This window comes from Oncorhynchus masou, chromosome 19, assembly GCF_036934945.1.
Source record: "Oncorhynchus masou masou isolate Uvic2021 chromosome 19, UVic_Omas_1.1, whole genome shotgun sequence".
In the NCBI taxonomy this organism is placed as follows: domain Eukaryota; kingdom Metazoa; phylum Chordata; class Actinopteri; order Salmoniformes; family Salmonidae; genus Oncorhynchus; species Oncorhynchus masou.
Genome location: NC_088230.1, coordinates 11,880,264 through 12,165,263, shown reverse-complemented (window position 1 = coordinate 12,165,263; position 285,000 = coordinate 11,880,264). Strand labels below are relative to the sequence as shown.

Below are 285,000 nucleotides of genomic sequence, written 5' to 3'. Positions count from 1 at the left end.
TTCATTCTGTTCCAACCCTTACTATGGGACTGTCCTCCCCAATTAAGAAAGTGTGTGGAAGTGTCATAGAGAGAAAGAGAGACAGAGAAAGAGAGAGAGAGAGAGAGAGAAAGAGAGTCAGAGAAAGAGAGAGTGAGAGAAAGAGAGAGTGAGAGAAAGAGAAAGAGAGTCAGACAGTGAGACAGAGAGAGAGAAAGAAATAGAAGCATATGGAGAAATAGAAAGCTCCTACAGATGCCAGGTTAGATTGACAGGTCTCCATGGTGATGCTATTGAGAGTGACACGTTGGTGGCGTTACAGGCGTAACATACTGTATGGGCTTTGATACTAATATCAGTCTTTTTAGTGGCAGGTTGATGATATTTGCATTTAGATTGAAATGACTGGGGGCCAGCCAGAAGGGCCACATAGAAAGCCAGGGAGGCAGAGGGGAGCTGGGGGATGGGATGTTGGGATATTCCCTCTTGCCATCTCCACCTCTCCCCATCCACCTCCACCCCCAAAAAGACAGATCTAGTCCAAATCTTCTATTTTCAACATCAACACAACTCTGCATGGAGGCCTCTCCAGATACATATAGAAGATGTAGAGCTGATATCACTATGTCTTATACTTGATAAACTGAGAATTATGTATTGTAGAATATAGATTTCTATGTGAATAAACTGATTAAAACCCCCTTCTTCCCCCCACTACAGAAGGTTAAAGTGGTACACTTTTATTTAATCATTATTTTTTACCAGGTTGTCCCTTTCAAGTGAAAAAAATATATTATATATCCATTTTTGTTGGTTGGACCAGGTCTCTCTTGAAAAAATAGATGTGTTTTCAATGAGACTAACCTGAATAAATGAAGGTTGAATAAAAAATAATGAACAGGGAGGCAAATGTAACCAGAAACCCAATGTCTGCACCACTAAAAGCAGTAAAAATAAATGGAGGACCAAGGACCGGGAGAGGTGGAGATTGAAGGATGCACAATTTGTGTCTTAATTACATTAGAACGACCCGTTGCAGTTTCCTAAACGGTTTAATAAGCGAGCGGCAGGCTGCATGCGAGAGAGCACGTTAACGCTGTCCTCATGTTGAACTATGAGCTGGTTTAGCAGAAGGAAGAACAAGTTCTGACTCCAACCCCTCACGCAACATGATGGCCCTATTGTTCAATTAAATATCACCATTTTGTACAAATTTGACATCAGAAGTATCTGTGAAATTGATTATTTGTCCAATTGGCCCGAGACATGGGGTTGATGGGTAATGTGGACCTGTACAGTAGGGGCTGTAAAATTGTTTGTCACCATAGAGATAGAATGACGTCTCATCTTTGTATCTGTGCCATTATGGCATATGCCACCACATAGCCTAAATTGCCCTCTCTATCTCCATCTAAAAGTAGTAAATGTTCTACTTTTGTGTCAGAAAGAAGTGTCAAGCTAATATTGGCCAGTCCTGAAAAAACTCTTGTGTGGCATTCATTTATTGTGGCCACTAGATGGCGGTGATATAGTGTAAAGCCATTTACAAACTGTAGCACCACTTTGAAGAAGACACTACTCTGATCATTGGCTGATTGCTCCTAATTTACAGGAAGCCCCACCCAGTAGTATAAAATGGTGGAACCCGTCACCGGCAAAATCCATCCTAAAATGGGTTACATCCAAGTTGAATCCTCTATCTATCTCTATGTTTGACACACCTTTCTATTCTGGCGTTTCACTGGTCGACAGTCGCATGTGCACTGGTAAGTCTAGGAGCGCTCAGGTGTAGTTTCAACTATACAAATGAAACTCGTCAGGCTACATGATGTCGTCATAGCTGGATTACTAAAACCATTAACCTGTTACACTGAGTGTACAAAAAAATGAGCAACTGCCTAATATTGAGTTGCAACCCCTTTTGCCCTCATAACGTCCTTAATCCGCTTGGGCATGAACTAGAAGGTGTAGAAAGTGTTCCACAGGAATGTTGGCCCGGGTTGACTCCGAAGCTTCCCAGTTGACTGGATGTCCTTATCAAGTGACATCAACGAGGGATCATAGCTATCACCTGGATTCCCCTGGTCAGTGTATGTCATGGAAAGAGCAGGTGCTCCTAATGTTTTGTACACTCAGTGTACATGAATGTTACTGAAATGTTACAGGACATTAGTAATAATAATAATAAAATGACAATTGATATAAAAGCTGGGCCTATGTTACAGACAAGCCTAGTGTGCAATAGTTTGTTAAACGTGAGTCCATGTTCCTTCTTACTTAATTTTGGATCAGTTTTGTCATATCAGTTTATCATCATCATCAGACAGTGATTCCTAGTGTCACGACAAACATCACAGCACTAGACTACAGGCTAGGTAGGTGGTTTTGAGGAGGCGAAGAGCGCCACCCTGTGTTAACAGCGCATGCTAGCAGGACAGGCCAAATAAGTGTGTTCTCTATATCTAATTTGCGCAGCACGAACAAGAGGTGTGACAAACAAATAGTTCAATTAAAACCATTTCTATCTCATTGGTAAACCAGCATGAAATCTGCAACTAAACTCAAACATGGGTTCAACTACTCTTTGAAATCATTCTGCGTGTGAGTTTTTGCTTGAGTCTGCCTGGAGTGGCAGATCGAAAGGGTTTGCACTTTTGGGACCATTCCATTCGCTCCATTGTTTCAGGCAAGCTCAATCAAACGCATGCTAAACACATTCATCATCGTTCAAATACTATTTGAACCCAGGTCGGCTAACATTCTATCCGATTCCCTTCAACAGTATATTCTCCTGCCTGTTGACATAATAGTGTAAATGGGTTCTGGCCGTCTCTTAGTCCCGGTCATTACAATAACAGATTGTACTCTAAAGAGGCATTGATAATAACAGCAGCTGGATAGGACGGGGGGGGGGCTGTTAACATATGTGTTGTTTATCTTATGTTGAATGTCATATTTCTCTGGAGGATCTATCTTCCTATGGGCAATTTATAGTTGCATACGTAAAGAGAGAGAGATGGAGGGCAAATATATTCTGAACCGACACATTTAGTCATGTGATGTAAAGAGGGGGGAGGGGGAGGGAGAGAGAGATAGGGGGGGGTGGAGAACACACGCTCGCACACACATGCACACACAGGGGGGTTGATCGTGACGGTGGGGCCGCATTGAAAGCCTCTCAGATGATTAGGGCCCAGGGGAGAGATGCCTCAGTGGTGGCTGTGCAGATACATGACATGGAGGAATTAGAAAAGAAGACCCGTAGCGTGATGATATCCAAGAGACTCTCTCCAATGACCTTCCAGCATAACATCAGCCTCCGGGATGCATATGGAGATCTGTAGACAGAGGCAGAGACCAAGACAAAGACAGAAACAGAGACAGACTGAGGCAGAGACAGGCAGACAGAGACAGGCAGAGGCAGAGAGAGAGACAGGCAGAGGCAGAGAGAGAGACAGGCAGAGGCAGAGAGAGAGACAGACAGAGGCAGAGAGAGAGACAGACAGAGGCAGAGACAGAGACAGGCAGAGACAGAGACAGGCAGAGACAGAGACAGGCAGAGACAGACTGAGGCAGAGACAGACAGAGACAGAGACAGGCAGAGGCAGATACAGGCAGAAGAAGAGGCAGAGGCAGACAGAGGCAGACAGAGAAAGAGACAGAAACAGGGGCAGAGAGGCAGCTGGAGAAGACTGATGATGGCACACTTCCACGTTGTTTCCGTGCAGCTGTTGCTACTTGGCTACCTGCCAAACGTTTTTTTTAAAAACTTTTAATAACAGTTTAATCAAAACTCTGAGTTTAACACATTTGCCAACGTCTTAGTTTTTTTCCTCGCCTGACTTATTTCGTTCAACTTTTTCACCCCGGATCTGGACATGGTTTGTCAGGACCTCCACCAGCCGAAAATGCCAAGTAGTAACATTAACACGATTCCGTCAAATTGCAGTCGCTGTACTCATAACATACAGGAGAACGAAAGCCTTATGGTGAGGATAGGCTGTCGTGCTTCAGATGCAATCGTTTGGCAAGGGCAATTTAAGTGAAGGAAAGGATGAAACAGTGTCTGCGCCACCAGTGAGTACAGATAGTGGTATAAATACCCCCGTGTGGTCCCCTCAGCCGGAACGGTTTCTCAAGGTTTCTGGAATGAAATGCTGTCGGTCGGCTCAACCGGTGTTGCTCATTCAGCCGACAGAAATATTCAACCGGTTCTCCCCAATAAGCGACGAGTCGGGGTCAGAGGCCGAGCCTTCTCCGTTCTTTTCTCCACCCGTTACGGGGTCTGAGCCGCCGAAGCCTCCCACCATTAGCTCTGACAAATCCAAAACCCTAGTCATTGGTGACTCCATTACAATATTAGACTTAAAAAGAATAATCCGGCAATCATACACTGTTTACAAGGGGGCAGGGCTACCTGTATAAAGGCTAATCTGAAGTGTGCTGTCTAAGGCTAAAACTGGTGAGTGTAGAGAGGATAGGGATATTGTTATCCATGTTGGCACCAACGATGTGAGGATGAAACAGTCGAGAGGTCACCAAGTGCAACATAGCTTTAGCTTGTAAATTAGCTAGAAAGATGTGTCGGTATCGAGTAATTGTCTCTGGCCCCCTCCCAGTTAGGGGGAGTGATGAGCTCTTACAGCAGGGTCTCACAACTCAATCGCTGGTTGAAAACTGTTTTCTACCCCTCCCAAAATATAGAATTTGTAGATAATTGGCCCTCTTTATGGGACTCACCCACAAACAGGACCAAGCCTGGGCTAGCTGGAGGGGTGCTCTCATCTTATCGATCAACATAGACAGAGCTCTAACTTCTCTAGCTCCACAATGAAATAGGGTGCAGGCCAGGCAGCAGGCTGTTAGCCAGCCTGCCAGTTTAGTGGAGTCTGCCACTAGCACTGTTTGTGCCTCGATCTAGGTTGGGCAAAACTAAACATGGAATATAGACCTCTGGAATACATATACTGGAATATAGACCTCCTCCATTCCTTTCATCATTGAAAGAGATTGTGATATTTCACATCTCAAAATAGGGCTACTTAATGTTAGATCCCTCACTTCCATGGCAGTTATAGTCAATGAGCTAATCACTGATCATAACTTTGATGTGATTGGCCTAACGGAAACATGGCTCAAGCCTGAATAATTTACTGTGTTAAATGAGGCCTCTCCTCCTGGTTACCTAGTGAACATATCCCTGGCGCATCCCACAAAGGCAGAGGTGTTGCTCACACTTATGACAGCAAAGTTAAATTTATCCCCCAAAAAAGGGCTGCATTTTCGTCTGTAGAGCTTCTAGTCATGAAATCTATGCAGCCTACTCAATCACTTTTAATAGCTACTGTTTGCAGGCCTCCTAGGCCGTATACATTGCTCCTCACTGAGTTCCCTGAATTCCTATTGGACCTTGTAGTCATGGCAAATAATATTCACATTTTTGGTGACTTTAATATTCACATGGAGAAGTCCACAGACCCCCTCCAAAAGGATTTTGGAGCCACATCAACTCAGTGGGCTTTGTCTAACATGTCTCTGGACCTACGCATTGCCACAGTCACACCCTGGATCTAGTTTTGTCCCGTAGAATAAATATTCTGGATCTAAATGCTTTTCCTCATAATCCTGGACTATCGGACCACCATCTTATTATGTTTGCAATCGCAACAAATAATTTGCTCAGACCCAAATCAAGGATCAGCAAAAGCTGTGCTATAAATTCTCTGACAACCCAAGGATTCCTTGATGCCCTTTCAGACTCCCTCCACCTACCCAAGGCCGTCAGAGTACAACAATCGGTTAACCACATATCTGAGGATCTAAATTTTACCTTGTGTAATACCCTAGATTTATTCACATCCCTAAAAACAAAAAAATATCTGTCACAAGAAATTATCTCCCTGTTATACAGAAAATACCCAAGCCCTGAAGCAAGTTTCCAGAAAATTGAAATGGAGATGGCGTTCCACCAAACTGGAAGTCTTCCGACTAGCTTGGAAAGACAGTACCGTGCAATATTGAAGAGCCCTCACTGCTGCTCGATCATCCTATTATTCAAAACTAATTGAGGAGAATAAGAACAATTCAAAATGTATGTTTGATACTGTTTAAAAAGCAACATTCCTCCATGAGAGAATGGCTTTCACTTCAGCAGTGATGAATTCATGAACTTCTACAACGAAAAGATCACTAGAAAGCAAATTACGGACCCATCTTTGAATATTAATATATTTTCAAAGCTCAGTTTTCCTGAGTGTGCACAGTATTACCAGGCCCTAAGATCAATGAAGACACTCAAGTTTTTTAATCCTGTATCTATTGACACAATTACAAAATTGGTCATAGCCTCTAAACCTTCCAGCTGTCTACTGGACCCTATTCCAACTAAACTGCTGAAAGAGCTACTTCCTGTGCTTGGCCCTCCTATTTTGAACATAATAAACCTTATGCTATGGATGTGTACCAAACTCACTAAAAGTGTCAGTAATAAAGCCTCACTTGAAAAAGCCACATTTTGACCAGGTAAATCTAAATAACTATCGGCCTATCAAATCTCTCATTCCTATCAAACATTTTAGAAAAGCTGTTGCACAAAAACTCACTGCCTCACTGCCTGATGAAAAATAATGTTTACGAAATACTTCAGTCTGATTTTATAACCTATCATTGTACTGAAACTGCACTCGCGAAAACAGCATTAGTGCTGCTTTTGACACCATCGATGACCACATTCTTTTGGAGACATTGGAAACCCTAATTGGTCGACACAGACAAGTTCTGGCCTGGTTTAGATCTTATCTGTCGGAAAGATATCAGTTCGTCTCTGTGGATGGTTCATTCATTCATGACAAATCAATTGTAAGTTTCAGTGTTCCCCAAGGTTCTATTTTAGAACCACTATTGTTTTCACTATATATATATATATATATATATAAAAAGCCCCAAAATGACCTACACTGGAAGCCTGTGTTTCAGACATAAAGAAGTGGATGGCGGCACATTTTTTTAAACTTTTCAACTCAAACAAAACAGAAATATTAGCTCTAGGTCCCAAGAAATAACATTATTTGCTGTTGGATCTGAAAATGTATCTTGATGATTGTACAGTCATCTCCAAAAAAATACTGTGAAGGACGGCAGAGTTATTCTGGACCCTCCCTGTTCTCTCTTTTGAACAACACATCAATAATATTTTAAGGACAGCTTTTTTTCCATCTTCGTAACATTGCAAACATCTGAAACTTTCTGTCCAAAAATTATGCAGAAAAGCTCATCCATGCTTTTGTCACTTCTAGATTAGACTACTGAGATACTCTACTCTCCGGCTACCCAGATAAAGCTAAATAAACCAGATAAAGCACTTGACTTGACTATGCTGGGCATCCAGTAAAGGCTAGGGCTGATTCAGTTGACCACCACTTCTACCAATTTAGTACAAACTCGGGAGTCCATCCATATACAGCCCTGAGACACGATGTAACCAAGGAAGGAGATCTGAGGAACGTGAAACTCACTTTTTGGCCTTCACTAACAAGTGGTGAGAGAGGAGTCTTTGAAGAACCTGGCAAACATTTTGGATGTGTTCAACCATGGACCTGGAGAAGATGAGGATGTCATCCAGGTACACAACACAAACTGGTGAAGGAAGTCACGCAGCACATCATTAACCTGGGCCTGGAAAATGGCTGGAGCATTTTTAAGTTCAAACGGCATGACACGGTACTCATGTCAATTTGGGGTGTTGAACGCTGTCTTCCACTCATATCCTGGTCTGATCCGCACCAAATTGTACACGTTCCGTAAATCCAATTTTGAGAAAACCATAGCTCCCTGGAGTCTCTCAAAGGCTGACGACATAAGAGGGTAGCGGCTCTTGATGGTAATGTGATTTAAACCCAGGTAATCGATACAGGGACGTAATCCACCATCCCTCTTTCCAACAAAGAAAACCCCCCACTCCTGCAGGTGAAGTGGACATAATATAACTGTTCATGGCTGCAGTCTCTGTACCTGAGAGATAATAGAGCCCTCCACTCTGAGGAGTGGTGCCGGGCAGGAGGTCCATGGCACAATCACAAGACCTGTGAGGAGGCAGTTTGCTGGCCATTCCTTTGCTGAAGACCTGACTCAGATCCCAGTAATCCCGAGGTATGCAGGAAAGATCAGGCTTGTCATCCCCAGTCGGGGGAACCGGAGAATCGGAAACCTCCAGACGATCAGGGCCGGAAAGATGTGGTGAGAGTTTCTGGCAGGTGTACTGGCATGAAGGATTCCATCCCAGAACTCTTCACGAGGGCCAGTCAATTTGTGGATTATGGATAGAAAGCCACGGATGTCCAAGAGCCAGGGGAAGCTCAGGAGAGTCCACCAAATGTAACTGGATAAACTCCACATGATAATCCAGAACTCGTAGCTGAATAGGCATGATGAGTTGCTTCACCCTCCCAGTCCTTAGGGGTTGACCATCCAGCACAGTGACCGACAACAGAATGTCCAGCTTAGTGTGCTATCCAGAAAACAACCAGTAGCTCTAGTCTAAAGCAGGAAGGTCCAACTGCCCATTGGCCCACCACATTTTCTCCAGAAGAAAGATGCATACCGGGTCGGCAACTGGAGACTGTATCTAACTCGCCAGTATTCTCCCACCTACTGATGAGTCATCCCGTTTCCCGTCAGCTTGGGACAGGAGGCATGGAAATGTCCAGACTGTCCACAGTAAAGACAATCTTACTTGTTAATCCTGTGCCTTCTCTCCAGTGCGGAAAGTCCAATCGCATCGGCTCCTCTGAAGGATATGAAGGAGAAACAGATCCAAATTGAGAACTCTGACGGGGTACAGGACAAGCAGATGCAGCATAAGGCAGTGGAACAAACAAAGAATCGACTCCCTCAGTGGAACCCAAAACACTGGAAACAACTCGGAACCCGTCTGTCCTCTCACTACATCTGGATGGTCAGAACGACAAGCCTGTCAGGGTTGTCCTGGAAAGTCAGTTCATCCTTGAGAACCTTGCTGACTCTATTCAGAAAGGCTGAGTGAAGTGGGCAATGAGTCTTTAAGCAGCGTTCCTGCCACTGATGGGGTGATCAAAAACCCTCTTCATCTCCTGGGTGAAGCTTTCCCAGTGAAAACAAATGTCTGATTGCTGCTCCCATATCGCCGTGGCCCAGGCCAGAGCCAGTCCTGAGAACAAGGAGATGACGTATGCTCGGTGGGAAACAATGTCTGCAACTCGAATGCCAGCGAGCATTGGAGCAGGAACCCACGACACCTCCCAGGATGCCCCTCATAGCGCTCCGGTGCCGGGAGATGAGGCTCCCGAAGGGAGGAAGACGCTGAGCTGGTGGAGAGTGGAGGATTAGGAACCGCCACAGGTGCAGCAGTCGTTGCTCCCGCCTGTCCTGTCTGCATAGCAAACCCAGGCGCAGAGAAACATAGCAAGCAGAGGTAAGGGTAAATCCAGAACTTTTACTGAGAGATTAGACAGAAACAAGACAACCGCACAAGAGCACACTAAGAAAACATGAGACCTAAGCAAAGATACAGGCCAACTGAGGAACCTCAATAACAAGGCAACCAGGAGAACAGAGAAGGTACTTAAATACAGGGGAATCTAATAAGTAATAATCAAGGTACCCTGGAAATTAGAAAACAGGGTAAGGGTGCCCTCCAGCAGTAATCCTAAGGAAACAACAATCAAATAACACAGAAACTGTGACAGTTCCTACCTATCTCTCTGATTTGGTCCTTCTGTACATACCTACAAGTACGCTACGGTCACAAGACTCAGGCCTGCTTATTTTTCCTAGAATTTCTAAGCAAACAGCTGGAGGTAGGGATTTCTCCTATAGAGGTACATTTTTATGGAATGGTCTGCTTATCCATGTGAGAGACGCAGACTCAATCTGGACCTTTAAGTCTTCACTGAAGACTCATCTCTTCAGTAGGTTCTATGATTGAGGGTAGTTTGGCCCAGGGTTGCAAAGGGGAACGTACTTGCTGTCTCTGCCTGGCCGGCTCCCCTCTCTCCACTGGGATTATTTGCCTCTGAGCCTATTACAGGTGCTGATTCACTGGCTTACTAGTGATCTTCCATGCCATCCCTAGGAGCAGTGCATCACTTGAGTGAGTTGAGGGGTATCGTCGGAATGGGCCACAGTGCCCCCCCCCCGGTCACAGCCTCCAATATCTATGCTGCAATATTCTATGTGCCGGGGGGCTAGGGTCAGTCTATTATATCTGGTGAAATTCTCCTGTCTTATTTGGTGTCCTGTGTGAATTTAAGTATGCACCCTCTAAATAACTCTCTCTCCCTCCCCTTCCGGAGGACCTGAACCCTAGGACCATTCCTCGGGACAACCTGGCCTGATGGCTCCTGGCTGTCCCCAGTCCACCTGGTCCTTCTGCTGCTCCTGATTAAACTGTTCTGCCTGCAGCTATGGAACCCTGACCTGGCCACCGGACGTGTTACCTTGTCCTGGACCTGCTGTTTTCGACTCTCTTTCTCTCTCTCTCTCCCTCATTCTCTCTACCGCACCTGCTGTCTCGACCTCTATTAATGCTCGGCTATGACAAGCCAACTGACATTGACTCCTGAGGTACTGACCTATTGCATCCTCTACAATCACTGTGATTATTATTTGACCCTACTTGTCAACTATGAATGTTTGAACACCCCTCAGAGCCTGGTTCCTCTCTAGATATCTTCCTAGGTTCCTGCCTTTCTAGGGAGTATTTCCTAGCCACCACGCTTCTACATCTACACCTGCTTTGCTTACTGTTTGGGGCTTTAGGCTTTTGATTTAGAATTTTTGAGTTTTGATTTAGAAAAGACAGAGACAAGAGGCAGAGCCACAGACACAAAGGGACACACAAAAGATTTACTTCATCCCTCAGTAAATGTGAGAGAATAACACTGAACAGAAAAATTCATCCCAATTTTCAAATGTATTCTTTCAAAAGAAAAGAAAGTAGTGGCAAAGTAGAGAAAAAGTGGGACATGGGCCAGTGCCTAGGAGTTTTAAACCACTGAAAGACTTACAGCCCTGCTATACTCCAGGCATTCAGCATTGCCTTCAGCCATCGAGGGAATGCTTCCTTTGAAATCAATGAAGCTGGTATACTACCAGCTTTGAGTCATGTCCAATGGCAGCATTCAAGCTCAAGAGGTTCTATTCTCGCTGGCTGACGGGCCATCTTGTGAATTTAAATAATGAGCAACTGACATGATGCTGATAGCGACGCAATGCGACGTGTGTAGTGTAGCTGAAGTGTTAGCCCACAAAGACCTCCTAGCAGTCATTTGTTCAGTCATTACAATGTCCAAATCACCACTGATGTAAACATGACTGTTGACTTTGGCTATGTGTGTTAAATGAACATAGCAAAGCAATGATTATTGATGATCATGAAAAGCAGCTACGATTGTAAACACAACTCTTTTATTCCACAGTGTGTGACTCAGTCCATCTTGTTGCAATAATATATAAATCACACACCCATCTAACCTGCAATACCACATTTCCCCACTAGATGTCAGCTCTTGCTTCGTCCTGAGTCCCCGTCTCAGCTGACTTGAACCTTGACTACAGTATAAAGTACAGAGGACGCGGACCCAGACTGCAGCCTGGAGCCGCACTGCATCAAACACGTGGCTGTTATAAATACTAATAATAAGCAAGAGAGTGCTCCTCTGCCTTTATGAGGTGGCCCAGGCCAGTAGAGAGGATTTATGTTGCTTTGGCCCTGAGGGCAGCTCTGCATCGTATAACTCATTGTCCTGTTAAGCATCAGTCAGCGTAACATTCTCACAACATGAATTCACCCCCTGCCCCCGAGACAAGTGTATCTTAGAAAGAGGGGGGAGAGAGAGAGAATAGAGAGTGTGTAAGTGTGCGTAAGAGAGAGCATATGAAAGGGTCTCTCTCTCTCTCTCTCTCAGATTTAGGTCTGTGCAGATCGACTGTACACATAGGGACAAAGTGGGGGAATAATCACTACTGGCTGACTAACCACATTGCAGTGGGAAGCAATAGCAGTGTGTGGGGAAGCCAAGCCATCCTTTGTCCTGATCTTGTCCACATTCCAATTGTTCCTACATTTTTAGAAAGGTGTCTGTGTGCCATTCATTGTATTAAAAACAATTTTTTAATTCAATGAATGACACACATAGACAACACAAGTTTAAAACACATGCAAGACATACATAATAATGTACAAATATGACATGTAAACATCGATAAAACAGAAATAATAAAGTAAGTAACAATGAAAACAATGTAATAGATAAATAAGAACCATGACAGCCTGATTAAAATATAAATTAAGAATGATTCTATTTGGTCTCCTGAGTGGTGCAGTGGTCTAAGGCACTGCATCACAGTGCTAGCTGTGCCAGTAGACATTCTGGCTTCGAGTCCAGGCTCTGTCGCAGCCAGCCGAGACTGGGAGACCCACGGGGTGGCGCACAATTGGCCAAGCATCATCCCGGGTTAGGGGAGAGTTTGGTTGGCCGGCAGGCATGTCCTTATCCCAACGTGCACTAGCGACTCCTGTGGCGGGCCAGGCGCAGTGCACGCTGACACGGTCGCCAGGTGTACAGTGTTTCCTCCGACACATTGGTGCGGCTGGCTTCCGGATTAAGTGGGCATTGTGTCAAGAAGCAGTGCGGCTAGGTTGTGTTTCGGAGGACGGTTGGCTCTCATCCTCCGCCTCTCTCAAGTCTGCATGGGAGTTGCAGCAATGAGACAAGACTGGGGTAAAAAAAAGGGGTAAAATAATGATTCCATTTATAATGGCATGTGCTACCCAAATCTGCCTCAAGATGCACACAGAGTGAGCACGGTACCAGCCCGCTATCGCCACACAATTGAGCCCGAAGAGGAGGCACCCGAAGCAGGAGAACTCTGGTGGAGACGCCAGCTCTTTGAAGTGGTGGAACTGGTGCAATCAGAATAGGAGAGCAGATTTTTACCAGGAAGGGCCAGGGATGTCAGCAAGACTGACACAGCAAAAGAAGCACATCTTAACTGGATGTACAGTCCCTTGACTTCCTTCACTTCCCCATTCGAGTTCTCATCTGGCCTGGAAACTCGAGCCCGATTCCGACCTAAGCCTGGTGAGCTGTGAGCATTTGGATCAGTTATAGGTCTACTGTATATAGTTTACAAGGTCAGGCAAGGCACATTAGCAGGGCAGTCATAAGCTATGGTTACACCTTCCATTAATGTGGTTGTCTTCATCCGATCAAGATGATCCTTATCTGATAGAGATTTGTTATGCATGGTAATGATATGTGTCTCTTATCTGCCCACTTCATCCATATTGTGATCAAGATTCCCTGGTCCCTCCCTGTATGCAAACTAATCCAACCTGCCCTTATGACACAATCTGTATAAATCAACACTTTTATAGTCAATAGTTTTATGCTCTCATCATTAGAGTTTACTTTTGCTATCCAACTATGCAAGACTGGGTGTAAGCCATACAGCCATACAAATAAATATTCGGAGGATCTCTCCCATGCCTAAAAATGTTACCACACAAACGAGCTGAGTATCTGGATGTGTGTACAAAATGCAATTATTGCACAGTATAAATAAAGATAACACGTAGGCCTTAATACACACAGTAAAAACAGAAATCCACCAGGCACACACTGTTTGAATCAACATTGTTTCTCATATCTGAAATAGCAATAGAAATAGACAATTCACCACCCACCCACCGTTCATTCTGGCTAGATCTAAAGGTAGGCTACAGTGTGAAAATTAAGCCTACACATTATACCTGCCGCACACTGCAATCACTTGTCATGCACTGCAATCTTCTGCTGCGACTCCCTCATAGCCTGTCCCATGCATCCCCAATTCATTTGTGCTTCATTTTAAATGCTGCTACTACAGTGCCTTCTGTAGCCTACATTGCTTTCAAAGGTTCTTTGGTTTTGCTCTGGCATTGGATGTGCGAACAGCATAACCCTTGTTCTCTCACTCGGGATGATATCTCTTCATAAATATCTTCATGCCCATTCTATATGCTCATTTTATCCAGAGATGGACACTGTTTTGGAGTGTGGCATCCGACCACAGCGCCAGTAGGCTGGTTTATAATGAAGATCATGATTTTAATTAAACTGTCCCGGAGTGATTTCTTTTGAGAGGGTGGGACAACGGTGACATTGGACAAACGTATAGGCTTTAGTTGACCGGATTGATTTACACTTGAAGGGTATCTGTTCAAGATGTGTACAAGAAGCAGGTGCAGTTGGTGAGTTTAAAAGGAATGAACATGGCGAGATACAAAACAAGAGAAGCATCTGGACAAGAAAACAGAACCAATACTGCCTGATGCGTTCGGCTACAAAGTTCTAGATAAAGGTGAACTAATCAAGGTTGTGATGAAGTCAAGGTGAATCATAAGGAATGTGCGTAATGATGCTTGCCAGCTGTGCGTAATGATGGGTTGCCAGGACTGGTGGTCAGTAAACGGGCAATGTCGAGCACCTGGGTAGGAGAGCGTGAGTAGTCTTGACAGCCACTAGTGTCAGCTGCTGTGGCTGAGAGAGTTGTAGCAGACACACACAGTTATTTTTTTCATACGACGTAACGGCAACCCCAAAGTCTGCCCGGCCAGAACCAATTCACAGAATTTCAGGGCCAGCCGGGTATAAGACTGGGATTCGGACTGAGAATTAGAACTCTAGCTCGCAATAGTCTCCCACTTTTATTTTCTATTAGGTTACAATTCTAAACTTTGTTAAAAGGTATTGGGACCAATAACAAGGATCTCTCTAGCCCTAGTCTATGGGTGAAGTGAAAGTAGGTCAGGGTTAATGTTAGGGTTATGGTTAAAACAGAACAAATACAAAATTAAAATGAGTGCCTATCACTGGGATTGAACCCGCAATCCTCTGAGCAGTAGCGCTTCTCGGCGCCATACAGTAGCTTGCAGTGTAAGCTCTTCCTCTATCCCCATCAATAACGCCCTAGCAAGTTGCGAGCCTAGTAGATGGTAATAGAAGCTTGTATTGCCAATAGTTGACGGTATTGAAATTGCATGCATGCACAAGGCATCTCCCGATGTCCTGGGGGCCTGGACAAATGTTTAACACGGCAGTGGATCTGGTGTGACCTGGCTGGTGATACACTGCAGTTCTCCCTTTAACTTGTCGCCTAGTGGTTAGTGCGTTGGGCCAGTAACCGAAAGATTCCTAGATCAAATCCCCGAGCTCACAAGGTAAAAGTCTGTTGCTCTACCCCTGAACAAGGCAGTTAATCCACTGTTCCTAGGCTGTCATTGTAAATAAGAATTTGTTCTTACCTGACTTGTCTACTTAAATAAAGGTTCAAATAAAATAAATACAATTCTTTGGATTGAGTGGCAACAAGTGCTTGAGTGTACAGCCAACTGTACAATGTGTTCCATTTGTTATTTTACTCCCTGTTGTTCTATTCTGTCCATTGTCCATTGACTGCATGCCAAATGCCACCCTATTCCCTCTATAGTGCACAAATTAGCTAGTGCATTACATTGGGAATAGGGTTTCATTTGGGAGGCTTATTGTATCCATCATAGTGGATACTGGTGGTGCAGTCATGGACTGCACAGATCGCTCTTCTCACAAAATATGTGATAATCATCAAATGAGAATTGGATGAAGTTGCATTTGAAATTACAGCGTTTTTCTTTATCATGTAGTGCAACACATAATGAAATAATAAAGAAGGAGAAAAACCGAGGAATGACTACGAGGGTGAGGGAGATGGCAGAGAGAAAGTGAGCGAGGAAGGGAGGGAAAGGGGGAGAGAGAGAGGGCTAGAGGGGGAGAGAGAAAGAGAGACAAGGGAGGAAGGGAGGGAAAGGGAGAGAGAGAGAGAGAGAAAGAGCAAGTGAGAGAGAGAAGGAAAGAGAAATGGAAATAGAAACAGCGAGGGAGGGAGGGAGCAAGCGAGTGTGCGAGCAGCAATTAGGCGGAGATAAAAGGCATGGCAGCAAGGGTGAGACACCCTCCAATTATTGCAATTAATCCAATTTACAAAAAAAGAATATAGCGCACAAGAAAAAAAGGAAACAAGCAGATCCAACAATCCATTTTCCTAACAACAAGTGTTTGGGTGTCGTGAGTGGGCAGCGGGCAGCAGCGGGTGGCAGGGGGGGTCTCAGGGGGGGTAGCATCGGGCGTGGGCCCCCTGCCAGGCAGAGCTAGAAAACAGCACGCTGGCATTTGTGCTGGCTGAGGGGAACACGCGCCCTGTCAGCAGCCACATTAACGCTAATTCAACACAACGTATTGATATTTTTTCATGGAGGTAATGATGTTAATAGCTGGGTTTTAATGCCTGTGTGTGCATGGGGAGGCACAGGGAATATTAATTGAGGCTGCCGGGTGGGGTGGCGGTTTGTGTGTGTGTGTGTGTGTGTGTGTGTGTGTGTGCGTGTGCGTGTGAGAGGGAGTGTAAGCGTGTGTCAGCACAGACTAAATTGGTCCTGAATTATTGTCTGTGTGCGTGTCGGTGTGTGTGTGTGATATTGTGCTTGTGTGCTCATATATTTCGGCATATTCAGAACATCATGTATCAACGATGGCTCGATTCAATACCATATTCCTACTAGCACTCAGAACTCCATTGTTGGATAGATAGATGCTACCTTACTAATCCCCGAGAGGAAATTAATTTGTCACGGCAGCAACCAACCATAGAGCTTACCTTCACCACATGTGCATGATCACAAAAGACAAAAGAAACATCCGTGCCTATCACAGGTTGCTGGCACCTTAATTGGAGAGGACGGGCTCGTGTTTATGACTAGAATGGGTGGTGACGGAATAGGTGGAATGGTATCAAATACATCAAACACATGGTTTCCAGGTTGCCATTCCGTTTTGCACCGTTGCAGACATTATTATGAGCCGTTCTCCCATCAGCAGCCTCCTGTGGTGCCTTTAGTCAAAAACACGAGAAGAAAACCAACAGCTAAAAAGCTAAAGGGAGAGGGGGATAGAGGGAGAGGGGGATAGAGGGAGAGAAAGAGGAAATGTAAGAATGAAGGACAAGGTCTGTGCTGTAGTTCACAGGGGATAGAGGTGATGTACTGGCCTTGAGAGGAGCTTAGAGGGCCTAGAGACAGGTGTGTGGAAAAAGAAAAGTGAGGAGAGAGAGCGAGAGAGAGATGGGGAGCGAGAGTGAGACAGAGAGAGCGAGTGCGTGAGAGAGAGAGAGCGAGGGAGAGAGAGAGAGAGAGACAGAGAGAGAGAGAGATGGGGTGCTAGAGTGAGACAGAGAGAGAGCGATGGGGAGCGAGAGAGAGAGAGAGAGAGCGAGAGAGAGAGAGAGAGAGAGAGAGAGAGGGCGAGTGCGAGAGAGAGAGAGAGAGAGCGAGGGAGAGAGAGAGAGAGAGAGAGAGAGAGAGAGATGGGGAGCTAGAGTGAGACAGAGAGAGAGAGATGGGGAGTAACAGAGAGACAGACAGAGATAGATAGAGAAATAGAAAGAGAGAGAGTGAGAGCTGCTAAGCACCTGGCTAACCACTTAATTAATACCTACCAGAAAATATACAACTTTTCTTTACCCTCACCACATCATCTTCTTACATGCTGACCAAACCGCCTCCACCCGTGCGTCTGGTGCGCAATTGTATATGTCCGGTTTGGTTAGCATGTTGTTCCAGGTGTAGCTCAATGACAGTTGCCGCTTGATGCAAACAGAACAAGTGTTTTTGCGAATTGAAGCAGCAAATCCCACGGGTGTGGTTGACGCACAATGACAAACGCCTGAACACAGTGGAAGAGATTTTGTAAAATGCTGTCACAAATAATACTAGACAGAGAGATGGGTAGGGGGAGAGAGAGAAAGAGAGAAGTGTGTGTGTGTGTGTGTGTGTGTGTGTGTGTGTGTGTGTGTGTGTGTGTGTGTGTGTGTGTGTGTGTGTGTGTGTGTGTGTGTGTGTGTGTGTGCAAATGACAGCAGAATAGGCAATGGGCTGCAAAGAGAACAGTCTTGTTGATCCCAACCCTATGAGCGTGTGTGAAAGTTGCACCCAGAAAGTGTCAATCTCCCAGCTTATTGTACACACATCAGCTACATCAGCAGCACTTGAGGAAATGGGGTGACAGTGAACATTATTACAACACCATCACATTTCATGAGCAGGATCAGAAGAGATACTACTCAGGGCCCATATTCATTCTCTACTGATCTAGGATCAGGTCCCCCGCCATCCATGTAATCTTATTAATGATGATCTGAAAGGCCGAAACTAATCAGGACTCAAACTATGAGATGCTTTACGAATACGGCCCTGATATGCAACTTGGAATTTAATTTGAGTTGATAAAATGTGTTCAGATTACTGTTAAGATTGGGAGTGATTTGAATTGATGCACGTGTTTTCAAGGTGGCTAGAGGCTGTTGTTATTAAGTATAATCATCAAGTGCTGTAGCTAACAGTAAATACCTAGCTCTATAACATTTCTCCAGCAGGGTTAAACTTGCACTGTACTCACAGTGAATAAGAAATGACATGCTTAACTTGCTTGCTGGCATTTATCACAAAGCTAATGGGCCATGTCTGAATTATAGATGAGTGTTGATCAAGAAGAAAGGGGAAAAATAGGTTACCTATGAGGCTGATTAGCACCCAGTGTGTGTGTGTGTGTGTGTGTGTGTGTGTGTGTGTGTGTGTGTGTGTGTGTGTGTGTGTGTGTGTGTGTGTGTGTGAGAGAGTGTGTGTGTGTTAGGACAGACTAAATTAGTTCTGAATTATTGTGTGTGTGTGTGTGTGTGTGTGTGTGTGTGAGAGAGAGAGAGAGAGAGAGAGAGAGAGAGAGTGTGTGTTAGTTTGTGTGTTATGACAGACTAAATTAGTTCTGAATTATTGTGTGTGTGTTTCTCAAGCGCAGTGGCATGCAGTACTATGATAATATTCCAATATTCTGGCTTTGATCTGTAATTTATACGGAATGTATGAACACTGACAATGATATTGACCTGCCTTCATCCATTTGTTCATAGGTGCATGCACAAACACAAACACCCATCACCCGGATACTAGATGGGTTGATTCAGAGTGATGTGTGTGACCTTGGCCAGATTGTTTTCTGGTTTATTTGGTTAGTTTCCAAATTCTTTGTGGGTTTGTGTGATCTGTGGGAAATATGTGTCTCTCATATGGTCATACAGTTGGCAGGAGGTTAGGAAGCGCAGTTCAGTTTCCACCTCCTTTTGTGCGCAGTGGGCACAAAGCCTGTCTTCTCTCGAGAGCCAGGTCTGTCTATGGCGGCCTTTCTCAATAGCAAGGCTATGCTCACTTAGTCTGTTCATAGTCAAGGCCTTTCTTAATTTTGTGTCAGTCACAGTGGTCAGGTATTCTGCCACTAAATCTCTGTTTAGGGCCAAATAGTATTCAAATTGTGTGTTTTTGGTTAGTATATTCCAATTGGTCATAAAATAGTATTTTTATCCTGCCATAATTGGTTGGGTCTCTCTTTTTGCCTCTCTGCCTCTTTCTCTCTCAGTGGTGCATTTCTCCTCACAAATCCTCATTAGCAAAAGGCAGCCAGCCGACCAGGGCAAAAGTGAAGTTCTAGCAGCAGTGATGCACAAGAAAGGCAATAGTGGGTCAGCAATGGCCATTAAAAGCTGTAATTTTGCATCAAAGGGGGTTCGGCCCAGCAGGTAGACAGCAGCAGGGCCAGTATCTTTAGTTAGCATCGTAGCCTATTACCATCGTAGCATATTAGCATCCACAAGACCAGCAGGTGGGCAGCTAGCAGGGTGCTAGATGTAGCTTGGCAGCATCCACAGGCCTCCCCACCGATCAGCTGCATAAACCCAGCTAGTGGGTGACACAATGATGGGTTAGAGTAGAGCGGGCCACCGCTGGTAAATGTAGAGGAAGGGAGGGATGGAGGAAGCAATGGGGGAGAGAATGAGGAGAGGAGGGTCATGAAGGATAAATAGGCAGGGGGAAAGAACGGTGGGAGAGAGAATAAGGATACATCAGGACCTAGGAGGGGGGTGATGTCTTGACCATCACACTACACCTCTGCCTGGGGTGTGAGGCTGAACGTATTAGGGCACACACACACACACACACACACACACACACACACACACACACACACACACACACACACACACACACACACACACACACACACACACACACACACACACACACACACACACACACACACACACACACCTTACCCCCCCACCCACACAGATGGGCACATGCTATGGCATTCACCTTTCCGATGTCCTTGGCACATAAGCCCCACAGATTCTCATCATCCTTATCCCCCTTCTCTGTAAATCTACTCTTACTCTCCTATATGGTTCTTTCCTTTCAATTCAATTCAATTTCAAGGTGCTTCATTGGCATGACATAACACAAGGTTTGCCTTACAGACTTGGGGGAGCGTCTGTCTCTCTTTTTCTCTATCTCTCATAAAACTATGTTTCTCTCTATTTACAGCTCTCTCTTTCTAGCTCTCACCTCTCTCTCTCTCTCTCTCTCTCTCTCTCTCTCTCGGTCTCAGTTGTTCTTTCTCCACCACTCTACCACTCTCTCCCTCTCTCCATTTTGCACTCCATACCTGCACCACCAGACACATACTGTAAGAGTAAACGACCCCTGAGTAATAATATTCTTTCGTATTGGCAGAATAATATTGATTTAGAGCTTTTCAACACTTTCTGGGCTTGTCGTAAGACTGAGCTGGAGCATGCTAAGCATGAACGATGGATAGCTCCTAAAACTATACACAGACAGTCTATGTAAGGGTCCCTGAGAAGGACTGTTGGAACTTTGAATTTATAGACTGTCTGCTCCAGTGACAATTTTTCCCTGGGCACAGTTGCTTGCACGTGTATTCATAATCATACAATCACTGTAATATGATGTATTTATTTTCCTATTCATCATCATTAATTGCAATAGACTCATTCCCTGTTTTTTATCTGCAGTGTATGAACTCAACGCTATAACAGAGAGAGAGAGATGGCCGGGCAATGGCATGATGATGAGTAATCACAATTGGATGAGCACAAATCAATTCTCTTCATTAAAATCAAACAGGAGAGAGACACTCAATTACATGATTACCACATGGAACTACAATAACAGCTAATGAGAAAAAGGAGCAAAGCAGCTGGTAGACGAGATGAGAGGTGGACACAGTTGAATTTGGAAGTTTACATACACTTAGCTTGGAGTCATTAAAACTTGTTTATCAACCACTTCACAAATGTCTTGTTAATTAACAAACTACCGTTTTGGCAAGTCGGTTAGGACATCTACTTTGTGCATGACACAAGTGATTGTTCCAACAATTGTTTACAGATTATTTCACTTTCACAATTCCAGTGGGTTTACATACACTTAGTTGACTGTGCCTTCGAAAAGCTTGGAAAATTCCAGAAAATTATGTCATGGCTTTAGAAGCTTCTGATAGGCTAATTGACATCATTTGAGTCAATTGGAGGTGTACCTGTGGATGTACTTCAAGGTCTACCTTCAAACTCAGCGCCTCTTTGCTTGACATCATGGGAAAATCAAAAGAAAAAAGCCAAGACCCGTACTCCCTTTTCACCCAGGATGCACCTGAGCTCAATTTTGAGTCTCATAGCAAAGGGTCTGAATACTTATGTAAATAAGGTATTTCTGTTTTTATAATTTTTTGAACATATTCAAAAATGTCTAAACAACTGTTTTTGCTTTGTTATTATGGGGTATTGTGTGTAGATTGATGAGAAAAATGAATAATTTCATCAATTTTAGAATGAGGCTGTAACGTAACAAAATGTGGAAAAAGTCAAGCGGTCTGAAAACTTCCCAAATGCACTATAAATGTGAGTGGCTATTTTTGTATGAAATTATTATTTTTGATACCAAAAGAAAAAGGAAAATACAAAATAAATATTTTGAAAATATGTTTAATAGATTCTGAAAGAATCTGTCCACGAACCGGTCATCTTATTCACAGTAGCATCATTTCTCCTGTCTGACAGGATACTATTATCTATTGACGTGGTCCTAAGCCGGGACCTGCTACACGTACGATTAACGATGTTAAAACTTCATCTTGAGAGGCCCTATCTGGCTAAATGGGGTGTCTGTGCAAAAGAGCTTCTGAGTAGCCATACTTACATTCTAAATAGTACGCATTTTGGTTTTGCAAAAATATAACGTTTTATAGTATGTTCAATTTCCCAAATGTTGTGTGGTTTAAATGCCAGGATATCATACTAATTTCGGCTTTCATCTAGAATTTGCTGCATACCCGCGCTGATAATTAGATAAGGAGTTGCGCTAAGAAAAAAAAACTAATGGCGGGAAACGACATTAGGTGACACATTCTCCGTACGGTTGAGCCTAGTATCTTGATATTTGTTGCGTGCTGCAATCGTTTTTTTTATAAACAGAACGTTCTAAATAGTATGTGGTACGATTAGTACACCGTATGTTGTTTTAGTAAGTTGTAGCCAAGACAGATTTCAGACTCTGCCAATCTCTGTGCTGACCTTGGGCCATCCATTCAGCAGCCCACTGTCTATAGCAGAGGTGACAGGGTCGGAGAGAAGGGGATACAGGGAGAAAGTCTACTTGGCACTGGGGTCTCACGTCTCAAACACCCACAACGTCATTGCACAAAACACTACCGTTACTGTCAAGCCGGCTACGAGTACAATTTGATACATACGTTTGATAAATCCATCACAGAACGCACTGTAATGCAGTGCTGCAAGGCAAACGCAGCGTTCCATTGGAAATGAATGAATTTCCATGTGTATCAAAACGCAATGACACCTTAGGTGTGATTGAGGCATCAGGCACTTGCTGGTGAGAATGGACTCGAGTACTGTAGGCTATCATTAAGTTATTGGTTGGTATTTGTCATTCTACTGTCAGTTCCAGGGTAATCACAGGCCACAGGGTACAGAGAGAAACGCACGAGCACATACAAACACTATATCTTATAGCAATAACTTTCCAGCAATGTCCTTGAAATTTATGGCACGCAACACCTAGTATGATATAAATCTAGCTTTGATCTAATCTTAAAGCTCAGTTCAAAGTTAACAACCTGCTATCCCCCATCAACTGCTCACCAATCAGAGCAATGGAAAGGGCTATATGAAGCTCAAACCCCCACTAGTAAACTGTTTTACTGACCAATGTAAATCAAATCAAAGTTTATTGGTCGCTTACACAGATTTGCAGGTGTTATCCAAGTACACCGAAATGCTTGTGTTTCTAGTTTCAATAACAGTGCATTAACATTTAGCTAAAGGCTTGTGTTTCTAGCTCCAACAGTGCAGTAATGCCTAGCAATTAAAACAAAAACAACAACACACACATAATCCCCCAAAATAATTACAACAAATTAAGAAATTAAGACCAAATATAAAAATACACTATATGACCAAAGGTATGTGGATGAACATCTCATTCCAAAATCATGGGCAATAATATGGAGTCGGTCCCCCCTTTCCTGCTATATCAGCCTCCACTCTTCTGAGAAGGCTTTCCAGTAGATGTTGGAACATTGCTGTGGGGACTTGCTTCCATTCAGCCACGAAAGCATTGGTGAGGTCGGGCACTGATGTTGGGCGATTAATTTGCCGTTCCAATTCATCCCAAAGGCGTTCGATGGGGTTGAGGTCAGGGCTCAATTCAGGCCGTCCAAGTTCTTCCACACAGACAAACCATTTCTGTATGGACCTTGCTTTGTGCACAGGGGAATTGTCATGCTGAAACAGGAAAGGGCCTTCCCCATACTGTTACCACAATGTTGGAAGCACAGAATTATCGAGAATTTTAAGGGTTGTTCACATACTTTTGTATATATAATGTATATACACATATAATGGTGTGTAAAGACAACATGGACAGTATATGATAGAAAAGGTGTGTAAGGCTGTAGTTGTATAGAATGAGCCATGACTAAAATACCGTATACAGTATACATATAAAGACAGTATGTAAACATTATTAAAGTGACCAGTAATCAATGACAACTGCATGTAGATAAGGCTGCAGTCTCTAAGGTGCAGGGTAGAGTATCAGGTGGTAGCCGGCTAGAAGAGTGACTAAGGTTCAGGGCAGGGTACAGTCTGATGGCCTAGAGATAGAAGCTGTTTCTCAGTCTCTCGGTCCCAGCTTTGATGCACCTGTATAGCCTTCTATATACAGTGCCTTGCGAGAGTATTCGTCCCCCTTGAACTTTGCGACCTTTTGCCACATTTCAGGCTTCAAACATAAAGATGTAAAACTGTATTTTTTTGTGAATAATCAACAACAAGTGGGACACAATCATGAAGTGGAACGACATTTATTGGATATTTCAAACTTTTTTAACAAATCAAAAACTGAAAAATTGGGCGTGCAAAATTATTCAGCCCCCTTAAGTTAATACTATGTAGCGCCACCTTTTGCTGCGATTACAGCTGTAAGTCGCTTGGGGTATGTCTCTATCAGTTTTGCACATCGAGAGACTGACATTTTTTCCCATTCCTCCTTGCAAAACAGCTCGAGCTCAGTGAGGTTGGATGGAGAGCATTTGTGAACAGCAGTTTTCAGTTCTTTTCACAGATTCTCGATTGGATTCAGGTCTGGACTTTGACTTGGCCATTCTAACACCTGGATATGTTTATTTTTTAACCATTCCATTGTAGATTTTGCTTTATGTTTTGGATCATTGTCTTGTTGGAAGACAAATCTCCGTCCCAGTCTCGGGTATTTTGCAGACTCCATCAGGGTTTCTTCCAGAATGGTCCTGTATTTGGCTCTATCCATCTTCCCATCAAGTTTAACCATCTTCCCTGTCCCTGCTGAAGAAAAGCAGGCCCAAACCATGATGCTGCCACCACCATGTTTGACAGTGGGTATGGTGTGTTCAGGGTGATGAGCTGTGTTGCTTTTACGCCAAACATAACGTTTTGCATTGTTGCCAAAAAGTTCAATTTTGGTTTCATCTGACCAGAGCACCTTCTTCCACATGTTTGGTGTGTCTCCCAGGTGGCTTGTGGCAAACTTTAAACAACACTTTTTGGATATCTTTAAGAAATGGCTTTCTTCTTGCCACTCTTCCATAAAGGCCAGATTTGTGCAATATACGACTGATTGCTTTTCTATGGACAGAGTCTCCCACCTCAGCTGTAGATCTCTGCAGTTCATCCAGAGTGATCATGGGCCTCTTGGCTGCATCTCTGATCAGTCTTCTCCTTGTATGAGCTGAAAGTTTAGAGGGATGGCCAGGTCTTGGTAGATTTGCAGTGGTCTGATACTCCTTCCATTTCAATATTATCGCTTGCACAGTGCTCCTTGGGATGTTTAAAGCTTGGGAAATCTTTTTGTATCCATATCCGGCTTTAAACTTCTTCACAACAGTATCTCGGACCTGCCTGGTGTGTTCCTTGTTCTTCATGATGCTCTCTGCGCTTTTAACGGACCTCTGAGACTATCACAGTGCAGGTGCATTTAAACGGAGACTTGATTACACACAGGTGGATTGTATTTATCATCATTAGTCATTTAGGTCAACATTGGATCATTCAGAGATCCTCACTGAACTTCTGGAGAGAGTTTGCTGCACTGAAAGTAAAGGGGCTGAATAATTTTGCACGCCCAATTTTTCAGTTTTTGATTTGTTAAAAAAGTTTGAAATATCCAATAAATGTCGTTCCACTTCATGATTGTGTCCCACTTGTTGTTGATTCTTCACAAAAAATACAGTTTTATATCTTTATGTTTGAAGCCTGAAATGTGGCAAAAGGTCGCAAAGTTCAAGGGGGCTGAATACTTTCGCAAGGCACTGTAGTAGCGGGGTGAACAGGACGTGGCCTTGATGATCTTCTTGTCCTTCCTGTGACACAGGGTGCTGTAGATGTCCTGGAGGGCAGGAAGTGTGTCACTGGTGATGCGTTGGGCTGACCGTACCACCCTCTGGAGAGCCCTGCGGTTGCGGATGGTGCAATTGCAATACCAGGCGCCAATACAGCCCAACAGGATGCGCTCAAAGGTCCATATGTTCTTGAGGGTCTTAGGGGCCGAGACACATTTCTTCAGCCTCCTAAGTGGCGCTGTTGTGCTTTCTAACCATTTCTAACCAACACCACCCATGACTAGATCATTTGACTGCAGGAAAGGCTAATATGGTCATATTAATTTGACTGGTTAATCAGAAATGGTATTCCTTCCTTCCTCTAATTCTGGGTACATTTGACTTTTCTTTAAGTAGTGTACCGGACAGAAATAAGTCAAGTGACATAGTCTACATGTCAACAGAACACATCAGTGAGTGGAATCAAGTCGTTTGTCTCTCCAGGGACTTGGATGGCTTTCAGAGACGCTGCTGCCACATCATTGGCACTTCCTACAACTTGTGCTCCTGCGCGATCACACAAGTGCTCTGCACAAATGTCTAACACGTACACAGCAACAGTATGCTCTCAGGAGTTCAAGGCAACAAGCCGCACTACCAGACACCAAAGATCATTCTTGGCAAGAGCTCTCAAACTAGGCAAATGACATTCTCCATCACCAAAGGCATTTGATAGGCTTATCTATTGATTTGTTGTGAACAACTTTTGATGATACATCCTTTGATGATATATTTAGGCAGAGTATATATTTTTTACCTGTTTTTGCATGACATCACATTTCATGTGTGTTTCTGCATATGTACCAATATCTTCAAATCAACCTAAACCTACCAAGGGCCCAACTGGACATTCAATGACAGTGTATGCACTGGCTTATAGAAGCAGCACATTGAACTTTGTTTGTAGCTAAAATGGGGATAGATGAAAATAAAAAGAAGAAGAAGAAATAGGTATGTCTATGACAACAACTAGTCCTTTTCTCTGTGTCCTTTAAGATGGGATAATTTCCATTTTCCTGAGGTTGAGCAGAGAGAGCGAGAGAAAGCGGTCATGGTCATGGGTTGTCTTTTCATTTTACCACGGCAACAGCATAATAACTATTCCATCTTTACGGTCTGCTGTAGAATAAATGGTCTGACATGTCTGATGTGTATGTTGTTGTTTGGTTCTCTGTATAGAAGAAGATGGCTCTGGTATTGAGCTTCAGGTCCTGGAGAAATTACCCCTTGTTCCTCTCTAATTTTCCTTGAGCTGGACCAAGACGTTGATTTGTCTGTAGCTTTACTGTTTGAGTAAGAGAGGATTATGAATGTTTTACAATGTTTTACAATGTTGATAATAGTGCCTAGGGCACTGGAAGATGTTTTGATTCATGAGTATTCTCATCTTTTAGCAGAATCTTCTAGCATCTTTTTAAACACCTTTTTGTTTTGTTCCTGCATGCAGTAGGGGGGCAGACATCAATTAAGCAAAATGCTGTTGAGGTGTGAATGACACTGTATGTTTTTCTTCACTGTCCATTGTGAATGAAGTCAGCATAGATCATTTTTCTGGTTTTGTTTATCATTATTTTTGGGGGTGTTTTGTTTATCATCATTTTCTTTTGGCCTAATCAGATTTTCAAATTAGCACAATGATTTTCTAAACATTTTATAGAATTTCTGAAACTGTTTTTAAACCTATTAATCCAAATATAATATGTTCGACTCATTGTCAGTCGCTGGTGTGTTTTTTCTCTCTTTTTTACTGTCAACCTACACTTCCACAATGTATGGTAAAGCCTGATCCGTATGTTATTTCTTTCAACCTAGTCAGCAGCACTTCTTAGTTTTTCCCATGCAAAGGCCTTTAGCCTACAACCGTCCTTCGTAATTACGTCACAGACTCCTACCTCTATCACCTTTACCTGCAGCTGAATATCTTGCCGGGTGCGGTGGCATGTGCCTGCAATCCAAGTCACTGGGAGGCTGAGGTTGGTGGATCAAGTGTGCTGAGGAGCTCTGGGCTGCAGCACGCTATGTGAAACGGGTGTCCACGCTAAGTTCGGTATTGATATGGTGTTCCCGGGGGAGCCCGGGACCACCAGGTTGTCTAAGGAGGGGTGAACCGGCCCAGGTCGGAAACGAAACAGGTCAAATCCCCCGTGCTGTCCGGTAGTGGGATAATACCTGTCAGTAGGTGCTGCAGTGTAGCCTTGGCAAAACATCGAGACCTAATCTTTTCAATTTTAAAAACGTACCACACGAATTGTCACTTCAAAATGTTTATCAGACCATGAAAAGTCAACACTTTTTTTGCAGCTTTCCAAAAACAATTACCGTTATACCTTCTGATAATCGAGAATTATACTGACTACTACTGATGAAATGTGTGAATACCGGTAACATAATGCAGCACGGACCGTTGAGGGAGGAGTAAGTGCGAGCGCGATGCTTAGCATGAAACTGAGGCCAGCTCTCCCATCACCATCGACAGACAGACAGTTCGGATCGGTTCATTTACCTGTGTGAAATGAGCCACAATAATGATTAGCGACATCAGTGGAATTAGCGATTCACCTCCAAATTAAAAGTCCCTCATTGAAGGTGATGCAAACGAATACAAAAAGTGCAATCATGTCATATGTTTGTACTAAATTAAGTTGTACAAGGTTGGAATGTTGTTACACAATTTAAAATACAATAATGAATACATTTGACAATAAATAGAAACAATTGAAATCCCACTGTGGATATTTTAGACTGCATAATTGCATTTGGCATACCGTACAGTCTTAACTATTTTTAATTTTACCTTTATTTAACATGTCAGGTCAGTTAGGAACAAAATCTTATTTTCAATGAAGGCTGAGGAGCAGTGGGTTAAGCTGCCTTATTCATGAGTAGAACTATTTGGTTTAATATATACTGAAGTATCAACAGTAATTGCAATTGCTAACATATACTTAAGTATCAAAAAAAGTCTAAATCATTTCAAATTCCTTATATTAAGCAAACCAGACAGCACTATTTTCATTTGTTTATTATTCACTTACAGCTAGCCAGCTGCACACTCTAACAATCAGACTTCTTCTGTTGGCACTCCAAAAGGTCCCAGCTACATCACAAATGGTCCTTTTGTTCGATAATGTCCTTCTTTATATCCATAAAAACTCTTTTTAGCTAGACGTTTGACAACATCTGGTGAAATTGCAGAGTGCGAAATTCAAAATAAATTATTAGAAATATTTCACTTTTATAAAATCACAAGTGCAATACACCAAAATAAAGCTTAACGTCTTGTTAATCCAGCCACCATGTCAGATTTCAAAAAGGCTTTACGGCGAAGCAAACCATGCGATTATCTGAGGACAGCACCCCACCATACAAACCCATGAAAATCATATTTCTACCAAGCAGGTGCGACACAAAAGTCAGAAATAAGATCTTCTTCTGTTGGCACTCCAATATGTCCCAGAAACATCACAAATGGTCCTTTTTATATCCCCAAAATGTCCATTTATTTGGCGCGTTTGATTCAGATAAACACCCGTTCCAACTTGCCCAGCATGACTACAAATGATCTAATAAGTTACCTGTAAACTCTCTCCAAACATTTCAAACAACTTTCCTAATCCATCATTAGGTATCCTAAAACGTAAATAATTGAAACAATTTAAGACAGAAAATACTGTGTTCAATAGTGAATAAAATCAACGTGGTGCGTGTCACCTGGAGTGCGCATCAAACAAAAGAGTACACATGGCTTGACACTCATTCTGAACAGCAGTACTTCTTAATTTCTCAAAGGAAAAACATCAACCAATTTCTAAAGACTGTTGACATCTAGTGGAAGCCATAGGAACTGCAACCAGGTGCCTCATAAATCTAGTTCCCCATTGAAAACAATAGAAAACACAGTGAACTCAACAAAAAAAAATGATTGGATGGTTTGTCCTCTGGGTTTCGCCTGCCAAATAAGTTCTGTTATATTCATATACATTATCTTAACAGTTTTAGAAACTGTAGAGTCCACATCTACGGATTATATAATATCCTAGGCTCCTTAGCAGGCAGTGTACTTTGGGCACGCTTTTCATCCGGACGTGAAAATACCGCGCCCTATCCCAGAAGGTTTTAACAACCTTTGCTACTACAGTGAGCTAAATCAGGGTCCTGAGCATAGTGATGAGGTTGGATCTCATGGTTTTCAAAATATGCTTTTGATGAACAGCATTCTTACATAGGTATTTCTCTTGTCCAGATGGGATAGGGCAGTGTGCAATGGCGAGCTAGCATATGGATCTGTTGGGATGATATGTGAATCGTAATGGATTATGTGAAAAATGCCAGATAACCAAAGTACATAAAATCATTTACCTTTGAAGAGCTTCATGATGTTTTCAATGATGGAGACTCCCAGCCAAGTCTATACCAAATGGCTTCTCAACAGTGTTTCCTGAAAGCCATCAGTCCTGAACAGGTAATCAAATGGCTACCTAGACTATTGCATTGTGTGCCCCCCAACCCCTCTTTTACGCTGTCTGCTCTCTGTTTGTCATATATGCATAGTCACTGATTAACTGCAGGCCCATATCCCAGCCGCGCCCTCAAGCATGCGCAAAGCTGGCTGGTGTGTTTACGGACATATTCAATCAATCCCTATACCAGTCTGCTGTTTTTCAAGAGGGCCATATCTCTTCATTGAAAGCTAAGTTAACTGAGCTAAACGACTACCGCCCCGTGCACTTTCCGTCATCATGAAGTGCTTTGAGAGACTAGTCAAGGAAAATCACTCCACAGGTGACTCCCTAGACCCACTCCAATTTGCTTACCGCAAATAGGTCCACAGACGGCAATCTCAACCACACTGCACACTGCCCTAACCCATCTGGACAAGAGGAATACCTATGTGAGAATGCTGTTCATCGATCTGCCGGCATTCAACACCATAGTACCCTCCAATGCTCAAGCAGACCCTGGGTCTCGAAACCGCCCTGTGCAACTGGGTACTGACTTCCTTCGGGCCGCTTGCGTTCACAGCCATATAAGGAGATCATGAAAGACAGAGCCTCAAAACATCCTTGTCATTTCCTGGACTCCCTGTCATCTTGGTTTTGCCTGAACTCACGTTCAAAGTTTGCACGCACACAAAGTGGTATTTGATTTCCAACAACGACGAGACGGCCTACAGGGAGGAGTGAGGGCCCTTTCGGAGTGTGGTGTCAAAAATATGCATAGTCACACTTTTTGTGACAAAATAAGGAGATGATTGTTTAAAACAGCAGAGGGAACACCCCCTTCCACATCGATGGAAGTAGTGGAGAGAGTATAAGTTTAAGTTCCTCAGCATACACATCACAGACAAACTGAATTTCCACTCACACAGACAGCATGTAAGAGTGTTTTCAACCTCAGGATCTACCGATTATATGCATATCACCAAAAGCACTACAAACTTCTACAGAGGCACAATAGAGCAACCTGGCAGGCTGTATCACCGCCTTGGGCACGCTTTCATCCGTAAGGCTCTCCAGAGGGTAGTGAGGTCTGCACAACGCATCATCCCAAAGACCTTTTCCAGGACACCTACCACCCGATGTTACAGTGAAGGCTAAATCAGGGTCCTGAGCATAGTGATGAGGTTGGAGGGCACTATGGTGTTGGAGAATGAGCTGTAGTTGATGAACAGCTTCTTACATAGGTATGTCAGACATCCAGAAGGCGAGGTAAACAGGTGCCACCACTCATTGTCCAGATGGGATAGGGCGGTGTGCACTGCACTGGCGAACTCCAGCCACTTTAATAATCTGGAATTGATGGGAAATGTTGTAAATATAACTATAATTTAAACAATGCTACCTTATATAATCTTACTTACCCACATTATTCATCTCATATGGCCTATATACTGTACTCTATTGATCGACTGATCCTTATGTAATACATGTATCACTAGCCACTTTAACTATGCCACTTTGTTTACATACTCATCTCACATGTATATACTGTACTCTCCATCTACTGTATCTTGCCTATGCTGCTCTGTACCATCACTCATTCAAATATCCTTATGTACATATTTTTATCCCCTTACACTGTGTATAAGACAGTAGATTAAATGGTTAGTTAGATTACTTGTTGCATTACTGCATTGTCCCCCTAGAAGCACAAGCATTTTACGCTGCTTAACATCTGCTAACCATGTGTATGTGACAAATACAATTTGATTTGATTTGTATATATTCATGTACATACTACCTCAATTGGCCCGACCAACCATTGCCCCCGCACATTGGCTAACCGGGCTATCTGCACCCGCCACCCACCACCCGCCATCCCCGCTTTCACGCTACTGCTACTCTCTGTTCATCGTATATGCATAGTCACTTTAACCAAATCTACATGTACATACTCAGCCTGACTAACAAGTGTCTGTATGTAGCCTCGCTACTGTTATAGCCTTGCTACTGTATATCGCCTCGCTGCTGTTATTTTTCACTGTCTTTTTACTCTTGTTTTTATTTCTTTACTTACCTATTGTTCACTTAATACCTTTTTTGCACCATTGGTTAGTAAGTAAGTAAGCATTTCACTTCAAGGTCTACACCTGTTGAATCCGGAGCACGTGACAATAAACTTTAATTTGATTTCTCACGTTGGCCACAGAGAATGAGAGCACAGCCTTGAGGCCCCGTATCAGCTACTCGATGTTGTTTTCCTCGAAGCGGCGAACAAGGTGTTTAGCTCGTCCAGGAGCGAGGCGTCGGTGTCCGTGATGTGGCTGGCTATCCCTTGATAATCCATGATTGTCTGGAGTCCCTGCCACATACGTCTCGTATCTGAGCCATTGAATTGCGACTCCACTTTGTCCCTGTACTGTCGTTTTGCCCCTTTGTTTGCCTTGCGCAGATTGTTGCTGGTCTGTTTGTAAAAGTATATGTATCACCTTGCCATGATTTAAATGTGGTGGTTTTGTGTGAATACTGCCATCTCTCTATGGTGATTGGTTTGGATAAGTTCTATTAAGACCTGTAATATTTCCAAGTCTTCGTAATCAAAACAATCTTGAAGCATAGATTCCGATTGGTTAGACCAATGTTGAACAGTCCTTACCATGGAAGCTTCCTGTTTAAGTTTCTGCCCACAGGTGGGGTGGAGCAGAATGGAAGTGTGATCTGATTTGCCGAAGGGAGGGCAGGGGAGGGCCTTTTAGCCGTCCCGGAAGGAAGAGTAGCAATGATCCAGGGTCCGTGTTGCGTGTGTAGCACAGGAGATGTGTTGATAGAATTTTAGTAGTGTTTTGTCAGATTTCCTTTATTAAAGTCCCAAGCTAAATAAATACATGTATTTTTCCCGGAGAGTTTGTTCTTCCTGTCATCACGAAGGACAGAGAACCTCACTGGCTGAATGGATGTAAACAATACATCCGGAGAGAGCCATGATTCCAGAGTATATTACAGTCCCTGGTGTCTCTCAGGAAGCAGTCACAAACCTTTATCTGGTCTCAAGGTTAGACTGATGGGCTGACAAAGGGATGTTAGTCATAACACACTGGGCAAAAAACTGGTTAAATCAACATTGTGTCCATGATATTTCAACCTCAAAAATGTATGTGATGGTGTTGAATCAATGTGGAAAACGTATTGGATTTGCAAAAAGTCATCAACATAAGAGCATTTTTTTTTTACCCAAAAGCCAATGACATGTTGAAAGGTTTTGTTGAATTCAAGTGAGTTGACTACTCAACCAAATGTAAACCAAAACTAGACATTGAACTGACATCTGTGCCCAGTCAGGAGGCTTTTATTTCTGTGTGTATGTGTATGTGTGTGTACGTGTATGTTTGTGTGTGTGTGTCTGCGTGCACGTGTCTTTCCGTGCATGTATGTGCATGAGTACGTGCACACTATAGATTTATTTTAAAAATGTACTATACAGTAGATGACTACAATTATCTTGACATTATGATTGGATGAAAGTGCTTCTGAAGATTTTCTGACCAAGACTAATTTGTTAGAAAGTGTCACCCAGATCTGCACAGATGATTCAAACTCAAAGGTAAATTGTTTTTTTCTTGTCAAATTTAATTAAGATGACAAAAGAACAAAACAAAAACCTTCACTTGGATTTGGGAAATGGTTGACTTGCGAACCCAGTCAGCTTGACAGTTGTTAAAAATACCGGACTTTTACTTCAATGTTATCTAGGCTTTCACCATTCTAGACAAACCGACCTTGGAAGCACAACACTGTACAGATACACACCATGCAATTCAGTTTGACAGTTTTGATCATTTCTGAGTTTTATTTCAACGTTACCCCTGCTTTTGCCTCAACGATTCCAGATGACCCAGCTCTCAGGTTGTCACACCCTGATCTGTTTCACCTGTCTTGTGCTTGTCTCCTATTCCTCCCCATTATCCCCTGTGTATTTATACCTGCGTTTTCTGCTTGTCTGTTGCCAGTACGTATTTTTTTTTGTCAGGTCTTAACAGCGTGTTTCCCGTTTCTTAAGTTCTTGTTTTCTAGTCTTCCCGGTTTTGAACCTTCTGCCTGCCCTGACACTGAGCCTGCCTGCCATTCCCTGCCTTGGATTACGAATGTCTGCCTGCCCTCAATCTGCCCTTTGTTCTAACCGAACCATCCGCCTCTTGTGTCTGCATCTTAGTGATATCCTGAGACAGATGCAACCGTATACACTTACACAGGGACAGACTGGGACCAGAAATCGGCCCACAAAACTCTAACACACTGGACCATTTCCCCCTCAAGGCCCCTGCACAACATGCAACCCTACAGAAAATGTTCAGCATAGTTATAACCCCACTCCCCTTCGAAGCCATTGAACCATCGCCACTCAACTGTATAGTTAGACCCCCACTGTGTTCCAACAAATTTGCAACCCACTAAACCTCTTACACTAATCAATAGGGAAAGGGATATGAACTGCATCAATCAGTCAATCAATCAATCAATCAATCAATTAAATGTATTTATTTTTAACATCAGCCGATGTCGCAAAGTGCTGTACAGAAACCCAGCCTAAAACCCCAAACAGCAATCAATGCAGATCTAGAAGCACGACTTAGCATGGGGCTAAGGGGACAGGAGAGTACGACCTGTAAGCGGGACTGAGGGGAATATTCAGTGTAATGATCCAATGTGTGTCTAATGAAGAGACCTGATGACTAAGGGGTCATGTTCCAGTTAATTCATTGGATCATTAATGAGTGTGTTTGTGTGTGTATGTGTATATGTATGTGTGAGTGTGTGTGTGTGTGTGTACGTGTGTGTACGTGTGTGTGTGTGTACATGTGTCTGTGTGTGTGTGTGGTCTGTTTTTTCCTCAGAAGAGTCCCTTCTATCACTCTTTGTTCTTTCCTCTCATTTCCCTCACTGCCCTCCCTCGTTCCCTCCATCGCCCTTACGCTCTTTCCATTCAGCCCTCCCTCGTTCCCTCCATCGCCCTTACGCTCTTTCCATTCAGCCCTCCCTCGTTCCCTCCATCGCCCTTACGCTCTTTCCATTCAGCCCTCCCTCGTTCCCTCCATCGCCCTTACGCTCTTTCCATTCAGCCCTCCCTCGTTCCCTCCATCGCTCTTACGCTCTTTCCATTCAGCCCTCCCTCGTTCCCTCCATTGCTCTTACGCTCTTTCCATTCAGCCCTCCATCGCTCTTACGCTCTTTCCATTCAGCCCTCCCTCGTTCCCTCCATCGCCCTTACGCTCTTTCCATTCAGCCCTCCCTCGTTCCCTCCATCGCCCTTACGCTCTTTCCATTCAGCCCTCCCTCGTTCCCTCCATCGCCCTTACGCTCTTTCCATTCAGCCCTCCCTCGTTCCCTCCATCGCCCTTACGCTCTTTCCATTCAGCCCTCCTCGTTCCCTCCATCGCCCTTACGCTCTTTCCATTCAGCCCTCCCTCGTTCCCTCCATCGCTCTTACGCTCTTTCCATTCAGCCCTCCCTCGTTCCTCCATCGCCCTTACGCTCTTTCCATTCAGCCCTCCCTCGTTCGCTCCATCGCCCTTACGCTCTTTCCATTCAGCCCTCCCTCGTTCCCTCCATCGCCCTTACGCTCTTTCCATTCAGCCCTCCCTCGTTCCCTCCATCGCCTTACGCTCTTTTCATTCAGCCCTCCCTCGTTCCCTCCATCGCTCTTACGCTCTTTCCATTCAGCCCTCCGTCTTGTTCTCCAGCTCCATATCTCCCTCCTTTCTCCTCTCACTCCATCTCTCCATCTCCGATACAGACACGCATTCAGAGGTAGTGTTTTTTCAATTAAAACTGTTGATCCGAACGATAATGTTACCACAAATCATAGTGTGAGCAGAATATGTTTTTCATACATTTTTCTTTAATCTAATCTTCTTTTTAAAACAGAGATTTGTTTATTATTGAGACTGGAAAATAATTTGCATATCATATACTAATATAATAATAATTTGGTGGGTGGTTATATCGGTCTTACTTCCCACATGTAGAAGATTGATTTATTATGCATTTGTGAATTGGAATTTTATGCATATCCCAACTCTCCCTGAGACATGGGGTCACGGCAAGGGTCTGCCACTCGTGGGAATTGGTCTATATGGATAGGGCTAAATTGAAATGATTCTTACAGAAGCACTATAAAATGCATTACCAGATAGCAATTAACAGGGAGAACAGTTAGGAGATTATGGGAAAATGATTAGACCAAACTTGAGGACACCTGACACAAGACTGAATCATAACATTATGATTGGCAGATATGACTTTTATGACTAAAAGAAGAGTCTTCAACTATAGGGTGGATTGTGAATCCATTTTAAATCTCATTCTGGGGCAGGGTGGGCATAATGTGAAAGCTGACTAGCTAAATTCTAAAATTAGATTTTACAGTGTGAGGATTTAACAAGGCGATACAGAGAAACTGATTTGCGATGTTGGTGCACGTAGAAAGGAGTCATGAGGAGCATTCAGGTGCGTGTTAAGCAGAACATTTTCTTCACAATAGACAAACATAGGCTCGTTCTGTTCAAGCTATGACGCCATGTCAAACATAGTGATCATAAACTTTGACATGGTATATGACATGAGTTTTATGATAAGGAAATGTGAAGTGAACGTTTGGATTCATGGTTGTTTGGCTTGATTGTATGACATCAAAGTGTTATTTATTATGATACTCAACTTTTCATCTTCTCAGTCCTCTTAATTTACAGCATTACCTTCACTCAGACAACAAAACAATGTGCGAAAGTTGCCCAATTAGCGGGAGGGAATCGGGGTAATTCCTTGTCGCGGGCTGAGTTCAAGTTCAGAACGGCTATCAGTCAAAACTTAAACACAGCTTTGTAGCGTAGACCCTGAGATCTGACATGATTTATAGTGTAGTAGTAGTAGTAGTAGTAGTAGTAGTGGTAGTAGTAGTAGTAGTAGTAGTAGTTGTCACGTTCTGACCTTATAACAAAATAACTATCTTTGTTTTAGTATGGTCAGGGCGTGAGTTGGGTGGGTAGTCTCTGTTCTTTTTTCTATGATTTGGTATTTCTATGTTTGGCCTGGTATGGTTTTCAATCAGAGGCAGCTGTCAATCGTTGTCCCTGATTGAGAACCATACTTAGGCAGCCTATTTTCACCCTTGAGTTGTGGGTGATTATTTTCTGTTCAGTGTTTTTTCCGCATCATACAGGACTGTTCGTTTGTCGTTTTATTTGTTTTATTCAGTGTTCAATTACTTTATTAAAAACACAAACACTTACCACGCTGCACATTGGTCCTCCTCTTCTTTCACCTACGACGATCGTTACAGTAGTAGTAGTAGTAGCTTTTTGCCCATCCAGTAATCTGCTGTCTGGTTGGGGGAAGCCAGTCTTCAAACTAGGTGCTCTGCAGAGATTGAGCAAATGTCAGGCAGATCCGCTCCCATCTGCTCTCCAAGGACATTATTCGGAGGGTTTCCCGGTATCTGGTGTACAACCAACCCGGAATTTATCTGAACACGCTCCAGCTGAGTGGTCAGGGTTTGAGGGAGGCCAGGGTGCCAGGCAGGGACAGTATACTCCAGAAGTTATCTTATGTAGCCAATGGATAGTACTGTAGGTCTGCTGTGGTTACCAAGAAGTGCTTAATGACCTTGAGGAGGTCATGGTGTCAACCTGGCTGTTGCAGTAAGACCCTGCACCCTGACACTGTTGATGAAGAGGGGTGGTGGAGGGGTGTAGAGAATGTGACATGCATCAGTACACATTCATTTCCATTGGTAGCATGTTACAGTACAGCCACTACATTCCAATTTAGGTGCTTATCAGTGCTCAAATCTGCCATTTTCAACCCACATACAGGTACCTTGCTCAAGGACACATTTCCCGATTTTTCACCTTGTCGGTTTTTGGATTCGAACAGGCGATCTTTCAGTTACCGGCCCAAACACTCTAATTGCTGTGCATGCTGTAGGCTAATTGCTGTGCATGCTGTAGGCTAATTGCTGTGCATGCTGTAGGCTAATTGCTGTGCATGCTGTAGGCCTATCTTTCTTAACCTACTCTTTGCTGCCTGTGTGATGTGTGCTCTGAAACGTGATGCTCACACAAGCTTTTATTTCTTTTCACAAGGTTTTCTAGCCAGCAGCATACCACCCTGAATACCACTTCTGGCTTGCTTCTGAAGCTCAGCAGGGTTGGTCCGGGTCAGTTCCTGGATGGGGGACCAGATGCTGCTGGAAGTGGTGTTGGAGGGCCAGTAGGAGGCCCTCTTTCCTCTGGTCTAAAAATTGGGGACACTGCCGTCTTTCGGATGGGATGTTATTAAACGGGTGTCCTGACTCTCTGAGGTCATTAAAAAGATCCCATGGAACTTATTGTAAGAGTTGGGGTGTTAACCCTGGTGTCCTGGCTAAATTCCCAATCTGACCCTCAAACCATCACGGTCACCTAATAATCCCCAGTTTACAATTGGCTCATTCTCTCCCCTGTATCTATTCCCCAGGTTGTTGCTGCAAATGAGAAAGTGTTCTCAGTCAATTTACCTGGTAAAACAACAGATAAAAATAAAATACAATTTATTTCTCTAAAGAAATAGACCATTTGCAAGAGGAAAGCTACACATTTTCCCGGTGTGAAAGAGTGCTAAAGTGGATTAGAAAGAGCCTCAAAGTTCACCTTTTTGTCAACCCCAGTCAAGACGCGCACACACAGACACGCACACACATGCACAAGCACACACACACACACACACATGCACAAGCACACACACACGCACACACATGCACAAGCACACACAGACACGCACACACATGCACAAGCACACACACACACACACACATGCACACGCACACACGCACACACAGGAGATTGTATTAACAGTGTGTGGGGTGGTACCCTGTGGGGAGGTCGCTCTGATAGAGGGGGTTACGTTCCTCCCTGAGGGCCGTGAGGAGCAATTCTCAGACACAGAAACAAATCACTACCCCAATACACCTGTCAGGATGTGATTAAACTCTCAGAGCCCCCCCCCCCACCTCCCCACACACACATTCCTGGAATTTGGCAGAGGGCAGGAACTGTGAGAGTGGAAGAGTCAAAGGCCCAAAGAAAGGTTATGACACAGTGTGAAGTCTACCCTAGGGTTTATTGGGCCACGGTAACATCAACCTCTGGAGAGACACGATTATCAGCATGAACAACCCCAGACTGTCCTTGTGCTATTTACTGTTGTCTCTAACCTTCTGTACCCTACAGACAATAGAATAGAAGTAGCTTACAGTACTTACAGCATTAATGTGCACCAAGGAATTATATTTCTCAGAATCAACATTGTCCATGTTATCTGTTGCCTACAGTTTTGGCAAATGTCTCCATTGTGTTGGTACATACACTGAGTTTACAAAAAATTAGGAACACCTTCCTAATATTGAGATGCACCCCCTTTTGCCTTCAGAACAGCCTCAATTCTTCGGGCATGGACTCTACAAGGTGTCAAAAGCGTTCCACAGGGATGTTGGCCCATGTTGACTCTAATGCTTGTTGGCTGGAGTCCAGTTGGCTGGATGTCCTTTGGGCGGTGGACCATTCTTGAAGCACATGGGAAAATGTTGAGCATGAAAAACCCAGGAGGGTTGACACACTCAAAATTCAAAAGGTACTCGCACATCTGAGCTATCTTTGTTGCAGGTGCACGGTGACAATTTTAATAAGATGAGAAATAATAAGAAACAAGCACACTGCTCTTGATAGTATCACTGCTCTTTAAAAAGCTTTAACGGCCTCAAGGCCACGGTCTGAGTTTTCTAAATTAGCACCCTTAGGTAGACATAGCCCCACCCACATCCATTCCATGCATCGAATGGGGTTGGAGTCAAGGGAAAACAAATAAGTTCTACTAAAATAAATACATACATATTCAAATAAAGTGTGTACATAAAACGTATTAAACACCTCTGTAAAACCACAATGAGGACATCGGCCTACCAAGGAAGTTTTCATAAATCATTGGGTACAGCGCAAGACAAATGTCAGAGTAATCTAAAATAGGGGCATAATTCATATTCTCATTTACAACATAACATACAGAGGCATTTCATCATTAAGACCTTTAGGAAATAATGTCTGGGGGATGAAAATCCATTATTTATATCACCTCCCCTGTCTGATATCTTAACTTTCTCTATGCCACAAAATCTAAAAGGTAGAAAATGTCATGTTTTAAGTCATTAAAATGTACTGCGACTGGATAATTCCTGTCCTTTCTTCCCGATTGAACTTTTATGTTGACTGATTCTCTGTTTGAGAGAATGAGAGGTTTTACCTACATAACACAGCCCACATGGACATTTAATAATGTAAATAACGTGGGTGGTGCAGCACGTAATAATGTCATTGATTTGGAACAGTTTTCCTGTATGTGGGTGGCAGAAATATTCACACTTCATCATATTGTTGAACTGTGCGCAACCTCTGCATTTATAGCTACCATTCGGAAGAGGGCGTAAAAGAGCCTGGCTGGTTTTCTTTTGTGGCTGGCAGTTGGCATGGACACATTTATGAGGTAAATTGTGACCTCTCCTATAAACAACAAGTGGTGGATTCCTAAATTGAGCTGGCAAAGCTGGGTCCAATGTACTTGACACACTCACACCGGTATGCCTGGGCCTGGCACTAACTACCATCTCCCCTTCAAAGGCACATCAATATTTTGTTTTGCTCATTCACCCTCTGAATGGCACATATACACAAACCATGTCTCAATTGTTTCAAGGTTTAAAAAAACCTTCTTTAATTGAAGTGGATTTAACAAGTGACGTCAATAATGGATCATAGCTTTCACCTGGTCAGTCTACGTCATGGAAAGAGCAGGTGTCCTTAATGTTTTGTACACTCAGTGTACACTTGTGTCACACCCTGATCTGTTTCACCTGTCTTGTGCTTGTCTCCTGTTGGGAAATAATCAGAATTAGTTGGGTAACATAGATAGGATGTTTTATTTTCACGATATGCTTATGAGTTATTTCTCATAAGAATGTATTTTGTTGTACTATAGTGGTGGCCATTGGCAGTTATCTGTTCTCTGTCAGGACTAAGTTGCTTGGGCCGCAGAGAGGGGAGAGGTCAAGGTGTCATCATGTGTAAACACATCTTTTTCTCCACTGTGTCTGTGTGCCAGTCACTCCCTACTTTTACCATCGGGGAGAGGAGGGTTGGCAGTGTCTGGAATCATTCTATGCTCCCTCTATCTTAACCTATAGCCTCACTCTCCTCTCCAAGGGCTTGTCCAGGATTGGTTGTATTTAGAATTAGTTGTATCTAAATGATAATTTGATATATATCATAGGGTGGGGGTAATGTCTTGGTACCATTTTGTACCAAGGACGAAATAAGAGCTTTGTTTAGGAGACCTGTGGTTTGTCATGTTGTCTAGGGGGGGTGGATCTTCGCTATAAAGGATCCCATTTGCCATTATGTTGGGACTCTCAACTTTTCATTAGAGATACTGAACTGTTGAAAGTCAAAATGCTATTGCAATGTGGAAGGGACTCTCAGAGAATTCATTGATAGACACTGAATTGATCTGAGAGTCACAGGGTTTGTGATAGAGCTCATATAATTAAAGATGGACTTTGATAACTAACTCTGACTTGTGTGTGTGGTTTGCTCCCATGATTTGGTAAATAGAGGAAATTTCCACGACATTCCACCCCCCAGCAGGTGTCTCCTATTTTGTCCCATTATCCCCTCTGTATTTATACTTGCGTTTTCTGTTTGTCTGTTGCCAGTTCGTCTTGTTTTGTCAGGTCTTACCAGCGTGTTTCCCGGGTTCGCCCTAGTTTTCTAGTCTTCCTGGTTCAGACCTTTCTGTTTGCCCTGACCCTGCCTGCCGTTCTGTCCCTTTTTGACTCTGCCTTGGAGTATGAACCTCTGCCTGCCATCGACCTGTCGTTTTGCCTCCACCTTGGTTATAATAAACATTCTGAGAACCAAACCATTCGCCTCCTGTATCTGCATCTGGGTTATATTTGGCTCCCGAGTGGCGCAGCAGTCTAAAACGCTGCATCTCAGAGCAAGGGGTGACACTACAGTCCCTGGTTCAAATCCAGTCTGTATCACATCCGGCTGTGATTGGGAGTCCCATAGGGCAGTGCACAATTGGCCTAGCTTTGCCGGGATAGGCCGTCATTGTAAATAAGAATTTGTTTTTAACTGACTTTCCTAGTTAAATAAAGATTAAATAAATAAAATAAAAATATCCTGAGTTTTGATATTATGTTTGGTACAGTGGTACTCAATGGGCTGAGAACACTATGGCAACTAAACACTCAATTGCAAGAAACGAATCAAAAAGCAATCAGCAGTGGCTTGCTGGTGACTGATCTAGCGTGGCTTGGCCATTCATTATGTAAATGTTACCAACCTGGTTTTAAGGCCCTAATTTCTTTACAAATTACCCCCTCAATTGGCCGTAAAAACAACAAGATTAATATTGGACAGTTGCCATGGAAACAGGTCATGTAAAATCCATTTTAGAGTGTCCGTGTGTGTGTGTGTGTGTGTGTGTGTGTGTGTGTGTGTGTGTGTGTGTGTGTGTGTGTGTGTGTGTGTGTGTGTGTGTGTGTGTGTGTGTGTGTGTGTGTGTGTGTGTGTCGAGTTCCTTGCTACAATCAACAGGTCTGTAGAGCTGAATCAGAGTTTGAGTTCCAAACGGAGCAGTAAATTAGATTTGTAAATAGTGTGACATCAGACAATATGTCATGGTTGTCTGGCAACGTCATGTTGTGTGTTTATAGTGCTAGATTGGGTATTGAAGCGGAAGTATTAAACAGGGTTATTGATATTGCTGCTGCAGTTGGGAAGTAGGGGTGCTGGAAATTTACCAAAACAGACGCACCAATATCATACCCTGCAAAAATGTGAATCTCCCCTGTTATTGTAATGGTGAGAGGTTAGCATGTCTCGGGGGCACGATATTTGTGCGTCTAACTTTCTCACTCATCATTATTCCCGATTAATTCAGGATTATACATAATCATGGTCGCATCCACATTAATGTAGAAGTGTGTAGAGACAGATTGTATTCTTATTTACAATAAAGTGACTCTGAAATGACACAATACATGATTCATCATTCATTTCTATTGGGCATACAGTAATCTGAAACACAACCAAAATCAGTCATTGTATAATTTCAAATCCAAAGTGCTGGAGTACAGAGCCAAAAGAACAACAAATGAGTTTCTGTCCCGATAATTTTGGAGCTCACTGTAAATCTTCTTTCTAATGATGTCAACTTTATTTCTAAACTGCTAATATTGCTCAAATTACACTAATTCAAATCAAATGTTATTAGTCACATGTGCCGAATACAAGAGGCGTAGGAAGACCTTACAGTGAAATGCTTACTTACAAGCCATTACCAACAATGCAGTTTAAAAAGTACGAATGAGAATAAGAAATGAAAGAAACAAGTAATTAAAGAGCAGCACTAAAACAACAATAGCGAAACTATATACAGGGGGTACTGGGACAGAGTCCATGTGCGGGGGCATCGGTTTGTCGAGGTAATTGAGGTAATATGTACATGTAGGTAGAGTTATTAAAGTGACTATGCATAGATAATAACAGAGAGTAGCAGCGGCGTAAAAGAGAGGTGGGGAGGAGGGGTCGGCAATGATGAGATGTTCAGGAGACTTATGGCTTGGGGGTAGAAGCTGTTTAGAAGCCTCTTGGACCTAGACTTGGATCTCTGGTACCGCTTGTCGTGTGGTAGCAGAGAGAACAGTCTATGACTAGGGTGGCTGGAGTCTTTGACAGTTTTTAGGGCCTTCCTTGACACCGCCTGTTATAGAGGTCCTGGATGGCAGGAAGCTTGGCCCCAGTGATGTACTAGGCTGTACCCTCTGTAGGGCCTTGCAGTCTAAGGCCGAGTAGTTGCCATACCAGGCAGTGGTGCAACCAGCTCTCGATGGTGCAGCTGTAGAACCTTTTGAGGATCTGAGGACCCATGCCAATTATTTTCAATCTCCTGAGGGGAATAGGTTTTGTCGTGCCCTCTTCAAGACTGTCTTAGTGTGCTTGGACCATGTTAGTTTGTTGATGATGTGGACACCAAGGAACTTGAAGCTCTCAACCTGCTTCACTACAGCCTCGTCAATGAGAATGGGGGCTTGCTCGGTCCTCCTTTCCTGTAGTCCACAATCATCTCCTTAGTCTTGATCACGCTGAGGGAGAGGTTACTGTCCTGGCACCACACGACTAGGTCTCTGATCTCCTCCTATAGGCTGTCCCGTCATTGTCGTTGAGCAGGCCTACCACTGTTGTGTTATCGGCAAACCTAATGATGATGTTGGAGTCGTGCCTGGCCATGCAGTCATGAGTGAACAGGGAGTACAGGAGGGGACTGAGCATGCACTCCTGAGGGTCCCTGTGTTGAGGATCAGCGTGGCAGATGTGTTGCTACCTACCCTCATCCCCAAAGTCCAGGATCCAGTTGCAGAGGGAGGTGTTTAGTCCCAGGGTCCTTAGCTTATTGATGAGCTTTTTCGGACACTATGGTGTTGAACACTGAGCTGTAGTCAATTAACAATATTCTCACATAGGTATTCATTTTGTCTAGGTGGGAAAGGGCAGTGTGAAGTGCAATAGAGATGGCATCATCTGTTGGGCTCGGAGCTAATTGGAGCTAATTACACTTATTGGAGTATGTAACATAAGCTTGGGAAAAGCCAGAAAGTGCTGCTGGCTGCTGGTAAGCTTTTTGACTTGGACATTAAAAAAAAGTGTTTTTACTTGGCCATTCATTCCCCTGAAAATATTTCTGCTAACATATGATGTGGTCCCTGGGCAAGAAAAGGTGGAAGACCCTTGGCCTACATCAATAAAATCATAAAAAATATCAGAGCCGCAATTTGGTCAGCAATCCAGAACAGCTTGTTGTTTTGAGTCCATAGAAATATTATCCATAGAAAAGCCTTGGAACCTCTAACCCTGGCAATTTCACTGGTAAGCTCATACACTTGCAATGGCTGCCAGTCCTGACTTGAATGGGCATGTGCGTTCTATGAATTCTATTTCTATGGTCAGTGAACAGTAGCCATAATCGGCCTTTCGCAAATTTCTGAATACAATCGCGAGAAAAGCGTGATTTGGAAATGAAATTAGTACTGAGAAGACTAATCTGTCTGTAGAAGCAATCAAAACGTTTCTCAAAATTCTAAATTTGAGCAAACAGCACTGTTTTTCAAAGTAGTTGATCTTGAGATAGGCTATTAGCACAAGAGCATTGGCCATGTGAATAAAAAGCCCCCATAAATTGGGAGATGAAAAGGTTGGGCACCATCAGAGGTTCGATGCGTTCCGAAATGGAACTCTGTCCATGCACTGTGGTGCGTTTCATGGTGAGTAATGAAGATTGGGGATTCCTAATGTAGAAATGACCCAAAGATGAAATATCACTTTTTCCTTCTCTCTTTCTGCTCTCTTTCATCACATCTGGGGATTATTGATTCATGAATGTAAATGATAGCAGAGGGACGTGTCCTTGAGGGTAGTCTCCTCAGAATCTTAGTCAGTTTTATCTGTATGTAGGCTAAAGAGTTATAAGGGAGGGTGGCTGTGAGTTGTGGAATGAACTCTTCTGAGGCATATCGATCTTATCTCGGTTTTTTCCTCTTTGGCCCTACATTGTTTTTGAGAAAAGGTGCTGTGCTTGGAATCAGGGTTCTTCAGCTGGCCGTGAAAGAGAACCCTTTTTAGGTCAAACAACAAAAATGTTTTACACCACGAAGAACCATCAAAGAAACCTTTAATGCTGGGCGAGCACAAAAACCTGCACACCCAGCAGTTTTCTAATACAGGATTAAAGAACACAAAAGCCTGAATCCTAAACCAAAGTTTTGGCAGTCAATGCATGATTTACGCAATCATCAAATTATGTAAGTGTGTGCAACTCAAGTTAGGATACCACTCTCCCACTCTGTTTTGTAACTACAAAGGCCCAGTCTGCACGGTCGCAGTATCAGCGGGCCTCTCCTCTTCTCCACTGTCATCATCCAGGCAAGAACCCACCACTGGGAACACACACGAACACACACACCAGGTATTTCTATAAGTATGTGTGTACCTGTGTGCATACTGTAAGTGTGTATGAGTTGATAGTATTTAGGTATTTTATTAGTATCCCCAGCTCTGCTAAAGCAGCAGCTACTTTTCCTGGAGTCCTGATAAAATGTGAGAGATGACATAATACGGAACATTAATAGACAAGTACATCACAAGGACATATACATTTGAAATAATTATACACGCTTTCACACATGTATTCCTTTATCATCATGTGATTCATAGAACACACAGAAACGACAATGGAAATGCAATAACATGGAGGTGCATTGCAAATACTCAGACAGTTTTTGCTAAATTCCCCTGATGTGAATGAAGCTACCTTGTTTCGCTAAATTACCCCTTATTTTTATAGTTACAGACCATATCCTGGGGAAAGTATAGACTTTTAATAACAGTGACCACCCACAATGGGTTTCATTGGGTAAAATGCAACATGAACATGAAATCACCAGGCCTTGAATCTTGAGCCTTCTTACAGTATCTCACCCATAACAGGTGAACTGAGATGTAGTGTAACGTGTTATAGTCTACCACCCATTAGGGGTTAGCTGAGCTATAGTGTAACTGGTTGCAGTCTAACACCCATAAAGGGTTATCTGAGGTTTTACGCCAGGCTTTGGACCTGCTCTTATAATGAACGAGGTCCTGTTAATCAAATGGAGTTGTTACGCTCCTGCTCATATAAACTGAACCAGAATCAGATGGGAGTTTCACGTAAGGCAAATGGCTCTCATCTTGGCTTTCACCCCAGCCACTTTGATCAGTGTTTTAAGAGATGTTAAGTTAGCAGTCATATCCCATTCCCTGAGTTCAATGTAACAGCAATAGATGTAGGCTGCTACATGATTCTCAAAATGTCCCAATACCCATCATGAGGTTGATGCAAACTAGCCTATGAATGAAAGTTTACAAAAAAGGTGCACACAGGTTGAGAGACAGATTTGACGTGACAGACAGTGACACATGGACAGACAGTAACATTCAATACCACCTTGCACACTCTTGCTTGCATTTAACTGATATAGGGTGTAATCATTAGTCTATCCGTTGCAAACAAGAGTTAATATTGGACAAATTCAGGGATGTTTATCCCCATTTTGTTGCTGTTGCTTCCGTTTAAGAAATGTTTTTCAACAGAATCAGCGGAATGAATACACCCCTGATCACAGGTAAACCCAGTTTACTTTCATAGCAGCCACGTTGTATTCCTTCTCGCATCTATGTGGTCTCCTCCTCTCACCTCTTCCCTTCGCTTGTGGACTTCAATGCACAAGACATCAGCTGTATTTGACCAGGCGAAAAAAAACTTTCCAAGTCAAACCACTACACACAGCCTACATCGTTGTCACCATATTAGCTAAAGTAACATCATAGTCATCATAGCTAATAGGACAAACGCATTAGTAAACCTGCTACAATCATGTAGTAACGTTACAGTGTACAGTCAGTAAGCAGTTACACCAGCGGGCCCCAGGTGGCAATAAATTAGTAAAACCAAAAGCTTACCTTGACTTGGAACATTTCCAGTGTTGTGTTGGATAGTCATCGCCAGCTAGCTAACATAGCATCCCTCTGTTTGAGCAGGGTGTTTCAGTAGGCTAAACTAGCTAGCTGCATTTTCTAAGTTTCTGAAACTGAAAGTGAAAAAAATAAAAATAAATCTCAGTCTATTTCTCTCTTGCGTCTTCATTTTGGAAGAAATGAATTTGTTCATAATTGTTCAACTATTGTCTTTCTCTCTCTTTGAGTCATCTACTCACCACATTGTGCAATATGCACTGCAGTGCTGGGTAGCTGTATCTTGTGTTTTCACTACTAGATTCATTCTCTGATACTTTGATTGGGTGGACAACATGTCAGTTAATGCTGCAAGAGCTCTGATAAGTTGAAGGATGTCCTCTGGAAGTTGTCATAATTACTGTGTAAGGCTATGAAAGGGGGTGTGAAACATGAGCCTCCAAGTGAAGGAGTCAATATATCCAGACGAGGACGAAGCTAGCTTTCCTCCGGGTACACCATGGTGATACCCTACAGAGTGCTGTTGAGGCTACTGTAGATCTTCATTGCAAAATAATGTGATTTAACTTCTTCAGATTAGGGTCTATTTTTCTCAATTTCCGCCTGACTGACATGCCCAAAGTAAACTGCCTGTTGCTCAGGCTCTGAAGCCAGGATATGCATATAATTGGTACCATTGCTCTGACGTTTGGTACCATTGCTCTGACGTTTGTAGAAATGTTAAAATGATGGAGGAGACTATAACACAATAGATATGGTGGGAGAAAATCCAGCCCATGCTATTCCAATGGATGATATAGGGAAAACATGTAATCTAGCTCCCAGTATGCAATTCCTATGGCTTCCACTGGGTGTCAGTAGTCTTTGTTCAAGGTTTCAGACTAGTTTCTTCGAAAACGATGAAGAATAATGAGGTTTGATACAAGGGCACAGACTTGCTAATATCATTTTCCTATTGAGCGTACTTCTTTCCGTATTAAATATTTTAAATATAAATATTACATTTTAGGGTATCTAAGGATTAAATATAAACAAATCTTGATTTGTTTTAACAAAGTTTAGCAGTAGCTTTTTCATACCTTTCTCTGCATGTTGAATGAGTGGATTACGTAAATCGATGGCGCCAACTAAACTGACTTTATGGGATATAAAGAAGGATTGTATCGACACTACATGTTGTAGCTGGGACCCTTTGGATGACAAATCAGAGGAAGATTTTCAAAAAGTAAATGAATGTTTGATCGCTATTTGTGAATTTATGAAACCTGTGTAAGGGTTTTCCTGTGGTGAAGTAGAGGAGGACCAAAACGCGGCGTGGTTATATTGATTCATGTTTAATTAAAACAGATAAACATGAACACTACAAAACAACAAACGTGGAAAACCAAAAACATCCCTATCTGGTGCAAAACACAGAGACAGGAACAATCCCCCACAAACACACAGTGAAACCCAGGCTACCTAAATATGGTTCCTAATCAGAGACAATGACTAACACCTGCCTCTGATTGAGAACCATATCAGGCCTAACATAGAAATGGCAAACCAGACACACAACATAGAATGCCCACCCAGCTCACGTCCTGACCAACACTAAAACAAGGAAAACACACACGAACGATGGTCAGAACGTGACAACCTGTGCTGGTGGAAAAATATGTTGATGTGGGGCGCCGTCCTAAAACAATTGCATGGCATGCTTTCACTGTAATATCTACTGTAAATCGGACAGTGCAGTTAGATTAACAAGAATTTAAGCTTTTAACCGATATAAGACACTTGTATTTACCTAATTGTTTAATATCCCAACATTTTTATGATTATTTATTTGAATTGCGCGCCCTCCAGTTTCACCGGAAGTTGTCACACTAGCGGGATGCCTTTCAATTATTTCACGACGTGATTATATTTAGTATAGTTTTATCTAAAAAGGACATCTTTTTTAAAATTGTTATTCACTGAGGAGGATGGTCCACCCCTTCCTCCTCTGAGGAGCCTCCATTGATACACAATCATCAGTACATACTTAGGTATCAACTCAAGGTCAGAACTACATACATTTAAAATAAGAATACACTGACATTAAGCATAAAATTGCTCTACGGAGGCAGACCCTGATATCTTGCAACTGCACCAATGTTTTTTAAACATCCTGAGAGATTCTCAGTTAATATGTAAACTGAACAGAGTATCAGATTATACAAATCATGACTGAAGTCTGCTAAATGGCATATACAGTGCCTTGTGAAAGTATTCGTCCCCCTTGAACTTTGTGACCTTTTGCCACATTTCAGGCTTCAAGCATAAAGATATAAAACTGTATTTTTTTTGTGAAGAATCAACAACAAGTGGGACACAATCATGAAGTGGAACGACATTTATTGGATATTTCAAACTTTTTTAACAAATCAAAAACTGAAAAATTGGGCGTGCAAAATTATTCAGCCCCCTTAAGTTAATACTTTGTAGCACCACCTTTTGCTGCGATTACAGCTGTAAGTCGCTTGGGGTATGTCTCTATCAGTTTTGCACATCGAGAGACTGAAAATTTTTCCCATTCCTCCTTGCAAAACAGCTCGAGCTCAGTGAGGTTGGATGGAAAGCATTTGTGAACAGCAGTTTTCAGTTCTTTCCACAGATTCTCGATTGGATTCAGGTCTGGACTTTGACTTGGCCATTCTAACACCTGGATATGTTTATTTTTGAACCATTCCATTGTAGATTTTGCTTTATGTTTTGGATCATTGTCTTGTTGGAATCTCCGTCCCAGTCTCAGGTCTTTTGCAGACTCCATCAGGTTTTCTTCCAGAATGGTCCTGTATTTGGCTCCATCCATCTTCCCATCAATTTTAACCATCTTCCCTGTCCCTGCTGAAGATAAGCAGACCCAAACCATGATGCTGCCACCACCATGTTTGACAGTGGGGATGGTGTGGTCAGGGTGATGAGCTGTGTTGCTTTTACGCCAAACATAACGTTTTGCATTGTTGCCAAAAAGTTCAATTTTGGTTTCATCTGACCAGAGCACCTTCTTCCACACGTTTGGTGTGTCTCCCAGGTGGCTTGTGGCAAACTTTAAACAACACTTTTTATGGATATCTTTAAGAAATGGCTTTCTTCTTGCCACTCTTCCATAAAGTCCAGATTTGTGCAATATACGACTGATTGTTGTCCTATGGAAAGAGTCTCCCACCTCAGCTGTAGATCTCTGCAGTTCATCCAGAGTGATCATGGGCCTCTTGGCTGCATCTCTGATCAGTCTTCTCCTTGTATGAGCTGAAAGTTTAGAGGGATGGCCAGGTCTTGGTAGATTTGCAGTGGTCTGATACTCCTTCCATTTCAATATTATGGCTTGCACAGTGCTCCTTGGGATGTTTAAAGCTTGGGAAATCTTTTTGTATCCAAATCCGGCTTTAAACTTCTTCACAACAGTATCTCGGACCTGCCTGGTGTGTTCCTTGTTCTTCATGATGCTCTCTGCGCTTTTAACGGACCTCTGAGACTATCACAGTGCAGGTGCATTTACACGGAGACTTGATTACACACAGGTGGATTGTATTTATCATCATTAGTCATTTAGGTCAACATTGGATCATTCAGAGATCCTCACTGAACTTCTGGAGAGAGTTTGCTGCACTGAAAGTAAAGGGGCTGAATAATTTTGCACGCCCAATTTTTCCGTTTTTGATTTGTAAAAAAAGTTTGAAATATCCAATAAATGTCGCTCCACTTCATGATTGTGTCCCACTTGTTGTTGATTCTTCACAAAAAAATACAGTTTTATATCTCTATGTTTGAAGCCTGAAATGTGGCAAAAGGTCGCAAAGTTCAAGGGGGCAGAATACTTTCGCAAGGCACTGTATTATATATTATACAGTGTCATGAATCTCGCCCCCCCCCCCAAACAATAAATACTGTCCAAATGATATTGTTTTGTGATATCATTAAGGACAGTATAAATAAATAACTGTAACTCTGCAAATATATAAGTCCCAGTTATCAGATTTACGTCTAAATGTTGTAAAATGTATATGATTAAATATGAAACTATTTGTGAGACAATTAAATGTGATGTTAGCCTTGTAAATCAGATCATAGTTTTCCATGTGTGCTTAGGGTCTTTGTCCTGTTGTAATGTGAACCTTCACCCCAGTCTGAGTTCCTGAGCGCTCTGGATTAGGTTTTCATCAAGGATCTCTCTGTACTTGCTCCGTTAATCTTTCCCTTGGACCTGACTTGTGTCCCAGTCCCTGCCGCTGAAAAAACATCCCCACAGCATGATGCTGCCACCACCATGCTTTACCGTAGGGATGGTGCCAGGTTTCCTCCAGACGTGACACTTGGCCTTCAGGCCAAAGAGTTCAATCTTGGTTTCATCACACCAGATAATCTTGTTTATCATGGTCTGAGAGTCCTTTAGGTTCCTTTCGGCAAACTCCATGTGGGCTGTCACGGAGTGGCTTCCGCCTGGCCACTGTTGCATAAAGGCCTGATTGGTGGAGTGCTGTAGAGACGGGCTTCCTTCTGAAAGGTTCTCCCATTTCCACAGTGGAACTATGGAGCTCTGTTAGAGTTATCATCGGGTTCTTGGTCTCCTCCCTTCTCCCCCAATTGCTCAATTTGTCTGGGCGGAGTCTTGGTGGTTCCAAACTTTTTCTATTTAAGAATGATGGAGGCCACTGTGTTCTTAGGGACCTTCAATGTTTCAGACATTTTTGGTACCCTTCCCCAGATCTGTGCCTCGACACAATCATGTCTCGGAGTTCTAAGGACAATTCCTTCGACCTCATGGATACATTGTTACTCTGACATGCATTGTCAACTGTGGGACCTTATATAGACACGTGTGTTCCTTTTCGAATCATGTCCAATCAACAGGTAAATCAAGGATGTTCAATGGAAACAGGATGCAGCTGAGCTCAATTTCGAGTCTCATGTAAAAACAATTGCAATAATTTAGATTGATGAGGGAAAAAACTATTTCACACATTTTAGAATAAGGCTGTAATGTAACAAAATGTGGAAAAATTCAAGGGTTCTGAATACTTTCCGAATTAACTGTATATGCCTTACTCTATTGAGGTTTTGCTTACAATTGCTTACTCTAAGCAGGCCCTGCTATTCTAATGCCAAGGGCACAACTTATCTTTAGCTTTAACCCAAACACCAGATGTACTCGGGAAGGAGATGATACAAGCTGAGGCGTTGTCTATACGTGCGTGTGTGCCACCAATCCACCTCAACCCCAGCCCCAGCCCTATCTCTCCCATCCCATCCATCAGGGTTTTTACAGCCGGCCCCTCTCCCCCCACCCCATCGTAACCACCAGGCACAGATTATAGGATCACTGTAATGTGAAATTGCCTCTAGAATTGGCAGATTCCGTTGGAATACTATCCATGATTTATGTGCCATAAATCTGCATCATTATTCAAGCCACTCCTAATCCACCTGCCACCTGGGAGGAGGGGAGGGACAAGTGCCGGAGACGACGTTCCGAAACAGCGGGAGACGAGAACTCCAGCGGTATTCTGCCAGTATTCCGAGGGGTGGGGGATGAGGGGATGTGCAATAGAGAGAGAGAGAGAGAGAGAGAGAGAGAGAGAGAGAGAGAGAGAGAGAGAGAGAGAGAGAGAGAGAGAGAGAGAGAGAGAGAGAGAGAGAGAGAGAGAGAGAGAGAGAGAGAGAGAGAGAGAGAGAGAGAGAGAGAGAGAGAGAGAGAGAGAGAGAGAGAGAGAGAGAGAGAGAGAGAGAGAGAGAGAGAGAGAGAGAGAGAGAGAAAAGGAGAGAGAAAAGGAGAGAGAATAGCAGATGAGGGATTGATTGCATGTTGTCCTGGGCCGCAGCTCCAGTTATGACAGCGTTGATGATGTCCCATGATGATGTCCTAATAATTCAAGAGCCGGGGAGAGCGGACCTGTCACAGGATAGATGGAAGGCAGTGTACCTGTGTGTTTACCTGGGAGATGGTAGTGGTGCTGGTGGTGGTGGTGGACTGCACTGAAGATGACAGCATCTCAGGTAGAGTTAACATCTGCCTGTAACAGCTCACTTCCAGTCTACTGGAGCTGTCTGCTCCTATTCCCATCTAACAGGCAGGAAGAGAGGGGGAAGGCTTACCATATAAGGTGAGGGAGTTTAGATAATGCCCAAGGCTTACAGGAGATGAAAAGGTTCAGTACACATGGGCTACATCCCAAATGGCACCCTATTTCCTATATAGTGCACTACTTTTGACCTATGGGCCTTGGTCTAAAGTAGTGCACTACATAGGGAATAGGGTGTCATGTCAGATGGAGACGGAGGGGATGTTTGCTTAGTGGAGAGAGGTAGTGGTGATGGCCAGCTATTTAATTTGGAACTACAAATGGCACTAGTTGTCATGACAACAGTTGGGGGGGGGGGTACCGGTCATAGATAAAGAACCCTAGACAGGCTGATGTCATAGAGCCACAGTTTATATCTATGGTACTGGTCAGATCAAATGTAACACTACCCAGATGACCCTTGCTAGTGTCTGTAGGTCTTGAGTTAGTCCTGTGTCCTGGGAACATTGTATTTCTGTGATTACATTTAGTGTGCCCTGCCCAAAGTCCAGCAATCATCCTACATAGATTGATGTATCCATACACTTTGTGATCCCAAACCACCAATAGAGAATCTACTCACTATGCCTCAGTCAGCCAGTCAATCAGTCTGTGGGATCCAACCTGCAGCTCTCAGTTGAAGTCAGCACTTCTCCTCCATCAGATCAAATGATTGAATTCCCACTTGTCAGCATAATACACTGCTCTCCTTCCACACTCAGCAGATCGTGAGAGAGAGAGATAGAGAGAGCGAGGGCACCCTAAGAGTGTTGTGACTTACATATGAGCAACATTTGACATGCCATTGCATCATATGCTTATGATCTGTCATAGATGCAGATTATGCTGCCCTTCTCCTCCAATGAATTTTGAGAAGGAAGCACGGAGAGAGGAGGCAAGGAATCAAGGACATATAATTGAGATTCACTCCCTGCTCCTAGCTCCCCCCCCTCCAATCCTTTGAGCTTTGTGCTCAGAATGTCCCCTGGGGCTCTGAGAGGGAACAGCTTTTTGATTCTTATTTTGTCTGGGTGTAAATTATTCACAGTGCATCCTCTCCATTTATCTCTGATGGCGACTGGATATTCACTGGGTGTCTATTGTGTGTGTGTGTGTGTGTGTGTGTGTGTGTGTGTGTGTGTGTGTGTGTGTGTCCAGATAAGATCTGTCTCCGCTCCATCTCAGAGGAGCCTTTGGCTGGCCCTCTCTGGAATGTTGATCATGACACTGTGGTGTGTCGGCTGAGGTCTGAAGCTAGAGCCACATCAGACATACAAAGGGTGGACTGGGACCTCTTATGGGACGGTTAGACTGACTAGGAGTTCCAGCTTGCAGTCTGGAGTCTATACCTCCTGCAGATGCCCATGAGTGAGGCTTGGGGAGAAACTCTGACGGTTGCATGTGAAAGACCTATCAATGCTAGTTTACCAGAAGTTTGTCCCTCTGATACATACTGTAGGGAAAGGGAGGAGCAGGAACCTATGGACGGTTGTAGGTTGCATCATTTTACTGCACATAGAGTACAGTTGACACATTGGAAGAACACTCCCCTTTCCAGGCCATGTCCAGGTGTAGACAGCCAGTCAGTCAGAGGAGGGAACCAGATCGAGGAAGACTACCATTATGCTGCAAATGTCACTTGTCACCATCTATCTTCATCACCCTAGTCAAAAAAATCCTATAGGAGTCCAACAGGACTGGTTCCAAAACCTGATAGGATTCTTCGATTGGATTATTGTATTGGAATCCTATAGGATCTTCTAGAACAAAATCCTATAGGATATAATCCCAAAGGAGTCCAATAGGACTGGTTTCTATTGGTCACACCGCAAATTAACTTGGAGCCTTGAATCACTCCCATAGTGAGATTGGTTTTCATTTTGTCAGTGAATTACAATGACGGCCTACCCCGGACCAATTGTGCATGGCTCTATGGGACTCCCGATCACAACCGGAAGTGATATAGCCTGGAACTGAACCAGGGACTGTAGTGGCACCTCTTGCACTGAGATGCCTTAGACCACTGCGCCAGTCAGGAGAGGTTTGGTGTGTTGAAGAGGGTTGAGAACCTCAGGGAATCATCACCGGTGTGAGTCGGCAACGATATGGAGATTTGTTCCGGGGGAGAGAGGCTGTTCCTCCGTTTACTGGTCTTTTATCTGGATTGCAGTTTTACATAAATGTTCATGTTTCTATGTGATATTTAGCTGTGAGATTGTCCAATAAACCTATATTTATCAAACTGTTATATCCATTCACGTGGTCTGAAATAACAATGCATAGAATTCTATAAATAATATGGCTTGATAGGTTATAAGAAGTAGGCAGGGCGAATAAACGGGCTGCTGCACAGTCACTCTGGGAACGATTTCTAGAGTCAGTTAAATGGTGCATAAGAGGAAGAAAATAATCATCTGTAAATGGTTAAACCTGTGAGAAATATATGTGTACACAATCGGCCTAAATTAAAATGGACATATTTGATTTTATATTGCGCTCATTTCCTGTAAGTGGACAGTATACGTTACTACATTAAACCTCATGTTTTGACCACATCGAGTTGAAGGTAATTGCACATACTTTTTGACCTCAGGTTAGTGATGTTAGTATAAAAGTTTATAGTGATCACAATGACGCAAAATCGATTGCTTTAAAACAGATCAATATCCTTGGTTTTGTACCGTTCATTTTGTCCTTTGGCGGTCTTAAGGACTTAGAATTCTACTATCCTTTTCAAACTTAAATGGAAAGGAACATTTCGGGGTGCTCTCTGTATAAAAGTCGCTGTCCTCACACCTATACATGCAAACTATCACTCAAGTAACAGCCAACCTTTGTCACTTTTGATATCCTATGGCGGGTCATGATTCGTTGAAGTCAAATAACAAAGCAACTGATTTGTTTCCTTCCCCTTTACGACTCCCTAAACTTCCATCCGACGTTTTAGAATTTAGATGACTGTCTTCAGTAAATTATTCTCAGAGTCAGTTTGGATTTTCAGTGTTAGTTTAAACAGTGCATACACCCCAAATGTTTGCCCCTGCTCTATTGAGTTTAAATCCCCCACACAAGCCTTTAAATGATGACACTCAACCCTTTGGAGATTGTTTAGATTACTGTAAACTTGGTATTGTTTGATTGGTCACTAGTGGTCACTTTTGGCTCTGGGTTGAAAGGTTACACCTTCAGATATTATAAATGGAATTAAATGCCTCCTGTATCCAGTCCATGGAGGAAGGATGTATGATCAATTATAATTTCCATGGCTTGTAGGCCTAATAGGCATCTCTGTAACAGTCGTCGGTGGAAGAAGGTGAGGACCAAAGCGCAGCGTGGTACTTGTTCATATTATTTATTTAAACTGAACAAGATCAAAAAAAGAAACAAAAACCACAACCGATACAGCTCCATCAGGTGAAAACCACACTAAACAGAAAGTATAATCACCCACAACTCAAGGGTGAAAACAGGCTGCCAAAGTATGGTTCTCAATCAGGGACAACGATTGACAGCTGCCTCTGATTGAGAACCATACCAGGCCAAACACAGAAATACCAAATCATAGAAAAAGGAACATAGACTGCCCACCCAACGCACGCCCTGACCATACTAAAACAAAGACATCACAAAGAAACTAAGGTCAGAATCTCTTTGTTCATGATTAGAATAATGCTTTGTAATGCTTGTAACTTACGTTTTATGTCTTGTATATGAATCCATTCATTTTACATAGTACTTAAATGATACTTGTATTCTCAGGCATTTCTTCAATGCTCATTGCTGTAACTCAACTATGGTCTCTTGTATATTGCTAATTATCTTTACGGAGCCAGATAAAGATTTTAATATGCTAATTGTCTTATGAGTCGGATGTGAGGTATTTATAATATCATAATTACTGGTTTTTGAGTTGCGTTCGTTTCAACAGTGCATATAACCTGATATCCCCCCAATCAATATGAGTGATTTATTGACACTTGTCAAAACAACAAGGTTTTAGGAATATAAATGGAACTTTCAACATTAATTTCCAATAGTATTGTACTTCTTTAGGTAAAAACTGCTTCAATGAGTCCAAAAATGTGATGTGATCGATTGATGATCTGCTAGAAATCATGAAAACGGGATTGACCTGCCTATAATAGGGCACCTATACTGTATTTAGCAACAACAAACAATAAAAAACATTTCTCATCTGCTATAAATATTATAACAATACATTGACTCAAAAATGAAATACAAATGGCTACAACATAGTTAGCTAGTCAGATGAAAGGCAACATGTGGCTAACATAAAAATGAGTGCATTAAATGCTGTACAATTATGAAAATATGACTAAAACATTGACAACTTCATCAGGAAGCATAAGGAAACAAATACCGTGGTCACAGTTGTTGCATTTTTTGCACTGTGAAGGATAACAGCCCTCTCCTCTCAGCCCTCTCCTCTCAGCCCTCTCCCCTCAGCCCTCTCTCCTCAGCCCTCTCCTCTCAGCCCTCTCCCCTCAGCCCTCTCCTCTCAGCCCTCTCCCCTCAGCCCTCTCCTCTCAGCCCTCTCCCCTCAGCCCTCTCCTCTCAGCCCTCTCCCCTCAGCCCTCTCCCCTCAGCCCTCTCAGCCCTCTCCCCTCAGCCCTCTCCCCTCAGCCCTCTCCTCTCAGCCCTCTCCCCAGCCCTCAGCCCTCTCCCCTCAGCCCTCTCCCCTCAGCCCTCTCAGCCCTCTCAGCCCTCTCCCCCCAGCCCTCTCCCCTCAGCCCTCTCCCCTCAGCCCTCTCCCCTCAGCCCTCTCCCTCAGCCCTCTCAGCCCTCTCCCTCAGCCCTCTCCCCTCAGCCCTCTCCCCTCAGCCCTCTCTTCTCAGCCCTCTCCCCTCAGCCCTCTCCCCTCAGCCCTCTCCTCTCAGCCCTCTCAGCCCTCTCCCCTCAGCCCTCTCCTCTCAGCCCTCTCCCCTCAGCCCTCTCCCCTCAGCCCTCTCCTCTCAGCCCTCTCCTCTCAGCCCTCTCCCCTCAGCCCTCTCCTCTCAGCCCTCTCCTCTCAGCCCTCTCCCCTCAGCCCTCTCCCCCTCAGCCCTCTCCCCTCTCCCCTCAGCCCTCTCCCCTCAGCCCTCTCCCCCCTCTCAGCCCTCTCCCCTCAGCCCTCTCCTCTCCCCTCTCCCTCAGCCCTCTCCCCTCAGCCCTCTCCCTCCCCTCAGCCCTCTCCTCTCAGCCCTCTCCTCTCAGCCCTCTCCCCTCAGCCCTCTCCACTCAGCCCTCTCCTCTCAGCCCTCTCCTCTCAGCCCTCTCCCCTCAGCCCTCTCCCCTCAGCCCTCTCCTCTCAGCCCTCTCCCCTCAGCCCTCTCCCCTCAGCCCTCTCCAGCCCTCTCCTCTCAGCCCTCTCCCCTCAGCCCTCTCCTCTCAGCCCTCTCCTCTCAGCCCTCTCCCCTCAGCCCTCTCCTCCCCCTCTCCTCTCAGCCCTCTCCTCTCAGCCCTCTCCCCTCAGCCCTCTCCTCTCAGCCCTCTCCCCTCAGCCCTCTCCTCTCAGCCCTCTCCCCTCAGCCCTCTCCCCTCTCAGCCCTCTCCTCTCAGCCCTCTCCTCTCAGCCCTCTCCCCTCAGCCCTCTCCCCTCAGCCCTCTCCCCCCCTCTCCCCTCTCTCCCCTCGGCCCTCTCCCCTCGGCCCTCTCCCCTCGGCCCTCTCCCCTCGGCCCTCTCCCCTCGGCCCTCTCCCCTCGGCCCTCTCCCCTCGGCCCTCTCCCCTCGGCCCTCTCCCCTCGGCCCTCTCCCCTCGGCCCTCTCCCCTCAGCCCTCTCCCCTCAGCCCTCTCCCCTCAGCCCTCTCCTCTCAGCCCTCTCCTCTCAGCCCTCTCCTCTCAGCCCTCTCCTCTCAGCCCTCTCCTCTCCTCTCAGCCCTCTCCCTCAGCCCTCTCCTCTCAGCCCTCTCCCCTCAGCCCTCTCCCCTCAGCCCTCTCCTCTCAGCCCTCTCCTCTCCTCTCAGCCCTCTCCCCTCAGCCCTCTCCCCTCAGCCCTCTCCCCTCAGCCCTCTCCTCTCAGCCCTCTCCTCTCAGCCCTCTCCTCTCAGCCCTCTCAGCCCTCCCTCTCAGCCCTTTCCCCTCAGCCCTCTCCTCTCAGCCCTCTCCTCTCAGCCCTCTCCTCTCAGCCCTTTCCCCTCAGCCCTCTCCTCTCAGCCCTCTCCCCTCAGCCCTCTCCTCTCAGCCCAGTCAAGCTCCAGTCAATTATGCATTTCATATCTTGGCTAGAAGACTACGCATCCTCAGAAATCGAATGCTAGCCCTCCGACGATGTCAGGTAAATCGGAAATGACAATGTAGAAGTGTGATGTCAGGAAAAGTTGAATGCACTAGCTAACGTTTTAAAAACCTAACCAAACAAAAACATAATTACTCTTACATACGAGTTTGTGCCACCATGTGCATTAGTAGCACAATTTCTAACTTGTACTTCTATGTTGACTTCTCCATATTGATGTTGGTTGTAGGTTTTGGTTTACTTTTGTTAGTGGATGTACAATCATCATGATTGGGGTGTTCAGGCCCCGGAGTGAACAGAATTGTACACTCGCAAACTCAATCACAAACAAGGGCTGAGAGGCTTACGTTGCCAACTTCCCTCGCCTGGCTAATTGTTTGGACCGACGGCAAAGATGGCCGCGGGGATTCCCCCAAGGGCATGAGGCGAGGGTAAGTGGAGGAGGGTGTGTCTTTTATGTGTTCGAAACGCAGCCAGAGATTCTCTGCACAGCCACAGGTGGCAAGCTGAACTCGGGAGTTAGGCTAATTAACATTGTGAGCTTGCGCTAGCTGTGAAGTCTTCACTCACTCTTAAAGGGACAGGCCTTCTTACAGGTGAATGAAACAGAATTGAATATAGAGCTGTTGTTTCCGATCAACAAGAATGCTGGAATTAATGTTGTTGTATTGTACTGGAACTAATGACAACAAACTAAAATTGAATGGATTCAATTAAGAAAAATGTTCTAATAGTATTTCAATTGGGGATATATCAAAACCTATCGGATCCAATCAGATTACATTTGATTTACAATCATAAAAAAAGTAGTCCAATAGGATTCTGATAGAGGTGATGCAAAATCCTATAGGATTGTGAGAATCATGTAGGGCCCAAATAGGATTACTTTTGAATCCCAATAGGAAAAATGTAGTCCAATAGAATTCAAATTGGATTCTGATACAGGTAACACACAATTATATTGGAAAATCACTAATTCTATAGGATTGTTTTGACTAGGGCATTAATCAATCTTACAGTACAGTCTTTACAGTACGGCATCATCTCTCCTTTATGAAGCTACCATGTCACTCTGGCTACCTGCATCCAAACCTGGGTCATGTTCATTAGGGCACACCTTTGCAACGGTAAACGAAAATGAACGTTTGTCATTGGACACGTTCAGACAGTACCTCCCTGTTTCAGTTAGTTTTTCTTCCAAATTGTACCTACTGAAAACAACCTTGGTAGTGGAAGTCTTGGAAATGTATTATCCCTTCTCATAATGACCTCTGCTTGGATGGGCTTTGCTTGGGTGTTATATTAAGTCAATCTGCAAACATGGTTGATATGAATAGGCTGAATTGGATCAACCTGGCCATGGAATAGTGGAATAATGGAATATGAATCCCTGGGGTGTCGTTGATGAATGTCGTGACAAGACATCCCAATAAATACTTCCCATAATTAGTAACTATTTTCATTGTAGGCAGCCAGGACAAGAGGTTTACCATGTGGTGCGTGTGTGTGTGAGTATATACACAGAGAGCGGAGAAAGAACATCGATCCCACTGCTTGGGTAACGACATGCACTCTGAAATAAGAGCTAACATCTCAATGCTGGTTAGGCCAAGAATAGATAACTAAAGGGGGAAACAGTTGGTAAAATGCTGCTTTCAGCAAAAGACATTCTGCAAGTTTTACTTGTTCAGCAAAATGAGAGGATAACAAAAGGAGAGGTCGTCCAAAATAGAAACCAAAATAGATACCTCCTGATTCTCTGATGCTCTCTCTCTCTCTGACACACACACACACACGTTGAGAAACATGAATGAACACACACACTACCTCACACACACACACACTACCTTGCCCCACCCCCTCACATACACCCACACACTACCACCTCCACCCTCCCTCCCTCACTCCATTCCTCACACGCACGCACACACACACAAAAACACACAGACACACACACACGCACTACACCTACACACTCTCACAAAAACTACCCTCTGCCCCACCCCCCTTTCCAGCTGCAGGGAAGAGTCAGGACAAGGCCATAATGATAGGGAGGCTGCAGCTGCAGGCAGTCATCTAGCAGCATGTCTAATCCAAGCCTCTGAGTGTACCATTTCACTTAAACATGCACGAGCACCTGCCATGAATTAGAATGCCCATTTATACACACTGCAGTCACACAAGGTGCATCTTCAAAAGAAGGAAATGCATTTCTTTTTCCAAAAGGACTCATAGGAACACATTCCTTGGAAGAAAAAATGAATATATGTGACCTGTTCTAAGAAGCTAGGCATGTGTCACACGTCTCTACTTCACAGGAGAGGCATTAGGATCGGACCCTTTCAACAACAACAAAAATGCCTCAAATGACATACCCAAATCTAACTGCCTGTAGCTCAGGATCTGACACAAGGACATGCACATTCTTAATACCATTTGAAAGGAAACACTTTGAAGTTTGTGCACATTTGAAATGAATGTAGGACAATATACACATTAGATCTGGTAAAAGATAATACAAAGAAAAATGCATGCGTTTCTTTTTTTCATTATCTTTTAATGTAACCTTTATTTAACCAGGCATGTCAGTTAAGAACAAATTCTTATTTTCAATGACGGCCTGGGAACAGTGGGTTAACTGCCTGTTCAGGGGCAGAACAACAGAGTTGTACCTTGTCAGCTCTGGGCTTTGAACTTGCAACCTTCCGGTTACTAGTCCAACACTCTAACCACTAGGCTACTCTGCTGCCCCAAGAGAAAGACCATAATGTACTGTTCCAGGTTAGGCGCAATTTCGAATTGGCCACTAGATGGCAGCAGTGTATGTGCAACATTTCAGACTGATTAAGGTTTGAATTAAGGTTTGAATTTCTGTTCAAAATGCTGTATCAAGACTGCCCAAATGTGCCTAATTGGTTTATTAATAGTTCTTAACTTTGCACTCTCCTCAAACAATAGCATGGTATTCTTTCACTGTAATAGCTACTGTAAATTTAACAGTGCAGTTAGATTAACAAGAAATGAAGCTTTCTGGCAATATAAGATATGCCAATGTCCCGGGAAATGTTCTTGTTACTTCAAATCATTTTTTTTATATAGATTTTTTTTTATATAGCCCTTCGTACATCAGCTGATATCTCAAAGTGCTGTACAGAAACCCAGCCTAAAACCCCAAACAGCAAGCAATGCAGGTGTAGAAGCACGGTGGCTAGGAAAAACTCCCTAGAAAGGCCAAAACCTAGGCAGAAACCTAAAGAGTAACCAGGCTATGTGGGGTGGCCAGTCCTCTTCTGGCTGTGCCGGGTGGAGATTATAACAGAACATGGCCAAGATGTTCAAATGTTCATAAATGACCAGCCAGGTCCAATAATAATAAGGCAGAACAGTTGAAACTGGAGCAGCAGCACGGCCAGGTGGACTGGGGACAGCAAGGAGTCATCATGTCAGGTAGTCCTGAGGCATGGTCCTAGGGCTCAGGTCCTCCGAGAGAGAGAAAGAAAGAGAGAAAGAGAGAATTAGAGAGAGCACACTTCAATTCACACAGGACACCGAATAGGACAGGAGAAGTACTCCAGATATAACAAACTGACCCTAGCCCCCCGACACATAAACTACTGCAGCATAAATACATAAATGCTTCACCATAGGGATGGTGGCAGGTTTCCTCCAGATGTGATGCTTTGCATTCAGGCCAAAGAATTCAATATTGGTTTCATTAGATCAGAGAATCTTGTTTCTCATGGTCTGAGAGTCTTTAGGTGTCTTTTGGCAAACACCAAGCTGGCTGTCATGTGCCTTTTACTGAGGAGTTGCTTCAGTCTGGCCACTCTACCATAAAGGCCTGATTGGTGTAGTGCTGCAGACATGGTTGTCCTTCTGAAAGTTTCTCCCATCTCCACAGAGGAACTCTGAAGCTCTGTCAAAGCTACCATCTGGGCCTTGGTCACCAAGGCCCTTCTTCCCCGATTGCTCAGTTCTAGGAAGAGTCTTGGCGGTTCCAAACTTCTTCCATTTAAGAATGATGGAGGCCACATTGTTCTTGGGGACCTTCAATGCTGCAGACATTTTTGGTACCCTTTACCCAAATATGTCCCTCGACACAATCCTGTCTCGGGAACTCTATGGACATTTCCTTTGACCTCATGACTTGGTTTTTGCTCTGACATGCACTGTCAACTGTGGAACCTTATATAGACAGGTGTTTGCCTTTCCAAATCATGTCCAATCAATTTACCACAGGTGCACTCCAGTCAAGTTATAGACACATCTCAAGGAAGATCAATGGAAACAGGATGCACCTGAGCACAATTTCAAGTCTCAAATACATGTTTATAATTTTGCAATAATTTAGATTGATGAGGGGAAAAAATGATTGAATCAATTTTAGAATACAGCTGTAACGTAATAAAATGTGGAAAAAGTAATGGGGTCTGAATACTTTCTGAATGCACTGTATTTACATGAACACATTATTTTCATAGTTTAAACATGTCATTCCTTTTAGGGCAATTATTTCATTTCATTTTCACAATTCTTACATCTTGCTTTTCAACTCTATCGTAGTGGACAGAAACTCCAGCATTCTAATTCTTCACTAACCAGGTTTCCATCCAACCATTTTTCTTTGCGAGAAAAGTACACATCACAACAACAACAACAAAAAGTCACAACAGGCCTGATGCAAACGTCAAATTTAACGATAAACCTTCCAAACGTCAATAAAACAAAATACGTTAGAAAAAGGTGGGATCTTTTTTTGTCTGTAAAATGTATTATGTGATACAGTGTAATAACCATCATATCCAAGTAAACATGATATGCGATGACTTGTTGTGTGGTCCTCCCACTACGACTCGGGAAAGCATGCAGTAAGTAACGATGAACTTCACAGGGTCTTGAAAGTGTATGGTGATAAGCTTGATCCTCCTTTCCAAGGGTCTAATTCTGATAATTTGAGGATTGGGGGCTTGGATGCCAATTGACAAACCCCCCAAAAAGATAGCTATTTTATCCATAATATCATCATGTAGGCTATACCCTCACTGTATCTGCGAGCTGTTGGCTAGAACAAACGTACCAAGACCCTAGCGGACACATTTGCTATATAACACAAAATTATTATTGACAAAACAATCAGTAGATAAATGGCTTATGCAGATTTTTGAATATTCACATGACAATATGGCACCAATTGGATGGAGCTCCGGACACAAAATAAGAAATGCCTCCACTGTAGTGGATCGGGGTTCAGGGGAGTGCCTGACTACCTGACTGCATGTCACTTAAAGAAAAGAAACCTAATACTGTTTGTATATATAAAGGAGTAATATACACTGATGAGAAACAAGAACGGAAGATGAGCAAAAATCCTCCCTCTCTCTTCTGATTTATTCCCAGTAGAAGAAACAGCAGCAGCTGTGCTACGTCGGCCACTATCCTCCTATCTTGTCCTCTAGACAAAGGCAACACACACTGTTATGCGAGGCACAAGGCCTATAGTCTGTCAACAGATGAGGGAGACTGAGGAGAGAGAGAAAGAGAGCGACTAGAGAGAGAGAGAGAGAGAGAGCGAGAGAGAGATACACTCATTAACCTCGTAGCAACACAGTTAATTACACAGGCACACTTCACTTGTGCTTGGTCATCAGAATCAAAGGGACAGAGGCCAGGGAGGAAGACAGAGAGGTAGAGGGGGGATATGGGATTAGAGAGCGAGAGGAGAGAAGGGGAGAAAGGTGTGTGAGCGAGAGAAGCGACACAGTGAGAGAGAAGGAGAGAGAAGACCGCAGCTAGACCACAGACCTGTGTCAGAGGAGGAGAGGAGTCCCCTTTTTCTCCCCCAGCGTGCGTCTAGACACCAGACACCTTGCTGTCCCTCTAGCAGGCCACCAGCTCATCACGGCCCTATTCTCCTGTCACACAATGACATCCTAATTACAGACCAGGGACCAAACAAAAGACTTGAAAATGCTCCACTCTCACTCTGACACGCCACCACCAAAGAGAAATCACAAATCGGCACGTTGGTTCGGCCATTACAGAACAACCACTTAAAAACTGCACCACATCACAATTTCACGCTCTTTCTTTTTCTTCCTAGGGAGCCTGTCAGCTAGCAATCTGTTAGGCTAAGATACAAGTGCTTTTATCAGGCTTCTTGAGTTCTGACTGTAGATTTGATATGTCCTGTTTCGTTTCATATGCATCTGCAATCAGACCTGGGTTCAAATAGTATTCAAAATAATTGTTTACATTTTAGTTAAGCTTGATTGAGCTTGCCTGGCGTGATGTAACTTATAGAATAGTGGCAAAATGGCAACACGCAATCAGCCAGGCAGAATGAATCCTCTTTTCATGCCTGCTGGAGGTTCACGCAGTTGCTCAGGAATTAAGATGTAATCACGACATCGTATAGACACGGTGGTGTGGTGAGGACCAGCGTGGCGGTGGAATCTCTGGAAGCCATGCTGCGATCTTAATCACTCTCCGCTATTACCACCACCCGTGGAATTCGCCATGTAGAAAGAAAACAAGACTTCAGGAGAAATTACATGTTGTTCTTTTGTGGAATGGTCGCATCGTCAAGGTTGTCATGGTGCCATGAGATTGCCTAGGCAGAGAGCTCTGTATATATTGTACATATTTCATTTTCAATGATGTGTTTTTAGTGCATTTTCTTTTCTTTAGTTGTGGGTTTTGCTGCACTTACATCTTGTGGCCATGATTCTCAGATTTGCAGATTTGGGATAAAAAGTCTATATTTTTGGCCTGTAGCTAGCTTGTTGGCTGTCTGGATTTAAATAATGCAGCCTTGGCCTTTTTGTTTAATCTGTCAGGAATATCTACAACAAGGACTGCATGCTTTGTCCAGAGATGGCAAAGGAGGCTCGGGGACTGTTCTTAACCAATGTTTGTCAGACTGTCTTTGTTTCTTCCTGATTGCACCATCAATACCACCTTCACTGAAGCTACAATGCATTTCCAATCCAAACTACACTCATAGAAAAAAAGGGTTCAAAGAAGGGTTCTTCAGCTGTCCCCATAGCAGAACCCTCTTTGGATCTAAATTGAACTCTTTTCGGATTCATGTAGAACCATCTGTGGAGATGAACCAAACGGGTTCTACCTGGAACCAAAAAGGGTACATCAAGTTGTTCTCATATGGGGACAGCCAAAGAACCCTTTTAGGTTCTAGAGGGCACCTTTTTTTTAAGACCTCAACTCTCGGCCTTTCCATCATCCGAAGCCAAATAGAGATATTACCAACTTCCTTATATCAATTTCAATTTGTTATTTGTTTGCGTTTTATGCGTTTTGAGATTATTTTCTTTAATAATTAATGAAAAGGACTATACAAGATATACAGTTGAAGTCGGAGGTTTACATACACTTAAGCCAAATACATTTAAACTCAGTTTTCACAATTCCTGACATTTAATCCTAGTAAAAATTCCCTTTCCTAGCGCTTTATTTTAAGAATGTGAAATGTCAGAATAATAGCAGAGAGAATTATTTACTTCAGCTCTTATTTCTTTCATCACATTCCCAGTGGGTCAGACGTTTACATACACTCAACTAGTATTTGGTAGCATTGCCTTTAAATTGTTTAGCTTGGGTCAAACGTTTCAGGTAATCAATTGTTGGAAAGAATGACTTGTGTCATGCACAAAGTAGATGTCCTAACCGACTTGCCAAAACTATAGTTTGTTAACAAGACATTTGTGGAGTGGTTGAAAAACGAGTTTTAATGACTCCAACCTAACTGTATTATTATTATTATTATTATTATCTAAACCCATTGTGCTACCATTGAGTGATGAATGGCGTAGAATTAATACGAGAAACGTTTATTATGTAAATCATTATCAATGACTGTAGTGCAATTTAATTATTTTAGATTTTTTTTAAATCAATATATATATATATATTGTTCAATACAAACCTTCCAGCTATGTCCTGTCCTGGGCCATGTTCATAAGGGCACATTGTAGCAAAACCATTCCGGACCTTTTTCCTCTATTTGGTACCTACTGAACTCCTAGTAGCAGACAGTGTATAATATAAGTATGCAGGGAGAGTTGAGTTGTGTGCCTTCACAGCCTCCCCACTTTCTCTCCTTCCTCCCTTCCTCGTCTCTTTATCAAACTCTGACTGGGAAGACAGATGGCTTTGAATGGGGCAGCCTAATGTAAAAGTGTGTGGAGAATGGCGGAGCGGGGAAGATAAACAGGGGGCAGCCATTTCTCTCTGGCTGTGGTGGGATGCAGGGCCACTAAATCACCTGTTATCTCCTGCAGGCTGCAGCCACACACTAATGGTCATCACCACAGGAAGGTGGAACCCCGGGAGGAGGGACAGGGGGAGAAGAGAGAGGAGGGACACCTTTAAACGCCAGACATATAATAGTAAGAGCTATTGGGTTAACATGGAAACTCCATGGTTTCACTGTAGTCACATTAGGTGAAAATATACTTGTACTCACCACAATGGTTATAAAGATATCTACAGTATATGTGACATCACTGAATGTGACATCATAATTGGAACCGGAAGGACACAATATGTCCTTCATGAGCCCATAAATAACAGTGAAATCATTATCACCATCGTAAAATTACAGAGCCCTCCTTCTGAATCTACATCATTATTGACTCTGTGACATCACAACGATCTGTTTCTACAGCCGCAACCACAGCTTTATAAGCATTAACTCTGTGACATCACACTGTTCTGCTTATTTGATTTATTTTTATTTTATTTCACCTTTATTTAACCAGGTAGGCAAGTTGAGAACAAGCTCTCATTTACAATTGCGACCTGGCCAAGATAAAGCAAAGCAGTTCAACACATACAACAACACAGAGCTACACATGGAGTAAAACAAACATACAGTCAATAATACAGTAGAAAAATAAGTCTATATACGATGTGAGCAAATTAGGTGAGATAAGGGAGGTAAAGGCAACAAAAAAAGGCCATGGTGGCAAAGTAAATACAATATAGCAAGTGAAACACTGGAATGGTAGATTTGCAGTGGAAGAATGTGCAAAGTAGAAATAGAAATAATGGGGTGCAAAGGAGTAAAATAAATAAATAAATACAGTAGGGGAAGAGTTAGTTGTTTGGGCTAAATTATAGATGGGCTATGTCCCGATTCAGTAGTCTGTGAGCTGCTCTGACAGCTGGTGCTTAAAGCTAGTGAGGGAGATAAGTGTTTCCAGTTTTAGAGATTTTTGTAATTCGTTCCAGTCATTGGCAGCAGAGAACTGGAAGGAGAGGCGGCCAAAGAAGAATTTGGTTTTGGGGGTGACCAGAGAGATATACCTGCTGGAGCGCTTGCTACAGGTGGGTGCTGCTATGGTGACCAGTGAGCTGAGATAAAGGGGAACTTTACCTAGTAGGGTCTTGTAGATGACCTGGAGCCAGTGGGTTTGGCGACGAGTATGAAGCGAGGGCCAGCCAACGAGAGAGTACAGGTCGCAGTGATGGGCAGTATATGGTACTTTGGTGACAAAACGGATGGCACTGTGATAGACTGCATCCAATTTATTGAGTAGGGTATTGGAGGCTATTTTCTAAATGACATTGCTGAAGTCGAGGATCGGTAGAATGGTCAGTTTTATGAGGGTTTGTTTGACAGCATGAGTGAAGGATGCTTTGTTGCAAAATAGGAAGCCAATTCTTGATTTAACTTTGGATTGGAGATGTTTGATGTGAGTCTGGAAGGAGAGTTTACAGTCTAACCATACACCTAGGTTTCTTTGTTGTTGTCCACATATTCTAGGTCAGAACCTTCCAGAGTAGTGATGCTGGACGGACAGGCAGGTGTAGGCAGTAATCGGTTGAAGAGCATGCATTTCGTTTTACTAGCATTTAAGAGTAGTTGGAGGTCACGGAAGGAGAGTTGTATGGCATTGAAGCTCTTCTGGAGGGTTGTTAACACAGTGTCCTAAGAAGGGCCAGAATTATACAGAATGGTGTCGTGTGCATAGAGGTGGATCAGAGACTCACCAGCAGCAAGAGCGACATCATTGATGTATACAGAGAAGAGAGTCGGACCAAGAATTGAACCCTGTGGCACCCCCATAGAGGTCCCTCCGATTTGACACACTGAACTCTATCAGAGAAGTAGTTGCTGAACCATGACTGTAATCACTTGAATTATGTGACATCACAACGTTCAGTCTATGACTGCAAGCACATGAACTCTGTGACATCACAACGGACTGTTGCTATGACTACAAGCACATGAACTCTGTGACATCACCATGCCCTGTTTCTATGACCGCAAGCACATAAACTCTGACATCACAATTCTCGTTTTCTATGACCGCAAGTACATAAACTTTGTGACATCACAATGCTGTTTCTGACAGCAATAACATGAAATCTGTGACATCACACTGCTCTGTTCCTATGACCACAAGCACATACACTCTGTGACAGCACAATGCTGTTTCTGAAAACAAGAACATCACACTTGTCTCTACGACCGCAACTATCACTAAATCTATCAGAACATTTTTAACAGGCGATCCAATCAAATACTTTTAAGAGCCATCAGCAGCCCAGATCTATTTTACTATTCTCTTTCTTCCTGGAACATTTGGAAAAGCCTGTTGCACATTTGTCTCTCATCTCCTTTACTGCTTCAGAGCTCAAATAAGTCATTGATTTATCTGATCTGCAAACGAGAATCACTTTGTTGTGTGTGCCAAACAAAATTCCTTTTGCTTCACTAAGTGGTGATGTACCTTACACAGGCTCAATTTGGCCAGATGCTGCCAAGGCAGAAGCGGGGGGGGTTAAGGAATAACCTAAGTTGGGAAACACATTTTAAAGACTGGAGAAGGAGATGAAGAGGAATAAGAGCATTAAGAGACGGTAATACATTTTGGAGTTCATCTTCTGGTTGTGCAATCCGTGGACAATTAGGGTGACCCCACACAAGCTCAGTTTCAAAGAACACCGACAACACCCAATCCATTTGCCCTGGGGTCGTTCCATATGATTTCAATCACTTTCTAACTGCACCCCTTTTGATATGAACAAAACCTTTCAGATATATTTGCCCATGTGGGAAGTGGTCAGAAAGTTACTCTTTGGACCTGAATCAATCAAATTTCAATCAAATATATTTATAAAGCCCTTTTTACATCAGAAAATGTCACAAAGTGCTTATACAGAAACCCAGCCTAAAATCTCAAAGAACAAGCCATGCAGATGTACATGTTGAAGCACAGTGGCTAGGAAAAACTCCCCAGAATGGCAGGAACCTAGTGAGGAACCAGGCTCTGAGGGATGGCTAGTCCTCTTCTGGCTGTGCCTGTGGAGATTATAAGAGTACAAGGCCATTAAGGCTAGATCGTTCTTCGAGATGTTTAAACGTTCATAGATGACCAGCGGGGTAAAATAATAATCACACAGGTGCAACAGGTCAGCACCTCAGGAGTAAATGTCAGCTTTCATAGCTGAGCATTCAGAAGTCGAGACAGCAGGTGAGAGAGAGAGAGAGGGAGAGAGGGGAGAGAATGTCAACTTGAATGGGAATATATATTATATTATCTATATTTCAATAGGTTTACTATGGTATTTTTACATTTTAATATATAACAATGGACATTCTCACTCAACATTCTCTGATGTTGTAACGATATGCGCTGAGAGTCGGGAAGCAAGTTCAGGGAGTGAGTGTTTTAATGAAATGAACATAATCCAAAACAGGAAACACTAACAGCACACAGACAGGAAACTGAAACAGGCACAATGACGCCTGGGGAAGGAACCAAGTTAGGGACATATATAGGTGTCAGAGTCTAGGTGATGTGGGTAAGGCGGAGTCAGGCGCAGGACACAGAGATGAGTAATAATAGTCATTTTATTCAAAAATAATCTTCCAACAAGGAGAACAAAAATCCAGAATCACATAAACGAGACAACTGACAACAATAAACATGTACAAAACCATAATGGCTCCAGAGGGTTAAATAGGGAAATAATTCAAACGTAATGGGAACCAGGTGTGTACAATACAGACAAAACAAAAGGAAAAAGAAATGTAGATCGGTGGAGGCTAGAAAGCCGGTGACGTCGACCGCCGAACGCCGCCCGAACAAGGAGAGGCACCAACTTCGGCGGAAGTCGTGACAATAGGGAAGGTAATCAGGGAAGTGATAGAGTCCAGGTGCGCGTAACGATGGTGACAGGTGTGCGCCATAACAAGCAGCCTGGTGCCCTAGAGGCCAGAGACGGAGAGGGGGCACATGTGACAGCTGTGGGGACCTCCAACCATCTTTCTATTTTGTTATATATATTTTTATTCAAGTTTTGCAATATATACACCAATGTAAGTACAAATATTTTACTATCTCTCAACCACCCTCTCTCCCACCCTCCCCACAACACATCCCCCCCAACCCCCCCAGTCCATGCCTACCTCTCCGCCCTAACTCAGTCCCACCACCTCGATTTCCCTCACAACCACTCACCCCAACCCCCTCCCAACCACCCACTCCAATTACCCCATACCCCCACCCCCCAGTCCGGTCCTAGAAAACAAAAAATTCTACAGAGATATCTCAACAAATAAACAAACAAACAAGAATACAGGAACAACACAAAATGTCTCACATACAAACAACTCAATACAGATTCAAGATAGATGAGTAGTGGAGTAGTAGTGGAGCAACAAAAACATAAATAAATATGGATATAAACTATCAGTAGACCTTAGACAAACTTGCTTGGACTGGATAGCTTCATATTGATGACTGTACCTATTATGTAAGGACTACTGGGAACACCTACTGGGAAACCTTAAAGCATCTCACCAGAGGGGAGCCTCTGCAAGCCATTAAAGTATGATACATATGGTTGCCATTTTCTAACATATGTATCACAGGAAGCCCTAAGAGAATACCTCATTTTTTCAAGCTTTAGGAAAAACATTACATCGTTGAACCATTGAGAAGTAGACGGAAAACCCATCAGACCCTGGAGCTTTGCTGTTCTACATTGACTTGATAGACTGAATAACTTCTTCAAGGCTGAGAGGAGAATCAAGGTAATCAGCAGTTTCAGTCTCAGCTGTGGGAGTCTCCAGTTCACCCCAAAATGTAGTCATATAGGCAGTATCTGATGGAAATTCAGACGTATACAGGGAGAAATAGAAAGATTTGGAGGTGTCATTGATCCCTGTAGGATCAGAAATCAAGCTATGAAAGGAATCTTTAACTAGGGGAATCACACTGGTAGCAGCACTGGGTTTTAATTGGTTTGTGAGCAGACGACTTGCCCTGTCGCCATGTTCATAGCAGGTACCACGTGAATGCAATAGTAACCATTCTGCATCTGCAGTGGACAAGAGATTGAATTCAGATTGTAAGTTCAAGCGTTGCTTATACAGCTCTGGAGACAGCGTCAGGGCATATTGGTGTCAAGGGGGCTTTAGAATACTCTTTTTAGTATACTCTCTTTGGAATACTCTCTTTAGAATACTCTCTTTAGAATACTCGCTTTAGAATTCTCGGTTTAGAATACTCGCTTTAGAATACTCGCTTTAGAATAATCAGAATACTCTCTTTAGAATACTCTCTTTAGAATACTCTCTTTAGAATACTCTCTTTAGAATACTCTCTTGCCTAGGGATTCTGAAATCTCCAGTGATCTGTACACCCATTCTAAACCATAAAACCTGAGAAGGACTTTGACATAGCAGAGGGAGACATAGTTCTGGGGTTGTAGCGGTCTAAAGCCGGGCTAATAACACAATTCAGATCCCCGCCAAATATCAAAAGATGCGTATTCAGAGAATGGATTTTCCCCAGCAAACCCATTGGCAAATTAAACATCATCAAAATTGAGAGCATATACATTGACCAATACTACAGGTGTGTGCCAAATCGTGCCAGTTGTGATCAAATATCTCCCATTACTGTCTGAAATAACATTAGTAGTAGAGAAATGCATTATTTTACTAACCAAAATTGCAACCCCTCTGGCTTTGGAGTTAAAGTCTGAATGGAAAACCTGACTGAAGCTGAGTGACCTTTGATGCGTAAATAGGTCTCTTGTAAAAATACCACATCTGCTTTTAGCTTTTTCAAATGGGAGAAGATCCTAGACCTCTTGACAGGATTATTAATTGTTTTAGTATTCTAAGATAAAAGCTTTACAGGATTACGCCTACCTATTCCAATATTACTATTATTAGAGTTGTTAGCCATCTAAAATACTGAAGGGAAAAGGTGTGAAAACAGACCATGCATTTGCAAAGATAACAGAGAAAAATTATGAAAAAAGCGAATATTCAAAATAAATGTCAAATGTAAAATAGGACCTCCCCCCCTCCCACCCACCCAAACCAAAGTCTCCTTCCCCAGCTAATGGACACAGCAGGTTGACGTTTGTACAGCTTCGGAGCATATAAACAGAAAAGCTTCCTATCCAAACGAGGAGAGGCTCCATAGCACAAGTAGTGAAATAGATTTGAAAAGGCATTCACAAAATGGTAAAGTATGTCAAAAGATAACCAAAACAAAGACAGAAAACCAGATAACAGTAAAACGGAATTGTCCTGACTCAGGGAGTATTCAATCAGTGCACCACGTACTACGTGTCTTAAGGAAGTCCAAATAAGTGTCCTGCGGTATGTTACCCTGTTACAAAACAAAAAAGGGGCCGAGTGTTTGTACATGTACGAATGAATGATCATTGGGGCGTATTAAAGTGGTGACAAGCCCTTCAGTAACTATCTAGATGAAAAAACATCTCTGCCCCACCTCTAGGGGATGCACTCAATGTCACGGTAGTTGTGAAAACGGACGATAAACACTGTAGGCTTGGAGTTGTCGTCCTTCGAGTTTCTCTGGTAGACCAACAAACCGAAGATTGCAACGGCGAGAACGAGATTCCAGGTCATCAGTCTTGTCAATCAGCTTTTGGTTTTTGGTGCTCAGACGGGCGACTATTTTCTCAAGGGCTACTAGGCAGTCACTGCAGTCACACAGGTCATGTTCAAAGCAGTCAAGTCTGCAGCCTTGTTCATCCGCAGCAGCTCGGACACCAACCAGGAAGGCGGAGAAGGGAGCCAGAGCAGCATCGATGGCCGTTTGAGCTGAGTGGCAATGGTAGCTGTAATTTCAGAGACCAGAATCGTACGGAGGTTCTGAAGATCGGTGGGGAGTGTGACCGCATGAGACTCCGTAACTGTTGGACTGGAGTCGAAGCCATTGCCATTCACATTTCCCATCGAGGTTCAAATGTTAGTTACAGGTCTTCTGTTCCTCCGATCGTGTGACATTTGAATCATAAAGGTAACTTACGAACTCATCAATCAAATCTGATATGTAAGAAAGTGGAATGCAAAGTAAAAATGTGGCAAAATTAAGTCATGCGTAGGAGCCATGTCCACGAGCTTCTTCTCCATTCACATGCTAAACCGGACGCACCTCCAACCATCTTTGCGGTACCATATGAAAGTTGAGATGTCTACTTTATTCACGTTAGTACATTTATCAGCCAAAACATGACATACACCCTGTATTCAAGAAGAGTGTGCTGTGTCTCAACCGATGGCAGGCAAAACACAAACACCTCAGATGATGCAAAATGGGGTCTAAGCTACAACATATATGAATATGACAAAAATCAGAGTTGCGTTTTTAGATAATTGACAAGCTTAAAAAATATAATTTGTGTTGTGAAAAACGTATTCTTTTTATGAGTCATAAACGGTTTGAAAACCCTGTTTGTAAGCTTTCAAATTAGATCAAATTCAACCGTTCATCTTAATGAGTAATGAAGACAAGGACGTGGGGTATGCAAAATGGGTACATCTGAGCACCTCTATCTCCTGAATGTTTACCAAAAGGTAACTTTCTGACCACTTTTACCATGGGCTAACTTGTATGGAAGGTTTGATTCAAATCAAAGTGGGTGCAGTCAGAAAGTGATTGATTCCATAGTTTTGGAACTGTTAGATTACTTGTTGGTTATTACTGCACTGTCGGAACTAGAAGCACAAGCATTTCGCTACACTCGCATTAACATCTGCTAACCATATGTATGTGACCAATAACATTTGATTTCATTGATCACATTGAATGATCCCCTGTGAAAAATATACTCTCTGTGTGTTTATCTCCCAAACCCCTCACTCATCATCTGATACCTGTGATGGTCCGGCAAAAGTGTAAAGCATTTTCACATCAATCCCAAGAGTTACAAATAACCAACAACCTATTTTCCCTGACTAAAACTATGACAAGAACTAGATGAGATGTTCTGAAAAAAGCCAGATAACTATTACAAATTGTAATGCAATCCTGTCATTGGCAGAATTATCGTTTTTCAGGTGCACAGTTGCCTGAGCTTGGCCCTGCCTGCCTTTGCAACACACACATCTCCTTTTGCACTGATGCACCCTCAGGGCACTTCTAAATTGTAACCAAACCTGTTGGCAATTTTTGCTTTGATAACATCCCAAACTCTATTTTGCCATATGCGCTTTACTCTCCTTGCAGTCTGCAAATGTAAGAAGAGTTACTTTTTCCTATTTGCTGAATATTACAAGTAGGCTACAGCAATACGTCTGGCATTGTTAGAAAACTCAGCTTCTCCCCTTTTCAATGGAATCACGGTTACTTACCGCCTCTGACGATTATGATGGGAAGAAAATCTGAGCTGTAAATGGTTTAACCTACAGACAAGGCTTTGTAGTAGCCTATGGTTAATCATAGCTATTTCTGCCACAATAGCAATGTTGCCAGCTAAGGTATAAGAGGCCTTGCTGGACAAGGCTCAATGTGCGCATGGAAGTGAGGGAATCAGACAGTGGCTCCGGCGAAGGAGCAGTAGACCATCTCTACCATCTATGATCCTGTGCACCTCGTGTTTTCTGAAAAATAAAATGGATGAACTCCGACTGGAAACCAGAGCATGCTACGAATAATGTGAGTCCTGCATCATGCCATTTACTGAGACTTGGTTACATCGAGACATCAACCGATTCTCCTATTGAAATAGAGGGGTTTAACTCATGTTCGCTTGGATAGGAGTGATGCGTCAAGGAAGAGCAGAGGAGGCAGTATCTGTGTGTGCGTCAACAACAAATGGTGTAAACAATATACAATCCAGACGTTCAACAGCTTTGTTTGAGTCTAAGGCGGTTTTACCTACCCCTGGAATTCAGGAACATTCTTCTATATACCCCCTAGTTCCACGGCTGCGAGGGCCACTGCCAAAGTAGCTGACTATGTCAACCAACAACTACAACGCACCCCAAAAGCCCCTATTTTTATTTTGGAAACTTTTTGTGTATCATTGCAAACTGACAAAGTCGCTACCTGGGTATGAACAGTCTGTTAAATGTGACACTAAAAATAACATAATTCTTGACAAAGGGTCGACCACCTCTTTTTGTGTCTTATGTAGCAACATTTCCAATTGTGCTTTTTATATTGTAGAGACTCAGAGCAACACAATGGGAAAGTAATTCTGCTTTGAAAGTTGATAAACTTGTAATCCCAATTTTGCATGATGCTGTAGTATGAATCCGCAGGTAGCTAAAGCTAACCAAGGAGATTCAATCTTAGTTAGCTAACATTAGGCTATAACTAGCAATGCATATGGCTTTCTGAGATACAAATAATATTGCTACACAGATCATACACGCATCGTTAGCTAGCGAGCCAGCAAGCTAACGTTTGCTAGCTACAGTAGTTAAAGTATGCTTTAACTTGCAATGAAAACGACTGTATAATATCTGAAAATGTAGCTAGGCTCTTCCCTGTGTGCGTGGATGAACGCTTCACAGCAGACTGGAACCCCTTTAACTCTGTTTTGTCTGTAGACTGTAGAGCTTGTTTGGCCCGCGTTGTTTCAAGTCACTCCGGTTCACTCTGACTGTGTGCGGAAAGTAGTCGATCACAACTTTTTCACACTTTGTCCATAGCGCCTGCTAAATTCAGGGCAGCAATGTTGTTGAGAGCAGTATCAACACTTTTGCAGTTCTCTATGGCTAATGTTATATGCTGTACTTTTAAAAAGCCGCAGTAGCAAGGATTATCGACACATACTGAACAGCTCACATTATAGACAGAAGCATGATACATGGCAGACCAGTTCGAACTCATCTCTTGGCATGTCCAGCCCATTCATTATCTCAGCCAATCAGGGCTAGCGGGAAGGTGCCTGTCTTTTTCCATGGCTAAACCAACAAGGCTCATAATGTAACAGTTTAATTCTTATTTACAGATGGCATATACGTTTTGTTATTAAGGCACATGAAAGTTCACATGTTCCAGAAGGTATTTCTGCCCATAAAATACATTTTGATTAAAAAAAGATTACATTCAAATGCCTCTCCGGTGAAGTAGTGACTTGCGACACATGGCTTGCTTCGTGAAATGGGTCAGAAATGTTTTGGAAATGTTAAAAATATATGCTCAGCTAGAGCTAAACCACCTGTCTAACTCCAATCACAACACCGTCCAGCTCACTCCCACCTACAGTACAGCTCTCAAGAGCTAAAAACCCTTTGTGAAATCAGACAGCAGATAATCACTTCAGGGATGGTTTTTTTGTGCACAGATTGGGATATTTTTCACGAGTTAGACATGCGCAAGTCAACACAGGCTGCCACAGACTACATCAATTTCTGTGTTGACTCTGTCATACCCCAAATGACATTAAAGGCATACCCAAACAACAAACCATACATCACAAAGGAGCTAACGGACTGGGTCAAGAGGCAAACAAGAGGCAAGCCTTCAAAAACAAGGATCAACAACCTCTGAAATGTGTGCAAAAGGAGCTCAACCAAAAGCTCAGGGAGACAAGGAAAGACCACAAGGAATCAATGAAAACAAAAGAGTTCCTTACAGTGAATTTAAAAAAAACAATGAAAGTTGATGAGAACAATAACCGTTATGAACCTTTTGCCTAAAGAATCCTTGCGCACACCAGATGAATTGACCAATGCCAATTAATTTAGTGTTTTCTATGAACGATTTGATGTACATGACTTCTCTGTTGAGTGTGATAATGACTGACTCCATTGTTATCGATGACATTGTTCTTAGGTCGGAGATAACCCTGTGGCTGTCACTAGTCTTCAAGCTCACCTGTATGAATAAGGCAACTCTTCTTTGCTTCGAGGAACTTACTCCTGCTTGATGCCTGTCTTTCCTAGGTCTGTAGACTCCCATATTGTCCACATCTTTGTGGAAAAAAGGCCATTAGCACTCCAGTCCCCAAAAAGCCTTGTCCAAAAGAAAATGATGACTACACACCTGTTGCTCTGACCCCCATCGCAATTAAGGGTTTCGAAAAGATCATGGTGTGTTAGATCCTTATCAAGGGAAAAGTCGTGGGACGGATGATGCAATCAACACCACAGTGCATCTCATTGTTCAGCATCTGGAAAACCCCATGGCCTATGCTGGACAGTTATTTATTGATTTCAGTTAGCACAATAAAACCACTTGTCCTACTCAGCCAGTTAAATCAGATGGTGTTAACCGCTACCCCATTAGATGGTACCACTTATTCCCGACGAGCCATACTCGACCGGTTAGAGTTAACAGTACCCTTATGAGTGCACTAGCAGTAATCCTGATAACTATATTGTCAAGTTTTCTGATGATACTGTCATTCTTGGTCTATTGTATAAAGATGCAGATACTACTGTGTACAAGTCAGAGATTCAAAGGTCAGCGATGTGTTAAGTGATATGATGAGCACTCTCTCATCCTCAATGTAAAGAAAATAGAGGAGATGGTGTTTGACCCCAAATCTGTCGGCGACCACATGCCTGTGGTTGTCCACAATGCCAACATAGCACAGGTTAGTTCGGATAAGTACCTGGGTGTACATATGTACAATGTGCTAAGCTGGAAGGTCCAACTGGAGTGTGTCTGCTGCAGAGTCCAACCAATGCCTCTATTTCCTATGTAGACTCTGGGTTTTTGGAATTGTACCAGAAAATAATGCTTCTGTTCTACCACGTGGTCGTAGAGAGTATCTTGAGATATGGCATCACAGTATGGATTGGCAATTCATCAGTCCAACTGACATCTCAAATTGCCTGCCTGATACAAACTGCAATGAACGTCATGGGTGTGAGGCAACATCCCTCCCTGCAGACTATTGTTTGAACAGACTGTTACCAGACAAGCACAGAAAATTATTCCAGATCCCTCCCATGCACTTCACTCTGAATATCAGCTCCTCCCCTCAGGCAGATGCTATAGGGTCCATCCTCCCCACAGGCAGACTCTATAGGGTCCATCCTTCCCACAGGCAGACTCTATAGGGTCCATCCTCCCCACAGGCAGACTCTATACGGTCCATCCTCCCCACAGGCAGACTCTATAGGGTCCATCCTCCCCACAGACAGACTCTATAGGGTCCATCCTCCCCACAGGCAGACTCTATAGGGTCCATCCTCCCCACAGGCAGACTCTATAGGGTCATTATACACAGATTATTTCACTTCATCACAATTCCAGTGGGTCAGAAGTTCACATACACTAAGTTGACTGTGCCTTTAAACAGCTTGGAAAATTCCAGAAAATGATGTCATGGCTTTAGAAGCTTCTGATAGGCTAATTGACATCATTTGAGTCAATTGGATGTGTACCTGTGGATGTATTTCAAGGCCTACCTTCAAACTCAGTGCCTCTTTGCTTGACATCATGGGGAAATAAAAAGAAATCTGCCAAGTCCTCCGAAAAAAATAGTAGACTCCACAAGTCTGGTTCATCCTTGGGGGCAATTTCCAAATGCCTGAAGGTACCACGTTCATCTGTACAAACAATAGTAAGCACGTATAAACACCATGGGACCACACAGACGTCATACCGCTCAGGAAGGAGACGTGCTCGGTCTCCTAGAGATGAATGTACTTTGTTGCGAAAAGTGCAAATCAATCCCAGAACAACAGCAAAGGACCTTGTGAAGATGCTGGAGGAAAAAGGTACAAAAGTATCTATATCCACAGTCAAACGAGTCCTATATCGACATAACATGAAAGTCCACTCAGCAAGGAGGAAGCCACTGCTCCAAAACCGCCATTAAAAGCCAGACTGCGGTTTTCAACTCCACGTGGGGACAAAGATCATACTTTTTGGAGAAATGTCCACTGGCCATTTTTAGATCTGGCCATAATGACCATTGTTATTTTTGGAGGAAAAAGGGGGAGGCTTGCAAGCCAAAGAACACCATCCCAACCGTGAAGCATGGGGGTGGCAGCTTTGCTGCAGGAGGGACTGGTGCACTTCACAAAATAGATGGCATCATGAGGATGGAATATTACGTGGATATATTGAAGCAACATCTCAAGACATCAGTCAGGAAGTTAAAGCTTGGTCGCAAATGGGTCTTCCAAATGGACAATGACCCCAAGCATACTTCCAAAGTTGTGGCAAAATGGCTTAAGGACAACAAAGTCAAGCTATTGGAGTGGCCATCAGAAAGCCCTGACCTCAATGACATAGAACATTTGTGGGCAGCACTGAAAAAGCGTGTGCGAGCAAGGAGAACTACAAACCTGACTCAGTTACACCAGCTATGTCAGAATTCACCCAATTTATTGTGGAATGCTACCTGAAATGTTTGCCCCAAGTTAAACAATTTAAAGGAAATGCTACCAAATACTAACTGAGTGTATGTAATATTCTGACCCACTGGGAATGTGATGAAAGCTGAAATAAATCATTATCTCTACTATTATTCTGAGATTTCACATTCCTAAAATAAAGTGGTGATCCTAACTGACCTAAGACAGGGAGTTTTTACTAGGAATAAATGTCAGGAACTGTGAAAAATTGAGTTGAAATGTATTTGGCTAAGGTGTATGTAAACTTCCGACATCAACTGTATGTGGCTATATGAGCAGTGTTTGATAATAAGGGTATGCATTATTTTTAATGTGTAATGTACAGTGTCTATTTTGTATAGAGCAGTACTGTGTGTCTAAGACAATTTACCGATTGGGACGCTGCAGTTAATTATCTGCTATCCTAAATATCAATTATTTAATAGACAATTCATTGACTAAAACTAGACTAAAATTGTCCAGAGTTTAGACGACTGATAATAACTAAACCTAAGGATTAAATTACTAAAATGTGATTAAGACTACAAGCTATTTTAGTCAAAAGACTAAGAATAGAACTAAATCTAAAATGGCTGCCAAAATGAACTCCGCTTACAAGACATGAATTCTGAAAGTCAACATGCTGCTGTAACTTGTTAAACTTTTCCAGTGACTTACACTTCAATGCCACAATACCTGTATACTATACTTAAAGCATGGATTAAGGCCCCAAATACTCCAGAAACCAGGAGAATGACCATCAACATGCTCTTTCTGCAGCAATGGCCTACCCTCAGGACACAAGGCAGGGCACACCTTCGCTGCGCTGCCTATAGAACAGCCCAGTCTCTGTGAGATTTACAATTGTTTTAAAAATTTGGCCATAAGTAGAGAGAGGAGAATCGGCCAGTTAAAAACCTGAAGGCACCCACACTGGGTACCGCAGACCAATTAACAGAATAATTAACTGAACTAACGTCTCTTTTAAATGACTGTTACAGCGTCAAGTGTTTTAATTAAACTCCCCTCGAGTTAACTTGTGCATTTAGAAAGCCCTGGAGGCACCTCTTACTCGGTGAAAGAGATGTTCACTGAATAGCTCTCGGCTAAGAGAGAGGATGTGCGTGTGCTCGTGTCTGCACCGCACACTTTGTGAGTGTGGTTGTCAACCCAGACTAAATTGGCTCTGAATTGTTGTCAGAAGTGTGAATAGCTATATTAAAAAAAAAATGATTTTCTCCTTCGTACACTCGAAACTCATCTCCCCACTAGCTCTGCACTTTATCTTGTTGCTGTCGAACGAGGCATGTAGATCACTGATGGAGTTAAAGGAGGGATATGTAAACAGAGCTCCCATACACAGCCAGTGCTGTGTACATAAGAAGTCTGCAAAAATAAGACGTATAATTAGAGATCCTAAATGACTAAGACGTTGTAGGAAGTAAAAAACTGGACATGAGAGAACAAGAAGTACTGTGTAAAATAACATGGCGTATACACTCCCAGAGTTGTGGGTTTGATTCCCACTTTGGATAAAAGTGTCTGCTAAATGGCATTTATATTCTTCTCTGTCATCTGGTGCATGGGGGTTTTAGGTGGCTGAATTGTCCATGGGGGTGACTCACTCTGGCAGCTTTACAGTATATCTAGATAAATAATTGGTATCTAGCTGGACCAGGGCTGGAAAGTCGTGATTTCAAGGGGCAAGGCCATTTGGCCTTCAAGAGGTGCCCAATCTGCCAGGGCACCAAGGCCATTAACCAAAATAGCCAATTACATTGATTTGAAAACTGAAAGTTTAGAACATGAGATAAATAAGCTACTAGTTCTAAGGGCATATGAGGAAGTGTTTATGAAATAATCCCCTTAACATTCTGTCAGAACATGGTAAAACATGCGTCATAAAATGACAATAAACATTCAGGTTTCAAACAATTACATTTACAGTTTCTAAATGTTGACTGCCTCCACTCAGATTGCAAGGTGGGTGAGGTTGCAGTGCACTGGCCTTTCCTATCTTGTCTGACAGTGCCTCATGTATGTCGACAGAATCCAGCCTTCAGCTGTTAATAATGATCCTACTTTAAATTTGTCAAACAAGACTGGTGTTGAGCCTATATATATGCAGTACCAGTCAAAAGTTTGGACACACCTACTCATTCAAGTTTTTAATAAAAAAAAAATATTTTCTATATTGTAGAATAATAGTGAAGACATCAAAACTATGAAATAGCACATGGAATCATGAAGTAACCAAAAAAGTGTTTATAAATATTTTATATTTGAGATTCTTTAAAGTAACCACCCTTTGCCTTGACAGCTTTGCACACTCTTTGGCATTCTCTCAACCAGCTTCACCTGGAATGCTTTTCCAACAGTCTTGAAAGAGTACCCACATATGCTGAGCACTTGTTGGCTGCTTTTCCTTCACTCTGCGTTCCAACTCATACCATCTCAATTGGGTTGAGGTCGGGTGATTGTGGAGGACAGGTCATCTGATTCAGCACTCCATCACTCTCCTTCTTGGTAAAATAGCCCTTACACATCCTTTTCCTGTTGAAAACAAATGATAGTCCCACGAAGCGCAAACCAGATGGGGTGGCAGAATGCTGTGGTAGCCATGCTGTGGTAGCCATGCTGGTTAAATGTGCCTTGAATTCAAAATAAATCCATCACACCACCTCCTCCAGGCTTCATGGTGGAAACCACACATGCGGAGATCATCCGATCACCTAAAAAGACATGAGGGTTGAAACCAAAAATCTAAAATTTGGACAGATTTCCAGTGGCCTAATGTCCATTGTGCCTGTTTCTTGGCCCAAGCTCGTCTCTTCTTATTATTGGTGTACTTAAGTAGTGGTTTCTTTGCAGAAAGTCAACCATGAAGGCCTCATTTACATGGTGGTCTCCTCTGAACAGTTGATGCTGAGATGTGTCTGTTACTTGAACTCTGTGAAGCATTTATTTGGGCTGCAATTTCTGAGGATGGTAACTCTAATGAACTTATCCTGTGCATCAGAGGTAACTCTGGGTCTTCGTTTACTGTGGCGGTCCCTCATGAGAGCCAGTTTCATCATAGCCCTTAATAGTTTTTACGACTGCACTTGAAGAAACATTCAAAGTTCTTGACATTTTCCGGATTGACTGACTGCACAATGGTAATGATGGACTGTCGTTTCTCTTTGGTCATTTGAGCTGTTCTTGCCATAATATGGACTTGATCTTTTACCAAATAGGGCGTCTGTATACAAACCCTACCTTGTCACAACACAACTGATTAACTCAAACACATTAAGAAGGAAAGAAAGTCCATAAATTAACTTTTAAAAAGGAACACCTGTTAATTGAAATGCATTCCAGGTGACAACCTCATGAAAGTGGTTGAGAAAAGGCCAAGTGTGTGCAAAGCTTTCATCAAGGCAAAGGCTGGCTACTTTGAAGTATCTCAAATATAAAATATATATTTGGCTTTGTTTCACACTTTTTGGCTTACTACTTGATTCCATGTGTTACCATATAGTTTTGATGTCTTCACTATTATTCTACAATGCAGAACACAGTCAAAATAAAGAAAAACCCTGGAAAAGTAGGTGTGCCCAAACTTTTGACTGGCCCTGTGTATGTAATTCAAAGTCTAATTAAAGTTTGGCTACATTTTCAGGTGCCTCATGTCAGTATCGGTCTGGACACGACAGGCTGTATCCAATGTTATCATAGGCTATCACCTACACTGCGACATGTAGCCTAATTAGTTATGTACAGTTACAATGCATACACTTATGTTGACACGAGGCACCTGAACATGTCACCAAACTTTAATGTCTGCAGGCTGGATTCTGTCGACATACTTGAGGCACTGTTAGTACAGATAGGGGAGAAAGGCCAGTGCACTGCAACCTCACCCACCTTGCAATCTAAGTGGAGGCAGGCAACATTTAGAAACTATAAACGTAAAATGTTTAATATCCGTTTTATAACGCATGTTTTTGACAGAATGTCAAAGGGGATTATTTTATAAACACTTCCTCATATGCCTATTTATCTCATGTTCTCAGCTTGCTTTCGTTGTCCAGTCATGTTAACAACACATGCTTTCCATCTCTGTCATATGAAAGAGCTCGCATTTGCAGTGCACTTCCGTTAAAATGGCATTTTAGAACATTTGTGTCACGGTAGTCCTCCTCTTCATCTGAAGAGGAGAGGCGAGAAGGATCGGAGGACCAAAATGCGGCCTGGTATGTGTTCATGATGAATATTTAATAAAAGAAAGCACTGAACACTGAATACAAACTATACAACAACAATAAACAAATAACGACCGTGAAGCTATAAATGAGACCTGTGCAGAAACAAGCAACTAACATAGACAGTCACCCACAAACAAACAGTGAAACCCAGGCTACCTAAGTATGATTCTCAATCAGAGACAACTAATGACACCTGCCTCTGATTGAGAACCATACTAGGCCGAAACATACAAATCCCCAAATCATAGAAAAACAAACATAGACTGCCCACCCCAACTCACGCCCTGACCATACTAAATAAATACAAAAACAAAGGAAATAAAGGTCAGAACGTGACAATCTGAGAGTATAGCCTTCCCGCCTTGCTACATTTATGTGAAGAAATAGCCTAATAGTTCATCAATATTTTAAGCTAATCATTCCGTTCTGTTGCATCAGCCTCATTGCTTGTACATTTTCATTTGTATTTGTATGTAGGCTATAATGGTTGTTTTCATTTGGGATCTGTCATGTCCCACAACTATCCCAGAGTATGTTTCAAATATTTCTTTCTCGTACAGAAGGACAAGTTGACCAATAGAAAAGGTTGACTTTTGTACTATTGGGGATAGTAGATTGACATAGGCTAGTACTTTGTTGTTCGTTAGGCCTACTCATCATGTTGGCTTACGTGGTAAATGTGGACAGTTCTAATGTCTTCAACAAGCGCCTCAGAATTCGATGCTGTTGCATCCCCGATGTGTCGGTCTTCTCTTGTAGCCTGCTTCAGGGATGCGATGCCTGTGAGAAGGACCCGATCACGTGACAGGTATTGGCTAATAAGAATTTAGATATCTGAGAGCGGTTTGAGTGAGAGGCGTTTAGGAGCACAGTGATTGGCAGGCGGGAGAATTAACAGGTGTGCTTTTGAAAAAAAGTTAAATTGTGGAATTTCTTTCCTTCTTAACGTGTTTGTGCCAATCAGTTGTGTTGTGGCAAGGTAGGGTTGGTATACAGAAGATAGCCCTATTTGGTAAAAGTCAATATTATGGCAAGAACAGCTCAAATAACCAAAGAGAAATGACAGGTCAGTCAATTCGAACCATTTCTAGCATTTTGAAAGTTTCTTCAAGTGCAGTCGCAAAAACCATCAAGCGCTATGATGAAACTGTCTCTCATGATGATCGCCACAGGAAAGGAAGACCCAGATTTACCTCTGCTGCAGAGGATAAGTTCATTAGAGTTACCAGCCTCAGAAATTGCAGACCAAATAAATGCTTCAGAGTTCAACTTAGATATCTGAGAGAGCGATATGAGTGAGAGACGCTTAGGAGAACGGTGATGGGCAGCCGTGAGAAGGGAGTTATTACATTCAGCCCAAGGGCACAATTGCCACTTTGACAGCAAAGCATGTATCTTTTTTAGTGGGCATTACGGCCACACAAGGGGTCATCGACAGCCTTTGGCCGTCAGTGTCGCCGGACCCAGAGCCATATATTTAGAGAGTTTGGACAACTTCTAGAACAGACGCCGTTGTATTGCTTTTATTCTCAACATTTTGGTGATGTAACATTAAGAAATCACCTCCGACAGTTCCCTATGAAATGACCCACTGTAAACAAGCAAAACAGAGCAGTGAATTTAATAGACATTTTTATTGATTAGCATTCAGGATCATGTGAATCCAAGTATTTTCTGTGTATATATATATATATACTTGTAGTGTCAACAAATGGACATCTTCATTGGTTTAGAAAACGTTCAGAATAAACAGCACAACACGAAAGCGTCAGTTGTCACTAAGCAACGGAGGAGAATGTAGCGCTCTCGGAACGTTCAGACAGAAACTGCATTGTCCCAACTCTCTAAATATTTGGCTCTGGCTGGACCCTACCTTCTAAAGGAAGAGGGATGACACTTTCCTTGAAGGGTTAAGGCATACATAACCCTCATGTCACGAACACATACTGGATGAAGTCCTCTGATGGCTGTCAAACCATCAAATGTTTGCCATCTTGATGAGGTCAGGTGACTGGTCAGCTGATGATGATAGGTCACCTGACTAGGAGGCCATCTTGATTCGGGACAAAGACATTCCTGGTAGGTTCACATTGAACAATTAATATCAGCCTTTGAGGGAGTAGCAGTATCACCCATAACAACCTTCGTAACACATTTATTCAACATCATTCATAAGGAGTTTTGGGGGGGGTTTTTGGGGGTAGAGGTGGAATCATTTTGGATTCTTTTTAATGTAGATGGAGTGGGACAACACAGGTGCCACTTGGTTTGTCAAGTTTACTCGATCAGTGTTTGTTTTCAAAGAAAATGCCCCCAGAACATAAGCTATGACAAAGTTCTTTATCACGGTTGATTACAAACCTCTTATGACATAGCATTATCAATTTCAACTTAGGCATCTCTTTTTCCCCCCACCTCATATTTCCAACAGTAATGTTAGTAACAAAAAAAATACAACAAACAAACAGATGGACTTAGACAGACGTAGAGATGTCAAAAGGACATTAGCTCAGTGGAGTGCTTTGTTTGGTGAGCCTAAAGAATGCTCCTGTGTGCACTGTAGTTCACCGTAGATCATTACAGGTCATCAAAGTTCAAAGGTAATCATAGGTCACCATAGAGTATTATTGTTCAACATAGATCAACATTGTTCACCATCGTCAATCTTCACTTATTGGTTACCATAGTTCACGGTTCAAGTTCCTGCTAAGGGTCCAACTGTCACCACCAGTCTCATTGAGCACAACACAACTATTCAGTCAGGAATAAGGACATAAGGACGCCGCTCACTGATGACAGGCACCATGTCATGCCCCCTAAACAGACACACGCACGTTAAAATCAAATCACTTGTTAAAAAGACATTAAGGTGGTATAAAAGGAATTGCACATGAAAGACTAGATGTTGGACAGTGCTATTGGAGCAAAAGGAGAGGAACGCAGTGAGTGAATATGGCAAGGGGAAGATACAAGATACAGTACATTTAATGAACACAGGAGAGAAGAAATAAGGCAAGAATAGAACTAAAACCACCAAAATAATTGAATAAAAATGAAAACATGTTTTTTTCTTCCAGTTTATAATTGTTTTTCAGCCCTTGATCCAAGGCTCGACCCAATTGGCTAGTTCCATTCCCAGTCCACATTGTCGGCTACGGGCGTTTTAATTGTTTTCCGGTTCATTTGAAATCAATGTTTGATTGATACTTTTCATCATAATCTGTGTGCACGGGGACGATGTAGTGGCAGCTGCAAGATTCCATAATTTACAGACCCACACACACACACACACACACACACACACACACACACACACACACAGACTCTCAGTGCAGCCTAAACACGACCACCCCCCTTTCCCCCTGTTCTATCACTGATTCAGAGTCTCTTTATCTATTTTTATTTTCATCTTTCCCTTTTCTTCTTCACTTCTGTTGGGAGTTTGAGAGCAGCTTGTCTGCCTCGGGGTACGTGGGGTACTTTACGGTCTCGATCTTCTCCTTGACTTTGTAGGACGGGTAGAGGCCGGTTCGGCCCATTTTACGGTTGACCCCTTTTGAGTAGCCATCCCAGTGGTTCCCCGCCACGCCGATGACGTCACCGGGTTCCAGGGGTATGTCTTCGGGGCTGCGGGGGTGGTGGGGGTAGATGGCGATCTGGTTGTGGGCGTTCTGACCACCGAAGTAGTAGATGTCGTCTAGCGAGTGGAAGAAGGAGGAGGCGTCCGGATGCAGCGTCTGCATCATCTCGTAGGCCACGCGGCACACCTGGAACCAGAAAGAAGAGATACAGGAAACAGGAGGTATAAACAGGAAGTTAAGCTACAGAAAACAGTACGTAGAGATACAGGAAACAGGAAGTACAGATGCAGTTCCTTCAGAAAGTATTCACACCCCTTCACTTTTTTTTCCAAATTTTTGTTGTGTTATCAAATCAAAAAATTTGGTCACATGCACATGGTTAGCAGATGTTATTGCAAGTGTAGAGCTTGTGCTTCTAGTTCCGACAGTGCAGAAATATCTAACAAGTAATCTAACAAATTCACAATGACTACCTTATACACACAAATGTAAGGGGATGCAATAAGAATATGTACATATACATATATGGGTGCACGATGGCCGTGCGGTATAGGCAAGTTGCAATAGATGGTATAAAATACAGTATATACATATGAGATGAGTAATGTAGGATATGTAAACATTATTAAAGTGGCATTATTTAAAGTGACTAGTGATACCTTTTATTAAATCCATTTATTAAAGTGGCCAGTGATTTGAGTGTTTTCCTGACACCACACTCTGAGCCCTCATCTTCTCCCTGTTGTCTGTCTCGTCGTTGTTGGTAATCAAGCCTACCACTGTAGTGTCGTCTGCAAACTTGATGATTGAGTTGGAGGCGTGCATGGCAACGCAGTCATGGGTTAACAGGGAGTAGAGGAGAGGGCTGAGAACGCACTCTTGTGGGGCCCAGTGTTGATGATCAGCAGGGTGGAGATGTTGCTTCCTACCTTCACCACCTGGGGGCAACCCATCAGAAAGTCCAGGATCCAGTTGCACAGGACGGGGTCGAAACCCAGGGTCTCAAGCTTAATGATGAATTTGGAGGGTACTATGGTGTTGAATGCTGAGCTGTTGTTATTGAACAGCATTCTTACATAAGTATTCCTCTTGTCCAGATGGGATAGGGCAGTGTGCGGTGTGATGGCGATTGCATCTTCTGTGGACCTATTGGGGCGGTAAGAAAATTGGAATGGGTCTAGTGTATCAGGTAGGGTGGGGGTGATCCTTGACTCAATCTCTCAAAGCACTTCATGATGACAAAAGTGAGTGCTACGGGGCGATAGTCATTTCGTTCCGTTACCTTAGCATTCTTGGGAACAGGAACAATGGTGGCCATCTTGAAGCATGTGGGGACAGCAGACTGGGATAGGGATAGATTGCATATGTCCATAAACAAACCAGCCAGCTGGTCTGCGCATGCTCTGAGGATGCGGCAAGTGATGCCGTCTGGGCCTGCAGCCTTGAGAGGGTTAACATGTTTAAACGTTTGACTCACGTCAGCCCTCGGAGAAGGAGAGCCCACAGTCTTTGGTAGCGGGCTGTGTCGGTGGCACTGTATTGTCCTCAAAGCGTGCAAAGAAGTTGTTTAGTTTGTCTGGGAGCAAGACATCGATGTCTGCGACGGGGCTGGTTTTCTTTTTGTAATCCATAATTGTCTGTAGACCCTGCCACATACGTCTCATGTTTGAGCCGTTGAATTGCAACTCTACTTTGTCTCTATACTGACACTTTGCTTGTTTGATTGCCTTGTGGAGGGAATAACTACACTGTTTGAATTTGGTCATGTTTCCAGTCTCCAAGCCATGATTAAATGAGGTGGTTCATGCTTTCAGTGTTGCGCGAATGCTTCCATCAATCCACGGTTTCTGGTTATGGAAGGTTTTAATAGTCACAGTGGGTACTATACACTTTGTTATAAAATTGCTCACAGAGTTAGTGTATACATCAATGTTATTGTCTGAGGCTAGCCAGAACTTATCCCAGTCCATGTGATCAAAGCAATCTTGAAGTGTGGAATCCAATTGGTCAGACCGGCGTTGGATAGGCCTAAGCACGGGCGCGTCCTGTTTTAGTTTCTGCCTATAGGTGGAGTTATGGTCAGATTTGCTGAAGGCAGGGCGGGGGAGGGCCTTGTATGCATTGCGGAAGTAGTAGCAGTGTTCCAGTTCCAGTGTTTTGCTCGAGCAGGTACTACAATGTGGTACTACAGGTACTACAATGTGCTGGTAGAATTTAGGGGTCCTTGTTCTCAAATTATCTTTACTAAAATCCCCAGCTACAATAAATGTATCCTCAGCATATATGGTTTCCAGTTTACATAGAGTCCAGTGAAGTTCATTCAGGACCGTTGAGGTATCTGCTTGGGGGGGGGGGGGGGGGGATTCTAGGTCAGGTGAAAAAAAGGACCTGAGTTCCTGCATGTTGTTATGATTACACCATGAGTCGTACACCCCTGCCCTTCTTCTTGCCAGAGAGATGTTTCTGTCGGTGCGACGCATGAAGGAACCCGGTGGCTGTACTGACTCTGACAACGTATCCCGAGCGAGCAATGTTTCAGTGAAACAGAGCATGTTACAATCTCTGATGTCCCTCTGGAATGCAACTCGTGCCCTAATTTTGTCCACCTGGTTGTCTAGACACTGGACATTGGCGAGTAATAACCTCGGAAGCGCTGGATGGTTGCTCGCCTTCTAAGTCTGACCAGGAGGCCGCTCCGTCTGTCTCCCTTGCAACGACAACGTTGTTTTGGGTCGGCCTCTTGGGATTAGATCCAATATCCAGGGTGGAGGTCCGAACAAAGGATCCGCTTCGGGAAAGTCGTATTGACCCACTCTTATATCCAGTAGTCATTCCCGGCTGTATGTAATAACATTTAAGATTTTCTGGGCTAACAATGTAAGAAATAATACATAAAAGACAAACTACTGCATAGTTTCCTCAGGACTTGAAGCGAGGCAACCATCTCTATCGGCTCCAGCCTACACACAATACCCCATCATGTCAAAGTGGAAAAATGAAAAGTTGAAATGTCTCGAGTCAATAAGTATTCAACCCCTTTGCTATGGCAAGCCTAAATAAGTTCAGGAGTAAACATTTGCTTAACAAGTCACATAAGAAGTGTCATGGACTCACTCTGTATGCAATAATAGTGTTTAACTTGATTCATGGATGACTACCTCATCTCTTTACCACACACATAAAATGATCTTAATGGTCCCTCAGTCGAGCAGTGAATTTCAAACACAAATTTAACCCAAAACAAACAGTGTTTTTCCAATGCCTCGCAAAGAAGGCCACCTACACCCAGTAACTACAAAGACACATGCGTCCTTCAGTTGACGGAGAGGAAGACATCCCAAAAATCTGTCTTCTCAAAAAATCGTCTGTAGCGTCCGAATGGTTTGGCATACAAACCCTATGGAAAGATGAGACTCTCACGAACACAATAGTGCCCTCCGTTTTTCTCTACGACCCCCACAAGTCTTGGGACTTGTCTGAAATCGATACAGCCGATTTGCCAACTTCTGTCTGTAGCGTCCGAACACTAATTTGACCCTTCTGTGAAAAGGTGAGACTATCACGTATGTGGTTGTTTTGATCAAGGACGCCCACAGGGCGTCTATATGGAGACCGTTTAGTGACAAAAATAAGGGATTAAGTACATGTCAAAGAAATAATAATTCTAAATCAAGTAGCAAAATGATCAAGGGTATGACCTTCTTAAAACAATTCCATATAAACTCAAAACGCAAAAAAAAGAAAGATACCTTTTTCAGGACCCTGTATTTCAAAAATAATTCGTAAAAATGCAAATAACTTCACAGATCTTCATTGTAAAGGGTTTATACATGGTTTCTCATGCATAGAACTGTCTTTAAGACACTAACAGCTTACAGACAGTAGGAAATTAAGGTCACAGTTATGAAAGCTTAAGACACTAGAGGCCTTTCTACTGACTCTGAAAAACACCAAAAGAAAGATGCCCAGGGTCCCTGCTCATCAGCATGAACTTGCCTTAGGCATGCTGCAAGGAGGCAGGAGGACTGCAGATGTGGCCAGGGCAATAAATTGCAATGTCCGTACTATGAGACACCTAAGACAGCGCTACAGGGCAGCTGATCGTCCTCGTAGTGGCAGACCACGTGTAACAACACCTGCACCAGGAATGCATAATCCCTCCATCAGTGCTCAGACTGTCCGCAATAGGCTGACAGAGGCTGGACTGAGGGCTTGTAGGACTGCTGTAGGGCAGGTCCTCACCAGACATCACCGGCAACAACATTGCCTATGGGCACAAACCCACGGTCGCTGGACCAGACAGGACTGGCAAAAGGTGCTCTTCACTGACGAGTCGCAGTCAATCTCAATGCTGTGCGTTACAGGGAAGACATCCTCCTCCCTCATGTGGTACCCTTCCTGCAGGCTCATCCTGACATGACCCTCCAGCATGACAATGCCACCAGCCATACTGCTCATTCTGTGCGTTATTTCCTGCAAGACAGGAATGTCAGTGTTCTGCCATACTGCACAGATCTCAATCCCATTGAGCACGTCTGGGACCTTTTGGATCGGAGGGTGAGGGCTAGGGCCATTCCCCCCCAGTAATGTCCGGGAACTTGCCGGCGCCTTGGTGGAAGAGTGGGGTAACATCTCACAGCAAGAACGGGCAAATCTGGTGCAGTCCATGAGTAGGAGATGCACTGCAGGACTTAATGCAGCTGGTGGCCACACCAGATACTGACTGTTACTTTTGATTTTGACCCCCCTTTGTTCAGGGACACATTATTCCATTTATGTTAGTCACATGTCTGTGGAAATTGTTCAGTTTATGTCTCAGTTGTTGAATCTTGTTAGTTTGCTGAAAATAAACACAGTTTACAGTGAGAGAACGTTTCAATTTTTGCTGAGTTTCGCTTAGTAGAACCAATACAACACATTACGGAGTACCACTCTCCATATTTCCAAGTATAGTGGTAGCTGCATCATGTTATGGTTATGCTTGTACTTGTTAAGGACTGGGGAGTTTGAAGCTAAGCACAGGCAAAATCCTAGAGGCAAAGTCTGCTTTCTTACAGACTCTGGGAGCAGGACAACAAGGTGACTTGTTTTGAATTAAATCTAATTGAATATATATGGCAAGACCTGAAAATGATTGTCTAGCAATGATCAACATACAATTTGACAGAGCTTGAAGAATTCTGAGAATAATAATGGGAAAATATTGCACAATCCAGGTGTGGATAGCTCTTAGAGACTTACCCAGAAAGACTCACAGCTATAATTGCTGCCAAATGTCCTTCTACAAAGTATTGACTCAAGGGTGTGAATACTTATGTATTTAGATATTTCTGTATTTAAAATTTCAATAAATTACCCCCCCCCCAATGTCATTGTGGGGTATTGAGTCTAGACAGGTGTGTTTAAATGTTTTTGATTTAATCCATTTTGAATTCAGGCTTTGACAGAATACTTTCTGAAGGCACTGTATAGGAAACAGAAGGTATAGCTACAGGAAACAGGACATGTGACCAGGAAGCGTGAAGAACCACGGCAGCTTGCATGTTAGATTACAGTGCATTCAGATTCCAAGAACACAGGACGAGATGTTACTATCCTTTGTGCAAGCACTTCCAAGAGTTAATGAACAGTGAACGTGGTGAAATTTGGGGGAGCGCATCGTCAGTAGTGTACCTTTGGTTCCTAGGGTGTTTCGGCCTTTCACACTATACACCCTCCCCAAAGGCGGCCAGCGACAGGGTGATCAATCCTACGCTTGCGTCCCATTCCCAATTAGTCATAGGAGTTGCCTTGTTGTTGATAGCCAACATCCCATGGGACTATGCATGGCAGGGGCGTCCTCCTCCCTGAGTCAAGCATTGTTGACCGCATACCTCCTGGCCCTCTCACTTCTGGGGCCCAGAGAGTATTTACAGGCCCTTTGTTTTTCCACATTTTGTGACGTTACAGCCTTATTCTAAAACGGGTTAAATCAAACATTCCTCATCTATCTACACACAATCGCCCGTAATGACAATGCAAAAACAGGTTTTCAGAAACGTTTGCAAATGTGTTAAAGCAAAAACAAAAACAGAAGTACATAAGTATTCGGACCCTTTGCTATGAGACTCGAAATTGAGCTCAGGAGCATCTTGTTTCCATCGATCATCCTTGAGATGTTTTCTAGAACTTTATTGGAGTCTACCTGTGGTAAAATCAATTGATTGGACATGATTTGGAAAGGCACACAACTGTCTATATAAGGTTCCACAGTTGGCAGTGCTTGTCAGAGCAAAAACAAAGCCATGAGGTCGAATTAATTGTCCGTAGAGCTCTGAGACAGGATTGTGTCGAGACACAGATCTGGGGAAGGGTAGCAAAACATTTCTGCAGCATTGAATGTCCCCAAGAACACAGTGGCCTCTATCATTCTTAAATGGAAGAAGTTTGGAACCACCAAGACTCTTCCTAGGGCTGGCCGCCCGGCCGAACTCTGCTTGGAGTTTGCCAAATGGCACCTGAAGGACTCTCAGAACACGAGAAACAAGATTCTCTGGTCTGATGAAACCAAAATTAAACTCTTTGGCCTGAATGCCAAGTGTCACGTCTGGAGGAAAACTGGCACCATTCCTATGGTGAAGCATGGTGGTGGTAGTATCATGCTGTGGGGCTGTTTTTCAGTGGCAAGGACTAGGAGACTAGTCAGGATGGAGGGAAAGATGAACGGAGAAAAGTACAGAGATCCTTTATGAAGACCTGCTCCAGAGCGCTCAGGACCTCAGACTGGTGCGAAGGTTCACCTTCCAACAGAATAACGACCCCAAGCACACAGCCAAGACAAGTAAACACAATTTTCTAAATGTCCCTGAGTGGTCCAGCCAAAGCCCGGACTTGAAACCGATCGAACATCCCTGGAGAGACCTGAAAACAGCTGTGCAGTGACGATCTCCATCCAACCTGACAGAGCCTGAGAGGATCTGCAGAGAAGTATGGAAGAGACTCTCCAAATCAAATAAAATCTATGTTTATTTGTCACGTGCACCGAATACAAGAGGTGTAGACCTTTCAGTGAAATGCTTACTTACAGGCTCTAACCAACAGTGCAAAAAAGGTATTAGGTGAACAATAGGTAAGTAAAGAATTAAAAACAACAGTAAAAAGACAATGAAAAATAACATTAGTGAGGCTATATACAGTTGTGAGGCTATAACAGTAGCGAGGCTATATACAGTAGTGAGGCTATAATAGTAGCGAGGCTATATACAGTAGCGAGGCTATATACAGTAGCGAGGCTATAACAGTAGCGAGGCTATATTCAGGCACCGGTTAGTCGGGCTGATTGAGGTAGTATGTACATGTTGATATGGTTAAAGTACCTATGCATATATGATGAACAGAGAGTATCAGTAGTGTAACAGATGGGTTGGCGGGTGGTGGGTGGCGGGACACAATGCAGATAGCCCGGTTAACCAATGTGCAAATACAGCTGTGCCAAGCTTGTAGCGTCATACCCAAGAAGACTCAAGGCTGTAATCACTGCCAAAGGTGCTTCAACAAAGTACTGAGCAAAGGGTCTGAATACTTCTGTAAATGTAATATTTCAGTTTTGTATTTTTTATAAATTTGCTAATATTTCTTAAAACCTGCATTTCCTTTGTCATTATGAGGTTTTGTGTGTAGATTGATGAGAGATAAAAACTATTTAATACATTTTATAATAAGGCTGTAACGTAACAAAATGTTAAAATAGCTTAGGGGTCTGATGAAAAAGTTACCTGGTCCCAGATCTATTTGTTGCCTTGCCATCTCCTATGGTCATTGTTTAACGTGACAATGACAGTAGTAGTAGGCTATTCAGGTTTGTAACCGTATAGATCAGTGAATTATATACCTTATATTCCCTTACAGGGTGTTGTGTTGGCTATGGCAGGGGTTCTCAAACCTTTTGGGACTGAGGACCTCTTTTGTGGAAGCAAATTCATCAGGGACCCCCTCGTAATCATAAAAATAGCATACAAGGAGTTTTACTATGACTTCAGTGCATGGTTGTAAGAATCAAGTCCCGGGCCCTGGGATGAAACATTTTAAAGGCTTGCCTCATTGCAACAGAGAAGAATGAATTCAGTTTTCAAGCTAATTTCCTGCGATTTTACTCATTCTACCATGAGGCAGAGAGAAAACATTGCAGTTTTAAAGCTTAAATTACAGTGTGTTTATGTAAAACAAAAACATAATTTTGAGGTATTGTGTTGAAAAATGTATAATTGGCGGAGTACTGAGGATACCAATATCCCTGGGAGCCTCCCAGGCCCATGTTGCTCATGATTAAGAATATAAATTGTACATTAATAATATTACATTGTATTGCATTACACCCTCTAAACATATTCCACAGATCCCTTGGCCATAATTTGTTTAATCTGTTACTGTTAGTAATATTCATAAAAATAATATATATCTGTGTGTGTGTGTGTGTATATATATATATACATATATATATATATATATACATATATATATATATATATATATATATATATTTTTTTTTTGTTGTTTTAGCCAAGGACACCCTGTAGTACCTTCGCAGACACCCCACTTTTGAGAACCCCTGGGATGTGGTACACCTACCTGTGAGGAGAAGGTGCAGACCAGGAAGTCGGTCTGGGACAGGAAGTGTATATCTAGGATGACTCCTCTCAGAGAGTTCTCGGTGTAGCGGTTGTGAAGGCCGGCTGACCACGAGATGGAGTTATCACTGATGAACTCATAGTCAGCGTACCTGTAGGAAACACATACTGTTACCCACATGGGCTTCTACATACAAACAGAAGCACAATGGCCGTGTCTGAATACCTGAACTTGCGTTCTAAATAGCAGGCATTTTGGGTATGCAAAAACATGATGTTTTTATGAGAAATTTTGTATGCTTTGATGTCATACTCATGTAGACGTTTCATCGAGTAGAATTCGCTGCAAACTATTGAGGAGGAGAGTCATCTTTTCAGACCCAAGTGTGTTTGACAACAACTGATCACCAAAAAGGTTGATCGTTTTTGCTTACTGCAATACATTTTTTTATTAAACAGTATGTTTTATCTAGTACAATTAGTATACAGTATGCAGTTCTAGTAAGTAGTAGGCAAGAAAGACTTCGGAAACAGACAATCATACACACACAGTTGTGGCCAGTGATCAGCCACAGTGTTTTGGTCACTGCTCGGGTGTTTACTTGTTTGTTTGTTCCCTTTTGGATCGCAACAAATTGTGGATTTCACCCAGAACGGCTAATGAATATTAGGGACACAATAGCGGCTGGTATTTGTCCTGAAATTCTGTCATCATGCAACGATATACTACTGAAGACTACCCCGATTTTGAGTCAGACTTTAAACCGAGGTTATGGGACTGTGGGACAGAGACACATGGGAAGGAGAAGCTGGGACTCATGTCTTTCAAAATGGCGAGGACTTCGTGCCCTTGTCCGTCATCTCCCTCTCCAATGTGCGTTCACTCGCTAACAAATCCGACGAGCTACAACTTCTGATGATGAGAAAAAAAGGACTTCTCTCTCATCTCTGCTTTCTTTTTTTTAATGGTTAAATGCCTCTATTCCCGACACCGCCGTGGCTCTAGCCGGCTTCCAGTTGAACTGGGCTGATCCCGGAGCAGTCCAGTAAATTCAAAGATGGTGTGTGTTTCCCTATTCTGTCTAAAGCATGCTCTCCAGAGTCTACATCACGCCGAGCACCTGTGTGCACACACATCACAACAGCTGCAGGCTGAACAGATCACAGAGGTGGAATGGAAATATCCGGATTCTACTTTGACCATCATGGGGGATTTGAACCACACCAGCCTACAACAGGAACTTCCCAGCTACAAACAAATGGTGAAATGTTCAACAATCCAATAAAAAATTCTGGACAACGTTTACGGCACTATTAAAGGGGCATACCACACTGTCCCCCACGCTCCTCTGGGCACCTCAGACCATGTGATGCTACACCTCATCCCCGCATACAGACAGAAACTAAAAACTGCTAAACCTGTCAAACATACAGTGCAGAAATGGACTGAAGAGGCCATTGGGGAGTTAAAAGGACTGCCTAGACACCAAGGATTGGAACATATTCAAGGACAACAATGCCAACACACACGAGTACACAGACACATCCTACATCAGTGTATGTGAGGAGAATTGCATACCATGAAATACCTTTCTATCACACAGCAACGATACGCACTGGTGAGCTTAGGGCTCTCCTTTCTTCCAAAGACGAAGACAACACGAGCAAGACCAGGGACCTCGATAGAGAGGCCAAGAAACATATACACTCAGGAATTAGGGCAGCCAAACAGCAGTACAAAGACAGGCTAGAGCAACAGTTCTCCAGCCACGACTGTCTGTCTGGAGAGGACTGAAATCCATTACCAACTTCAAACCTGAAGCTCCCCGACGCCAGACGACCCCTCACTGCCCAACAAACTAAACCAGTTTACTACAGATTTGACTCATAAAGGCCCCTCAATCACCAGGACAATACACCCTTCCGCCTACCCCTCCTTGCCACTTCACTCATGACCAAAACTTCCCGCCACCTGAAACGTTTCTTCCCCCGGGCTGTGGCCCTCACCAAACGGTCATCTGGCCCATAGAGACTAACGGACTTGATTCTTGATGGATTCTGACATACACAAACCTGAATGCTACACCCCTTCCCTGTCCCTATTGGTTGGCCCTGCTTGCTCTTTGTGTGGTGAGTTCATTTCACTGCTCATCTGAGCTGGATTCCTTATAGGAGCTGAGGCGGCGCACACACACACACACACACACACACACACACACACACACACACACACACACACACACACACACACACACACACACACACACACACACACACACACACACACACACACTTCATTATAAGGATAATGGTTGTCACTCACTTCGTCTTAGCCTCTTGCAGTAGTGAGGGGTCATCTGTTGCCAGGTAGACTCGTTTCTTGTCCACGTGGATGCGTCTGGCCATGTGTTGGAACTGTTCCTCCACGTGTACCATGTACTCCTCTATAGGGTGGAACGCAGCCTCCGTCCCCACCTTATCTGTCCGTCGAACATGGACCCTACCGGGACAGAGACAGGGGTGGAGGGAGCGAGAGAGAGAGAGCAATACTTTCAGTCAATACGCTCACTATCAGCTACTTCATACTGTACTTAATTTGGCAGCATCTTTGTGCCCTTGCCAGTCTTGCCCATAATCAGAGCGAGAGAGAAAGAGAGAGAGAGATACCCAGTGGCACAATGTAGGAGTAATGACAGAAAACTAAAGTCAGAAAGGAAGGGGGTTTGAATGGGAGATAGAAGCGAACTGACGAATAATAGACCAGCGCTGCAAGTGTTTGTGAAACTGAGTGCTTTCTTTGTTTAATCGCTCATAACACAGCAAAGCCAGCATCTATGGTTTGGAGGGAGAGAATAAAGAAGGTAGAGACAAAGGGAATAAGAGAGAGAGAGAAAGAGAGGAGAGCAAAAAGCGAGAGAGAGAAAAGAGCGAGAGAGAGAGAGAGCGACAGAGAGGCAGAGAGAGGGGGAGCGAATGAATGAGAAATCGAAAGAACGAGATAATAAACACAGTGTGTCTAATTACCAGAACTGGCCTGAGATCAGTCAGCCCAGTCCTCGGGATGCTCACTGAAGCAACAAACACATTTATTTACCCTAACACACTCCTGGATCAGAGAGAATAGAGGGAACGAGAGATTAAAAGAGAGAGAGGGATGGAGAGGAGTAGAGTGGGGGAGGGATTCTCCACAGGTGCACATAAGGCTGAAAGTGAACCTCTTTGTTTCTCTACATCTATTTAACTCTCTCTCTCTGTTCATATCTTCATATTCACTCCCTTGCACTCTCACTCTCTCCTTCCATCTCTCTCTATCTGATCTGAAGAGACTTTTGATTATAAGTGGGACTCTTGACTACGAGCCTCTCCATTCTCTGCTTCTCTCTTCCATGGTCTCTGTCTGTCTTTCTCCCGCTCTCTCTCTCCTTTCATCTCTCCTCCTGTTTTGTTCCTCCTCTCGTTCTCTCCTCTTTCCCTCCCTTCATCCCTCCGCCCGTTCCTTGGCAGACGATGTGGCCGTGCCTGGGCGCTTAATGCCAGACGGTGTGCGAGTAATCAATCTACCCATCCCTCCCTCCCTCTCCACTCCCCCTCCTCTCTGACTGTCTCCACTGCTTGTGAGAAGCTGTGCTGGGGCTGAGGTTGTGCTGACGACTGCTTTTAGATGCTTTAGTCTGGTGTGTTGCAGGCCTACTGAGGGTAGAGGCTCTGCTGCGACGACATTGCTTTTCACAGGAGCACGGGGATGCAGGGAGACGGCTGGCTCCCACGTCGTCTCATGTCCTCGGAGATCCCTCATACAGTCCCTCCCCTCTGAAGCCCCTCTTGCATTCCTCCTCTAGCCCCTTTCACTCATCCCCTCACACCCTCACTCAATGACTCTCCTCAGTTTCATGCTCTCCCACCCACACCCCATCTTCCTCTTCCCAAACCAAACCTCAATCCTACCCAACTGCTCCCCTACCCATCCCCCCCCCCTCCATCTCCCCCCAAGTACTAAGGCACTTTATTATATTATCAGATGGAAGCAGAAAGAGAAAAGGAGCAGAGGAAACTTTCTTTCCAACTAGCACTTTATTTCAATAGGCTCCCCAGTGACAGAGGGGGGAGAATGGAGGGAGCAAGTGAGGAGAGGAGAGAGGAGAAGACAAAGCAATAGAGTTAGGAGAGACAATGATGGGAAATAGGGAAAGAGATACGGGGGAAATAGAGAAAAAGGTGAGCGAAAAAAATGAGATAAAGACAAAAAGAGGAGCAGGTGAAAGAAAGGATAGAGGTGCAGACGACATGAGAGAAAGTTTGATTGGGAAAGAAAGGAGGATGATTCATCGAGTCAAAAGAGGACAATGAGAATGAAAGAGGGTTGAGAGAAAAAGGTAGCAGCAGAAGCAACTGAGAAAGAAGTAGGCCTAATAGAGGTCAAGGTGAAGAGACAGACAGACAGACAGACAGACAGACAGACAGACAGACAGACAGACAGACAGAGTTTTACACAACTTTAACAGACAGAAACATACACACATAGATAGAGAAATAGGACACTTCAAACCAAAAACAGAAAGAGACACTCAAAAAGTGTCTTTCCTATTTCAAATCAAATCAAATTGTATTTGTCACATGCCCCGAATACAGTGACATGCTGTAACAACTTAGAAATAAAAGTAACAACTTGAAGAGCAGCAGTACAATAACAATAGCGGGGCTATATACAGGGGATGCCACTACAGAGTCAATGTGTGGGGGGCATCAGTCAGTCGAGGTAATATATACATGTAGGTAGAGTTATTCAAGTGACTATTCGATCTACACTTTAATGGGGTGTCTGAAAGCCAGCTTGACCCAGGTTGGGTGTCGTGTGTGTGTGTGTGTGTGTGTGTGTGTGTGTGTGTGTGTGCACATGTGTGTTAATACGTACGTGCATGCATCCACCTACCCTATGATGGGGTGCTTGAAACCCAGCTTGGCTGTGGTGTCTGCAATCTCCTTCTCCAGCCAGGCCTGAGGACGCACCAGGTACTTAACGAACTGAGACACCCACCACACAGACGGGTCACCATGGAGACGGTGTAGACGCTGGGCTAGGTCTTCCGGGATGGACAGGGGCAGGTACGGGGGGCGGGGGTGTAGGCTATCCACAATGGGTAACTCCACCACCTGGATGTCCTTGTCATGGGCCTCACCTACAGAGACAGAGGGGGAAAGAGTTACAGCAGAGCTGCACAGCCACACTGGTTACGCCCTGGGTTAATTGACGTGAGTTAGGAGCGACTCGCGCTCTGCAAAAGGTATGCATCTCACATCTGGTGTAGCAGGCCAGTTCGGCAGCATCTGTAACAGAGTGGATTTTTTCCATCCCTAACTAGAAGCGAACTAGCAACCTTCACCTGCACGACGACACTTTGCACCAAGCAGCGTTACCTGTCACCCCACAGACGCTTTGGGAGAGCAACTACTTCTAGGCATCAGAGCAGGTGATGTCGTCTGATGGACGCTAGTCTATTGCACACATAGCTAACTAGCTAGCTGTTCCACATTGGCTACACTCACCCTTATTTGACCCAACTGGCCTCCTCTTGGGTCCTATCCTTCATTTATACAAATCTAAAAACAGATAGGTGAGAGTTGATATCCAAATAACTTTCTGCCTTACTACGTCTTCTACTCATCCAATGATGTCAGATCAGAGCAGATGAGAGGAGGGAGCCATTCTATACTATTAAAAGAGTTGTATAACTAAACCAAGATAGACCACAGCCCGTTGTTTCAAGTAGGAACAAATTAGTCTCAGTGGGCAGAACAAGCAAGGCGGTGGGCAGAGCCAAGCACGAGCTAGTGAGATCCTATTGGCTCGTTCCAGCAACCATTTGCATATTTCCGTTAGGGAACGCCTACTCTGTGAAGTGCCTGTGTGCAATAATTCAAATCTCCTTTGCACTCCTTCTAAACAACGCAATTTGTTACAACTTTGGCCAAGGGTAAAGTCCCCTCTGTTTATAACATATTCTAGTTTATGGAACAGAACATTTTATTGCGATCAAATGTTTAATCGATGAGAAAATTTGCTGAATGTTGACCAAAATCCATCGCGTTCCATCATCTCCCACTGCCAGCCACTGAGCTTCCTCTCACTACCATATTTGGAAACGCCAAGCGGACGCTTCACATTTATAGATCCCGGTGGAATATCTGTCTCATTGTTCTATCTGTGACGCAGACTTAAATCCTCGTTCATTTACAATCATTGGATTAGTGTAAACCTTGGCTAGACGGTTTCTTCCCTCTGTACATCTAACAGCTACAGTGAACAAGTGCACACTGTGGAGAAAAGGGTATGGAATGAACCGCAGCCAAAAAGATAGAGAGAGTGAAGGAAGTTAAAGAAGACAGGAGAAAGTCATGGAAGGATAGAGAAGTTAGAGAAGACAGGAGAAAGTCATGCCCTTTCAAAACAACAATCCCAATTCTCTCTCTCGCTTTATCCCCACTGCATTACATGTTGCTTCCTAACTACAAAATGCTAATGAAATTCCCATTGTATATTGTTCTCACATATTAGTATTATTTAACAATGTAAATCATAGGAATTTGTCATTTTAAGTGGAATATTCCTTTAAAAGCCAAGGTGAGCCAATCTACTTCTATGGTACTGGGGGTGGAACACTGGCACCAGCTGCACCCAGAGGGCGGCCCATAGACGGGCATGGGACTGGCAGGGGCTCTGGGCACAGTGGGCAGAGAGGACGGTTGAGCTGGGCTGATTAGGAAGGTCATCCTCTCCGGGTTCCTGATAGCCTTTCCACCTGGGAGAGTGAGTGTTAAGCCTCAGTACACAAAGGAGTGGCCAGGACACACACACAAGCGCGCACACAAACACGTGGACACACACACACACTTTTTGGTCTAATCTCATCTCGCCAGGAGGGATATGTCTGGCAGACAACCTCCATTCACACTTACATCCGGTCTGAAAAGCAGAGGACATTTTTTAAAACGTTTTTTTTTACAGTTTCAAAAATAAGCTTAGACGACAACTATTGATCTCTGTGAAGTTGCAACTACGGTGACCTGTTCTATTACAGAAAGCCTAATAAAACTGCACACAGCTTTCATAACCCATTGTCAAACAAATGGAATAATTACTCATTCAAATGGCCTTTCAAAGAAAGTGTAACTGGAATAAAATAAAAAATGAATAACAAGGGAACACAAAAACCAGGGTGTCGGTGCAAGGGCATGTGTACTCCATGTAGCGTGAGCTGAATATAAATTGGCAAGAGCATTAAATATTTAACAGAAAAAAATATTTCCAAGTTTTCTCTTTGCTTATATATCATCATTGGCAGGTTTTGCGAGAGGGAGAGAGGGGACTAGCCATATTTTTTAGGCCTGCAATTCTTGGCACAACTGCACAGTTAAGCGCTCCTTCCCCCTCCCATAGCTTCCTAATTAGGACACAAAGAGTCTACATTCTTACTCAACCTCCGCAATCTGCATGAATAAATTCATGCAGCAACAATTTAAGACATTTATTTCACTATTTGAGGCAGGAATGGAGAAGAAATTTAACCCATAATGCATGTTTCTGTTGACCGCGATGTCAGTATCTTTGTTGATAGGGTCCTATGCTCTCAAATACACTTCCCTACAACACACACAGAAACTTAAGCACACACATGAACACGGACGCGATTACAGTATTCACTTCTACACAAGCACGTTCACACAAATACAGGCACACATCGACACACACACACACTCCAATGCACACACAAACACAAGAAAACGCACACACACACACACACACACACACACACACACACACACACACACACACACACACACACACACACACACACACACAATAACCCTCCCAGACACACACACAATACCACCCTAGACACACACACACAATAACCTCCCCCCCAGACACACACACACACAATACCTCCCCAGAAACACACACACACACACAACCATGTACTCTCGCACCATGTGTATACAGTGGAGCAAAAAGTATTTAGTCAGCCACCAATTGTGCAAGTTCTCCCACTTAAAAAGATGAGAGAGGCCTGTAATTTTCATCATAGGTACACTTCAACTATGACAGACCAAATTAGGGAAAAAAATCCTGAAAATCAGATTGTAGGATTTTTAATGAATTTATTTTCAAATTATGGTGGAAAATAAGTATTTGGTCACCTACAAACAAGCAAGATTTTTGTCTCTCACAGACCTGTAACAACTTCTATAAGAGGCTCCTCTGTCCTCCACTCGTTACCTGTATTAATGGCACCTGTTTGAACTTGTTATCAGTATAAAAGACACCTGTCCACAACCTCAAACAGTCACACTCCAAACTCCACTATGGTCAAGACCAAAGAGCTGTCAAAGGACACCAGAAACAAAATTGTAGACCTGCACCAGGCTGCAATAGGTAAGCAGTTTGGTTTGAAGAAATCAACTGTGTGAGCAATTATTAGGAAATGGCCACTGATAATCTCCCTTGATCTGGGGCTCCACGCAAGATCTCAACCAGTGGGGTGAAAATGATCACTAGAACGGTGAGCAAAAATCCCAGAACCACACGGGGGGACCTAGTGAATGATCTGCAGAGAGCTGGGAACAAAGTAACAAAGCCTACCATCAGTAACACACTACGCTGCTTGGGACTCAAATCCTGCAGTGCCAGACATGTCCCCCTGCTTAAGCCAGTACATGTCCAGGCCCGTCTGAAGTTTGCTAGAGAGCATTTGGATGATCCAGAAGAAGATTGGGAGAATGTCATATGGTCAGATGAAACCAAAATATAACTTTTTGGTAAAAACCCAACTCGTCGTGTTTGGAGGACAAAGAATGCTGAGTTGCATCCAAAGAACACCATACCTACTGTGAAGCATGGGGGTGGAAACATCATGCTTTGGGGCTGTTTTTCTGCAAAGGGACCAGGACAACAGATCCATGTAAAAGAAAGAATGAATGGGGCCATGTATCGAGAAATTTTGAGTGAAAACCTGGAGCAAGGGCATTGAAGATGAAACGTGGCTGGGTCTTTCAGCATGACAATGATCCCAAACACACCGCCCGGGCAACAAAGGAGTGGCTAGGTAAGAAGCATTTCAAGGTCCTGGAGTGGCCTAGCCAGTCTCCAGATCTCAACCCCATAGAACATATTTGGAGGGAGTTGAAAGTCCATGTTGCCCAGCAACAGCCCCAAAACATCACTGCTCTAGAGGAGATCTGCATGGAGGAATGGGCAAAAATACCAGCAACAGTGTAACGGTTTTCATGCGGTGAAGGAGAGTCGGACCAAAATGCAGCGTGTAGATTGCGATCCATGTTTAATGAAAAAACGTAAAACACGAAGCAATACAAAGACTACAAAACAAAAAGAACGTAACGAAAACCGAAACAGCCTATACTAGTGTAAACTAACATAGAGACAGGAACAAGGACACTAAGGACAATCACCCACGAAACACACAAAGAATATGGCTTTCTAAATATGGTTCCCAATCAGAGACAACGATAATCACCTGACTCTGATTGAGAACCGCCTCAAGCAGCCATAGACTAACGCTAGACATCCCAAAAAAAAACAAGACAAAAACACACCACAATAACCCATGTCACACCCTGGCCTGACCGAATAAATGAAGAATAAACATAATATATTTCGACCAGGGCGTGACAGAACCCACCCCCCCCTAAGGTGCGGACTCCCGGACGCACTTCAAAACAATAGGGAGGGTCCGGGTGGGCGTCTGTCCATGGTGGCGCCTCCGGCTCCGGCGCGGGACGTGGAACCCACTCTATAAATGTCTTAGTCCCCCCTCCTCGCGTCCTAGGATAATCCACCTTCGCCGCCAACCATGGCCTAGTAGTCCTCACCCAGAACCCCACTGGACTGAGGGTCAGCTCGGGACTGAGGGGCAGCTCGGGACAGAGGGGCAGCTCGGGACATAGGGGCAGCTCGGGACTGAGGGGCAGCTCGGGACAGAGGGGCAGCTCGGGACAGAGGGGCAGCTCGGGACAGGGGCAGCTCAGCACTGAGGGGCAGCTCAGCACTGAGGGGAAGCTCGGGACTGAGAGGAAGTCCAGCACTGAGAGGAAGCCCAGCACTGAGAGGAAGCCCAGCACTGAGAGGAAGCTCAGGCAGGTAGTTGGCTCCGGCAGATCCTGGCTGGCTGGCGGATCTGGAAGAGTCTGGTTGACTGGCGGATCTGGAAGAGTCTTGTTGACTGGCAGATCTGGAAGAGTCTGGCTGACTGGCAGATCTGGAAGAGTCTGGCTGACTGGCGGATCTGGAAGAGTCTGGCGGATCTGGAAGAGTCTGGCTGACTGGCGGATCTGGAAGAGTCTGGCTGACTGGCGGATCTGGAAGAGTCTGGCTGACTTGCAGATCTGGCTGTTCCATGCTGACTGGTGGCTCTGGCGGCTTCTTGCAGACTGACAGCTCTGGCTGCTCCATGCAGACTGGCAGCTCCATGCAGACTGACAGCTCCTTGCAGACTGACAGCTCCTTGCAGACTGATACCTCCTTGCAGAATGACAGCTCCATGCAGACTGGCAGCTCCGGCTGCTCCATGCAGACTGACAGCTCTGGGTGTTCCATGCAGACTGACAGCTCTGGCTGTTCCATGAAGACTGGCAGCTCTGGCTGCTCCATGTAGACGGACAGCTCTGGCTGCTCCATGTAGACGGACAGATCTGGCTGCTCCATGTAGACTGACAGCTCTGGCTGCTCCATGCAGACTGGCAGCTCCATGCAGACTGACAGCTCCTTGCAGACTGACAGCTCCTTGCAGACTGACAGCTCCGGCTGCGCTAAACAGGCGGGAGACTCCAGCAGCGCTGAGGGGAGAAAGGCTCCGATAGCGCTGAACAGGCGGGAGGCTCCGGCAGCGCAGGAGAGGAGGAAGGCTCTGGCTGCGCTAAACAGGCGGGAGACTCCGGCAGCGCTGGAGAGGAGAAAGGCTCCGGTAGCGCTGAACAGGCGGGAGGCTCCGACAGCGCAGGAGAGAAGGAAGGCTCTGGCTGCGCTAAACAGACGAGGTGCACAGTAGGTCTGATGCGTGGTGCTGGCACTGGTGGTACTGGACCGAGGACACGCACAGGAAGCCTGCTGCGGGGAGCTGCCACCGGAGGGCTGGGGTGTGGAGGTGGTACAGGGTAGACCGGACCGTGCAGGCACACTGGAGCTCTTGAGCACCGAGCCTGCCCAACCTTACCTGGCTCGATGCCCACTCAAGCCCGGCCGATACGAGGAGCTGGGCTATGCACCCGCACTGGGGACACCGTGCGCACCACTGCATAACACGGTGCCTGCCCGGTCTCTCTAGCCCCCCGGTAAGCACAAGGAGTTTGCACAGGTCTCCTACCTGGCGTAGCCCTACTCCCTGTGAGCCTCCCCCCCAATAAATTTTTGGGGCTGACTCTCGGGCTTCCTTGCCAACCGTGTTCCCTCATATCGCCGGCTCCTCTCTCCGGCTGCCTCTGCTCTCCTAAGTGCCTCCACCTGTTCCCATGGGAGGCAATCTCTTCCAGCCAGTATCTCCTCCCAAGTGTAACAACTTTTGCCATCCAAAACGTCTTCCCATGTCCATTCCTCCTTTCGCTGCACCTGCCTGTTAACACGCTGCTTGGTCCGTTTGTGGTGGGTGATTCTGTAACGGTTTTCATGTGGTGAAGGAGAGTCGGACCAAAATGCAGCGTGTAGATTGCGATCCATGTTTAATGAAAAAACGTAAAACACGAAGCAATACAAATACTACAAAACAAAAAGAACGTAACGAAAACCGAAACAGCCTATACTAGTGTAAACTAACATAGAGACAGGAACAAGGACACTAAGGACAATCACCCACGAAACACTCAAAGAATATGGCTGCCTAAATATGGTTCCCAATCAGAGACAACGATAATCACCTGACTCTGATTGAGAACCGCCTCAGGCAGCCATAGACTAACGCTAGACATCCCACAAAACCCCAAGACAAAAACACACCACAATAACCCATGTCACACCCTGGCCTGACCGAATAAATGAAGAATAAACATAATATATTTCGACCAGGGCGTGACAAACAGTGTGTGAAAACCTTGTGAAGACTTACAGAAATCGTTTGATCTCTGTCATTGCCAACAAAGGGTATATAACAAAGTATTGAGATAAACTTTTGTTATTGACCAAATACTTATTTTCCACCATAATTTTCAAATAAATTCATTAAAAATCCTACAATGTAATTTTCTGGAATTCTTTCTCATTTTGTCTGTCATAGTTGAAGTTTGCCTGAGATGAAAATTACAGGCCTCTCTCATCTTTTTAAGTGGGAGAACTTGCACAATTGGTGGCTGACTAAATAAGAGAGTTGGACCGTGCAGGCACCGTGTTATGCCGTGAGGCGCACGGTGTCCCCAGTGCGCAGGCATAGCCTGGTGCGTTACATCACAGCGTCTCGTATTGGCCGGGCTAGAGTGGGAATCGAGCCAGGTGCTATGAAGCGTGCTCAGCACATCTGGTCTCCAGTCTCCTCGGCCCGGGGTACATGGCACCAGCCCTACGCACGGTGTCCCTGGTTCGCCAGCACACCCCAGTGCGGTCTGTTCCACGCCTGCCGCACTGGCCGGGCTACGGGAAATATCCAGCCAGGAAAGGTTGTGCCGGCTCGGTGCTCGAGACCTCCAGTGCGCCTCCATGGTCCGGTCTATCCGTGTCTCCTCCACACACCAGGCCTCCGGTGGCAGCCCCACGCACCAGGCTGTCTCTTCTTATCCTTCCTCCAGGTGCTCCCTCCTGTCCAGCGCTGCCAGAGTCTCCCTCCTGTCCAGCGCTGCCAGAGTCTCTCTCCTGTCCTAGGCTGCCAGAGTCTCCCTCCAGTCCAGCGCTGCCAGAGCCGCCCGTCTGTCCTGAGCTGCCAGGGTCGCCCGTCGGTCCTGAGCTGCCAGAGCCGCCCGTCTGTGAGGACCTGCCGGAGCCATCCGTTAGTCAGGAGCTGCCAGAGCCGCCCTTCACTCCGGTCCTGCCGGAATCTCCCTTCCCTCCGGCGCTGCCGGAATTGCCCTTCACTCCGGCGCTGCTGGAGTCTCCTGCCTGTCCGGGGCTGCCAGAATTTCCCGTCCATTTTTCATTCACCTTACGGGACTGTTTGTTTGTCGTTTATTGTTTTTGTCAGGACCCGGTTTCGAACCTGGGTCTCCGGAGTGAGAAACAGTCACTTAACCAACTGAGCCACGAATAGTCAGCAGAACCCAGAAGATGAGGCAGACACAGCAGTACTTAAGACGGTGTATTTAATAAAGAAAAAATCCTAAAATACAAAAAATGGCAAATCCAAAAGGTGGTAGGAAAAACACAAAAAGACCTCAAAAGAAACTCACCAAAAAAAAAAAAAAAAAAAAAAAAAAAAAAAAAAAAAAAAAAAAAAAAAAAAAAAAAAAAAAGAATACCACAAGAACTTCACCCGGAATCGACAAGAGCACACAGAACACTAGGGCAGGGTGCTAACATACAAACACAGAGCACAGAACTGAGGGAAACAAAGGGTTTAAATACAATCAGGGGAAACGAGACACAGGTGCAAACAATAATGGGGATCAAGGGAAAAACACAGGGACAAAAAGCACAATGGGGACATCTACTGACAAAAACCCGGAACAACCCTGGCCAAATCCTGACAGTTTTGTTCAGTGTTCAGTTCTTTTATTAAACATTTGAACACTTACCTTTTAATGACTCCAAACTAAGTGTATGTAAACTTCCGACCTCAACTGTACATGTTAAAATCGCTTTTGCCAGCTATTACGGCTTGGAATCTTGCTGGGTACATGTCTACGAGCTTTCCACACCTGGATTGTGCAACATTTCCCCATTATTCTTTTAAAGAATTATTCAAGCTCTGTCAAATTGGTTGTTGATCATTGCCAACCATTGCCAACCATTTTCAAGTTGTGCCATAGATTGTTGAACCGATTTAGGTCAAAACTGCAACTTGGCCACTCAGGAACATTCACTGTCTTCTTGCTAAGTAACTCCAGTGTAGATTTGCCCTTGTGTTTTAGGTTATATTCCTGCAGAAAGGTGAACAAATCTTCCAGTGTCTGGTGGAAAGCAGACTGAACCAGATTTTCCTCTAGGATTTTGCCTGTGCTTAGCTCCATTCTGTTAATTTTTTTTTATCCTGAAAAACTCCTCAATCCTTAACGATTACAAGCATAACCATAAGATGATGCAGCCACCACTATGCTTAAAAATATGCAGAGTGGTACTAAGTAATGTGTGTCCAATTGTCATACTTGAGTAAAAATAGAGATACCTTAATAGATATTGACTCAAGTAAAAGTGAAAGTCATCCAGTAAAATACTACTTGAGTAAAAGTCTAAAAGTATTTGATTTTAAATATACTTAAGTATCAAAAGTAAAAGTAAAAGTATGAATAATAGAAAATTCCTTATATTAAGCAAAGCAGATGCCACAATTTTCTAGTTTTTTTTTTTAAATATATGAATAGCCAGAGGCACACTTCAACACTCAGACATCATTTACAAACAAAGCATTTTTGTTTAGTGGGTCCGCCAGATCAGAGGCATTAGGGACAACCAGGGATGTTCTCTGTCCTGCTAAGCATTTAATATGTAACGAGTACTTTTGTGTGTCAGGGAAAATGTATTGAATAAAAAGTACATTATTTTCTTAAGGAATGTAGAGAAGTAAAAGTAGTCAAAAATCTAAATTGTAACGAAGTACAGAGTAGTACCACTGGTAATGTGTTGTATTGCATTTTCCCCAAACATAACACTTTGTGTTCAGGACAAACTGTTAATTTTTTTCAGTGTTACTTTATTGCCTTGTTGCAAACAGGATGTGTCAATTATGTTAGTATTGCAAGCGTCACTGCAGTCCCTGGTTTGAATCCAGGCTGCATCACATCCGGCTGTGATTGGGAGTCCCATAGGGCTGCGCACAATTGGCCCAGCGTCTTCCAGGTTTGGCTGGGATAGGCTCGTCATTGTAAATAAGAATTTGTTATTAGCTGACTTGCCTAGTTAAATAAAGGTTAAATAGATTTAAAAAATAAAAAATAAAAATGTAAATGCACCATAATGCAGATACCTCAATGGTTCAACCGTAGCTATAGAACCGGGCCAAACTATAAATACCTGGCTGCTCACCAGACAGCGCGCACCCTGCCTACCTGACCAGTGCCCTGTAGACACCCCAGTGCGGTCGGTACAGGAGTTGCTGACGGGGTGGAAGACGGTCTCCCAGCCACCTGTGGCGTAGCGCCAGTTGTGGGACTCCAGGATGAGGGTGCGCTGGGTGCCGTATGCGATCATGAAGCAGTAGACCACGTGGTGCAGCTGACAGCCATAGCCACAGCCCTTGTTGATGTTACACACCAGCTTACGTGCCTTGCTGCAGTCCTGGGGGTTCTGGTGAGGGGGGAGGGAGAGGTAGAGGTAGAGAGAGGGAGGATGAGAGGGAGAGAAGGACAGATAGAGACGGAGCGGAGAGAGAGGGAGTGAAGAAAATGACAGAGGGGGATGGGGGAGAGAGACATATGGGTGTAAGAACATACATTTGACCACTTGACCTCTGGGGGACCCAAAATGGCTTTCTGAGCATTGTTCTCTAATGTATGATAACACAATTTGCCTATATCTCTCGCTCTCTTTCACTCTCTTCCCCTCTCTGTCTCTCATGACAAAGAGATCTGCCGAAATATGAGTGAGAGAAAAAAAGCATTCTCTCAAAATGGCACCTGTAAATCACGACGTGAGACCATTCCACCGTTTTCAACTACAACTCATCAGACGAGCGGTGGCAAAATGATGCCATGCGGCGCTGCGTCGTGCCCCACAGAGACAGAAGAGGAAGCTAGAGGAAGAGGAAGATATCCCACTCCCTCATTATTTCTGTTTCAATGGAAGTCAATAAACTAAGTAGACCAGACCCGGCTGCTATCGCATTGGTGTCTATGGGAGAGCCACCCCCTTAAGTAGACAGGAACTAAAAAATGTTTTCAATCCAATCAAATCACATTTTATTGGTCACATACACATGGTTAGCAGATGCTATTGCGAGTGTAGCAAAATGCTTGTGCTTCTAGTTCCGACAGGGCAGCAATATCTAACAAGTAATCTAACAATTCTACAACAACTGCCTAATACACACAAATCTAAGGTAAAGGAAAGGAATAATAATATATACATAGAAATATATGGATGAACAATGACAGAGCATATGCAAGATGCAAAAGATGGTATAAAATACAGTATATACATATGAGATGAGTAATGCGAGATATGTAAACATTATTAAAGTGGTATTATTCAAGTGAAGAGTGATCCATTTATTAATTAAAGTGGCCAATGATTTCAAGTCTATGTAGGCAGCAGCCTCACTGTGTTAGTGATGGCGGTTTGACATCCTGTTTGAGTTTCTGAGATAGAAGCTATTTTCCAGTCTCTCGCCCCCAGCTTTTATGCATCTGTACTGACCTCGCCTTCTGGGTGGCAGCGAGGTGAACAGGCAGTGGCTTGGGTGGTTGTTGGCCTTGATGATCTTTTTGGCTTTCCTGTGATATCGGGTGCTGTAGGTATCCTGGAGGAAAGGTAGTTTTCCCCCAGTGATGTGTTGTACCGACCGCACCACCCTCTTATGTTTGGAGCAGTTGCCGTACCAGGCGGTGATGCAGCCGACAGGATGCTCTCAATTGTGCATCTGTAAAAGTTTGTGAGGGTTTTAGGTGACAAGCCACATTTCTTCAGCCTCCTGAGGTTGAAGAGGCCCTATTGCACTTTCTTCACCACACTGTCTGTGTGGGTGGGCCATTTCAGTTTGTCTGTGATGTGTAAGCTGAGGAACTTAAAACTTTCCACCCATCGATGTGGTTAGGGGGCTGCTCCCTCTGCTGTTTCCTGAAGTCCACGATTATCTCCTTTGTTTCGTTGACGTTGAGTGAGAGGTTATTTTCCTGACAGCACACTCTGAGTGCCCTCACCTCCTCCCTATAGGCTGTCTCATCGTTGTTGGTAATCAAGCCTACTGCTGTTGTGTAGTCTGCAAACTTGATGATTGAGTTGGAGGCGTGCATGGCCACGTAGTCATGGGTGAACAGGGAGTACAGGAGGGGGCTAAGCATGCACCCTTGTGGGGCCCTAGTGTTGAGGATCAGAAAAGTGGAGATGTTGTTAGGCTACCCGGAACATGCCCCAGTTCATGTGATCAAAACAATCTTGAAGTGTGGATTCCGATTGGTCAGACCAGCGTTGAATAGTCCTTGTCACGGTTACATCCTGTTTGAGTTTCTGCCTATAGGAAGGGAGGAGCAAAATGCAGTCGTGGTCAGATTTGCCCGAAGGAAGGTTGGGAGAGGAGGGCTTTGTATGCATCGCGGAAGTTAGAGTAGCAGTGATCCAGAGTAAATGGCCTGAGTGAACTTAATTTATCTGCCATCTTTGGTTCCCCATCTTCTTCTCCTCACTCCGCACCAACTTGTGCCAACATCTTTCTAAATAGCAATTTACTCTGCATTGCGAGTGTTTTGCTCATTAGGCTGTCACAGCTGAAACTGGTTGGCGGTGATCATGGCGGCAAGGCGTCTGGCAAGTGCTAACGTTATCACACCGCTTGTCTGTTTAAAAACTAGAGGAGAGCTAATGTTCCTTCATGTTCCAAATGTATTACCGCCGACGTTCAATAATAACCTGAACAACACAAGCAGATGTCAACGAAGCAACAAACAAGCCACTGGGAAGATTTCCTTTGAGGAATCTGTGTGTGTGTGTGTGTGTGTGTGTGTGTGTGTGTGTGTGTGAGGTAAATATCGCTCCTCTTCTCCATATTGGCCCCATAGGTATCACACTTACAGTTGAATCGAGTACAGGCTTTACTGAATAAATAACAAAGACGGAATGTAATATGAGATTTAATTAAATTGTTTGGTGTGCGGCCTTGTCTCAGATGATGTGATGGCAGATAGCCCTATGCAAAGCTTTTGGCATTGAAACACCTCCGCTGGGGGAAAGGAGTTCCAATGACGGGCCTTAAGGTTATTATAGCTGTTGGTTGTGGGGTGGAGGATGGTTGTCGAAACTGTTGCTGAAAAACAGCAAGTGAGAGAACATGGGTAAGTGATAATTGCAGGAGTGAGCCCATAGGTTAAACAGCAAGTGTGAGGAATGTGCATTATTGTGCCATGCTTATATGCTATAAGGTAAATAGGTGAATGAGATTCCGCAGATGGCTAATAGGGAAGAGGAGAAGAGGCAAGACTGTGTTGATGATACACTACATCGCCAAAAGTATGTGGACACCTGCTCATCAAACATCTCATTCCAAAATCATGGGCATTAATATGAAGTTGGTCCCCCCTTTGCTGCTGTAACAGCCTCCACTCTTCTGGGAAGGCTTTCCACTAGATGTTGGACCATTGCTGTGGGGACTTGCTTGCTTTCGGCCCCAAGAGCATTTGTGAGGTCGGGCACTGATGTTGGGCAAATGGGCCTGGCTCACAATCAACGTACCAATTCATCCCAAAGGTGTCCAATGGGGTTGAGGTCAGGGTTTTGAACAGGCCAATCAAGTTCTTCCACAGCGAACTAGACAAACCATTTCTATTTGGATATTGCTTTGTGTATGGGGGCATTGTCATGCTGAAACAGGAACGGGCCTTCCCCAAACTGTTGCCACAAAGTTGGAAGCACATAATCATCTAGAATGTCATTGTATGCTGTAGATTAAGATGTCCCTTCCCTGGAACTAAGGGGCCTAAACAATGAAAAACAGCCCCAGACCATTATTCTTCTTCCACCAAACTTTACAGCTGGCACTATGCATTGGGGTGTTCTCCTGGCATCCGCCAAACCAGATTCATCAGTTGGACTGCCAGATGGTGAAGCGTGATTCATCACTCCAGAGAATGCATGTACACTGCTCCAGAATCCAATTGCTGCAAGCTTTACACCACTTCAGTCACGACTTGGCATTGCGCATGATGATCTTAAGCCTGTGTCCAGCTGCTCGGCCATGGAAGCCCATTTCATGAAGCACCTGTTTGAACATTTCTTGTGCTAACGTTGCTTCCAGATGCAGTTTGGAACTCGGTAGTGAGTGTTGCAACCGAGAACAAGATTTTTACACTTTATACGCTTCAGCCCTTGGCGGTCCCGTTCTTGTTTGGCCTACCACTTTGTGGCTGAGCCGTTGTTGCTCCTAGACGTTTCCACTTCACAATTACAGCACTAATTTGAAGGGGTGGCCACATACTTTTGTATATATAGTGTACATTTGTATTCAATCCGACTATGCCAGTAGAAATGGAAATGAAGTGGATTATGTTATGCTTAATGGATGAATATAAACAAGCATCCAGACCAGCCTTCCTCATTGAACGTTTGTAAACTACGTTTGATTTAAATACTAATAATCTGGTGTGTTGTTGCGAGTCTCAACAACAACGACTTGAAAGGGAGATTTACACCAGCGAGCCAATCTCTTTTGGAGCATGGCTTTAAATCAGAACGACAAACAACCATAAGCGCACAAATTCTGAACTACTTTGGTTGTTTAAAAATGACAGATGCGATTCATGCGATTCAGATGTGCTAGGAGACAAAGTTCAATGGTAATTATGGAGAGAGTGAAATACCAAGGCTGACCCATACTGCTATAGGTTAAGTAGCCCTTCAAAAACTACATTTTCTAGTTAAAATACAGTAGACTGAAAATGTGCACGTGAGTGAGTGAGAAAGAGAGAGAGAGAGAGAGAGGGTGACTCATTAAATATGACCTATAATCAGCTGGTTCAGAGCTGATGATGTGCTATAGAAGAACAAGTGAAAGTGGAAGGCTGAAAATGGAGGAGGTACTGTGTGTTTGTGACAAGGTGGTACTGTGTGACTCTGAACAAAGGGACACCAAGTAAAGGCCACTGTGTTCTCATTGAAGAGTGAGACAGACAGACAGACAGACAGACAGACAGACAGACAGACAGACAGACAGACAGACAGACAGACAGACAGACAGGCAGACAGGCAGACAGGCAGACAGGCAGACAGGTTGATGGAGTCAGCCGGGCCAGGGCCGAAGGGCGCAGGGGCTGAGGTTGGTGGTGTGGGGGAAGGGTGATGTGTGTGTGGGGGGGTGTGTGTGGGGGGTGTGTGTGTGTGTGTGTGTGTGTGCAGGAGTGTGTATATGTGCTCATGCACATCCGTGTGTGTCTGTGTGTGTTTGTAGACCTGGGATTGATGTTACTGACAGAGGTGTAAGAGGTAGACGGGTCCCTGGCTCCCTAAGTGTGTGTGTGTGTTTGTGTGTCTGCCAGCCTGTGAGGACTGTGTGTGGTTGATGAATTAGTGATGGCGGTCGCTGGAGCTGTGTGATCCCTCAGCGGTGGTGACAGCAGCTGTTAGCTATGGCGTCTCCTCCCAGCCACACTCACTCTGGCTCTCTTCATCAAACACCAAGGCTCATTAATGCTGCAGGGCCCAGCGCCGCACAGCCCCACCCCAGGCCTGCTGCATGCAAACTGGGGAAGGGAGGAGGGCTGAGGGGAGACTCCTGGGTCACTGGGGGTGGAGGGTATATGAGGGGATAACAGAAAGTGGATAGGGTCGGAGGATGGTGGGTGTGTGTGTGTGACAGGATAGATGATATACAGGGATTAGACAGCAGTCAGACCCTTAGACACGATGTGTTTCATCTATGGTGATTCTGACAGGTTTGGCTTGTGTTAGGTAGAGAAGAGCAGGTGTGAGAAAGAGTGTTTGCGTGTGCGTGTGTGTGTGTGTACCTGTAGGTAGGTGATCCTGCTCTGCACCAGGTTAGACAGGTCCCTGGCCTCCTTCACTCTCCAGTCTCCCACTCCATCAGCCTGGCTGAGGTAGTACAGGTCTGTCATGATAGACCTGCACGCACACACACACACACACACACACACACACACGCACACGCGCACACACACACAAATGCACACATACCGAAAAAGAAACCCATAAGTCCAGTGTGCTACATAGCACAGACACACATATACAGCAGTTTCCCATCTCTAAAAACCAGCATGGTTCAATTAATTTCAGTGACCCAAATCAGTCACATCCTCAGTGTGGGAAACCTCCTGAGCACAAGTACCCATGCACACTTACACACACACTTACACACACATACACTTGTGCACGTATACACATGCACACGCGTCCTCTGGCAAGACATAATCATTACTCATGCTTCCATTTTTTATCTTAAACCACAACGTGTGTGTTTGATATGAAGCCTTGTCAAACTCCTTTACCCAGAACCCATCAGGGATATATCACAGTCGCCCTGTGAGATAACGACAACTCTCCATTAGTCAACATGCACTGTAAATAAAATAAAATATATACTAATCTAGTTGTTTCAACTAATCATTACTAAGTAACTGGTTACACGTGTTATCAATTTTTTTTTTAATTGCCCAAACTTAGCTACAAATTGAGAAAACTTTGGCAAAAGTCCATTTCAAATGATGTGTTTGCTCAACTTGTCTCATATGTTCACTCAACTAAACATGATTATTTGGGCTTCTTAACTAAAAAAGTCTGTGCAACTGGTTACACACACAGTACTTTTAACATACATATTTGTAACATGTTGACATACATAATTACATTGTCCACAGTAATTATCATTCAACAGGTCCTCACCTTGGATTTGAATGCACAACATCTTGGTTCATGGCATTCCAATCCTCCTGCTATGGTACCATGCCTTTGCCAGTTATCTGTCACCTTGATTATTCTCTCAATATTGATTTGATTTTAGGTTTTTCCTGTTGTCTACTGTTGGTGGGGCATATTATTCTGTTTTATTGTTACTCCTTAATCACTATGATAAATACAATAGTTTTTCCTGAATTAAAAAATATATATATATATTTCACCTTTATTTAACCAGGTACGCTAGTTGAGAACAAGTTCTCATTTACAACTGCGACCTGGCCAAGATGAAGCAAAGCAGTGCGACACAAACAACAACACAGTTACTCATGGAATAAACAAGCGTACAGTCAATAACACAATAGAAAAAAAATAAAGTCTATATACAGTGTGTGCAAAAGGCATGAGGAGGTAAGGCAATAAATAGGCCATAGTAGCGAATTAATTACAATTTAGCAGATTAACACGAGAGTGATAGATGACCAGATGATGATGTGCAAATAGTGATACTGGTGTGCAAAAGAGCAGAAAAGTAAATAAAAACAATATGGGGATGAGGTAGGTAGATTGGGTGGGCTATTTACAGATGGACTATGTACAGCTGCAGCGATCGGTTAGCTGCTCAGATAGCTGATGTGTAAAGTTAGAGAGAGAGATGTAAGACTCAAGCTTCAGGGATTTTTGCAATTTGTTCCAGTCACTGGCAGCAAAGGAGGTGCTGGCTTTGGGGATGACCAGTGTAATATAACTGCTGGAGCACGTGCTACGGGTGGGTGTTGCTATGGTAACCAGTGGGCTGAGATAAGGCGGGGCTTTAACTAGCAAAGACTTATAGATGACCTGGAGCCAGTGGGTTTGGTGACGGATATGTAGTGAGGGCCAGCCAACGAGAGCATACAGGTTGCAGTGGTGGGTAGTATATGGGGCTTTGGTGATAAAACATATGGCACTGTGATAGACTACATCCAGTTTGCTGAGTGTTGGGGGCTATTTTGTAAACGACATCACCGAAGTCAAGGATCGGTATGATAGTCAGTTTTACGAGGGTATGTTTAGCAGCATGAGTGAAGGATGCTTTGTTGCGAAATAGGAAGCCAATTCTGGATTTAATTTTGGATTGGAGATGCTTATGTGAGTTTGGAAGGAGAGTTTACAGTCTAACGAGACACCTAGATTTTTGTAGTTGTCCACATATTTTAAGTCAGAACCGTCCAGAGTAGTGATGCTTGTCAGGCAGGCGGGTGCGGGCAGCAATTGGTTGAAGAGCATGCACTTAGTTTTACTAGCATTTAAAAGCAGTTGGAGGCCACGGAAGGAGTGTTCTATGGCGTTGAAGCTCATTTGGAGGATTGTTAGCACAGTGTTCAAAAAGGGCCAGATGTATACAGAATCTTCTACATTTGCACTCACTGTACACAGATTTTTCTATTATTTTGTGTTATTGACTGTATGTTTGTTTATGTGTAACTCTGTTGTTGTTTCTGTCACACTGCTTTGCTTTATCTTGGCAAGGTCAGAGTTGTAAATGAGAACTTGTTCTTAACTGGCCTACCTGGTTAAATAAAGGCGAAATAAAACATAAATATAAAAAAGAGGTTGGTGATGGTGAATAACCTACTTACCAGTATTTCTTTATTAATGTCTAAGAAGGCTAAAGATTGACCATACTGCCACACTGCAAAAACAAGATGGTGGAGAAGAGGATGAAAGGCTTACCTTTAGAGCTGCACATTGCAGGTTCAAACCACACTTGTACAGATTGTCCACATATGAAGTGTAAAAATTATGGTTTGGTTTGTATGACTAAATGTTACATTTGTAGTCCAATCTGGTTTCTTAAAAAATGTGTGTGTGTGGGGTGGGGGGGGGGGGTCTAAGCTGACGCAACGCATTGAATAACACATTCATAAATGGCAAAAAAAGACAGTCAAAAAATAAATCATAAGGAATATGGTTTTGAAGTGTCTGTCCTACATCTAGGAGATAAAAGAAAGCTCAGGGGGAAAAAAAGTATAATATAGTACCAGTCAAAAGTTTGGACTCCTACTCTTTCAAGGGTTTTTCTTTATTTTACTATTTTCTACATGGAAAGACATCAAAACTATGAAATATGGAATCATGTAGTAACCAGAAAAGTGTTAAAGAAATCAAAATATATTTCAGATTGAGATTATTCAATGTAGCCACCCTTTGCCTTAATGACAGCTTTGCACACTCTTGGCATTCTCAAAACCAGCTTCATGAGGTAGTCACCTGGAATCCATTTCAATTAACAGGCGTGCCTTAAGTTAATTTGTAGAATTTCTTTCCTTCTTAATGCGTTTGAGCCAATCAGTTGTGATGTGACAAGGTAAGGGTGGTATACAGAATACAGATTTGTTAAGTCGATATTAATGCAAGAACAGCTCAAATAACCAAAGAGATATAACAGGTCAGTCAATCTGGAAAATTTTAAGAATTTTGAATGTTTCTTCAAGGGCAGTAGTAAAAACCATCAAGCGCAATGATGAAACTGGCTCTCATGAGGACCGCCACAGGAAAGGAAACCGAGATTTACCTCTGCTGCAGAGGATAAGTTCATTAGAGTTACCAGCCTCAGAAATGTAAAGAACAGCTCAAATTAGCTGTCACACCCTGACCATCTCTATGGTGTAGTAGGTCAGGGTGTGACTAGGGGGTGTTCTAGTATGTCTATTTCTATATTGGTGCTAATATGATTCCCAATTAGAGTCAGCTGTTTATCGTTGCCTCTGATTGGGGATCATATTTAGGTAGCCATTTCCCCACCTGTGTTTTGTGGGATATTGTTTTGTGTTTGTGCATCACTACTTTCACATTTCGTTGTTGGTTTATTGTTTTTTGTTCAAAGTTTCACCGTTATAAAGATGTGGAACTATACTCACTCTGCGCCTTGGTCCACTCATTACGACGATCGTGACATAAGCAAAGAGAAAATACATAAACTTTTCAGAGGGGACTGTGTGAATCAGGCCTTCATGGTCAAATTTCTGCAAAGAAACCACTACTAAAGGATACAAATAAGAAGAAGAAACACGGGCAATGGACATTAGACCGGTGGAAATTTGTCCTTTGGTCTGGTGTCGTTGTGAGACGCTGTGAAGCATGGAGGAGGAGGTGTTATAGTGTGGGGGTGCTTTGCTGGTGACACTGTCTGTGATTTATTTAGAATTCAAGGCGCACTGCAGCGATATGCCATCCCATCTGGTTTGGGCTTAGTGGGACTGTCATTTGTTTTTTCATCAGGATAATGACCCAACACACCTCCAGGCTGTGTAAGGGATATTTTACCATGAAGGAGAGTGCTGGAGTGCTGCATCAGACGACCTGGCCACCACAAACTCCCAACCTCAACCCAATTGAGATGGTTTGTGATGAGTCAGATCGCACAATGAAGGAAAAGCAGCCAACAAGTGCTCAGCATGTGGGAACTCCTTCAACATGGTTGAAAAAGCAATCCAGGTGAAGCTGGTTGAGAGACTGCCAAGAGTGTGCAAAGCTATCAAGGCAAAGGGTGGCTATTTGAAGAATCTCAAATATATATTATACTCAAATTGTCACACCCTGGCCATAGAGAGCCTTTTTATTCTCTATTTTGGTTTGGCCAGTGTGTGACTAGGGTGGGCATTCTATGTCCTTTTTTCTATGTTTTGTATTTCATGATTTTTAACTCTGTCGTGATTGTATGATTTATCGAACATCGAATGGATATCTGTCAAGCTAGTAATCTGGTTAACTGGCAAGTGCTAGGCAGGGCTAATGTTAGCTATTTAGCTAGGCACCAGGTAAGTTAGCTGGCTAGAGCTAATGTTAGCTAGCTAAAGTCAGCTGAAGCTCTTGTTTCGAAACACCCCTGTCTAAAAGAGGCATAATCTGAAACTGGTTGGAATCGATGGAAGAACAGCATCAAATTCAATATGGATAAATACAGAATGAAGATGAGGAGAGGAGGATGTAAGGTCTCTGTAAACACAGGTAAAAGAAGGAGAAGCAATCCAGAGAATGAACCACCGCACTCAAACATAAAGAGACCTAGGTAAGTGGGCTGAAGTGAACTTCCTGCCAAACCTCCACCTTGGAAAGGACTCAGGGAGTCGTAAATCGCTGAGACAGGTAATGGTCCGAGAAGTTCAGAAAACGAAAGGAAGATCGATAGGAAGATGCAGAACACATTCGCCCTGTGGTACCAGGGTATAGTCACCGACACTCAAATCGTAAAGGAGTTCCTTGATCTTTGGACTGCTCTGAGCATGGAGCCGCAGGTAAAATTGCAATGCTGTATTAATATATTAGTTCTACTGAATTAAATTGTGATACAGTATTCCAAACATGTGAAAAATTCAAAATGATGTCTATTCCAAGTGTAGGTGTATGCAGAGTTCTAGCGAATTACAAACCAGAACCTGCCAAACATCTTCTATGCTGAGATTGACCGTCACACCCCTCGGTTAATGACTTTGTACAGACAGATGGCATCGAAGACTGGAAGGACTGCTGACACTTTGGTTGACATTCTGAGGTGTCATGATCTACAGGTAAGACGGTGGACTCCACATTATATTGAGATCTTGGTCTAATGCAATTATCAACTACTTATTAAACCTTGAGGGGAGATGTCCCAGACACAGATTAAGCCTAGTCCTGGACAAAAATTATTTCTATGGAGATTCTCCATTGAGCTTGCTTTTTAGTCCAGGACTAGGCTTGATAAGAATTTAAAAAGGCACCTGAATTGTACCCTTTTGGGACTATTCCACTGGTTCCATTGTACCATAAACCGACCTCAGTGAAATATTTAAAATCTCTCTCTGGTACCAGGTTAGATTAGGTAAGCCGATGTACATTCATGTATCCCTTTAGGAAAAATGTACATTCATGTATCCCTTTAGGAACACATGATGCCCACACAAGGTGTACAACTGTTCTCTGTGCTCTTCCTGTGTTGCTGCGCTAGTAAGCAAAACAGGTAGGTAGGTTTTCTGTCATTCCAGTAATATTGTATTATTGTGCCCATTCCCAATCCACCCACTCCAGCTCCTGAGGTGATCTCAGATGATTAGATGGGTGAGTATGGTCAATCTAGCCAACCATAAGTCAGTGTAGATATACAGTGCCTTGCGAAAGTATTAGGCCCCCTTGAACTTTGCGACCTTTTGCCACATTTCAGGCTTCAAACATAAAGATATAAAACAGTATTTTTTTGTGAAGAATCACCAACAAGTGGGACACAATCATGAAGTGGAACGACATTTATTGGATATTTCAAACTTTTTTAACAAATCAAAAACTGAAAAATTGGGACGTGCAAAATTATTCAGCCCCCTTAAGTTAATACTTTGTAGCGCCACCTTTTGCTGCGATTACAGCTGTAAGTCGCTTGGAGTATGTCTCTATCAGTTTTGCACATCGAGAGACTGAAATTTTTTCCCATTCCTCCTTGCAAAACAGCTCGAGCTCAGTGAGGTTGTATGGAGAGCATTTGTGAACAGCAGTTTTCAGTTCTTTCCACAGATTCTCGATTGGATTCAGGTCTGGACTTTGACTTGGCCATTCTAACACCTGGATATGTTTATTTTTTAACCATTCCATTGTAGATTTTGCTTTATGTTTTGGATCATTGTCTTGTTGGAAGACAAATCTCCGTCCCAGTCTCAGGTCTTTTGCAGACTCCATCAGGTTTTCTTCCAGAATGGTCCTGTATTTGGCTCCATCCATCTTCCCATCAAGTTTAACCATCTTCCCTGTCCTTGCTGAAGAAAAGCAGGCCCAAACCATGATGCTGCCACCAGCATGTTTGACAGTGGGTATGGTGTATTCAGGGTGATGAGCTGTGGTGCTTTTACGCCAAACATAACGTTTTGCATTGTTGCCAAAAAGTTCAATTTTGGTTTCATCTGACCAGAGCACCTTCTTCCACATGTTTGGTGTGTCTCCCAGATGGCTTGTGGCAAACTTTAAACAACACTTTTTATGGATATCTTTAAGAAATGGCTTTCTTCTTGCCACTCTTCCATAAAGGCCAGATTTATGCAATATACGACTGATTGTTGTCCTATGGACAGAGTCTCCCACCTCAGCTGTAGATCTCTGCAGTTCATCCAGAGTGATCATGGGCCTCTTGGCTGCATCTCTGATCAGTCTTCTCCTTGTATGAGCTGAAAGTTTAGAGGGACGGCCAGGTCTTGGTAGATTTGCAGTGGTCTGATACTCCTTCCAATTCAATATTATCGCTTGCACAGTGCTCCTTGGGATGTTTAAAGCTTGGGAAATCTTTTTGTATCCAAATCCGGCTTTAAACTTATTCACAACAGTATCTCGGACCTGCCTGGTGTGTTCCTTGTTCTTCATGATGCTCTCTGCGCTTTTAACGGACCTCTGAGACTATCACAGTGCAGGTGCATTTATACGGAGACTTGATTACACACAGGTGGATTGTATTTATCATCATTAGTCATTTAGGTCAACATTGGATCATTCAGAGATCCTCACTGAACTTCTGGAGAGAGTTTGCTGCACTGAAAGTAAAGGGGCTGAATAATTTTGCACGCCCAATTTTTCAGTTTTTGATTCGTTAAAAAAGTTTGAAATATCCAATAAATGTTGTTCCACTTCATGATTGTGTCCCACTTGTTGTTGATTCTACACAAAAAATACAGTTTTATATCTTTAAGTTTGAAGCCTGACATGTGGCAAAAGGTCGCAAAGTTCAAGGGGGCCGAATACATTTGCAAGGCACTGTATTGCTATATAACATATCTGTCTAGTATTCTCATCTGGATTCAGACAAACCAGAGGTTGGTGACTCACCGGTAGCCCTGCTGACAATCGTTGTTGACAACACAGAAAATCCAGTCCACTACAATCCGGTCAAGATCTGTCGTCCTGGAGAGTGAAGTTGTGGTGATTGACCTCCCCAGACTGCCGGATTCTTTCCTGGGTAATGTTTGGTCTGATTTATGCTCTACATCTCAGTTATCCAAAAGAACTGTCCAACGCGTTCAAGTTCATTCAGAAAATCCTGCTTTTAAATCCCAACTATTATTCGTTGACATTGTTGCATTTTTTTTAATGAAAGGAACCACAAAATACACTTTCTCTTACCCCCTATTCATCATTACAGTAGCACCTCTACCAGGGTTGGGGTCAATTCCATTTCAATTCAGGAAGTAAACTGAAATTCCAGTTCTAATTTCATTTTATTGGAGGCAATGAGAAAACTTGGAATTGATATTGAAATGTTAGCTAACTTCCTGCATTGAAAAGGAATTGACCCCAACCATGGTGGAAGTGCTACTGTAAAGTGTTCTCTTTAACAGTTAACCTTTGCAGTATGTAGGCTAATAATTGTAGCTCATGGTGCTTCTTAGATCTGCCGTTTTCCTTAACTTATTATTTCCTTGCTCAAATGCGTTGAGATAATTAGCATGTTGTCTACCATTATTAACATGGCACTTGAATACGTCTACCGCTGTTAGTCTTTTTTCAAGCATGTTGTCCACTGCTTGTAACACGCAGAACTTGAATAGGCCTAGCACTGACAATTATTTTTTTCGGGCTTACATATGGAGCAATGTCTCAGTGGAGGTCAGGGTCGGGTCAATTCCATTTTAAATTCAGTCAATCCAGGAAGTGAACTGAAATTCAAATGTTTTCCTCAAAGGAGGCAATGAGGAAAATATTTGAATTTCAGTTTACTTACCATATCGACTGAATTGAAAATGACTGACCCAAACCTGACCTCCACTGAGACATTGCCACATTGACCCCAATCTGTAATTGGGGTCAATTTAATTCTGGAACCTTGCACTATGTTCTCTAACATGTAAACCTTTTCCTGTATTCTCTTTAAATGTACTCTGATTGTTATTGTTACTGCAGCAATAAATCCATATTATTCTTGGTTTAAAAGCATTCATTTGTACATGTTTTTTTTTTTTTTTTACATTGCAATTATTCTGTTTGAGTCAGTGCTACTAAAGAAAAACCTACGCAATCAGTGGCCACAAAGTTTTTGATTAGATGCACAACTACCTTTTGATTTAAGTAAGTTCTAGTTTTTAATTTGCATATTAGTTGTTGCAACTTACAATAATTGATCACAGGTTAATGGCTAGGATGTAAGCATTTCACTAAAATATTAAGTTCATACAACATGAAGTTTGTAGAAAAACTACTTGAAAGTGGTGTGTTACGTTTACTTAAACATAATGAGTTTAATTGATATATTTTAAGTTACTGTAGATCATAGTAATAAAGTTAATTATAATTACTTTAATTAAGCTACCTGTAATCAAAAATGTATATTAATTAACAGAAATTGAGTACTGTGTATTTTTTAACTAAGAAAGTCAGTTAAGAACAAATTGTTATTTTCAATGACAGTCTAGGAACAGTGGGTTAACTGACTTGTTCAGGGGCAGAATGACATATTTACCTTGTCAGCTCAGGGATTCGATCTTGCAACATGTTGGTTACTAGTCCAACGCTCTAACCACTAGGCTTCCTGCCGCCCCAATCAATAATTTTAAGTTTCATAATAACAACAAAAACAAAGCAATTAGTTGCCACAAATGTATTGAGTTATGCTAACTTATTCAGTTTTACAGTGTACTTGTGCCGGCCGTTGGTGGAAGAAGGTAAGGACCAAAGCGCAGAGTGGTACGTGTTCATCATGTTTATTCCAAATTGAACACTAAAATGCAAAACAGCAAAGAGACAACCGAAACAGCTCCGTCAGGTGCAATACACACTAAACAGAAATTAACTACCCACAAAAGCCCAGTGGGAAAAAGCTACCAAAGTATGGTTCTCAAAAGTATGGTTCTCAATCAGAGACAACAAGACAGCTGCCTCTGATTGAGAACCACACCCGGCCAAACAACAAAGAAATCCCAAAACATAGAAAAAGGAACATAAAATGCCCACCCTAGTCACACCCTGGCCTAACCAAAATAGAGAATAAAAGCCTCACTATGGCCAGGGCGTGACAGTACTTGGCCTTTATTGGTATTTTTTTGTAGCTTATGTACCGTAACTTAGGCCTATTTGTGAGAAGTGCAACATCATAAGCATATTATTTTAGCAGACTTTTTATGGTTATTTCTCACATTGATTGATCAGCCATAAACTAACATGTTGCTATTGTCTACCCTTGAATCTTACAATGAGGATAATGCTTTTAGGGCCTGACGCCTCTTAAATGCGGAGAACTTTAAGTGTTTTTCCCATAGACTTGCCATTATTTTGCTACAATTACCTCCACATATCATCATGAAAAGAACTGGAAGCAGTTTGATAATCAGAGTTTTTTACATTTTGTTTTTAATTCAATAGAGTTGAATTCATCCCTGATGTTGAATTTGCCTTTTCTTACTTCCACAAAGCATTCCAGGATGTATGCAACAAGCATGCCCCTTTCAAACAATACCGAATTAAGGGCAGACAACTCTGGTTCTCAGATGAACTAGCTGACATCATAAGGAAACGGAATGGTGTGTGGTCTAAAGAGAGGAGGTCTGATTTGGCTGAAGATTGGGTGGCTTTTAAACACCTTTGGAATCAGGGTGTGACTACGACCCGAGAGCTGAAAGCAGACCACTCCCTCCAATCTACTGCTGATAATCTGAATAATCCTTAAAAATAGATGCACAGCTTTCTAAACAACTGCTGGTAGGTGGTAACTGAGAAAACCTGTTTTAATCAGCATTTTCTTGATGCAGGTGGATTATTGGATAGGGTTAAAGGTCTAAATGAGTCCCCTGCGAAATGACCTGATACCCCGTCCACTCCTTCTCCAGGTTCTGCTTCTCTGTCTCAGGTGCGTAGAGCGACGAAAGCAATTGATGTCAAACAAATCCCCTGGCCCCGAGGGTCTAGACCCCCGCCTATTACAATAAGGTGCAGACATAATTGCTCCCCCTTTAACATGCACATTTAACCTCACTATAAAATGTAATGAAATCCCCAAGTTGTGGGAATCAGCATTTTACCTACTTCTTTTGAAATGAGGTGACCACAGTCTACTGAATAACTATAAACCCATATCTAAATAGTCTGTTTTGGCAAAAGTATTGGAGTTCCTAGTCAATAAGCAGCTTAAGGCCTACTTCTAGGAAAACAATATTTTGGGTGGTATGCAATCAGGTTTCAGGACAAGCCACAACAGCACTGGTACAGTAATATTGAACGGTTTTGGATGATATTTACTGTGCTCTGGATAGGAACTTGCATTGTGTATCAGATTTGTTCATAGATATGTCAAAGGAATGGGACACTGTGGACCATAATGTATTGGTGCAAAAACTGAAGTGTATTGGGATTACTGGTCATGAGTGATTACTGGTCATGAGTGATTACTGGTCATGAGTGATTACTGGTCATGAGTGGCTCTAGAGTGGTTTGTGAAATACCTGTCAAATAGAACCCATTGTGTTAAGGCAGATGGTTGTAAGTCCGACATCATAGAGCTGCACTCAGGTGTCCCTCAATGTCATGCCCTGGTCAAAATATATTATATTTATCTTCATTTATTTGGTCAGGCCAGGGTGTGACATGGGCTATTGTGGTGTGTTTTTGTCTTGGGGTTTTTGTGGGGCGTATAGTATAGTCTATGGCTGCCTGAGGCGGTTCTCAATCAGAGTCAGGTGATTATCATTGTCTCTGATTGGGAACCATATTTAGGCAGCCATAATCTTTGAGTGTTTTCGTGGGTGATTGTTCCTGTCTCTGTGTTTAGTTTCACCAGACAGGCTGTATAGATTTTTCACGTTTCCGTCTGTTGTTTTGTTCATGTTCAGTTATTTCACGTCGCGTCTACTTTCATTCAATAAACATGAGTAACCATCACGCTGCATTTTGGTCCGCTCCTCCTTCAACAGAAGAAAGCCGTTACACTCAAGGATCCATTTTAGGTCTCCTGTTGTTTATTATCTAGATCAACAACATTGGGAGACATGTTGAGACAGCTGACGTTTAATGCGAATGACACTGTCTCTATTCAAGTTGCAAGCAGTTTGATTTTGGCTTTTGAAAAATCTCAAACTGCTTTTAACATCAAAAATAATCTGTGCAACCTGAAACGTGTTCTGAATTCCTCTTAAACAAAATACATGCTAATTTCCAATACTAAACCATGTCATTACTACCTCGGAAGGGAATTCCATACAGCGAGTCAAGAAGTACAAATATCTGGGCGTTTGGGTGGATGAGAAGCAGAGCTTCACTACTCATCTTGAGAACCTGGTAAAGAAGATCAGGTTGAGAATAGGTTTTATTACTGGTATAAGGCTCAGCCAGAAAGAGCGGCTACGGTGTACATTCCTCTCTGTCTTGGACTACAGGGATGTCATTTATATGCTGACCTCAAGCACTACCATGAAGGCACTTGATTCTGTGTTTCACGCAGCTCTTAGGTTTATTACCAACCAAAAGCTTTTGACACACCACTGTGACCTCGATAGTGCTGTTGGCTGGTCTTCGTTGACTCCACAGTACATAGATCATAGTATACCAATCTTGAAGCCTAAAGGCCATTTTGGGTAAACTGCCACTATCTCTGTTATTATTTGATAAGGTCAGAAAATATATATCAGTTATGGTCTCACTCCAACTTACTTTTAACGGTTCCTTATAATCAGAACGGATCATGGCAAAAAGGCGCTTCAGCTACTCAGCTCCGTGGTCTTGGAATTATCCCCAGGCCAGCTTGAAACACCATGGTCTTGTTCCCTTGGAGGTGTTCAGTTGGATGACATATTACTGAGGAATGTGATTGTCATTAGGATTTGATGCAGTGGTACATACAGTGCCTTGCGAAAGTATTCGGCCGCCTTGAACTTTGCGACCTTTTGCCACATTTCAGGCTTCAAAAATAAAGATATAAAACTGTATTTTTTGTGTGAAGAATCAACAACAAGTGGGACAACATGAATGAAGTGGAACGACATTTATTGGATATTTCAAAATTTTTTAACAAATCAAAAACTGAAAAATTGGGCGTGCAAAATTATTCACCCCCCTTAAGTTAATACTTTGTAGCGCCACCTTTTGCTGCGATTACAGCTGTAAGTCGCTTGGGGTATATCTATATCAGTTTTGCACATCGAGAGACTGACATTTTTTCCCATTCCTCCTTGCAAAACAGCTCGAGCTCAGTGAGGTTGGATGGAGAGCATTTGTTCCCATAGCAACGATTAAAACATTCCCTAACCAGAAACCGTGGATTGATGGCAGCATTCGCGTGAAACTGAAAGCGCGAACCACTGCTTTTAATCAGGGCAAGGTGTCTGGTAACATGACCGAGTACAAACAGTGCAGCTATTCCCTCCGCAAGGCTATCAAACAAGCTAAGCGTCAGTACAGAGACAAAGTAGAATCTCAATTCAACGGCTCAGACACAAGAGGCATGTGGCAGGGTCTACAGTCAATCACGGACTACAGGAAGAAATCCAGCCCAGTCACGGACCAGGATGTCTTGCTCCCAGGCATACTAAATAACTTTTTTGCCCGCTTTGAGGACAATACAGTGCCACTGACACGGCCTGCAACGGATGCGGTCTCTCCTTCACTGCAGCTGAGGTGAGTAAAATATTTAAACGTGTTAACCCTCGCAAGGCTGCAGGCCCAGACGGCATCCCCAGCCGCGCCCTCAGAGCATGCGCAGACCAGCTGGCTGGTGTGTTTACGGACATATTCAATCAATCCCTATACCAGTCTGCTGTTCCCACATGCTTCAAGAGGGCCACCATTGTTCCTGTTCCCAAGAAAGCTAAGGTAACTGAGCTAAACGACTACCGCCCGTAGCACTCACTTCCGTCATCATGAAGTGCTTTGAGAGACTAGTCAAGGACCATATCACCTCCACCCTACCTGACACCCTAGACCCACTCCAATTTGCTTACCGCCCAAATAGGTCCACAGACGATGCAATCTCAACCACACTGCACACTGCCCTAACCCATCTGGACAAGAGGAATACCTATGTGAGAATGCTGTTCATCGACTACAGCTCGGCATTCAACACCATAGTACCCTCCAAGCTCGTCATCAAGCTCGAGACCCTGGGTCTCGACCCCGCCCTGTGCAACTGGGTACTGGACTTCCTGACGGGCCGCCCCCAGGTGGTGAGGGTAGGTAACAACATCTCCTCCCCACTGATCCTCAACACTGGGGCCCCACAAGGGTGCGTTCTAAGCCCTCTCCTGTACTCCCTGTTCACCCACGACTGCGTGGCCACGCACGCCTCCAACTCAATCATCAAGTTTGCGGACGACACAACAGTGGTAGGCTTGATTACCAACAACGACGAGACGGCCTACAGGGAGGAGGTGAGGGCCCTCGGAGTGTGGTGTCAGGAAAATAACCTCACACTCAACGTCAACAAAACTAAGGAGATGATTGTGGACTTCAGGAAACAGCAGAGGGAACATCCCCCTATCCACATCGATGGAACAGTAGTGGAGAGGGTAGCAAGTTTTAAGTTCCTCGGCATACACATCACAGACAAACTGAATTGGTCCACTCACACAGACAGCATCGTGAAGAAGGCCCAGCAGCGCCTCTTCAACCTCAGGAGGCTGGAGAAATTCGGCTTGTCACCAAAAGCACTCACAAACTTCTACAGATGCACAATCGAGAGCATCCTGGCGGGCTGTATCACCGCCTGGTACGGCAACTGCTCCGCCCTCAACCGTAAGGCTCTCCAGAGGGTAGTGAGGTCTGCACAACGCATCACCGGGGTAAAACTACCTGCCCTCCAGGACACCTACACCACCCAATGTTACAGGAAGGCCATGAAGATCATCAAGGACATCAACCAGCCGACCCACTGCCTGTTCACCCCGCTATCATCCTGAAGGCGAGGTCAGTACAGGTGCATCAAAGCTGGGACCGAGAGACTGAAAAACAGCTTCTATCTCAAGGCCATCAGACTGTTAAACAGCCACCACTAACATTGAGTGGCTGCTGCCAACACACTGACACTGACTCAACTCCAGCCACTTTAATAATGGGAATTGATGGGAAATGATGCAAATATATCACTAGCCACTTTAAACAATGCTACCTTATATAATGTTACTTACCCTACATTATTCATCTCATATGCATACGTATATACTGTACTCTATATCATCGACTGCATCCTTATGTAATACATGTATCACTAGCCACTTTAACTATGCCACTTTGTTTACATACTCATCTCATATGTATATACTGTACTCGATACCATCTACTGTATTTTGCCTATGCTGCTCTGTACCATCACTCATTCATATATCCTTATGTACATATTCTTTATCCCCTTACACTGTGTATAAGACAGTAGTTTAGGAATTGTTAGTTAGATTACTTGTTGGTTATTACTGCATTGTCGGAACTAGAGGCACAAGCATTTCACTACACTCGCATTAACATCTACTAACCATGTGTATGTGACAAATAAAATTTGATTTGATTTGATTTGAACAGCAGTTTTCAGTTCTTTCCACAGATTCTCGATTGGATTCAGGTCTGGACTACTTGGCCATTCTAACACCTGGATATGTTTATTTTTGAACCATTCCATTGTAGATTTTGCTTTATGTTTTGGATCATTGTCTTGTTGGAAGACAAATCTCCGTCCCAGTCTCAGGTCTTTTGCAGACTCCATCAGGTTTTCTTCCAGAATGGTCCTGTATTTGGCTCCATCCATCTTCCCATCAATTTTAAACATCTTCCCTGTCCCTGCTGAAGAAAAGCAGGCCCAAACCATGATGCTGCCACCACCATGTTTGACAGTGGGAATGGTGTGTTCAGGGTGATGAGCTGTTTTGCTTTTACGCCAAACATAACGTTTTGCATTGTTGCCAAAAAGTTCCATTTTGGTTTCATCTGACCAGAGCACCTTCTTCCACATGTTTGGTGTGTCTCCCAGATGGCTTGTGGCAAACTTTAAACAACACTTTTTATGGATATCTTTAAGAAATGGCTTTCTTCTTGCCACTCTTCCTTAAAGGCCAGATTTGTGCAATATACGACTGATTGTTGTCCTATGGACAGAGTCTCCCACCTCAGCTGTAGATCTCTGCAGTTCATCCAGAGTGATCATGGGCCTCTTGGCTGCATCTCTGATCAGTCTTCTCCTTGTATGAGCTGAAAGTTTAGAGGGACGGCCAGGTCTTGGTAGATTTGCAGTGGTCTGATACTCCTTCCATTTCAATATTATCGCTTGCACAGTGCTCCTTGGGATGTTTAAAGCTTGGGAAATCTTTTTTTATCCAAATCCGGCTTTAAACTTCTTCACAACAGTATCTTGGACCTGCCTGGTGTGTTCCTTGTTCTTCATGATGCTCTCTGCTCTTTTAACAGACCTCTGAGACTATCACAGTGCAGGTGCATTTATACGGAGACTTGATTACACACAGGTGGATTGTATTTATCATCATTAGTCATTTAGGTCAACATTGGATCATTCAGAGATCCTCACTGAACTTCTGGAGAAGTTTGCTGCACTGAAAGTAAAGGGGCTGAATAATTTTGCACGCCCAATTTTTCAGTTTTTGATTTGTTAAAAAGTTTGAAATATCCAATAAATGTCGTTCCACTTCATGATTGTGTCCCACTTGTTGTTGATTCTTCACAAAAAAATACAGTTTTATATCTTCATGTTTGAAGCTTGAAATGTGGCAAAGTTCAAGGGGGCCAAATACTTTCGCAAGGCACTGTATGATAGATTTCTTGTTTGTTTCTGTGATTGAAATGTATATGCTATAGAATGCTAAATGTGTCTGATCAGATATTAGCAAACTAATAGATGAGTTGCCACCTCCACTTATTTGCATCGCCAAAGATCAGATTATTATCAGACAAGTCAATGGCTTTTAGTCAGGATGTAGCCACTATAGGCTTTCGCGAGTGAAAAGTAAAATAATCAACCTGCTATACTAGGCTAGCGTAGGATACATAGCTAGCTAACATGATAGCAAAGTTTTCTGATAACACTGTTAGAAGAGCAAACTAAACAAAAAAATCAAATCATGAACACTCACCTCAATTCGGCTAACATTTTGCCAGCCTAATTGTAACCAAATATTCAAACTGAGATACGGTCATTGGTTGATTTATCAAGACGAGTCCCAAGACTTGTCTCAAAACAGCGCGTTAACGCTGTCGCAATCAGAACAGTGCCAACATTATAGTTGATAATACTTTAAAGCTATTGCTTTAAAATATTTTAAATGGTTGGATGACTTTGGGAGTTTCAGTAAGCAACAATTTGATATATGCCTTCAATTGCATTTGCCTACTTTATTCCAATATTTTCATCATTCAGTGATATTCATTCCCATAATTATTGATTGACCAATCCAGTCGTGGTTAAGAAAACGTGCATGCGTAGTGGTGGGCTTTGTGAAGTGACATGCTTCGCAAATTTTAGAACTGCCAGGAGGAGGGAAACAGCCTAGTAACAGGTGCTGCCTAGCAACCATCATTATGAAGCATCAAATCTCATGAACACACGCTGCTTATGGCAACAACAAGTGAAAGTTTTTGCATCATAAAATAAACATTGTAGAATCATCTGCACAACTGGAAGCTTTGGTGTTTTGGGAACCTACATTTAGTTTTTTTTGCATCCTAAAATAAACATTGTAGAATCATTCACACAACTGGACAGTTTTTGTGTTTTGAGAAGATATTTTTTTCCCCACAATGTGATGCTCCAACAAAATGTTTTCTGGGGAACGTTCTTGTAACATCAGGTGAATGGGCCAGGTGAAAAGGGTCCATATCGGGAATATACCTTTTTTATATATAGATTCTACAGAATACAGAACATTTCCAATGCATATTTTGAGTTTGTAGATAAGTACCATATCCTGACAAATTCTGACTCCAAAAGTGTCTTTTAGACTCATTATTTCAAACATTAGGAACACCCCTCCTTTATTTCTTTTTCATTGCCCTACAAGGTGTTGAAAGCGTTCTATGATGTCTCCAATGTTTCCCATAGTTGTGTAAAGTTGGCTAGATGTCCTTTGAATGGTGGGACCATTCTTGATACACACAGGAAACTGTTAAGCAAAAAACAAACTAGCAGCTTTACAGTTCATGACACAAACCGGTGCTTCTAGCACATATTACTATGCCCCATTCAAATGTACTTAAATATTTTTTCTTGCCTATTCACCCTCTGAATGGTACACATACATGATGTCCCAACAATGTTCCCACCAGACTGTTCCCACAACCTAATGAAACATTCTGGGAACCTTTAAAGAACAGACACAATGCGTTCTAGGAACATTCGTGCAACGTCAGGGGAATCTTTTTTGTACCCTAAAATAAATATTGTAGAATCATCCGCACACAACTGTTTTGGGAACATCTCTTTGTACCCACAATGTGACGTCCCCACAATGTTCTCACCAGACTGTTCTCACAACATTCTGGGAACGTTTAAAGAACAGATTAAAAGGTGCACTGTGTTTAAATCGCTTCGCCATTTCCTGTGTAACTAGTTCCTAACCTTTTTTTTGTTTTGATGCCCAAATAATAATTTCTAGTTGAATGAACATATGAGACAATTTGTGGAAACACATTTTAAGTTTTCTCATGTTGGAGCTATACTTGGGCCAACTAAACATTTTAAATTCAAGTAACACTTTGACCGAAGAGTTGAGTAAACAACACAAAAAGACCGTGGAACCAGTTACTTAATAATATTCAGTTGAAATATATATTTTTTTACAGTGTGGGAGAATAGGCAGACAGACCCTTTGGGCTTTGGGAGACGAGAGGGGGGCTTCTTTTGTTGGTTGTATACGTGCGCGTGTCTGTGTGTGTATGTATGTGTGTCTTTCTGCATGCATGCTCCGTCTCCTTTTCTGTGTGGCTTGTGGGGGCTTCCTCTGCCCGGCGCTTGCTGCAGATGCAGACTTTGGAAGCTGCAGGCTGGAGACAGGGGTTGACGGGCGGCTGAGCTGAGCAGCCCTGAGTACTGATTACTCGCTCCAATTGGTGGACAATTATTGCCCCATTTACAAGTAATAAATCAACAAGGAGGCAGAGAAAGGGAGGGAGGGAGGGGGAGGGAGGGAGGGAGGGAGGGAGGGAGGGAGGGGGAGGGAGGGAGGGAGGGAGGGAGGGAGGGAGGGAGGGAGGGGGGAGGGAGGGAGGGAGGGAGGGAGGGAGGGAGGGGGAGGGGGGAGAGAGGGCTGGGGGACACTGCAGTCTTACAGGGCCCATCAACTACGTGAATGTGTGTCTCATGTCTCAACCGCTCCCTGCTCTCGGTGAGCTCAAGGCCAACACAAAGGAAGAGTGGGCCGCTGGAAGAGAGGAGTTGAAAGGAAAAGTGTGTGTGCGTGTTCCTGTTGTTTCTGTGTGTGTGGCGGGATGGGGGGGGGGCAGCCTGTGGAAGGCTTTTAAGAGGTCAAATCAAATCAAATGTTATTGCAGTGTGTGTGCATGCGTGCATGTTTGTGTTTATGTACTGTATGTGTGTGTGTATCTGTCTGTGTGTGTTTCTGACCTCTGCTGGTGTCCCAGGTCTTGTAGCAGGGTGTCAGCCTGTCTGGGCCTTTCCCCGGCCTCCACATGGCCCAGGCTCTTCACCTCGCTGCGGACAAAGTACCAGAGCTCCCTCACACCGTTCTCTACCCTCCGCCTCAGCTCCTCCTGGGTGGGGCCTGGACCTGAGGGGTGGTGGGGTGGTGGGGATTGTGTAGGGAAGAGGGGAAGGAGGGAGGGAGCGAGGGGGGATACTATTATGAACATAAAGCACAGGTGGAATTGTCATTGAACAAATGGTAGCTTCAGGGACATACTGGATCGTCTGCTTTCTCAATCCCTGCCTCTCAACCTCCCTCCCAAGGGTTTGCTTTGATCAGAGCAGTATTAGCACATCTGTTTTGTCCGTACAGGATGGAACACCACACTTATACACATTTTACAGACACAATCTATTTTACAATAGTTATATTTTGTTTGTTTTTAGTCCTTCCTCTATTTCTGATGTCCATCCAGTTTGATTTATATTTGTAACTGTGCTATTTCACAAAAGTTCTGAACATATTTACATTTTACAGACCCCGTATGTTTTACATTAGTTATTTTGTTATTAGTCCCACCCTTCAGCTCCATTCAACCCCCCCATCTCTCTCTTTATTAACACCATCCATTTTGGATTTCTATTTGCCATATATTTTTCAACTGTGGTGTGATGCTTCACAAAAGTACTCAACCTTTCTATTCTCATAGCTTCTACAGATTGTAATTATTATTATTTATTTTTTGCTAAAGCGTAAGTTCTAGGCAAATGTTGCAATTCTTTAGCCATTCCTGGACCTGTGACCAAAAACGAGCTACATACAGACAATACCAAAATAAATGATCTAATGACTCTGCCTCCTCACAGCAAAATCTGCAGAGCTGGGAAGAATGTATCCCCCATATATATATCATTCTATTGTTTGCAATAATTTTGTATAGTAATTGAAAAGTGTTTCCACATATGTTGCCAAAGCAAACATATGGACACATATAGAATCAATGATGACGCAGATAGATCATAATAGGAAAAAATAATAATATTCAGTGAGTAGTAACATTTAACAGGACACTACAGTAAGAAATGAATGAGGACAATAATGAAATAGTGAGAAAGACACAGGTAGAAATGTTATTGCTCTGGTTGGTCGTTCCACTGGCTGTCCCTACGGGGTGGGGCAGGAAGCTACATATTTTGAGGCTGATATCGCACAAAGGGTTTTTTTCTCACAGATATTGGATTTTCTCCTTTTGCTTCAAAATTGTTGTATTGCTCTCTCTCTCACACTAATTCTATTCCATTCCCACGTTTACCCACTCACCTAGCAACTGCACTATCCTCCTGACGCTCACTTTTTAGACACACACAGATGCAAGCTTTAAAAAAGCATATACACACACACACACACACACTCACACACATTTTTCCTGTCAGCTGAGTTTAGCTGCTAGCATAGCATTGGATTAGCCTGATCTATCTGACTTCATACCAACTGATCCTATAGGTACAGTTCCACCTGGTCAACCCTTCCTATCTGGGATTCTCCCACAGCTTTCCTCTTCTCTCCCCCGACATGTCCTTCCCAGGTCCTGCTGTTCTGCTCACCATCTCCGGTCAGTCTCTGGAAGCTGTGGATCTTCTGCTTGGCTCTGGTCAGCTGGTCCTCCAGCGAGCGTAGTCTCCCCACAGCCAGGGCCCCTCCCTCTTCTACTTTGCCCTCAGGTATCCTGCAACAAGAGACGAGGGTGAGAGAGAGCAATGGGTATGGGAGTGTGTGGATGTGCGTGTGTTTGTTTTTCATAATCTTTCTCAGCTGGGTTAGTATATGAGTTACAGCTCTTATAGTGTGTGTGTGTGTGTGTGTGTGTGTGTGTGTGTGTGTGTGTGTGTGTGTGTGTGTGTGTGTGTGTGTGTGTGTGTGTGTGTGTGTGTGTGTGTGTGTGTGTGTGTGTGTGTGTGTAGCTCTTTGTGGCTGTCTTGATTAAATGTGAGCATGCATCAAAGAGTGTTCAATAGCACAGTATTTCAGTGAGCTTAGCAAATTTGCAGCTGAAAATCTTGCAAAGCTTAATTGCTAATTACAATTTAAATTACGCTCAGGCCGCCTTTCAGCCCATTTAAAATGTAGCCTACATTGCTCGCTTTTCACTAATGAGTATTTGTAAAGTATAATGCAGTGGTTTTCAACCGGGTTGCCTGTGAAACTTTTCCAAATCGTGTACATTTTTTGGAACACTCACTTGTAAACGTGACCTGTTGAATGTACAGGGAATTCTGACTTGGGAGCACCAGTGACGCTCGGATAATAAATGAAATGGCACATGTTTACATCTGTATCGTTGTTTCAAGTCCAGTGAACTCAGGCTGTTGCCACAATTGTATTATATGAGGGGCGCGCATCATGAGCAGTTTGTTTCATTTTACTTCACCTGTGAGAACCATTAGCATAGGCAAGTCTGATTAGAATTAACTGTACCACATCCTAAGACACAGGAACAAACGGAGCATGGATCTTTACAGATCCAATGCAGATAACCGCTTATCTGTAGTCCAAACCATTCAACAATTATTTTACTTTCTTAAAGGGGTACACAAAAATGAATCATCATGAGTAAGGAACTAATAGTTCAAATAAAATGTCATCCATAAAACATGGATCAGATGAGATGGAGGTCATTACCATTAAATAAATGAATAGGGATATTTTAGGCAAGCTGTAGAATTTTCAAGGTGTACCACAGTTCAATGCTACAATGCTGTATACAGTGTGCTATAGTTACTGGAAATGTCTCACTTGATACCATCTCCTGAGCATCTCAATTACTTCATGAAAAGGTTGTCCTCTTTTTCATAACACACAGATTACACATAGCCACGAACATGCTCGCACACACACACACACACACACACACACACACACACACACACACACACACACACACACACACACACACACACACACACACACACACACACACACACACACACACACACACACACACACACACACACACACACACACATCCAGTCATTCGTGAACCGAGACAGAAGCTTTGCTAATGAGTCATCAGGCACGCAAACTCAATTTGCTCCCTGAGTGGGGAACATCAGAAGCTGTCAGGCAGAAGGAGGAGACTTTTATAGTAACATGGGTCTATAACCTTATATCGTCATTATAAAACATGCACACACACATCAGAGAACTAAGCTAACAGCAGTGCGGGAGTAAAGAAATGAAGAAACGAAAAAAGGACTGATGAATAACCACTTGAAGTTCACATTTGGGCAGCAGTGGATAAGGGACAAGGTTAACCTTTCAAAACTCCCCTGTGATATTAGTTCATATTACTGTGAAATGGTCTTCCAACTCTCCCCGAGTCGCAGAAACTTGAGAAAGGGCTGTTTCACTTGCCTGAGTCTGACAAAGCTCTTACGAAGGAAGACCCATTGCGTGTGTTCTCCTTCTTCAAGGTCAGGGGTCAGCTCAGAAGTGTGCAACGTTCCAGATCGTTCAGTTAGAAGAAGTGTATTCATTACATTTCTATGGGTAACATTATATGAACGTTTAACTTCACTGTAAGAAGACAATGAGAGGAACTCCCAGAGGACACCACCTTACTGACCAGCTCACACGATCACGTAGGAACAAGGGCTGGGGGCTAGTTTAGAACGATGCAAGTTGCAGATTGTTCAGATAGAAATTCATGTAGACTATGATATAACATTATTCTCTGTCCTGTAGAATATATCATCATTTCATTTAAAGAGAGCCTCTGATTACAGCTCTATATGTTGTATTTCTATCTGCACCATTCTGAACGCTCTACATTACCGAAAATACCCCATGAGGATCCTGGAATGAAGAGGCAAACAAGTTTTTAGTTCCACAGTGTAGCACCCCCGACTAGAGACACAAATCCTTACAGCACTCACTCTATGTGATGCTAACAAAGGCTAACAAGCATAACATGTGTCTACTGCTAGCTCAGATGATAACAGAGAGACGTCAAATAGTAGACGCCTGCAGCCACAGACGTAAACATGTAAACACAGAGACAAAGACAACAGGAATGCAAACATAGCAACAACACCAAAGACGACCTACCACTGACAGAATACACATGAAATGAACAAAAAAGTGCTCAAAGGATCCCTGACATGAATATGTGCTATATTTTTGTCCCTAAGGACAAACAGAGCTGAGGCTAGACAGGGTAACTTGGAGGGTAAAGTATGTAAAACGACACAATCCAATCGTGCATTGTCTTCTATGCAGGTTTTAAAGGCAATGTTCCGCTGAGACCACATTCACGGTGAACACTATGTCCACTCAATCAGAAATGACTAATTAAATGTACATTTCGCTATAACCCGGATCTTCCGCGTTCTGATTGAATCTAGGCCTTTGTTTAATGAAACGGGAGAGGGATAGCGGACGGGAAAACTCCAACTGGGAGGGGGAGGGAGGAATGAAGAACACTGTTCAGTCTGAGTGAAAGAAGGACAGGCTGAGAATGAGGGAGCAGGGAGCCCCGCGGCAACGGCCACTGAGGCGGAAAGCAGGTGAGATTCCGCACGCACAGCCCCCGTTCCCTCGGAAACGCTGCCCACTGCCTCCTCATTGGCTCGCCTCCGCCTGGTAACCATGGAGTTAGGAGTCACATTAAGATCGGAGCTGGATACAGCAGTTTAAACGGGGGGGGTGAATAATGTGTGCGAGGCATAATGGTACTGCATACATATTTCTGTATTCCATTCACCTCCTCTGTTCCGAGACTTCATAGGTGACCTTAGAGCTGACTTGGGCAGAGACATACATATGGATAGGAATGTAAAGCACTGCTAGAATCACACAGATGAAAGTGGGGCTATATAAATACAATTTACATCTGGAAAAGACGGGTGCTGTGTGGAGCCGTGGGAGGAGGCCAAATATATATATATATATATATATGATGTGTGAGTGTGAGAGTGAGAGAGAGAGAGAGAGAGAGAGAGAGAGTGTTAAAGGCTGTGTATTGGAGTCAAAATCCCAGCTGGTGCTTGATACCCTATTACTCCAAACCTCAAATTCACTAGAAGTGAAGTACGAGCTAATCCACGCCCACACGTCCAGACTCCAGCTCTCTCCAGCTCATCTCTCCCAATCAGGCCAGGCTTACACAGTTGTTGTGCCCACAGACAGCTCACACAATGGGCTAGTGTTGCTGTCAGAGCCCCTGCCTTCCCTGAGACGACCAGGTCAACAGGAGTTCAGTCTGGAGGCAGTGGCAGTGGTAGCAGGCAGTGTCTGCTCAGTGGAACCATACTGGGCTAATGACATTACCCAGTAAATGAGTCCTCTCACCAGTCACCACACAAGGAATACAGTCAATGGCACACAGGCAGCGCTCAAGTCATGAGATAAGATCTTACATACAGAGAGACACAAAGATACACACACACAATGAGGCTATCGACACACAATGGGGGACACACATAGACAAGCAGACACACACATGCACAAATACTAGCAAGGCTCAAGCCAAGCCCTTCTGAGAAAACACATCTCTTTGCTCTCAGTTGGCTGTGTTTGAGAAGTGGATCATCTTTTTGTCAGCTAATTGCCACTTCACCGATTGCTTTCAAAATTGAACAAGAAAGAGTGATGTTTGATCAGATCAGGGGCGTAACTTGGGTTTAGAATTGGTCGGGGACATAATACAATGTACCGGTCAAAGGTTTGGACACCGACTCATTCAAGAGTTTTTCTTATTTTTTTTTTGTATTTTATACATTATATAATAATAGTGAATACATCAACACTATGAAATAACACAAATAGAATCATGCATTAACCAAAAAAGTGTTAAACAAATCAAAATATATTTTATATTTGAGACTCTTCAAAATAGCCACCCTTTGCCTTGATGACAGCTTTTCACACTCTTGGCGTTCTCTCAACCAGCTTCATAATGTCACCTGGAATGCATTTCAATTAACAGGTGTGCCTTGTTAAAAGTTAATTTGTGGAATTTCTTTCCTTCTTAATGTGTTTGAGCAAATCAGTTGTGTTGTGACAAGGTAGGGTGGTATACAGAAGATAGCCCTATTTGGTAAAAGACCAAGTCCATATTATGGCAAGAACAGCTCATATAAGCAAAAGAAATGACAGTCCATCATTACTTTAAGACATGAAGGTCAGTCAATACGGAAAATGTCAAGAACTTTTGAAGTTTCATCAAGGGCAGTTGCAAAAACCATCAAGCGCAATGATGAAACTGGCTCTCATGATGACCGCCACAGGAAAGGAAGATCCAGAGTTACCTCTGGATACGTTCATTAGATTTAACTGCACCTCAGATTGCGGGCCAAATAAAAGCTTCACAGAGTTCAAGTAACAGACACATCTCAACATCAACTGTTCACAGGAGACTGTGTGAATCAGGCCTTCATGGTTGAATTTCTGCAAAGAAACCAATACTAGATGACACAATACGAAGAAGAAACACGAGCAATGGACATTAGACAGGTGGAAATCTGTCATTTGGGATTTTTGGTTCCAACCGCTGTGTCTTTGTGAGATGCAGAGTAAGTGAGAGGAGGAGGTATGCAGGTGTGGCGGTGCTTTGCTGGTGACACTGTCAGTAATTTATTTAGAATTCAAGGCACGCTTAACCAGGGTGGTTTCCACAGAATTCTGCTGTGATACACCATCACATGTGGTTTGTGCTTAGTGGGACTATCATTTGTTTTTCAACAGGACAATGTCCCAAAACACACCTCCAGGCTGTGTAAGGGCTATTTGACCAAGATGGAGAGTGATGCACTGCTGCCCACATGAACTGGCCTCCACAATCGCCCAACCTCAACCCAACTGAGATGGTTGACCAACAGAAGGACAACCATCTCTGCAGCACTCCACCAATCAGACCTTTATGGTAGAGTTGCAAGACGGAAGCCACTCCTCAGTAAAAGGCACATGACAGTCCGCTTGGGGTTTGCCAAAAGGCACTGAATGCCAATTGTTATTTCAGGAGGAAACGTGGCCCCATACTACAGTAAAGCATGGTGGTGGCAGCATCATGCTGTGGGGAAGTTTTTCAGTGGCAGGGACTGGGAGACTAGTCAGGATCGAGTGAAAGATGAATGGAGAAAAGTACAGAGAGATCCTTGATGAAGACCTGCTCCAGAGCGCTCAGGACCTCAGACTGTGGCGAAGGTTCACCTTCTAACAGGATACCGACCCTAAGCAGACAGCCAAGACAATGCAGGAGTGGCTTCGGGACAAGTCTCTGAATGTCCTTGAGTGGCCCAGCCAGAGCCCAGACTTGAACCCGATCAAACATCTCTGGAGAGACCTGAAAATAGCTGTGCAGTGACGCTCCCCATCTAACATGACAGAGCTTGAGAGGATCTAAATTCGCACAAAAATGTATCCTGTTTTAACTTTGCACTTATGGGGTATTGCGTGTAGATTGATGAGGAAAAAAATACATTTGAATCAATTTTAGAATAAGGCTGTACTGTAACAAAAATGTGGAAAAGGAGAAAGAGTCTGTATACTTTCCAAATGCACTGAATGTGCTGTAATACAGTCAACATTGTATGGATTAATTTTATTTAAAAAAAGTGTTTTACTCCATTATGCAGCTGTTACATTTATCAGAACTGTATTTTGGACCTTTATATACACTTTGACGACTGTTGCTACACACACACGCACACAAACACGCACGCCTGCACATAAAGCACAGTTATAGATCTGCTGCATGGAGCATGGAGAACACCGAGCAATAGAGTAATCTGTCTCTCAGTCTCATTGGAGGCAGACAGTCAGACTGACAGACTCCAATAAGTCTACATCATTAGGAGGAGACCGTCTAATGGACAGATAATGGTCAATGGACACTGTAGAGAAAAACCAATAAAACCATTCAGCTCTTTCTTATTGTGTCTGTGTGTGCTCTAGCCTTTTGGGTGCCCTAAGTAAGATTTGATTGGGGGGGGCCCCCTGCGGTAAAACGTTAATGTGGCCATGCTCGAGACTGTGTTTTAGTTGTAAAGTACAGTGGGGGGGAGCAACCGCTTATGTCACTTATGCCTGCACCTGGCCCTGTCTGTGTGTGCTTGCAACCGGGCCTGTGTGTGTGCCTGCAAACTGCCCTGTTTGTAACGGATTTCCTCCTCTTCGTCTGAAGAGGTGTAGCAAGGATCAGACCAATACGCAGCGTGGTAAGTGTCCATGTTTTAATAGAAAAGACTGAACATGACACAAATACAAAATAACAAAGTGAAATGGAAACGAAACAGTCCCGTGTGGCACAAACACCGACACAGGAAACAATCACCCACAAAATACCCAAAGAATATGGCTGCCTAAATATGGTTCCCAATCAGAGACAACGATAAATACCTGCCTCTAATTGAGAACCAATCTAGGCAACCATAGACCTACATAAACACCTAGATGGAAACAACCCCATAAATCTACAAAAAACCCTAGACAGTACAAACACCCTAGATGAGACAAAAACACACATATCACCCATGTCACACCCTGACCTAACCAAAATTATAAAGAAAATAAAGAATACTAAGGTCAGGGCGTGACACTGTTTGTGTGCTTGAGCATGAAGACTGTACATCTCTCTCCATTCCATTTCGTCCATGTCAGTCCCTCCACTTTCTTTCCCTCCTGTCCATGTTATCATAGCGACCTGCACTCAGTGGCGTATTTTTACAAATTTTGCCATGAGGCCTGGAGAAAATGATGCTGTTTAAGAGCTAATTTCCTGCTATAAAAAATAAAATCATGGCTTATAACGTGGGCCCCTTGCCTTGCGGGGGCTACTGGGGTGTGTGCTACAACAGTGCCTGCACTGCTCTCCTCTCTCTTTAACAGTCCTCTTCTTCCACCCATCCCTAAATATCTGCATGGTGCAGACCTCACCTCATCCATCATCCCTCCCTTTCTCCATCCGCATGCCTGGGGATCGATCAGACCCTCATCGCTCTGGCCACCTGTTTTTTGACATGCGCACACACGCGCACACACATTCTCTCTCTCTCTTTCTCTCTTGCCATATCTCTTGCGCGTGTAATCATCTCTGTGTGAGACACACCAGGTGATTGACAGCTGTGGAGAGAGCGGCACCAGAGGCAGATCGCCACACCGACCCTGTGTTCACCCCTCATTAGTGCTGCTGGGTGATTGGTGGGTGGGCTATCGGCCTGTCTCTCAAATCTGTGAGGGAAAGGCTGAGTGGGAGTTAATGTAGTGGAGGTGTGAGATACTGAGTTAATGGCTGCACCTCAGGGTGACTACATTGCGATACATGCTCACATGTCGTGTGCCACGTCATCAACTCCACAGTCCGACACCAGATTTCTATATCATGTGATGAGTTAGCTGACATATTAAACACAACAAGTTCAACACCTATCCAGGCATTGTAGTCAACCTGAAACTAGTCACAGCCATAATTCACTCAGTGAGTTGGTGACATACGCGTACAAAACATTAACAACACTTGCTCTTTCCATGACATAGCATTCACCTGGATTCACCTGGTCAGTCTATGATCCCTTAATGATGCCAAATGTTAAATCCACTGTTGTGGAAATTCTTACACGGGGACACTCGAAGTCAATCTTAAATTAATCATTGTCTATTTGTCAGCATGTTGGAAAGGTTCCAACTATCTCAATGCACCATAGTACACACGTCAATCAGAAGCTCTGCCGGGGCAGTCCCAGCAGTTTGTCTTATATACGGCTATACCCAGACAAGTTATATTTGCATAATTTAGCATAATTAATTAATCATTACGCTTTTGTTTCATTCATGTGACTGACCAATATCTCACGAGGCTTCTTCTCTCTAAGCTGAGACCTTGATACTGAGATATCTTTAGTTCGTTCTCAAAACAAGGTCTGGGCGTACCGCCAAATTGCAGCTACTGATAGTGAGGATTTGCACAGTGAGTCACTTGAATGAACACAGAAATTGGTTTATAGAACAGCACATCAATAGAACACGGAAATGAGTTAACATGATATTACACTACTTCAATCAGTGTAGATGAAGGGCTTAAAGAATACTTTTTAAGCCTTGAGACATGTAAGTGCCTTTGAACAGCGTATGGTGGTAGGTGCCAGGCGCACCGGTTTGTGTGTGTCAAGAACTGCAACGCTGCTGGGTGTGTATCAAGAATGGTCCACCACCCAAAGGACATCCAGCCATCTTGACACACCTGTGGGAAGCATTGGAGTCAACATGGGCCAGCATCCCATGTAGAGTCCATGCCCTGAGGAGCTGAGGCTGTTCTGAGGGAAAAACTCAATATTGGGAAGGTGTTCTTAATGTTTTGTACAGTCAGTGTATATAGTAAGTTAGTCAAACAGTGAGTCAGTGAGTATGTCAGTTCGTGACAACTAGGTGGGAAGAGCCACACCACTCAGGCCGGCTGTCACAACCAAGCACACGCACACACACAAAGGCCCTGGTCCATGTCTGTGCCAGCAGTTAGGTGGTTGAGAAGGTCAGGGTCTCTCTTATTACGCAGATAAGACACATCTCCGCAGCGGTCTCCTGGCTTGGGCCTGCTTCAGTTCAGACTCACCGCTACACACACTTACATACCCATCTACCCAGCCTCATAGCTCTGGCATGTCATCTCTGATAATTAGCTATATAGATTAGTGGGACTTTAGCAAGAGAGCAAGACATTACCTTTATGATGCTGGGTGTTAACACTGGTCCTGACCTGCTCTAACAGAGTAGACTGACTGGATCCAGAGCGCTGGCTCTATCTGTTCAATAACAACAAACACAAGGAATGCACTGTCTCTGACTGAGACCCATCTGGACAGTGCCTGTTTGAAGGCTGGACTTGTTTTGGTGCCATGAATCCTACCTTTGCTTTCAAGCCAATTCTGAATAATTACAAAAGCAAGGGATTTAATCAGAGACCAGCTGTCTGAAGTGTGTGTGCTTCAAAGCAATTGAGGATATCACAGGAGGGAACTGAATGCTGCACCTACAGCTGGACTTATGACTAATGCAGGCCCTCATACACACACACACACACACACACACACACACACACACACACACACACACACACACACACACACACACACACACACACACACACACACACACACACACAAACCAGACACAGACTAACCCCCCTCTCACACACATCCCCCCCTCCGGGTAGTTACCTGAGGGACTCTGCCATGCGTCTCAGGTCCTCGTTCTGCTGCTTGAGGCGCTCCAGTTTGGCCAGGATCTTAGATAGCTCGCGGCTGGACCTCTCAGGGTGTTCGCTGTCTCTCACCAGATGGCCCCCGATGTAGAAGAGCAGCGTGCCCCACGCCAGCAACACCAGGGTGATCCAGCGCCACGAGCCCGCCCAGGGCCGCATCGTAGTTCAGCCTGGCCACCCACACACACCGTCGCGCCCCGTCACAATACCCACCAGGGCATCCTCTATGGCACCGCGGGGCAGGGGGAGGGAGGTAGTAAGAGAGACGAGGGGTTTTGTGGAAGGCGTGAAAGGGGATACAATTGGGTGTTTCTTTGGTGAGTATTCCGACCAGTCTCCTCTTCTTGTGCTAGAGCATGTTTTTCTCCTCAGAGGGTTCACTGACTGACTAAGGCTCCTGGCTGTTGTTCCTGTCCTGCAGGGGTCTCCACCTCCTGTTTTTTCGTGCTCCTTGGTGACTGTGTGTTTATCGTTCCACTCTTTGCCCCTTGCTGGTTGCACCTGGTTTGTACACGTCACCTTTTCCTCCGGTCCTGATTACTTCATGTGTTTGGCCTGGCTCCTATGGGGACAGAAAGCGAAAGAGAGGTTGTCAGACGGACAGAAAGACAAGGGGACGGATGGATGGGCGGACGAAGGGACAGACGCTCAGACACACACCCAACCCCACACATAGACACACAGAGAGAGATGGTCAAACATACAGACAGACAGAGAGACATATGCCTGGGAGAAGAGCTGAGCATCAGACATGCCACAGACAGTCCCAGAGAAGCACAGACACAGCTCAAAGGAACAAGGTTTGCTGGGTGTAACAGGCTCAGCAGCCCAGGCTCAGCAGCAGCCCCTCAGGATTGATCAGCATGACACCGCAATTTACATTTTCAGCGTGATGAGAAACACAATGCACTGTGATGAGGAGGCAGAGAGACAGGGATGTTTTGTTTACTCACTCTCTTCCTCTCTTCTCTCTCTCTCTCTCTCTGCCTTTCTCTCTCCCAGTCTCTCTCTCGTTCTTTCTTTCTCTCTCTCCACCTCTCCTCTCACTTTTAGGCATGGCTAAGCCTAATGGCTAATGACTTCCCATGGTGATGGCTAAATCCCCGGCCGTTCCCTTGGTTTTCACCTGTACACTCCCGCTGCCATCGCCATTGTCTTTGTGACGATGTGCGAACACTGTCAAGGTGATGTGACGAGCCCAATGGAGCATGTGGAAAAAAATCCCTGTATCATCACTTCACCTCCCCCACATCACTGAGAGAGAGAGAGAGAGAGAGAGAGAGAGAGAGAGAGAGAGAGAGAGAGAGAGAGAGAGAGAGACGGACGTGCGTGCGTGCGTTGCCGGGTTATGACAATACACCCCTTTTCAATCAGCTCCAAAACCCAACAAAGCACTGGACCTACAGATGCTGTGTATGGACCGTGCTTTGAGACATGACAGGGAATGTCATGTGTGCGTTCCTATCTGTATGTGTGGTCTCACTCGGATGTGTGTGTGATCATTATCACCTGGGACTAGCGTGGTAACACATAAGTAGGTTAGCTGCACTGCCAGTGTACGTCAGCATGTGAATTATGGAGCATGCTGCGTAGTTGGTATGTAGGACATAAGTGGTGCCATGTAGGCCCTTCATGTTTCGCTGACAACACTCCTGAACACAACTGCGGGCATGCACACACATCCTCTCCCCTTGTCTACTTCTCAAAACACATTGGAGGCGAAGGTCAAACGGAAAGGACCTCTGGCTTTCTCATCCAATGGGTTTTGAGAAGTAGGCGAGCATAGAGGAGAGACGACGCAAGGAGAACGCAATTGAGATCTTCCCACACACAACAAGTTGTAATGGCCGACCAGTCCTTCTGGCCTGCTATTGAGAGCCAAAATGACATCGTGCCACTGTGCTCCGTGGCGGCTCTGCACTGTTGTTGTGACTAACACGAGCTGACATGAGGACAGGTTGACGTACTGTATGCAGGGCAAGGATAATGCTGAGCTGTGTTTTTATTATGGGAAATAAGCAGTGCTGAGGATTAGCTGCTGCCAGCTAATGCATTTGCTTGGTGGAGGGGGACTGTGAATCACTCGTCATCATGTTATAGGGAGACAGGTTGTCTGGCTGGAGTAGTAATGAAGATTGTGTTAAGTGGGCTTGGACCGCGTCAGGGTGAGCACCACAGTAGCACTGGTCCCAGATTTGTTTGGCTGTATGGCCATGTCATATATGCTCTTTGACATACAGTACAAACAGATCTGGAACCAGGCTAGTGTCTCCTGACACAGCCTTTAAAAAGATCTGTTGGTGCTTTGGCAAGACATTCATCTCCCGTGGGCAGATTTTGCTTGTAGAAGAATCTGCTGGGACTGATTGGGATGCGTGAGATAACGAGCAGCATTTAGTTCCGGTTTTTGGGGCTTTCGTCACAGGTTGTTTGGCCGTATCAGGATTGGGGCGAAGGCGGTGCTTCAACTGCTATGCCTCGAATGCTTAGCGCTGTGCCCACACAGATTAGAAAGGGAGGGTGGGGGGGGGGGGGAGGGGGGGGGGGGTTGCGAGGGTGTAGAACTCTCAATTTCTAACATGTGTAAACACAGATGTTAATCATTCGGGCTGACCAAATTATGTGAGATTTTACTTCTGGGTTAGCAGAGATTAGCAAAACAATGACTATGGCCCCTTGCTACCCCAGACAATAAAATAATAAATAGAGAGGGAACACACTACCCTCAGTGCCAGAGTTCACCATAGCACAGACCAATATTTGCTATTTGCTAATAGGGGGAATGGGGAAGCTTGTGGCACACTCTGTATCAGTAGGTTACAATGAATTTAGTACAATAGAATAGTTGGAAACTATAAGTGAAACTGAAATGGAAGGCTGCCTTCTATGCTGTCTGATTCAATGGTTCAATACAGACATCGTTGTTGTGAATATGAGGTGAAAGAGGAGAGGTGACACTCTTCAGACACTTGCGTTTCACAGTAATGAAAATGTGAGATCCACACATCAACCCTGAGATTCACGTATAGGTTTAGGCTAAGTGATACCTTATGGAATGTGGGAGAAAATCACAACCTATGCCATGAAATCTACTTTGTTCAAATGGTGAATAATATGTATTCTCATTTCCTTCTACAGTAGAAGTAGTCTAGAGCCACGACAGGATCGGTGGGTCCCCCATGGGACAGTTGCGTTAACATAGGCTAATCGCATTAGCCTGAGGTTGTAAGTAACAAGAACATTTCCCAGGACATAGACATATCTGATATTGACAGAAAGCAACAATTCTTGTTAATCTAACTGTGCTGTTCAATTTACAGTAGCTATTACAGTGAAAGAATACCATGCTATTGTTTGAGGAGAGTGCACAGCTATGAACTTGAAAAGTTATTAATAAACCAATTAGGCACATTTGGGCAGTACTGATACAACATTTTCAACAGAAATACAATGGTTCATTGGATCAGTCTAAAACGTTGCACATGCACTGCTGCCATCTAGTGGCCAGAATCTAAATTGCACCTGGGCTGGAGATCTACATTCTGGCCTTTCACTTGCATTTCAAAGATGATGGACAAAACAAATACAATAAAATAATTTTACCTGATCTAATGGTTCATATTATCCTACATTCATTTCACATTTCCACAAACTTCAACGTGTTTCCTTTCAAATGGTATCAAGAATATGCATATCCTTGCTTCAGGACATGAGATACAGGCAGTTAGATTTGGGTAAGTCATTTTAGGCGATGCAGATCCATAAGAGTTAATCTATGAGTATTTCTCAATATGCGTACTACCATGCTCCGAGGACTCTAATTGATGCAAGGGAGGGTTGGAGCATGGAATGCTTTTCCAACAGTCTTGAAGGAGTTCTCACATATGCTGAGCACTGCTTTTCCTTCACTCTGTGGTTCAACTCATCCCAAAACATCTCAATTGGGTTGAGGTCAGGTGATTGTGAAGGCCAGGTCATCTGATGCAGCACTCTGTCACTCTCCATCTTGGTCAAATAGCCCTTACACATCCTGGAGGTGTGTTTTGGTTCATTGTCCTGTTGAAAAAAATTATAGTCCCTCTAAGTGCAAACCAGATGGAATGGCATATCGCTGAAGAATGCTATGATAGCCATGCTGGTTAAGTGTGCCTTGAATTCTAAATAAATCACTAACAGTGTCACCAGCAAAGCACCTCCACACAATCACACCTCCTCCTACATGCTTCACAGTGAGAACCACACATGCAGAGATCATCTGTACACCTATTCTGCGTCTCACAAAGACACGGCGGTTGGAACCAAAAATCTCAAATTTGGACACATCAGACTTCCACCAGTCTAATGCCAATTCCTCGAGTCTATTCTTCTAATTTGTTTCCTTTAGTCGTGGTTTCTTTGCAGCAATTCGACCATGAAGGCCTGATTCACAGTCTCCTCTAAACAGGTAATGTCTGTTACTTGAACTCTGTGAAGCATTCATTTGGGGCTGTAATTTGAGGTGCAGTTAATTGCCAATTTCTGAGGCTGGTAACTCTAATGAACTTATCCTCTGCAGACGAGGTAACCATGGGTCTTCCTTTCCTGTGGCGGTCTCATGAGAGCGAGATTCATCATAGTGCTGGATAGTTTTTGCGACTGCACTTGAAGAAACTTTAAAAGTTCTTTACATTTTCTGGATTGACTGACCTTAATCATGGACTGTGATTTTTCTTTGCTTATTTGAGCTGTTTTTGCCATAATATGGACTTTGTCTTTTACCAAATAGGACTATCTTTTGTATACCAACCTTACCTTGTCACAACACAACTGATTGTCTCAAATGCATTAAGAATGAATGAATTAATGCATTTCACAAATTAACTTTTAACAAGGCACACCTGTTAATTGAAATGCATTCCATGCGAATACCTCATGAAGCTGGTTGAGAGAATGCCAAAAGTGTGCAGAGCTGTCATCAAGGCAAAGGGTGGCTACTTTGAAGAATTTCAAATCTAAAATATATTTTGATTTGTTTAATACTTTTTCGGTTACTACATGATTCCATATGTGTTATGTCATTGTTTTGATGTCTTCAATATCATTCTACAATGTAGAAAATAATACAAATAAAGAAAAACCCTGGAATGAGTAGGTGTCCAGACATTTGACTGGTATTGTATATATATACCGTACACTGTATATATATACATTTTTGTCATTTAGCAGACGGTCTTATCCAGAGCGACTTAGTGCATTCATCTTAAGATAGCTGCAATGCCGTAAGGTGGCGATTACTTTTTCACACAGTAGCTTTAGGTGTTGCATAACTTTGTTAATGAAATCAATTAAATAAGTATGTCATTGTCGTGTTCTTTGTTCAATGAGGTTCCCTTTATCTAACATTAGGTTATGTTAAAGATCTAAAAACATTCAGTATCAAAAATATGCAAAAGTAGAGAAAATGTGATAGGGAGCAGATGCTTTTTCACAGCACTGTAAGTCGACAACCACATATCACAGGAAGAGTACGTCCACTTTTCCTTAATAAAGCAGCTATTAGCAAACTCAGAGCTAGAGGAAGGGGGGTGGTTGAGGCGAGGAGGGGGATTATTTAAGAGGTAGGGTTTCAGCTGCTTTCGGGAAAATGGGCAGGGACTGAGCTTGGACTGGGCTGAGCGGGAGCTGTCCTCAAGAGACTAGAGGTGACAGAACGGAGTGCTCGGGTTGGGGTGTAGGGGGATTTGAGGATAGCTGAAGGTAGGGAGGGGGCAGTTCCTCTTGCTGCTCCGTAGCCAAGCACCAGGGATGCGAGTGGTTGCGAGCTTTGACTGGAAGCCAGTGGAATGTATGGAGGAGCGGGGTGACATGGAGAACGTGGGAAGGTTGAAAACCAGGGGGGCTGCAGCATTCAGGGGTTTGATGGCACAAGCGGGGAGCCCAGCTAATAGCGAGATGCAGAAGTCAAAAAATTATAATGTCAGGTCTAAACCAGAAAATCGAAAATCCTGCCTCAGCACCAGAGTCATTTGAAGTGGAAGGACCACGAGGTCCTGCTGACAGCGGTGACATTTTCAGACAAGTTAGTCGTTTAGTGGTTGTTTCTGACCACAATTTCCCCCTCTCCTCTTCCCCTCAAAAAAAGAGCAACCTGATGTAAAGTGAAGCGCCAGCGACTCCAGCCTAAATTAAATATGTGACTCTTTTTTTACATTTGCACTAGAGGGAATATGGGTGAATAGAAGGGAATAAAAGATGTGTAGCGCTATTCGTAAGTGGGTAGACTCAAGCCACCGCCATCTCGCCAATCTTCTTACCGACTAGGCTTGGGCGGTATACCTTATATACCGTATATTGGGGTATATAGAAATGAAAACTAGTAATTTTATCTTTTTCAATACATTTTAATATTTGTGGCTACTTTTTAAGTGAATACCTGAGGTCAACTTGTGCAATACATTTGGAGAAAACGTAGATTGCATGATTCATTTCACCTGTCACATTATTTTACATTGTGAAGCTTACTGTGGTTCCCCAGAACAGTTGAGCCAGTCATGTGTTTGTTTGTAAATAGCACAACGAGAGAAAGCTGGAGCGGATGAGTCCAAATGTGTATTGACTGGGGTCGCGTTTATATTGAAAACCCAACAGTGTCTTTTCTTGCTTCAGTAGAGGGATCAGGGACGTGCAACTATAGTTTTCCACAGTAGATACATTAGTGCAACACATTCAGCAAAAAATGGCTTGATTTTCATCAGATGACAACGGAAGTGCAACGCTATTTGACTAGCAGCCAAACAATTAAAGGAGTTTACATTGAAAAATCAATGTCTTTAATTCGCAAAAAAAAAAGATCCTTGGCCATCAAATTTCATACGTTTATCATGTAAAGAATGTAGCTTAAAGTTAATCTTGCAATAACTTAAAAGCATGCAGCTACACTGTGAGAAGTAGCCTACAGGAGAACAGTATCTGCACATCAGTCAGAGCACTGTCTACTGGTATAATGCCCGTTGGTGAATTCTCATCCCGAGAAGTGCAACTGAAGCACAAAATTAGTCTGATGCCGAGCAAAAATTACAATAAGAAGCATTTTAGATCTGTATTTACAAAACACAGCAAGATATTTCTTTGGCGTTCTATCTCATTTTCCTCCCTGAAAAATGGAAACTTCTGCGTTAAAGCAACCCCTAAGTTTAAGTTGCTAGTTATCTAAGTAAGTGGCTGAATTAATAAGTGACAATGGGCCTCAGGATCTCGTCACGCTATCACTGTTCATTACAATTGCCATTAATAAAATGCAACTGTGTTCGTTGTCCGTAGATAATGCCTGCCCATACCTTAACCGCACTGCCACCATGGGGCACTCTGTTCACCAAGTTGGCATCATCAATCCGCTCGCCCACACAATGCCATACACGTGGTTTGCGGTTGTGAGACCAGTGGGACCTACTGCCAAATTATCTAAAACGACATTGGAGACGGCAAATGGTAGAGAAATTAACATTCAATTCTCTGGCAACAGCTCTAGTGGACATTCCTGCTTCAGCATGCCAATTGCACACTCCCTCAGAACTTGAGACATTGTGACACTGTGGCATTGTCTTGTGTGACAAAACTGCACATTTTAGAGTGGCCTTTTATTTTCCCCAGCACAAGGTGCACCTGTGTAATGATCATGCTGTTCAATCAGATTCTTGATATGCCACACCTGTCAGGTGGATCGATTATCTTGGAAAAGGAGAAATGGTCACTAACAGAGGTGTAAACAAATTTGTGGAAAGAAATTGGAGAGAAATAAGATTTTTGTGCATATAGAACATTTCTGGGATCTTTTATTTCAGCTCATAAAACATGGGACCAACACTACGTATAACTTTATTAGCTGGATTGCCTATCTTTGCAATTAATTTATGTCTGTTTGTGCTCGTATGCATATTTAGCTAGCAGCCTCCATGGAATTTCACTGTTTACTTGTGCTTATTTTGTTAGCATTCTGATAATAGACACCCAACGCCCCCTTATTTACTAAGCTAGTTATACCATAAATCACGGGATGAGAGAAAGACGACATGATGATATGAAAATCTGGACACTGCCCAACCTTATACTGACGCCTCGCGCCTAACTCTCAGTACAGCCAGGACTGGGAGATGTTGTCATGATGCTATCACACATAAACACATGCATGCATGCAAACACACAAGCATGCACACACACACACACACACACACACACACACACACACACACACACACACACACACACACACACACACACACACACACACACACACACACACACACACACACACACACACACACACACACACACACACACACACACACACACCAGTACAGGACCTTTGTTATATTCTTATTTTAAATGTATGCAGTTCTGTTCTTCAGCAGTTATTGTCTATTAATAGTCTGTATTATGTCATGTTTTATGTGAATCACAAGAAGAGTAGCTGCTGCTTTTGAAGACGCTAATGGAGATCCTAATGAAATAACAAAATAACAAATAACACACACGAACACAGACTGTCTATAAGACCAACCAGGGTTAGCAGAATGTAGAGCTAGAAGAGCTAGAAGTGAAGCCCTAGGAAAGGTCATCTATCTTTCACAAGGCCATATTAAACCCAATCTATTGAATAAAGCATGAAGCAGTAGAATACGTTTCTTACACATCTAGTGGGGTTCAGACACGTGAACGACAGTAATGGAATTCCGTTTGTACAGTGTGTGTACTCTGTGTGTGTGGTTACATGAGTTTGTGCATATTAGCGTGTGCTCCTGGTAGTACCTCTAGGTAGCTCGGGACGACAGGTGCACCAACGTGCTAAGAACAAGATGGAGGGGGTGATGGGTGCACTGGCTGACTACTGGAATACAGTTATGTAAAGCGGAACAAGACACACACCTGGGGTTGAATACAGCAAATAGGAGCAGCAGAAAAACAGGTTTGCAGCCGTCTCAGTTAGGATGCTACATGACTCATCATTAGGAGTAGACTACAGCCGTCTCAGTTAGGATGCTACATGACTCATCAATAGGAGTAGACTACAGCCATCTCAGTTAGGATGCTACATGACTCATCATTAGGAGTAGACTACAGCCGTCTCAGTTAGGATGCTACATGACTCATCAATAGGAGTAGACTACAGCCGTCTCAGTTAGGATTCTACATGACTCATCAATAGGAGTAGACTACAGCCATCTCAGTTAGGATGCTACATGACTCATCATTAGGAGTAGACTACAGCCATCTCAGTTAGGATGCTACATGACTCATCATTAGGAGTAGACTACAGCCGTCTCAGTTAGGATGCTACATGACTCATCAATAGGAGTAGACTACAGCCGTCTCAGTTAGGATGCTACATGACTCATCAATAGGAGTAGACTACAGCCGTCTCAGTTAGGATGCTACATGACTCATCATTAGGAGTAGACTACAGCCGTCTCAGTTAGGATGCTACATGACTCATCAATAGGAGTAGACTACAGCCGTCTCAGTTAGGATGCTACATGACTCATCATTAGGAGTAGACTACAGCCGTCTCAGTTAGGATGCTACATGACTCATCATTAGGAGTAGACTACAGCCATCTCAGTTAGGATGCTACATGACTCATCATTAGGAGTAGACTACAGCCGTCTCAGTTAGGATGCTACATGACTCATCATTAGGAGTAGACTACAGCCGTCTCAGTTAGGATGCTACATGACTCATCATTAGGAGGAGACTACAGCCGTCTCAGTTTAGATGCTACATGACTCATCATTAGGAGTAGACTACAGCCGTCTCAGTAAGGATGCTACATTTGACATAGTTTTTGGCAAAAGTGCAGAACCGGCTGCTTTTTGGTGCTAAACAGCGGTGTGTGTCTTGGTGTTTGTGTGTGTGTGCATGCCTATGCGTCTGCATGTGTCTCGGTGATGTGTGTGTTTAGGAGTCACCGGGGCTGGGTAGGGCTGGGTAGGGCTGTGTTGGGCTGGGTAGGGCTGGGTAGGGCTGGGTAGGGCTGTGTTGGGCTGGGTAGGGCTGTGTTGGGCTGGGTAGGGCTGTGTTGGTCATGGGTAGGGCTGGGTAGGGCTGTGTTGGTCTGGGTAGGGCTGTGTTGGGCTGGGTAGGGCTGTGTTGGTCATGGGTAGGGCTGGGTAGGGCTGTGTTGGGCTGGGTAGGGCTGGGTAGGGCTGTGTTGGGCTGGGTAGGGCTGTGTTGGTCATGGGTGGCTGCACAGACAGAAGCCGGCTGCATATTTCATGAGCTGCTGTTTGCTTGACAACATTTCCAGGCTGACTGCACAGGAGTCCATTAACTTAAATGGCACAGAGCGCACCGAGAGATCTCCATATGGAAACCAGAGAGGGATAGACAGACGGAGGGATTGAAGGAAAGAGGTGGGAGAAAAGGATGGAGGAGTGAAGGAGGGAGATAGAGAGAGAGAAAGAGAAAAATGAAGAGACTGAGAGACCATAGAGACAGTAACTGATGCTGTTAGGTTTACCAGTAGGAGGCTCTTGAGGTAATGACATAATGCCATTACAGTGTCATTATGGGTAGTGTAGTCGTTAGGTCTGTAGGACTATGGACAATGTGTAGGGCCGTGCTTTTTGTTGCGGAAATGGATGCACTGCTTTACACCGGTATTTCAGCATTATCCACTATTGTTACTACAAGTAGAAAATCCTCAAAAACGTTCTGTAATTGACACAAGATGTCTCCAATCAATCAATCCGTGTCTCGTTGTGTGTGTTGGACGACGGGATCGCCTGAGCCAAGAGGAGATGTAGCTCTGTGAATTTGAGCCGCACAAAACCTGTAGATCAGTAATTCCAGCGAGGTCACCCATGATACAAGACAGTATTCAATGTCCTTCCATGTCTAAGGACATTGGGAGATGACATGCAAACTGTCCCCTATGGGCAACAGTGGGGACCTTTACCTTCAAATAGGTTTCAGTTTTGCTAGGGTAGGGTTTCACAAACTCGGTTTTTGGGACCCCAAGGTTTGCACGCCCCCCCCTAGCACAGCTGACTAAAATAACCAACTAATCATCAATCTTTGAATCAGCTGTGTAGTGTTTAGGCAAAAACCAAAACGTGCACCCCTTAGGGCATTTTGGATGGGCCTTTGATTCTAAGGGCTGCAAGTTCAATTCCAGTGATAGAATGCTGTTTTTGAGATTTTTGTTTTAAAGCCTATCCCAAACCTTTACACTTACCTTAATCATTCAGAGTGTATGCCTAACCTTAAGATTTTAGAGCTGATGCCTAAACTTAACCTTAACATAAAACATATTTTGTTAATGCCTAAATGTAAACTTAAATAAAAAATAAAAAAAGATGTTTGCAACAACTTTGAAATTTGACATTTGAGAAACATGGAGGAATGTGTCATTCTGACGAGACTGTGAGAGCTAGTTGGTAATTCTACACCTCATTTTGCTTAGTTACCCAAGCTAATGCCTAGGCTTTAGCTCAGCGGGTTAACACAGTGTGAGTGTGAGAGTGAGTTTGCGTGTGTGTGTGTGTGTGTGCGGGTGTCCGTGTGCATGTGTGTGTGTTACTCCTGGAGCGCCATGTAGGCACTGTTTCCCCTCATTACAACTTTGGGATTAACTTTGGAGGAAGCGGTAGCAGTCCCAAGTGCACACGACACACACACACACACACACACACACACACACACACACACACACACACACACACACACACACACACACACACACACACACACACACACACACACACACACACACACACACACACACACACACACACACACACACACACACACAATGCAGCTAGGCCCGGCACTCGGTATCAGAGCTAAGCACACTGCCTCTCCCTCAAGGTTATCTCGGCTGAGAATTTGCTGACAGGGTCCAGACAGACACACACACAAACACACACACAATATACAAACAGTTGGACATACACACACTCTTCCAAGCCCAGAGGTAAAGAGCTGAGAAAGAGAGAGAGAGGGGAAGAGGGAGTTTGTTTGTGCGGACTGTTATACAAACAAGTCTTTAATTTGGACGAAGGGACACATGATTAGCAGTAAAACGCTCCCATCATTCCCCTGTTTCATTACTTTTTATGTCCAAATAAAAACGTACGGGGGCGGTAGGCTCGGTACTGGCCCCACCAATACCGAGGCCAATATGCCAGGCCAATCTGCCTCCCTGACGAGTGAAGGTGGATCTGAGGGGCTCAGACGTGGTCAAGGACATGCTTGTCAAACCACACAGCCAGGGAGAGCCAGAGAAAGGCTGGTTCAAGGTAACACTCTGAGAAAGGAGTGGGGAGTGAGGGAGTGTATGTGGGGGCAAGAGTTGTGGGTGTTATGTTTGAGAGAGCGAGAGCGAGAAAGACAAAGAGAGAGAGAACAATGCCACTTAGACAGACATGCATCACAATACGACAAGGAGGGAAACCGCATTTTCAAGAGTGTGTATGTGTGTGTGCGTGTGCTAGTGTGTTTGTGTCCCAGCCTTGTCAATATGCTTTCACTAAATGTGCATACAGCATCCTGTTGATAGTTCTCCAAATTCGTACATGCCCGTTTCAGACATAGAACCTTGACTGTAATTGCTTTTGAGCGGACCATGTCGCAACCCACTTCCTAGTAGCTGTAATGGTGGCATCCCTGACGGGCCAACACACACACACACACACACACACACACACACACACACACACACACACACACACACACACACACACACACACACACACACACACACACACACACACACACACACACACACACACACACACACACACACACACACAGACACTGTCTGTTCCAGTCTCTGTTTCTCATGAGGCCCCAGTGACAGCTGACCTTTGGCGGGCCAGGGGCTGAGGGGTACGAGGGGGAGATGGGCACAGTGGGGGGCAGCAGAGCGGGTCGCAACCCTCCACTGACAGCGCCCACCTCTGTTCAGTCACTTCAACGGCCTAATGACAGACAGAGAGAAAACAGAGAACCAATCAGCCACTCATAGAGGAAGAGGGGTGAAGAGAGAGAGAGAGAGAGAAAGACAGAGAGAGACAGTGGCAAAGAGGGAGACAGAGAAAGAGAGGGAGGGAGAGAAAGAGAGGGAGGGAGGGAAAGAGAGAGAGGAGAAAGAGATGCAGAAAGAGAGAGAGAGGCAGAAAGAAAAATGTTCAGAGAGAGATACAAAGAGACATTAGCTGGGGCTGTTTAGGGGGGGGTACAGCTGTCGAGAGGAGACAGTGGAGAAAAACATCACTGCCTCTAATTGTAACCTCCCAAATAACAGCATGATTGAAGAGGGTGGAGGAAGAAAGGACAGACAAAGTGAGAGAAAGAAAAGGAGTGATAGAGACAGGACAAAATAGATTAAAGACAGTGTAACAAAAGTAGTGCTAGAGTGTGCAATATGATGAGCGAGAGAGAGAGTGAGAGTGCTCCCTAGGGGTGTTTGGGTCCTGAGTCTGACTAACACACAGGGTTGGAGGGAGTTCTATAAACAGCAATAACCTGAAGCTGTGGCCCATTCATCCCTCGCTCCCTCTCTCTGCTACATTACTTCTCTTAGTGCTGCTCCAACCTGCCTGTGTGTGCATACTGGTGCACCCCTCCCACTCTTCTCCTTCCTTTTCTCTCACCCATTCTCTCACCCCTCCTCTCACTCTTCTCCTTTTCTGTAACCCCTCCTTTCACCCAGCTCGCCCTTCTCTTCTCCTTTCTGCCTCGTCACCCTCTGCTGTCATCACCCTCTCCTGTCTCCCACCTCTTCGACCTTCAAGGTATGTCAAAATGTCTTCACCCAGTCTCCTCTGTATATTCCCAATTTCTCTCTACGCTCCACGACAGCACTCCACGCGCCTATTGGTATGAAATCAAATCAAATGTTATTAGTCCCATGAGCCGAATACAACAGGTGTTGCTGCCCCCCACTGTAGACCTTACAGTGAAATGCTTACTTACGAGCCACTAACCAACAATTCAGTTTTAAAGAATGCAGATAGAGAGAACAGTCTATGCAGAGAGCAGAGAGAACAGTCTATGACAAGGGTGAATGGAGTCTGACAATTTTTAGGGCCTTCCTCTGACACCGCCAGGTATAGAGGTCCTGGATGGCAGGAAGCTTGGCCCCAGTGATGTACTGGACCACTCGCACAACATTCTGTAGTGCCTTGCTGTCGGAGGCCGAGCAGTTGCCATACCAGGCAGTGATGCAACCAGTCAGGATAATCTCGATAGTGCAGCTGTCAAACCTTTTGAGGATCTGAGAACCCATGCCAAATACCTACTCTTACCACCTGGGGACGGCCCGTCAGGAAGTCCAGAATCCAGTTGCAGAGGGAGGTGTTTAGTCCTAGGGTCCTTAGATTAGTGATGAGCTTTGAGGGCACTATGATGTTGAACACTAAGCTGTAGTCAATGAATAGCATTCTCACATAGGTGTTCCTTTTATCCAGGTGGGAAAGGGCAGTGTGGAGTGCAATGAGATTGCATCATCTGTGGATCTGTTGGGGTGGTATGCAAAATTGGAGTGGGTCTGGGGTTTCTGGGATGATGGTGTTGAAGCACCTCATGGCTACAGATGTGAGTGCTACGAGTCGGTAGTCATTTAGGCAGTTTACCTTAGTGTTCTTGGGCACAAGGTCTACAGTACACGTCCTGGTAATCCGTCTGGCCCTGCGGCCTTGTCAATGCTGACCTGTTTAAAGGTCTTACTCACATCAGCTGTGGAGAGCGTGATCACACAGTCTTCCGGAACAGCTGGGGCTCTCATGCATGTTTCAGTGTTCTTGAAGCTAACATAGAAATAGTTTAGCTCATCTGGTAGGCTCGTGTCACTGGGCAGCTTTCGGCTGTGCTTCCCTTTGTAGTCAGTAAGGGTTTGCAAGCCCTGCCACATCCGATGAGCATCAGAGCTGGTGTAGTACAATTCGATCTTAGTCCTGTATTGATGCTTTGTCTGTTTGCTGGCAAGTCGGATGGCATAGCAGGATTTCTTAAAAGCTTCCAGGTTAGAGTCCCGCTCCTTGAAAGCGGCAGCTCTAGCCTTTAGCTCAGTGCGGATGCTGCCTGTAATCCATGGCTCCTGGTTGGGTATGTACGTACGGTCACTGTGGGGAGAACATCATCGATGCACTTATTGATGAAGCCAATGACTGACGTGGTGTACTCCTCAATGCCATCGGAGGAATCCCAGAACATATTCCAGTCTGTGCTATCAAAACAGTCCTGTAGCTTAGCATCTGCTTCATCTGACCACTTTTTTATTGATCTTGTCACTGGTGCTTCCCGCTTGTATTTTTGGTTGTAAGCAGGAATCAGGAGGATAGAATTATGGTCGGATTTGCCAAATGGAGGGCGATGGGGAGCATTGTATGCGTATCTGTGTGTGGAGTATAGGTGGCCCAGAGTTATTTTTCCTCTGGTTTATATAGAGGGTCAGTCCCACGGCCTGTCACGCTGCATTCCCTGGGTCGACACTCGACACACTTTCGCTTGACTTCCCTTCCTCTGCTCTCCTTCTCTTTGTGTGAGTGAGTGCGTAGATATATGCGACTGTGTGCCTGTTTGTCTTGTCAACTTCCATCCGAGGAGACAAGACTGGCTTTACCATTCCTCTTAGCCTACTGTATGTGAGAAAGAACTTCTAAGATTGTCCATAAAACTGAAAATGAAAACACATAACTACCCACATCTCCTCTGCATTTGTTCACACCTAGACAATATCGTAGCCTTGTAGCTGCTCCAGCCGGTTCCCAGCCCAACTCTAAGTCTAAACGTCCTACTCTGCACCCCCCCCCCTCCTCCAGGACAATAAATAAGAAACAAGGCTCACAAAAATTCCCAAAATAGCCTTGCCTCGTCTCCCTGGGAACAGACTTTCCCCAAATGTGATTACAGTCAAAACAATGAGTTCCAGCTCCACTCAGTCCCCTGGCCCCTATTAGCACGCCCTTTAAATACAGGCTCAACATCTACAGCCAGTCCCAAATGGCACCCCATACCATACAATCATTTGATGGGTCCTTATAGCCATTTCATACATGTACAAGTGTGTATTAATACACATGTGAGGTGGAAATGTGTTTTTTGCATATCCAATTCTCTCTGAGACACCCTCGGAGAGTGGGGTCACAGCCAGGGATCAGCCATTATGAACGACAACCATGAAACAATTAGGTTTAAGTGCCTTGCTTAAGGGCAAATCGACAGATTTTTCACCTTGTCGGCTCTAGGATTCAAACTTAAACTAAACTCTCTCTCTCTCTCTCTCTCTCTCTCTCTCTCTCTCTCTCTCTCTCTCTCTCATGTTTTTGTGTTTTGTTTCAGGATTCTGTCTTGGTCTGATATGTTATTTTCTATGGTGGAGGGTTAATGCACTATTTGTTTTAGCAGTGTCCACAGGTTTTTTCAAAGTTAGTGGGTTTGGAAGGTGTGGTGTGCGCGGTGGCTGTGGCTTCAGGTGTGTTCCTGAGAATGGCGTTAAGGTGGAGATGATCAATGTCATGCCAGAGATGGTGGGGTAGCTGAGGCTGGGCCTAGTCATGTTATGGATGGTGGTGTATATGAGGCTGGCCTAGTCAGGCTAGAGATGGTGATGAAGATGAGGCTGGGTCTAGTCAGGTTATGCTAGTGAATGAAGAGAGTATTGTGGGAAGTGTAAGAGACTGGGTGGGAGGAGGAGGGTGTCAAGAGGAAAAGGAAAAAGGGGGAGAAGAAAGGAGGAGAAAGGGGAGAGGCTGGTGTGGTTAAAGGCACCAATGAACCTTTGCCTGGTGCTTTGGGGGAGGCCCTGACCAGAGTGGAAGGGCAGGTGGTCAGGATGGGAGATGGAAATGAGGAGCAAAGTAAGTCTGAGGAAAAGGATGATGAGGAGGCCTTTTTTTCAGACTCCTCTTCAATGGATCCGGAGCTGACAGCCAGTCAAGCAGACGGGTCAAATTACATGTTGAGGGAACTGACAAAGTTCCTGAATGAGACCAAGGGGAAAAAAGTTCATCTTGAGGCTTTTTTTCTGATCCGAGAAAGTTTGTAAAATCAGTACAACATTTTATGAAAAATGAGGGGCGTGGTTTCCTCTCACCCAGGAAACGGTTTAGGTTGAGGAAGTGGGTCAGAACCGTGCGTAAGGGTCGACCTTCAGACACTATTTAGATGTATAGTTTCTTTCTGGCACTGGGGCTTTTTGAGCTTTGCTATTGGTCTCTTTCTTTCTTGCTTTTCTCCCACTTCTTATGGAGACTCTTCGGGTAGGATCGCTCAATATAAATGGAGACTTCTTATGGAGACTCTTCGGTCGGCTCACTCAATATAAATGGAGACTTCTTATGGAGACTCTTCGGGTCGGCTCGCTCAATATAAATGGAGACTTCTTATGGAGACTCTTCGGGTAGGATTGCTCAATATAAATGGAGACTTCTTATGGAGACTCTTCGGGTAGGATCGCTCAATATAAATGGAGACTTCTTATGGAGACTCTTCGGGTAGGCTCGCTCAATATAAATGGAGACTTCTTATGGAGACTCTTCGGGTCGGCTCGCTCAATATAAATGGAGACTTCTTATGGAGACTCTTCGGGTCGGCTCGCTCAATATAAATGGAGACTTCTTATGGAGACTCTTCGGGTCGGCTCGCTTAATATAAATGGAGACTTCTTACGGAGACTCTTCGGGTCGGCTCGCTCAATATAAATGGAGACTTCTTATGGAGACTCTTCGGGTCGGCTCGCTCAATATAAATGGAGACTTCTTATGGAGACTCTTCGGGTCGGCTCGCTCAATATAAATGGAGACTTCTTATGGAGACTCTTCGGGTCGGCTCGCTCAATATAAATGGCGCCAGATATGTGGGAAAGAGGAGTGTGTTGGGTGAATATGTAAAACAAAAAAAACTACAGGTGTTGTTTCTGCAGGAGACGCATAGTGATGTGGTGAATGTATTCGATTGGGAGCTCTGGTGGAAAGGGTCAAGTGTATTGAGCCATGGGACAAATTTTAGTGCAGGGGTGGCAGTCCTTTTTGTACCAGGTCTCTCTGTAATATTTTGAGAGGAGGTGTGTAGGGGTAGGCTGCTTGTTGTAAAAGCAGAAATTTACAACCTGGGTTTTGTCTTTATAAATGTGTATGCGCCTAACACAGTGAGAGAGAGGTGGGTTCTATTTGGGTGTCTTAAACAGGAACTCACAGGTAGTGTCTGAGGAGACGCTGGTGGTCGGCGGGGACTGGAACTGTACAATGGATTTGACGAAAGACAGAAATGGGGAAGAGCCTCATTCAGTGTCAGTGGGAGCGTTAAGGGATATTAATCAGTTCGACCTAGTGGATGTTTGGAGAATTAAAAACGGATCATCTTTACTTTCTCCCGGTGGGGTTTTTGGATTATCACATGTGCATGGCTCAGCTGTCTATTTCACCAGGGCCTTGGTAGGCATCCGATTGGAAGTTTAATGTAAAGCTCTTTCAAGATGTCACTTTTTGCTCATGTTTCCAGACTTTTTGGGAAAGGTGGGGGCAGCAAAGAGAGGAGTATGAGTCTCTGAGTCAATGGTATACAGCTCTCTCATCCTCAGAGGCTAGGAGAGTATTGGGGATAATTCAAGCGCAGTATTAGTGAGATGGAGGTAGAGATGGTGGGACAAGGCATTGTAGGCCTCCAGGCTAATTCAGCTGAATTATGTAGGGACTTGGGCAGTTTTTTCCAGGTTAAGGCAAAGGGAGCACTTGTAAGAGCTAGGTTTTACATGCTTAAGGAGATGGATGCTCCCAGCTCCTTCTTATTTGGTTTGGAAAGACAGAGTGGTGAAGCCAAGGGTTTGCTTTGTCTACGGCTGTCTGATGGGCGGGTGACCTCTGTGGTGGGTGAGATGCGGGAGCGGACTGTGGAGTTTTATACTGAGTTGCATAGGGCAGAAATGTGTGATCCTATGTGTGCTCAGGTCTTGTTCGCAGAACTCCCTAAGCTCTATCTGGCACAGAGGGATGAAATTGACATTCCTCTGTTGTCCCATGAACTAGCAGAGGCCATAACCCAGATGTCCCCCGGTCGTGCACTGGGGGTCGATGGACTCCCAGTGGAGTTCTATAAAAAATTATGGGAAATAATTGGACTGGACTTCTTTTGCGTGTTGCGTGAATGCATCGGGGTAGGAGAGTTGCCGATGAACTGCCATCTGGCGGCTCTGACTCTCCTGCTCAAAAAAGTGGACTTGTGTGAACTTAAGAACTGGAGGCCTGTGGCATTGCTCTACAAGATATTTGCCAAGGTCCTCTCTAACAGACTGTCCCATCTGGACTCGATAGTACATAAGGACCAAACATATTGTGTTCCGGGACGCTCAATCACGGACAATTTGTTGGACTTGTCGAGAGGTTCTAATGTGAACTTTGGACTGGTCTCTTTAGATCAAGAGAAGGCTTTCGATAGAGTGGACCATGAGTATCTGTTTAATGTGACGTCTGGTTTTGGGTTTGGGTAAAGGTTTTGACTTTTGTGAAGATGTTGCATGCTGGGGTGTCATGTATGGTCAAGTTGAGAGGGGGGCTCAGTAGGTCAGTCTGGGTGAGATGGGGCATTAGACAAGGATGCCCTCTATAGGGGCAGTTATATACACTAGCCATTGAGGTGGTTCCTGTCTGGAGTGTCAAATAGAGGGAACATGCTGATAATCAACAACCTGGTGGCATCTTCCCTGTGGCATAAACTGGCTGTCCTCAACCCCCCCGCCGGTCTGCTCGCAGACCTGCAACGTAAGCTTGTGATTTTTACTCCGCAGTGCTGAGGGCCTGGCAGCTGCTAACAAGAAGGGGGTGTGGAGCTTGGGCTGTGGGTGTGGGAGGAGCCTATCTTCCACAACCTAGCCATCCCTTTGAGATTGGTTCAGTCAGCCACCCTGCAAAGGCAACTGATGGTTTACAAAGGCTGGGTGACCTACAACTACTGGGAGAGGAGGGGTGGAAAACAACGGACGTCCTGGCACAACAAACAGGAATAACGTCTCTTAGGCTGCTGGAGAGATTCCTGGAGGAGGTCCAGGAAGCACTGTCTGAGCCGGTAAGTGGGGTGTTTGAGTGGCAAAAGGGGAAGGGGCCACCAATGTTTCCACCACTGCAGATGATGGCAGAGACTGGGGACTGGCAAGGGGGTCTGGAGGACTTGTTAGATTTTAACACTCCGAGCCTGGGGGAGTTTGGGGGGGTGGGAGGTAAAGCCCTCTACAACCTCTGCATTAAAGTGAGGAAAATTAGGAACCTAACAGGAGTGAAGGCACATCAGTGGCAGGGGGTATGTGGGGCGGAGAGTCTGGTGGGTTTTAGATGGAACCCCCAGGAACCCCTACAAACTCCTAGTACCAAAGAGGTCAGGGGACCTCCAGTGGAGGGTTCTACATTGATCCCTGGCCACTAACAGCTGGTTGGCACGGGTTGAGTCGGGGAGGGGTGGCATTTCTGTGTTATGAGAGAAACTGTGATTCATGTGTTTTCGGTGTGCGGCAGGTTAAGGCCATTAATGTCTCTGTTGGAATGTCTGTGTGAGAGGTTGGGGGGTGGTTTTTACTGTTAGGATGTTTATAATGGGGTACAGGTATCCAAATAAGGAAAATGCCAACTGTGTTTTGTTGAGGCAAAGTTGACTATTTGGATAACAAGGACGAACAGGGTCAAAGGTGGGGTAATAGCAGACCCTTTACGATTATTTAATGGGATGGTCTCTGCGCGCCTTAGAGTCAAAATTGTGTTCTATAAAATTCTAAAAAGTGTGGAGTTGTTTCAGGAGATATGGCGTGTTGGGGGGGCTGTCTGTATAGCTGGGGAAGATGTTTTGGATATACGGTTGTAGAAGTGGTGAGGTTTTTTGGTTATTGTGATGTGTGGTGTGTTTTTGTATCATGTGGTAGAGGGAAAGGTGAGTATGGTACATATTTTGGTGTTTTAATTTTAAACAGGGAGGGGGGGGTGGTGAGGTTTTAATGAAATGAGAATGTTTCATTAAAGAAAGACAAAACGTCTCTCTCTCACACACGCACACACACACACACACACACACACACACACACACACACACACACACACACACACACACACACACACACACACACACACACACACACACACACACACACTTTGCAGTACCAGTAGAGTCAACAACACCACAAATATACAGGTGTGCCAGTCAATCTTCCTCTAGAGAGCAACTTCGGGACGCGGGCAAACACACAGGCAGCAAACAAAGTAGCTAAACTTGTTGTCAGCCTCTTATCTATATACAAAAGCAACACTAATTTCTACTGGTGAAATTATGCATAACATAAGCACTTCTAGGGGGAAAAAGGCTTTTTTGCTTAGCTTTTGCTTTCTAAGAACAGATGGGAAAAAAGAAGAAACCCGCACACTGCTTTTGATAGTATCACTGCTCTTTAATAAGCTTTTTACATATCGGCCTCAAGGCCTCTGTCAGAGCTTTGTGAGTGTTTTTAATTTGCACCCTGATGTAGACATTGCTCCACCCACATCCGTTCAATGCATCAAACAGGGTTGGAGTGTACGAAAAAAAAGCACATGTTACCAAATATATCAACGTGCATTTCACAAGTATTCTAATAATTATAATAAAGTGTGTACATAAAACATATTTATTTTCTAACAACAAACACGGTTAGATCATAAGCACAATCAACAAAGCCCTGCTATGGTGTTGCAACGTAGTTAGCGTAACAGTTTGTACCTTTCAACAGAACCCAATCCCATTCAACAGAACCCAATCCCTTTCAACAGAACCCAATCCCATTCAACAGAACCCAATCCCATTCAACAGAACCCAGATGGGACTTCAACACAATCAAAGGAAGTATCTCTTCTCAGACATGGGTTGAAGGAGGAATGGAAGGCGTCGATGAATGACTTTTAACTGAACGTGGGCACACGTGGCATGGAGAGTGAGGTAAAGGAAGAGGGCCAGGTAGCTCAGTATCTGCTGTTGCTGCAGATGTTGTTTGTTTGCATGGCGGTGAACTTTTCTCTCAATCCACCTGTAGGGACATAGGATGGAAACGGTACTGGTAGGCAAGCAGGGGTATGTCTGTTATGTGGACCTCAGGCTGAGAAAACAGATATCCCATAATAAAAACGTCCCCCAAATCCCCTCGCACACACACACACCCTCCTTACCCCCCACCGTTTCTCCGCCGTCCATGCAGCGTTCTGGGCACGGTTACAAGCTTCATGTTGTGATATTGCCCTGTAATGGAGGTGGCTGGCGTGACTGGTTACCCTCTCTTGAATTATTGATCGCTAGCGTGTGTGTTGTACACGCAACAAGCAGGGGCGATCATTCCCCACTGTCACTCTCAACACGCAGATGTGTGTGTGGGGGGGAGACCAGTAACACAAGCCCGAGGTAAACACATGGTTGATAACTAAAAAAGGAAACAGTCACACAATTCAAGAGCTGGTCAATTCATTAGAGCAGTCATCTACAGATAATAAATACATATATTTTTTTTGTTACATGCATACAGTAAAGTGGGGCAAAAACATATTTAGTCAGCCACCAATTGTGCAAGTTCTCCCACTTAAAAAGATGAGAGATGCCTGTAATCTTCATCATAGGTACACTTCAACTATGACAGACAAAATGAGAAGAGAAAAATCCAGAAAATCACATTGTAGGATTTTTAATGAATTTATTTGCAAATTATGGTGGAAAATAAGTATTTGGTCAATAACAAAAGTTTATCTCAATACTTTGTTATATACCCTTTGTTGACAACGACAGAGGTCAAATGTTTTCTGTAAGTCTTTCCAAGGTTTTAACACACTATTGCTGGTATTTTGGCCCATCCCTCCATGCAGATCTCCTCTAGAGCAGTGATGTTTTGTGGCTGTTGCTGGGCAACACATACTTTCAACTCCCTCCAAGATTTTCTATGGGGTTGAGATCTGGAGACTGGCAAGGCCACTCCAGGACCTTGAAATGCTTCTTACGAAGCCCCTCATCCGTTGCCCGGGTGGTGTGTTTGGGATCATTGTCAGGCTGAAAGACCCAGCCACATTTCATCTTCAATGCCCTCGCTGATTGAAGGAGGTTTTCACTCAAAATCTCACGATACATGGCCCCATTCATTCTTTCCTTTACACGGATCAGTCGTCCTGGTCCCTTTGCAGAAGAACAGCCCCAAAGTATGATTTTCCACCCCCATGCTTCACAGTAGGTATGGTGTTCTTTGGATGCAACTCAGCATTCTTTGTCCTCCAAACACGACGAGTTGGGTTTTTACCAAAAAGTTATATTTTGGTTTCATCTGACCATATGACATTCTCCCAATCTTCCTCTGGATCATCCAAATGCTCTCTAGCAAACTTCAGACGGGCCTGGACATGTACTGGCTTAAGCAGGGGGACACGTCTGGCACTGCACCAGGTAATGCTATGATGTTGTGTTTCTGATGGTAGGCTTTGTTACTTTGGTCCCAGCTCTCTGCAGGTCATTCACTAGGTCCCCCCGTGTGGTTCTGGGATTTTTGTTTACCGTTCTTGTAATCATTTTGACCCCACGGGGTGAGATCTTGCGTGGAGCCCCAGATCGAGGGAGATTATCAGTGGTCTTGTATGTCTTCCATTTCCTAATAATTGCTCCCCCACAGTTGATTTCTTCAAACCAAGCTGCTTACCTATTGCAGATTCAGTCTTCCCAGCCTGGTGCAGGTCTACAATTTTGTTTCTGGTGTCCTTTGACAGTTCTTTGGTCTTGGCCATAGTGGAGTTTGGAGTGTGACTTTTGAGGTTGTGGACAGGTGTGTTTTATACTGATAACAAGTTCAAACAGGTGCCATTAATACAGGTAACGAGTGGAGGACACAGGAGTCTCTTAAAGAAGAAGTTACAGGTCTGTGAGAGCCATTAAATTCATTAAAAATCCTTCAATGTGATTTTCTGAAGTGTACCTATGATGAAAATTACAGGCCTCTCTCATCTTTTTAAGTGGGAGAACTTGCACAATTGGTGGCTGACTAAATACTTTTTTGCCCCACTGTATATGTCACTTAACAGACCCTTTTATCCAGTCATGCATGCATTCTTTACATTACAGTATGCTGTTTGTGATCCAAGTTCATCTTTAATTTGACCCTGCAAGTATGTGAGAGATCTTCCTCATTACTCCGTATCTTAAGACTACACGTGACTGAATTCAGAGCGTGGACATGGACAGGAAAGTTCTCACATCTAAGAAGGCATCAGACTTAAAAGAGTCATAACAAACCTACAAGGCAGGCAGGCATACAAAGTACGCATTGATGTTTGCACCATCCACGTGTCTGTGCCTGCTGGCGGTGCTGTCTGTCTGTCTGTCTGTCTGTCTGGCTCGCTCACCATCCACTGCGCTCCAACTCGTCTGTCTGTCAACTCTACTTTTACCTCGTTTCAGGGACAACACTGTTTGTCTGTCCATCTGCTGAAGGAGTAGGAAGGGAAGGAACACCCTGACTTCCTCCCCATAGCCCCACCGTTAGCCCCACTGTTAGCCCCACCGTTAGCACCACCGTTAGCACCACCGTTAGCCCCACCGTTAGCCCCACCGTTACGCCTGGCTAACGAGCTGCAAGCAGCAGACGTCTGTCGGGAGCCCAGTTTTCCTCTCCTATAACCATCACAGAAGAAGACCTACAGGCAACTGATGCTCCGGCACGGATCTAATGGAGCCATTTAATTATAAATCCCATAGACCCATCTAGCAAGGAAATTAATGAGGAAGTGGGTTACAGGTCCTTTCAACAAGGCGATAGGTAGGAATATGATTATGTATAGAGGGTTTATCATTTCCCACTACCCACTGGGCACCACACAATATTTCAATGTGGATAATTGAGTAATATTTGGTTGAGACATTGATCAGTGAGATTACAACATATACTCACCCACTCTAAAAGACAGCTACAAGTTAGTTGAATTTCCAAATTTGTTAGCACTGTGCTTTCAACCAACTAAAAGCACGGCAAAGTTGATATGGGAATACAATGTCAGATATTTGGGATTTATACAACAGATGAATGTGTTGTCACTATGCTTCATCTAATAGCAGAACGAAGCTGGATTGCAGTTGAGATTACATTAAAAGTACACAGTGCAGGTGATCAATGCTGTTCAAGATTCTGCACAGATTATTACAGCAATTGGGAAGATCTCCACAGACCTGTGACTACCTCTGCATGCTATCTTGAACAGGCACGCTTTACATGACTACATCAAAATAAATGTATAGTTACAGTCACCTCAAAATGTGCCCATGGATGTTTAACTCATTTTAAGGTTGAATATTACCTTAGTTTGTAAAATAGCCTTAAAGCTAGAATCATTAGTTGCTACAGTACACCCATTTTTGACTTAACTTAATATGGCTATGGATTCTTGAAGAATTGGGGAAGAAATAAATGCCTCAAGGGCTTAGTTCAACTGTTGAACCTTATTAGAAACCAACATATGAGCTTGTTTTACTCCAATGTTTGTAAACAATCTAAACAAACACGGTATAGCCTCATAACATGATTAAAACTATAATTGTTATATCATGGATGGTCAGTCCTTGCATCCATAGCTATGTCTATTACATTTCTCCATGCTCATTCCTCAGTTTTTTACCAAAACAGAGGTGGGGTATTTTCTTTGTTATTGTTTCAATTAATGACTCTAGCTTTAATTTTTGGCTATTTACTGTATTACAAAAGTAATATTGCGTTGTGTTCGGTTGACAACGCAACCAAATATCAACATTTTCCAACGGACGGGTCTAATTCTGGATGTTGATTGGTTAAAACTGAATTCCAGCCAGTGTCTACTCCACAATTTACCACCAGGTAATGCTATGATGTTGAAATGCTATTTACTCTGTTCCAGCTCACTGTGCAATCCACTGTGACATTAGCCCAGCCAGGCAATTTAGGAACTTGAATTACATTATAAAAAGCATCTAGACATTATCTCCAAATTTGTTTAGACTAGCATTTAGTTTTCAACAGCGGAGATTTGAATAAACCTTGCTGTCCATCTTTCCAACACTTGCAACATTGTTTCAATATTGAAATTCGATCTTGAGCATAGTAATGAGCGTGTCAAGAGTTAGGACGAGACAGACAGGCAGACAGCTTTTCTCAGCCAGTCAAAATCATGAATCAGCTGGCATCATTTTTATGGATATACACACAGAAATGTCAATAGAAAGCAGGTCAAATGAAACGAAATGCAGCTAGTTTGCAGTCTTTCCAGCCTACATGTGTTTGCTAGCTTCTCTGAACAACAGTATCCTGATGAGAGAGCACATTTTTCTAAGCCAGGAGAAATCGGGCAACATTAGCTCATTGTTCTGGATGTATCCCAAAAAGTGTCACCAGAAAACAGCTTAAAGAAATGCAAATGCAGCTACTTTTCTGTTATTCTAGCTTCACTGTTTGATGTGACTGTCGGTTAGCCGTAGTTGGCTAGATAGCAAGCAAGGGATAATAACGTTGCCAGCCAGTACGGCAATGGAACATTCAGAACGAACGACTGGGTCGCATCCATATATACAGAACAAAAAGACTTAATGACTGAGTCGCATTTCTGGCAACCGAACCAATAGAACGAATGACCAGCCGGCATTGGTAGCAACCTTAGATTTGTGTCGGGACAATATCTTGTGGAAGGATGAAACAGAAAAAAAAATAGAAAATATGTCAAAGATGTTTTTTTATATCTTGGTAACATGTTGAATAAAAGTGGTAATGCCCTCGAAGCCGGTGTTTGGAGGACATTTTGGCACGGGTTGCCAATACAGTTGAAGTTGGAAGTTTACATACACCTTAGCCAAATACATTTAAACTCAGTTTTTCACAATTCTTGACATTTAATCCTAGTCAAAATTACCAGTCTTAGGTCAGTTAAGATCACCACTTTATTTTAAGAATGTGAAATGTCAGAATAATAGTGGAGAATGATTCGTTTCAGCTTTTATTTCTTTCATCACATTCCCAGTGGGTCAGAAGTTTACATACACTCAATTAGTATTTGGTAGCATTGCCTTTAAATTGTTTTAATTGGGTCAAACGCTTCGGCTAGCCTTCCACAAGCTTACCACAATAAGTTGGGTGAATTTTGGCCCATTCCTCCTGACAGAGCTGGTGTAACTGAGTCAGGTTTGTAGGCCTCCTTGCACACACATGTTTTTTCAGTTCTACCCACACATTTTCTATGGGACTGAGGTCAGGGCTTTGTGATGGTCACTCCAATACCTTGACTTTGTTTTCCTTAAGCCAATTTGCCACAACTTTGGAGGTATATTTGTCCCCATGTGCAGTTGCAAAGCATAGTCTGGCTTTTTTATGGCAGTTTTGGAGCAGTGGCTTCTTACTTGTTGAGCGGCCTTTCAGGTTATGTCGACACAGGACTCGTTTTACTGTGGATATAGATACTTTTGTACCTGTTTCCTCCAGCATCTTCACGGGGTCCTTTGCTGTTGTTCTGGGATTGATTTGCACTTTTCGCACCAAAGTACGCGTTCATCTCTAGGGGACAGAACGCGTCTCCTTCCTGAGCGGTATGATGGCTGCGTGGTCCAATGGTGTTTATATTTGCGTACTATTGTTTGTACAGATGAGCGTGGTACCTTCAGATGTTTGGAAATTGCTCTGAAGGATGAACCAGACTTGTTTAGATCTACAATTTTTTTCTGAGGTCTTGGCTGATTTCTTTCGATTTTCCCAAGATGTCAAGCAGAGAGGCACTGAGTTTGAAGGTTTGCCTTGAAATACATCCACAGGAACACCTCCAATTGACTCAAATGATGTCAATTAGCCTATCAGAAGCTTCTAAAGCCATGACAACATTTTCTGGAATTTTCCAAGCTTTTAAAGGCACATTCAACTTAGTGTATGTAAACTTCTGACCCACTGGAATTGTGATAAAGTGAATTATAAGTGAAATTATCTGTCTGTAAACAATTGTTGGAAAAAATACTTGTGTCATGCACAAAGTAGATGTCCTAACCGACTTGCCAAAACTAGAGTTTGTTAACAAGAAATTTGTGGAGTGGTTGAAAAACGAGTTGACTCCAACCTAAGTGTATGTAAACTTCTGACTTTAACTGTATATCCTAAACACAACCGCGCCATTATATCCACCAAACACCGGCTTTACAGGGCATTATCACATTAAAAAAGGAGATGTATCTACAGCTTGGATATTTCCTTCTGAGGCACTGACTTAGTTTGGCTTTAATTCCAGTTTGTCTATAATTTGTATGTTGGATTCACATTTCCATCTCAACAAAAATGTAAGAATAGGACTAAATCAAATCAAATGTAATTTACTTTAAATACAATTATTTTTCATTGAGATTGAGAGGTGAATCCAACATATTAATTGTTAACAATTCAATATCACTAAATATCATTACAATCAGAGCTTGAAACCCTAGCACTATTGTGCTGTCTATTTTTATTTGAATTCTGTGTTGAATTGAAACAATAGCTGTTGATGATGTTTCAAATAGTATATACACTGAGTGTACAAACATTAGAAACACCTGTTCTATCCATGGCATAGTCTGACCAGGTCAAGGGATGTTGGTGGCAACTTAATTGGGGAATACGGGCTTGTGGTAATGGCTGGAGCGTAATTGGTGGAATGGTATCAAATACATGGTTTCCATGTGTTTGATGCCATTTAATTTGCTCTGTCCTCCCATCAGCAGCCTCCACTGGACCAGGTGAAAGCTATGATCCCTTATTGATGTCACCTGTTATATCCACTTTCAGAACTGCAACTTTGCTGGATTTTTCACGATCAACAATTTCTCATGACAGTGCATTTGGAAAGTATACATACCCCTTGACTTTTTCCACATTTTGCTATGTTACAGCCTTATTTTCTTACTCATCAATCTACATACAATACCCCATATTGACAAAGCAAAAACAGGCTTTTAGAAATGTTTGCAAATTTATGAAAATCCAAAACTGAAATATCACATTTACATAATAATTCTGACCATTTACTCAGTACTTCGTTGAGATACCTTTGGCAGCGATTACATCCTCGAGTCTTCTTGGGTATGACGTTTCTCCCATTCTTCTCTGCAGATCCTCTCAAGCTCTGTCAGGTTGGATGGGGAGCGTCACTGCACAGCTATTTTCAGATCGGGGTTCAAATCCAGGCTCTGGCTGGGCCACTCAAGGACATTGAGGGCTGTCCTGAAGCCACTCCTGCATTGTCTTTGCTGTGAGCATAGGGTAATTTTCCTGTCAAAAGATGAACCTTTGCCTCAGTCTGAGCTCCCGAGGGCACTGGAGCAGGTTTTCATCAAGGATCTCGCTGTACTTTTCTCGTTCATCTGTCCCTCGATCCTGACTAGTCTCCCAGGCCCTGGCGCTGAAAAACATCCCCACAGCATGATGCTGCCACCACCATGCTTCACCTTAGGGATGGTGCTAAGTTTCCTCCAGATGTAACGCTTGGCAGAGTTCAATCTTGGTATCATCAAACCAGAGAATCTTGTTTCTCATGGTCTAAGAGTCCTTCAGGTGCTTTTTGGCAAACTCCAAGCAGGCTGTCATGTGCATTTTACTGAGGAGTGGCTTCCGTCTGGACACTCTACCATAACGTCCTGATTGGTGGAATGCTGCAGAGATGGTTGTCCTTCTGGATGGTTCTCCCATCTCCACCGAGGAACTCTGGAGCTCTGTCAGGGTGACCATCAGATTCTTGGTCACGTCCCTGACCAAGGCCCTTATCCCCACGATCGCTCAGTTTGGATAGGCAGCCAGCTCTAGGAAGAGTGTTGGTGGTTACAAACTTCTTCCATTTAAGAATGATGGAGGCCACTGTGTTCTTGGGGACCTTCAATGCTACAGATATTTTTTGGTACCCTTCCCCAGATCTGTGCCTCGACACAATCCTGTCTCGGAGTTCTATAGACAATTCCTTCAACCTCATGGCTTGGTTTTTGATCTGAAATGGACTGTCGACTGTGGGACCTTATATAGACAGGCGTGTGCCTTTCCAAATCTTGTCCAATCAATTGAATTTACCACAGGTGGACTCCAATCAAGTTGTAGAAATATCTGAAGGATGATTCATGGAAACAGGATGCACCTGAGCTCAATTTTGAGTCTCATAGAAAAGGGTCTGAATACTTATGTAAATAAGGTATTTCAGTTTTTTCTTGTTTTAAATTAGCAAAAAAATGAAACCGTTTTTGCTTTGTCATTATGGGTAATTGTGTGTAGATTGATGAGAAAAATTCATATTTAATCAATGTTAGAATAATGTTGTAACATAACAAAATGTTGAAAATCTGAATACTTTCTGAATGCACTGTATATCAAGAATCATCCACAACTCAGAGGTCATCCAGCCAACATGACACAACTGTTGGAAACATTGGAGTCAGTATGGGCCAGTATCCCTGTGGAAAGCTATCGGCACCTTGTCGAGTCCATGCCTCGACTAATTGAGGTTGTACTGAGGGCAAAAACGGGTACAACTCAATATCAGGAAGGTGTTCATAATATTGTGCATACTCAGTGTCGGCCTAAATAGCATCATTGAGGATATTTGAGTGAGAAAGTATGGTCACATTTCATTTTCTCTGTTTAACCTACCCTTTGAAATGACTTCAATAGCAACCGTTCATCTTCTTGGTATTTATGTGGAGGTCTCTCAACAATCATTCTCACGATAGTACTTTGGTAATAGTCAGTGACAAATATTATAGCTAAGCAGGGCTTGGCTTGGTTAGAACCCTGAGTTGGAAACCAAAGGTTAGCTGTGGATAGATCAATTCTCCAGTACAAGGTGATGCCCAGCCTATAGTTTTTTTCTGATAGTGGAAAATCTGACACATACATTATATGCATATATCTGCACCACAGTATTGCTCTTTCTCTCTGCTGTCTCCACTGAGCTGTTGGGTCCTCGTGCTAGCTGTCACTCAAATGGCAAGGGGCTGAACCTCATTGGCTGGAATTGCTAAGGGGCTGGCCCACGTCGTCCAAGCTTGGAGTACTCAAAGTGGCGTACACAGCTTCCAGAAAACAGTCACCTTAAAGCCAGGCATTTCGTGGCTAACTGAGGTTAACCAGTAATTCTGCTCCTAGATGATGCATGTATGAACATTGACACATCCAGCCTGAAGCGTGATGTTTCAAAAAAACGTTCTTAGTCACCAAAGTACTGGAGCATGTCTTTAAAGGTGGAAATACAGCATGTTTTATACATGGTTTGTCAAGGTTGACATTTGTTTCCTATGATGACATACTCTTGTGGCTGAAAACGACAGCTGATGACTTTTTTCAAATCCAATGTATTTTCCACTTAGATTCTACATCACAATACATTGAGAAATTACATTGAAACAACATTGATTCAACCAGGGGGTATATGGCATATTATTTGTATGTCTATGTTGAGTGATGTCAAATGAACCTGTATCTGTGTCGGTGCCAAGGACATCCGATGAATTACCTCTGAGAGAGGGAGAAGAAAATGAGTGATTTGATTTGGTGGTTTCACCGGCCCCTGGGACATGAGAAGAGAGAGTCATCATAGACCCTCAAGATGAGCATGTACCCTGACACACACACAGACCACACACCACACGCCCACATTATACCTGCACACACACACACACAAAAGCACACACACACCCATACACGCAGGCAGACACATCCGTACACACACACAGACGCACATTCCCACACACACACGCTAATGGCCCCCACTAGCTGAGTCGTAGCTATAGTACATAGGTGATTGTGGAGCACTGAGGCCAATAATTGTAATATCTGCGTGTTGTGTGTGAGGAGCAGGGCAGGTCTCTGTCCCAACAGCTCTAAACTGGCTGACTCCTCCCCTTAGACTAGGGAAGGTGACGCCGTCTCCAAGGTGACGCCGTACAGCGGAGGAATACTCGTGGCAGTGGTGGGTTGTGTGTGTGTGTGTGTGTGTGTGTGTGTGTGTGTGTGTGTGTGTGTGTGTGTGTGTGTGTGTGTGTGTGTGTGTGTGTGTGTGTGTAACCGTCTCTGATTTTCTGGCAGCTGGAAGGCAGATGTGGATAAGGGGACCGTGGTGGGTGAGCGTGGTTACATCATTAAATTGTGGTACGGTACATTTGACTTCATAGTCGAAATCCATACACACATCACAACAAAAAGAATCATGCTACATTAGCACCTTCTTCGGTGGTTTATCTACTTCCGTTTCTGATACCACGCGGCAAAAAGTGGAAAAGTCCAACGAACGCGAACACTGCAACCTACAGTAGTCCGGCAGATGAGACACAGAGGTGCGGATTGTCTCTCATTCACATATAGCAGTGGCGTGGTGTGTACGAGTACGAGGCTTTAGTCGGTTCTGTGGAATGTAAACCAGCCACTGACTGCATCACTGGTTCCCCTCCTGGGCTCCATCACCCTCTATCCTTCCACCCCTCCCTCCATCTATCCCTCCGTGACTCCTTCCCTCCCCGATTTGTGTCTACACAGGTACACAGGTGCTACTGCCTCTGTGGGCTACAGGGAGCTGCCACCGCCTGCGAGCTTAGCGCCCACCTTTACCTCAGTTGCCAAGGTGATGTGCTCTACCCGTGTCTCTATTTTCAGATGGAGCAGGCAGAGGAGTTTAGACTGGCTGAACAAACGCTACCAGTAACAAACCATGCATTATCATTTCAACCATATTTTATACCTGCGCTCCTGTAATCTATGATAGTGGCCTAGGCTTTGAGAGCTTCAATATAGAGCATATACAGTTGAAGTCGGAAGTTTACATCCACTTAGGTTGGAGTCGTTAAAACTCGTTTTTCAACCACTCCACAAATTTCTTGTTAACAAACTATAATTTTGGCAAGTCGGTTAGGACATCTACTTTGTGCATGACACAAGTAATTTTCTCAACAATTGTTTACAGACAGATTATTTCAATCATAACTCACTGTATCATAATTATTTTTTAGAGAAATGTCCTCTGGTCTGATGAAACAAAAATAGAACTGTTTGGCCATAATGACCATTGTTATATTCAGAGGAAAAAGGGGGAGACTTGCAAGCCGAAGAACACCATCCCAACTGTGAAGCACGGGGTGGCAGCATCATGTTGTGGGGGTGCTTTGCTGCAGGAGGGTTTGGTGCACTTCACAAAATAGATGGCATCATGAGGTTGGAAAGTATGTGGATATATTGAAGCAACATCTCAAGATGTCAGTCAGGAAGTTAAAGATTGGTTGCAAATGGGTCTTCCAAATGGACAATGACCCCAAGCATAATTCCAAAGTTGTGGCAAAATGGCTTAAGGACAACAAAGTCAAGGTATTGGAGTGGCCATCACAAAGCCCTTAACTCAATCCTACAGAAAATTTGTGGGCAGAACTAAAAAAGTGTGTGCGAGCAAGGAGACCTACAAACCTGACTCAGTTACACCAGCTCTGTCAGGAGGAATGGGTCAAAGTTCACCCAACTTATTGTGGGAAGCTTGTGGAAGGCTACCCAAAACGTTTGACCCAAGTTAAACAATTTAAAGGCAATGCTACCAAATACAAATTGAGTGTATGTAAACTTCTGACCCAGGGGGATATGATGAAAGAAATAAAAGCTGAAATAAATCACTCTCTCTACTATTATTCTGAAATGTTACATTCTTAAAATAAAGTTGTGATCCTAACTGACCTAAGACAGGGAATTTTTACTAGGATTAAATGTCAGGAATTGTGAAAAACTGAGTTGAAATGTATTTGGCTAAGGTGTATGTAAACTTCCGACTTCAACTGTACATACAGTAGCTAACTTTACATACAGGTAACTGCGTGATACACAGAATAATCAAAGCAGGTGCTTCCACACAGGTGGGGTCCCTGAGTTAACTAAGCAATTAACATCCCATCATGCTTAGGGTCATGTCTAAAAATGCTGGGCAGGCCATTATTTCCGCCATTATTTTGGCTACCATGGCTACGCCCCCATAGGATGGCAATGCCCCCATCCACAGGGCAGGAGTGGTCACTGAATGGTTTGATGATCTCAACCCCATTGAAGACTTATGGGGGATTGTGGAGCGGCGCCTGAGACAGCGTTTTCCACCATCAACAAAACACCAAATGATGGAATTTCTCGTGGAAGAATGGTGTCAGATCCCTCTGATAGAGTTCCAGACACTTGTTGAATCTATGCCAAGACTCATTGAAGCTGTTCTGGCTCGTGGCGGCCCAACGCCCTATTAAGAGACTTTATGTTGGGGTTTCCTTTATTTTGGCAGTTACCTGAAGCTAACTAACTTAGTCTGGTCAAGGAAATTAACTATTAACATGATATTTTTTTATTTTTTATTTTTATTTTACCTTTATTTAACTAGGCAAGGCAGTTAATAAGAACAAGTAAGTAAATTCTTACTTTCAATGACGGCCTAGGAACAGTGGGTTAACTGCCTTGTTCAGGGGCAGAACGACAGATTTGACCTTGTCAGCTCGGGGATTCGAAAGATGATGATGACGAAGATGACGATGATAGCGATCATAAGGATGAGAAAGATGATAATCATGAATTATTCTATTTGTGCAAAACATCTCCCAATAGACTGGTGGGTTGTTAAGGAACAAAACATCTCCCAATAGACTGGTGGGTTGTTAAGGAACAAAACATCTCCCAATAGACTGGTGGGTTGTTAAGGAACAAAACATCTCCCAATAGACTGGTGGGTTTTAAGGAACAAAACATCTCCCAATAGACTGGTGGGTTGTTAAGGAACAAAACAGCTGCGTGCGGAACTTTTAGGCTTCAACTCCAAATGTTTATTGAAAACATTAATACATTTGTCTCTCAAATACATTGGTACAGTTGTTGGTTAGTTAGCTAAGGAGTTTTAGTCATATTAGCATAGACACCTCAAAACAAGACATGGTATCAAGAACAAAATACAACTAGCTGAAACCTGCCAGCTACGATTCCCCACATGGTAGCTTCTTGTCATTGTTGCTAACTTACTGATTGTTTACAATCATAATAGCACACGGCCTTCTGCCCCATTGATAGGGCTCTGGTCAAAAGCAGTGCACTACGTAGGGAATATGGTGCAATTTGGGAAGCTGTCCCTGTTCGTCCCCAAATGAGAGCCATCCCTCCAACACTCAGGATTGGGCCTCTAACTGCAGCCACGAAGCAAAAGCTATTACAGAAAACATGACCTAAACTGATTTGAGTCGGAAAATACCATTAGCTCAGTGCGCAAAGATTATAAATATCAGAAACACCAATCTGAACGCAGAGGAAACGGAGTTGGGAAAGCAGACCTCAGCGTCACCAGGGTTTTAGGATGGAGGCCATAGGATAGAGGGGTAGAATAGGACAGGGATAGGACAGGGACGGGAGAGGAGATAGGATAGTGAATAAGGTTGCGGCTCTCTGTTTTTAGGGGAGCTCGCTTTCATTGTGTTATATACATAGCATCGTTGAAGGCTCAAAGAATCGTACAAGGCTACTTACTTTACTTTCTCGTAAAGAAAAATGACAAATAAACAGAACTTATTTAAGCAGGGATGTTATGGAGAGAAATAGATCATATTCCTGGGCCACGCTCAGACTGCAGGGTGACATTGTGAACTGCCTTTATGTTCCTCATGGAGTGGTACAAATGGTCATAGTGGTGAAGTGGTATAAGTGCCTGAGAATTCCACACTGTAGTGGGTAATATTTGTATGTAAAGTACCTTACACTCGACTCGTAATAAGACTATGCAATTGATATAACAAAGTCATTCAAAATGTCGATCTGACTCCATAAAGATGATTTAGCCTTGTGCAAGAGGGACTATGGTCGAGTTACAGGAGTAGACCACTGAGAAAGGGCTGAGAATGGTCCATCAAAGGCAAATTAATTTATTGACACTGTGAAAATCAGTAGATTCCATCATACAAGGCAAAACCATAAGTTACAAGACATTACTGATTAACCTAAGCATTGATAATCTAGTCATGATCAGAGAGGGAGAGCGAGAGAGAAGTCATGACCTAAATAACCATGGGGAGGAGAGAGAGAGAGACTGTGTGTACCTCACCAGAGCAGGAACAAAAGAGAAATAGCAATGGATCTGACTCTTTTATAACCATCTGACCATCTGTTCGTCCAACAGAGTGCTGTCAAAGTAAATGTCCAATCAGATATCAGGCTGCAAATCAAATCAAATATTATTGGTCACACACACATGGTTGGCAAGATGTTAATGCGAGTGTAGCGAAATGCTTGTGCTTCTAGTTCCCGACAGTGCAGTAATATCTAACAAGTAATCTAACAATTCCGACAACTCGGCCTAATGCACACAAATCTAAAGGGATGGAATAAGAATATGTACATATAAATATGTGGATGTGCGATGGCCGAGCGGCATAGGCAAGATGCAATAGATGGTATAAGATACAGTTTATACAGATGAGATGAGTAATGTGCAGGATTTTATCACAACATCACCTCTGCTTCACAGAGATGTGAAAGTATGGGGGATGGTGAGAGCAACCCAAATCATTCAGCATTCCTGAGAAACACAAAATAATCCTTGTACACAGTTGATAACAGTCAGATAGGGAGCTGGGCCGTCACTACAACACAGGCTCTCAAAATAAACTCTTACAACGCTCAACGGTATGAATTGAACACCAACACATTCTGTTGATCAAACCTTAAATGCCTGGGTCTGAACACTGGAATAGATCCATCTTGGAAGCTAAAGGGTTGCAGTTGGCATGACTGGTAGTTGAGCACGGGCCATTATTTCACAACTGAGTGATCAGTGTACTGTATACTGGGGGAAATTGCCATTTGTCCATACACATTTATTTCAGTTCCATAATTTCCCCTGGAAAAAAAGTAAAAGTAGCTGGTTTGAGGATCATGTCAGCCACTATTTATTGTTGAACGCAGCAGGTTTTATCTGGCTAATAGCCTATACAAATGGGCTGCAATCAAGGTAAATTAAATACATTTTCTAAGTGGAGGCCTACAGTAGCCACAGTATGCAACTGAGTCGCCTTGCATTCTTCTGTGCAAATGTTTTCACCATGGCCTGTAGGTTCAGGTTGCAGGTCCGACTGTTTTCTATACTGAGTACTGACAAACCAGACAGCCCTTTCTGAGAAACTGTGCAATATATGTCCATTGCACTGCACATAATTTAAACTAAGGGCTATATTGAATCCGCATCCCGGAAGATCAGCTTTAGAGATTCAATTTCAATCTAAGGTAATGCTCCTTCTTCAGTGGAGACTGCATTCACGGTAAACGCTGCAGATGTAGGTTCAATCTGAAATTCCCTATAGGCTACATTTCTGTTGCAGAATCTGTAACGCTTCAGCTTTACAGACTGAATAGAGCCCTTAGTCTTGCCAAGATATACAAGCGATAAGAGACTGGATATATTGCAACCAGACAACCCAAACGCCAGTTCACCAGTATGAACAAAATCGTAAACCACTTTCTTTTGTTTTAACCCTCAAGAACTGTTGTCCGCTAAACACGATAAATCTGTTTTCATCTGCCAATTTATTGGCTGTCCAGTATCCAGACAACCTGTCCCCAGAGCTTCCTATACAGTTCATCTCTTTCCGTGATGTGTTGAGACCGGCAATTAAGCAGAATGAGAGAGGCTCAATTAGAGATGTTGCAGAAGTGCTGTATTTGAAGCAGCACTCCCTTCTGCCCAGTTTCCCTGATGTTGCTATGGAAATCAAGCTGTTTTATCCATCCCTGTAACCAAAGACTATGGCTTCTGCGCACAGATTGTTTTCTAAACCAAAGTGCATAAAGAACTACAAAGAAGCATGAGGCTCTCAGTCTGATATGCTCTTTTGAACACCTGATTAAGCGCTACTCATTGCACTGGCACCATTTTGTTATTTAACCTTTATTTAACTCAGCAAGTCAGTTAAGAACAAATTCTTATTTTTAATGACAGCCTAGGAACAGTGGGTTAATTGCCTGTTCAGGGTCAGAACGACAGATTTGTATCTTGTCAGCTCGGGGGTTTGAACTTGCAACCTTCAGGTTACTAGTCCAACGCTCTAACCACTAGGCTACCCTGCCGCACCATTGTAGCCTTAACCACAGCATTTGTTCACCAATATCCCCCTTACAATCAGTTAAATGATTTATTTTTCAAGGCCTGAAACACTTTGATCAGTCACATTCTTGAAGCTCAAGACACAAAAACTTCGCTTCATAGTACATATGGAAATTAAAAATGTTTATAAATGACTTTTTGTCGGGTTACTGTTAAAAGGATTTATTACATTTAAAAAATAGACATAGATAACAGGAGCATGGGCTTACAGAGCTCGTCGGCCCATCCGCCTTGAGGGGACTGCGAGGGTGTCTGCTACGCCAGTGGCCCCCACCTTCCTCTCGCCCTCCACCCACTTTACTTGAAGGTTCCTGGCGAATGCCAACAACTGTTGCCTAGCGACTAAATATTAACCCTGCAAACATCACCCATCCACTCCATTATAAAAACAATTCTGAGAGAAAATAACGCAATCTACAGTATTTACTACAAGTTTAAAAACAAAAATCATCATCTCATCGGAGCTAAGCTAATGCAACACTCTCTCCAAATATTAAATATATAACAATCAATTACACACTGACGTTATATGAAAGCAACAGCTGAATGGCTAGCGGCAAGTGATGGGCGAGATGGATGAGTAGAAAGGCATGAATTATTGGTGTTTTGTCCCTTGTTGATTGCCATACGTGTCTGTTGTAAATGCTACAGCGCATTGATTGTAATGAAGGTTTTTAGTCACATGAATACAAATAGGATAGGATGGAATGGTATATGTACTCTTTTTACACTGATCTGTATGAGCCTGTTGAATGTTGGGACCATCCATGAAAGACTCAAGCCAAGTAAAATGCTGTTTTCGTGGGACTAACAAGATGCAAGAGGCCTGCACAGCTGGTGTCAGTAGTTCAACATCATTCCAATCAGTCATCCTATCAGCAGCCAGCCATGGGAAAACCCCCTCATCATCCACCAATCATCCAGTTGGACAGAAACCTGTAGCCTCCTCCTCGGCCAATCAAAAGACACCCACTAATATCTGAAGTGACGGATCATCACTTTGGGCGCCCGTGGAAACGGACTACATGCCCACTCCAATTTCTCCAGCTGTCACAAAGTGAACCAGCATAGCCCACCCCAACACAGTCAGTCGCGCAACACTTACACTTATGCAAATATTTATCCAAATTCAGCCTCGGCTTAACAGTCTTGAACAGTTTGGGATACAAAATGGTAATTACTCCCGAACCCGGGCTGGAATAATGAACTCGTTAGCATGCTCAGCCTCCTGGAATTCATTACCGACCGCTCTGTACAGATCATTCTTCTGGAGGAAGGAAAGCAAATATGATCTGTTTTCATGCCCGAACCAATGATCCCGGACCAATGTGCCCGCGAAGAGAGAGAGAGAGAAAGAAAGAGAGAGAGAGAGAGAGAGAAGGGAGCTTTAAATCAAGGGAGCGTGTTAATTGTGACACATCCAAAAAGCACTCAAAAACACGAGTGGGCACACATGCGTGCACACACGCAGGCACGCATGCATAGTTCAACACACACATGGACGCACACACAAACACACACAATCACACGAGCTCATCTAACGAGACAGAGTGGTCTCGCCAACGCTGACTCCCACTGTCTCATCTGATAGCACCCAGAGCCTTGGGAGAGAGGGATGAGAAGTGAAATGAAAGAAGGCGGGGGGAGAAAGAGGAGGGGAAAGCGGCTAGTATGCTCCAGCTAGGCTCTTGCAAGATGTTTGTGTGTGATATTCACAGGAAAACAACAAATAAAATGCACATCCGCTAAGTCCGTTCATTAGTTGTTGTCATGAATCATAAAACAAACACTGCTGTTCTAGCAGCTGGACATTGGCTGTGTGTGTGTGCGTATGTGCGTGCGTGCGTGTGTGCGTGTGTGCGTGTGTGTGTGTGTGTGTGTGTGTGTGTGTGTGTGTGTGTGTGTGTGTGTGTGTGTGTGTGTGTGTGTGCAGAGCCTCTCTGAGGAGGTAAAAAGGCTGAGACCAAATCCGTAAGGCTTTATTTGAAGGCTACCGACATAAGGATTTTTATAAGCAGTAACTAAGCGCTAATCTCAACAACGACACAGTTGCTGACATAGAATTCTTATGTCCTACAGATGAATGTGTTATGTATGGGTTATGTATGGGTTATGAATGGGTTATGAATGGGTTATGAAGTCCTGATGTAGTTATCCTTCAGACAAAGTGTTACCTAAAAAAATCTCTTCTGTTATTCATACATTGCCTGTTCCTAATAAACGGAACCCGATAGCAAAGTCTACCGCCATTATTCTCTGCTCACAAGTCTGTGTCTGTCTGTCTGTCCATTCAAGGACATACAATCTGTTTTGTCCTGCTAATCCAAGATGAATGCTGACAGACCACTACCTTCGTCCATCCTAAATGGCACCCTATTCCCTATATAATGCACTACTTTTGACCAGGGCCAATAACGCTATTGTAAAAAAAAAACACTGTATAGGGCTCAGGGAGTCAATTGGGACGTAGCCATTGAGTCAACCACGTACACAATTGACCCACAGTCAATACACAATGCTCATTGCATTTCAGCCGGGTATTTGGAAGGCAGCAAGTGAATGACAGTGCAACCACCATAGGACAGTAACAAACACTTAGGGTGCATCCCAAATGACACCATATGCCCTATGTTGTGCTCTTCTTTTGACCAGGGCCCATAACGCTCTGGTCAAAAATAATGCACTATATAGGACATATCCACTTGTCTTCTCATGACACTCAGCCAGTGCTCAACACTGTATGCCAACACTAAACACCATAAATTAGAATTTGCACTTATGACATGTTATATTTCACTAGTGGGGTTAACTACACAGTAATGGGAAACATAAGAAGGTATTGTAAGAAGGTATAAGAGCCCCCCAAAAATAAAAAATAATTAGCGTTTAAGTGCCACTATACACAGCCAGATGGAAAGTCAACCACGTGTTTTAAACGCTGGAATTGTTTCAAAATTGGTTTTGATTACCTGGATTGGGATATATTCCGGCTCAGACACAAGATGTATACTCACGGATCATGAAGGGGAAGCGCCTTGCTCCCGGACAAGCTAAACACCTTCTTCACCCGCTTCAAGCAAAACACAGTGCCACCGACGTGAGTAAGACATTTAAGCGTGTTAACTCTCGCAAGGCTGCCGGTCCCAGACGGCATCCCTATCAGTGTCCTGAGAGCATGTGCAGACCAGCTGTCTGGAGTGCTTACGGACATATTCAATCTCTCTCTATACCAGACTGTTGTCCCCACTTGCTGCAAGATGTCCACTATTGTTCCTGTACCCAAGAAATTGAAGGTAACTGGACTGCAGTGGAGAAGGTGAAAAGCTTCAAGTTCCTCGGCGTGCACATCACTGACAACCTGAAATGGTCCATCCACACAGACAGTGTGGGGAAAATGGTGCAACAGCGCCTCTTTAACCTCGGGAGGGTGAATAAATTTGTCTTGGCCTCTAAGACCCAAACAAACTCCTACAGACGCACCATTGAGAGCATCCTGTCAGGCTGAGTCAATTGGGAAATAAACAGATTCCATCTCCAGGCCATCAGACCCTGCCCTGAACTTTAGTTCTGTCACTAGCTGGCTACCACCCGGTACTCTACCCTGCACCTTAGAGACTGCTGCCCTATGTACATAGTCATTGAACACTAGTCACTTTAATAAAGTTTACATACTGTTTTACCCACTTCATATGTATTGTATACTGTATTCTAGGCAAGGCTCATACTATATAAGTACTGCTGTACAGACCTTTTCAATTCATATACTGTCCATAATGTCACAACATCAAATACATATATACACTGTTCAAAAAAAGGGAACACTAAAATAACCCAACCCATTAAATATTCTTATTAAATAATTTTTTCTTTACATAGTTGAATGTGCTGACAACAAAATCACACAAAATCAAATTTATCAACCCATGGAGGTCTGGATTTGGAGTCACACTCAAAATTAAAGTGGAAAACCACACTACAGGCTGATCTAACTTTGATGTAATGTCCTTAAATCAAGTCAAAATGAGGCTCAGTAGTGTGGGTGGCCTCCACATGCCTGTATGACCTCCCTACAATGCCTGGGCATGCTCCTGATGAGGTGGCGGATGGTCTCCTGAGGGATCTCCTCCCAGACCTGGATTAAAGCATCTGCCAACTCCTGGACAGTCTGTGGTGCAACGTGGCGTTGGTGGATGGAGCGAGACATGATGTCCCAGATGTGCTCAATTGGATTCATGTCTGGGGAACGGGCGGCCCAGTCCATAGCATCAATGCCTTCCTCTTGCAGGAACTGCTGACACACTCCAGCCACATGAGGTCTAGCATTGTCTCGCATTAGGAGGAACCCAGGGCCAACCGCACCAGCATATGGTCTCACAAGGGGTCTGAGGATCTCATCTCAGTACCTAATGGCAGTCAGGCTACCTCTGGAGAGCACATGGAGGGCTGTGCGGCCCCCCAAAGAAATGCCACCCCACACCATGACTGACCCACCGCCAAACCGGTCATGCTGGAGGATGTTGCAGGCAGCAGAACGTTCTCCACGGTGTCTCCAGACTCTGTCACGACTGTCACGTGCTCAGTGTGAACCTGCTTTCATCTGTGAAGAGCACAGGGCGCCAGTGGCGAATTTGCCAATCTTGGTGTTCTCTGGCAAATGCCAAACGTCCTGCATGGTGTTGGGCTGTAAGCACAACCCCCACCTGTGGACGTTGGGCCCTCATACAACCCTCATGGAGTCTGTTTCTGACAGTTTGAGCAGACACATGCACATTTGTGGCCTGCTGGAGGTCATTTTGAAGGGCTCTGGCAGTGCTCCTCCTGCTCCTCCTTGCACAAAGGCGGAGGTAGCGGTCCTGCTGCTGGGTTGTTGCCCTCCTACGGCCTCCTCCACATCTCCTGATGTACTGGCCTGTCTCCTGGTAGCGCCTCCATGCTCTGGACACTACGCTGACAGACACAGCAAACCTTGCCACAGCTGGCATTGATGTGCCATCCTGGATGAGCTGCACTACCTGAGCCACTTGTGTGGGTTGTAGACTCCGTCTCATGCCAACACTAGAGTGAAAGCACCGCCAGCATTCAAAAGTGACCAAAACATCAGCCAGGAAGCATAGGAACTGAGAAGTGGTCTTTGGTCACCACCTGCAGAACCACTCCTTTATTGTGGGTGTCTTGCTAATTGCCTATAATTTCTACCTGTTGTCTATTCCATTTGCACAACAGCATGTGAAATATATTGTCAATCAGTGTTGCTTCCTAAGTGGACAGATTGATTTCACAGAAGTGTGATTGACTCGGAGTTACAAGAACTGGTAGCAGAGAATTTCAACCACAAAGACGAGGGAGGTTTTCCAATGCCTTGGAAAGATAGGTGCCTAATGGTAGATGGGTAAATAAAAAAACAATTTGGATGGTGTCTCACTACAAAGAAACAGGTGTCTTTTTAACACAGTTGCTGGAGAGGAAGGAAAATGCTCAGAGATTTCACCATGAGGCCAATGGTGACTTTAAAACAGTAACAGAGTTAAAAGGATCCGCCCCTTTATTTCAGTTTTCGCCCAAAATAACATACCCAAATTTATCTGCCTGTAGCTCAGGCATTGAAGCTAGGATATGCATATTCTTGATACAACAAACGTTTGTGGAAATGTGAAATGAATGTAGGAGAATATAACACATTAGATCTGGTAAAAGAAAATACAAAGAAAAAAATAACACTTAAAAAAAACTAATTGTACCATCATCTTTGATGGCAGCAGTGAATGATCCAATGGAAACATTCTATTTCTGTTCAAAATGTTGTATCAAGACTGGCCAAATGTGCCTAATTGGTTTATTAATAACTTTTCAATTTCAAAACAGTGCACTCTCTTCAAACAATAGAATGGTATTATTTCATTGTAATATCTACTGTAAATTGGACAGTGCAGTTAGATTGACAAGAATTTAAGCCAATATCAGATATGTCTATGTCTTGGCAAAAGGTCTTGTTACTTACAACCTCATGCTAATCCATTAGCCTACTTTAGCTCAACCGTCCCATGTGGGACCCACAGATCCTGAAGAAGTTTTAACAATCCTATTTGAAACAAGGCACTAAAGTAAAACTGCAAAAAAATGTGGCAAAGAAAGAAATACTACTTTTTGTCCTGAATACAAAGTGTAATGTTTGGGGCAAATCCAATACAACACATTACTGAGTAACACTATACACATTTTCAAGCATAGTGGCGGCTGCATTATGTTATGGGTATGCTTGTAATCTTTAAGGACTGGGGTGTTCTTCAGGTAAAAAAAATAAATGGAATGAAGCTCAGCACAGCCAAAATCCTAGAGGAAAACCTGGTTCAATATGTTTTCCACCAGACACTGGGAAATTACTTCACCTTTCAGCAGAACAATAACCTAAAACACAAGGCCAAATCTGACACTGGAGTTGCTTACCAGTTAATGTTTGTGAGTGGCAGGGTTACAGTTTTGACTTGAAGATCTATGGCAAGACCTGAAAATCGTTGTCTAGCAAGGATCAACAACCAATTTTGACAGAGCTTGAAGAATTTTGATAAGTATAATTGGCAAATGTTGCACAATCCAGGTGTAGAAAGCTCTTACAGACTTACCCAGAAAGACTCAAAGCTTTAGTCACTGTCAAAGGTGCTTCTACAAAGTATTGACTCAGGGGTGCGATTACTTTTCACAAAATTTGTAAAGATTTCTAAAAATACGTTTCCACTTTGTCCATTATGGGGAATTGTGTGTAGATGGGGGAATAAATGTTGAATTCAGGCTGTAACACAACAAAATGTGGAATAAGTCAAGGGGTGTGAATACTTTCTGAAGGCACTGTATATTATATATATACAGTGCCTTGCGAAAGTATTCGGCCCCCTTGAACTTTGCGACCTTTTGCCACATTTCAGGCTTCAAACATAAAGATATAAAACTGTATTTTTTTGTGAAGAATCAACAACAAGTGGGACACAATCATAAAGTGGAACGACATTTATTGGATATTTCAAACTTTTTTAACAAATCAAAAACTGAAAAATTGGGCGTGCAAAATTATTCAGCCCCTTTACTTTCAGTGCAGCAAACTCTTTCCAGAAGTTCAGTGAGGATCTCTGAATGATCCAATGTTGACCTAAATGACTAATGATGATAAATACAATCCACCTGTGTGTAATCAAGTCTCCGTATAAATGCACCTGCACTGTGATAGTCTCAGAGGTCCGTTAAAAGTGCAGAGAGCATCATGAAGAACAAGGAACACACCAGGCAGGTCCGAGATACTGTTGTGAAGAAGTTTAAAGCCGGATTTGGATACAAAAAGATTTCCCAAGCTTTAAACATCCCAAGGAGCACTGTGCAAGCGATAATATTGAAATGGAAGGAATATCAGACCACTGCAAATCTACCAAGACCTGGCCATCCCTCTAAACTTTCAGCTCATACAAGGAGAAGACTGATCAGAGATGCAGCCAAGAGGCCCATGATCACTCTGGATGAACTGCAGAGATCTACAGCTGAGGTGGGAGACTCTGTCCATAGGACAACAATCAGTCGTATATTGCACAAATCTGGCCTTTATGGAAGTGGCAAGAAGAAAGCCATTTCTTAAAGATATCCATAAAATGTGTTGTTTAAAGTTTGCCACAAGCCACCCAGGAGACACACCAAATATGTGGAAGAAGGTGCTCTGGTCAGATGAAACCAAAATTGAACTCTTTGGCAACAATGCAAAACGTTATGTTTGGCGTAAAAGCAACACAGCTCATCACAATGAACACACCATCCCCACTGTCAAACATGGTGGTGGCAGCATCATGGTTTGGGCCTGCTTTTCTTCAGCAGGGACAGGGAAGATGGTTAAAATTGATGGGAAGATGGATGGATCCAAATACAGGACCATTCTGGAAGAAAACATGATGGAGTCTGCAAAAGACCTGAGACTGGGACAGAGATTTGTCATCCAACAAGACAATGATCAAAAACATAAAGCAAAATCTACAATGGAATGCTTCAAAAATAAACATATCCAAATCAAATCAAATTTTATTTGTCACATACACATGGTTAGCAGATGTTAATGCGAGTGTAGCGAAATGCTTGTGCTTCTAGTTCGGACAATGCTGTAATAACCAACAAGTAATCTAACTAACAATTCCTAAACTACTGTCTTATACACAGTGTAAGGGAATAAAGAATATGTACATAAGGATATATGAATGAGTGATGGTACAGAGCAGCATAGGCAAGATACAGTAGATGGTATCGAGTACAGTATATACATATGAGATGAGTATGTAAACAAAGTGGCATAGTTAAAGTGGCTAGTGATAAATGTATTACATAAGGATGCAGTCGATGATATAGAGTGCAGTATATACGTATGCATATGAGATGAATAATGTAGGGTAAGTAACATTATATAAGGTAGCATTGTTTAAAGTGGCTAGTGATATATTTACATCATTTCCCATCAATTCCCATTATTAAAGTGGCTGGAGTTGAGTCAGTGTCAGTGTGTTGGCAGCAGCCACTCAATGTTAGTGGTGGCTGTTTAACAGTCTGATGGCCTTGAGATAGAAGCTGTTTTTCAGTCTCTCGGTCCAAGCTTTGATGCACCTGTACTGACCTCGCCTTCTGGGTGATAGCGGGGTGAACAGGCAGTGGCTCGGGTGGTTGATGTCCTTGATGATCTTTATGGCCTTCCTGTAACATTGGGTGGTGTAGGTGTCCTGGAGGGCAGGTAGTTTGCCCCCGGTGATGCGTTGTGCAGACCTCACTACCCTCTGGAGAGCCTTACGGTTGAGGGCGGAGCAGTTGCCGTACCAGGCGGTGATACAGCCCGCCAGGATGCTCTCGATTGTGCATCTGTAGAAGTTTGTGAGTGCTTTTGGTGACAAGCCGAATTTCTTCAGCCTCCTGAGGTTGAAGAGGCGCTGCTGCGCCTTCTTCACGATGCTGTCTGTGTGAGTGGACCAATTCAGTTTGTCTGTGATGTGTATGCCGAGGAACTTAAAACTTGCTACCCTCTCCACTACTGTTCCATCGATGTGGATAGGGGGTGTTCCCTCTGCTGTTTCCTGAAGTCCACAATCATCTCCTTAGTTTTGTTGACGTTGAGTGTGAGGTTATTTTCCTGACACCAAACCCCACCTGTTCAAGGAATACGATAGGGCCCTCACCTCCTCCCTGTAGGCACGTCTCTGGATAAGAGCGTGCGTTGTTGGTAATCAAGCCTACCACTGTTGTGTCGTCCGCAAACTTGATGATTGAGTTGGAGGCGTGCGTGGCCACGCAGTCGTGGGTGAACAGGGAGTACAGGAGAGGGCTCAGAACGCACCCTTGTGGGGCCCCAGTGTTGAGGATCAGCGGGGAGGAGATGTTGTTACCTACCCTCACCACCTGGGGGCGGCCCGTCAGGAAGTCCAGTACCCAGTTGCACAGGGCAGGGTCGAGACCCAGGGTCTCGAGCTTGATGACAAGCTTGGAGGGTACTATGGTGTTGAATGCCGAGCTGTAGTCGATGAACAGCATTCTCACATAGGTATTCCTCTTGTCCAGATGGGTTAGGGCAGTGTGCAGTGTGGTTGAGATTGCATCGTCTGTGGACCTATTTGAGCGGTAAGCAAATTGGAGTGGGTCTAGGGTGTCAGGTAGGGTGGAGGTGATATGGTCCTTGACTAGTCTCTCAAAGCACTTCATGATGACGGAAGTGAGTGCTACGGGGCGGCAGTCGTTTAGCTCAGTTACCTTAGCTTTCTTGGGAACAGGAACAATGGTGGCCCTCTTGAAGCATGTGGGAACAGCAGACTGATATAGGGATTGATTGAATATGTCCGTAAACACACCAGCCAGCTGGTCTGCGCATGCTCTGAGTGCACGGCTGGGGATGCCGTCTGGGCCTGCAGCCTTGCGAGGGTTAACACGTTTAAATGTTTTACTCACCTCAGCTGCAGTGAAGGAGAGACCGCATTTTTCCGTTGCAGGCAGTGACAGTGGCACTGTATTGTCCTCAAAGCGGGCAAAAAAGTTATTTAGTCTGCCTGGGAGCAAGACATCCTGGTCCGTGACTGGGCTGGGTTTCTTCCTGTAGTCCGTGATTGACTGTAGACCCTGCCACATGCCTCTTGTGTCTGAGCCGTTGAATTGGAATTCTACTTTGTCTCTGTACTGACGCTTAGCTTGTTTGATAGCCTTACGGAGGGAATAGCTGCATTGTTTGTATTCAGTCATGTTACCAGACACCTTGCCCTGATTGAAAGCAGTGGTTCGCGCTTTCAGTTTCACGCGAATGCTGCCATCAATCCAAGGTTTCTGGTTAGGGAATGTTTTAATCGTTGCTATGGGAACGACATATTCAACGCACGTTCTAATGAACTCGCACACCGAATCAGCGTATTCGTCAATGTTGTTATTTGACGCAATACGAAACATGTCCCAGTCCACGTGATGGAAGCAGTCTTGGAGTGTGGAGTCAGCTTGGTCGGACCAGCGTTGGACTGACCTCAGCGTGGGAGCTTCTTTTTTAGCTTTTGTCTGTAGGCAGGTATCAGCAAAATGGAGTCGTGGTCAGCTTTTCCGAAAGGGGGCGGGGCAGGGCCTTATATGCGTCGCGGAAGTTAGAGTAACAGTGATCCAAGGTTTTTCCGCCCCTGGTTGCGCAATCGATATGCTGATAAAATTTAGGGAGTCTTGTTTTCAGATTAGCCTTGTTAAAATCCCCAACAACGATGAATGCAGCCTCCGGATAAATGGTTTCCAGTTTGCAAAGAGTTAAATAAAGTTCGTTCAGATCCATCGATGTGTCTGCTTGGGGGGGGATATATATATTCTTGGTCGTACTGATGGTGAGTTGACGCTGATCTTATATACAGTAGTTCTTCTCGGCTGTATGTAATGAAACCTAAGATGACCTGGGGTACTAATGTAAGAAATAACATGTAAAAAAAAAAAAAAAAAAAACTGCATAGTTTCCTAGGAACGCGAAGTGAGGCGGCCATCTCTGTCGGCGCCGGAAGTTACGTCCCAGTCCACGTGATGCAAGCAGTCTTGGAGTGTGGAGTCAGCTTGGTCGGACCAGCGTTGGACAGACCTCAGCGTGGGAGCTTCTTGTTTCAGTTTCTGTCTGTAGGCAGGGATCAGCAAAATGGAGTCGTGGTCAGCTTTTCCGAAAGGGGGGCGGGGCATGGCCTTATATGCGTCACGGAAGTTAGAGTAACAGTGATACAAGGTTTTTCCACCCCTGGTTGCGCAATCGATATGCTGATAAAATTTAGGGAGACTTGTTTTCAGATTAGCCTTGTTAAAATCCCCAGCTACAATGAATGCAGCCTCCGGATAAATGGTTTCCAGTTTGCAAAGAGTTAAATAAAGTTCGTTCAGAGCCATCGATGTGTCTGCTTGGGGGGGGGGATATATACGGCTGTGATTATAATCGAAGAGAATTCTCTTGGTAGATAATGCGGTCTACATTTGATTGTGAGGAATTCTAAATCAGGTGAACAGAAGGATTTGAGTTCCTGTATGTTTCTTTCATCGCACCATGTCTTGTTAGCCATAAGTCATACGCCCCCACCCCTCTTCTTACCAGAAAGGTGTTTGTTTCTGTCGGCGCGATGCATGGAGAAACCCGTTGGCTGCACCGCTTCGGATAGCGTCTCTCCAGTGAGCCATGTTTCCGTGAAGCACAGAACGTTACAGTCTCTGATGTCCCTCTGGAATGCTACCCTTGCTCGGATTTCATCAACCTTGTTGTCAAGAGACTGGACATTGGCAAGAAGAATGCTAGGGAGTGGTGCACGGTGTGCCCGTCTCCGGAGTCTGACCAGAAGACCGCCTCGTTTCCCTCTTTTTCGGAGTCGTTTTTTGGGTCGCTGCATGCGATCCATTCCGTTGTCCTGTTTGTAAGGCAGAACACAGGATCCGCGTCGCGAAAAACATATTCTTGGTCGTACTGATGGTGAGTTGACGCTGATCTTATATTCAGTAGTTCTTCTCGACTGTATGTAATGAAACCTAAGATGACCTGGGGTACTAATGTAAGAAATAACACGTAAAAAAACAAAAAACTGTATAATTTCCTAGGAACGCGAAGCGAGGCGGCCATCTCTGTCGGTGCCGGAAGTGGTGTTAGAATGGCCAAGTCAAAGTCCAGACCTGAATCCAATCGAGAATCTGTGGAAAGAACTGAAAACTGCTGTTCAACAATGCTCTCCATCCAACCTCACTGAGCTCGAGCTTGCAAGGAGGAATGGGAAAAAATTTCAGTCTCTCGATGTGCAAAACTGATAGAGACATACCCCAAGCGACTTACAGCTGTAATTGCAGCAAAAGGTGGCGCTACAAAGTATTAACTTAAGGGGGCTGAATAATTTTGCACGCCCAATTTTTCAGTTTTTGAATTGTTAAAAAAGTTTGAAATATCCAATAAATGTCGTTCCACTTCATGATTGTGTCCCACTTGTTGTTGATTCTTCACAAAAAAATACAGTTTTATATCTTTTTGTTTGAAGCATAAAATGTGGCAAAAGGTCGCAAAGTTCAAGGGGGCCGAATACTTTCGCAAGGCACTATATATATATATATATATATATATATATATATTTATATATTCTGGATGCTGACATTAATTGTTCTAATATTTACATATTCTTAATTCCTGTCTTTTTATTTTGGGGAGTTGTGTGTATTGTTTTGCATTGTTAGGTATTACTGCATCATTGGAGCTAGGAACATAAGCATTTCACGACACAAATATGTGTATGCGACCAATAAAATTTGATTTGATTTGAGCTGAGACGTTGCTCAGCTGCAGGCAATCCGTAAACTGTCCAGACCTGGATAACACTCCATTTCTCTCCTGTTGCTCTCTCGCCTCTCTCTCGCTCTCTCCCTCCCTCCCTCCCTCTCTCCCTCCCTCCCTCCCTCTTTCTCATCCTCTCTCCTCCGCTCCACTCTAAGCACCCATCAATACAGCGGCTGAGGCTATCAGCGCCCACGCTCCGCTCGGCCCTGCCTCTGATTGGAGCTATGGCCTGTGTGAATGTATGTGTGTGTGTGTGTGTGTGTGTGTGTGTGTGTGTGTGTGTGTGTGTGTGTGTGTGTGTGTGTGTGTGTGTGTGTGTGTGTGTGTGTGAGTGTGTGTGCGTGCGTGCGTGCGTGTCTGCGTGTTGCCACGTGCGTGTCCGCGAGCCACCCCTAATTGGACTAATGAACACTGCCAGTCACAGTTGCACTCCTCTGAAGGGCTCCATTCTGTCACTCTTGGCGACTGATCAGCCGGCTCGGCTCTACAGTGCAATGCGGACCAACCCTCCCCTCCTGGCTCTGCTAGTGGGTAAGCTACTGGCTCCTTAATGGATGTGTCCATTCCCTGACCACTCAGTATCCATCTCTCTCCCTGCACCCAGATCCTAGCCTGGTATGCTACACCCAGACAGTACCATGCACATCTCAATGGATGGAGGAGCCACACTGAACAAAACATCCAAGCCATCCAACTCCTGCAGCAACTGAATGAAACCAGCGACCTCATCCTAATGAATACTCAAAAAGAGTTCACTTTTGCCCTTATTCATGTTTTATTTAATGAGTCCTGGTGTCATGCATAGGTGTATAGGTGGCAGGGAAGTCAGGCGCAGGAGAGTCAAACGGAGTGTAAAATGGAGTCTTTTAATAAAGTCCACGTAACATGCTCAATAACACTAAAAGGTACATACATAAACAAACAAACAAACAAACATGGGTTCGAGGACCCGACGCGCACCTGTACAACATAAAACTACACTGACAATAAAACAATCTCTGACAAAGACATGAGGGGAAACAGAGGTTAAATACACAACAGGTAATGAATGGGATTGAAAACAGGTGTGTGGGAAGACAAGACAAAACCAATGGAAAATGAAAAATGGATCAATGATGGCTAGAAGACCGGTGACGTCGAACGCCGAGCACCGCCCGAACAAGGAGAGGCAACGACTTCTACCGTGACACCTGGGTTGTTGGGTGATTTGCATGTTATTGCGTGCTACAAAGACATACTGTACTAGCCTATATTCATGGTCACACGGACAGAAATAAAGGGACATTTTCGTGAAATGTTCCCGACTGCTTTGTCTGTTTATACACTCTGGGAAAAAAGGTTACAAATTGTACTTTAAGGGGTACAAACGCCTTTCACTGTAATGGTACCCTATAAGTCTGTGTTTCTCAAACTTAGTCCTGGGGACCCCTGGGTGCACATTTTTTTTTTTGACCTAGCACTACACAGCTGATTCAAGCAACCAACTCATCATCAAGCTTTGGTTAATGGTATCTTATTTGGATCCCCTTTCGCTGTTGAAAAAGCAGCAGCTCCTCTTCCTGGGGTCCACACAAAACATGAAACATGACATAATACAGAATATTAATAGACAAGAAAAGCTCAAGGACAGAATTGCATCAAATATTTTTTAAAGGCACACGTAGCCTACATATCAATACGTACACACAAACGATCTAGATCAAATAGGGGAGCGGCGTTATGCCGTGAGGTGTTAATTTGTTTCTTTTTTTAAAATCAGGTTTGCTGTTCATTTGAGCAATATGAGATGGAGGGAAGTTCCATGCAATAATGGCTCTATATAATACTGTACACTTCCTTGAATTTAAACTGGATTTGGGGATGTGAAAAGACCCCTGGTGGCATTTCTGGTGGGGTAAGTGTGTGTGTCAGCGCTGTGTAAGTTATGAATACAATTTCAGATTTTCAACACATTAATGTTTCTGATGAAAAGAAGAGGTGATGCAGTCACTCTCTCCTCAACTCTTAGTCAAGAGAGACTGGTATGCACAGTATTTATATCAGCCCTCTGATTAAAATGAAGAGCAAGACGTGTTGCTCTTTTCTGGGCCAGCTGCAGCTTAACTAGGTCTTTCCTTGCAGCACTTAACCACACGACTGGACAATCAACAAGATTAGACAAAACTAGAGTCTGCAGGACTTGCTTTTTGGAGTGTGGTGTCAAAAAAGCAGAGCATCTCTTTATTACGGACAGACCTCTCCCATCTTTACAACTATATAATCTATATGGTTTCACCATGACTGTTTACAATCCAAGGTAATACCAAGTCATTTAGTCTCCTCAACTTGCTCAACAGCCACAACATTCATAACCAGATTCAGCTGAGGTCTAGAACTTAGGGAATGATTTGTGCCAAATACAATGCTCTTAGTTTTAGAGATGCTCAGAACCAGTTTATTACTGGCCACCTCTTCCAAAACAGACTGCAAAACTTTGTTAAGGGTTTCAGTGACTTCATTAGCTGTGGTTGCTGATGCGTTTATGGTTGAATCATCAGCATACATGGACACAAATGCTTTGTTTAATGACAGTGGCAGGTCATTGGTAAAAATAGAAAAGGGTAGAGGGCAAAGAAAGCTGCCCTGTGGTACACCACACATTACATGTTTGACATTAGAGAAGCTTCCTTTAAAGAAAATCCTTTGAGTTCTATTAGATAGATTGCTCTGAATCCATTATATGGCAGAGGATGAAAAGCCATAACACATACAGTTGAAGTCGGAAGTTTACATACACCTTAGCCAAATACCTTTTAAACTCTGTTTTTCACAATTCCTGACATTTAATCCTAGTAAAAATTCTCCGTCTTAGGTCAGTTAGGATCACCACTTTATTTTAAGAATGTCAAATGTCAGAATAATAGTAGAGAGAATGATTTATTTCAGCTTTTCTTTCTTTCATAACATTCCCAGTGTGTCAGAAATGTACATACACTCAATTAGTATTTTTCTGAGGTCTTGGCTGAAATACATCCACAGGTACATCTCCAATTGACACAAATGATGTCAATTAGCCTATCAGAAGCTTCTAAAGCCATGACATAATTTTCCAAGCTGTTTAAAGGCACAGTCAACTTCTGACCCACTGTATTTGTGATACAGTGAATTATAAGTGAAATAATCTGTCTGTAAACAATTGTTGGAAAATGTACTTGTGTCATGCACAAAACTATAGTTTGTTTGTGGAGTGGTTGAAAAATAAGTTTTAATGACTCCAACCTAAGTGTATGTAAACTTCCAACTTCAACTGTGTGATTTTTCAAAAAAGGCTTCCTGAAATCTAACAGTACAGTCCCACAATCTTCTTATTATCAATTTCTTTCAACCAAACATCAATCATTTGTGTCAGAGCAGTACATGTTGAGTGCCCTTCTCTTCAAGCATGCTGAATGTATGTTGTCATTGTTTTACAGAGAAATAGCATGGTATTTGGTCAAACACAATGTTTTCCAACAGTTTGCTAAGAGCTGGCAGCAAGCTCATAGGTCTGCTGTTAGAACCAGTAAAGGCCGCTTTACAACTCTTGAGTAGCGGAATGACTTTGGCTTCCCTCCAGGCCTGAGGACAAATACTTTCCTCTAGGCTCAGATTAAAGATATGACAGATAGGAGTGGCTATAGAGTCAGCTAACACCCTCAGTAGCTTTCCATCTAAGTTGTCAATGCCAGGTTTGTCATTACTGATCGATAACCATTTTTCCACCTCTCCCACACTAACTTCAAACTTGCAATGCTTTTCTTTCATTATATATAATAATTATTTTGCACTGTTCGTTGTTGGCATTTCCTGCCTAAGTTTGCCCGCTTTGACAATGGAGTAATCATTAAAATAACAACATCAAATGGTTTTGTGATGAATAAATCTTCTGATTTGATGAAAGATGGAGTTGAATTAGTCTTTCTGTCCATAATTGAATTTAAAGTACTCCGACATTTTTTTCTCATTATTCTTTATGTCATTGATCTTGGCTTCATAATACAGTCTTCTTTTTTTGGTTGAGTTTATTCTGTTTTTCTTTCCTCATCAATCCATGGTGCCTTAACAGCACTGACAGTCTGAGGTGCATGTTTATTAACAATTGGAAGAAGCAATTTCCCAAATTCATCAAGTGCAGCACCTGTATGGTTCCTATTAATCACATCAAACCAACAAATATTTTTAACATCATCCACATAAATGTTTTGTATTGATCTCTTATTCACTATTTTAGGCTCAGCTTTTGGAACTTCGGCTTTTCTGGATATAACCACTATATTGTGATCACCGCATCCAATGGATACGGATACAGCTTTAGAACAAAGTTCTACAGCATTAGTAAAAATGGGATTGATACATGTGGATGATCTTGTCCCTGTAGTGTTTGTACACACCCTGGTAGGTTGACTAGTAACTTGAACCAAATTACAGACACTGATTACAGTGAGATGCTTCCTCTTGAGTGGACAGCCCATTGAAAACCAGTCAATATTCAGGTACCCAAGAAAGTAGGGCTCCGTGTTTACATATGGCTCTGAACACACAGCAACACCTCCCCCATGAGGATTTCTGTCTCTTCTATAGATGTTATACCCTTGTATTTCTACTGCTGTATGATCAAATGAATTATCTAAGTGATTCTCAGAAATGGCTGATATATTACTGCTATCTGATGTTAGCAAGTTATTGATTTCTAAGGCTACATATATTAATATGGCCTATTTTCAGCCCTTTCCTGGGTAGCTTATCAGAGACATAATATGGAAAAGAGCAAACAAAGCAAGTGAAAAAAAGATTCAGCAACCCATTAAGTCACTTGTTGTGTGTGTGTGTGTGTGTGTGTGTGTGTGTGTGTGTGTGTGTGTGTGTGTGTGTGTGTGTGTGTGTGTGTGTGTGTGTGTGTGTGTGTGTGTGTGTGTGTGTGTGTGTGTGTGTGTACTGAGGGGTTAAAGCTACAAACCCAATTGCTTGGCTCTTTCATCCCTACCAGGCTTTTGGGAGGGAGCGTGGATAATGAGCCTATCATAGCATATGCAAGCAATGTCCCAACGTGCTCTGGCAGCTTTCATGGCTGGGATAAGTTATTTCCTCTTCTGGCGCACGTTGAGGACTATCGAGCTAGCCAGTGTAGATGAAGGGGAGGAGACAGGTTAAATAAGGATTCCTAAGCCTTGAGACAATTGAGACATGGATTGTGTGTGTGTGACATTGAGGGTGAAAAGGCAAGACAAAAAACAAGTGCCTTTGAATGGGGTATGGTAGTAGTACAACAAGTTGTAGAGTCCTTGCCCCGACGAATTGAGGCAACTAAATATTAGGAAGGTGTTCCTAATGTTTGGTATCCTCAGCGTAAATTGTGATTTGATTTGATGTAAGCCCTTTATAACGACTTCAGCGTGCATGTATGAGTGTGTGTGTAGCAAAGCATCAGTGGGAAATGCTCCAACAGAATAGTGCTGATGAGGTGTCTTTAACTCAAAAGAGGCCAGGAATTTCAAGTGAGGCAACCCCCACTGTACACAAGGTCTAAAACTGTCGACTAAAATAGTTATTTGAGAAGAACATCCAAAAACAATGAGTCAAAATGTATATTGTCCCTCGCATATAGAAACAACACATTAGAATGTGTTTTATGTACGTCCATAGTCCAATGATTATCCCTGGGGGTAAGAACTGTGTCCCAACGTGTTCCTCTTTGATGATGTCAGTGCTTTAATTTAAGGAGTGAGGGACAGGGGGCGAGATACAGGTACACAGACACAGACACAGACACAGACACACACACAGACACACACACAGACACACACACAGACACACACACACAGACACACACACACAGACACACACACACACACACACACATAGACACACACACACACACACACACAGACACACACACACACACACACACACACACACACACACACACACACACATAGACAAACACACACAGTGATTTTAAGGAGTGAGGGAAAGAGACAGGTCAGCTGGTCAGAGGCCCTTACCGCTGTATATTGTACTGTGGACTTTGGCAATGTCTCAAATATCAACCTTAGTCCTATTTAGTGCACTGCATTTTACCAGAGAATTCTGAGCCCTGGTCAAAAGTAATGGACTGAAGGGAATAGGGTGCCATTTGGAATGCAGGCCAAAGGCCCTTAGCGCTGTGCTGTATTATACTCTGCTGTGGCTATGTGTCAGCTCGGCTAGCACTGTGATGGGGCTGGACAGACACACTGAGCAAAACGTGACAAGTCAGGGAGCAGCAGATGACTCGAGGGAGGAAGGAGGGTTGGAGGGTGGGAGTACATGGTGGACAAAGAGAGAGGGGGGAGCGGGGGAGCGGGCGAGAAAGAGAGGGGAATATGGAGAGAGGAGAGAGAGAGAGAAATATGAGGAAGGAGAGAACCGAAGAGAAGAGACAGAGTTCCCCTCTTTCACTCGCCTTTTCTATCATTTCCTGGATATTGAGAGAGAGAGAAAGCGAGAAAGCGAGAAAGCGAGAGTGAGTGAGTGAGTGAGTGAGTGAGTGAGTGAGTGAGTGAGTGAGTGAGTGAGTGAGTGAGTGAAAGAGAGACAATGGGAAGAGCAAGAGGGGAGCAGAAAAGGATAGAAAGAGAGAGGGAGATTATACAGCACTGGCGAACAAGCAAACAATGGAATGAATGGCAGTTATTAATAGAGAGAGAATGGAGTGAATGGACACAAGTGAATACACTTAAAAAAATGTATTGTTGTTTACCTGTAAGTTACTGTAAAAGAAAGGAACAGTATGTTACAGTACGTTATTTTTTGGTATATTATTACTATTTTACAGTCTACTATTGTACAGGAATCTTTCAACTGGGATTTCTGAAAAACCTGTGAATTTTGGAAAAGTTAACAGTATTTTGCAACCCTACTTGCAAGTCATGCCCCTCACGCCATGTGACCTAGAATCATGAAATTCCGTACTTAAGTTCCTTACCTAACAAGGAACACATTTGCTTCTAGGACCCATAAGGTCGGCCATGATGGAGTTTCCACCATTTAACCTTTTTGAATAACTCAAAATGCTACTCCTCTGCCACCGAATAACCGACACGCATTTGATGTATAGCATTGATGGAATAAGGTCGCTCAACACAATATGTTCAAAAAATATACTGAACAATAAACATTCACGTGGGCGTGATCTGCCACATAAATGGATATACATCAGAAATTGATTGCTAGCTGTCAAGTATCTTCACTGACATTTTCAATCTCTCGCTGACCCAGTTTGAAATACCTACAGTTTAAGTTGGAAGTTTACATACCCCTTAGCCAAATACATTTATACTCAGTTTTTCACAATTCTTGACATTTAGTCCTTGTAAAAAATTCCCTGTCCAAGGTCAGTTAGGATCACCACTGAAATGTCAGAATAATAGTAGAGAGAGTGTTTTATTTCAGCTTTTCTTTCTTTCATCACATCCCCGTGGGTCAGAAATGTACATACACTCAATTAGTATTCAGTAGCATTGCCTTTAAATTGTTTAACTCGGGTCAAACATTTCGGGTAGCCTTCTACAAGCTTCCTACAATGAGTTGGGTGAATTGTGGTCCATTCCTCCTGAAAGAGCTGGTGTAACTGTGTCAAGTTTGTAGGCCTCCTTGCTCGCACACGCTTTTTCAGTTCTGCCCACAAATTTTCTATAGGATTGAGGTCAGGGCTTTGTGATGGCCACTCCAGTACCTTGACTTTGTTGTCCTTAAACCATTTTGCCACAACTTTGGAAGTATGCTTGGGGTCATTGTCCATTTGGAAGACCTTTGTGACCAAGCTTTAACTTCCTGACTGATGTCTTGAGATGTTGCTTCAATATATCCACATCATTTTCCTCACTCATGATGCCATCTATTTTGTGAAGTACACCAGTCCCTCTTGCAGCAAAGCACCCCCACAACATGATGCTGCCACCCCCGTGCTTCACGGTTGGGATGGTGTTCTTCAGCTTGCAAGCCTTCCCCTTTTTCCTCCAAATATAACACTGGTCATTATGGCCAAACAGTTCTATTTTGGTTTCATCAGACCAAAGGAAATTTCTCCAAAAAGTATGATCTTTGTCCCCATGTGCAGTTGCAAACCATAGTCTGGCTTTTTTATGAAGGTTTTGGAGCAGTGGCTTCTTCCTTGCTGAGCGGCTTTCAGGTTATGTTGATATAGGACTCATTTTCCTGCGGATATAGATACTTTTGTACCTGTTTCCTCCAGCATCTTCACAAGGTCCTTTGCTGTTGTTCTGGGATTGATTTGCACTTTTCGCACCAAACGACGTTCATTTCTAGGAAACAGAATGCGTCTCCTTCCTGAGCGGTATGACGGCTGCGTGGTCCCATGGTGTTTATACTTGCGTACTATTGTTTGTACAGATGAGCGTGGTACCTTCAGGCGTTTGGAAATTGCTCCCAAGGATGAACCAGACTTTTGGAAGTCTACAATTATTGAGGTCTTGGCTGATTTCTTTTGATTTTCCCATGATGTCAAGCAAAGAGGCACTGAGTTTGAAGAGCCTATAGGGAAGAGGTCAGAGACATGGCAACAACCTCTGCCTCAACTTGAGCAAGACAAAAGGAGCTGATTGTGGACTACAGCAAACGGAGGGCCGAGCATGCACCCATTCACTACCGAGGGAAGTGCGTACAGCCCAGTACATCACTGGGGCCGAGCTTCCTGCCATCCAGGACCTCTATACCAGGCGGTGTCAGAGGAAGGCCCTAAAAATTGTCAAAGACTTCAGCCACTCAAGTCATAGACAGTTCTCTCTGCTACCGCATGGCAAGCAGTACGGGATAGCCAAGTCCAAAAGGCTCCTTAACAGCTTCTAACCCCAAGCCATAAGACTGCTGAACAGTTAATCAAAAGGCCACCCAGAATGTTTGCATTGATCCCCTTATTTTATTACTATTTATTATGATGTTTTGCACTGACTCTCTTGCCATATTGTTTCAGCTAGACTCTTGGAAAATATTGCGTTTGAAAATGTGCATCCATAGATGCTAAGTACCAAATTGGTGCCCATCAGTCCAGCGGTTCTGAAGAAGAAGACGAGAAGAAGACGTTTAAATAAAATATTACATGGTAAACAGTACAGATGTAGCTCATCATATGGTGATGTGTCCAACTAGTCCTGATGGTGGTACAGTAATCCTACAGCTGAAACTCGGGTTTGCTGTTTGCAGCTATATTTCCTATTGGAATCCAGCCAGAGTTAGGACATCCAACAGTTAGAATTTTTAATTCACCCACAGCCTGCACTCAGAATGACTGACAGAGTTAGGGACATAGTGAGGAGACAATCTAAACCATTTCAAATGAAAAAAAATCTGTTCAGTAATGGATGCAAAACTGATTGGATTAGTTTAGAAAATGCATGTTATTTATCTTTGTGTAGCATAAGATTAATCTAAATCAATAAATGTGCATGCAAAAACACAGATAAAATATACATATTCCAAATAATCTACCTGAAGTATAGCATGATGGGAAATTCTAAGAGTTTCCGGTACCAATAATAATAGTGTAGTCTTTTTAAGGTACCAAATATTCTTACTGTAATATTTTTTGCTGTTGTTTTACTGTAATTTACAGGTAACTGCTACCAGTAAGTTAGCATAATTAAAACAGTTTTTTGGTCCCAATGCCATAACTGTAATCCATTGACTGGACCATGACTAGCACTCCAATCTATTGTAAGAGTTGAGGGAGGGGAGGGGGAGAGTCGTTTGAATGATGTTGCAATTTGCCTAAATTTCCACAAGGGGCCTGCGTTTTACATGTAGCTCCTATTTTGTGTGTGCTTGATTTGCTTTGCACAGTAGAAAAAATGTTTTTATTTGTATGACTTGCCTTTCTGATTGCATGACCACAAACAAAGAAATGATTATAAATTAACAAAACAGGATTAATTTGATAATGTAGGTGTTTCGAGTAGACAGTGAAAGGGAATACAGTATCTGAGTGGTTGTACAGAAGGGTAATAATGAGTGAATGGCATAAGAGGAGGAGAAGTAAACAGGGATGAAGTCAATGGAAATAATTTGGTATTGGAAAGAAAGTGAGAGGCGGAAGAGGGAATTTGAAAGGAAGGGGAGAATTGAGATTGGGGTAGAGTGAGGGTATGGGATGAACGGAAGAAAAGGGCTGGGAGAAGGGTGGGCATTGAGGGAGTATAGAAATGGGGAAGAGGGAGAGATGGATGGATGTAGTGGGCTAAAAGTGGGCTTCTGACAGAGTAGCCATCTGGGTAACCAGTCGAAGTGAAGGAATAACAGGGAGAACAGGCTGCCCACCTCACACATACATTGAGACTAGAGGAACACCTGAGAGGGGCCCACAGCCCTACCACATGTCCAGGGTGTGAGTGTGTGTGTGTTTGTGTGTGTGTGTGTGTTCATATGAATGCATGTGTGCGTGCCGAGATTAATAAAGTAAACAAACACTGAGATTAAAATGAGAACTAATATTGGATAAACTGTTTAGTAAACTGAAATAAAATAAACAATTAAAATATTTTAAAAGTTTTTTTTCCTAATCAGGTTTTCCAGCTTCTGAACCTGGTGGAAAATGCTGACTGTAGATGGCGATGTTACAAATAGGCCTAGCTTGTGCATCACTATCACTAGCTATCAGTAGCTAACAGGGAGGAAATCAGAGGGTGAGCGTGGAGCGTGATCCCAACACCAGCAGCGGTCGGCCGCAAGAGACAAAGCACTGTATGGGATTATTGTGAGTACATTGCTAGAATGGACAAAAACAAATGTATTGTAGTTTCAGAAGACGGTAGCATGTGTGGAACAGAGATGAAAGGGAAAAACACAACAAAACTCAAAGTTCATCTGAACACCACCCACAAAGAATTTCTGGATAAACACGAGGTGAGACAGATATCAAGAATCGACACCTGGTATCAACAAGACCACAAACATTTTTAGAACAGCAGGAAATTAACCTTAAAACTCCTAAATGTTATCTTCGCTCAATGGCAACAATTTTAAGAGTTTGGGGTCGCATAGGTTGCAAGGGAGGGGTTTGTTGCTACGCCAATAAATAACAATATCCATCCAGACCTGTGCCACCTTGGAAATTCGTGTGACCGGACCATTTCAAATAGTACATGAGTACCCCTGCTATAGTCCTACAACACAAACATGTATCCTAACCTCCCATGCATAGGCTACTTTCTGTCCATAACACTGACATTTACAACTGAAACTAAAAAATAGTCGAATGAAATAGAAAAGTTTTTATCAAACTGAAACTGTATAAAACGAGTAAATCAAGTCGGAAAATGAACTGAAATTAAACAATTTCAGAATTTAAAAAGTAATAGAAATAACCAGGGTTTAGAACCTGTCCAGGGAACAGAACTGAAAACTGGAAAATAACAACATTTTTGAGGAACAGAACCAGAACCAAGAATGAAAGTGAGCCATACTGTTCTGGAACAAACCATTAATTTAAAAGCAAGGGAACCAGTTAATAACATTATTTTACAGTCCGGACATTTTTTTCCAGTCTGACAAGAAACGCAACAAAGTGCTTATGCAAAGCCTGCACTATTACTCAGAAACTTACTCCAGTGTCTCCCTTGTTCGCTTGCCCTGGTCAAGTTCTAGGCGGCATTATGTGTAATGTAATGGAACTAAGAGTCATGATCAAATACAGCAGGGCGGCAGGGTAGCCTAGTGGTTAGAGCATTGGACTAGTAACTGAAAGGTTGCAAGACCAAATCCCCGAGCTGACATGGTAAAAATCTGTTGCTGAAAATAAGAATTTGTTCTTAATAATAACTGACTTGCTTAGTTAAATAAAATAAAAATAAAATGCTAGCTCTGGTCCAACATTAGTTAGGCCAATTCTCTGAAGTTCAAAGACATTAAATGTTCCTTTGTAAAAGCTGTTTCCCTGTAGTTGAAGTTGGAAGTTTACATACACTAATGTTGGAGTCATTAAAACTCCTTTTTCAACCACTCCACAAATGTCTTGTTAACAGACTATAGTTTTGGCAAGTCGGTTAGGACATCTACTTTGTGCATGACAAGTCATTTTTCCAACAATTGTTTACAGACAGATTATTTCACTTATAATTCACTGTATCACAATTCCAGTGGGTCAGAAGTTTACATACACTAAGTTGACTGTGCCTTTAAACAGCTTGTACAATTCCAGAAAATGATGTCTGGGCTTTAGAAGCTTCTGATAAATGATGTCAGTTGTAGGTGTACCTGTGGATGTATTTCAAGGCTACGGTTTGCAACTGCACATGGGGACAAAGATCGTACTTTTTGGAGAAATTTCCTCTGGTCTGATGAAACAAAAATAGAACTGTTTGGCCATAATGACCATCGTTATGTTTGGAGGAAAAAGGGGGAGGCTTGCAAGCCGAAGAACATCATCCCAACCGTGAAGCACGGGGGTGGCAGCATCATGTTGTGGGGGTGCTTTGCTGCAGGAGGGACTGGTGCACTTCACAAAATAGATGACATCATGAGGCTGGAAGATTGTGTGGATATATTGAAGCAACATATAAAGACATCAGTCAAGAAGTTAAAGCTTGGTCATAAAAGGGTCTTCCAAATGGACAATGACCCCAAGCATACTTCCAAAGTTGTGGCAAAATGGCTTGAGGGTAACAAAGTTATGGTATTGGAGTGGCCATCACAAGGCCCTGACCTCAGTTCTATAGATAATGTGTGGTCTGAACTGAAAAAAGTGTGTGCGAGCAAGGAGGTCTACAAACCTGACTCAGTTACACTAGCTCTGTCAAGAGGAATGGGCCAAAATTCACCCAATGTATTGTGTGAAGCTACCCGAAATGTTTGACCCAAGTTAAACAATTTAAAGGCAATGCTACCAAATACTAATTGAGTGTATGCACATTTCTGACCCACTGGGAATGTGATGGAAGAAAGAAAAGCTGAAATAAACTAAACTATTATTTTGACACTTCACATTCTTAAAATAAAGTGGTGATCCTAACTGACCTAAAACAGGGAATTTTTACTAGGATTAAATGTCAGGAATTGTGAAAAACTGAGTTTAAATGTATTTGACTAAGGGGTATGTATTCTTCCGACTTCAACTGTATAATTATCTGGGCCTAATTCAGATAATGCAAGTCATAACAACAAGATGCCCTGCATGCCCAGCGCTCTCCTCACCCACAACATTTCAGTCGCATGTTGTACCCTACACTGCCTGTTCGGGCGGTGCTCGGGGGTCGTCGTCGCCGGTCTACTAGCCGCCACCGATCCCTTCTTCCTTTTCTGTTAGTTTAGTCTTATTAGTTGGACCTGTTCCTTGATTTTTGTCTAGTTAAACCTGTTAGACCCTCTTAGGTTTGTGCGGGATTATTTTTGTTCTCTGTCGGTCGTGGATGTGTTCTCATTGTTGTTTTCTCCTCACTGTTTGTCCTGTGTTTGGGCTGGTCAATGTTATGCGCCCTGTAATTTGGCGTGACCGTTTTGTGCCGGAGAACCATCTGCTCTCTGCGCTTGACTCCTACCCACCACTCCTAGTAACCTGTGACACACTTGTTTGTTACATTCCTCGTAAACAACAGGTATCGACTAACAGTGAAATGCTTACAGTCTTTACCGTAGATACTGTCTGCTGTGAATTATCACTATCTTTCATACGAATCCTAACCCTTTGACCCATTCCATACATCTGTTGTTTGTAATGAACATTCAGGAGGATGTACTTTGCTATAAAATGCTGTGACTCAAATCCGCTCGTTGGTCTCTCAACGAGTCACCTACGGGTGGGTGGGTCGTCGACCAGCTTCATTATTGCAATAATTAATTGATGTTATTAATACATTTTCAATAAAGTAATATACTGATTGGTGATTGACCTTGTCTCTCCTCATTATTGATTCGACTTTCCCCGACAGCGTGTGCATACGTGGGAGAGAGAGAGAGAGAGAAAGAGAGAGAGAGAGAGAGAGACAGAGACAGAGACAGAGACAGAGACAGAGAGAGAGAGAGAGAGAGAGAGAGAGAGAGAGAGAGAGAGAGAGAGAGAGAGAGAGAGAGAGAGAGAGAGAGAGAGAGAGAGAATGAAATGCATATGTCGCGCGCCATTACTTCACAGGAGAGGCATTTGAAAGTAAACGTTTTATTTTTGTTATCAAAATGTGTATTTTGGGAGGAAATGCCTTCTGGAACATGTGAACTTTCATGTGCCTTAATAACAAACTTGTATGACATCTGTAAATATGAATACAATTGTTTAAATTATGAGCCTAGTTGGTTTAGCCATGGAAAAAGACTCTCATTTGTGCCTGTAAGTAGTGTTAGCCAGTTAGCTTTGTGCTTGACTGTGGTTGTTAGGTTAGAACACTCAAATCAACAGTACTCTTCGGTCAGAGCGGCCAGAGTGCGCTCCGAATGCTCAGAGAGCAAATATATCTGAATTTACTAATGGACAATCTGACAACACTGAGTTTACAAACGCTCAGAAAACACTCTGGCACTCCAGTTTAAATTTATGAACTCACCCATAGTATAAACCAGCCTTTAGTCTTGAAATCTTTGATTGTTCAATATATGGCCTCACATGTGAATCCTTAAAGAGCTGTGTGGGGCTAAAGTGAAAATGTTGAATGGGTGTAGACAAAGAAGAGTTCTCCGGTAGGTGTACCAAAACATTGAAGGGCAATTTTCTCAAAAGTCATTTTAGAAGTCTATCAACTTTCAAAGCGGAATTACTTTCCCATTGTTCTTCAACTGTAGCGTATGATGTACCGTTTTCTAGTTCTGAGTCTCTACATTTATCCAATGTAAAAAACACCATTTCAAATGTTGCTACATAAGACCGAATCGAGCTGGTCGGTCACATGTGACAAAGAAGGAGGGTGAAAAGAGGCCAGAGAACTTGAGACGGCATGCTCTATCCCATTGCATGCCTGAGAGGAGTCTCCGACTCAGTATTACATCAGGGTATCAGTCTTCCACCTGAGCTCAACAGTCCAAAGCCTGGGCTGTATGGGGCTAAGCCTGGGGTCAGGTTGGGTTATACAGCAGGCCTCACAGCCTGGGCTGTATGGGGCTAAGTCTGGGGTCAGGTTGGGTTATAGCAGGTCTCACAGCCTGGGCTGTATGGGGCTAAGTCTGGGGTCAGGTTGGGTTACAGCAGGTCTCACAGCCTGGGCTGTATGGGGCTAAGTCTGGGGTCAGGTTGGGTTACAGGAGGTCTCACAGCCTGGGCTGTATGGGGCTAAGTCTGGGGTCAGGTTGGGTTACAGCAGGCCTCACAGCCTGGGCTGTATGGGGCTAAGTCTGGGGTCAGGTTGGGTTACAGCAGGCCTCACAGCCTGGGCTGTATGGGGCTAAGTCTGGGGTCAGGTTGGGTTACAGCAGATCTCACAGCCTGGGCTGTATGGGGCTAAGTCTGGGGTCAGGTTGGGTTACAGCAGGTCTCACAGCCTGGGCTGTATGGGGCTAAGCCTGGGGTCAGGTTGGGTTACAGCAGGTCTCACAGCCTGGGCTGTATGGGGCTAAGCCTGGGGTCAGGTTGGGTTACAGCAGGTCTCACAGCCTGGGCTGTATGGGGCTAAGTCTGGGGTCAGGTTGGGCTATAGCAGATCTCACAGCCTGGGCTGTATGGGGCTAAGTCTGGGGTCAGGTTGGGTGACAGCAGGTCTCACAGCCTGGGCGTATGGCCCTGTCCTACATCTGGAGATCACAGGTCGGAGACTCAGCCAAGGTACTGCCAAGTATGTGTGTGTGTGTGTGTGTGTGTGTGTGTGTGTGTGTGTGTGTGTGTGTGTGTGTGTGTGTGTGTGTGTGTGTGTGTGTGTGTGTGTGTGTGTGTGTAGTGAGACCTAACTGACTCTGTTAGTCTCTCGCAGGCACTCCATGTCAACGGTCGGGCTGTTCTTTTGAGGAGGCCTGAAATTAATTTTCCATGCTCCGACACTTGTTTGCTTAAGAGGCTGTTAGAATTCTTTCAGTAGGCCTGACTGCAGCAATCCTCCATGCAAATAACACTCACACACACGAGAACACACAAACACACTCAGACACACAGTTGCATTGTCACGCTGTTGCACACACACAGCTGACATTTCCTCTCCACACATTTTCTTCAGATTACTTCACATATTAGTTAAGCACTGCCAAGACCCCTTTCATTATTCTCCCTAATCTCCTCTGCTTACAGGGTCAGCTCCTGCCCCCGCACCCCCCTACCCCTCCTCCTCCTCCCTCTGCCTCGCTCCTCTCCGGCAGCTCAGCCGTGATGACATGTCGTCTCTGCCTCTTCTTCTTCCACCGCCCCCCCCCCCCCCGTCCCACCGGGCTGCAGGTTGCAATAAGCGCCCACTGAGAGGCAGCATGCAGTGACCCACCTACCCATTTGCCTGGTGGACAGCGCTAATCGCTAGTTAGCCGAGCAGCAGGCAGGCACTCTGGGGTTGGGTGGACACGTGCTAGGGGTGCCTGACATGTTAAGGGCTAAGGCTGGGGCTTACCTTAGGGGGAGTGTACTGAACAGTGGAACATCAACACGAGGCCCTTGTGCGGGCCGTATGGGCCCCCCCAGGTGAGATCAGCCTCTCAGACGGGCGATAGCGTTAGCTCCCTGCCCACGCCTGCTAATACCAGTTAAGACAAGCCCGCCAGGCGAGCCGATCCACAGAGAAGCCGGGTCCAGTGTTACTGGAATTAAAGCTAAAGCCTGCGCTCTGTTGTTATGGTAATCCTCACACAAGACAACACAACCACGATCTGCAGGGGCAGCAATGTTGCCACGGTGATAAACATCACTCGAAACATCGGTGGAGAGAGCCTCAATTAAGGTGTGGATGGATGGATGGGATTCCAGTGTGAGAGCAACAAAGAGGATGACGTTTCTACTTTTATGTTGGCGTTCAAATGGGAAATGGTGTAAGTAGTATTCTGATTGAGAGGAAGGTTACGGTTTCAAATGGAGAGGGTAGGCTTACATTTGGGCTTGCACCACACTCATTGGATTCACCGGTTAGGATGATACAACTCACGTACTGCGGTAATAAGAGCAGGTACTTAGCTTGTCGAAACCTCTCACAAGTGGACGCTTGAATCTATCTTGTTCTATAAATATGACAGTTCAGGAAGTCGTACAGGATTACACATTTTGAGTAAACCTCCTTTTTAGGGGGAGGGGGATCACAACATTGGGTTAATCCAACATAATCCTCAATTTAGACAAGAAATCAAAGCCCAGGGAGTAAAACACCTCCCTAAATGTTTTGGTTGTCCTTGTGGTATGCTTCTTCTTCGGTGACGTATTGGACACTGTGCTGTTGCTTTCATCACAGAGATCAAAGCAAAGAAAACCCATTAAAGAGAAAATTGAAGAGGCCTGTATTCATGTAGCTGGCTGTTGGCTGTCACACTGGTTTGTTGTTGCTGCTTCTTTCCCGGCATGACGTTGCACAAAGATCCTTCTTCTCACTCTACGGCTGTTTCACTCCATGAACAGGCAACACAACAGCACGGAGGAACCAACAGGGACAGACCTCCCCTCAAACACACACTTACAGCCAGCCTCCATCCTTCAACTCTGTCACGTCCATCCTGTGGCTTTTTTTTGTTCTCTTGTTCTCTCTCCACATCCATCTCTAATCTCTTTGTTCATCTCCATCGCCTGCTCTCACTCTCTGTCTCTTGGTCTGTCTCTCTTTGTGTCTCTCTTTGTGTCTCTCTTTGTGTCTCTCTTTGTGTCTCTCTTTGCGTCTCTCTCTGCGTCTCTCTCTGCGTCTCTCTCTCTCTCTCTCTCTCTCTCTCTCTCTCTCTCTCTCTCTCTCTCTCTCTCTCTCTCTCTCTCTCTCTCTCTCTCTCTCTCTCTCTCTCTCTCTCTCTCTCTCTCTCTCTCTCTCTCTCTCTCTCTCTCTCTCTCTCTCTCTCTCTCTCTCTCTCTCTCTCTCTCTCTCTCTCTCTCTCTCTCTCTCTCTCTCTCTCTCTCTCTCTCTCTCTCTCTCTCTCTCTCTCTCTCTCTCTCTCTCTCTCTCTCTCTCTCTCTCTCTCTCTCAATGAACAATAACAATAACAATAAGCATACAGTAGAGGACATGTGCAGGTTGATTGGTCTGTCAGACACTGTCCCTCATCTTATGGCAGATGTAGTGCGCTGCCAACCCACAACTCTCTGCGTCCTCCCTCAACAGGATGGGTAGCCTACTCCCATCAGAGAGGTCTTTGAAACCTTGAGTAAGGGTTTCAAATCTGGGGGAAATTCACTCTCTAATTGCTTTATATTTTTTACATTTTGTCAGGAAAAGTCAGCTCTGTCTCAAGTTCTGCTGTTGTGCAGTGTTTGCACAGCCTTTGCTCTGGGAGCCAGGTTTTCCTGTGTCTACCCTTCTCAATGGCAAGGCTGTGCTCACTGAGCCTGTACTTTGTCAAGGTAATTCTAAGGTTTTGATCAGAAATCATGGTCAAATAGTTGGCCATGGTGTACTGTCGATTTAGGGCCAGATAGCACTGCATTTTACTTTGTGTTGTTGTGTTTCTCAATAAGCAATGTAGTTTTGTTTTGACTGTGTTGTCATTTGGTTTATTCTGATTGATTGGATGTTCTGGTCCTGAGGCTTCAGTGTGTTAGTAGAACAGGTTTGTGAACTCAGCCCCAGGACCAGATTGATGAGGGGACTATTTTCTTTGCTCAGCGCTTGGCATTGCAGGGCTTGGTAAGGATATGAGAGGGGGTCACTGTATTTTAGATGTTTCCAAAACTTAATTGCTCTTTTCTGAGTTTTTATTATTAGTGGATATTGGCCTAATTCTGCCCTGCATGCATTGTTTTGTAGTTTTCCTCAGGACATGTAGGAGAATCTTACAGAACTCTGCATGCAGGGTTTCAATGGGGTGTTTGTCCCATTTGATGAAATCTTGTTTGGCAAGTGGACCCCACACCTCGCTGCCATTAAGTGGAATTGGTTAAATGACACATTTTGTTTTAGCCAAATTTTAATTGGTATTTCAATTTGAATTTGTTTTTTAATGGCATAATTCCCTGCGTGCTTTCTCTCTGTTCATTCACTGCCTCATTAAGGTGTCCAGTTGAGCTTATTTTTAAACCTAAGTAATTGTAGTGTGTGCAGTACTCTATATATTTTGTACCAATTGAGAACTTTGGCCTAATTCCGTGAGATCTGGATCTTCTTTGGAAAATATTTTTTTTTGCATTTTGGGGATTTACTGCCAAGACCCAGGTCTGACAGTACTGCTCTAGCAGGTCCAGGTTCTGCTGTAGGCCATCTGCTGTGGGTGACGGCAGGCATAGGTCATCTGCAAAGAGTAGGCATTTAGCCTCTGAATTGTGGAGACTAACACCAGGGGCTGAGGATTGTTCTAGAATAGTGGCCAATTCGTTGATGTAAATATTGAAGAGTGCAGGGCTCAGATTGCAACCCTGGCGAAGGCCCCCCCTCTGGTTAAAGAAATCAGTTATTTTCTTAACAATTTTAATGCTGCACATATTGCCAGTATACATTGATTTAATTATGTCATATGTTTTACCCTCTACACCACTTTCAATAACTTTGTAGAACAGTCCTGTATGCCAAATAGAATCAAATGCTTTTTGGAAGTCGATAAAGCAAGTGTATATTTTGGTGTGTAGGGTGTAAATATGATCAGTTGTGCGATGTTTTGGTATAAATCCAATTTGGCTTTCACTCAAGACATTGTGCGCTCTCTCTCGCTCTCTCTCTCTCTCTCTCTCTCTCTCTCTCTCTCTCTCTCTCTCTCTCTCTCTCTCTCTCTCTCTCTCTCTCTCTCTCTCTCTCTCTCTCTCTCTCTCTCTCTCTCTCTCTCTCTCTCTCTCTCTCTCTCTCTCTCTCTCTCTCTCTCTCTCTCTCTCTCTCTCTCTCTCTCTCTCTCTCTCTCTCTCTCTCTCTCTCTCTCTCTCTCTCTCTCTCTCTCTCTCTTTTTCCACTCAAGGTCTGACAGGGCTCTCTCAGTGGCTGTAATGGCCCTGGTGCTGTCATGTTGTCTCATCCAGTCCCATTAGGGCCTCTTACTTCCTGACTGGCATGTTCTTAACTACCCCTCTCATTGGCACAGAGGACTACTGACGGAGCCTGAGGAGATGGACCTGCCTATGGCAGCCCCAGTTGCCCTTCTTGGTCTGGACACTGCCCGGACACAGGGGGCAGCATGTCATTATGAAGAGTGGTGCTCAGGACAAGCCGTACTGCGCGCCACCCTCCTTCCATCCCTGCATTATATCTGGGTTTGATGTAAGCCTAGAGGGCTTGGTGGTGGCGGTGGGTGCGGTGGGTGCGGAGGAGACAGGCAGACAGAGTAGGTCTCATGCTGGGTAGTGCCAGGGGCGAGCCGTAGGTGGATGCCAGTCCTGCCACTCTGACAACCACTGGGGAAGGTGGTGATGGAGGGAAAGAAGAGTGGCTGCTGCTGCTGCTGCTGCTGCTGCTGCTGCTGCTGCTAGAGGCAGTCGAGAGAAGTTATGGATACGCAGAGTTGTGTTAAAGATCAGATGTGACTAGGAGGTTATTGGAGGGTAGTATGGAATAATTTGATTTGCCCGTGGCCATGCCTGTAAGGGGAGAGGATGTTTAGGGAGCAGTAAGTTGAGGCTGCCTTAGCCTCAGTTGACTCAAGGGGTTGAAATGCTTTGGCCTATTCCTGCCCTTCTGCTCCCAGATACGGCTGGCAGAACTGGAGATATGTCGGAAAATATAAAAAAATATAAAATCACTACTTTTATCCCCAGCCAATCAGGTCACTCCAGCAGCAGTGGTCTGCAGTGCCTCTGGCTTTGTCCTTATCAGTCCTTCAGGATTGAGGAGATGCTACTGGTCAGAGTTGGAGATGGCAGTGCAGGACCTTGGGCAGTTAAATGCAACTGCTGTTTTGCTCCATGCTGAAGACAGGTGACACTTCCCCCTATGGCAGGGCCAACACCAGGGGAAATCCTATCAGGCCAATCCCAATGGCTCCTTCCAAATCCTCTCTGCTAAGCACCCCATGTCACTAACTATCACTCACACACACTTAACACACAGACAGTAAACACACACATTTACAAACACACCCAGAAAGTAAATGCAATGAAATCATATTCACACACACTTTACCCCAAACACACACAAAGCCCTTACCCCCTAAGATGCATGGCTGATTGGCTGGCACCATAGTGACCTAAGTTACCCTGCCAGAAAGTGATAAAGGCTCTCTTTCATCAGAGTCAATCTCTATCCCCTGGGGACCATAACTGAACCCTGGATGACCCACTATGGGGTTAGCAGCCAATAGGATGCCTTTTACTGTGCCCTGTATCTGGTACCACCATGGCGGTGTCCTAATGACAGCATACTCTGTTTTAAAGTGCACTTATTTTGACCAAAGCCCTATTGGCCCTGGTCAAAAGTAGTGCACCATGTAAGGGAATAGGGTGCCGCGTGGTACTCACTCCTTGTCAACGGATGCCCATTACCGTCTCCTAGATCAAGTAGCACTGTGGTCGTGGAGATCTTTCATGAGCATTCATCTTCCCTCAGGAGGGTAAAGACTAGCCTGCAGCCCAGATGGTAACCTGTTCCCGATATAGTACACTACTATGGGCCCTGCTGAAAAGTGAAGCGCTACGTACAATAGGGCATAGGGTGCCATTTGGGACATGGCCTCGAGGCGAAATGGGCTCATGAGAATATGAGTTGCTGAGAAAGTAACCAGACTTCACATAGATCTGAAAATCACCCCGCGCAGAGAGAAAGGCCTGTCGTACACACTCAGCCCTAAAAAGTGTGAAACGTGCTCATTCTGTCAGCTTAGCTCATACTATCATGTCGGTGTGTTTCAGAGAGAGAGATAGAGAGAGAGTTGAGAGAGAGAGACTCAGTGGTCTACAGTGCATTTGTCTAACATAGGGTGTGTCCCAAATGGAACACTATGCCCCACATTAGTGTACTACTTTTGACCAGAAGTGTTTAGACTTTTCTGTGTGTGTGGGTTGTGGGGAATGTGTGTGTGTTTCGGGAGTGGATTTGGGCCATTGTCACGACAGGGTCATAAGGGTGTCTGGGTGTGTGCCTTTATTGGGCTGGGCTCCTGCAACACAGCTGTCCCATTTACCACTTTTCTTTCCACATCCTCATCCCTTCACCCCCATACTCTCCTTCACTACTATCACACTATCCATCCATATTTGGCCTTGGGTGGGGGAGGGAGGGATGGAGCGATGGGCAGGGTTGTTTTAGTTTTTTTTAAGTGTTATTGTCCACCACTCGGCTTAAGGGGTTATTGAGTGTGTTTAAATGGTGCTAAGAAGCCTGTGTTCTTCGTGCATACTCAGCTAGCCTGCCCTGCAGTGACCACCTTACCGGCAGGGTAAGTTTAGGAGAAACTAAAAAAGACCTACAAAAGGATGTCATGTACTTTGTTATCAGTTCCTTGTGCAACAAGCATCACCCGGGACGACAGGGTACACCATGGTCCCTCTCCCTTAAAACACTTACACACAAACAGTCACGAGCATGCACTCGGACACACACACGCACGCACAGGCATGCACGTGCACTGACATGAGGCTATTTAACCAAGGATAGAGTTAAGTGCATTCTGTTGAAAGGGGGAAGAAAAGGGAGCAAGTGAATAAATCAGTTAGATGAGGGCATAGAGTCTATTTCTGGACATTCTCCTTAGAGCGGACCATGTCGCAACCCACTTCCTAGTAGCTGCAACGGTGGCATCCCTGACGGGCCAACACACACACACGCACACGCACACGCACACACACACACACACACACACACACACAAATGCACACACATGTATCACTGCAGGCAAACACACACACACACACAAAAAGCACAAAGACACACAAAGGCGCATGCATTCACACACACATGCACGCACACACAAACACATACGCATATATACACAGTTCTAGCTGAGTACACAGGCACACTCACACACTGATTCTCCACATCCCTAACTAACAACTCAACGACAGCAACCCTGCAGGGACAAACAGAGCCAGAACAGCAGGCACTTGGGGAAGGAAGTGGTTCAGGATCACTGGTCACCACGGCGACAGGGACAACAAACAAAGGGACAAGGACAGGACACACTCAAAGCTTAGACCCAATCCCTATAGGCAGCAGCAGTTAAGGCTGATCAAGAGTAAACTTCTTATCCAAGCAGACACCGCGTCTCCTCGTCTTACTGCAGCGTTTCCCAAACTCGGTCCTCGGGACCCCAACGGTTGCACATTTAGGTTTTTGCTCGAGCACTACACAGCTGCTACATATTATCACAACTTGATGATTAGTTGATTACTTTAATCAGCTGTGTCGTGCTAGAGCAAAAACCAAAACGTGCAAACCTTGGGGTCCCGAGGACCGAGTTTGGGAAATCCTGCCTTAGCGCCTGGCTGCTTCTCTATTGTGCTGGTTCTTTTTCAAATATCTATTTTTCCCTCATCTCCCACTCTTTTCAGAAATTCACCTGTTTAAGACAAACATTCAGACTGGCACATAGGCGGACAGGCCTGTCGGGGCCCTTTTTCTTTCAGCTGCTGGAGAATGGTACATATCATATTACCATATTAGCAATGGATCAGATTTAGTTCTGGAGTTTCGCCAGTCCCTCGCAACGTTTCACCATGGAAACCTCCCCCAGACTAGCCATGTGATTGGCTTGTGCACTCAACAGTCATGCAGACCGTCTGTCTTACAATACGCACAATATTTCCAGCATAAATATGGGAGGAGGACGGAAGCATTAAAAAGAGTGATGGCAGAATTTAAGGAAGTCAAAGAGAGTTGATTTCTCTCTCGTCTTCATAGTGATTCTGCCCTGTAGTGGTAATAACAGAGACTTTCCCATTACAGCCTGAGAGAAACCACACACACACACACACACACACACACACACACACACACACACACACACACACACACACACACACACACACACACACACACACACACACACAAAACACACACACCATGCAATCCATCTGGGAGCTAGTCAGCTAGGCTTTAACCCGTCTGTCTGAAAGCTGTTGGGAGTTCATAAGAATATTCCACCACAAATCAAACGTCAGAGGGGGATGATAATGTTCCTCCATCATTCCTCATCTCTCTTTTCCAGCATTTTCAAAAGCCTGGGACAGAAGATAGAGGGACAGATAGAGAACTGACATCAACTGCTAGCCGTACCTAAAAAATGCCAGAGAAATGCCACTACCGGACATGTTCTCTGACCCTCTCTGTATCAGAGAGTGTCCTCGAGTACCCCCAACAGAACACATTTTTATTGTATCCCTGGACAAGCACACCTCATTCAACTCATTGAGGGCCTGATGATTAGTTGACAAGTTGAATCAGGTGCGCTTGTCCAGGGATCCAATGAAAATGTGTTCTGTTGGGGGTACTGGAGGACCAGGGTTGGGAAACACTGCACCAGCGCACACCCTGTCAAACACGCACACTTAAATTTGCACGTGCACACATAGGTGAGCACGAAGGCACACACACACATGCACACACACAAAAGAGGATGACATTTTGACTTTCCTTTTCTCAGAGCAGAAAGAGCAGCAAAGACTGCTTTCTATAGCCTGGCTCTATTGACTTCATAAATGTAATTGGAAAGCTGGGAAATAAAGAATAAAACAAAACAAAGCTACCAGCCTTCCTTTTTCGGCTGCATTGTTACTGTAGATACAAGCAATACTCTCTCATAGCCCTCTCGCCTTCACAGGGCCTTTATATGTTCCACATGAGGAAGGTAAACTGGGAATTCTCCTTCAAACAGTGTTTGTTTGCTGCTTTTTCTCGATTCAGCTCTCATCTCATCCCTCCAGTGTTGTTTAAGAAAGGGATCTAGGTTAGGATGGCTGGGCAAACAATGGTATGTAAAACGGATGTATACTTAGCCTATATCAAGGTGATATACATTGAGTCCAACACGGCATAGTCGGCACTGTGATGCTTGAAATTAACAGTTTCTTGGTGTGCAAAGAACAAGGTAGACAGACTCGGAAATGTTTGAACTAGAAATCTACTTGGCTGGTGCATTGTGTGTGTCAGAAAGCAATGTTAAACAGAGGGAGTAAAACCAACTGGGAGCCTCGAAGCTCACCGTGGTTATTTGATCCAATATGTGTGACTGTGACTGTTGAATACACAAACAAAGAAATGAAATGTTCCGAAGCCCGTTTTAGCTCATGCCACACCATCTAACCTCAGTGGCAGAGCAGTGCTGATATGTTTAATGAAGTGATTAGTATCAAAATGAAGACAGACAGACGGTGGAATGAAGCTATGGATGAGAGGACTATGGTCTGAATTCAAAATTGAGGGAAGAGAGAGAGAAGGAAGTGGGTTCCAGGCATAATAGGCCTCATGTTATTACCAAATGATATAGATAGATCAGCAATGTATAACTGATAATAGCAGGGGCACAACTTTCACTGGGGACGGGGGGACATGACACCCCTACATTCTAAAATAGCATTTTTGTCCCCGACCAGTTTTATCAATGCACTGTGGTACACAGCACCGGGGTGCTTTAGGACCATGCGAACGCTTCAGAGAAGTAGTCTGTTTTCCGGTTACAGCCAGCAGAATTTAGGACCACATGCAACACCACAGAGCATGTGGACAGGCTGTGTGAAGGCAAAGCTTCTGAAAGGATGGTGTATAGGACCAGCACTGGAGAGATGATCAGAGGCAGCTGCTGTCTGTGTTGCACTTTTTCTCCGAGCAAGCAGAGCAGAAATGGGCTACTCTTTAGTTGACTGATCTAGCTGGCAAGGTAACTGCTGTTTGACTGTCAAAACATATTTATTCCCAGTGCTGAGCTAGTAGTGTAACTGACATGTTATGTTAGCTAATGTTTCATCCCTTCTCGACTGAAGTGAATGAACTAGCTACTAGAAGTTAGTTTGCTAGCTAGTAGCTACCACAGCCAGTTCAGCTCCAGCTTGCATCTAGCAATCTGTCAGATAGCAATATCAAACAGCTGTTATGTGTATGGACATGTTTTATAGCCTTTGTTTTGTCCCATTTCAACAGAAGTACATTTGATGATGTACCATTGTACCATTAGCTAGAGATAGCCAAACATTGTCTAACATTAGCTTGCTAGCTAGATTACTTTTTATCTATAATTTTTGCCTGAACCACACTCGACCTGAATCAAACTAAGAAACCAGCTGCCAAACGATTGAAGACCAATATTCTGAATTTTTTTCAGGGCAATGTGAGTTTTTATTAGTCAGTATAGCAATGTAACGTTATTGATCTGACAGTTTTCCTAGCTAATGCCCTACTTTTCACACTGACATGGTATGAACAGCTCTACAGGCTTCACTGTCGTGGTGCACAGTCAGTACACAACACTATGCTCATCATGTCTTAGCAGGATCAGATGGTGACAGGTGTCCCAGCAGGATCATACAGCCAGGGAAGACCAGTCTACGGAGCTCAGGTGAATTTTGCAATATATTATAACAATCAGTGAATTGGTACAATGTTCAATCTTGAGTTGGTGGGTAGGCTACAGTCTGGGATCTGGGAATAACAGTCATTTCAATAATTGAACCATTGATTCTATCCATGGATAATATCATGTATACATCTACACCAAGGTAATTATTTGTCATGCCTCATCTGCACAGGACAGATGGTGACTGGGGTCTCATCGGGGTCAGGCAGCCAGGGTAGACCAGTCTGTAACAGCGCAGAGGTGAACTACTGCCGATGCAACACTTTATTCTCTCTGTGCAGCAAACACTGGACAAGCAAGAAGCTTCAAATCACGGACAATATTTTAAGGCAGTATGACGAACCTCTGAAGTTGATTTCCAAACTGTATCAAGGGTTGATAGAGGCTTTTCCCGATGAGACAAAACATGAAAAATAAAAATGTGAGGAAGACCTGGGAGACACTATTGATGATGATGAAGGGAAACATATATGTTAGCATGTCGAGTCATGTTCATATAATAAACATAAATTCAAGCAGTTTAAGACCATCCATTGAATGTGCTATATGCCAGTGAAGCTGAATATCATGCACTCAGAAATTGTATCCTTCTGCTGGAGTTGTGAAACACAAAAGGGGACATATTTGCATTTGTTATGGTCTTGTGAAGGCCGGCTGAATTCTGGCAAAGACTTCTTTTATCTCAGCATGTCTGCAGAGTCTCCCTTCTCCCTGTTTTTGTTTGCTTGGAAATACTACAGACTGTTCTCAGAAGAAACCGTTTAACCAAGCATTTACAGTGGCTAAGAAATGGAGTGCTATTAATTGGAAGGTTGTTTATCCTCCCACAATGGATGGAATCAATGTCCAGTTATGTATCACTAGATATGATTTATTACAAGATTATGGGTATACTGTACAACTTTCATAAGGTCTGGATGCCTTGCAGGGAATACTGTACGACAAAAGGAGTCTGTATTGAAAACATGCCCACGTCAGAGGAGATAGCTATTTAGGAGACCCCTAGCTGCTGGGCTGCTCAGTCCTGGCCCTGGGGGTCTACCGTACTGTTGGTTGTCACTCTGGCCTTGGCGTAACACACCTGAAACCAATAATTAATATTTCACTAAGATCCTAAGGCTGGGTTGGGGTGCTGCAGGGCCTTCGACCCCTAGGTGAAGGATGTGGTGACCCCGCTATGTGGTGTGCAAGTAAAAAGAGCTCTGCAGTAATATTAGGCCTATGAAATTCACTGAACAAAAATGTAATTCATTCTTATCATTCACTTAAACATATTTAATAATGAAATCTTACCTGGCTTGATGACTGTGGGCATTTTTGCTTACTTTTTGTTGTTCTAAATAGAGATGGCTAGAAGGGCCATAGGACTAATTAGATTGTGTATAAATGATCTTTAGATGCCCCAGAAAATGGGAGGACCCCAAGACCCCACCAAGTTATGTTCCCCCCACTTCTAAAACCAAAGTTGCGCCCCTGGATGATGGTGTTATCAAACCTAACCAGTTGGCCTGTAAATCGAAAAGCCATTGTTTAACCTGGCTGCGGAGAACCAATGAGTGCAATTGTCGTTTTTCCCTTGAAATGTCTGAATATCCAAGCCCAATAATAGACCTAGCTTAGGTCTATCTCAAGGCAGGCTGCCATTTGCGGATACCGCCAGCGTGCCAGCGATAACGGACTGATAGGAACTATAATGACGGTATCTGTCAACACAATATATAACTGTTTACTTATTCATGGATGGATTACGGCTACTTACTCAACCAATTCGCTTCCATTTGCAAGGCTTCACTGTACTAGATAAGCGTTAATGATGCATTAGCTGTCCAGAAGCGTCGAGTTACACTGTCCTCTCCTCAGAGGACCGTTTCATCATCTTAACAGCCTAGTGTTGCTACAAAGTTTATTGCTAGAAATAGTCAAGCTAACAAAGGATTCAGGTAGGCATATGCTGCACAAATGTTATGGGCAGCATCCCTCTTAATTCAGGCTGGTCTCCTAGACTGGACATAGTAAATAAATATCCGGGACACTCAAATGTGTATGATATGTTACGTTTAGTATAGTAACATTGCACAGTTAAAGGGCAATTCTGCCACCTCATATCCAGCATCAAACCAGTATCTATATACATGAAGACAGCATTGTGGTTAAAAAGACAAGAAGAAAGTGTTTCTCTGTGACATCACAGAGTAGCATTAAAAGTTTAAAAAAATGATTTTCAAAACCTGAAAGGAGTTTCTAGCCCAAAGGGTGGGTATGTTCTTGTTCCCCATGTCACCGTGAATCTCATAGTGTTTGAAAATCACTTCATTTTTATGTTTTACCTTTTGATGATGTCATCGGGTAGAACGTGTTTTTTTTACCTTGGCAGTTTTCACATATGTTGACACTGATATTGTGCTGGAGATAATGCAAAAGGAGTTAAAAAGTGGCGTAGTTGCCCTTTAAGGCAAAAACTAAAGGAGGGTGGTTAGTTGGTTGGGTGGGCGTATAATGCGAAAGTCTACTAACCAAAAGGTTGAGTGTTCGAATCTCATCAAGGACAACTTTAGCTACTTAGCAACTTTGCAACTACAGTATATATACAAAAGTATGTGGACAGCAATTCAAATTAGTGCATTCAGCTATTTCTGCCACGACCGTCTCTGGCAGGTGTGGAAAATAGAGCACACAGCCATGCAATTTCCATAGAAAAACATTGGCAGAAGAATGGCCTTACTGAAAAGCTCAGTGACTTTCAACGTGGCACCGTCATAGGATGCCACCTTTCCAACATGTCAGTTTGTCAAATTTCTGCCCTGCTAGAGCTGCCCCGGTCAACGGTAAGTGCTGTTATTGTGAAGTGGAAATGTCTAGGATCAACAACGGCTCAGCTGCAAAGTGGTAGACCACACAAGCTCACAGAACGGGACCGCCGAATGCTGAAGCGCGTAGCATGTAAATACCGTCTGTCCTCGGTTGCAACACTCACTACCTCGTTCCAAAGTGTCTCTGGAAGAATCGTCAGCACAATAACTGTTTGTTGGGAACTTCATGAAATGGTTTTCCATGGCCGAGCAGCCGCACACAATAATCACCTTGCGAAATGTCACGGGTCGGCTGGAGTGGTGTAAATCTCACTGCCAAAAGGACCCTGGAGCAGTGGAAACGTGTTCTCTGGAGTGATGAATCACGCTTCACCATCTGGCCGAATCTGGGTTTGGGTTTGGTGGATGCCAGGAGAACACTACCTGCCCCAATGCATAGTGCCAATTGTAAAGTTTGGTGGAGGAGGAATAATGGTCTGGGGCAGTTTTTCATGGTCCGGGCTAGGCCCCTTAGTTCCATTGAAGGGTAATTTTAACGCTACAGTATACAATGACATTCAAGACTATTCTGTGTTTCCAACATTGTGGAAACTGTTTGGGGAAGGCCTTTTCCTTTTTCAGCATGACAATGCCCCCGTCCACAAAGTGAGATCCATACAGAAATGGTTTGTCGATATCAATGTGGAAGAACTTGACTGGCCTGCACAGAGCGCTGATCTCAACCCCGTCAAACACCTTTGGGATGAACGTCGACTGTGAGCCAGTGTCCGACCTCACTAATGCTCTTGTGGCTGAATGGAAGCAAGTCCCCACAGCAATGTTCCAACATCTAGTGGAAAGCCTTCACAGAAAAGTGGAGACTGTTTTTGCATCAAAGGGGGCACCAACTCCATATTAATGCCCATGATTTTGGAATGAGATGTTCGACGACAGGTACTGTCCATATATTTTGTTCATGTAGTGTACTTACAACTTTTTAGCTACTTTTCAATTACTTGGCATGTTAGCTAACCCTAACCACTAACCATTTAAACTAACTCCTAACATTAACCCAAACATCCTACACTGTAAAAAATTATTCTGGGGTGATTTGAAATTGATTAAAACATTTTTTTTTACATACGCTCAAAATTTGTACTATTTTCTACATTGTAGAATAATAACGAAAACATCAAAACTATGAAATAACACATATGGACTCATGTAGTAACCAAAAAAGTGTATTATATATTTGAGATTCTTCAAATTGCCACCCTTTGCCTTGATGACAGCTTTGCACACTCTTGGCACTCTCTCAGCTTCATGAGGTACCCACCTGGAATGCATTTCAATGAACAGGTGTGCCTTCTTAAAAGATCATTTGTGGAATTTATTTCCTTATTAATGCTTTTGAGCCAATCAGTTGTGTTGTGACAAGGAAGATAGCCCTATTTGGTAAAATACCAAGTCCATAATATGGCAGGAAAAGCTCATATTAATAAGCAAAGAGAAATGTTAAAATCCATCATTACTTTAAGAAATGAAGGTCAGTCAATACGGAACATTTCAAGAACTTTGAAAGTTTCTTCAAGTGCAGTTGGAAAAACCATCAAGCGCTATGATGAAACTGGCTCTCATGAGGACCGCCACAAGAGTTACCTCTGCTACAGAGGATAAGTTCATTAGAGTGACCAGCCTCAGAAATTTCTTCACAGAGTTCATGTAACAGAAACATCTCAACATCAACTGTTTAAAGGGGACTGTGTGAATCAGGCCTTCATGATCGAATTGCTGCAAAGAAACCACTACTAAAGGACACCAATAACAAGAGACTTGCTTGGGCCAAGAAACACGAGCAATGGACATTAGACAGGTTGTCACGACTTCTACCGAAGTCGATGCCCCTCCTTGTTCGGGCTGTGCTCGACGGTCGACGTCGCAGGTCTTCTAGCCATCATTGATCCATTTTTCATTTTCCATTGGTTTTGTCTTGTCTTCCTACAGACCTGGTTTCAATCCCATGCATTACCTGTTATGTATTTAACTCTCTGTTTCCCCTCATGTCTCTGTCAGAGATTGTCTGTTGTTCAGATTTTGTGTTATTTGTATTGTTACGCGACCGGTCCTCGTACCCACTTTGTTTTATATTATTCATAGTTTGAGTGATATTTTGTTTTAAGTAATAATATAACTCCATTACACTAAGTTTGATTCTCCTGCGCCTGACTTCCCTGCCACCTACACATGACTGACACAGGTGGAAATTTTACCTTTTGCCTGGAGTCCAAATTTGAGGTTTTTGTGTGTCTTTGTGAAACGCGGTGTGGGTGAACGGGTGATATACGCATTTGTATTTCCCACCGTAACAAATGGAAGAGGAGGTGTTATGGTGATGACACTGTCTGTGATTTATTTAGAATTCAAGACGCTTAACCAGCATGGCTACCACACCATTCGGCAGCGATAGGCCATCCCATCTGGTTTGGGCTTAGTGGGACTGTCATTTCTTAGCTGCAGGCTGTGTAGGGCTATTTTACCAAGAAGAAGAGTGATGGAGTGCTGCATCAGATAATCTGGCCTCCACAATCCCCTGACCTCAACCAAATTGAGATATTTTGGGATAAGTCGGACCGTAGAGTGAAGGAAAAGCGGCCAACAAGTGCTCAGCATATGTGGGAACTCCTTCAAGACTATTGGAAAAGCATTCCAGGTGAAGCTGGTTGAGACAATATCAAGAGTGTGCAAAGCAACGGGTGGTTATTTGAAGAATCTGTATGACACTTTTTTGATTACTACTTTATTCCATATGTGTTATTTCATAGTTTTGATGTCTTCACTTTTATTCTACAATGTAGAAAACAGTGAAAATTAAGAAAAACCCTTGAATGAGTAGGTGTTCTAAAACTTTTGACCGTTAGTGTATACTTAATACAAATGAATGAAAGTTGTTTCAATTATTTTATTTTATTTCACAATTTAAAAATGTCAAAAATCTAACTTAATATGTTGCTCAAAATATTTCATGAGGATAACCAAAAATAGAGAACATTTTGTGATTGAAGTCTTTGGTTTTAATTACCTTGCACTTCCTGAAATGCATTTCGCACCCACCACTACTCCAACAAGCTGAAGCCTGTTTTTTTCCGCCTGCCATACCGCAACACCGTCATTGTTGGATTTGACATCAAGTAAGGTAAGAGCTGTTTTTACCATGATAAAGTATTGGATATCAGTTGATGACTCAAATGTTTTTGGCTTGTATGCGGAATAAAATTTGCTAGCCTGTCCTGTAACATTAAATCCAATGCTAGCTAACAAGTAATGTTATCCCTGAATGTGGCTAGCTTCCATACATAGCTAAAAGCTAGCTAGCTAACCTCGTTGCTTTTGTCATTTTAAAATCAAAGCGGATCGAGCTGGCCAACTGCCTCTAGAATTTAGAAATGGCTAAGATTAGCTATGTAGCTTGTTTTAACTCTGATTTGTAAGTTAGCTAGATAGATTTCGGGGACTTCTAACCAAAAACATGCCTGACTGTTCTCATAATCGTGTATTGTGTAATGCAAAAATAAATGACGGTTCTGAGTACTGCTGTAGCTCTGTGTACATAACTAGCTAACGTTAGCTAGCAAGCTAGTAGTAACATGTGGAATTCCCTAATTAGCTAGCGAGTTAGCTACTAGGAAATCCCACGTGTTGCTAGCTAGCTATGTACACGGAGCTACAGCAGTAGGACACACACATTACTAACTAGCTAATGACCACAACATTATTTTAATAGCATGTCAATATGTTTTCAGCAATTACATTGACTCCTTGCTAGTAGTGATGAGCAAATCATTGGAATTTCGGGTAGGTTACAGTTATGACATTGAAATATTAACAGTCTATCCTGGGTGTTCAAACTTCTAGTTCAAAGGGGCACATGCACAAAGTGAGAATCACAGGTGATTTACGCTGCTGCTGTGTGCAGAGTAAAGTGAAAAGGGAGCGACGTGCCAATGTGAGGAAATGTCACGTTTGTTGTATGGATGAGACCAAGGCGCAGCGTGATTTGAATACATCTTTTATTTATTAACGAAGGACACTTAAACATACAAAACAACAAAACAAACGTGAAGCTATATGATAAGTGCAGACACAGACAACTAACACATACAATAACCCACGAATTACGCAAAGAATATGGCTGCCTAAATATGGTTCCCAATCAGAGACAACGATAAACAGCTGCCTCTGAGAACCAATCTAGGCAACCATAGACATACAAAACACCTAGATAGTAACAACCCCATAAACATACAAAACCCCTAGACCCCCCCCCCATAACTCTGAGGTGGCGGTTCTGGCTCAGGACATACACCCCACTGCATTTCTGACTCATCACACTTAATGTCTCTGGAGTGGGAACCCTCACCGCCGACCACGGACTAGAGGACGCCACTGGACTGATGGTCGAGTCGGGAGTGAGTGGCGCCTCTGGATTGGAGGGAGACTCTGGCGGATCCGGACCGGAGGGAACCGTCATGGGAGGCGAGTGCGGGGTGCAGGCACAGGACGTACTGGGCTGTTGAGGCGTACTGGAGGTCTGGAGTGTAGAGCTGACACAACCCGTCCTGGCTGGATGTTTATACTTACCCTGCAAATGCAGGGCGCTGGCACAGGATGCACAGGGCTGTGCAGACTCACAGTACGCAGAGCCGGCGCAGGATATCCTGGTCCATGGAGGTACACTGGAGACCAGGAGCGCTGAGCCGGCACCCTCCTTCCTGGCTGGATGCCCAATCTAGCCCGGCCAATGTGAGGAGCTGGAATAGAGCGCACCGGGCTAGAAATGCGCACTGGAGACACCATGCGTTCCACTGCATAACATGGTGCCTGACCAGTAACACGCTCCACACAGTAAGCACGAGGAGTTGGCTTGGGTCTCCTATCTGACTCAGCCAATCTCCTCGTGTGCCACCAACCAAAAAAAATCTTGGGACTGCCTCTCAGGCTTCCGTGCTAGCCGTGTACCCTTACATCGTCGCCGTTCCTCCATTCTCCTGAATCCCTCCTCGCACTGTTCCATAGAATCCCAGGCGGGCACTGGCACTCTCTCTGGATTGATCGAACACCTCTCTATCTCCTCCCAGCTGGTTACCCACTCATTCTTCTCCCGGGTCCATTCTTCCACAAAGCACTGTTCCTCCCATTCACACTGCTTGGTACTTGTTTGGTGGGTTATTCTGTCACATTTGTTGTATAGATGAGACCAAGGTGCAGCGTGATTTGAATACATCTTCTATTTATTAACGAAGAACACTTAAACAAACTTACAAAACAACCGTGAAGCTATATATGATAAGTGCAGACACAGGCAACTAACACATATACACCAACCCACGAATTACCCAAAGAATATGGCTGCCTAAATATGGTTCCCAATCAGAGACAACGATAAACAGCTGCCTCTGATTGGTTCTCAATCTAGGCAACCATAGACTTACAAAACACCTAGATAGTAACAACCCCATAAACATACAAAACCCCTAGACAGTGCAAAAACACATACATCACCCACGTCACACCCTGACCTAACCAAAATAATAAACAAAACAAAGAATACTAAGGTCAGGGAGTGACAAATGTTCATATTTCAATAGCATGACATTTGATATTCATCTCTTAACAGGTGCACATGGAAACCGAATCCCATAAGTCTCTGACAGTTTAACCTAAACGGTATGTATCACACTATATGCTTGATAAAAGTGAGGACGACATACATTAGGGCTACATTTTAGCTATGTGGTTTAGGTGTGTTGTTACTGGTGTAGGCTAATTGCCAAACATCTCATCAGTGAGAATACTGCATCTCAGAATACTGCTAATATGTTTTTTTGCTTAGGCGTCTGCTCATGAAATGGCAGTGTAAGGTCTGCAAATCTGTGTCTCCCATAAAGGGGGATCTCCTGAAGTATTATAGTCTCCAACGTGGAACATTTGGTCGTCGGCATTCCCTACCACGTCTACATCACAGTTGCCCTGGCTCTTCACACACATCTATCTAGATGCCATGGAAATGAGGAAACTCTGGGGCCAGGAGTAGTCCCTTCTCTTACGTGTCAAGTTTGCAGCACCCATTATCCTACAGAGAAGGTGTGAATTCAACATGTCAGTCGTCATCTGAAGAATCATGAAACTGTAGTATGTGTGTGTTTGATGGATGTGTGATTTCAGAACAAATATATACGGGAACATTGCACACACAAGTTAATATTGTGACCATCCGGCAGATGCATAATACACAATTGTCCCAAAAAATTGGCATATACTATGTCTCAGTGAAATGCATAGATGACTTAGTGGAAGAGCTGCCGTTTTATATTGTGTTTTTTTGTTTTTGTCATGGTGCACAAGACACCTGTCTGATTCATGCCTGTCTGTGTGGAATAATCCATTGCGGAGACCACGAGGATGGCACAGTTCATCACTCCAAAAACATGTAAAGTGAAATTATATATGGTTATATTATGTAAAATAATGTTGCAACACTAAAAACATTTAATATTATTTTACAACAAATGCACTTTCTCCCGCGCTGGATATGGTCACTGTCCGTGGTTCTGAAGCATTATCTTCAGTGCACCGTAGAATTAGCGCTTTCCCTGTGTTGCTATGTGCATAATAGCAAAATTAACCATCCTATTGGGATTGATAACAATGCGGAGGCAGCAGCAGCAGAGTTGAGGAAGCCCTTGCTTAGCCTAATTGTCTAAGAAAGTAGGTCTATAATCAATAGCCTAACTGTTAAATGTGCATGGGTTTATAAATCATCCATATATATCTACATAAATAAGACAGATCTGGCTTCTGTTGCCTGGTTGAGTGTTTTTTAATAGCCTACTTATTCCATGAGAACCAAGGCTTATGCAATGGCAAAATGTTGGTGAAAGCAATTTCACAGATATGGCTGTTTTTAATCTTTACTGTGCTTTAATAAAGGCTTTACAATTGTTTTCTGTTAGAACAGACTGGTATTACTTTTAATTTACAGTGGCAAGAAAAAGTATGTGAACCTTTAGGAATTCTGGATTTCTGCATAAATTGGTCATCGAATTTGATCTGATCACGTCAATAGACAAACATAGTGTGCTTAAACTAATAACACACAAATTATTGTATTTTTCTTGTCTATATTGAATACATAATTTAAACATTCACAGAGTAGGTTGGGGAAAGTATTTGAATCCCAAGGCTAATGATTTCTCCAAAAGCTAATAGGAGTCAGGGGTCAGCTAACCTTGAGTCCAATCAATGAGACAAGATTGGAGATGTTGTTTAGAGCTGCCTTGCCCTATACAATCCATCACAAAATTTGAGTTTGCTATTCACAAGAAGCATTGCCTGATGTGAACCATGCCTCGAACAAAAGAGATCTCAGAAGACCTAATATTAAGAAATGTTGACTTGCATAAAGCAGGAAATGGTTACAAAAGTATCTCAAAAAGCCTTGATGTTCATCAGTCCATGGTAAGACAAATTGTCTATAAATGGAGAAAGTTCAGCACTGTTGCTACTCTCCTTAGGAGTGTCCGTCCTGCAAAGATGACTGCAAGAGCACAGCGCAGAATGCTCAATGAGGTTATGAAGAATCCTAGAGCGTCAGCTAAAGACTTACGGAAATCTCTGGAACATGCTAACATCTCTGTTGACGAGGCTAGAATACGTAAAACACTAAACAAGAATGGTGTTCATGGGAGGAAACCACGGAGGAAGCCACTGCTGTCCAAAAAAACATTGCTGCACGTCTGAAGTTTGCAAAAGTGCACCTGGATGTTCCACAGCGCTACTGGCAAAATATTCAGTGGACAGATGAAACTACAGTTGAGTTGTTTGGAAGGAACACCATGTGTAGAGAAAAAAAAGGCACAACACACCAAGATCAACCTCATCCCAACTGTAAAGTATGGTGGAGGGAGCATCACGGTTTGGGGCTGCTTCGCTGCCTCAGGTCCTGGACAGCTTGCTATCATCGATGGAAAAATTATCAAGACATTTTGCAGGAGAATGTTAGGCTGTCTGACTGCCAATTGAAGCTCAACAGAAGTTGGGTGATGCAACCGGACAGCGACCCAAAACAACAGAGGTAAATTGACAACAGAATGGCTTCAACAGAAGAAAATACACCTTCTGGAGTGGCCCAGTCAGAGTCCTGACCTCAACCCAATTTGAGATGCTGTGGCATGACCTCAAGAGAGCAGATCACACCAGACATACTGTGTATATATATATATATATATATATATATATATATATATATATATTGTTGAACTGAAACAGTTTTATAAAGAGGAATGGTCCAAAATTTCTCCTGACCATTGTTCAGGTCTAATCCGCAACTACAGAAAATGTTGGTTGAGGTTAATTCTGCCAAAGGAGGGTCAACCCAGTTATTAAATCCTAGGTTTCTAATACTTTTTCCAACCTGCACTGTGAATGTTTACACGGTGTGCTCAATAAAGACATGAAAACGTATAATTGTTTGTGTGTTATTAGTTTAAGCAGACTGTTTGTCTATTGTTGTGACACATTCTATGAGCAATTTCTGAAGGAATCCAGGGTAATTCCAAAGGGTTCACATACTTTTTCTTGCCACTGTATGTAGTGTTGTTTACACTTTTCCAAACAGCCAGAAAAATAATATTGTAATTTAACAGCACCTGTTTGTCACAGATAATACAGCCGCTCTCGCTCCTACACCCTCATTTTTATTATTACTATTATTATTATTATGATCATCATTGTAATAACTCATGTCACTGTCTTTAGTCGGCTTAGTATAGCAGCCTTGTATAACCAACATCGAGCTGTAGGCCTAAGAGTGCATCCTGTTTAGTCTTAATACCATAACTTACTTAGGCCTATCTGTCAATATATAGGCTACTGTATCAATCACTCAATTATTCATTAGTTCATGCCATCACCCAGCATACGAGTCATTCATGCTTTGAAATGTAATCAAGCATTTTAGTTTTAAAATGAAACAAATGGAGTTTTGAATAATTCGCCTAAACAAAAAACAAAATGCATTTCGTGAATGCAACTTTTTTAAATCTGCTGTAGTACAAGCTTTATATATTTATATTTTCTCTCTTTAGAACAGACTCTCTGGTACACTTTTCTTGTTTACACTGTTCCAAATGGTCAGTAAAAATAATAATATTGTAATCGAACAGCAGCAGTTTGGCACACATATTACTCAGGCAACGCTTGCTCCTATACCCTCCTTTTTCTTCATCGCCAGTATTTCCCACAACTAAGTAAAATGTCTTCCACAGATCTGACTTCCCCTTTCCCTACTGAGGAACCAGTAAACATTTGTTTGAGTTTCTTTTTCACGTCGTCCGCATCCATTTTGCTGTCAGGCGTCACTGTGTTTGGAGTTTGTTATAACTCATTTATTCATGTGATTATGATAGGCTATAGGTCAGGCCCTATTGGTCACATGCATGCGATGCAAACATGTTTCACATAAATAGAGCAAGGGTTGAGGGAATAGGGAATGATTTTCCTAAACAAATTAGGGATTTCAGTAACATAACTTTTCAGTCAGAAACAAGTAAGAAACTAAATGGCTGTAATTATGTGGCAGCTTCAGCAAGGACAGCACAATAAACACTTTCTGTGCTGTGGTGCCTATTCACTGCAGTAGGGTGGAGAGCAAGACAACATGCGCCAGTCACACAGGGACTCACTGTCATTTTTTTTAACAGTGTAAACATTGGATACTTCTTGAGACATTTGTGTCTTAATTATTTAACCAAACAGTGTGCTTAAAGCATCAGACAAGCTCAGTGCATATGTAGTTGATTGTATTCAAACACATAGTGTGCCTGTCTATACTGTATATGGAAAAATATGTTTAAAACACAAGAACAGCATGACTCTCGGCCTACCAAGATTTTTTTTGGTCGGGGACAGCCCTACTGGCAATACAGATTTGCATCCATTGGTCACAGATACCTTAAAAAAAGGTAGGGTGTGAATCAGAAAACCAGTCAGTATCTGGTGTGACCACCATTTGCCACATGCAGCGTGACATCTCCTTGGCATAGAGTTGATTATGCTGTTGATTGTGGCCTGTGAAATGTTGTGCCACTCCTCTTCAATGTCTGTGCAAAGTTTTGGGATATTGGTGGGAACTGGAACATGCTGCCATACACGTCAATCCAGAGCATCCCAAACATGCTCAATGGGTGACATGTTTGGTGAGTATGCAGGCCATGGAGGAACTGGGACATTTTCAGCTTGCAGGAATTGTGTACAGATCCTTGCGGTATGGGGCCATGCATTACTGTGCTGAAACATGAGGTGATGGTGGAAGATGAATAGAACGACAATGGGCCTCAGTATCTCGTCTCTGTGCATTAACCTTCCGGCTGTGTTTCGGTCGAATTGGATCGATTTACAAGTTCTCTTTGAACAATGTAGTTCATTCAATCTGATTATCATAAGGTTCCATGACTTTGTCAACACACGGCATCTGAACACACAATATACATTTGGATGATATTCATAACATTTTGGGTGTATTATTTAACTTTTGTATGCCTGTGGTGTTCCCAGTCAAATATGACGGGGCGGCAGGGTAGCCTAGTGGTTAGAGTGTTGGACTAATAACCGAAAGGTTGCAAGCTCAAATCCCTGAGCTGACAAGGTACAAATCTGTCGTTTTGCCCCTGAACATGCAGTTAACCCACTGTTCCTAGGCCATCATTGAAAGTAAGAATTTGTTCTTAACTGACTTGCCTATTTAAATAAAGGTAAAAAAAAAAAAATGACTGGTCATTAGAAATTAATGGGTGAGACAAGAATTAGTGTATAAAATTGAGTTCAGGCACATGCCCATTCATCAGATGGACACACTTCCTCTCCCAGACCCCCACATACATGTTTTTTTGAGCACACACACACACCTCCCCTTCTTGGCGTCCATGGCAACCCCTATGGGAACCTCTCCCCAATAGAATCTTCCCCCACGGGAACAACACCTGTTGGCATTCTCACAAACAATCGCAACATTGTTTCAATAATATCTCAATGTTCTCACAGCTCTGGATATAAATCTTTTTTGAGGCTTTGCTCAAAATTAATTCTGTGGCAGCATAATGATCACACGATATGCTGTATGTGAGGCTCTTGATCATATCTTTGATCATGAGAGTCCTTGTTAAACTTTGACACGAAGTAGTCAGTAATAAATAGCACAATATGTTTCATCTGAGTATTTGTTATAGTCAAAATAATTCATACATTAAGCTTTTTCTAAACTCAAAAACTAGTTGTATGAGCTCAGGTCAATGAGGCCTACAGGCCATAAAGAGCAAATAGAAGTTCAAAACTTGTAATGTTCACAAGAACATAAGTTGATAAAAAGATCTAACACAACATTAGGTGATAATATATGTATTATTATGGATTTATAAATAGCTATAATGGGGGGGGGGGTCATTTTGGACCGGGAACACAGACTTAATGAAACAAACACAACAGGAGGGTTAAAATTGGCATCGATAAAATGCAATTGTGTTCGTTGTCCGTAGCTTATGCCTGCACATACCACAACCCCACCGCCAACGTGGGGCTCTCTGTTCACAACGCTGACATCAGCAAACGGCTCATCCACACGATGCCATACACGCTGTCTGCCATCTGCCCGGTACAGTTCAAACCAGGATGAATCAATGAAGAGCACACTTCTCCAGTGTGCCAGTAGCCATCGAAGTGAGCATTTGCCCATTGAAGTTGGTTACGACGTCGAACTGCAATCAGGTCAAGACCCTGGTGAGAACGACGAGCACGCAGATGACCTTCCCTGAGATGGTTTCTGACAGTTACTGCAGAAAGTCTTTGGTTGTGCAAACCCACAGTTTCGTCAGCTGTTTGGGTGACTGGTCTAAGACGATCCATCAGGTGAAGAAGCTGGATGTAGAAGTCCTGGGCTGGATTGGTTACACGTGGTCTGCGGTTGTGAAGCCGGAAGAATGTACTTCCAAATGATCTAAAACAATGTTTATGGTAGAGAAATTAACACTCAATTCTCTGGCAACAGCTCTGGTGGATATTCCTATAGTGAGAATGGCATTGTGTTGTGTGACAACTGCACATTTAAGATTGGCCTTTTATTGTTCCCAGCACAAGGTGCACCTGTGTAATGAGCATGCTGTTTAATCAGCTTCTTGATATTACACACCTGTCAGGTAGACGGACCATCTTGGCAAAGGAGAAATGCTCAATAACAGGGATGTAAACAAATTTGTGCCATTTTTTTGAGAAATAAGCTTTTTGTGCATATGGAAAGTCTCTGGGATCTTTTATTTCAGCTCATTAAACATTGGACGGACACTTTACATTTTGCTTTTATGTTTTTGTTCAGTGTAGTACTACAAGGTTTGAGTTATGTTATCATGGTAAATATTTCAAGCAAAATGACTTTCATGCTGGACAAGAATAAAGAATCTCTCTAGTCCTCTTTGTTGATGATTTTGAGGTGTTTAACCCACTTGGAACTTCAAGATGAAAAAAAAACAAATAACAGGAGTGTATTAGGTATTGGCAAATGTACCATCCAATTGCAATCTGCACTAACATAAATAAACAGCGCATTCGGAAAGTATACAGACCCCTTGACTTTTTCCACACTTTGTTACATTACAGCCTTATTCTAAAATTGATTAAAAAAAAATTCCCCCTCATCAATCTACACACAATACCCCATAACAACAAAGCAAAAAAAAAATGTAAGACATTTTTGCAAATGTATTAAAAACAAAAACTGAAACACACATTTACATACGTATTCAAGACCTTTTACTCAGGACTTTGTTGAAGCATCTTTGGCTGCGATTACAGCCTCGAGTCTTCTTGGGTATGATGCTACAGTACAAGCATGGCACAGCTGTATTTGGGTAGTTTCTCCCATTCTTCTCTGCAGATCCTCTCAAGCTCTGTCAGGTTGGATCGGGAGCGTTGCTGCACAGTTGTTTAAGGTCTCTCCAGAGATGTTAGATTCCGGGCTCTTACTTACCGATTTTATTGTCCCCATGAGGAAATTTTGTTGCAGTGTCATGTACAGGTTTGAAGTGGTGTTTAAATACAAAACAAAATGAACAATACAACTTTCATAACAGTTACTTACCAATAAAAAAAGACTAGCCTGCTGGCTTTACTGAATCGATAGGAACATTAGCCCCAGCTATTTAGGAGGGATATCACACCTGGCACAAATGATTGTCCAGTTGTGTTTTTCCTGCTGAGGGGTGCCCTATACCTGCACCCTGAGGGGAGTGGTTCAAAGTCCAGGTACAGGGGGTGGCTTGGGTCTAAAATGATTTTGTGAGCCTTGCGGAGGGCCCTGACCTTAAAGATCTCATCCAGGCTGTCTGTTTGACTCCAAGTACCTTGCTTGCTGTGGTGATAATCCTTCTCAGCATTTTTCTCTGGCTGACAGTGGCATTGCCAAACCAACAAGCAATACAAAAAGTTAAAATACTCTCAATGAAAAATGTGTAAAACAGAGTCAGTATAGTACAGTCTACATTAAAGGATTCCAGCTTTTTTAGAAAGTACAGTCTCTGTTGGCTCTTTTTGTAGATCAGGTCTGGCTGGGCCACTTGTCCCAAAGCCACTCCAAATTGTCTTGGCTGTCTGCTTAGGGTCGTTATCCAATTGGAAGGTGAACCTTCATCCCAGTCTGAATTGCAAAGAAAAAGCCATATATTAGGTCTGGCTGGGCTACTCAAGGACATTCAAAGACTTGTCCCAAAGCCACTCCAAATTGTCTTGGCTGTCTGCTTAGGGTCGTTGTCCAATTGGAAGGTGAACCTTCATCCCAGTCTGAATTGCAAAGAAAAAGCCATATCTCAGACTGGTCAATAAAAATAAAAGATTAAGATGGGCAAAAGAACACAGACACTGGACAGAGGAACTCTGCCTAGAAAGCCAGCAATCCGGAGTCACCTCTTTCTTCGCTGTTGACGTTGAGACTGGTGTTTTGCAGGTACTATTTAATCAAGCTGCCAGTTGAGGACTTGTGAGGCGTCTGTTTCTCAAACTAGACACTCTAATGTACTTGTCCTCTTGCTCAGTTTTGCACTGGGGCCTCCCACTCCTCTTTCTATTCTGATTAGAGACAGTTTGCGCTGTTCTGTGAAGGGAGTAGTACACAGCTTTGTATAAGATCTTCAGTTTCTTGGCAAATTCTCACATGGAATAACCTTCATTTCTCAGAACAAGAATAGACTCACGAGTTTCAGAAGAAATGTATTTGTTTCTGGCCATTTTGAGCCTGTAATCAAACCCACAAATGCTGATGCTCCAGATACTCAACTAGTCTAAGGAAGTCCAGTTTTATTGCTTCTTTAATAAGGACAACAGTTTTCAGCTGTGATAACATTACTGCAAAAGGGTTTTCTCATGATCAATTAGCCTTTTAAAATTATAAACTTTGATTACCTAACACAATGTGCCATTGGAACACAGGAGTGATGGTTGCTGATAATGGGCCTCCGTACACCTATGTAGATATTCAATTAAAAATCAGCTGTTTCCAGCTACAATAGTCATTTCCATCATTAACAATGTCCACACTGTATTTCTGATCAATTTGATGTTATTTTAAATGGACAAAAAAAATTGCTTTTCTTTCAAAAACAACGACATTTCTAAGCCACCACAAACTTTTGAATGGTAGTGTATGTATATGATTTTTGTGAACATTCTGCTCTTGAACATTCTGGTCTTGATTCATAACTTAAGAAAATGCAACCGTGTATTCTGGTAACACTCGCCAGTTCTGAATCACACATCATGCAAGTTCAATTCTAACATTTGATCGCCAACACTGAGAGCTGTGTAGCCTGACCGATGACAGCAAGAACATGACAAAGACAACATAGTCATGTTGATTTAGTGATTTGAAAGGATGCTGAAGGGACCTCACACTACAACCTTTTGAAAGTCTGTGCAATCACGAAGGGTAGCGCATGCTTCTGGAAGTACAAGTACTGATCCACCTGGGTAAAGTTGCAAAGGCCTGTTCCGCGCTTGTAGGGCTTATGTATGCACTCAACCTCTGCTACCCCAAAGAACTCAGGTACACCTTCAAGGCGTTCCAGAAGCTTTTCTTGGAGCTGGATAGTTCTAAGCTCTCTCCAAAAGTGCTAGCCTTGAAGAATAAGCTACTGGCTTAAGGTCTATAGAGTTCAGCCTTTATTTGACCAACCGGGCATAGGCAATTGAATGATTTTTTTATCATTACAGAGTCGGAGGCCAAGTCTAAAGTAATGCTTTTCAGTATTTTGTAGCTTTTATATGAGGTTCACAGAGCTTATTTTTCCACATCCAGTATGCAGAAAAGTGAATGGCAGTAGGCACATATACTGTATTGTCTCATTCAGGGACGGAATACCACATTTGGGGTTCCCCGGGCAGCTAACTTCCTGTATATCAACACATTTTGCCATGGTGCAGAGAGCAAAATGTGCAGTTTTTTAAATGCTATTCTACACATTTTGTCATTAGGTTAAAATAAACTGTTGCTGTTTTAAAGCTAATTTCCTGCACTTCTACACTTTATGGGGCAAATACTGTCAAATGTGCTGTTTTAAAGCTCATCTCATGCTTTTATTCACATTTTGTCATGAAGCTGAGATAATTGTGTAGTTTAAAACAAATATCCTGCTGTTCTACCCATTTTGCCATGAGGCTGAGAGAAAATGTTATTTTAAAGCACCTTTCCTGCAATTCTACAAATGTTTCTGTAATATGCTTTCTGGAACCCGACCTCTCTAGGCCCGGGACACGTGCCCTGTGTGCCAGTTTGGGAATCCATCCCTGTCTTTTTTGCATATTTACTATTTGTATTTGTACATATCTAAACAGAAAAAAATGTGTCAAGTATCTTAACTAATACATGTTTATTTGTTTGACAAGGTTTCCTGGTGTCCTGGTACTTTTCTTAAATATCAGGTGTTGAATCTACTTTAAGAAATTCAGGCATCGAATTTACACACAGTATTATTGAGTAAATATAATGTCCTATGTTTTCAGTAAAATAATTGAATAAGTTATTTGAATTTACACTACTAAAGTAAATCCAAGATATTACATATTACATATTAGTTGTTGATGTAAGACAAATATTATGAGTAAACCCAATACATTTTTACAGCAAAAAAAACTGTTGGGGTTGCTAAATATTTGTGGACAACAATGGCAAAAACTGTATAGCAATTATTATTAGATATTTATTGTTTTAATCTAAACAAAAGGGCAAATGGGCATGTGCTCTTATCACAGGTAGAGCCCTATCTGTATGTGTGCCTGGAATGAACCCAAACTCAAGTTGGGAAACAACAGAAATACGACATCTAAACCATGAGCACTTACAGCAAGAATGTGGGTGATAAAGCTGGGTGGGAATGAATTGAGTCAGAATCCCGCGCGCGATTTAGCCTTTCTAGGTCTGTGTTCCGGTATCTCAATGAGAACAAAATATTAATTATGGACGGTTCGTCATGCTCGTGTCGCATCACATGCAGACATATCCAAGCTTAGCATGGTCGAAGTATCACCCATTACCGCGGCTCAGCAGGCTAGCCTAACCACTGTCATCACTCAATAACCCGAAGAACCCATACCCTGTCTGTCTAGCTGTGCGTGCTGCGTGCACATGGAAGATGTGCAGCCAATGTCCTTTCGGATGTTATTTATTCTGACTGCGCTGCAGCATCAGCAACACTCTTCCGACAACAGGCTTTGTCCATTCAGCATAACATGGTCAGATAAGACCATGTCATGTGTCAATTTGATTTCCCTCACGTTTTCATGGGTGAGGTCAGAGCCCGATGTGAGAGAGCACTTCACTTTCTAGTTATGGCACTAAACCAGTGTTTTCATCCATGTGCAGCTCATAACAATAACATCACAACAGTGCCAATATAAGCAGTGAATGTGCAACACATCAGCAGCAGGTCTCGGGAATATTACAATTCTCACATAGGTCTGAAATGTCTCGCAATGTATTGCGTGCATGTCAGATACACCCTGTCCTGTTCATCAAATCAATGCATTTGTTCCATGATACATTGTAGCCTAAAGTGGCAATATGCTTTGGAGATTTTTTGAACAGAGATAGTTTGGAAACAGCTCTGTCCATTGGCTATTCGGAGCAGGACACAAAACAGCACACCGGGTCAGAGCGGTGATATTACAGGGACAAGTCATTCCAAACGTGACCGCTATTATTTCACCACCATCACAACAGCAGCAGCGACGCAGTCAACATGCCAGGCAAGGATGGACTGGAAACATATGGACCGAGCTCGGAGCTCACCTCACTGCGTGTTCGCTATGCACAGAGACAACGAGCAGAGAAAAATCACGTACCTTCACTTGACACACCAGGCTTCCGGGAGATCCGAGAGGGGAGGCCTGACGAAGTTGAAGTCTGACGCAGCGGCGATGTTTTGGTCCAAAATTCGGTTGGAAAAAGCTGCGGCGGAAACAGGAACTGGGGACGGCTGTTATCGGAATAGTCACTGCTGCCTGTGGCTCCGGTTGAGGAGACTCGAATTGACTCTAAACTGCAGTGCGCATGCCAGTGTCAGATTGCTGTACTGCAGCCGCGTTGAAAGACGGCCCTGTGGCACTGATTATTGGGTTTACGTCTCCTCCGCGGCTCCTCACCCCGCAGTTTGACAATCTGCTACCTAGTGCCACCGCATCGGTGTCAGAGAGAAAGAGGGGTCTGGCAGTCACATAGCATACATACTGTAAGCACTCTGATTCTGCTACTGCGATTCCAATGGGAAGAGCGAGGAAGAGGCAACTTAACTTTTGGTCACTGCGCACCAAAAGCATTGGCTCTTCCGCGGCATGGCAGGCCGTAATGTCAATTTAACCACCTTGCATTTCATGACTTTGTACAACTCATCGTTTTAAGAGCCACATATTTATGTGCTGTAAAATTAAATAACGCAGGCAAAAGCTTATCAATTTACCGTCACAGACTACCTAGCTGGCCAGTTTAGCTGCAAATTATGTTCCCTTCACACATCTATAAACCACGACCATATAACCCGGAAGTATTCATACTCAGTCATCTCCGACCCTCTAATCGCCATCACAATTGTGGGGTCAGCTCAATCAATTAGTCTACGTTTTATTGACATGAACCTATCAGCTCACTAATCAGATATATGTGCGTCGAATCAGCAAAATGTTGAGTAACTTCAGTAACGCTAAGATGAATGAGGGTTTTTGATAAAACAAACTTACAACAACTTTGCCAGGTTAATTTAGTTTCAACATTAATACAAATGAAATCAAGCCAAAAGCACTGATAGGCTACAGTAACCATGCATATACCCTTCATTGCACAGTGCTATTCCTCGGGCTCCGGGTGAAGTTTCCCGTATATATCTGGGATCCGCTTCCCCTCCCCATATAACCTTAACCATTATTGGGAAAGATCCGTTTTTGGTGGCAACTTCACCCTTCTCCACTCCCCAGTGCTAAATATCCACTCACCCTCTGTAGGCTACCTCAGAGCATTAGACCTATTAAGACGAAATGGGATCAAACAAGCCCTGTTGTCTGTGGCATTACTCAATACAGTCCATTTAGGATTACATGCTGTGGCTGAACGTTTTGCTGGGCGTAAAAATGTCAAATCACACAAGAGACATTGTGGAAATCTGAATGTTAAATCAGCTCTCATCTATAAAGGCTTAGGGACATCTCTTCTACTGTGCTCAATGGTCAGCATTTGCACTGGCTTTACTTAGGCTACACAGTCCTGCCACCCAGTGTTCTGAAGGCAATAATACATCATCTGATTGCAAGGCGTCATTTGAGATAGATAGCCTACACGTATTACCCAAACAAGTTACGTGCTTACTTTGTCTCAAGTGTCATAAGTGTAAAATGTCTGGTGGCGCTTATGTAAATAAGGTAAAAGCGGCGTTTCAGCACCACTGAAGCGGCCAGCGTTAACTGTCATTCCGAAGTTCAGCACCACAGGGCAGTGGACAGCGATCGTCTCATACGCAGCATCTCTCCAGGGGAGTAAAACCTTGTTCAAACAGCGCTCTGTCGCTGCACCGAACTGGGGATATAGTGCTCTCTGAAACAGTGAGACTCGAAGAAATTTTGACCGTAGTTCGGCAGCCTCTGCCGCTCTTTCCGCGCGGTGTGGTTGAAGCACGCCTCTGTTTCTAATATATGTTAATTGCATGCACATACAGGTTGCTTCTCTACCATACCCACAACAAAGGCACAATCATGACCTCGGATTTGCATGTGGAGGTCTTCTGTGAGAGGTCGCTGACATACGAGAATACGTCCCCAAAACCATCGAGGAAGTCTGCTGCAGTGTTGAGAGCGGTTTTATGAAACTAATTGGTACGCCAACCAAAGCTCTTAACCGTGCCAGCCCGCTCTTCATAGCTATTCAATTTGGCATCTGAACAGTGCATAAGACGCCTGGAAGCTTAATAGAGGATGGTTCCACTTAAATATATTTTTGCTATTCTGTGAAGACATATGGACTTCAAACCAAAATTTATAATTGTACATAATAGGGAATAATTTGCAACTAAACGAAAGTAGATCTCTTCATTGTATGATAGGTTAATTACATCGTATTGCTGATACTAAATACCTAACCAGGTCTTTTATATTCCTTATTTTGTCTTGTCTTTACTTTTTATATTAATTGATTCCCTTTTAAAGATTCCTGTAACAAAGCAATCTTTAGTGACTTGATAATGTAATATTGCTACTTCGGTCATATTTGTAATGGAATGGTGTGTCTACATGGCTTGAATTAACTTCAAAAATAAAATAAAATAAAATGTTATTTGTCACATGCGCTGATTAGAAAAAGTGTATACCTTACAGTGAAATGCTTATTTACAAGCTCTTAACCAACAATGTCGTTTAAAGAAAATACCTAAAAAAAGTAAGAGATAAGAATAACAAATAATTAAAGAGCAGCAGTAAAATAACAGTAGTGGGGCTGTATACAGGGGGTACTGGTACAGAGTCAATATGCAGGGCACCGGTGTCGAGGTTATTGAGATAATCTGTACATGTAGGTATAGTTATTAACCTCCAAACGAGCTTCAATGCCATACAACACTCCTCCGTGGCCTTCAACTGCTCTTAAATGCTAGTAAAACTAAATGCATGCTCTTCAACCGATCTCTGCCCGCACCCGCCCGCCCGACGAGCATCACTACTCTGGACCGTTCTGACTTAGAATATGTGGACAACTATAAATACCTAGGTTGCTGACTAGACTGTAAACTCTCCTTCTAGACTCTCCAATCCAAAATTAAATCTAGAATCGGCTTTCTATTTCGCAACAAAGCCTCCTTCACTCATGCTGCCAAACATACCCTGTAAAACAGACTATCCTACCGATCCTTGACTTCGGCGATGTCATTTACAAAATAGCCCCCAACACCCTACTCAGCAAATTGGATGCAGTCTATCACAGTGACATCCGTTTTGTCACCAAAGTCACATGTACTACCCACCACTACGACCTGTATGCTCTAGTTGGCTGGCCCTCTCTTCATACTCGTCGCCAAACCCACTGGCACCAGGTCATCGATATGTCTTTGCTAGGTAAAGCTCCGCCTTATCTCAGCTCAATGGTTACCATAGCAACGCCGACCCGTAGCACGTGCTCCAGCAGGTATATTTCACTGGTCATCCCCAAAGACAACACCCCCTTTGGCTGCCTTTCCTTCCAGTTCTCTTCTGCTAATGACTAGAACAAATTGAAAAATCACGGAAGTTGGAGACTTATCTCCCTCACTAACTTTAAGCATCAGCTGTCAGAGCAGTTCACCAGTCACTGCAGCTTTACACAGCCCATCGGCCCATCCAACCAACTACCTACCTCATCCCATTTTGTTTTTGTTTTTCTGCTCTTTTGCACACCAGTATTTCTACTTGCACATCCTCATCTGCACATTTATCACTCCAGTGTTAATTGCTAAATTGTTATTACTTCGCCACTACGGCCTATTTATTGCCTTACCTCCTTACTTCATCTGCACACACTGTATACAAAGATTTTTCTATTGTGTTATTGACTGTATGTTTGTTTATACCATGTATAACTCTGTTGTTGTTGTTTTTTGTCGCAATGCTTTGCTTTATCTTGGCCAGGTCACAGTTGTAAATGAGAACTTGTTCTCAACTGTCCTGCCTGGTTAAATTAAGTTGGAAAAAAACATTTAAAAAAGTGACTATAAAAAGATTTTTGCGCAATTTCCCTAGTATACTAATCAATAATGATTTTTTGGCAGATTAGCCAGCCCAGTCATTCAAACACATTCTAAGTCAAACACGGAATGAGGAGAGAGACCTGCTTTGACTCTGTCATCAGTTATCTAAGATCACGGATTGTATAAAACACAAAAAGGGTGCCTATAAATGTAGAAAGAGCATATTCTACATGGTCACTTCACATAAAATGCCCTAAAAATGATTTGGTCAAATAGTAAAGTGCGTTATCCTCATGATTCCTGTAATGAAAGAATGTGCCCCACCCTGTGCCTGTGCCTGTGCCTGTGCCTGTGCCTGTGCCTGTGCCTGTGCCTGTGCCTGTGCCTGTGCCTGTGCCTGTGCCTGTGCCTGTGCCTGTGCCTGTGCCTGTGCCTGTGCCCTCACTGGGGCCTGCTGCCATGATGAGCGACCCATTCTCTCCCCCATCAGCTTAAGAGAAAAATGCTGTCTGAACATTTTGAAATTAAATTGTGTGAAAAACGCTTTTGGAAGCTTCGTCCCCTTTCTCCCTATTGAAGAGAGGAGGGTCTCAGCTTTCTGTAGGTGTCATTTATTTCTCAACTCTTAATATTTAGCTCAGTATAATTTATTTTTCAATTATCAATATTCAGCCCAAAATTAACTATTTTACAATCAAGATATTTAATATGGATTTGAGATATGGAACTGCGAACGTGCGTGAAATGTGCACCGACCATTGTGAGGGCATAGGCTTATGGGTAGTAGCCTGCAACTGCAAAGTTTTTTTAAGTCATAATATTTACTATTAGATGAATACATGGCTACCAGTAGTGTGTATTATATTTAGAGTTAGTTATCAAGTTAATGTGTTTTTTGTTTCCACTTCCAGTAACGGTTGTCTTCGAGTATGAAATATCGGACCAATGCGCAGCGTGGTACGTGTTCATGATATTTTATTTACTGAACACTGAAATACGAATATAACAACGTGAATAAACGGAAAAAACGAAACAGTCCTGTAAGGTGCAGAAAACACTAAACAGAAAATAATCACCCACAACTAAAATGGGAAAAATAGGCTACCTAAGTATGATTCTCAATCAGAGACAACGAACAACACCTGCCTCTGATTGAGAACCATACAAGGCCAAACACATAAACACAACATAGAAAAAAGAACATAGACTACCCAAAAACAGAAATGCAACACGTACAGTGTTGGTCCCATGTTTCATGGGCTGAAATAAAAGATCCAAGGAATGTATTTGTCAAAAAAATGAAATGTTTACATTCCTGTTAGTGAGCATTTATCCTTTGCTAAGATAATCCATCCACCTGACATATGTGGCATATCAAGAAGCTGATTAAACAGCATGATAATTACACAACTGCACCTTGTGCTGGGGACAATAAAAGAACACTCTAAAATGTGCAGTTTTGTCACACAACACAATCCCACAGATGTCTCAAGTTTTGAGAGAGTGTGCAATTGGCATACTGACTGCAGGAATGTTCAGAAGAGCTGTTGCCAGAGAACTGAATGTTCATTTCTCTTCCATAAGCTTTCTTCAATGTCGTTTTAAATAATTTGGCAGTACATCCAACCAACCTCACAACCGCAGACAATGTGTATGGTATTGTGTAGGCGAGCGGTTTGCTTGATGTCGACGTTGTAAACAGAGTGCCCCATAGTGACAGTGGGGTTATGGTATGGGCAGGCATAAGCTACGAACAAAGACATTTGCATTTTATTGATGGCAATTTGAATGCACAGATATTCCGTGAAGAGTTCCTAAGGCCCATTGTCTTGCCATCACATCCGCTGCCATCACCTCATGTTTCAGCATGATAATGCACAGCCCCATGTCACAAAGATCAGTACACATTTCCTGTAACCTGAAAATATCCCAGTTCTTCCATAGCCTGCATACTCAACAGACATTTCACCCATTGAGCATGTTTGGGATGCTCTGAATCGATGTGTATGACAGCGTGTTCCAGTACCCGCCTATATCAAGCAACTTCACACAGCCATTGAAGTGGAGTAGAATAACATTTGACAGGCCAAAATCGACAGCCTAATTAACTCTATGGGAAAGAGATGTGTCACGCTGCATGAGACAAATGGTGGTCACACCAGATATTGACTGGTTTTCTGATCCAGGGTCCTACTTAAAAATAAAAAAAGTATATGTGACCAACAGATGCATGTCTGTACTCTCAGTCATGTGTAACCCATACATTAGGGCCTAATGAATTTAGTTCAATTGCCTGATTTACTTATATGAACTGTAACTTTGAAATTGTTGCATGTTCTCGGGGGGAATTCTTGTCCCATTCCGCCCTGTTCACAGACCACAATGCATTGGGGTTTATTATACTGTACTTTACTGTTCTCTGTTTCCACCAGATGTCAGTGCTGCTCCTTTTACAGAACTACTGGAGTTGGTTGAGACTCTCTGCTCCTTCTGCAGTCTTTCCACTATCCTCTCCTTTATCCTCCCTCTGTTCATCATCATCACCATCATCATCACCATCATCAGCACCCTCACCATCGTCATCACCACTCAACAGGGAAGAGTCTGCGAAGGCACTACGAATTAAATGTTATTATTACTGCATTTGTAGAGTGCCTTGATATTATTATTGTTATAATTATTCTTGTCATTGTAATTTTAATTATCATTGTTACTATTACTCTTTATCATCACCACCCTCATCCGCATCCTCGTTGTCATCATGCTAAAAGATGTCTGCCATAATTGTTAGTAATATTAGAAAGTAAATATTGTAAATACAGTGGCACTATTGCTGCTGTCTAGCAGTGAAAGAGAGAGGAGGACAGAGGCACTGTAGTGTAACTGTGTAGCGATGCTGTATCTTTATGGGTTAAAGTCTTTGTGAACTGCATGTGCTCTTTGCCTCTTGACAGTGGACGTATCTGATCTGATTTTTGTATCTGATTTTGATTCTGATCTGATTTTCTGTATCTGATTTTGGCTTGCTGGGAAAATAAAGCTCGGTAACCATAAAACTCATCAGTGGCGGCATACTATGAACATGGACTCTGAAAAGGCCAAACGTTCAACAGCATGTCAAGACATGGACTCAAGGTCGAGCGCCAGGTCATGGGTGCTTTAGAAATGCCCCAGGTACTCTAGTGGTCAGACTAATGCAGGACAATACAAAGTCAGGCAGTTCTGCACACTAACATTCCACAGTTACATACAGTGTATACGCATGAACACACATGCACATACAGTTCATATATACACACACACACGCCATTTCATACACCCAGAGCATGTCAACTAAACATTTCAATTGAATTTGTACCTTGAGACGGCCACTAATCCAATGCCATTACAAAGTGTGCTGAAGCTGAGATGGCTGACTTCGTATTATAATTTGTGAGATAGTGGGTTATCTACAAGACCTCCAGGAGCTGGGAGGGAAAGGTGTGTGTTAGTGGTGTGCTGGATGAAGGTGGAGAGTGTACAGTGTGTGTGTGTGTGTGTGTGTGTGTGTGTGTGTGTGTGTGTGTGTGTGTGTGTGTGTGTGTGTGTGTGTGTGTGTGTGTGTGTGTGTGTGTGTGTGTGTGTGTGTGTGTGTGTGTGTGTGTGTGTGTGTGTGTGTGTGTGTGTGTGTGTGCAACGCATGTGTGTGTGTGTACCATGGCATATATGCTTGTGCGCCTGCACATACTTGTGTATTCCTGTGTGTGTGTGTGCATGTGAGCTGTAGGTGTGTGGATCCCCGGAACTCATGCACAGATGGGGGGGGGTCGTTTGTAGGAGGGAAACACATTATTTTCTGCTTTTTCTCAATCCTCCACACGTTGGCTAGGAGTGCAGAGGAGAGAGGGACAGCCGCCAAAGTTAGAGCTGAATGGCTCCATGTGTAGCTTGTTCCTGCTGCCTCCCATGCGCTAACTACGGTGTGACAGCAGCACATCCAGAGTGACAGAAAGGCGTGTGCAGAACACTTGCCATGTCTGCATCCCAAATGGAACACTATTTCCCTACAGATAGGGCCAAGGGCAAAAGTAATGCGCTATCTACGGAATAAGGTGCCATTTGGGACACAAGCAGGGTTCAGTCTGTTTACCCCAGAGGATGATGGGGGAGATATCTCCAGCTGATAACTAGGTATAATATGTGACGTAGGGCAGGGTGGATATGACATGCCAATCCATTGACATACACAGAGAGAGAGAGAGAGGAGAAGAGACAAAGAGTTGATCGTGACAGAGAATCCTCGTTAAAGGTTCATTGTGGTCAAGGCTGGGATGAGGTCAACTCCATAAATATATGTACATGTGTGGAAGGGTTGTGCACGAAAGCACATGTACGCGCATGTATGCAATAATGCAGGGAGGATGTGCTTGAGTTCCATCACAAACACACCCACTGCTGAGTCATCCTACGGTAGTTTGGTCATTTATCTAGCCGTAGAGTGTTTGAAACGGTGTGTGTGTGTGTGTGTGCAAGTGTGTATATGCGCATATGCATTTAATGTAAGCTAAGCATATTCTTTATGCATATCCTATGTTTGATGAAGCCATAACAAAGATGTCGATTTTCAGGCAGGCATCATCTCGCCAGCCTCTTTTGGCAAGTCCTTCTCCTCCCCACTGACTGAGGACCACTCAATAAGCTGAGGTGAAGATCTAGAGCAAAATATTGAGCCGTGGCTTGGCCCCTAACAAGATGAATTCACTTCATAATGACTGTCTATAATTTACGTCTGAGAGGATGTGGGATCAATTTCTCAGTAGCATAGCATGGACTCACCCTACACCCACTCTTCAGTGAGCCAGATAATAAAAAAGCACCTCTGTCTGTGGCACTGTACACTCTATGGTTCCAATGACACCAGTTGCACCAGCCCTATTCTTCCCAGACTTGGGTTCAAAAAGTGTTTGTTTTCTTTCAAACAGTTTAAGCGTTATATTGAGCATGACTTGAGTGTCAGATGGGAGGAATTTGCACTTTTGGGACTACTTTATTGGTTCAACTGTGCCAGAAAACAAATACCGTTTGATCCCATGGTCTGACCCTTTGCCATAGACCGACAGTAAGAGGGCACTATTGCCAAGCTTATGAGATTTTGCCTGCTGAGAGGAAGTGTGGGGATTCACCTTTCACCCATGTGAAATAATACTACAACCTTCTCGTTTCAGCGCAGCTGAACTTTCTTCCCTTCTCAGTAGTCAAAGTGGGAAAATCAGGATGCAAACTCCTTCATGAATCTGTTGAAACACTGATTGCACCCGGAAGAGACACTTTGGGGATTATAATCAGTATACATCCCTGAGAGGAGATGTTTTTTCACACAGCATTGCATATTCCACTGCCGGTAAACAGGAGGCATACGTATGGCTGGGCTGCTACAGGACTTTAGGCTAGGTTAAACTAGTCTGGCACATGGGGATAAGCAGGGTAGAAGGAATATCATGGTCGGAAGCACTTCCTGGTTCTTTGCATGCAACTTTTATGTTAATTTTGCGGCTCAGGGGAGCAAGGAGGGACGCAACAGCGGGGGACTACTGTCATTACCACAGGGTTGGAGAGCAGGGTAGTTTGTGTGTGTGTGTGTGTATTGTGTGTAGTATCACCCAAGAGACACATATCTGCAATGACTTTACTCCATACTGTTTATGCCGCCGTTTGTACTATATAGGACTACCCACTCAACCGTATACATTGCAGTTGCCTCCAATATGCAAGAATAGCTGTAAATATGATACACTATGAAATCGTGAATTATTCCGTATGATCTACTGCTTACTATATTAGAATATATTCATAAGACGTTGTGGAGATTGTGGAAAAGCCCAGAGAGAATCAGAAGGCTAGCTGGTGTGTAGCTCAACCCAGCTGAGCTCCAGTTCAGAAATCTTAACCATGGCAAATGAGCTCTCTCACACTGGGCTGACCATGCTATGGTTTAGCTCTGCCAGACCCCTCTGCTGGGCCCGCATCCCTGTCCTCTGCTCCACTGGCCTCTGGTTTCCTCCAACACTGAAAGCCCATTATCCATTTTCTAAAGCAGCCAAGAGCCAGCTGGCTTTATTGGAGTTTCAAAAGTGTAGCCTTAAAATGTTCTCTGACTCTTATCTCTAGCTTTCTTTCATTCTGTTTTTTTTTAAATCTTTCATTCTCGCTCTCCCTTTCTTTCTCTTAATCCCTCGTCGTAGCCCTAAGGCTCACATCTGTGCTTCTGTCTGGACTGCCTTCCCATAAACCCTTGGATACGTTGAACCGACTCTCTAAGCACCCTGTCTGCCACAAGACACCAGATATAGCCATCTTTCTACAGCAAACTCACATACCCTCCCATTAAGAAAATCAGCTTGTCCATTTTGTCACACTTATTGTGTATTTCCCCTCGTGTATAGGATCTAGCTTATATGAGCCAAACCAAACACAAAGCCTAAGATCTCCACACTGGCTATAAAACGTGGCCCCTGGAAGCTCAGGTTAGCTGTGTTGTGACAGTATTCTTCTGGGAGCCGAGTGTAGGGAGAGGTTGAGGTCACTGACTGATTATGCATCTCCAAAGTAATTATATTAGACAATTAGAGAAACCATAATACATTGCGGAGGAGGTTCAGTTCAAGGTACAGCTTTCTTGCCTTTTGAATAACTGTCTTTTTGTGTGTGTTGTGGAACAGAGGGCTGCTCATTAACGCCTCTGTGGCCTTATGCTACGAAGAAGACAAGGTGGCTGGATGTTTTCTCCAAGATCACAAGCTACAACAATTATCTCCAAGTTGGTGTTTGACGTAATGAATTGGTTCTGGTCACTGAGCTGCCACAGAAAGTAAACAGTTTCTACCATGAAAATGAGTCTTTCCACTCCCTGCAGAGTTTGCTAACTTCATAATCCAATATCATTAGTGGAGAATATGTCCAAATGCTACAAAGAGACATACCATTGTCTTGCCTAGGGAAATATGCACATCTTCGGGGGCTAAGTTAGTCAAAAACAGCAAATAACCTGACGTCCTGGTTTCTTTGAGATGCAATATGAAAACAATGCCTTATACCTTAGGCCCTATACTCACTACAAGAGAATGCCTAGAGATTTCACAAAAATACCCTCAGCTAGACCTTCTTCTGTAATGTAAACTTGCGAACTGGTCACATCTCAACCACTACCTAAGGCGGTCGCAGCTGAGCCTTCCTGGAGACGTACCCCCTCCGAACTGTCTGATGTGAGAGATGGATAGAAATGTACAGAATGGTTACCTGGAGGAAAATGGGGAAGGGTCATGTTTTTCAGTCAAGGGTAGTGTTTAGTTTAAAAAATATATAGTCCAGGGGAGAGTCATGCAATTTGTAATTGATGAAATGTCAATATTTCTCAGTGTTTTAGAATGAGTTGCTTATTAGTCTATATATCGATGTGTGCACAATGCCGCACCTCGTCTCTGATTCTCAGATGGGCGCACAATATCAAGTGCCCTTTCAGGCTATAGGCCATGAAGTGCATGCTCGGAGAAGAGCAAATTATATTTTTAAGATAGCTGATGGAATAGTGTATATAAAACTAGGCTGCATTGCACACTGCAATGGATATGCCAACCCTGAGCCCTGGCCTGCTCTGCTTTATTTGATCAAACATGTTGTTTTTTTGTGTGCTGCCTAACCAATGATTGTGCTGTGTAGGCCTACAGTGGTAGTTCAAGAGGAAAAAGCTTCAGTTGTTTTATTTTTATTAGCCCTAGTCCAAAAAAATGCACTGTTTCGCATGGACGACCCTATGAGCTATGTTCTGTTCAGTTTGATAAGGAGAGCACGAAAATGAGAAGGAGGACTGGAGGTCAACTTTGATAGCTTGCTTCTACTATAATTGATTTGACTAAAAACAATATGTTTCTTGCCCATTATGTATTTATCGACCTCACAAGAAGTCAGATTTGAGAAACGTGTGGTGCTGAAACTTAAGCGAGGAGCTGTGGTACAATCAGTCAGAAATAGCCAAATTTGAGTAGCCATATTTTCTTTCAATTATCTTCATTTTAATTAGACTTTAGTAACAAGAGGGATTTCGGTTGGAGCCTATTTCTTCCTATTAAGAAAAAAAAGGTAGGCCTACCTGTTTGACAGACAACATTAGGCAATACAGTGCATTCGGAAAGTATTCAGACTTTTTCCACATTTGGTTACGTTACAGCCTTTTTCTAAAATTGATTTAATTGTTGTTTTGTCCCTCATCAATCTACACACAATACCCCATAACGTCAAAGCAAAAACAGGTTTTTATACATTTTTGCAACTGTATTAAAAACAAAAAATTGGAAATGTCATATCTACATAGAGTTGAAGTGGGAAGTTTACATACACTTAGGTTGGAATCATAAAAAATAGTTTTTCAACCATGTACAGAGCTCATCCGGTTGGTTCACCAAATAAACGGAGGGAATAGGCGGTTTCGTCAGAGTTTTTATTCGATTTTATTAGGATAACCATTAGACGACGTCAATGGCTACAGCTAGTCTTACTGGGATCCGACACATAACAAACAATACATTACAGACAAAATACTTTACAATTGAAATACATTTAAAAACATTAACATGTGTGTTTGCATCTATCAGTTACACATCATATACATGTCAGAGCATACACACAGTAGGTCACATGGGGGAAAGGCATTGTGCCTTGAGGTGTTGATTTATTTTTTCTCATTAAACCAGGTTTGCTGTTCACTTGCGCTATGTGAGGTTGAAGGGAGTTCCACTCAATCATGACTCTGTATAACACTGTACACTTCCTTGTATTTGTTCTGGACCTGGGTACTGTGAAAAGACCCCTTGTGGCATGTCTTGTGGTGTAACTGTGTGAGTCACTGCTATGTATAAGTTGACTACACAAACAATTTGGAATTTAAAACACATGAATGTTTCTTATAAAGACAAGAAGCTGTGCAGTCAGTCTTTCCTCAAATCTTAGCCAGAGACTGACATGCATATTATTGATTACAATGAAGAGCAAGAACTGCCGCTCTGTTCTGGGCCAGCTGCAGCTTAACTAGGTCCTCCTTTGCAACATTTGACCGGCCACATGACTGGACAATTATCAAGATAAGATAAAACTAGAGCCTGTAGGAATTGCTTTGTGGAGTGTGTTGTCTAAATAGCATTTCTGTTGTTGTCATTTTAACCCCATTTTTCTCCCCAATGTTGTGGTTACGAGCTTGTCTCATTGCTGCAACTCCCCAATAGGCTCGTGAGAGGCGAAGGTCAAGTCATGTGTCCTCTGAAACATATCCTGCTAAACCGCGCTTCTTAACACCCATTCGCTTAACCCAGAAGCCAGCCGTATCAATGTGTCAGAGGAAACACCGTTCAAATGACGACCGAAATCAGCCTGCAGGCGCCTGGCCCTCCACAAAACTCATGTGACCAATTGATGCGATGTTATCGTTCTGGCTCATTTTTCAAAATAAAAGCCTGAAACTATGTCTGAAGACTGTTGACACATTGAGGAAGCGATAGGAAAAGGAATCTGGTTCATATCCCTTTAAATCCAGCAAAGGGAGGCTATGGAACATGGAGTTTTCAAAGTAGAAGCCACTTCCTGTTTTGATTTTCCTCTGGGTTTTGCCTGCAATATCAGTTCTGTTATACCCACAGACAATATTTTGACAGTTTTGAAAACTTTAGAGTGTTTTCTATCCAATACGAATAATAATATGCATATATTTGCAACTGAGACTGAGGAGCTGGCCGTTTACAATGGGCACCTTTTCATCCAAGCTTTTCAATACTGCCCCTGCAGCCATAAAAAGATAAACAGTTTAAAATCGCATTACATAATTTCACAAATAGTTTCATCTTTACTCATTCATTTTATACAACAATTAGATGCAAGACTCACAACTGAGACTCTTGTATAAACAGAGTTATGGTAATGTGGCTGTATTGTCTCTCATGAGTTTCACAAACATTAAACAAAATGGACCGGTCGTAGCTGGATTCTTCCCCCACCATGTACACATTCCCCAAAACGTGGACATTGTTCAGTTCTCAAGTTCTGTGATGTGGAATAGGTTCCTTTGTTTTCCTGTGAAACTCACTCTCTCTATACTACATGGCCAGGTAGAGAGAGAGAGAGAGAGAGAGAGAGAGAGAGAGAGATGGTGCTCGCTGCCCCCAAAGATGACCACGTCATGACATAGACCTCTACCCAACTTTACAACCGTTTTTTTGACCTTGACAGTTTACAATCTAAGGTCACACCAAGCGTGCATGCATGTCGGCCTCTCTTATGTGGTTTCTACCTTTTCCAGGACTCAGGGCCTGGTCCGGGGTGAGCAGTCGCAGAATCTTCATCCAAATCAATGTTAGTTATCACTGTTATGATGTTCAGAAGCTATTTACAATCATAGGAAATGGCGGAAACATGTGCAATACAAAAAAAACATGAAATAACGAGAATTGGTCACGAGCCAGTACAATGGCAGCAATCCAGTGCAGTGCCTACAGGAACTCACCTGCGCTGTCTACATTGCCTACTGTTGTCATGTTCTGTTGCATTATTCAACAAGTGTCAATAGCAGGATACCCTCGGATTAAAAAACAGGATTGGCTCTAGATTATACAGTACACATACTTTTTATTGTTCGCGAGATTAGATATAATATCATTATATCCGAGTGTAAATTATTGGAAATTGTTCATTTCAGCGCATTTGTTAACATTTCAACTGTGTGACATTAAGTGACATTTCTTTTTAATTCCACAATAAATGAACACCCATCAAAATGAAGTTCTTTCCTCCCTTTCTGTGATGCAAGTGTTTAGACGGTGTGTTTACTCCCCACGAAGCGTTAGCGTTTTTACAGAGGCAACGGAAAGATAATGTATTCATTAAGCCCAATTCAGCTATTACTGGGGTGTGTTTGCAGGTAATTAAAAACATTTGACACGCCTAAAGATGATCAATAAAGTAGTCAAAAGTTTAGCATTTGGTCCCATATTCTCAGCACACAATGACAACATCAAGCTTGTGACTCATCAAGCTATAACACTTGGGTGCATTTGCAATTACCCTGACATGCAAATTTGATACTTTACTTCCAGCGATTTCTCATTCACAAAAAGATTGAGTCATTCAAAATGCATTAACCTTCAGTCTAACGTTTTCTTTTTCATGGAGCTGTGAGTCGGGAAGCAGGTGAAATGTTTAATAAAACAAAACAATTCCATACCTACATGCCGGTACACAAGAAAAATAGCCTTGTAGTCAAAGCAGATAATATTCAAATTTTTGGTGATTTTAAGATTCACATGGAAAAGGCAACAAACCTACTCCAAAAGGCTTTCGGAGCCATCATCGACTCAGTGGGTTTTGTCCCACCTGTCTCTGGACCTAGTCATACTCTGTACCTAGTTTTGTCCCATGGAATAAATTCTGTGGATCTTAATGTTTTTCCTCATAATCCTGGACTATCGGACGACCATTTTATTATGTTTGCAATCGCAACAAATAATCTGCTCAGACGACAACCAAGGAGCATCAAAAGTCGTGCTATAAATTCTCAGATAACCCAAAGATTCCTTGATGCCCTTCCAGACTCCCTCTGCATACCCAATGACGTCAGAGGACAAAAATCAGTTAACCACCTGAATGAGGAACTTAATTTAACCTTGCGCAATACCCTAGATGCAGTTGCACCCCTAAAAACATTTGTCATAAGAAACTAGGTCCCTGGTATACAGAAAATACCCGAGCACTGAAGCAAGCTTCCAGAAAAATGGAACGGAAATGGCGCCACACCAAACTGGAAGACTTCCGACTAGCTTGGAAAGACAGTACCGTGCAGTATTGAAGAGCCCTCACTGCTGCTCGATCATCCTATTTTTCCAACTTAATTGAGGAAAATTAGAACAATCCAAAATGTATTTTTGATACTGTCGCAAAGCTAACTAAAAAGCAGATTTCCCCAAGTGAGGATGGTTTTCACTTCAGCAGTAATAATTTCATCATTTTTTTGAGGAAAAGATCATGATCATTAGAAAGCAAATTACGGACTCCTCTTTAAATTTGCATATTCCTCCAAAGCTCAATTGTCCTGAGTCTGCACAACTCTGCCAGGACCTAGGATCAAGAGAGACACTCAAGTGTTTTAGTACTATATCTCATGACACAATGATGAAAATAATCATGGCCTCTAAACCTTCAAGCTGCATACTGGACCCTATCCCAACTAAACAACTGAAAGGGCTGCTTTCTGTGCTTGGCCGTCCTATGTTGAACATAATAAATGGCTCTCTATCCAGCAGATGTGTACCAAAAAAGTGGCAGTAATAAAGCCTCACTTGAAAAAGGCAAACTCAGAAAATATAAAAAACTATCGGCCTATATCGAATCTTCCATTCCTCTCAAATATTTTAGAAAAAGTTGATGAGCAGCAACTCATTGCCTTCCTGAAGATAAACAGCGTATATGAAATGCTTCAGTCTGGTTTTAGACCCCATCAAAGCAATGAGACTGCAATAGCGAAGGTGGTAAAGGACCTTTTAACTTCTTGAAACTCCCCATCCCGGATCCGGGTTTGTGACTAAAGCCTCAGGCTCATTAGCAAATTAACGATTTCTGAAAATCGCAAATAAAATGAAAATAATGTTCTGCTCTCAAGCTTAGCCTTTTCTTAACAACACTGTCATCTCAGATTTTCAAAATATGCTTTTGAACCATAGAAATTGACTAATTTGTGTAAGAGTATGCAAAGCTAGCATAGCATTTTGAGTAGCATTTAGCACGCAACATTTTCACAAAAACCAGATAACCAAATAAATAAAATAATTTACCTTTGAAGAGCTTCTGATGTTTTCAATGAGGAGACTCTCAGTTACATTCGCAGTTTTCCTGAAAGCGTTGTTGTAGACGTTCCGTTTTCTACATCAAAGTCTGAGACTCGAACCGAAAATTCAGTCACCTACAACGTGAAACTTTTTCTGAATTAACTACATAATATCGGCCGAAACATGGCAAACGTTGTTTGGAATCAATCCTCAAGGTGTTTTTTCAATATCTCTTCATTGATATGCAGTTCTGGAAAGCTATTCCTCTCTGTCCCATGGAAAAATACTGTGGCTTTTTGCGCACCAATTTCGGCGCAGGACACTGGTAAATGTGGTCTCTTATGGTCAATCTTCCAATGATCCCTATCGACAATGCTGCAGACACCTTGGGGAAACGACAGAAAGGGCAGGCTCATTCTCTCGCATTTTCAAAAATCCTGCTCATTTCCTGGATGCCGTCTCATCTTGGTTTTGCCTGAAGCTCACGTTCTAGGGCACGCACAGAAAATATCTTGGTAGTTCTGGACACGTCAGAGTGTTTTCTTTCGAAAGCTATCAATTATATGCATAGTCGAGCATCTTTTTGTGACAAAATATCTTGTTTAAAACGGGAACGTTTTTCATCCAAAAATGAAATAGCGCCCCCAGAGCATCAACAGGTTAATGGTGTCAAACTGAGGCTCTGCATCTGTCCTCGTGCTCCTAGACCTTAGTGCTGCTTTTGATACCATCGATCACCACATTCTTTTGAAGAGGCCCAAATTGGTCTACACGGACAAGTTCTGGGCTGGTTTAGATCTTATCTGTTGGAAAGATATCAGTTAGTCTCTGTGAATGGTTTGTCCTCTGACAAAACAACTGTAAATTTTGGTGTTCCTCAAGGTTCCGTTTTAGGACCACTATTGTTTTCACTATATATTTTACCTCTTGGGGATGTCATTTTGAAAACATAATGTTAACTTTCACTGCTATGCGGATGACACACAGCTGTACATTTCAATGAAACATGGTGAAGCCCCAAAATTGCCCTCGCAAGAAGCCTGTGTTTCAGACATAAGGAAGTGGATGGCTGCAAACTTTCTGCTTTTAAACTCAGACAAAACAGAGATGCTTGTTTTTGTCCTAAGAAACAAAGAGATCTTCTCTTGAATCTGACAATTAATCGTCTCAAAAATAAACTGTAAAGGACCTCGGCGTTACTCTGGACCCGAATCTCTCTTTTGACGAACATATCAAGACTGTTTCAAGGACAGCTTTTTTCCATCAACACATTACAAACATCAGAAACTTTCTGTACAAAACCTATGCAGAAAAATGAATCCTTGCTTTTGTTACTTCTAGGTTAGACTACAATTCTTTACTTTCCAGCTACCCGGATAAAGCACTAAATAAAGTTCAGTTAGTGCTAAATACAGCTGCTAGAATCCTGAGTAGAAACAATTTTTTTATCATATTACTCCAGTGCTAGCCTCCCTACACTGGCTTCCTGTTAAGGCAAGGGCTGATTTCAAGGTTTTACTGCTAACCTACAAAGCAGTACATGGACTTGCTCCTACCTATCTTTCTGATTTGGTCCTGCTGTACATACCTACCCATGTGAGAGATGCAGACTCGGTCTCGACCTTTAAGTCTTTACTGAAGACTCGTCTCTTCAGTAGGTCATATGATTGAGTGTAGTCTGGCCCAGGAGTGAGAAGGTGAACGGAAACGCTCTGGAGCAACAAATCCCCCTTGCTGTCTCTGCATGGCCAGTTCCCTTCTCTCCACTGGGATTATCTGACTCTAACCCTATCACAGGGGCTGAGTCACTGGCTTACTGGTGCTCTTTCATGCCGTTCCTAGGAGGGGTGCGTCACTTGAGTGGGTTGAGTCACTGATCTTATATTCTGGGTTGGCGCCCCCCTTGGGTTGTGCCATGGCGGAGATCTTTGTGGGCTATACTCGGCCCTGTCTCAGGATGGTAAGTTGGTGGTTGAAGATATCCCCCTAGTGGTGTAGGGGCTGTGCTTTGGCAAAGTGGGTGGGGTTATATCCTGCCTGTTTGGCCCTGTTCGGGGGTATCATTGGTTGGGGCCACAGTGTCTCCTGACCCCTTCTGTCTCAGCCTCCAGTTGCAGCTGCAGTAGTTTATGTGTCGGTGGCTAGGGTCAGTTTGTTATATCTGGAGTACTTCTCCTGTCTTATCCGGTGTCCTGTGTGAATTTAAGTATGCTCTCTCTCTTTCTCTCTTTCTTTATCTCTCTCGGAGTACCTGAGCCCGAGGACCATACCTCAGGACTACCTGGCATGATGACTCCTTGCTGTCCTCAGTCCACCTGGCCGTGCTGCTTCTCCAGTTTCAACTATTCTGCCTGCTGTCCCAGACCTGCCGTTTTCAACTCTCTAGAGACAGCAGGAGCGGTAGAGATACTCTTAATGATCGGCTATGAAAAGCCATCTGACATTTAACCCTGAGGTGCTGACTTGTTGCACCCTCGACAACTACTGTGATTATTATTATTTGACCATGCTGGTCATTTTCATCTTGGCCATGTTCTGTTATAATCTCCATCCGGCACAGCCAGAAGAGGACTGGCCACCCTTCATAGCCTGGTTCCTCTCTAGGTTTCTTCCTAGGTTTTGGCCTTTCTAGGGAGTTTTTCCTAGCCACCGTGCTTCTACACCTGCATTGCTTGCTGTTTGGGGTTTTAGGCTGGGTTTCTGTACAGCACTTTGAGACATCAGGTGATGTAAGAAGGGCTATATAACATTTTTTTACTTGATTTGAATAATACCAACTAGTGAGTAAACATAACAGAGTGACATGTAAAGGGGAGGAAAGGATGAAGGTAATGACGTCCATGCGCCGACAGTACTTCCGGTGCCGACAGAGATGTCCGCCTCGCTTCGCGTTCCGAGGAAACTATGCAGTATTTTGTTTTTCACGTGTTATTTCTTACATTGGTACCCCAGGTAATCTTAGGTTTCACTACATACAGTCGGGAGGAACTACTGAATATAAGAGCACCGTCAACTCACCATCATTACGACCAGGAATATGACTTTCCCGAAGCGGATCCTGTGTTTTGCCTTCCACCCAGGACAATGGATCGGATCCTAGCTGGCAACCCAAAACACCGACATCGTAAAAGAGGCAAACGAAGCGGTCTTCTGGTCAGGCTCTGGAGACAGGCACATCGCGCACCCCTCCCTAGCATACCACTCGCCAATGTCAAGTCTCTTGCCAACAAGGCTGACGAAATCCGAGCAAGGGTTGCATTCCAGAGAGACATCAGGGACTGTAACGTTCTTTGCTTCACGGAAAAATGGCTCACTTCAGAGACACTATTGGAGACTGTGCAGCCAGCTGGTTTCTTCACGCATCGCGCCGACAGAAACAACCATCTTTCTGGTAAGAAGAGGAGCGGGGGAGTATGCCTTATGATTATCGAGACGTGGTGTGATCATAACAACATACAGGTCCTTCTGTTCACCTGACTTAGAATTCCTCACAATCAAATGTTGACTGCATTATCTTCCAAGGGAATTCTCTTCGATTATATTCCCCTCCAAGCAGACACATCGATGGCCCTGGACGTACTTTATTTGACTCAATGCAAACTAGAAACCACATATCCTGAGGCTGCATTCATTGTAGCTGGGGATTTTAACAAGGCTAATCTGAAAACAAGACTCCCCAAATTGTATCAGCATATCGATTGCGCAAACAGGGCTGATTAAACCCTAGATCATTGTTATTCTAACTTTCGCAACGCATATAAGGCCCTCCCCCGCCCTCCTTTCGGAAAAGCTGACCACGACTCCATTTTGTTGATCCCAGCCTACAGACAGAAACTAAAACAAGAAGCTCCCGCGTTCAGGTCTGTTCAACGCTGGTCCGACCAATCTGATTCCATGCTTCAAGACTGCTTTGATCACGTGGATTGGGATATGTTCCGCATTGCGTCCAACAACAACATTGATGAATACGCTGATGTCGTACCAATAGCAACAATTAAAACATTCCCAAACCAAAAACCGCGGATTGATGGCAGCATTCGTGTGAAACTGAAAGCGCGAACCACTGCTTTTAACCAGGGCAAGGTGACCGGAAACATGACCGAATACAAACAGGGTAGCTATTCCCTCCGCAAGGCAATCAAACCAGCTAAGTGTCAGTATAGATACAAAGTAGAGTCACAATCCAACGGCTCAAACACAAGAGGTATGTGGCAGGGTCTACAGTAAATCACAGATTACAAAAAGAAAACCAGCCCCGTCGCGGACCAGGATGTCTTGCTCCCAGACAGGCTAAATAGCTTTTTTGCTCGCTTTGAGGACAATACAGTGCCACTGACACGGCCCGCAACCAAAACCTGCGGACTCTCCTTCACTGCAGCCAACGTGAGTAAAACATTTAAACGTGTTAACCCTCGCAAGGCTGCAGGCCCAGACGGCATCCCCAGCCGCGTCCTCAGAGCATGCGCAGACCAGCTGCCTGGTGTGTTTACGGACATATTCCATCAATCCTTATCCCAGTCTGCTGTTCCCACATGCTTCAAGAGGGCCACCATTGTCCCTGTTCCCAAGAAAGCTAAGGTAACTAAGCTAAATGACTACCACCCTGTAGCACCCTGTAGTCATCATGAAGTGCTTTGAGAGACTAGTCAATGACCATATCACGTACACCCTACCTGACATCCTAGACCCACTCCAATTACTTACCGCCCAAATAGGTCCACAGACGACGCAATCGCAACCACACTGCACACTGCCCTAACCCATCTGGACAAGAGGAATACCTATGTGAGAATGTTGTTCATTGTCTACAGCTCAGCATTTAACACCATAGTACCCTCCAAACTCATCACCAAGCTCGAGGCCCTGGGTCTCGACCCCGCCCTATGCAACTTGGTACTGGACTTCGTGACGGGCCGCCCCCAGGTGGTGAGGGTAGGTAACAACATCTCCACCCCGCTGATCCTCAACACTGGGGCCCCACAAGGGTGCGTTCTGAGCCCTCTCCTGTACTCCCTGTTCACCCACGACTGCGTGGCCATGCTCAATCATCAAGTTTGCGGACGACACTACAGTGGTAGGCTTGATTACCAAAAACAACGAGATGGCCTACAGGGACGAGGTGAGGGCCCTCGGAGTGTGTTGTCAGGAAAATAACCTCACACTCAACGTCAACAAAACAATGGAGATGATTGTGGACTTCAGGAAACAGCAGAGGGAGCGCCCCCTTATCCACATCGACGGGACGGTAGTGAAGAGGGTAGTAAGTTTTAAGTTCCTCGGCGTACACATCACTGACAAACTGAATTGGTCCACCCACACAGACAGCGTCGTGAAGAAGGCGCAGAAGCGCCTCTTCAACCTCAGGAGGCTGAAGAAATTTGGCTTGTCACCAAAAGCACTCACAAACTTCTACAGATGCACAATCGAGAGCATCCTGTCGGGCTGTATCACCGCCTGGTGCGGCAACTGCTCCGCCCATAACCATAAGGCTCTCCAGAGGGTAGTGAGGTCTGCACAACGCATCACCGGGGGCAAACTACCTGCCCTCCAGGACACCTACACCACCCGATGTCACAGGAAGGCCATAAAGATCATTAAGGACAACAACCACCCGAGCCACTTCCTGTTCACCCCGCTATCATCCAGAAGGCGAGGTCAGTACAGGTGCATCAAAACAGGGACCGAGAGACTGAAAAACAGCTTCTATCTCAAGGCCATCAGACTGTTAAACAGCCACCACTAACATTGAGTGGCTGCTGCCAACACACTGACTCAACTCCAGCCACTTTAATAATGGAAATTGATGGAAATTGATGTAAGCAATATATCACTAGCCACTTTAAACAATGCTACTTAATATAATGTTAACATACCCTACATTACTCATCTCATATGTATATGTATATACTGTACTCTATATCATCTACCGCATCTTTATGTAATACATGTATCACTAGCCACTTTAAACTATGCCACTTTGTTTACATACCCTACATTACTCATCTCATATGTATATACTGTACTCGATACCATCTACTGCATCTTGCCTATACCGTTCTGTACCATCACTCATTCATATATCTTTATGTACACATTCTTTATCCCTTTACACTTGTTTGTATAAGGTAGTAGTTTTGGAATTGTTAGGTTAAATTACTCATTGGTTATTACTGCATTGTCGGAACTAGAAGCACAAGCATTTTGGGGTCCCAACACCGCTCCTCTGGGCCATACCCCTCCCAGTCCACCAGGTACTGGAGCCGACCCCCACAACGTCAGGAGTCCAGTAGGGATCTGACAGTGTACGGCGGACCTCCCCTCGATGTCCAAGAGCGTGGAGTTGTGTCGTGGGGGACAGTATCAGCTAGGGGACCAGGAAGCACCAGCCTGAGAAGGGAGGCATGAAGAGGATGAGATATGATAGTGATAGATGTAACCTGTAAGTCATCTTGTTGACCCTCCAGAGAACCTTGAATGGCCCCACAAACCGGGAGCTCAGTTTCTAGCAGGGCAGATGGAGTGGGAGGTTCCTGGTAGAGATCCAGGATGGAACACAGAGGTCACACTGCGGCAGCAGTGAGTCTCATGTGTGCATTCCTTTTGATGGACGGCGCACTGGAGTCTCACATGCACGTTTCTCCACACCTCCTCCAGGCTCGGAACCACTCATCTAACACAGAACCCGAGGTCTGGAGCCGGCTGGAAACCCAAAACACACTGGAAGGGGGTCAGCCCTGTGGTAGGAGTGATGTCGGGAGTACTCTGCCCAGGGAAGGAATCGTGCCCACTCACCCTGACGGTCCTGACAGTGACTCCTCAGGAACCTCCCCAGGTCATCCTCTCCACCTGTCCGTTGGACTGAGGCCGGTACCTGGAGGTGAGGCTGACCATGACCCTGAGCTTCTCCAAGGAGGTCCTCCATACTCTTGATGTAAATTGGGGGCCACGGTCGGAGACAATGTCCTCTGGAAGGCCATAATGCCAGAAGACATGCTGGAAGAGTGCCTCGGCGACCTAGAGAGCAGTGGGGCGACCCAGAAGAGGGATTAACTGACCTAGGCAACACTTATGCTACAAACAGTACTCTGATGAAGAAGCATAAAAAAATCAAGCTGCCATTTTTTAAATTCTCATCACGTCACTATGCAACAAGGTTACTAAGAGAATACAAATCTGTGTGAATAATGAAAATACCACCCCAAAAGAAAACAATGCTGTATCTAGGTAGTTGGTTTTATCTGATATTGATGAGATACTGAAAGCCAAGCTACCTGTAAGAAATCAACAACTTTTTTTACGATGAGGCATAGAGGAAGGATAAGCCACAAAACAGATTTCAAGCTCAGAACAACCTACAGATGCTATGGTGCCTGCGTCAATAAGCCCAAACACAGCCCAAACACACACACGTGCACACACCACTGACAAACACACGCATGCATGTGCACATACACTCACACACACACACACACACGTCTCTGACTCATAGGGTAGGAGAGCAGCAGGCAATCTACAACTAAAGACTAGTGTAATATTCCCTCCCATACAGGTTTATAACGATACCACTCCTGATAAATGCAGTAGCTTGAGGCTGTCGTAAATACACACACTAAACCAGAGCATGAAGATATACAGAGCAAATCAAAAAGGATGTAGTGTATTTGGAACTGAGAGTGAACTGCAATGTACTAAACAGTTTCAACACTAGTCGACATGTACAAATTCCACTTATTGTACATCCATATTTGCTCTAGTCTTAGATTCATTTGAATTTTTTTCCTTTGAGGAAATACTAGTTGTATGCCTTTTTTTCCCTCATTAATCACCCTTCATTATTGCTGGGTTTGAACTGTTTTTGAACTGTGTAGCCATTGTTTTTCAACTGTGTATCTATTGTTAATGAACGGTGTATTTATTGTTAACTGTGCAGCCATTGTTTTTTAACTGTGTATCCGTTGTTTTTGAACTGTCTATCCGTTGTTTTTGAACTGTCTATCCGTTGTTTTTGAACTGTCTATCCGTTGTTTTTGAACTGTCTATCCATTGTTTTTGAACTGTCTATCCATTGTTTTTGAACTGTCTATCCATTGTTTTTGAACTGTCTATCCGTTGTTTTTGAACTGTCTCTCCATTGTTTTTGAACTGTCTATCCATTGTTTTTGAACTGTCTATCCGTTGTTTTTGAACTGTCTATCCGTTGTTTTTGAACTGTCTATCCATTGTTTTTGAACTGTCTATCCATTGTTTTTGAACTGTATATCTATTGTTTTTGAACTGTCTATCTGTTGTTTTTGAACTGTCTATCCATTGTTTTTGAACTGTCTATCCATTGTTTTTGAACTGTCTATCCATTGTTTTTTAACTGTCTATCCGTTGTTTTTGAACTGTCTATCCGTTGTTTTTGAACTGTCTATCCATTGTTTTTGAACTGTATATCTATTGTTTTTGAACTGTCTATCCATTGTTTTTGAACTGTATATCTATTGTTTTTGAACTGTCTATCTATTGTTTTTTAACTGTATATCTATTGTTTTTTTTAAACTGTGTTTCCAAGCAAGGCTAACAGTGCAGCCAGTGAATTAGCCTTGTTATGAAGATTTTATATGTGTACTAATCATTGTCTGTGTTGCATTGTGTATTGTTCATACTCACCCGTTTCCCTCCCTGGTGCAAGTACATAGTTTGAAGTGTGTGTTGTTGTGTGTGTTCATTACCATTCCTTTGTTACAGTGAGGCGTGTTGTGCCAAGTATACAGAGGGGGCCTTGCTGCATGTTCATCACTAGTGTTTAGTCAGCACTTCTGGGTCTGATGTCATTGGCGTTGAGGTGAAATCATGGTCAATGAAGTTTAGCCCTTCCACGGGGAGCAACTCTGCCATCTCATCAGGCTCATCTGCCTGCATTAGCATGAGGGACACAGTGTATAAAACAGGAAAACGTTAGCCATTTTTGGCTAATTACCCACAATGCTCGTTATACTTCCCAGAGAGGATATGGAAATTGGTCTACCGAGGAGAAGGGTAGTACACAGTGGAGAGAGAGAAAGGAGAGAGGGTGAGTGGAGGAGGGAGAGAGAGAGAGAGAGTGAGAAAAAGAGAGATAGAGAGAGGAGGAAGGTAAAGGAGAGAGAAATGGAGAGAGGGAGAATAACTGGGGGAATGGTGAAGGGGAAATATATTCACATATAAGCATAAACAAAGCCGAGAGTGGGCCTGATGAGCCATTGAAATGAGAGTTGGGAGCGACCGCTGGATACAGATGTGTGTGTGTGTGTGTGTGTGTGTGTGTGCTTGCAAGAATGTGTGTTTGTATATCTGTTTTGAAATCGTCCAGTTGAGGGGCTACTATGTAAACCCAGAGATGAGGAGATGAGAGGCTGAGCTGGTGATGGGTAGGTCCTACTCTTGAGCAGAGAGCAGTAGACATCAGCACCAGAGAGGATTTACAGACCTGGGCCCGGTTTTTAACGATGCCGACGGAACAGAATTATGAGTGTTTTAACGATGCATCTTTTCTACAATGGCCGAAGATGTAACATTCATTTCCGAAAACATCACACAGAGAGAACGGTCGCTAAGTGTGTTGTTGGAACATGTGTCGACACTGATAGGATTGAAAGAAAGGGAACGCTGCTCTCGGATGAGCTTTCTCCATTCAAATCTTTTCTTGACATTATAATTATTTGACAATGCTGATGATGGATTCAGATCCTAGAGCGATACTGTATTATCACCTACGGCTGCAAATATTGAGGCGGCTCGTTATAACGCTTACCCAATGAAAATGCACTAAATCACAGATTTGGCACATCATTGTGCACGTCAGGCTACACATCATGAAATATATTGAGACGATACAGACAGTAGCCTACAAGTAGCACAACAGAACTCGAGGGATTGAACATGAAATGTATTTCAATATGATTGCCTATAGTCTACTGTTTATATTTTAACGCAGTCATCATGGTTTTCATTTGAACCATATTTTGTATACGTTGCTTGTTTGCATCAATTGCAAAGACATTGGACACTTTGTATTTGAAGTGAACTTTGTTCTGTTATTGGTGGTCCCAGAGAGACAGATAAACCATGCGATTCTACGTTTAACCAAGATCTTTTGTCTATAAAGTGACGTAGGAGGGCCCCCCCCCCCAAAAAAAAACATCTAACGACACACGTAGCTGTTCTACGAGTGGTCTGAGGTAGGCAATTAGATTACAAGCGTTTTCAAGTGCAACGTTAAGAACATTTTGGTTTTTGGGAAACAGCTCTGAGGTTTCAGGATGATCCTACCACGGTTCTAATGAGGAACTTGGGCCTTAAGATGCTTTTGGGGATCCGGGCCCTGGCTGGCAGCTGGCGGTATGCAGGTTGCACTGTAGAGCCCAGAGACGTTCATATCCAGACCTGAGCAGTGGAGGATGAACAAAATAAGAGTACAGCACATAACACAACCATGATTCAATAGGATATGGTGTATGGCAATACTGTATGGTTGGTGCCAAACAAAACAAACGCAATATGTTTAGAATAATATTGGCTATTGCCACCCACATGAAGGAGGTTTCATTCAAATATGACATAAAATTGAGGATGACAATTGAAAAACAGTATTATGTATTTGAGCCAATGTTAGGGGCACATGGGTGATTATTATGAATAATTGTAGATGGTAATGAGTATTTGTTTGTATAATGCATCATTTTACATAAAGCGGGAGCTAATTCATCATTCAACCATCATCCACAATATTGCAACCATGCATTTTGTCTCCTGATTTAATGCGAACGCAACATGGAAAATGTCAGTGATTATTAAATACCTGCAGTCAAATCGTTCCCTAAGTTCTAGACCTGAATCGGGTAATGAATGGTGTGGCTGTTGTTAGATTGTAAACTGTCCTGGTCAACACACATATAAATTCAATGGTTGCAAAGTTGAGTGGTGGTCTGTCTGTGATAAAGAGATTCTCTGCTGTTTTTGACACCACACTCCACAAGCGCCCTGCGGGCTCTTGTCTTCTCTTATCTTGATTATTATACAGTCACATGGTCAAGTGCTGCAAAGAAAGACCTAGTTAAGCTGCAGCTGGCCCAGTACAGAGTGGCACATTTTGCTCTTCATTGTAATCAGAGGGCTCATATCAATACTATACATGCCAGTCTCTCTTGACTAAGAATTGTAAGTACAAGTATTTATCTTCAACTCGCAATCTGTAGATTCTATTCGATTAGATAGATTGAAATTGTACGTTAAACATCACAGGATAGTTGAAAGACACGTGTTGTGTAGAAACCCGAAGTGGGTGGCCAGCAGAGATAGATGGGATGGGCTGAGGGTTGGGATGTGGAATTGGAGACAAGTGGGAGTGGAGTAGTTGTGTGGGAGATAGAATGATGGTCAAAGATAAAAGTTTTAAAAAATTATAATAATGTAAAGTCAAAATAAAACATAATAAAAAGTAAGTTTGAATGAAACTGAGGGGCAGTGTTTTTACATTCCGTTTTTTTATTCTTCGGGGGGACTGTGGGAGGGGTCTCGAATGGTTGAGGGACAGCTATTGGGGAACTGTGGGTGGATCTTGAAGGGTTCGGCTTCACTTTTTTGACCTGGTGGTAGATTTGTCAACGTGCCCTTGAGCAGGGCATTGACCCTGGATGCTTCTGTGTGTCGCTCTGAATGGGAATCTGTTGGATGACTGGAATGATGTAGTTGTTGAGCCGCTTCACTGCAAGTATATTGTATGTTTCGGATATTCAATTAATAATAAAAAAAGAATATATCGATATCATACCAGTCATCAATTAATAATTCTCTCATATCAGTCTCATTCTGAACGTCGTTGACTTCGTAAATCTGCACGAATCCTGACCTAAGTGATGAATAATCGATACGCAAATTGGATGAATTATTTATTTTCTAACTAATTGAATAATCACACAGAAATACATAAACACACACACATGGTATAGGTTATTGATTACTAACATAATGCAATGAAAACAGTCTCTAGTGGACTAACAGAAGCATGACCATTTGGTTAAACATTGGAAAGGGGGTGGGGAAAGATAAAAGAGAGGGAGGGACAAAGAGAGTGGATTATCATACATACATTTGGAAACTACGTTCACCATAAATATGAACATTAACAGCCACTCATTTGGATTAGAAATGCAACATACACACTACCTTTCAAAAGTTTGGGGTCACTTAGAAATGTACTTGTTTTTGAAAGAAAAGCACATTTTTTTGTCCATTAAAATAACATAAAATTGATCAGAAATACAGTGTAGATATTGTTAATGTTGTAAATGACTGTTGGAGCTGGAAACGGCATCATTTTTAATGGAATATCTAGGCGTACAGAGGCCTATTATCAGCAACCATCACTCCTGTGTTCCAATGGCACACTGTTAGCTAATCCAAGTTTATCATTTTAAAAGAAAAATTGATCATTAGAAAACCCTTTTGCAATTATTTTAGCACAGCTGAAAACTGTTTTTCTGATTAAAGAAGAAATAAAACTGTCCGTCTTTAGACTAGTTGAGTATCTGGAGCATCAGCATTTGTGGGTTCGATTACAGGCTCAAAATAGCCAGAAACAAAGACATTTCTTCTGAAAGTCGTGAGTCTATTCTTGTTCTGAGAAATGAAGGCTATTCCATGTGAGAAATTGTCAAGAAACTGAAGTTCTCGTACAACGCTGTGTACTACTCCCTTTGCAGAACAGTGCAAACTGACTCTAACCAGAATAGAAAGAGGAGTGGGAGGCCCTGGTGCACAGATGTGCAAGAGGACAAATACATTAGAGTGTCCATTTTGAGAAACAGACGCTTCACAAGTCCTCAACTGGCAGCTTCATTAAATAGTCCCTGCAAAACACCTGTCTCAACGTCAACAGTGAAGAAAGAGGTGACTCCGGGATGCTGGCTTTCTAGGCAGTGTTGCAAAGAAAAAGCCTTATCTCAGACTGGACAAAAAAAAGAAAAGATTAAGATGGGCAAAAGAACACAGACACTGGCCAGCATCCCGGAGTCACCTCTGTTGACGTTGAGACTGGTGTTTTGCGGGTACTATTTAATGAAGCTGCCAGTTGAAGACTTGTGAGGCATCTGTTTCTCAATCTAGACACACTAATGTCCTTGTCCTCTTGCCAAGTTGTGCACCGGGGCCTCCCACAACTCTTTCTGTTCTGGTTAGAGCCAGTTCAGAACAAATACAAGGAAGTGTACAGTATTATATAAAGCCATGATTTTATGGAACTCCCTTTCATCTCATATAGCGCAAGTGAACAGTAAACCTGGTTTCAAAAAACAAATAAAGCAACACCTCAGCACAACACCTCTCCCCCATGTGACCTACTTTTTTGTGTGTATGTACTGACATGTACTGTATAGATGTGCGCACACACACACAGACATACACTCCCCTAAGGAGTCACACTCTGCCTTGATGTTTATGCTGATATAGCGTGGCAACAGCAGATCTTGCTCAGCACTCGCTCTTCATATTAGTCGTGCTGGTGCAGCAAATAGACAGGGAACATCCACTTTTTCCAACATGGAGGCCAGTCTAACAGGCAGCCTAGATTGATTCCTCAGCCTGGCTGTTTGTTTTCTCTTGCCTGTCTGTCTGGCTGGCTGCATGTCTGGCTGGCTGCCTGTGTGTCTGGCTGCCTGCCCAGCCAGGTCACTCGAGATGCAAGGCGACATTCAACATTCTACCAGGTCCCAAGGATGTCAGGAGATGCCTTCAAAACCAGCCACTGAGGCAATGGTGAGCGCTATTACTATCAAGTAGGCTTGCGGCAGTCTGCCTAGCTGCCTGTCTGTTGGTCTGTCTGCCTTTCTGCCTGGCTGCCTCCTGATCTGTTGGTTGGTTGTGTCCTGTCCAGGTATGAGTCCTGAATTGGGCTGCCTGTGTAAACGCAGCCTAGAAGTCAGCCTTGGAGTTTCGTCAGCAACACCTGACAACGGAGGGCACTCAGAGCGAGTTGCTATGGTTAGGGATTCACCCTAAATTTCCCAGTCACACTTTTATTAAGACTTAATCTAGCAGGCTCTTCCCCTGACTACACAGCACATTCGGAAAGTATTCAGACCACTTTACTTTTTCCACATTTTTTTTACTTTTTCTGCAAATATTTTTTTCCCCCCTCATCAATCTACACACACTACCCCATAATGAGTATGCAAAAACAGGTTTAAAAAAAACATAAATATTATATTTACATAAGTATTCAGACCTTTTACTCAGTACTTTGTTGAAGCAATTTTGGCAATGATTACAGCCTCAAGTCTTCTTGGGTATGACACTACAAACTTGGCACACCTGTATTTGGAGAGTTTCTCCCATTCTTCTCTGCAGATCCTCTCAAGCTCTGTCAGGTTGGATGGGGAGTGTTTCTGCACAGCTATTTGCACGTCTCTCCAGAGAAGTTCGATCGGGTTCAAGTCCGGGATCTGGCTGGGCCACTCAAGGACATTCAGATACTTGTCCCGAAGCCACTCCTTCATTGTCTTGGCTGTCTGCTTATGGTTGTTGTCCTGTTGGAAGGTGAACCTTCGCCCCAGTCTGAGGTCCTGAGTGCTCTGGAGCAAGTTTTCATCAAGGATCTCTCTGTACTTTGCACCGTTCATCTCTCCATCAATCCTGACTATTCTCCCAGCCCCTGCTGCTGAAAAATATCCCCACAGCATGATGCTGCCACCACCATGCTTCACCGTAGGGACAGTGCCAGGTTTCCTCCAGACGTGACACTTGCCTGAGTTCAATCTTGGCTTCATCAGACCAGAGAATTGTTGGTATCCTTCCACAGATCTGTGCCTCGACACAATCCTGTCTCGGAGCTCTACGGACAATTCCTTTGACCTCATGGCTTGGTTTTTGCTCTGACATGCACTGTCATCTGTGGGACCGAAAGGCACACAGATGTGTGCCTTTCCAAATCATGTCCAATCAATTGAATTTACCACAGGTGGACTCCAATCAAGTTTTTGAAACATGTCAAGGATGATCAATGGAAACAGGATGCACCTGACCTCAATTTCAAGTCTCATAGCAAAGGGTTTGAAAACTTATGTAAATAAGATATTTCTGAATTTACATTTTTTTTTGCTAACATTTAAAAAAATGTTTTGCTTTGTCATTGCAGGGTAATATGTGTAAACGGATAAGGAAAATACATTTTTAATCAATGTTTTAATAAGGCTGTAACGTAAGAAAATGTGGAAAGAGGGAAGGATGTCTGAATACTTTCCGAATGCACTGTATGTCATAGTTGTAGGTCATCTAATAGAAAACACTGAAAACAGAAAAAGGTTTCATTGTATTTCTTTGAGCTAATTCCCTGTCCCTCCTACAGTCCTTTCAAGTCATTTGAAATGCAGTACACTTTTTTCAATCTTTCTCTCTCTCAGTTTGCTCATGTCTGTCACGGTGCTGTGGTACTTTGTGTTGCTCAGCACGATGTTCCCATATCTTCCCATAATCCTCTCTCTGTGTGAAGCCCAGGACTTGGCTTTCCTACTTCATTGATCCTCCCTCGGTTTCTCCCCCTCTCCTCTACTCTCCTTCCCCATGTGTTGCTTATCTCTCTCTCCCTTTCTACCCTTCTCTTTCACTCTTTCTGTTGCTGTTTTATGACTTTCTCTCATCCCCCCCCCCCTCCTAAACTCATTCTCTCTCCCTCCAGTAGGATGGATGGATAGCCTAATACTGTATAAGCTATAGGAGGATTGAGCACCACCACCACCTACCTCCTCATGATCCTCTCTGTGTTTACATCTCAATGACCTTCGACCTCATAGCTCCTTATCCCTCCGTCCTCATCTATGCGTCACCGCAGTCCTTACGGCGATGCAGGCATCGTCATTCGTTCCCCTGTTCTCGCAGAGCCCCTGGGAGAAAAGTGAAAATACACACAGACAGACACATACACACGCCCCGACTCCACGCAGGAATAAACATTTGTTATACACCTGCCCGCCCACGCTGCTGCTCCTAAGTTCATGAATATTCATCAAAGCAGACAACCAGGCCCAGGGAGACTAATTTTCTGGATGGCCGCGAAAGGCCACTTCATCTTCAAGAATGACACCGTGTTTATTTATTTATTTGTTCTCCTTCCTTGAACCCAGATTAGGAGAGGTCTCCAATGCAGTAGTGTGTATGTGTGTTAGAAGAAAGTCTGCAGCAAAGAGAGAGAGAGAGAGAGAGAGAGAGAGAGGCAGCCGCTGCGCATTCATTTATCAGTTGTCCACGGTCGTAGCATCGCTGCATGGTCCCGGAGTACCATCTCCCATAGAACAGCTAGCAATCCCAGGGTGCACCGCTCTGTGTGCTTTGGGCCTGCTGGAGCGCCGGGTTGTGCTGCTGTGCTCTGATTAAGGCTGTTTGCTTTCCTCACTGTCTAGTTCTGAACCACACACACAGGCATATACGAACACGTGAACAAACATACACTCATGTGCGCGCAACACACACACTCCCAGCACACTGGGGACTCTCTCCCCATCTCTCCCCTTCCTTAGGAGTAGCATGAGGAAGACCTGGGTGAAAACACCTGCAGCAAAAGATTGAGGCTCAGCAGTACATCCTGACATCATCTGAACATAGACAACAAGTTTTTAAAACGTAGATGGATATGTCAATTCAACAAGGAGCTGATACTGCTTTATCACATTATGTTAAAGGATAAGTTTGCTATTTTAGAACTTAAGGTTACAGTAAGTTCCTCACCCTGACAGTAGTCTATATGCTAGAAGAGACTAAAAGTCACGGTTTAGATTTTAGGGGAAATATGGGATTCAAATAAGAGAAAGTTGTGATCCTGACACTTTTTTTGGTAAACAGCTGAGACATGGAACAGGAGAAATGAAACCACTCTTATATTTCACTACTATCTTCAACCAACTCCTCTCTTCGCCGGGTGTTCCTGAAACAAACTATAGGATAAAGTGTGATCCCACATTCCATGAAGCTCAAAGGAGCGCTAATGACACCACTTATAGCAATTACACAGTAGCAAACCGGCAGCGTGAACAATGTGAAGCATCACCCACGCAGTCCTCCCACCAACCAACATCATTAATTCACCACCTTCACTTCGCATATTAATGGTGCGACACGTTAATTACAGTACCGTTTTAATGTTTGGTGGGAAAGTTCAATATTTTTGCCCATCATTTTCTAAAGAATATTTCTGTGTGAAGCTTGATAGTATATTATTGTGATATTTTGTTATTTTCTGGGCCAACAGAACCTGTACTCCTCGGCCTACCCAATTCGTTACTTTTCTCAGAACCCAGCCCCTTCGTTTCTCCATTTTTGCTTTTACCTGTAACCTGTTTGCCCACCTTTTCACACTGTTTCTCTCTCTCCTCTCCTTTCTCTCCCCGTCACCTTAAAGCTCTGCCCATACAATGGAAAGATAAGCAATTAAATGAGTTGTCAGAGAGAGTTCTGACAGCTATTACAAGGTGTGGGGGAATTCATACTGAAGAATGACTCCCTGTGCTACCTCTCTGAGACAGAGAGGAGGTGAGGAGGAGGAGGAGAAATTGAGAGAGAGAGAGGGAGTGGGAGGGTTTGTGTTTGTGTTTGTGTTTGTGTGTGTGTGTGCGCACACGCATTTGTGTGTGCGTGTGGAGGAGGGGTACAGGGAGGGAGGGAGGGAGGGAGGGAGAGAGGGAGGGAGAGGGAGAGGGAGAGGGAGAGAGAGAGAGAGAGGGAGAGAGAGAGAGAGAGAGAGAGAGAGAGAGAGAGAGAAAGAGAGATTGAGTGGAAGAGGAGAAAGAGAGAGAGAGAGCTAGAGGGAAAGAGAGAAGGTGTGGAACTGATCCAAGACCAGCCAGGATGCACTGTCATGCAAGTGCTGAATCTCAGAGAGGCGATAAAGAACCCTAGGGCACACACACACACACACACACACACACACACACACACACACACACACACACACACACACACACACACACAGTACCCCCCTCCTCCCAATCCCCCCCACCCCCCCAAACCCATCCCCCCGTCCCGCACACACACCAGTCACATCTGCAGAGCCTACCCATCTGCTCCTCTGGGAGATGAGTGTGCTTGAGCACAGCTATTGTAAGCACACTCACTCCACAAACACTATTTAGGCCTCAGATACAGCCTTTCATTGGCTAATGGCATTCTCCCTTCAATTCACGAAGGTACATCCGGTAGATTCACCCATTCTAGTCTGTCTCTCAGAAGCAAACACATATTCTATTTAACTGATAATGGAATTTTCCTCACATTCTTTAAACCAGAAGCTATTCCCTAGCTCAAATTCAACTAAACCAAGGCGAAGATGTTATCAATCGAAAACAACAAAAAACATCCTTTAGTAATGACAATACACATTTGTTTGGGGTCATAATATGTCTTAAAACGTACCCAAACACAAATGATGTCTTTGTTGTTGTAACGATATATATATATTGAATTATTACACTGTTTACAACGTGGATCTTAGAAAGGTATTGTTGGTGGAGTAACGGATGTCTCCAACCGCAACATTTCTAGGGATAACAGCCACACGTTAAGTTTGTTGACGGTTCATTAATTGCCATGACTCTTATCACTGCCATATTACTGTCTATCTAGTGTGGTTAATAGGCATCCTTATAAGACTTCACAGTGTTCTCCTCCCTCTCATCCCTCCAATGGGATCGGCACTCCACCAAAGGATTAGCAACTAATTGATATTTGTTTTTGTGTCCATTTGGAGCTGTGACAAAGGCTCAGCGCTCCCATTGTCATGTAAATCACGTCGCTTTTTAATTTCAGTAAGCGCTAGGGCGTAGCGCCGTGGTTCATCAAGTGTGCTCTTGGGGTGACCACTGTCCACATTGCTCAACTCAAGGCTGGTACCTGGAAAGTGTTTCATATCGCATCACGTGCGCGCACACAAACACACACACACACGTGCACACAAACACACACGCACGTGCACACGGGAGCTGCAAAGACGTAGGACACAGATAACCACAGCAGACATTACAGAATGAATATATATGGATGGAGATGAGCTATGTTCACACACAAACACACACACACATACCTACACACTGTGTGTGTGTGATGATCAGTATGTGTGTGGGTCAATCCCTGTATGTGAATGCAGAAGTGCATATCATAGACATTTCTTTGGAGATGTAACGTCGCAATGACCAACCTTGTCTCTGTACACGGTATTGACTTTGATCACTTCTCTCCCCCTGAAGGCAAATCACATTGCTACAGTTTCCTAGATCCTCCGACAGCCTTGCCTTTCTACTCTCATTGAGAATAGGCCGAATGATAATTCACTCTTCTTCTGTGAAATCACACTGCTCAAGTACCATACACTGAGGCGTGCCGCAGGGCCTGCATGCTCTGATGCGATCCTCCTCTCAGGGCCAAGTGTCAGAGGTATGAGAGAGTAATTCTTAAGTAGACACCATGCTTGATGTCTGCCATTGCTCATTTATGCGGTCTCCGTCTGAGCGCCGTCTGCTGTCTGCACTCCTAGTTTTATCGCTTTCTGTCTCTATTCTCTTTATCTTTTACACTTGCTTGTCTTCTCTCTCCTCTTTCTCTTCCCTCTCGTCACCTCTTGTCTTCTCTCTCCTCTTTCTTTTCCCTCTTGTCACCTCTTGTCTTCTCTCTCCTCTTTCTCTTCCCTCTCGTCTCCTCTTGTCTTCTCTCTCCTCTTTCTCTTCCCTCTCGTCTCCTCTTGTCTTCTCTCTCCTCTTTCTCTTCCCTCTCGTCTCCTCTTGTCTTCTCTCTCCTCTTTCTCTTCCCTCTCGTCACCTCTTGTCTTCTCTCTCTTTCTTTTCTCTTCCCTCTCGTCTCCTCTTGTCTTCTCTCTCCTCTTTCTCTTCCCACTCCTCTCGTCTCCTCTTGTCTTCTCTCTCCTCTTTCTCTTCCCTCTCGTCTCCTCGTCTTCTCTCTCCTCTTTCTCTTCCCTCTTGTCTCCTCTTGCCTCTCTCTCCTCTTTCTCTTCCCACTCGTCTCCTCTTGTCTTCTCTCTCCTCTTTCTCTTCCCTCTCGTCTCCTCTTGCCTCTCTCTCCTCTTTCTCTTCCCTCTCGTCTCCTCTTGCCTCTCTCTCCTCTTTCACTTCCCTCTCGTCTCCTCTTGTCTTCTCTCTCCTCTTTCTCTTCCCTCTCATCTCCTCTTGTCTCTCTCACCTCTTTATCTTCCCTCTCGTCTCCTCTTGTCTTCTCTTTCCTCTTTCTCTTCCCTCTCGTCTCCTCTTGTCTTCTCTCTCCTCTTTCTCTTCCCTCTCGTCTCCTCTTGCCTCTCTCTCTCTAGCTATTCTCTCCGCTCTATTTTCCCCTCTCTGTTCTCCCCCCTCTCTCTTCTCGCTCTTCTCTCTCTTTCTGCTCGGCCTGGTCTCTGTTACAGCCACGGTAAATATCACACCAGTCAACAGTTGAAATATTACTTTCTTTATTGTTTTGAATTAAAAACACATTTAGCTCAATTTCCCCCTCATTAGAAGGTACTGCACGAGTGGAATATGGACTTTAATTTGTTTTGTTTTTAACACCAACAAGATCCATTCTGCTCTGGAGTGTCCATTTGGGGTGATTTAAAACTAAGCGATTAGCGGTAGTTTTACGGGGGATGTTCGAGACTAAAATGAACAATAAAGTATCTGAATCTATTCAAATGATGGTGTTTCTCAACAAGGTGTTTCCCTGCTGTACTAATTTAGAGGCAGGTACCTGAGTCACATGACAGGAACAGAGATAGAGAATTCATATTTGACCTGTAACTCTACACTTTGTCAATTTAAAGTAAATTGAAGTTCGATTGAAGACAGATAGAGAGAGAG

At 43.5% G+C, this 285,000-nt stretch overlaps 1 protein-coding gene and 1 long non-coding RNA gene across 3 annotated transcripts; one reads left to right on the top strand and one right to left on the bottom strand.

Annotated features, from left to right (window-relative positions):
- Nucleotides 1-88,455: 88,455 nt before the first annotated feature.
- On the bottom strand, nt 88,456-247,760 carry LOC135505812 (alpha-(1,6)-fucosyltransferase-like). Its single transcript, XM_064924966.1, has 10 exons — nt 247,462-247,760; nt 149,772-150,377; nt 140,169-140,290; nt 138,546-138,708; nt 119,110-119,224; nt 113,509-113,746; nt 103,247-103,493; nt 100,640-100,816; nt 98,318-98,468; nt 88,456-89,896 (listed from the first exon to the last, which is right to left on the bottom strand). Exons 2-10 carry the CDS (start codon nt 149,972-149,974, stop codon nt 89,555-89,557), a joined length of 1,758 nt encoding a protein of 585 aa, XP_064781038.1. The 5' UTR covers nt 149,975-150,377; nt 247,462-247,760; the 3' UTR covers nt 88,456-89,554.
- Nucleotides 226,392-237,161, top strand: LOC135505545 (uncharacterized). Of its 2 annotated transcripts, none has more exons than XR_010450284.1 (4): nt 226,392-226,546; nt 227,156-227,221; nt 235,703-235,752; nt 235,974-237,161. It is a non-coding gene; the product is annotated as an uncharacterized LOC135505545 (long non-coding RNA). The 2 variants fall into 2 exon arrangements; XR_010450283.1 differs by having other exon boundaries at nt 227,153-227,221.
- Nucleotides 247,761-285,000: the final 37,240 nt, after the last annotated feature.

What these genes read in the sequence shown, in the direction of transcription:
- LOC135505812 (XM_064924966.1), bottom strand. Translation starts at nt 149,974, where the DNA reads ATGCGGCCCTGGGCGGGCTCGTGGCGCTGGATCACCCTGGTGTTGCTG. An exon ending in CGCATGGCAGAGTCCCTCAG is followed by an intron (nt 140,291 to 149,771) that starts GTAACTACCCGG and finishes CTCTTGTTGCAG; the next exon opens with GATACCTGAGGGCAAAGTAG. An exon ending in TCTGCACCTTCTCCTCACAG is followed by an intron (nt 89,897 to 98,317) that starts GTAGGTGTACCA and finishes TTCTGGTTCCAG; the next exon opens with GTGTGCCGCGTGGCCTACGA.